This window comes from Diadema antillarum, unplaced genomic scaffold, assembly GCF_040938485.1.
Source record: "Diadema antillarum isolate AM-2024a unplaced genomic scaffold, OU_Dant_1.0 seq00000243_RagTag, whole genome shotgun sequence".
Taxonomy (NCBI): Eukaryota; Metazoa; Echinodermata; class Echinoidea; order Diadematoida; family Diadematidae; genus Diadema; species Diadema antillarum.
Genome location: NW_027271287.1, coordinates 770,220 through 1,002,063, shown reverse-complemented (window position 1 = coordinate 1,002,063; position 231,844 = coordinate 770,220). Strand labels below are relative to the sequence as shown.

Sequence of the window (231,844 nt, the reverse complement as noted above, 5' to 3'; positions counted from 1 at the left end):
TGTCCTTGGACAAGACGTTTTTATCCACCATGTCCCTCTCGACCTAGGTGTATAAATGGGTTTCTTGCAACACTAGGGTTATAATAATGGCAGGGCCCTCTAGTAGAGCAGTGACAACACTGAAGAGGCTACCCTGGGTATATATGTCAGCGTCATCGTCGGCGGCGGCGTCGTCATCATCATCCTATGTATGCCAGGAGTGCAGATTGCATACACTTGATTTTTGTCTTCTCTGTGTATTATGACCTTTTCAAACTGCCTCTGAAAATGTCTGATCAACATTGTTTGTAATAGATACTGTCGGACGGAGGAAAATACAAGAATTTGTGCAAAGTTTACTTCTTTGTGAGCCAATTTGACATTTGTTGGGGGGGATGAACTCCTGTGGTGTGTTTAATTTTACAGACTCGACCTCCTTTGGACTGACTGCAATATGTCATTGCCAAAAGCTGTTAAATTAGGTCTATGATGATAGCTTTCTCACTCTGAATGTGAAGTTGCAAAAAGATGTACCCATGTACATGTAATCGAGTTGTATTACCTGTATGTCTTTAGACAAATATAGTTTATCTCACACAGTGCACTGTGCATGTGCCAAGGTAAATTTCCTCTTTTTTCCTCTCCATCTCTCTCTGAGAGCTGATGAGGGGGTCAAAATATTAGCAAAGTTCAAAGAAATTTTACTCTGTCAACCTATGTCTCTGTTTTGGGGAAGGTGTGATGAGGCCATGGGGGAGGAGAGAACGGTTGATTCCATGAACGTCATGTGATGTGCCCTGTTCATAATTCAAAGTCATGACAAAGCACAGTAATTTGTGATATGAATGAAAAATACACTGTGTAATACACCACGAAATACATAGTGAAATACCTTGGTATTTAGGTAAATGCTTTAATTCAAACTTTGAATAAAGTACACACGCCATGTGTGTGAATCTCGTCACAAAATAATACATGTGTACCATCAATCTCTTGTGCAGCAGTGTATATTTCACGTGACCTGACACAATTCCTGTCTTTTCCTTTTTGAAGATATGTGCATGAGCAGTGCTTACCAGAAGAACTATGGTATTTAATGAAAGAGAACAGTACCAAGTGAGTTACCACAGTATCTATCACCATGGTATTTTGCCTCCGAGAATGGTGTCAATAATTACCATTGTAACAGATATTTAATACATTGGACTCCCGTTTTAACAAAGTCCTTGGGCCTTGCAGTTTTCCTCTCGTTATATCAAAATTTCGTCATGACTGAACAAGTAAACAATAAAAAACAGAGAGCCAATAATGTTGTGGCCTGAATTTCTATTTCGTTGTAATCAAAATTTCATTAGTACAGTGTTCGTTATAACAGGAGTGCACTCTACAGTCTTTACCATGGTAATGTGAAAGCACCTAATGAAGGATGAAACACAAGATTTGTCTGTTAGGCAGTCAACATTTATTTGCATCTATCATTCATGCACAAGAAAATAACAAGAGAAATATTTTCACACATTTATTATAGTTCTAAAGCTGCATACTGCAATATATACATAAACAAATTCCATTTTAAAGGCACACACAGCATATAACAGCTCACAGGTTAAAAATGTAAGTATTGCTTATCAATTGTTTTCTTCAAACCGACTATAACAACATTCTGACGAGACATGATTTCTTCATAAACTATAGCAGATTTGATACAGACAAATAGCAACACAGCAGCTCTGCATGATCAAAGTTTGATACGTAATTCACAAACAAAACATTGCCAACCAAGCTGTCCCAAGCCTCTTAAAGAAAAGGCCATTATTTGAACAAACAAACTAACAAACAACTTGTGTTTACTTGTGTTTACAGTTGTTGGCAGAGGCTTTTATAATAAAGCTACAATTTTTTCTTATCTTTTTTTCTTATCTTAATTCTAACAATGCTTTAATACATCCTGATATTTCCACATGCATTAAAAGAGGAAGCCAAAGAAAAAAAAAAAACATATTTGCCGGAAATTGTTCACAAGTTTAAACAAAACCTTGGGTAGGGCTTTGTGAACCTATTTCTGTCAACACCACATTTGTCCATAATGGGCCAATCACATTGAATAACATTTAACATGACATCAAGAGATTACTAAAACTTATTTCTAATCTTATTCCTAGTCACACATGCAATCTGCAAAAGAACTTTGAATGGGAATACTTAACAATTTTTATTTTTATTTTTGTTTTCAACAAGGGTTACTGAAAACAAAAATGTGGAAACAGGAAACTCATGAGGACCTTTTAACAATCCCAATTACTTCATTTCTCACTATATAAGGGTACATGTACAAAAACAAAGAAATAGAAAGAGTTGAAACCTATAAAATCACCTTGTGATAAAAGGGTATTGTTATATCCAAGCTATTTTAATGAGGTTCCACTGATGAATACAAAGAATATGCCATCTTGCATCACGACAGTTGTGACATGGATTGTTCTGTATGAAATGACACAAACATGATGGTAGTTCACATTTGAATAGTGTGGAATGTACTGGCCTTGAATTTAATTGTCTTTATCAAGTCCATTTTCTGCTACGTTAATTCGTCTTCCGGCCCGAAATACTACTACGTACTAAATTACTCATTGACCTTGTACAGTTTCTATAGCACCACATTTTGCAAACACAAAGTCTTTGGTTAACCTACAAGCAGGTTCTCACACACATTTACTCTTTATGCTACACTATAACCTCATACAACATGAACATTTCAGTATAGATGCAGGAGTCAAAGCATGCAAACTTGGTGCTTCTTCAAAGCGGTCAAGTGTGCGCATTTGGGTATTTTTTCATGAAGTCTAACATTGGAACAACAGAGAATGACAGTGTGATGACCTTACTGTATTAGCCTTTTTAAGTGTCTGCACTGTTCTTTCAGGGGGCGTTGCCATTATCATTAACCCAGCATGATTGCTAAATATCCACTTGTACACATGGGCAAAAAGAGCCCTCGGTTGATATTAAACCATCTTACCCAAGGCACGATGTTTCACAATGGGAAGGATTCAAAACTTGGCATGTCTCCCAGTCCAGCACCTTTACACACTACACCAAGGTGTAGGGTGTAAGGGTGGAGTGTTAAACATGGCAGTCTGAAGAAATCAATGGCAGAGCTATACTGTAAAACGAGGAATTTTCGCGTGCATTTTAATTTCGCGACTTTCACGAGTGCCAAGATTCGCGAAATTAAAATGCATGCGAAAGTTCTTGTCTACACTATATGCATTGAATGCCAGTGGCAGTTTGCGAAAATTTCATGCCGCAAAAAAGGCCATCGGCTCCAATTCGCGAAAAAATCATGCTGCGAATATATCATGTTTTACAGTAGTTCATTGTCGTGATGATCGGCCTCCAATCACCCCCTTTGCAATGTCATCCCTCTTACGAGTATTTACTCGACTTGTCTCCCTGGGCGAGGCAGTGTAAATTGTGTCTCCATGGTAACCTCGAATATCGTTCAATTTAAATCCTTCCCACTTGAAACACTCCACAAGCATGGGTTTCAAATACTCTACTACAAAATGTAAGTACACAGCTATAAATGTTAGTACAGTATGTACAGCATGTATAAAAATTCAACTATCACAGAGCAAATTGTATTCTTCTTTTAAATGCATCATATCTAAAATGCCAAATGATTGCAAATATTTACATAAACATTTCCAACTGACAGAAATCTACTTAATTGTTTAAGTTTAAAGAAAATGATATCTTCAACTGCCATATAGAAGTGAATACTGAATGTTTCATTTAGAAAGAGAGTTAGATGAATTAATTCAAGACATCATTCAACATTTATGAAACTTAGTAAAAAGTTAGGTGACCCGGTAGTCTGATATTGCACAGGTGAATGTGAATATTATTCAAGAGCTTGCAGAAAGCCTGACACACAACACAAAATTCTCACCCAAATTTTGCTTTGCTGTCCTTGGTGTGCTTGTACTGGTCTGTTGCTAAGAAAATACTCCCTTGTTTCCCCTCTAAATGCGAAGAATTGCTTGCTATTTTGTTTTGACAAAACAACCTATTGTTTTACATTAGAATAGCTTAATGTAAAAGTTCTGTATCTTGTAATATGATATTCAATATCAATGTGAGAAGTTACCTGCAATGTTTCCTACATAATGGATGTATGTATCCCACTTTTCATATTAGAAATACAGGTAACTTGTAATGACCATGGCACAACTGTAACACATTCATACTACTCTCAACATAGTCTGAGAAACTCTCAATATTCTCTCCACATGTGCCAGTCCCACCATCCCACTACTTTCTGAAGAAACATTGCACACTTGTACATTCAGCAGAGACTGCTGCTACAGTGATGCTTCATATGTTTGGATCAGAAATTTGAAACGCTTGCAGCACAATACAATAATACTATGCATATCTCATACAGTCAACTCTGCTTCAGTCTACAGCGCATAAGTCAAATATTTGGCTAAGCCGATTAAATAAGTTCAAATTAAAATTCATAGCCTTACGTGTGTTATAATTCTGCATAAGGCAAATATGATAATAATGTCCATGCATCTCTCTCAGTCTTGTCACGAATGACTTTAGGGTTGACTGTAGGATTCTTTAAGTACTTTAAGAAGGGAAATATCTTCTCACTCAGCTCATGGCAATGATTCGGCAAAATTATGATCTAGATCATCACAAATAAAGTAGGGAAAAAAGTCCCATTCATCATCTATCAAAAACTTCACGGCATGCATACATCATAGAAGACTTCACAAACACTGAAGGCAACATGCAATTGGCAGACATGCATACAACATTGGTAGGACAGAAATGATACACAAGTTAGGCTTCTTCCACAACCTGTTACTTCACACTCTCCTGAACCATGCACCCTATGCTCTGTAAGACACTCGTCTCCAAGTCGTTGCTGTTGTTGGAACTCGAGTTGAGAGACCGTGCCCTTTTGCTGCTGCTCGTGTCCAGTCCCGCATCGTCTGGATCTGATGTGACTCCGCTTGACCTCTTCCGAGTGCCGCGTTCCACCGCCGACCCTTCGCCGGCTTCTGACCCACTCACGTCGTCATCGATCAGGTTGACTGCTCCGCCATCGCCTGCTGACTTCAGCTTAGTGGCATCAAGGTGCTGGTCATCGACATCGATGGTTTTGGTAGTGTCCTGCACCGTGCGCTGGCTGCCGATGCTCGTGATGGTGGTCACATGGTGAGCAGGTCGTCGATCATGGCTGGACGAGCTGACCGCATCATCCTTGGTCTTGTTTTGGGCATCAACCTTTTGCTGAAGTCGCTCAGCCTGTGTGAGTGGATAAGGGAAAAACAGTTCGATACAGCAAGGACATTACAGTGTAGTTAATGTTGTCACATGCAGCTGTGCCCTATGTCACACACAAAAAAAAATTACAACGGGACCCTCCGCAATGATATCTTTACAATAGTGAATCAATCTAAATACAAATTCAAGGTATGAAACTATAACTCATTGCCCACATTTTACAGAAAACCCCATTCGATTTGCTTCAGTGGTCAAAGAGAAATGAGGAGTTTTGTAGAGGATGTCAGAAATCTCTTCACTCCAAGTTCTGTCTATTGTATTCACACACAAGGGCATCGGAGTGCTACACTCAGAAGAATTAGACTCATGACATACTTTACAACAATCCACATTTCTCTGCGACCGCTTAACCAAATTGAATGGGGTTTTCTGCAAAATAGAGCTAAGATATTATATTTTAAGATTTTGAAGTAGCATTTAGACAGTTTAATCATATTGGGTGTTATCAAGGCAAAAATCTGATTGCATTTTTTTTTTTTGGGTGGGTGGGGGGGAACATACTGTATATTAAATGAAATACTTGTTTGATTTTTGCTTATTAAGTCTTGATATATTTAAATTATGCAAAAAATGGGGCAGGCAGTTTGTCTCATTGTCCACTTTCTTACCTCTTGGTCGATACAGCGAAATTGCCATGGCCAAGAGGGGTTGTAGAGGAATTGTCTAAGGTCGAATCGGTTGTCGTCGGGGCTGTACGACTCCGCGTGGTAGGACGGGGTCAGAGTCGTCATCTTGTGTCGGTTGATGGAGTACGATCGGAAGAAGTGCTTCACTTTGGCAGCAACCTGCAAAATTTCATAGAGAAAAGTCGCTGATGACATGCATGAAACACTACGACTCCATCACAGGATTCAATTGAACTTGACTTCGTTTGATTCATATTTTCACAGTAGTCATAAAGAATGATACACAAATGCAATTACATTACAAGAAATGAATAAAAACATACAAACAATATATATTAGAACAGTTCCTCTTGAACTGACAAAAAGAATACGACTTATCATTATGGGAAACCTAAAAAGGCATTGCGTGTAAAATATAGGTTCCTATAGGGAACAAAATGGCCTGGGTATGGAAAATGAATGTAATGATGATTATCATAATTGAGTTTTCCAATGTTTCAACTGCTAACTTTCACAAAAATGGGATGAAATTTAAAATGCTTACATATTACATATAATTGTACAATCAAATCAGAAATTATACAGGAATTACATGAAATATACCTGAGAGTAAATGTAGCTTACAAGAGGAAGACAGCATTCCATTTAAAAAATCAGTTTGTCTACAAAACTTCACTTATGTACATGTATGGTGTCTCATGAGTAAACATATCAGGGAGTGTAATGATTGAAATAATTTCATTACTCCTCTTGTAACATACAATGCCACATTTTTCCTTGCACTTCTTACAATAAAGTTGTGTAACACTGCTCTGGTTGTAATCAATTCATCTGCCTATGCCTTAAAATGCTTTTTGAAGACTAGTTGCACAAATGCTAAAGAACAACTTTTGGGAAAGTACAGGGGAACCTCGCTACAACAAGCTGCTTGGACCAACTGAAATTTTATCACAGTATCAGTTATAAAAAACTAAAAAATATGTATATTAAAGCAATGAGACGTGCAAAATGCCCCAATGTTACATCACATATCTTGCTATATCTCTGATTGCTAACATGGTTTCACTGTATCAAACAGAAAACATTAAACATTTCATTTTAGTTTACTTCTTCTTCTTTTTTCAAAGTGGGGTAGGAATTTACCTCTAATGGGGAACACTTCTCCTTCCACTCATTCACAAGCTTCATGTACATGCTGTATGGCCCGCACAGGCTGACCTTACGCAGGCGTCCGAATGTGGATAACTCTGAGTAACTCATACCCATGTCAACCTGCGTTCAACAGAGAAACAAAAAATCATAATATGTAAATGTGAGTCTATTAAAAAGCATAGACATATACCTCGTAACAGTTTGCATGCACGGCAAGCTCAATGCAGAGTGAAAAGATGACAGAATGAAACAAGGAAACAATTTATATTACTTTGAATTACAGGGATAAAACATGCAATTGTGGATGAATCTGTGTACTTTAGTCAAATGTCCACTTTTGCACAGAAAGGAAAAAGACAAGATTACAGCATGATACTAGTGATACACTACAAACATCAACAAATCTGAACAGCCTAATGCCACAATCAAAAACGAAAAAGAAAAATGCACATGCAAACTACAATCTTAAAGTAGAAAGAAAAAGTTTGTATGCAGTGTTCTTTATTCAAATCAATTAGGAAAATGTTCAAAATCTCCTTTAACAAAGTTCACGAGTAACATGACGCATATCTGAAGAAAAATCCAAATTATCACACAACTAGATATATCGCTACGGCTACTGATATGCCTCCGCCATAATGCATGGTTCTCCTAATAGGTCTATAGTACAATGTCTTGACAATGTGTGATGACAGTTTCACACAATTGGCAAAATATTAAAATGACAGGTTTGACACAAATAAGCTGAATGTTCACTTTCCTAGAACTAGGTTCAATTGGATGAATGATTAAAATGTCAGAGTGCAGGTATTTGGGGAACTGATGATTTTTACTTGACTTTTGACCCTTTTATAAGTTTATGCATTGAGTAATATTCAAGGTATTGAGAAAAAGTATAATTTCAGTATTGAATGCGAAAATAGCATTATCTAAACCTGGCCTTTGACCTTTGACCTCACAGTTCCAAAGAGAATCACTGTTCGGTTGAACATGCATAAATATGTAAGTTTCATGATGATACCTTGAGTTACTTTCGAGATATGGAGGAAAAAGTGCAATTTAGCACTTTCACTTGACCTTTACCTTTTGACCTTTGACCTTTTGGCAAGAAACTTCCCCAAAAATATATATTGGGTAATACATGCCATACATCAAGTTAAAAAAAAAAAAAAAAAATTCAGGCATATTGCATTTTAAGGAAAGTAGTGATATTTTGAGGAGTTGATCTTGACCTTTGACCCCCCTGACCTTTGACCCATGACCCCCAACTTCCCTAGATAATCACTGCCCATCGGTACAAGCATATATACTAAGTTCCATGAAGATACCTTGAACCATTTGCGAGATATGGAGAAAAACATGAAATTTCATTTTTTTTCCACAAAATAACCTGTGACCTTTGACCTTTGACCCTGTGACCCTAAAATCCACACAAAGTATTATCCCCCAAGGATATACCCTCATACCAAGTTTGATGTAAAACCACCACACGGTTCTTGAGATATCGACAAAAACAAAACGGGACGGACGGACGGACGGACGACCCGAAAACATAATGCCTCCGGCCACTTCGTTGCGGAGGCATAAAAATAGTCATCTGAATACTCTTACATTTACAGTAGTCAAATATTGGGTTTGGAAACTAAAAATAGCTCACACCACAATAACAGAAAGTCCAAACTCCATTCAGATGCAAATACATTTGCAGGCCTTTTCACAGAAGAAAACAAATTTCATGTATACCAAGACAGGCAAAAATCAATGTTATCACCTACAGCCAGTAGGGGCATTGAAGGCTCAACAAGATACATTTATTGTACATCAAGGATTTGACCAATCTCACCTCGTCAGTCTGAGCGATCTTGCCAGACTCCAGCGGTTCCAACTCGGCGGTGGGAGGAGCATCCATGATTCTAAACAGAACAATGATATCATATTTACTATTTCATTCCTGGACTACCAACAGCTGCTCACACGCGAGTTTTGTGTTCAAGTTGTTCGTATGTGTTTCTGTTGTACTGTGTGTGTGGTGCAGTGTGTGAAAATGTGGATTTCTTTGCACGTTTCATATTATCTCAGTGCTACTCTGCTCTGCAATTCAATCACAACAAATTCACTACCCGTTTTCTTGTGTAGGTGAGTAGGGGGACCAATTCACTGAGTTGGCACCCTTTTCTTATTTGCAATGAATGAAGTGGGATCTTTTATGTGCGTGAGTCGTGGCGAACTCACACATGAGACCTCCATTTAATGTCTAATTCGAGGGACAGAGTGTTTTTACCTCTTACTCGAGGGGATGGAATGCTAATACACACGACATTGCTCTGTGGCGACTCTGGAATCGAACCCAGTACCCAGGGATCAGAAGGCAGACGAGCTACCGATTAGGCCATATCAACACCCCTCTCCAATAGCTTATTAATGGCTTGGTTGTATAAGTAATGACATTTCGAATGATATGATGTATAATGCTGCTTCATAAAGTGCAAATTCTGGCAAATTTTTTTCCTCTGTCTCTTGTGTTGAGTTTTCCATCTCCAATTATTGCTCTGGTTCTCTCTGACTTCAAAAGAAGTAAAAAGAAATAAACTAGAAAAGCACTTGGAGAGCTCAGACCTCCGCAAAGGCAACAGCTTATTTTCACCCTTACATGCACACAATTTTCTAATATAGTAACCTTTTGCTTACATCATCAGCTTCCAGCTGTGCGGCGTCTTGCCCAGGCAGAGGACGCGCTTTCGCACGTATGTGTCGACCTCTAGTATGCACAGCTTGAACTCCCAAGTTAATTGACCCTATATGCCAAAGATTTTTTAAATCCTTCAAAAATCTATAAAAATTCCAGAATCACTACCAAAATTTAATCATCTCTTCCTTGTGTCATTATTGACTTTTCCTGCAAGTTTCATTCAAATCTGCTCACATCTTTTTGAATTATTTTGCAAACAGACAAACAAACAAACAAATGCAGATGAAAACATAACCTCATTCCTTTACAGAGGTAATGAATAAAAGAAGCATGAAAAGGTTGAAAACAAAAATAAAAACATAACCATTCTCACCCTCGCAAGGCGGGCAGATTGAATTCCGCCATGGCGTAGTTTATGAAATGCCTCAGATCCGTCTTCGAGATGCCTCCAATGGGATTGATGTCAGCGCTGGAGCAGTCGTATTTGGTGAAGTACCCTCGCAGGCTGATGTGCATGTAGAAAAGTCCAAGATAAATTCATAACTAGCAGAGAGGGGAACATCAGCGTCTCTCACAATGTGACCTTGCATATAACTGCACTCCATCATGTTACAGGTGAAATTACCCCACATTTGATATACAGGGGCAGATTCAGGAATTCAGTAAAGGGGAGGCGCCTTTACAAAATCAAAGGGGGGCGCATGCACCCCCTCCCCCATTTTTTCTTTTTATTTCTTTTGTTTTAACCAAAAATAAAGAGGGGGCGCGCGCCCAGTGCACACCCCTCTGGATCTGCCACTGTTTATATGGGGCCTCAGTGACTGCAGTACTTTTGGAAGCACACAGCAGTGACGTTTACAGAAAATTAGACGATCTCTTCAAAAGACTTCAAAAATTATGAAATTTCAAAGTTCTGAATAACACTGTGTGCTGCCATACAAGAAATTTGGCATTAACCCGTTGAAGACGGTTTGATTTTGCTACAACACGGATTTCCCATAGACACCTGCCCGAGTATACTCGGGACTCGTCCTCAACGGGTTAATGAGACAATGACATGATCAAGTGAAGAAATTTAACATGCCTAAAAGCATACCATGTTTGATGACTTGCCAACATTCAATAACTTTGCAAACATTCACCCACTTCTCCTAAAATTTAAACTGTTTTCTTTTCTTTTATTTCATTGCCTTTATCTAATAAATAAAGAGCAAAATTTCTTTGTCTGAAGTAATACAACCCATGAAACTACATTGCTATGGGACATTCTAACTGCAATAGGATAGAACCAGAGTGGCTATACTATTTTAGGATTTACCAAGGGATGCAAACATTTCCACATCAATATCACAGAGACTCCAAAGAGCAATCAGCGAGACATTTGTGTGTTTCATGAATCACAATACTTAGTAGACTAAAACAATCCCCAAATTATGGAGGCTATTACAGTCTTTTGTCAGAACATACAGAGAGATATCTCAAGTTTTCAGGGAGCCTCCAGCAGAATCAGAAAGACTTCATAGCAGCTTTATTCACCTCTCATCCACGTTGGCTGTCCCGAGAACAAGCAGCCCTCCAGGCCTGTCCTGACTCCACAAACCAAGCTGTGCAAAGAGGTAAGATAGCACCATCCTGGTTCTTGCCTGAATGTCGAGAGAAATGAATGTGCCATGTATATCAATATGATTGTTGAAATGAAATGAAATGAAATGAATTGAATTGAATTGAATTGAATTGAATTGAATTGAATTGAATTGAATTGAATTGAATTGAATTGAATTGAATTGAATTGAATTGAATTGAATTGAATTGAATTGAATTGAATTGAATTGAATTGAATTGAGTTGAATACATGTGAATATTTGTGTCGACTAACTTTCATGTGGCCACTAAGGAAGCACCTAAACACCTTGAGGATACTACCATATGACAATATATCAAAAGTGAGCATGCTCTTATATGAACAACAGACATGTGGCATTTATTTGAAAACAAAAGTCAATCATGGGAGTACTCAGTTCAAACATGGTTGACTTGTTGACTTGTTCCACCATGATCGCACTTGTCTGGTTTCTGCCTCACTAACTATTCCACTGGACAGGACGCCGCTGGACTAACCTGGATATTCTGGAGGGCGAGATTCTCTCTCTGTGAGCCGCCATTCACCTTGAACTGTGGGTGCTTGCCTGTCGCCTCTTCGAAGATGTTGACTGCTGCTTTCACTGCTTCGTCCACTTTGACAGATAGGTGGTGACTGGACAAGAGTGAAAACACGGACAAAAAGTAATATAATCGAATATAAATGTCTAGTGTATTTTGCCATCTTATCAATGGTACTTTTTGAAAGCAAACCTTTCCCACGTGACCATGTGCAAAGAATAATCAGGCATCTGAGAGGGAAACAAGGGTCAAGTGTATCAGAGTTCCCTCAACTGGACTCAGTTCACCATCTTATCTCAGCCACACAGCCAAAAAGCCAAAAAGATATCCGATCATGTGGATTGAATTCAATGTGCTGGACATTCACTTAGATTGGTCAAGCTTGAAAGGCAACTACATAGTTGCAGTTGATTAGCAATTGTTTGCAGAACATCAACCTCAAATCTTGTGTTAGATCTATGAACATGTGTACACATGTAACTCACACACATGCCTGCACAATCTTACACAAAACTACTCAAGTTTTCACAATCCTATACAATCCTACAAGCTAGCCTTTTGCCAAGGTCCTCTCGCTGTGTGGTGGTGAGTGAATGGGGTCCAATGAAGCAAGCTCAGCAGAGTTGGAAAGCGTGAGGATCTGATTTGCATCTTTATGTTAGCCCTTAGTAAAAACTTTTGCTCCCTGATTGGGGAGCAAAAATTAACCAATCTTCGTGTCCGTCTGCCCGAGCCCGATTTGCATACAGCGAATGCATGCCTCAGACCTCTACTGGTGGTCAGTGATGCATGCAAACAGGCCAGACAATGCCAAGATGTATGATGTGGGAAGCGTGCCATTCCATTGGTCGATTGGAAACTGTTAATATGACTATTCAGTAGGGTTCATGTGTCATGGATAATAATGTGTGAAGCAGATCTCAAAATGCCCTAGTTGTGACGCTGTCGTGCTCGCTCATTATAGCCATCATACAGCAAGAGGGCCTTGACAAGAGGCTAACAACAAGCCTGCAGGAGCATGCAAAAGCCTACATGACATTAAACAAACCTACATACCTAAACCAAATCTACACAAGTCTTCACAAGCCTACACACCCTAAGACTGCACATGCCTACATAATACTATACAAGCCTTCATATTGAAGCCTACAAAAACCACACATGCCTACATAAGCCTACATAGGCCAACAAAACCCTACCCAACCACAGATAAAACCTACACTATGCCTACACAAGCCCACACTAGCCTACACAAGTCTACACAAGCCTATGCATGCTCACAAAACCTCTTACAAAACCTTAATAGAAAAGCCTAAGCAAGCTGCTCATCTCACCTCCCAATCTGATCGGCGAGGTCCTCAGCTCTTTTCAGCGTGTCCTCCGATGAATTGACTGTACCCATGTAGCATGTCACCAGCAGGCGGCTACACAGCTCGCGAGGTTCGGTTGGAATGTACTCGGTATCACGCACAAGTTTCCTCACATCAGCTAACACTGTCTCCTCTATATGACATTCCAGACAGAGAGAAAGAAAGATGAGCATGATAGTCATCAGGCCCTACAGGTATCGGACAGGCCATTGGCTGACCCACTGCAGTGTATCCCAGACAACTTTGCACCAATAGTTCTTTAATATGGGACTACACATTTCTTCACTTCTGATACTAATTGGAATATCACAAATGATTATTTTGATTCTGAAAAATATAACGTAATGGATAATGCATAAATTGCACCCCTGTAAAAATCTCATCCCGTTATTCAGCTATCGGGGAAAAGATACAATGTAGAAACGATCATCCCATTGGAAATGCCTATGGGTGCCACTATCAAATTGGATGAATTACTTACAATGTTTTGGGAAAGAAAACTTCCCGATTTCTATGCTGGAAAAAAGAGGGAAAATACATCGCAGACTTGATACATTGACACTCAGTGTACGCATACACGTAGAAGAAAACAGAATAGAAAACTAGGATTTCTTCTACAATGTTACATTTGTTATGTTCTTGTTTGTTCAGCCAAAAAAACAAACAAACAGCATCCTATCTGTGGTTGACTTTTTTGACGGGCAGTGAGGAAAAACACAGAAGAAAGAGAAAAAAAAACCCACGATATTCAAAGTTTTGATACAAGCACCTCATGCTGATTATCACCTATTTTATTCTCAGATATCAAAGATGATTTTGCATTTCACAGTATCTTTATATTTCAGGATAAAGCTTGGATGTGCGATGCTTTCCTGGTAAGTGGAAAGTTTCACTATTGCTGGTGTAGGGGGACATTATCTAATAAAACAATAAAACGATAATGTAGAGAAATTTACCTCCTTCGCCAACTGCCTGGCAGACAAGTCTACACATGGAGTGGACAATACAGGCTGTGGATGAACTGTCTATACCTCCACTCAGTGGTAGAAAGAATCCTCCCTGTAAAGAGACATTAATCCTTTGAGTGCTTTGAGTGTTGACTGGTACAGATAAAAGTCACTGGCACAGATAGGGTTAACAGGCTCGGACTTATCACTGCAACATCACCAACATTTCTCAAAGCATCTCCACCACCCAATCTTCCATGAGCTCTTGGGAGGAAATGTGACAGCATCAAAACATGAAAAGAATGTTGCCAGCATTTAAATGTTGGTAAATCAACTCACACAACACTTTTTTGGCTCATAAGTACAACACTCTTGATACTTCAAAGCAATGACAGCTACTGCACAGTGTTCTTCACGCGCTTGCTACCATTGTCAATGATCATCCATCTTTCCCAACAGGCTGGCTGGATAATTTATTTTCTTCATGGCCTATGTCAAGGCCGCATTGTCTGTGAAATCATCTCAAAAAGACATTTGAACAAAGGACATATTCACATGTTGTTGTCTTTTAGAAAAGAACTGACCCTCTATAATATGCTGTTGTGCATAAACCCTCAACAGATATTCATATCATTGTATGCACCAAGTGGTTGTCACTTGAACTCACCTGAGCACTCTTGCGAAGGTAGTCCCAGAGCCAGCAGGCTGGAGCGAAGGCTATCTCTTCCTCGGGAGTGTACTTTCTGTACTGCTGCTGTGCCGACTCGTTGACAACGGCGTCATGGTCATTGGAGATGGAAAAGTCGACTGGAACTCGCGGGAATGCCTCTGAGCGGGTGGCCTGTAGTGACACAATAGCACAGCTATTCTCCGTCAAAGACAGTCATATTTCATTTTATATTTTCATTTTTAATTTTTAGCAATGACTGAAAACATAACTAAATATTACCAGAGCCAAGAAGACCACACTTTTGAATAGAAAGAATAATGGAAAAATTTTTATGTTCTGGACCATCCCAAGGAGCAAAAAACATGCAAAGCATGAATGCAAATCTCACCTTTAGTTTCAAGATACAAATATGAGGCTATTTTCTTCAAAACTATAAATCATAGCCCTCTGATGAGGCTGTCACTAAAAAGAAGAAGAAAAAGAGTATCAAAAAATGGTCACATCCTCAGTCACACAGTGGGTTGGGACCATCTCAAGTAAAGGAAAGCAATGTCATGTAGAAGGTGATACTAATACTTACAGCCATTGACGAACTGGAAGCCTGTGCCCTGTATGACCTCACATCTTCCAGGTCAAGGGTTGCTGTAGTCACTTCCTGTCAAGTACAGACAAACTGTGTCATCAACATGTGTTACAACGTGTACTCTTATGAAGATCAAAGCCTATGTTCTGGTGTGGGTGGGTCCAAAATGGAGAAATTACGTGGAAATTGACAGGCATGCACAGGGAAAGAATTCATCATGCCTCATTTTCCTGTCTTATCTACAATTGTATGATAGAAGAGTGTCTTTAAAGGCAGCCGATCGCCATCCCTAATGGTACGTAAACTCCGAACGACCGAAGTTTGTGCATGCAATTGCGCAATGCTACCACTGAGACAAGTGTGTGTGTGTGCGTGTGTGTGTACGCATCATACACAAACATTGTCACCGCGAGCTGCGGTGATTGGAGGAGAGAGGCCAGAAGACGCTGCGGCGTGTGTGTGTGTGTGTGTGTGTGTGTGTGTGTGTGTGCATGTGTGTGTACGCATCATACACAAAATTTTGTCACCGCGAGCTGCGGTGATTGGAGGAGAGAGGCCAGAAGACGCGTGGCTCTTTGGCCTCTCTTCATGCGCATGCGCACTGGGAGTGGGCGTCCATTCGGAAGCTCTCGTGGCTCGCTGGGACAGCCATTTTGGGTTAGGAGATAAGGACAGGGAGCTTTCTTGTAGCCTACCGTATTTTCGCTGACCCATTGAGCCAGCGCTATTCTCATTCGGGGGTCACTACATTTGATACAGAATGGGGGAGGCAGCGTGTTGCGTTCGTCTCCGTGCCGCACAAACCACTCGCCACGACGGAGTGTCTTTAATAGTCTACATGTAAGCAGTCTCATAGAATATAATAACCAGAGATGATTCACAGTTTTTGGATGTTGTTCCTTATCACTGAGCGAAAAAAAAAGGCATTCCTCTTTCCATGCCTTTTTCTTTTTCATTCACTCAAACTTGTACGCAGTGTGAGAAAGAATCATGAAGAGGATTATTGTTAACACTCACCACTTCTGACAGAGCAAACTCTTCTCCCCGCACTATGACGTCCCCGTTGACAGCAATCATGGAGCTGCCATAGTAGTAGACCCTCTCCCCATCACAGCCTCGCAGGTTGGAATACACGTAGATCCCTCCACACTGTCAACACAAAAAAACAAAACCAAAAAAAAAAGCATTGTACAGTTCGTGTAGTCCGTGTTGAGAGTTAACAGACCCATAGACTACCTGTTTGGATGACTCAATAACGTGAAATAATCCGGCGAACAGGGGGCGCTACACCACACTGGTGGTCTACTACTTTACAGGCATCTCTTTGAAGCACTGACAAAGCCCAGCAAAAAGTGATTTTTACCCAAAAAAAATATCTGTTTGTTTGTTCATGGTCATATAAACACTCAAACAGGAGACAAAGGTTTTGGAGTTGTAATCGCCATGTCTTGGGTTCAAGTCCTGTCTGGTGTGGTCATCCTTGGACATACAATCTGTATGTTTTGCTCACAATGTCCCTCTTGGCAGTGTAAAATGATTCAATCAGGATTGCCATGTACAAAAATCACCGCCAAACTCCCAGACATCGTAGCTCAGTGGTGAACGACTGAACAAAATGTATGTCGTTTCACTTTTGTAGTTTACCTTTAAGTTTGCATTTCTGACGAGATCTGCTAGGTGCTGGCCTTTTGTCACCTGGTGATGACTACTGCCCATCAAGCATAGTCATATGTAGAAATCATCACATAATCATCACTATAGTCCCTAACATTGTATGATAAAACAACATGTCCAGTGATTCTCTTTTGCAGCTCACCTTTAAGGTTGCATTTCTGATGAGATCCGCGAGGTGGTGACCTTTTCTCAGCTGGTGATGACTACCGCTCCCATTGGTGACAATCTCTACGCCGTCTAAACTCATGGCAATATGAGGGCTGAGAGAAGGGGATGTTTCAAAGAAATGCAGTCCACAGACATTGTTTGCCTAGAGATCACACCATGAATCCTCATTTCAAGGAACTATACAACGCAAATTTATGTTGACGTGTGTTGATTCATGATACCCTCAGCATCACTTTATGAGGCCCTACATGCCACATATTGCAATATTTTTTCGACTATTTTTCTTCAGGTTATTTGGATATACCCACAAATTCTTCCAAACCCTGATTCTGCCAGTGACATCAGGGGCCCGTTTCATAAAACTTGTCATCAGTGATAAGTTGTTATAGATGTGACAAGCTACTGAAATCCTTGCATCTGATTGGCTGGGAGCAAATTTGTCATAGAAATGTGGCAGTTGTCACTGATGACAAGTTTTATGAAACGGGCCCCAGGATCATCTGTCAATCATTGCTGAAGAACTAATATAATTAACAAAAGACACTGAAATGCACCTTCCCTAGACCAAGCATAACTTGCATGTTTTCCTACAATGTCCTTCATATCAGTATTAAAACATGGAATTATGGAAGTAACATGATCATTCTCAGACACTCCACTGATACCTGTTAAAGTTGTGGCATCAGACCTTAATTGAAATTGTAAAACACAAGATTGAGTGGCAAATGAAATCTGATCCTAATCAATATATGAGGGAGTCAAAACTACCATGAGTAACTTTAAATTCAAACAAGTTCTACCTTTTAAAAGGAAGACATTAATCATTACCTGTTAGCAGTCCATAGTCCTTCACACACTTCAGCTCCTATACATGTGTCCCTGGTTGCTATGACAGCATCACCGATTGGCACAGTTGTCTGCAACAACAATTACAACAAAGATAAGAAAAAGCAAAAGAATGACCTTCACTCTCTGAAGATTTTAACAAATATCACCAAGGAGTTACTGCACAATAGGTTTTGTTCTCAACAGACATTAATTCTGTCTGGAATGTTGGTTCACATTGCAGTGAAATGGTATTCACTGCAAATGGCAAGAAAAAAAGGGGTAGAAGAAAAATCCAGAAAAAAAAAAAAGCCTTCAAAGGATTCTCTCCGAACTAAATTCCGTATGTAACATATTGTATACCACAATACTTACCACTTCCTCAATTTTAATTTACACTTTTTTTCCTACTCTTTTCCACTCTCAAATTTTTCCCACCCTCAAATTTTTCCCACCCAACATAGCCCTGATGAATAAATCAAAATCAATCAAAATCAATCAAAACTGCCGGATATCCACCTGTCCTGTAATATCAGCAATCATTCGAGGAAGGAAGTGTTGCTCCAGTGTCCTGAGCTTGGCCCAGCCTTGGAACCAACGCAGCTCCCTGTAGTTACCGCTGTTAGCCATGTCCGTCTTGGGTTTGATGAGGATGATCTTTCTGCACACGGTGTGCAATTCGCAAACAGAAAACTCGTTAATAGGTAGGTCAAATGAATTGGGAAACTACTTTGTCTTTGTATTTCTCAGTAGTTTGAATTTGGAAACTACTGGAAGTTCTGAAATCAGAAGTACATGTTTTATAGGGTAGATATGAAAGCAGATGATCACATATATTATGATTGGCGTGGACAGCAAAATCTCCTTTGAATAATGCTTGGTGTGTATTCTAAAACAGGTTATCACATACAAAGTAGCTTGTATACAAATAAACCACTGAAACTTCACATAACTCTACAATGTTCTATTAACTTCAAAAGATTTAGAGCATAAATGCTTTGTTATGCAGGTTGCATACATATGATTACGATGATTAACCTATGGCTAACCTGATCTTTCTCCAGTGAAAATAATACAGTGAAATCCAGAGATGCTATTTTACTGAAGACAAGATGGCAATTTCTGCAGCAAATTTTCCCAAGGACTTGTTTTCAAAATGGCTTTGACAAGAGTGCTCTTTGAAAACAGTTTAAGACTAGAAATGTCGCGATGGCGACTGATGCCTCCGCTATAATGCATGATTCTCCCAATAGGTGTACAGTACAATGTCTTCACAATGTGTGATGACAGTTTCACATAACTGGCAAAATATCTAATTACCAGGTTTGTCAGAAATATCTTGAATGTTCACTTTCCACGAACTGGGTTTGCTATAATTGTCTATTAAAGAGTGCAGGTACATATTTGGGGAATTGAAAATTTTTACTTGACTTCTGACCGACCTTATTATAAGTTTATGCATTGAGTATAATTTTCAAGGTATGAAGAAAGAGTGTAATTACAGTACAAAATATGTCTCTTTTTTTCATTTAAACCTGACCTTTGACCCTTAACCTTTGACCTTCTGGCTGGAAATTTCCAAGAGAATCTCCATTAAGTATAAATACATGTACATATATCAACTTTTAAAACTAATAATGCAATCATTGCATATACTAGTATATGAGGGAAATAGTAACATTTTGAGGAGTTGACCTTGACCTTTGAACCCCTGATTATTGACCCATGACCCCTAAATTCCCTAAATAATCCCTGCCAGTCAGTACATGCATACATTGTGTATGTACCAAGTTCCATGAAGATACATTGAACTATTTGCGAGAAAAGTGATATTGCAATATTTTCACCTAACCTTTGACCTTATGACATGAAACTCTCTCTGAATAATCTTTACGCAGTAGTACATGTCTACACTAAGTTTCAAGAAAATAACTGCGGGCATTGCATAGATATGGGGGAAATAGCAACATTTTTAGCATTTGACCTTGACCTTTTGACCTTTGACCTCTTGCCAATGTCACTAAAATCTACTCAACTAATTGCCCCATCATACATCATCCTTGGACCAAGTTTGGTGAAAGCTGATTCATCCAGTTTTGAGTTATCACGTAAACAGATAAATTTCAGGATTTGACCTTGATCTTTGACCTTTGACCTCTGTCCGATTTCACTGAAAAACTGATTAAGTAATTGCCACATCATACATCATCCTCCAAGAAAGTTTGGTGAAATTTGCTCCATCCAGTCTTGAGTTATCGCGTAAACGGATACAATTTCATGATTTGACCTTGACCTTTGACCTTTAGCCGATTTCACCCAAAATCTAATCAACTCATTGCCCCATCATACTTCATACTTAGACCAAGTTTGGTAAATTTCCAGTAAATATTACTCAAGTTATCGCGTAAACGAAAGCGGACGGACAACCCGAAAACATAATGCCTCCGGCACCACTTCGTGGCGGAGGCATAAAAAGTCAGAAATGAATACAATCCTGGAGTGCTTACTTGTTCAGGAATATGACTCTGCAGTTATACCGTACATTCTTGTGCATTACAGGCCTGAGAATAAAAAACAAAGGGAAAGGAAGGAAACAAGAAGCGTAATAGAAGCGCAATAGTATGGCAGAACTATTCAGCAGCTGCCTTTTTACAATAATAACACAAGACTCAGTGATGGCAGCAATAATGGTGGAAAAGTCTAAAAACATTTGGATGCTCCATTTTTTACAATCATACAAGCATTTTAATGAAACAACACATAGGAGAGGTACAGGAATACAAGGTAGGTGGGTTTACAAGCACATCTTTGATTTTAAATATCCTTTACAGTATCTCCATTTTTTTTTAAAGGCACTGAAGGCAAGTTTTCACAAACATGAATAGCACTTTCACGAATGTGAAATTAGCAAGTGTCAAGTTGACTATCGACTATCTACATATGGACACACTGCATCAACTGCAATCCCTACAGCTCTCCCTCCCCTCCTCCCCCCCCCCCCCTTCTGACAACTCAGCTCCAAAATTGTATGAATACAACCTCTTCTCTCTACAGAACATACGCCGTATGAAGTACATGAACTGACTGAAAGATCACAGCAAGTCAATTTTCTCTTCATGTCGACATTGTGAATTCAAAAGAACTTTGTACGTTTGGTAGCATTTTGGAGCTAACCCTTGGAGTCAACCATTTTGGAGCTCCCTCATGGAGACATCATATGGTATATATATATCTAATATTCTTGTTCAATACCTTTAAGATTTATTACCTCCGCCAAGGGAGGAGGTTATGTTTTCGTTACCGTTGGTTCGTGTGTTTGTTCGTTAGTTAGTTAGTTAGTTTGTCTGTGTGCAAAATAACTCCAAAAGTAATTAACGGATTGGGATGAAACTTGCAGGAAAGGTTGAGAATGCCACAAGTAAAAAACCATAAACTTTTGGTAGTGATCCAATAATTTTTGGGGAATTCATGAAGGATTTTTGATATTTTGGCAGGTAGGGTCAATGAACTTGGGAGTTCAGGCTGCGCGTATTTGAGGTTTGCATGCGCGAACTAAAGTGCGTGCGCGCTCTAGTTTCTGCTAGGGCGAGGCGCGCCGTGCAGCTGAGGGTTTATGACGTAACAAAGGCTTCTATATTGGGAAATCGGGCGACTTTCAGCACACAATGCTACAAGTACGTATGGGTGGAAATCACTGATAACTCTATGGCAGAACAAGATCAGTGGTGGAAATGAGCTGCATGCTTGGCGGAGGTCTGCGCTCTCAGAGTGCTTTTCTAGTTATGTTTGTTTTATGTTAGTACTGTCTGGGGCAAATTATTTGTTGTATAGGGCCCCATTTTTTTCCTCTCTCTCTCTCCTTTCTTTAAACCACACACACACCTTTATTAATGCCTTCCTGATTAAGCACAGCTTTTGGAACAATAACATCAAACAAAGATCATGTTTTCCTCCATTGTATTGTGCACACACACACACACTCACACACACACACACACACACACACACACACACACACACACACACACACACACACAAACTGTGACAAACATATATGACAACTAATCCCAGCTTCCTGGTCTTTTTTCTTTCTTTCTTTTCTTTTCTTTTCTTTTGAGAATGAGTAAGAAGATCACACAGACTCAACAGGCCAGGCACAGACTGCCACACAGTATTTTCTGCACAAAGACAAAAATGTTAACGCTACTGAAAACTAACTCCCGGGCATTACAGCAGATATCTCACCTCTTTGCCCAAAGTTGGCATTCTGGCAAGGCCCCCACATTTTACACTGTAGGCAGGTAACCATTCATATTACTAGCCCAATTGTGAGTTTTTGTTGCCAAAAGCAAGTTGGCAAGTGGGCTGGTGGTACATCCTGATGACTCTGCTTCTTTGCACTGTCACATTTAGCGTCAACAACATATATCGGTCGGTCTGGGATTTCAGCACATTGTGAGCAATTGATAAACAGAACTACTAGTGGGGCAGATATGTGAAAAAGATGCTCACATCCGGCAGAAAGCATGAAATTTTGCATATAGGGGTATTTTGGGGCGCTGATTTCAAAAATTGCCGGATCCAAGAAATCTGGCCACGGGGTCGGCCGCTATTTTGAATTCCAATATGGCCGCCATCAAAGATCCCTATCTTCAGTTCTGAATGAAATAAGCCATTGAAATTTGATTCATAAAAGCGTGGTGATATGATGACTTCAATAACAGACTGATTTGATATATCTGACAAACTGCACGGCAGCCAATTTGAATTTTCCTACATAGTTGCCATGTTGGAGTGTTACAAATATTTATCTCGGGTTTGTAAATTAGGCTACCTGATTGAGCGCGCGTTTGTAACTGATTGAGTGCGCACTGCTGTATTTACACTGTGACGTCAGTGAAAGGTGCATTATGCTTCATTTTTGCTGCACTTTTTGGCACGCCCGTGAATGTTTGTCGTGATGTTTGTCTTCGCAGCCATATTGGAATTCAAAATAGTGGGCATTGCGTTTGTCAGACACATCACATCAGTCCATTTTTTAACTCAGTATGTTGAAATACTTGTTTGCACCTAATTTCAGCGTCACTCACCACTTAGAACTCAAGATAGGGATTTTGAACATTTCGTCAAGGCGGCCATATTGGAATTCAAAATGGCGGCCATTCGATGTTTGTCAGACACTTCAAATTAATCTGTCATCAAATTCAATATGTCAAAACGCTCTTGTGTATCGAATTTTGGTGCCACAGGTCATTCAGAACTGAAGATAGGGATCTTTAAATTTGTTTTGTGATGGCGGCCATATTTGAATTCCAAATGGCGGCCGACCCCGTGATCAGATCTCTTGGATCCGGTAATTTTTTAAATCAGCACCCCAAAATACCCCTTTATGCAAAATTTCATACTTTCCGCCGGATGTGAGCATCTCTACCAATTTTTGCTACATATCTGCCCTACTATACTGTACAATAAAAGATTGCTGAATTGTAATATCAGACACAGTGAATTCTTCAGCATGTCTTGCCAACCCTGTATATCTGACATCACAAATATAAAATCAAGACAAGCTATCAATCAATCATATGAAAGACATCTGGTATGGATTTCTCAATAGAAAAGAATACAAAGTATCTCGGGTAATCACTAAGCCAGGATTGTTCTAAAGATACAAGGAAACAATGCAACAAACACAATAAAAACATGTCCAATGCATGTTTAATCCTCAGAGTGGTTGTCTGCAAACTTACATTCCAACATCACACATGATATCTTTGGTCTCAGGGGCCTCCAGGAGCTGGGCCAACACTTGCCAGGAGTGGAGACAAGTATCCGACTCAAAGAAATGGTCATTGCAGCCATAGCCCCTACAGGTGTGAAACAGAATCATGACAGTTTGATGTATCATACCATAAACAAATTGATTATAGATAATTATCATCATCATACACGTGTACAACAGTATTTGCATTTCTTACTGGAACATTCAACAAACTCATTTTTTACATAGTTGTAGTAGTACTTTAACATTTATAAGAGGATGATGTGATATAATTACAAAGGAACAGGTTACTCGAAGATTGGTATGCCCTTTCAAAATCACTAAATCCCAAAAGAAATGCTGTCAGAACTGTCTCCACAAAACTCCGATGGCAGCCTAAAAGTGCTGAAAATCATAGAAACATGTTGCATCAAGAGAAGATGTACCCACATGATTCTTCATCAACAACATTAAACAGTTTTACCCTCCATTCCGAAAAGGAAGATTTACGAGATTGACTTACGGAATTTCCAGTTCTGGCCCCAGCCTGTATCTTGCACCTTTCTGCTTGGCGACCTCAATGCCTGAAAGAGTTTCAAAACAGGTTGAGTGTTAGAGCTTTTATGTATGACCCCGGCAACGAGAAATACTTGTTGTGTAGACATTGATATAGTGCAGTAAGCTCTGTACCTATGACCTGTTGCTGATATGCCATTTGTTGGGTTTGCTGCAGACATCAAGGTGTAACAAATAAATAGCTGTCACTGTTTCAATACTACATGTAAGTGTCTAAAGGAATGCTGGTCAGCCCTATACAAAATTTATAAAAAGGGATGTTAGAGGCTACAATATGAATGGGTTCATATTATACTCCAACAATCACTTTTTCCTTGTTCATTGACATGTTGCACTGGAAATTCTATTTGAGCTGGGGTCTCTACAAGAGAAAGTTGTCCATAAGTAATGAGTTACTTCTACAAAAGAAAAAAAAAGGGTCAATGAGACGAATCTTATTATTAAGGGCTAAAAGGATTGCTTAAGATTAGACCAGAGTCACATGATCAACAAACCTACTGTTGTTGTTTTTTAATGCTCAATTGACACATTTCATAATTCGCCGACATTCTCAGAGAGTGATTCTAACTTTTTTATGTTTACAGGTTGTATAATCCTGCTACAGAATGGAGCATCACTTACTATGCTTGCTGTAAAAAATTTCATGGAAATGAATCACTACAGTATCAGAAAACACATTGTGGCATGCCATTGCACTATGATATTTAATCTTTGCCGTTTTCAGCAGGATTGAGCTTTCTGCTCGATGACAATATAAATTTTGACATTATGCCCTCATCAGGGATGAAAAAGAAACAACGCACACTACATGTCCAGTAGAACTTTGCTCCATGCGTACAGACCTGTACATATCTGTATGGCACACATATACTTTTTTCATGAGCACTCACTCATGTGGGGTAAGACATGGTGTACAACTGTGCAAATTGTTTATACATGGCAAAGTTGCTGAGAATGAGTGATTTTGGTGTTCTTTGTTTTCCTCGTGGGTCACTACTTCCTTGAAGGCTCAAAAGACTAATTACCGAATGTCGGTGCAATGGGAGAATGCATTGTGTCATAAGGAAGTGAAAATTAGCCCTTTACCCTTTCTTTTGTCTTTTCTTACCCCACCTGCCTTCACTTGTTTGTATCGATGCATTGCATACACTCAAGCATGTAACTGCACACATACTGCATTGTTTAAAGAAAAAAAAAATAGAGAGGAAAAAATTGCTAGTTGGCAGTAATCTACGTTGTACATGTACATATTATGTGAAAAAAACTACAATGTATTAAATGACATGCATGCAATGTTCAACAAAGAAGAGATATAATGTGAAACCCTGGCCATTTGACCATTGGCCAATCGGCACACATGGAGTTGTGTATTAAATGATAAGTGATTTGTACGGCTTGCTTGTATGGCTGTCCTACCCAGGCCCCTGGGTGATGTGCACAAGGTCGTCAAGCCAAGCACCATTTCCGAAATCTTGTGTAGTCTGTAGTGGTTTAATTATCTAATACTGTATACGCTATAATTTTCGCGTACATAAATTTTCGCGAATTGCCGATGTCACACATTTTCGCGAGTGGTTAAATTCGCGATTGGGGGACCAGAGAAAATATGAAGTGGCAAAGAAAGTGTGAATTTTCAACTTACTAGCATATAAGAATGATACTAGTTGTACACTGCTTGAAAAAAACTTGCCAAACTAAGCGAACTAGTAAGTTAGAATTCAACATTTTTGAAGTGGTTAAGTCCATCGCGCCAGATTTCTGACGAGTGGTCCCCTTGCGATAATGGATTGGCTCTCTACAGTATTCGTAAGTAGACGTGGACGTGCGTAAACAAGCTTAGCCAGTATGATCTGTTCGTTAAGCCGTGACATGGTATTCTAGCACTGAAATGTTCGTATCATCAAGGCAAGGGATTCATTTTGGGAGGTAATATTTTCGCGTGTTGTTAATTTCGCGAAGAGCTCCCAACTCGCGAAATTCGCGAAAATAAAACCCCCGCGAAATATATAGCGTATACAGTACCATCTGAATACATTTCACTTAAAAGTTTTGTGTATGGATTTGATACAGACTCACTTAAATAACATTATTATTAGGAAAGCAGCTGTTCACTGCCTCTACAAAGACAATGCACACCTCTTGAATGACTGCCTAGAATCACAATAGAACATATTACTGAGCATACAGGGTGTACCAAAATCTACCAAAATGTAAGTACAGTATCTGACATGGACACATTCCTCCACAGTCATATTTTAAATTTCTATGTACATAGTGAATGCTCTTACCAATGATTTTTACAATGGATGGCAATGGCAATGATCAGGCAGCTAATTCATGAAGGCTTTTAAATCTCTTCATTGAATCTCTTCATTTAAATGAAGAGAGGCCCTCCTTTAACAGCTGATTCCACAACAATTTACTAGCTCAGTCCAGGCCAGGTTCAGTTGTAATTGCCATTTTCTCCAATTACTTGCCCCGAAAAGGCTGTCCTGCAGAAGTGGACGTCCACGCAAAGAAGCTTGTGCGAAAATAAAAGCATGCGGATATTTTTGCATGCCATTTGTGGGATTAAAAACATGTGCAATTCATCTTACCCAACCAAGCGCGAAAAATTACTCGCGCCAAAATATCCACTTGTACAGTACTTGCCATGCAGGTAATGAGATAACTCTTACTGTACATGTGGTGAGTCAGTTGCGCACCATTAGAGGGGAGCCCAAGTAATACTGTAAAACCAGAAGTTTTTGTGTGCATTTTGATTTTGCGAATTTTGCAAGAGCCAAGATTTGTGATACTGAAATGCTCGTGAAAGTTCTTGTCTAAACTACAATGCACCGGATGCCAGTTGCAATTTGCAAAACCTCATACGAATGCTGCATATTATATTTCTTGCTTTACAGTACCTTTTCACTCAAAATCTACAAGACACCATGCATGTCACCATGCATCTAAATATACAATGCACATTGTAATTGTGCCACGACTGTTATGTTGACATATATATGTAGGCTACTATAAAAGTGGATATTTTTGTGCGACTAATTTTTCGCGCTTCGCTGGGTAAGGAGAGTTTCGCGTGTTTTTAATCCCGCGGAATCAAGACATCACGCACAGGAGCATATGGTAAGCAAAAATATTTGCGTGCTTTTATTTTCGTGCTAGTTTCTGGTTGTGCGAAATGCGCGAAAATTTCAACACCGCGAAAATTTCCAATTTTACAGTATTTCATCAACTTTATATTCTATGCATACATTCACAAAACATTTGCTTGCCAGGTCCTTGCTCAACATTCACTGCATGCAAACAGGTCTACTGTATCACAACATAATGCATGATATTCAGGAACTATCAAGACCTCCTGCACTAGTTAATGATACATAGGGGAAAATATCTGTTTTACTATACTAGTAACCTCTCCCTTTGCATCAAATTATACATTAAAGAGTTGTAATAGGACATTAGATTTGCAGAAAGTGTTAGCTGCAAAATCAGGAACCCCCCCCCCCCCCCCCCCCGAAATCTGCCCTTTTCAATGTACGAAGCAATGAGAAACAAGGGAAGTAATAAATACAGGGCAACACAAGTACCTAATCTGAGGGCAGTATATGTAAATCTCCTTTACTCCTTTCATGTACATACATGTATATTATGGTATGTGCCAAATAGCTTACGAGTATATTGCATATTTCACAAAGTGGGGCCTGTTAGAGACTATTTGTGAATTCTTCTCGCTGAGTTCTTGACCAAGGACCATATATATAGAATGAGAAAAAAATATTCACATTTCTTGAACAAAGAATTTTAGCAATTTCCCATTAGGGACAGTATTAATGTATGTCCAGTTGCATATTAAAAGTTGTGGGAGGCAAAATTTTTGTGCCTTGTTTAGTTCACAAGTATCACAGTCCACTTGCAATGCACCGCATATACAGTATCTAAGCTACTAGTATTAATCCAATTAATATCATCATTTGTAATCCATGTTTAGGCACCTGTTAACCCACGTTGAGGTCAAGTCCCGAGTATACTCGGGCAGGTGTCTATGGGAAATGTGTGTTGTAGCAAAATAAATCCCTCCTCAACAGGTTAAGTTAGGTCTCCAACTGTAGCAGTACACATACTGTATGTCCACGATACACTTAGCAAGATTGATTTGGATGAAATAGTGTTATGCACAAATGATCAAATGAGGAAAATGTGCTTTACTACAAGCAAACACACACACACGTATACACAAGAGAGACAACACGATATTCTTTCACAAAGAAAGCGGGGGCACTCTGGTACCAATTAAGATGACAGAGTGCCTCGCAGCGGTGAGCGCCGGGCAGTATGCGTGGCGCTCCATCGTCTTTGCTGGTACTGCACTGTACACAGCAGACAAGACTCTCATAAGGCGTGGTCAGACTGGCAAAAGATCGAGAAGTTTAAGATTGCGATCTTTAAGATCTCGAAGTTTTGCTAGTGTGACCACAAACTTCCAGCGAAACTTCCCGCAAAACTTCTCATGAAACTTCCCACATCAACTAGGAATTTTTCCCCTACCCCCTCCAAACTTCTCGATCTTTTGCCAGTGTGACCGCGACAAACTGAAACTTTGCAATCTTTGTCACATGACCAGTCCACCACATGCTTGCGGACAGTGTCTCCAAAGCACGAGGCCATTGTCATATACAGGCGCGGATTGTTACGTCACAATCACTGGCCATCAGAAGGCGCGGTCTCTTTTCTTTCTTGTGCGCGCGCGCCGATGACCCAAACTTCTCAATCCAAAAATCAAGAAGTTTGGCGGCCAGTTTGACCGCACGACAAAAGGTTGTGAAAACTTCGCGATCTTAAACTTCTTGATATTTTGCCAGTCTGACCGCGCCTATAGTCTCAACTTTGTTTGAAACAGTCAGCAGTAGTAGTCCCTAATGATATGGGTACTTTCAGCACACTTTTACAATATGGTCCCATGGAGCCAGCAAAAAAAATAACCATACTTATGGATTCCGGATAGTCAAAACCTCTCAACACTCAGTCAGCATTGCAAATAACGAACCCGTTTTAGAATAACAGCAAAGTTTGTTTCTTTTGCCGATTTTCTCCATACTTCGAATTATGAAATGCTGTCTGAGGGTGAGGGTAATATGGAGCATGAGCAAACTCTGCTCTTTCAGGTAATACCTTACTTGTCGAGATTGTTGATTGGGATCATCTTTATCGACTTTAACATTTGCTGGAAAGGTGATATTTTAGCAGAAAAACCGTGACCACTTTTTTTTAATTCCAGAGTCTAAAATTAACACTAACAGTTCATTCCCTTCTTAACTTGTTGGCATGCATGTAGACTATTAATAAAATTACCCCCAATAAATTTTACCCCGTTTAATCCCGAGTGTTATACAAATGATGCACAGGATAGAGTGCGTTAGTGTAGGCGTATAGTGCACTCGAGGGTATTTACAATTGTGAAACATGCACAAGGCGAAGCCGAGTGCATGTTGCACTACATTGTAAATACCCTCGAGTGAGCTACGCCTCCACTAACGCCACGAAATAATCCTGTGCTCATTTGTTTTATAAAATGGGTCGAAAATTCGAAAACTAACAGCATTTGTCAGCGTTTTTCACGTACCTTTGTGGGTCAAGACGTCCGAGGATGTTCGTCCCAAACATTTACGCACGTCGCACTCGGAAATCCCGCACATGTAAGTACTATACGTATAAGCGTATACGTACATATACGAAAGGCCGGCTGGCAGCCCGAACGAGAAGTTGTTTACAGGATTGACAGCGCGTATGGTAGCGCGCGACGCACTTGTAACAACTGATTAAGTGCGCACTGCTAGTGTAAACATTGTGAAGTCAGTGACTTTACGCTTTTTTGCAAGGCCGTGCTTGATAGTAAAAATTAATGCACGCACACGTGACTCATTTCAGCGCTTCCAATTGGCTACATTCTTGAACCCATTTTATAACAATAATCAACCTCTCGTAAGTTTTTCATTTCTGAAAACTAATTATGCAAAAGCACTCAAGATGTTCAGTGTGCACGTGCGTGGACCTTCTTCGCAGGACGAATTTGCATCCATGGACAGCTAGCTTGTGGAGAAAGCTTGTGGAGAAAGCACCGCGACGCCAGCGGGGACACATACGGCGGAATGCCGGCTACGGACGGGCTGGCAACCCGATACTACTGCAGCTTTATGCAGCAGCAGTTCAATTCAAGTGAGGGGATTGTTCGCAACAATACTTACTCTTCAATATTCTTTTTGCATTCCCTTCGAAATCCATAGCCCACTGATTCAGGGTACAGGTCGCTAAGGTAACTTTTCTCCCCATTGCAGATCTGATTGGCAGCGATGTATCAGTAGAAAGTTAAGGCGAAAAGTGTGGTTTCAGCTCAGGACTTCACGAGGCTAGTAAACTCAGCCAGGTTGGAGACCGCGGGAAAGCGTACTATTACCAAAGACCGTATATGTACGGTACTGCGGTACGTACGATCTCTGGATGGGTACTACGTGTAGTGTATTACTTAGCGCTACCGAATACCAACAGGTCGCCGCATGCAGCCGCACCGCACATACAGAGTCCACCATGCGGATGTTGTAATTATGTAATCAAAACGCGGGCGACCCACAATCGAGGGGCACAGTATGTGTACCAGCGGTGAGGGAAGAGTGGGCGTGGTTTTGTTGTCAGCCCCGAATGTACAGTTTTGATTCATAGTGGGGGCTGCAGGTTTCCAACTTTTGTGTGTGTAATGTTAGACAATGAGAAACCTCTTATGAAATATGAACGTACATGTAATTTTCGAGGAATTCACAGTTTATTTGATGAAAATTGGTCTCGAAATGGCTGAGATATCCCAAAAAGCGATCCTAATAAAATGCGACAGGCCACGACTTCTTATAGGATCTCTTTGTTTTTCATTGTTTTTGGATAGCTCACTCATTTCAAAGTCGATTTTCATCAAATAAACTTTCTATTTCCCTAAAGAATTGTATGTTCTTTAACATTTCACAGAATGGTTTCTAAATACACTGTGTATCTTGCAAAACATTAAAAGCTGAAGTTTCACCTCATTCGTTGTATATCGTTGTCCCTTTAAACCCCCAGTCTCTGGGGCTCTATCTTGTTCTTCAGTATACCTCTGCCAAGGAGATTGTTTTTCTCGACATTGCTTTGTCTGTCTGTCTTTCTATTTTGTCTGTTAGCAAAATATCTAGAAATGTTACATGAATGGATTTGGATGAAATTTTCAGGAAAAGTTTGTAATGACACAATTAAGGAATAGATGATTAAATTTTGGTAGTGATGCGGATCATGCACTGTCTGGATCCACAAATTATAGAATTCTTAACCCGCTGAGGACGGGCTGATTTTGATACAGCACATATTTCCCATAGACACCTGCCTGAGTATACTCGATACATTTGACAACGGGTTAATTATCATTGGGAAATAGGGCCATTTTCAGCATTTGTGTATAATGTATATAACTCCACTATGAGTAGCCAGATTGTTTAGCATTGCCATCACTCTTTTGTACATTATTACTATGATGATAACCGTTAATTGATTTTTATCACATAAAGGGAATGTAGGACTATTATGGGGCAGAAGTCACAAAAACAGGTTCAAATGAGCTGCTTGGCAGAGGTCTGCACTCTCTGAGCGCTTTTCTAGTTCTTCATAGTTTATTTCTTATTTGGGGAGGGGGGAGGTCATGTTCGAGGAGGATCGATTATAGTACAGTTTGTACTATAATTCTCCTACTGATAACTTCTTTTCTTGCCTTTAACATTTTTCCCCTCTTTATTGCCGATTATAGATGGGAAAGCTTACAGAGGCACTGGACATTTTAATTGCAACACGATATCCAAATATGGGATAAGCAGGGCCACAGAATGTTTTTAACAGTGGTGGGGACGGGCTGCTGCAGACCAGGGGTCCAGGTCAGCAGGTATACATATAGGTCCTAGTAAAAGGTGGGACCCCCTTTTATTAGGACCACTTTATTTTACTTTGTTTTTGGATATCTTGGCCATTTCATAACCAATTTTCATCAAATATACTTTTAATTTCCTCTTTAGAATTGTGGTTTCTTTTTTATTTTACAAAATCTGAATCCCCCATCTCAAGCAAAACTACACTATTCCTTTGAATCAGGAATGTTGCTTTAATCAAGGTAAAGATCAAACAAAGTGTACTACCAGGCTGAACCAAAGGTGGTGACTGTATTATATCCCACCATTCAATGGAAACTGGCACAGAACTTGAGTCTCATAACAAATCAAAACAAATACTGTAAATCCAGAAATATCTGTGTTCATGAAAATTTCGTGATGAATTTTCCTGAAAGTTTTATGCCACGAAAAAAGGCCACTAGCTCCAATTCGAAAATGCTTCTGGTTTCACAGTAACCCCTCAGCTCCTTCTGTCTTGATCTATTCCAAAAGGTACACTCTAAGTGATATCACACAAGAAATATTGAAGACACGATAAAAATGTGCATCAATTATATAGAATCTTGAACACATTTATTTGCTTCAATTCATTGCAGTTGTTACAGTGAGCAGATGGGTTTACCCTCTTCTTATCTCTTCTCTTAAACTGTCTACTATACCTACAATGGTGTACTTGATATACTGGTCGAAAAATTGTCTTGCGGCAAGGGAAAAAAAAGAAGATCCCACATAATTTCAAACCCACATATATTATTTGATGGAGTTTATACTATATCTATATACACAATTCATAAATGTATGTTTACAAGTCTGACTGATAAAAAGTTTTATAAACATACAATCCCACTGCTCATGAAAACAGAATGACGTTAGCCACAAATAACATGATTTCCGGGTCACACTTAGCTGACCACATCTTGCGACAACGAGAAACTCAGAGACAATAACGAGGAATGAGTACACCACCTATGACGACACTTTAAACAGAATGATGCAATCAGAGACTTTGTACAACAAAAATTACCAGCAAAAACAAACAAATGAACATCAAAATCTAATCAGGTATGCATGCCTGATTCAACTGCACATTACTGAATCTCTTATCATGACCCGTGCCAAATGTATATGCCTTGCTCTCTGACCTCCATATGAGCAAATGTCTGTGTGTCCTATTACAGGTTTTAAGTTTGTATAAAATTTTCATTCAAGCTAACAAAGCATTCAAGAAATACTTTTATCCTCTTTTTACAGTTGTTGTTATTGATGGTGGTGGTAATGTTGTTTATGCTCTCATAAAAATGAAAATAATTCAAAATCTTACACAACTCTGTTTCAAACTTGGCGTCCTTGAATTATGCATGTGCTTCTAATTTCCAATAATTCTGCATGTGCTTCTAATTTCCATTAATTCTGCATGTTGCACACCATGAGAATAGCAATGGGTGTAAATTGCAATTTGTGTACTTGTCACTGCTAGGAGACATCAATTTGTTGACACAAATTTTTAACCTAAGTGTAAACTATACATATATATCCATAAAATTGTGATTTGTGTGCACAAGTGACAATAAAATGCTAAAGCATACTCATATTCAAATTGATGACTTATGACAATCCCAAACAGTGTTGAACAATCCTGAACATGACCAACTTCTCATTTTATAAAAAGGGATTTTGCACAGCAGGTTAGGTTATGTTTTGTTTGCTTTTTTTCATATATGATGAACCTAATGTTCTGGAAATGAAGATTTTGCTGGCCTCCAAACTTGAAGAATCTGGTTCTGCATACCGAGGTTTTTGTCCTTTATCAATGACAAAAGGCTACTGGCCAACTTGATATAAAATCCCTCGAACTTTCCATCAACTGTATTTTTGTGAAGGCTCTGAGTATCTGACATATCACATCAGAGTGTATGCTAAAATTTTGACTTTTTTTTAAGTTTGAACATGCCAGAATCACACATAGTTCCAAAATTTTGATTATCTATGCCTTCATTGTTTCTCTGCACATTGTCGGGAATATCTTAATTTGTTCATATGACAACTGTGATCAACACCTGCGCAAGTTACCAGCTGAAGCAGTTCAGAGTCTTGGAGAGTCTGTTGTAGTTTTTACAGGTGGTGGCTTGTTCCATAATGACCCACAATGTACACACAATGAAATTATGTAGACTTCTCATTGTGCCACCAAAATCCATTTTCCCCTATGGAACCACTGTTGGTTTGCAGTAATCAATATTACATGCTTCGTTCCATGTTTCCTTTCGGCATAAACCAGTAGTGACTTATTTCATGGACAATATAAAATGCAAGAACTTTGATATAAACAGAAGACAAGCATAAATCTTGAGCATGACAATGCAACATGTCTTGTTCCATCAATCTTCACACACTCCTGATGGAAATCTATGAAAAATATTGAATATATTTGGATTTGATGGACCAAATAATAACCACAACCAAACTAAGCTTAAATCTTCCTACAGGCACTGTACAAAGGGAAAATCTGTTTCTATGTTTAGAAATATCCACATACTTCCAGTAAGATTTTTCTATTGCTTCATTCAAAATGTTTGTGGTGTTGGGCAGAAATCTGGTACTAGTACTATCATCCCAATCGGGCTGGCAGCAATACTGTAGATATCTTACTAGGCACATCATCTCATGATCCATTACAAATGAACAAATAATAAAGAATATCGGTACTACTACCAGTAAAAATACTTCCTTGGATTCACTGAAGTTAGAATATGATCTACATACAAGCAAGTAATATTTTTGGCTCATTTTCACAAATGACAAGATTTCAAACAGCTTTAAACAGCTTTCTTCTTTACCATCACCAAATGATATAAATCTGGAGTTATCAGTCTCAATGCTGGCGTACCAGGTAACAGAAAGAACTGTGAATTCATTACACACATACAGTTGTGCACAAAAAGCACTCTCCAAAAGGCTGGCAGAGAAGACTAGCCTCTCCACTCTTCGCACAATGATATATATGCATGAAGCTGGTGGTATGTACATGAAACTTAACATAAAATATCCCCAGGACTGAGAGAGGTGCTTTTAATCAGCAACTTGACTGTTGCATACCCTCTGTTGCCTCGCATTTTGGTGTTTTTTTTTTTGTTGTTTGTTTTTTTTACGGAAAAGGAAAAACCATGGCATTTGAAAGTCAGAACTTGGGCACTCCTATAAATTATGCAAGAGTGTCCATTGCTTGTGCAATGTTATTCTTCTTCTTCATTTTTTGATGTCACATCAAGACTCATTTAAATAGTGGAATGGAGGAATCAACCCATTTCATTGGCAACATTCTACTAGTTCAGCATTGAGAAAGAGCAATTGGTCACCTATTACAACATTTCAACCTCACTTCTACACACACGTGTGATCAAACTAAATTGCAGGGTAATATACTAAGTACATGAGTACAGCACTGCAGTGAAGTTCCTGCTTTTTGCTTGTTAAGTTCACTTGATCAAGTACTAAGTGATTGACTAGGTTTGCATTCCATAGGGAGCAAAAATTATATTACATTATTCTAGATAATGTTGAAAGAAGGCCTCATGCTTTGCTCTTTCCTTCCTTCTGTTTGACCACTGCTACTCCATCTGCTTTCATTAAGTGTGCATTAGCACTTTCCCCTGATCAACTCCTTAAGTGTAATTTCACAATGCTGTAAGTTGCGGCATTCACAAACACATTAATTCATTCTGTCAGAGATAGCATCAGGTTAGACTGTGCATGAGACAGCTGTGATAGGAGGACAAGTATTCCGCTTCTGTGGTTCGGTTGCCATGGCAACATACTACTTTTGAGTCACTTGCAAGTCACTTGCATATTATACAAACAAAGAGATTCAATTTGAACTATCCCACCACCTGAAACAAGCTGCAACTAGTCCTCCTCAGAAAAATGACTTATAAAAAATAAAATAAGTAATATGAATTTGGCAGGTGGAAAAAGTAAAATTACATGCAGACATAAAGAAATAGAATTTTTCTTTTTCATACAAGTATATCAGAAAACACAACAGAACTTTTCTCCTTTGTATTCTCATATTGTTTACTGTAGTATCTGATTTTTTCCACCACTATAATTTTAAGTCCTCTAATTTCATTTAAGAAGCTCCAAAATTCTTTGTCATTCATAATATCATGGTTCAGCTAATCAAAAAAAGAAGAAAAAAAGATTCCCAATCAAATTGCAAAATAGCTATGAATTTATGCTACTGTTTTCTTGTGTTGTTGTGTTTCATACACCATCAAGTAATCCCCTGACAATTTGTCTAGATCTTATCTAGCTATTTGATGTTGATGAAATGGAATACTCATTTACCAACACAAATGAAACTCTCAGGTTAATAGAGCCCAGAATATCTTTAAATTTCATGAATAATACTGTAAAATTACAAAATGTAGATTAAAGTCCATGGTTAACAAATTGTGGTTAAATGGAGTTGGAAGAGTAACCCCTGTGGAAGTTTAAGCAATATTTTAAATTCATGCCAACTTATATGATTGAAAATAGCACCAGCAATTCTAGATTTTATGGATAATGAAATGGGCAGGTATGGAGAGCTACTAACTTTATGGTTTTTCTGCCTCACCTTTGGTTCATCCTTTAATCATGGTTTTCTTTGTAGAAACAAGCTCTTTTTTTAATTCGTTTAATCATGCTTAAATCTCAGACACACAATTCATGCTTGAATCTGAGACATGAATCATGTCTCAATATTTTTTCTGGATTGCTTGTCGTTTCAAAGGACAAAATTCATCTCACAAATAATTTCACTCTCTCGTAAACATCTCGTAAACAGCTTTTGAATGAATATGAAAACAGATCAATCAGAAAATGAACTGAAATATTACCAGTATTTAGACTTTTATCATGTATAACTTTGTGTACTTCTGTGACCAGTGTGTTGCCATTTCAAAGTCTATCACTCAATTATCTTCAGAAGGGCGTCATTAGACATAATCTTTGTGTGCCAAAATCACCAACTAGACATCAAAATGATAGATGCACAATACTACAATAGACAATGCTTGAGTCATTCTCATTGTGACCATAAAGAGTGCATACAGGTGTCAAGGAATGATAGGGGGAAAAAATCTGAATATAAAATCCAACAAAGTCTTCAAAAGGAAGATTATGGAGAAAAGAATAACTTGTACAATCACAATCTACATGTACGTGGGCAATTTCCTTCTGTTTAAAAAAAAAAAAATACTAATAATGATGAATAAATATTAACCTAGAGACATATAAAGCTTTACAATGCAACCACGTTTTACAAGGCATTCAAAGGGAATGCTCTGCTCATCATAGAATAGATGCTGATGTAGCTGCCAATCCGCATCAATATACGTCATCGAACGGTGAGTGACGCAGCCAGGCAACAGGTAGAATGTCCGTCATCAATATCCATAGTGATCCTGTAGGAGGAAACAAATAAGAAAAAGAGGCCTTCAATGTAGTGGGAGACAAATTGGCCATCGCCATCGCAGCTAGTTCTTCTTCTCCCAACATCCAGAAAACAGATTTATCATGAAGTAAAATGTAACGAGAAGCTTGAGGTTAAACTGTTAGGAAGTTGTCATGGCAAATCGAATCAAAACCAAGAAGACAAACCAGTTGAAAACACAAAATAATCTCAAAATATTTCAAATGTTTTCTGGTTAACCACTATTTGACAACTTTCAATTTTGAAAAGATATTAAGTTCAACATAACATCGAAGCCTGCAGAAGGGCCCTAAGATGGTGACATTATATGGGAGAATTTTCAAAACTATCAAATCCCCAAATCAAAAGTTTTGATGAACAATTTGGGGCTGAAATTTCATGCTAGGGCCCTTCTGTTGGGCAGGCAATAATATGATAGTAAAAGCACAAACTATGAGAGCACCTGATCAGAATGCTGACTGATAAGAGAGGAATTCTGCAGAATTCCCCAGAGAACAGGACGAGAAATGGTGGTGAGGAAAATATTTCTACTCTAGAACCGTAACCATGATCGTAATGAGTGTCCATGCAGAAACAGGTGACAGTGGAACTTAGGATGCCATGTCTACGGCAAATTTTGCCTTTTGCACCACTCAAGCTTTTGAGTAAATTTGAGTAATTCAGGTATTTCAGTATCCTCAAAACTCTTGGCTTTAATTTGACTTCAAGCAACAGAAGATGTTCAGATAATATGCATCTGTCCAACCTTTCAGTGAGTTTATCAGACTGACCCAAAGAACTATTCACCATTCATAAGATTTTAAACTACTCCTTCATTGACCTGGAACAATCACTTTTGTTATGCTTTTTATGCTTTCCTCCATAGTGTCTGATGTATGAGCATTATGAGGGCATGTAAAAATTGTACCCCAAGTCTCAAAGTTTTGATACACAAACAAACGCTCATTACTATGACACTTTTTCTTTCATTAAAGGTACTAGCCCACATTTGTAAACCTGCAGCAATTGGTCTCATAGTTAGCATGGAGTTTTGGTATGATTGCAGTAACACCTGTGCAAAATTTTGTTCCAATTAGTCCATTACTTTCATAAAAATAAATGAAAATGCACCGTATGCATGCGTATAACGCTCGCTAGCTCCGGTCCACGTACGTACTACTTGCATGCGATACATGTGTAAGTTACATGTACGTACTAGTAGCTAGCCCCGGAGACCGCGCCGCAAGGCGCGGTCCTGGCGGCTACCTCGCAGCTGAGCGGGAGCAAAAATCACTGCCACATTCACGGCGACTTCACAAATAAAGCACGGCTAAATTTCTATCATAAACACAGTGACAAATAATACATTACCTTTTCGACTTCGTTTTTCTCACCCATTTATCTAGAAACTGCAAAATTTTCTACATTTTTTTAGGAGTAATAAGCGGCCTGCCCTAGTGCAACAGTGGAGAGACTTGCTGCTATATCCATTAGTACGCATTACGCATGCTCTCAATGCACTGCACTGCATGCATGCTGTGCGCCTGTGCAAGTGATTGTGAGTTTCAGTGAGCATCGGTGAGCTGAAGATATTCGCGTTATAAGACAACATTTTCTGCATCATAAGCAATGAAATGCATCAAACAGTTGCCGAAATTAATAATTTAGCTTTAATCGACCCATGTAAGTATTCCTAATAGTTTTTGTTGAAAAATTAAGGAAATATAGAGCCGAAACGGCACCCGTTTTGTACAACTCCTCGATCTGAATGCGAAAACGGCACAGCCCCAAAGCTGCACGCTGGGGCTGGTCGCAGTTAGTACGTAGCTAGCCCGCGCTCGTAATTTGATTTTGGGTCGGGTTGACCCGGTTTGAAAATTGATTTTAAAACGATGATTTTTCTCTCTTTTATCGAATGGTATAGACAAAGAGCAACAGGTGAGGTATGTTACTGTTATAACTTGTACTTGAAGTCATATTGGACCTGTTTTATGCAGTTTTGATTTTCGTGGGTTTGCAAATGTGGGCTAGTACCTTTAAAGGACAGCTCCTAAACTGCACTTTTGCGATTGGATTAAACATCAATTCATTAAGTGCAGTGAAGTTTCAGATCAGTATGAATTCATAAGGACATGGAGCTGCAAATTGCAGTGAAACCACTTGTGCTCAAAACCTTTTAAGTCACACCCACATCATCAGCGCAATACACATCTCACATCTTTCACGGAGCTTGATGATAGTGACCATGCAACATGATTGGCCCTGCGCAGTATCAGTATCGTGGCAAGTGAACGTTAGTGAAGAGAAAGAGCAGAGTTGTGCATGCAAGCGATGTAGAAATTCAGTTTTTAAAAAAAATATTGTGCAGCATCTAGCGACTCATGAGTTGTGAATTTTTAGAAAGTTCAGATTGGAGAGAGTGAAACTCTGAAGAGAGAAAACACTCGAGGCTGACCTGAATGGAATTAACCAGTCCATTTGCCATGCGCGAGAGTTTGCCGGCAACCTGACTGACACCATCCTTCATGCCTTCCTTTATGGCTCCTAAATCTGACCCTGTGCTTCCGTGGGAGCGCGAAGGTGTCCTCCCAAAGTATTCATCACTAGAAATAGCAGAACTGCCTGAAAACTGTGCCATTCTGGCCTTGCTCTCATACTGGAAATCAAACAGAAAAGAAAAAAAATGAGCACAAGAAGATAAGGAGCACTGGGCAAAATGCTGGCTGAACCTTCAACTCGCTTTTGATCACGAACCCCTGACCCTCTCGTCCATCTGCACATTTCCTCTATGTGTGTGTGAGCTCATGATATCTCTTCATGATTTCTCATGCCGAGTCATGAATTTCTTTGATAGCTAACCCTAATTGAGCTCCTTCCTCACGTCATCTGGGGGCAGTCAGAAAATTCAAAATCAAGTATTATCAGTGCATTCCATTTTCCTTTGTTGTAACATCAGCTTGGCAAAAGCAATGGTCTTGTAGTAATTGCTGGTACAGCTAAAGCTAAAGCTAAAAAATAAATAAATGAATAAATGAATTAAGTGACTATAAAACAAGTTCGCTTGCATGTTTGGTGGCAGCAGTTACTGTGAGAGTGGAAACTTTTGCATGATGAATTCTTATGCATGCCTAGGTAGTTTATCATTTTTACTCAGGATAGTAACTTTTGGAATATAATCTGATGTCTCCAATATCTTCCAATTTTTTTTTAGACAGTTCTGATGAGCGCAAAAATTCCTGAAAAAAATCCCCACACTGAAACATTTCATGTTTACAGAAGGCTGCATTTTGTTTTTTGGTTGGCACTTGTCTTGCTGGCACCCAACTATTCTCAGCTACGGGTGAGTTAAGCAAAAGTGAAAACTTACCTCTGTGTCATGGTCCCTCCCAAAGAGCATGTCTGATGAGATGCTCTTGGCATTGCCAAATCGTTTCAGCGCTTCTGACGATGCTCCGCTGTCGTACTCTGTGTGCTTGGAAGATGACTTGGTAGATCTATATGACATACAAAGAATCAAAGAAGTAGAAAACTTATTTCTTGCTAGGAATTCAAGTGCAGTTAACAAAGACCTATACATTCAGTGTCCCCTGCTAGTTCAGACATGAATTAATAATACCTCGCTAACTTTGTGCAACTAAGCCAATCTGTTGCATTCCTATTTGCATCAGCTTACTGTATATGTACCCAACCATCAAAATGTCATTCATCTACAAGGCACGATGCTATTTTGTTGTCGTTTGTTGTTGCTTCTGTTGTGTTGATGTTGCTTGGATGTCACTCAAGCCTTTCTAACATGTTCTTTGACAACCAATCACAAAGTGTTATATTTCAGCATTATTTCACTCAACATGGCAACATTTGGCAGATGTATCCATGCCTATTCTAAATTTCTTGATTTCATAACTGCAACGAGCTTAAAATGCTGCATTTTTCTAGTTCCAGCCCTTGCAATTTATGCACTAATGCTTAGAAATACCCGTATTAAGTGCTATATAAATATCTATTATTATCATCATCATCATTATTGCAAACAATCAAGTCAACTTGCAGAAATTTAATTTAAAAATTTGGTTATTTCATCCTCCTTACATTTAAACACAACAGCGATCTGAGTTACAAAAAGAGAAAAGTTTGCCATGAATACTGTGGGCAATATATCACAACAAAATTTCATCACTCCCAATGAAATACAGTGATTTCAGACGATACCACTGCGATCTAAACATTATTGAATCTCATTATGTGTAAACGGAATCAATGAAACATTGAGGGAGCTTGTTTGGGGTTTGTTTGTTTGTAATAGGTTAACCCCGTCGCGGGGCGCTGTAACACATTAACAGCGCCCCGAAGCAACCCATGCAATTTTAGGAAGCACTCAAATGCACTGCAACACGTAAACAACTCACCGCTCAAAAGGACACTTGAATTCGCAACGAAAAGCCACATGATATAAAACCATTATTGTTGAATATTATAGCCGACTATGTATTTCTCACCATTACCTCCGAAAACACGATAAATAGTCATCTTTGAGACCGTCTACTCGAGATACTGCCCGTTCGCCGTTTTGAACGTATCACGTAAATATACTAATCTGCGCATGCGCAAATGAATATTCATATTTTACGTCATCTGCCATATCTCGTACATGTATTTGGTTCTCGGTCTCATAAAGGACACCTGTTCGTACCAATACCATAGGTATCATGGAGTTCAAAGATGCTCTAAGTGAAGTAGAGGAGGATGCAAAAAGAATTAAGTTCAAAGCGGAGCAAATAGAAATTATCGAGAACGCAGTGAAACAGAATGACACCTTCCTAATGTTGCCAACTGAGTTTGGCAAGAGTGCTTGCTTTGGTTTCATCACCAAATCTTGGAAGTTGGATAAAGCAGGGCTGCACACTAACCCATTTTTTTTTTTCTGCCGGTCCAACCTGTCTCTGTCGGATCAGTAAATATCCATTTTTCCTCCCCATTTTTGTACTGGTCGGAACAGAAAATTTACTGGTCAACAACAACCTGAAAAAGCATTAACTGGCTTGCAAATTTATTTTCATGTTTTTGTCGACAATAATATTACCTCCCCCCCCCCCAAAAAAAATACATTTTGCAAATAAATATTTTGTAAACTCAAGTGCCTTGTTTATGGATCATTTCCTTGACAAGGAACAAAAAGGAATCATTTGTGAATTGATTTGTTGATACGAAAAGGAAGTAAAAAAAAAAGAAGAAGAAGGGACTGAAATGCGGTTTTTAACTTTCCTCCGAAAATTTCTTCCCGTATCTTACAAGTATGCGTTCTTGAAAGTACACTGCAGGGTCGAATTTGTGATACTTTGTACTCCTATCTCTTCTTCGTGTATAGAACCATTTTAAAAGAATTGAATGTTTGTGAATTAAAGTGTTAAATGATTATGAACAAAATCAGATTGTATCAAATGCGTTTGTGACTTTTTGTCAACATCGGCGCACGTAGAGTAACACGCGTTACTTAAGTTGCTGCGCTTTTCACATTTTTGGTGCTCAGCTGGATTGTAATGATTATATGAATTATTTTTGCTGTTATATAGTATTTTCTGATGCACGTGCCAGAAGGGGTTCTTTATTTTTCTCCCGATAATCTTTTCGCATTTGTGCATGCGCTCTTGAAAGGTATATACGGCAGCATACGGCATAGGTCGAATTCACGATCCTTTTTGCGCTTATTTCTAACTCAAATATCAGCAGGATTGTGACGATTTCATGAACTTTACTTCGGATCATTGTTCGGATGTAATCCGTTGTGATGAACACACCAGAATGGTTGACAATGCGCCCTTTATTTTGCTCCGATAATCTTTTCGCATTTCGTAAATGCGTCCTCTTGGATTAGAAGAAATGATACGGCCGAATTCATGATTCTTTTTGCACCTCTTGTTCTCCTCAAACTTCAACGGAATTGTGATGATTTCATGAATCATTTCGGCTGTAATTTTTATAATGCACGCGCCAAAAGAGGTTTAAAATGTGTCTTATTTTTCTCCCGAATTTGTGCATGCGGTATGCGTTTTTGAAAGATACACAGCATGCAGGGCCAAATTCACGATCCTTTTTGCGCCTATTGTTTCCTCAAATTTCAACGGGATTGCCATGATTTCATGGATTATTATTCGGCTATAATCTTGATGATTCACGTGCCAAGATGGGTTGAAAATGCGTTCTTTATTTTTCCCCGATAAAATCTTCGAATTTCGTAAATGCGTTCTTGAAAGATCATAACACGGCCGAATTCGTGATCTGTTATGTTTGCGCCTATCAATTTAATATCAGCGGGATTGTGACGATTTCATAAATTCCTATACGGCTGTAATCTTTTACTTTGCACACACCAAAAGGGGTAATGTGTTCTTTTATACTTTTTACTGATAATCTCTCCCACATTTCGTAAATGCGCGTCCTCTCGGATTAGAAGGTATTCACGGCCGAATTTATGATTCGTTTTGCGCCTATATTGTCTCCTCAAACTTTAACGGCATCGCGGTGATTTTATGAATTATTTCGGCTGTAATCTTTTGTGATGCACACACCAGAAGAGTTGAAAAAACATTCTTTATTTTTCTCCCGAAAATCTCTTCGGAATTATTCATGCGTTTTTTGAAAGACAGTATTCAGGGCCGAATTCGATATCCTTCTTGTGCCTATATCGTTTCCTCAAATTTCAACGGGATTGCCATGATTTGATATTCGGCTGTAATCTTTATGATGCACCACCCGAAGGGGTTGAAAATGTGTCTTTTATTTTTCCCCCAATAATCTCTTCGCACTATTCGAATATCACGATTTTTTTGCGCCTATTTCTATACCTCAGATATCAGCAGGATTGCGATGATTTCGTGAATTCTTTCGGCTGTAATCTGTTGTGATGCACGCACAAGAAGGATTGAAAGTAGTTTTTTTTTTCCCGATAATTTCTTCACATTTGTGCATGCGTTTTTGATAACCAACATGGCATGCAGGACCGAATTCAAGATCCTTTTCGCGCCTACTGTTTCCGCAAATTTCAACGGGACTGCGATGATTTTATGATTTTTTTTTAATTTTTTTTTCTCGTCACATTTTGTGCATGCGTTCTTGAAAGGTACACAACAGGACAAATTTCGTTATCCCTTTTGTGCCTATCTTCATTATGAGACCATTCTGAAGGAATGAAATGAAAACAAACGCAATCAGATCTTTATACTAATTTTTTCAATTTTTTCTAAAAATCTGCACAAGTAAACTCGTTCTAACATGTCATCTGCCACGCTGCTGCAAAGCCGGGATCGGATCATGGGTTAAAAAAAGGCATGAGTGAAATGACCACAGAAATGCGTGCGCCTCTACGAATACATACTCCTTGTCTGATGGCATGACCGCCGATCGCAAGCAAACGAACGATGTAAATGCGTTGGGGAATACCGGCATGCATTTCAGCAGTATTGTACATACACGTATGTATAAGGCTTAAAAGGGTATTGATCAAGCAAGACAACATCAAAAAAAAAAAAAAAAAGCCATGGGGAGCAATGGAATACAATCCCAATGACCATGTGGATGGATCTGAAAGGGTTAATTTCTAGTTTTTCATTAACCAATCCATTATGCCTTTAAGATGAAAGCCAATCTAAAATTTTATCAATTTTACGACAATGATAAAAAAAAAATCCAGCAGAACAGTGCAAAAATGATAAAATCGGATAAAAAATAAGGAAGTTATGACATTTGAAATTTCAAAAATTTTCAGAAGACACTTCTTGTCCTATTGCTATGAATGAATGAATGAATGAATGAAAATGAATGAATACTCAAGAGTCAATTTTATTGATCTGTATGTCACAGTACATAGAAATTTATAGCTTCCAATTCTTCCAACTTGTTACACAAAATAATTATGAAACACACACGCACGCGGACACACACACACACATACACACAATCAAACAGAAAGTGACAAGCCTGACAGAAAAAGAAAGACAGGAAGGATCTCCTCTCATACGATAGTAAGTCTTTGGAAAAAAAAAAGTCTCTCAATAAATAATCAAACAATTCTCAACTATTGGAGAAATAAACAAAACATATATGTAACAGAAGTGTATTCAATTCAAATCACAGTAGAAAATAAACATGAAGCAAAAATGAATATGAGTCCCCAAGAAGCAGAGCTTGTGAGTGGAGCCCATTGTGAATGTACAACATTAAAACTATAATGTACAGTGTGAAAGGAAACTTGATCTATAGATGAGACATCTGGGGCATTGCCTCTGCAGACTGGGGAAAAAATATATATACCCTCTATCATGAAAATCACCTGTTATTTTCTTAATCCTTCACATCTCCAGATGTTCATTATGTGTGCACTTCCTTTATTGCAAATAAATAATGAACCACACATTCGAAATGTGCTTTAAAAACGAAATAAATAAGTGCCGGTAGGCCCGATAGTAAATCATCGCCCAGCATGCATTCTATTTTTGTTACGTCTCATGAATATTCATTTCAGTTCTCAGCGAGCTGTCCGGTTTTTTTTTCCACACGCATACATTGCGTATTACAGTATGAGCTACGTTTTATCCATATTAGCGCATGCGCTGTGTAAGTCGTACTACAATACGAAATGCGGGAAGACTATAAAAACCTCGGATAAACTCTTTCACAGGGCTCTCAAAACAGATCATATTGTAAATCGACTTCGCCTGCCGTGATCGTAAGTATCTTATCTAAGAGTAAGGCTACTAATTTTAGTTCAAAACCCTCTATTTTGGTCTCTGGTCACGTAAATGCTTAGCCATATCAGGTGCTTCCGTGACAGGTATAGGTTTGCTGTGCGACCCCTTTACGGTACGTATTTGTCCGTATGGGGTCGCTGCTGCGGTTAGTAATAGGTGTGAAGCTTTAAAACAACATAATTCTGTCTTCAGTGATGCAACAAATAAAATGTCTGACTTGTCTATACTCCAAGATCACACGGCATATGATACCTAAGCTGATGCAGTTGGCTATTTCATTTTTGTTTAATCTCATACAAGTTTACCAAGGGTACAATGATTAACACAAGTTCCTTTACAAGAATGTCTGCATAGAAGTAATGGTACGTACAGGTCCCAGAAAGAATCACACCATCCTTAGTTTTTATACCATGTAAAAAAATCTGTAAAATGTTGTGGTGATTATGAAATACAAAAATTCACACCAGCTGCATCTCGCTGATACCATTGCTTTCATACAAAATGCCACTCTACATGTGGACAAACAGTCAAAAGCAATACATGGCTTCTTTTGCGCTAGGGTCTTCTTTTCATCTGGCCTGGCCACCATCATGTACTTGCGACACACCACACAAACTCACCCTTATTACATCACACTTACCTGGATTCAAGGGGAGAGATAGTGTCATAGCTGCTCTGTCTGGTCTCGCTCTTGTCTATGATGTCCCAACTTGACGTGTCGTCCTTCTGCTCATCCCTGTCCTCGTTCCAAAATGATGACGAACTGTCCTTGTAACCTCTGCAAACACATTATCACAGCAAAGCAAAGATATCTAATATGAACCATCTTAGCTATCAAAATCTTTTGTAGTGAAGGTTCTATTCACAATTGTTGCAATGCATTAATAATATTGTCTCAGTCATTCCACTTTAATATGTAGTTACAAAAACAATTTCACACTGCCCTCACATTTGAACCTCAACCAGATATTATCCTGGAGCAATCACAACATTGCAGCCTCTGTGATACCTTAACGAAGTACCAAGCTTGATAAGATTAAGTAGCATTTTTCGCACATGATTTTGCACAAAGAACAAATCATAGGTTGTTACCATGACCTCTGACCCTTCAAGACAAAGACAAGACAAAACAAAACAAAACAAAAGCCTAACCCAAGATCATCGTCTCACCTTGAAGAGCTCCGTGAAAATCCGGTGTCGTAGTCATCAAAGAAATCTCTGTTGGGCATTGACCGGCTCCCTGAGCTTGTCTTGACGGGGTTGACCTGCTCGATGGTCTGCATGTCACTCAGAGCAGAATGGGATACCCCCCTTTGGAAATAGACATGAAAGGGAAAATTGTACAGAAAGTCTGCACTGATGACAAGTAACTCTATATATAGAGATACATTTTTTTTAATTTTTTTTTTTTTTTTTGGGGGGGGGGGGGGGGTCTTTGCCAGGCCTGACTGATGAAATCTAGTAGCAATATTCATGGGCCACAAGAGAAAAAAAAAAGAAAAGAAAAAATGCAAACTGAAATGAAATGAGAATCATTGCAACACTTCCACTACTTTGAGGATGAATAGGCCTCAATCCTATCTTCATATTGATTAATAGATTTAATTTCTTAATCCTATGTTCAAGACTTTGTGATTTGGCCAGACAGATTACAAAAGAACAAAGCCTCATCTCTTTGGCATCATGCTTCCAGCAATAAATAACACAGGATCAAAACTTTTAACACACCCTCCAAGAACATAGGAAGGCTCAGCTTTCAATTTCAAACAGTAATGCACTGTTTTCATGTCAAAAGTTCTGCTTTAGGAATACTGAATGGTTAGCACAGACATATGCTCATATTTTTGAACTACGAGTAGTCAGAACTCCAATAGGTAGAGGCACTCCATTCATGAGTATGCAACACATAGGAATCGCTACCTCAAAGAGGCATTTTTTGGAGCACTGTTCCTCAACACCACGAAGAGAACATCTGGCCCATAAGATGCTTTGAAGTCTTCTCTTTTTGCAAGCGGTGGGGAAAACCAAAGCCAGGCGCAGCAATACTAAAATCTTACATGTCGATATACCCATGTGGTCTTTGTGAAGCCAAAGAAAATGTATGGAGGATAAGAGGAAAGGACTAAGCATGACACTGAATTATTCCTGGTCACTCCTGGGGGGCATTTCATGAAGGAACTTGTCGGATAAAATGTTCAGAGAAATCAGCCAATCAGACTAAAGAATTTCTCAAAACTTGTCGGATATAATTGACTTGTCAGATAATTTATCCGACAAGTTCTTTCATGAAACACCCCCCTGATTTCACACGAGTGCAAAGAGACTGATTCACTTACGACCTTCCGCTGTATCCCATGCCGAGACGCTCCATCTGCCTGGCCTTGTTTGGATCCTCTTTTTTTAACTTCTCTTCCTGCTTCTTCATTTCCACCGACATATCTTTGTAGGCCAGCCTCATCGAAGCCCTGGGGCAAGAAAAAGAAATTATTAAGTGTCAATATGACAAACTAGCAGTGTGAAAATGAGGAGTCATAGGACATCGAATTAGAAAATATTCATCAATATCCATATAAATATGAATATTCATATGAATGTAATTTCTCAAGAATGTGAAGCACGGTGCCAAACAAAGCTGATCTGATCAAATTCATAATCATGAGCAAATACTTGCGACTAAAGTTGCCACGTTTGTCAGAACACATCAAAACAACTTCACTACATTGTGCAGCACATTTTTGTGTAACTTGCATGCAATCTTTTTGAAAATGAATTCAATAAGCTACTCTCTGTTACTGTGTTTCTTTACCGACATTCCTCCTATGCATTCCGATGAATTCAAACAATGTATAATTTTGAAATAAAATAAACATTTCTGTCTGCTCTTGTCTCTTCTCAGGATCTCACACAAAGTAATCATTCCAAAAAGATAGAAGACAATATAATTAATGCTTAGGATGAATCCTCTCTAGCAACATCCGAAAAATCCAGGACACCACTCACATTCGAGCCTCCTCCTCTTCTTTAGTCTTGGCTTTCTGCAGCTCAACTGCCTTGGCATTCTCTTCCCTCATCTTGTCCTGCTGCTGGGCCTGAGATTCTATCGCATCAAAGTTAGTCTTGACTTTCTGGGCTCCAAGTCCCTTGCTCTTTTTCGCTCCAAGCTATTCAGAAGGAGGAGGGGGAATAATGCTTTCTGTAAATATCATTGTTTTGAATGGGAACAGACATTCAAGCACTTGTGCACATTAAGAGAGATGTGGATTGTGTAACATAACACAAGAATACAATTGATACCTGCGGAACATTCCACGATGCTTTAACTCCCACAGAATGAATAAGCGCACATTCTCTTAAAAATAAAATCAGAGACACATACAGGTGTAATTATGAAGGCAAGGATGCTGTTTTCACCGGTATTGCCCCAGTTTAAATGGATGTACAACAAAATCAATCTTTCATCCCTATTCTTATATACTACTAGTAACACATACCATTCAGAGGTGTAAAGATTTGATAGGCTTAAGTGGAAGAGAAGTTAAGAAAAGGAATTATGCTTCGGAGTAGACAAAATCAACAGATCAATTAATTCCAATATTTTCGGATATAATCAGTAAAGATGGATATCAGTTAACCTAAAATATGATATATGATCACACATGTATGCTCCACAATGATTCTGAAGTACAACTATGTTTACCGATTCCTCAGAAACTTACTCCTTTCTTGGCACTGGTGGGTTTCCGTTGACCTATAGTAGGCTTCCTAGGTTCAATCTTAGCCTGGGTTGGCGAGACACTCAGAGCTTCCTCTACACTGGGGGCACCCACTGGCTCATTTGGAACTTGATTCAGAGCAAAGTGCAAGATTTAGATTTAGACATTACTAACATGAGGAAACACAAAACAGAATGTCTTTAAATATCCATATACGGATCATGTCAAGATAACAAGCACAGTGACATAATCTAATAGATATCAGTTATTGCCTAACTTACATTTGTACCTGTGACCAGGGCTCGACACTAACGGTGGCCCGGTGGCCCTGGGCCACCAAAAACGCACGTCGGGCCACCAAAATTTCAGAAATGATGAATTTGGTGGCCTGATCGGGCCACCAAGAGGTCAGATGTTTGCCTTTGGGCCACCAAAAATAAAAGAGTGTGGAGCCCTGCTGTAACCATCACAGCAAACATTTAATTGTACTTAAAGGGAAATGCTACCAAAATATGATATGTGGATTGACTGAATGCAGCAATATTAAAAGAACACACCACTGAAGTTTGTGGAAATTTGGACAATTCTTCAAAAAAATTTTTAAGGTTGCCGTTATTGCTAGACGATAAGACTAGAACTTTTTGTGATGTCAGCGCTGGACAGCTGTATTTTCTTGAGAAATATGAAAATAAAGTGAAATTGAAATTAAAAACACACACACACACAAACTGAACAATAAGCTAGACTAAGTCCACTGTTAGATATCTGCTTATCATACTCTACTAGGCATCTGGGTAGGTACAGTTGACCCATCTGTTCTTTACCCACCACATCATAATTAATGTTAAAGTTGGAATTTTTCCAACCGCTGTCAAAAAGGCCTAAAACTTACAGGTTGGTAGTGGGCGGGTTCAAGGATAAATCAGAAACTCCACACAAAGTGCAATAGCAAAGTCTATTAGCATATGTCACTACCTGTATCATAGACAAGCATTAATTGGCTAGGTTTGGTTGTACAGAAGTTATTATTGAGGTACATTCCAACAATCAACATTGTTTTAATATAAAAGAGTCATTATACTGCTAGGGCTGCATACTTACATTAAATCTTTTTTTTTAGTGACTGATACAGTATGAAGATATCTGGCTTGGTCAAAGAATATCCTCCCCCCCCCCATCCCCCCCCCCCCCCCAAAAAAAAAATGAACACTGATATTAGGATTCGAATAAATTCTGATGTGATATAATTGGCATGGTTTATGCTTAAATATTTTCTTTAGTATGTGTTTTGCACAATGTGTTCAAAATAATGGTCAATGGTGCATGTGTCTTCATTCATCTCCTCACCATTTTGTTACATCAGCTTTAAATGACATACCGCCGAAAAATCAGCCATGGCGTTGCCTAGTCTGCACACGGACCTACAAGGTAGGTCCATGGTCTGCATCAATAAAAAATGATAGTCTGTACTTTCAGGCCATTTTACCCCTCTTGCAGGATACTTCATATCAGAGAATGGTGTAACAGTGAATGTGTCATACGGGCAGCATTGTGGTTTAGTGGATCAGGCTCTAGACACTTTGTAGATGCAGCATTGCGGGTTCAAATAGTCCATGGTGCATGCCGCATTCCCTTGGACAACACATTTTTTTTTCTGTCTACATCCCACAAGACCCACATGCACAAATGTGTGTAGGGTCATGCTGACCAATAACGGTAGCAGGGCCTTTTGGGAGAGCAGTGCTAACACAGCGGAGGATACTCTGGGTATTGTGTCTAGTTGGCATTATTACCTCCGCCAAGGGGGAGGTTATGTTTTCGTTACCGTTGGTTTGTTTGTTAGTTGGTTCGTTCGTTTGTCCGTGTGCAAAATAACTCAAAAAGTAGTGAAAGGATTTGTGATGAAACTTGCAGGAAAGATTGAGAATGACACAAGTAACAAACGATTAACTTTTGGTGGTGATTCGAGAATTTTGGGGGAATTTATGAAGGATTTTTGATATTTTGGGAGGTAGGGTCAATGAACTTGCGAGTTCAGGCTGCGCGTATTTGAGGTTTGCATGTGCGCACTACAGCGTGTGCTCTAGTTTCTGCTAGGGCGAGGCGCGCTGTGCAGCTGAGGGTTTATGATGTAACGAAGGCTTCTATATTGGGAAATCAGGCGGCTTTCAGCACACAATGCAGTACGTATGGGTGGAAATAACTGATCTCAAACAAGATCAGTGCGGGTGGAAATGGGCTGCATGCTTGGCGGAGGTCTGCACTCTCAGAGTGCTTTTCTAGTTGTAAGATTTACCTGGCTTGACTAACGCTGGGCTGGTGATTCGCTCTGGCTCACTAGCCAATCTGCCATTAGTTGCCTGTGTTACATTTGGCGGTGGTTGGATATCTTCATGCTCCTGAAAGAAGTCCACATCCTTTGCCTGGGGGGACTGCACAAAGTCATCTAGATGGAGCTATTAAAGTAACATGGAATATCAGATATTTTAAAAAAAAATTGCATTACATGTATGAATGTCACAGATAAAGAAAACACAGCTTGCACCTTTTCTACTCTTAATCTTGTACACACAATGTAGTACTTAATATGTCAGGAACACAGTGATGTGTATCAGCGCCTATATAAATGCGTCACTACATCGTATGTGTCAAAACAACTATTCCGAATACATTGTATCCACTGTTAGGAAAGCAGAACCTGTAAGGCTTCACAATGGTGCACTAATTTGATGCAGAAAGTACAGTAGTTTGAAAAGGTACAAATTGACGCCTTGAGCAAAACTAATTATCAACGGAGTTTTCTAAAGTGTTGTGGGCATGCACAGACAGTGAGACATAATCGCTTTGCAGGAGAAAAATACAACTAACTTTCAGATATAAAATGGTTTACATTACCCTTTCAATGAAACAAAATGCTTCAGCAAAGGATGCATTTTCATTATGCACATCTGAATGAATTTTTTACAAAATCAATGTACATTTAATACTTGTAATAATATCCATCCGAAATTTCACTCATCAGGTGTAAAACATGTCATCTACATTTTCAGCTCATGCCTGGTTCAACTATTTTGCTTTACTTCCTTACATCATACTAAAATGTAACATCGTTCCTTGACTCAATCAAGATTACTCACTTAACACATCAATCAAGATTACTCACTTGACACATCTAAACGTCAACGCCAAATGATATGAATTCCCCTATCAGTTAAACTAATGAGGGCTTTTTGCTTGATTATTTCATCTCTGCGAAATAAACCATTTCCTGGAAAAGAATCTAAGATCGTTAAGCCCGCCGCACACTACACGATTTTGCCCCAATTCACCGGTCTTAAGACCTTAAGACTAGAAGTGTGACATCACAGTCTTGCCATTTTCTAGTCGTACAACTGGGTCTTAGCGCCAGTCGTAGAGATTTGACATGTTGAATTTCTATGACTGGTCGTAGGCTTTCAGTCATTCACAATGCAGTAAAATACAAGCGCACGCAGTGCGCACTGCGCGCGCTTTACAGTCGGGTCGTATAGTGTGCGGTGTCCGGTCGTACGACTGGTCTTAAGACCCAGCTTGGCTTATGACTTTAAGACCAGTCTGATCGTGTAGTGTGCGGTGGCCTTAAGACATCATCCTTATCATCTGATGTACAACAGAAAAATGTCTGCAGACGGCCAATCCATACCTCTGTTCCATATTTCCTCATGGCTGCAGCAGCCTGCGCCTTAATCTTGTCTTTGTATAATGAGGCAGCTCGACTGTGGTACTTGGCGTTGGCATCCTTTGTAGCGACACCATGCTGCCGGAAGTATGCTACCTGCTCACAAGGAAGAAAATCACAACCAGTAAATGTCCAGCAAAATAAATTTGGCCCATGACTGATACAAATATATAAAACAAAGAAGACAATCACTTCATTGCAACAACAAGCAATAATAGTAGTAGCAATATCTGCTGGTTCTTATTTTCCGCGAAGCAAGATACATCTCTACAACATGTTTTTCACTTTCTGATATTTAAAGACAAGATAGACTCAGAAAACAAAACAAAAAAAATTCATGTACCTTTTCTAACTGCAAATGAAATGTTTAACATCCAAGTGTACAAAAACATTACAATTTAAATGTTCAGTTTATTCTGCATGGGAGTAATTCATACACAATGCAGCATGACCATTATATTTGTATTTACTCTACTATGAAGTTACTCATGATGTAATATTTGTTGTAAGATATGTCTGAGGGTTTGTTAACAAAGTAGTGGCAACACGGCCCACCATCATAAACTATTCACAATGGACTAAATATTTGCATCGCTGAAAGCACTGGAAAGCATTTCATGGGAATACAAGTACATTTGTACTTGAGGAGTTACAATACAAACACACACACCTCTGCAAGATAGCAATCATATGCCATCAACAGTTACATTTAATCTAAATCAACAGCAAATTTTGAGACAGCAAAGGAAAATTCACTCACTGCATTGGCATTGCCACCAACTTGCATTGCCCTGAGTTGAGGCCATGTCCACGATGTGTCGAGCTGAGTTGACCTGGAGACAAATTAATGATGCAAACATTAGTCATGTCCTCTCCTTTTTTAAGGTGTAGTCAAGATAATGTCATCCATTCACTGTGGGATGGTAAACCATTCACTGTTTTCATACATCAAGCAAAATTATCCTACTATCATTCCAAGCAGCTCAAGAACGGAACATCAGTAGGGGAAGTAGAAGAGTGGTATTCACTCTACAGCGGAAATGCAAACATGGTTCTCCACCAACAACACATTTTTCTTATATCTCACAGAGAGCTACAGATCACTTGCCCCATGCAACTACCAGTATACCTCACTGCTGGGCAAGTAAAATCAATGGGTACCTGGCTGTGAAAAGTATGTAGCCTTTGCCCAAACGACCATTCAGACAAGTGGAAGAGATATCTTGCATTAGGCCCTACATGTATCTAAACTGCACAAGATGTTAATAAATGCAGAGGAAGCGCAAGAACATTGATGACAGAGAAGAGGAATTGCTGCTTCTAACTTACCGAATGAATGTTACATGGACTCCAAGTGAACGATGGACAGCAGAGCAGTCGATGCAGAGAAACACACCGTATGTGACACTTGCCCACGTTGGGTTCTTGCTACCACAGTCAAAGCATGTCTGGTCAGGAAATAATCAATAATTTCAGGGATAATTGTCTCCTGGTATAATATAAAGTTGAGACAAAGGCTTTGAACACTCTCCAGGGAACATAGATAAAATGTAAGGAATAATTTGTGCAATTCAAATTCTATCATTAGTATCATAATGTATTAATCACATTGGGACATAGTATTTGTGCTCTCTTTAATTATCCTTGCCCTTTTTTCAACACATTTTTTTTTTTTTTTTTTTGGGGGGGGGTCATGCTTTTTATGAAATATATTGACTGTATCACTGCTTTGGACAAGGCTAACTTCAGACTTAGGACATGTTCTACAGCTCCATAGACTTGTATAAGAACTTATGGATTTTATCATGCACTAACCAAAAGCAAGCAAGGAAATGATTGCCTTGAATCATGCTTTAACTACATACAATGTACATTGTATGTTTTAAATCAGTTGGTACCATTGTCCAGTCTGTGGCTCACTGAAAGGCAGGGTACAGCAATATTGCTTTCAGTTTGACAGCATTCTAAACGATATGAAACAGCTCTCGCTGCACATTTATTTTTGTTAATTATAAGCTAAGTTTAATTTGAAAGCCTAAGACTTTACCAAAAGAATGGTGTGTCAAAGAGGTAATTCTGACATACATTTGTTGACCATTGCCCTTTTTCAAATTTTTTTCTCAAGATAATACTTTTTTTCGCCTTTCTCTTAGCTTGTACGGAGTCACGGTTGCAACTGATTAAAGAATTGGGGTTGTTCGTGTTGTGTGTGTGTGCGTGCGCGCGCACATGTGTATGTATGAGGGTGTGCGTGTGTGTGTACGTGAATGGAAGAAGATTGTGAAAAATGTGGAAGACAAGGGTGGAAAAATATAAAGGGAAAGGCTAGGAAAAGGGGGGAAAGGAAATGAAAAAAATATCAAAAAGTTAAACCTGGAAAAAATGAAACAAAAGGTTTATGAAATAAAGAGTACACTTAAAGATGATGGAGGGACATAAAGAAGAAAAACTTGCATTCTAAAGAAAAGCAAGGGAGAGATGGATATGTTTGAAAAGAAAAGAGGAAAGCAAAGAAAAAATATAGATTGAAAACAAAAAAGTGATTCTACCTCAGGTAGAATAATAGAATGAGAGATGAATCACAACTGGATAAAAGCAAAGATGAATACGAAGGAAAGAAAGAATTATACAGGTTGAAAAGGATATAAAGAAAATGATCCATAAGAACGACACATAAAAAGATATTGGAGAGGATAGAAAGGAAAAAGTTGTAGTTAGGGAAAAACAACCCATGAAGGAAACAAAAAACAATTAGGCAGAAAATATGTTAATGGTTAAATATGAAACTGAGAAAGTTTGACAAGAGGAAGACCACAAAGAAATGATTGATAGGAAGAAAATTGAAATTCAGGAATAGATTTTACATGAAAATGAAAGAAAAGATAGAAAAGAAAGAGAAGATATAAGTGGCAGCACATACATATGTACAGACAACTCGCACATGCGCTCAACTGCTTTGAAGCTACAACCGCTATAAACGCAAGACTTGACCAAGGAAAAGGGGAAAACAAATTTCAGCTTTTCAACAACACCATAGAAAAAGATGCTGTGTCGCTACATTCAGACCAAATTATTAACCCTTGCATTCGCTGAACGTGTTCATACTGTGCTTGTGTATTTCAAGCGATTGAGATTTTCCAACGGTTTTCTGACACTTTTAAATACTAAAAGTGTTAAATCTTGAACTTCTATTCAACTTTAGAGACTCAGGTGAAAGTAGGGGGGTTCTATTTTAGGTTTAGATCTCCCACCGAAAACCCCTTTTTGCAAAATCTCCCGTTCTCCCGCTTGAGATTTAATTTCTCCCGCCCTGGACCTGTGTTTCCCGTTGGAAAGGATTTCTTACTTTATTGCTATCGTATGTTGAAAAAATAAGCCTTACAGCTGTAGATAACACCAGAGAGCATCTAGAACCCTAGGAACTTCGCGCTTCGCACACATCAACTTGGAGTCTCCCATTTGCTAGGGGTTTCAGGCGGGAGAATCTCCAGATCAGAAGATGCTTGGGGTTGGAGTCTCTGACAATATGGTACATGTGGCTTTTTGTTGCGAATCCAAGTGTCGTTTTGAACGATGAGTTGTTTACTGAATTGCAAGCATTGCAGCGCAGTGCACTTGATTACCTCACTAAATTGCATACAAGTCTTCGGGGTGCTGTTGGTTACAGCGCCCCGCGCCAGGGTTAGATGAGCAGATGAGTTTGTGCATGTTTAACGTTAGACTAGAGATCATTTGACAAACAGTTAACAGAACAGGTGCGACAGTACACTACAGTACTACTAGCGGCAGTAAATGTTACTTTTATATAATTTGTATATATCAAATCTAAATTTGCCATGTTAGTATGGACTGCTCAGCTGTCTGAGTCAATTCAAGAGTTAGGACCATCATTCACGTAATTCACTTGACTTTGGTTTGGTCTTTGCATTTATAATTGTCATACAAACATGCATACACTATACAGACAGACAGGCCGGCAGTGCCAGTGGGTAAAGTGTACATATAGGTCTTTTTTAGGTGTGTAACATTACCTACAAATGCGGCGAACAATCTAATTTAGGCCTAACGACGGAACGTCATCAAATTGCTGTTCATCGACACGGTTCATGTTCAGATTAATTTCGTATTAATCACTGAATGACTGGTTCAAATATAAATTTGATGTAATTGAACGATAGACATAGAAATAGTCAGAGGTGCGTCTACTGAAAAATGAAACGATCACAATCGACTGATGCAACAGTCATACTACCATAGACACTGCACACCAAACACTGCTGTTAGTGTTGGGACAGTGCAGTGCAGTGGGAGTGCACGCATTCATCACTCGCACTCAGCAGCATCATCGGGAACCATACCGAAGTCAATCGAACATTTCAACTTTCGTCTTTGAAAGATTTCTAGCAGTCATTTCATATACTTACTTTATTTGTCGCATTTGAACGAAGGCGCTTAAAAATTGCTTGAATATCCGATTTCGAAGGTCCGTTGGCCATCCTAAATTTGTTGATTTATCAGACTTCGTACCGAGAGAGCCGATCCAACTCTTTAACCTTCTGTACAATAGTGATGACGTTTAACAAGGTGCATTGCCAATTTGTGATTGATGCGGATTAGTCATGTTTAATGTACATTCAGTTTCTCTTTGCGTTGATTATTTTGATATATTACGATTTATTATGGAACTTCACCCCTAGTTTATATGTATAAATGGTTAATTTTTTCTGCTTAAAATCGAAAAAGTGATCCCGCACAAAAACATATGCGTCAGATTTACAAAATAGAAAAAGAAAAAACTAGACCTCGTACTGATACTTAGACTGCGGGCTGCAACACGTAGACTACTATCAACCTCATTGACTGAGATTCGACAGCAAGACTATTCGCCCAGCGACATTCGACATAATTATGTTAGGTATATACCAAGGAGGTATGTTCTCTCATACCTCCTTGGATATACTATTCCTGTTTTGGAACAGTAAGTAATTGAATCATTAAAACAGGAGGTGTCATCTCCCTGATTAAAACCATCATTCTCCGATACATGTATTAGTAAAATCTTGAATATCGCCTTTAACTACATTCACGGGCTGAATTATATGTCATGGATACAGAGCAATGAAATCTCTATTCATAGGCCTATGAATTCCACAAACGCATGCACTAGGTCGAATTCGTCGAATTTAAGATGAAAGTGCAATTAAAAACCATGCATACATAAACGAGTTTGTTCCAAAATGAATAGACTTAATTTGCAGAATGCCCATTAATCAATAATGCACATCAACGCGAACGCTCAGGAATATGTGAAGTTTCACATGTTAGTGGAAAAATGAGCAAAGAAATGGGATTCCATCGGGATTCGAACCCGAGACCTCCGGAGCTAGCCCGGTGCTCTGTCGACTGAGCTATAGAAAGCCCTAGTACAGTGTTCGTCCCAGAAACCCTTCTCAATGCTCGAATGGTCAAGCTGTAGCAGTGTGTTTGTGTGTGACACACCATAGGACGCACATCCGATATAAGAAACTCGAAGGATAATTCAACTTGGGGATAAATGCGAGGGATCAAAGTGACGCAGCTTTTTAAGGACGCAAACAGAAGGAAACTGAAGAGAAATGAAAAAGAATTCATTAGTGGAAAAATGAGCGAAGAAAATGGGATTCCATCGGGATTCGACATTATCTTCTACAACAGTATACGGTAAAACTGTATATGACGACTGACGGGAACTGCGAATGTGATGGTGGGCAGTGGCGGATCGGGGGGGGGGGGGGGGGGGGGGCGCCCCGGGCGCGAGCCCCCCCCCCCCTTTTTTTTTTGTTTTTGTTGTTGTTGAAACAAAAGAAATAAAAAACATAAATGAAAGGGGAGCTTGCGCCCTTTTTTAATTTTCAATGAAAAACCATTTTTGTAAGCCAATTGTAGTGGCACCAGAAAATTGCGCTGAAGCCTTTTGTTTGCTTGTTTGTTTTGTTTTGTTTTGTTTTGAAACTCGGAAGTGTCAAGAGAAACGGGAAAAAAGCCGATGAAATCCGAAAGTGGCACCAGAATTTTTTGCGCCCTCCCCTCTTTGCGGAATTCCTGACGATGGTTTTCATCCTGAGGATCGGGGAGGATAGGAATCAAGAGCTGGAGTTCGAAATGGTTATGATTATTCAAACAACTGTAAGTTTTTCTGTGGGATGGAATGATACTTTGGAGAGCTCCAAAGGTGTATAACATGTAATGTGCCCGGTTAGTGAGTGAAGTTCGGGGTTTGATGAAAAAAGAAATGACAATCATTGAAGATTCATGCACTCATGATGTCGGGAATAAAATTCTTATTCATTCATTATATGAAATTAAATTTCACCCAATGATAAAGTATGTGAAATAAAATTCAATCCACCAAGAAATAATGTGCAATAGTGCAGCGTAAAAGAGCTTTGTATGAATATATCGTGAAAATGTTTGAGCACCAGGCCTGCAAAAGCCGATTTTTGTCACTTTTAATTCCGCTTAATTTCGACAAATAGAATTGAAATGGTATCCCCAGTTGCAGAATTTTATTTTTATTTCGTCAATCTTTGCGAAATTATCACGCATCATCGTGTCGATCTTTATATCAATTATATATATTTCTCATCATGTTAAGGACAGATGTGGCGAAAGCATGCCATCATCCAAAGATTCATCTTATCTGTATATACAATACAGAGTGGGGCTTGTTAATGCAATGAGACAATCAGTATTGTTTACCTATAAGGATCTGTGCAGCTCCTGTTTGGCACTTATCATGGCTGGCGCCCGTGACACATTTTCAAAAGTGGGGGCCACTTCGAGTGCCACTTCCGGGTTTCATCAGCTAACAAGAAAAAAAAAAAACGTCTTCAGCGCAACTTCTGTGGGTCTGTAGGGATACCACTTCCGGGTTTCTTCAGCTGACTAGCAAAAAAAAAAGAAAGAAAAAATATCTTCAGCGCAAAAACAAAGCCGTACCGCGCTCATACGCACTTCCGGGGTAAAAAAAAAAAAAATGTGAGGGGGGGGGGGCAAAGTGGTGACAACTTTTGTATTCCTTTATGATGCAAAAAAAAAAGTGGGGGCCCGAGCCCCCCGCCCCTGGTTATACCCTATATACTTCAAATATTTTTGAGTGGTGGCACATCCAGGGGCGGATCCAGGAATTCTGTCAAGGGGAGGGGCGCAAAAAAAGTACATGTATGTACATGTATTTCTGGTCCTACTTCCGGGTTTATTCAGCTGATACGTTTCTCGTGTTACTTCCGGGTTTCATATCGGCTGACAAGGCAAAGAAAAAAAAAGATTCAGCACAACTTTTTTTTTTTTTTGTTGCCACTATAACAATCGAAAAAGTGGGGGGGATTTCAATTTGGTGTTGTTGTTTTTTTTTTTAATTTTATTTTGGAAAAATAGAGGGGGCGCGTGCCCGGTGCGCCCCCTCCTGGATCTGCCACTGATATCGAACATGGCCCATTCAAGGGGATACCACTCCAGCAACTTGGCTTTCAGTTAAGGAATTGCAAGTTTGCCCGACGTGTGGATTGAGTGAATCCAGCAATATAGAACACATGAGTGAAAGTTTGAGGAAAATCGGGCAATCAATATGAAATTTATATTCCACAAATTTCATTTTTGTGACAATGTGGTCTACATGTTCTCTTTTGACACACGTGAAGGGTTGTTTTTCTTCCTGTTTTCTGAATAGTACTCCAAGAGGTAAGTAACCAAGTGCTGTTTCATTTAGATTTGCTGGAAATATGAAAATATGTTGCAACAATTCTGTATTATTTTCTTTTATATCCTTAATTGTCCTGCAGTGACGTCACATACATTGTTTTAATTCTCTTCTATTTTTATAGCGATCATCACTAGATGAGAAAACCGGATGGTGTCACTGAATCCAAAAGTGCGTATATTAACTTTTGAACAGATTGTCAGAGTTTCCTCGTTCTGCTAATATTGCTGCATTATTTACTCAATTCACACGATAGTTGAGTGAACTTGTCCTTTGAATCTCCTTAGGACTATCCAGGATGCGGGTTCACCAGGTCATTCTATTACTACCACGCCCCCCCCCCCCATTAGATTTTAGACGTAACAGCTTTTTTTTCACATTTTTTCAGTCTTCTGTTTTCATCAAGTTGTTGATACTTTTTTCAAATACATGAAGCCTTGTCCAACTGACACGCCTTGAGAATCCCGAAGAGCATTGGCAGTTGCTCCCTCCACTCGAGTGCAAATACACATTGATAAATACATTATGAATGAAAATGATATAGCTGCTGTAGATAATTTATCCAGAGAGTAAATCGCGCATGAACATTTCTTCTTATATACCTCTCTTGAGTCTCTGCCTCGTCAAAACAGGTATATCCCAAGCTCAGCCAGTACATATATATACTTGGCCAATAAATGGGTTTGTCTAACTTAGAGTAATTCCGTGTACATTGAAACACACGTAACAAATAAAAAACAACAACACGTTATCAATCTAGTGAGTGCAAGCTATAACGGAGGAGAGCAGTAAATCTAAATATCACTCAGTATATCATACACCAATGATATGAATCAGGCGAAGAATATAGACTATAATTTCATATTGCTGTTTGATCGGGTTTTGTCAAGAAAGCTAAGGGCGATATCATTATGGGCGACTAAAACGATGGACGAATCACAATCACAGCTTCTTTCGCACATAACCACACATTGCGTGCATGCAGTGAGCGTACATTGTACCAAAGACTGACATTTACACGGAAGACCATCACGGGGGCCGCGGGGATCGGGAAAGGTGCATGCAGCGTGTAAACTGGCATAGACCCCAGACCAGCAGTACTTCTCATACCAGCTAGCTGAATACAGCATGTAGCTAATGACGATCGTGGGACGTGATCCTTGAAGGGGATATCCAGAGTGGCTTCAAACTCTCTGAACTGGACACGAGTCGCGGACGTTAACTGGTGGTGTATGTATGCCGTAGCTTACCCGGCCCGTCACTACCCCCACTGGCACCGGACCAGGCCTCCCCTCCTCACGGCGTCACCTCGGTCAGTAAGCAAGTGGAGTCAGACAGAAGGCCAACCAGGAGGATCAAGGATCAACGCTAAATAAATACAACAATTGCACAACAGCTTCCGGCTTCCTTCTCATCGTATGGTCATTTTTCATAAGTAGGACTTCAAAAAAGTGGTCTTTCCCCCACTTCTCAAACACCGCATGTAATTTACTCAGACTGTGTTGTTGTCGTCAGTTGACAGTGAAGGTAGGAACGCGAAATTAAAGCTTCCTTTTTTTGTTGTTGTTGTTGTAAATTTACAGTTTTTGGAGTCTTCCCACATTTACCAGCTGGTTGCACACATTCTTACTAAAATGCAGATTGTGATTGCTTTGTTTGTGTTTATTAAATTACTATGTCATGCATATGCATCATGGTATTGTCATTTCTAGCTTTGCCTTTGAGGGTTTTTCCCCACGACCTTGGTCACTGAATCTCTGTATTACTGTAACTTAGATGGCTAGCACTGTAGCAGTAGCCAGTAGCACTCCCACTGCTATTTGTTGTACACTGTCTGTAGCTGTAAAATTTTATATTAAGTGATGTTATCTGATAAAGCATTCAAATCATCATTGTGTGAACAGGTTCATCCACAACAGTTTCTGCTAGATTTTCAAGTGTTAAAGTAATGACTCTATCTTATAACGAGGCAGTTGTTCAAGTGCTTATCATTTGCTTGCAAGTGTTCAGATGTGAAAAAAAAAAAAAGAAATTGAAGTGCGCAATTGACTGCATATAATGTTAACATGTGAACATAAAGTTTTTATGCCTCGTGTTTTGTTTTTTATTTTTTTGTCATGTTTTGGCTGCAGGCATCCGCGATGTCCACGATTCTCAAAGAGTTGGAAGACGTGAAGAATCGGTGTATTGATGAGGTTCCTGGGTCAGAAATAATTGCCTGTCATCCAGCAGCTGTCAGAATTAGCATAGTGTAAGGATAGATCATCTTATCATCTCATATGCAGCCTATCTCTAGATAGGCTGCATAGCCCTTTGAAGATACAGAAAAAGAAGTGTAAAATGCACCAAAGACATTTCACCTTTGTCTTTACAATCACATCATAATGATAGTAATGATATTAATTATAATGATAATAATGATAATAATAATAATAATAATAATAATAATAATAATGGTAATAACTAGCTTTTAGAGAAGCACTAGTCTGAGAGCGCAGACCTCCGCCAAGCATGCAGCTCATTTCCACCACTGATCTTATGCTTCCATGGAGATATCGGTGATTTCCACCCATACTCACTTTATAGCATTGTGTGCTGAAAGTCGCCCGATTTCCCAATATAGAAGCCTTTGTTACGTCATAAGCCCTCAGCTGCATGGCACGCCTCGCCCTAGCAGAATCTAAAATTTAGATCACGCACTTTAGTGCGCGCATGCAAACCTCAAGTACGCGCAGCCTGATCTCCCAAGTTCATTGACCCTACCTGCCAAAATATCAAAAATCCTTTATAAATTCCAAAAAAAAATTTCGGATCACTACCAAAAGTGAATTATCTGTTACTTGTGTCATTCTCAACCTTTCCTGTAAGTTTCATCCCAATCCGTTAACTACTTTTTGAGTTATTTTGCACACGGACAAACTAATGAACTAACTAACAAACAAACAAACGGTAACGAAAACATAACCTCCTCCCTTGGTGGTGGTAATGATAATAATAATAATGATAATAATAATAGTAATAATAATGATAATGATGATAATAATGATAATGATGATAATAATAATAATGATAATAATAATGATGATGATAATAATAATGATAATAATAATAGTAATAATAATAATAATAATCACTCATACAGCACTTGATACTGCCTTTCCCAAATGCATTAATGATATGAAACAAAGAAACATGCAAACCGAAAAGCCAATGTCTTAATTTATCACTGACAAAACAACTACAAATTGTAACATGAAAGAAAGAAAGACCACAATCAAAGTGACTTTGGTGTAAGGTATTGCACCAATGTTTTCCTCTCTCCCCCCCCCCCCCCCCCCTCCCAAATGGCACACTGTGTCTCACACTTGATGCCTTATCTGAAGGACAAATGTTCTTGCCTCTAACTTAAGGGGAAGGCATATATGATTCAACACAACATTGATCAGCTGAACTTACAGCACTGGAACGCAGGCCATTTGATTGCACTCACTGCCCTAGGCACTTTCCTGATTTTTTCATTTAATTTTTTTATATTTTTTTTAATTAAATTTAATTTTTTTTTAGGGGGGGGGGGATGGGATGATGCTCTGGTGTCAGACTTCACGGTCAAAGTTCAAGAATGTATTGATTATTCCAGGTTTTAATGCCAAGAATAGAGAGCGTATAGACAATTCAGAACTCAACAATGATGGCGTACATTACTAATCTTAACATTAATCTTGACTATGGCTGTAGGGTAAACATCATAGCAAAGAAAAAAACAAACCCACAGTGAAACTTGATATGGGTATAATGTACATTGGGTCAAATCATTAAAACACATATGATAGTGGTCATGCCAAATGAATATAAGAAATTTAGGAATATGACTGCCTAATTCAGTATTGATTATATTGAATTGTCTTCTATGTACTATGAATTGGTAAAATGGGCATGTTTTAAAGGTGCTGTCTGCCCCACCCATGCTCTAGTTAGGATCATCCCACGTTGTATGTGTACACAGTGGGAAATGTGACAATATCTCCAAATTGTTCTCTTCTATACAGTTGAAGGTTCAGATACTGTCTCGATGAAGCAGTAACACATGCAGCTGAGAGTTCTCACGACAGATGTACAGTTGCCTGAATTCAAAGCTGAGCAAGATTTTTTTTTAAATATATACGGCAGATCTTGGCAAGTTATTACATTTTCTACGTAAACTAACACACAAAGGTGGGATTATGCTTGTCATCGGTTGCATGTGAAAGGATATGGTATTTAGGGGCACAACTAGGGTTAGAGTACAAGTTAGCCTTTCGTGGAGGTTTACCAGTACCTATTCCCAAACTGTGAGAACTGTATTTGTATTGTTGGTTAGTTAGCTCTGTTGACACAACAAGACTTGTCTGCAATAGCTTCTCAGTGGCGAGCGTCAAAGAAAACCAACTTGCTATATACATCATACACAAGGTATGATTTCTCACATGTACATTAAAGTGTATTTCCCACTTCTTGCTGGCGTGTAACGGAAAATCTGTTGTACATTTCCCACAGGAAGACTCGGTACAAAGCTCTTGCTGTATGCATGCAGTTTCAAGATGGCTACCCAGACCAGCCCATCATCATCGAGATAAAGAGTAAAACACTGCCAGAAAAACTGACAGACGGCCTTACCAAGATATGCGATGGGGAAGCAAAAAAACTATTAGGCAAACCACAGGTGAGCTGTTGTGGAATACTGTATTTCTTTCATTTCTATTTTCTATACTGTACAGTGCACTCCCATTACAACGAACACAGTTATAACGAAATTTCGTTATAACGAAGTAAAACGTCTGGTCCCAAAATTATCGCCATTAAAGTCTATGGTACAAAATTCGCTTATAACGAACACGGTTATAGCGAAATTTTCGTTATAACGAAGTCTTTTCCGAGCACCAATGACAAAGAAAAACAAAAGAAATGTGCTCTGTTATAATGAAATGCGATTTGCTTTCGAAAATACGTAGCGGAACAAGCATTTATAGCGTCTCTGCATGGGCGAACGTGTCACATCACTGTGTGTTCGCTTGGTGTGTCACGCACAGTTTCCGAGGGGAACTTGCGTTATTGTTAAACAATAATCTGAAATTGAATTTACTCTATGTTTTATTGTTCACATAGCTTTCCAGTATATGACGAGTATTCAACAAACAGAATGAAAGAAAACTGCTGGTCCCGAGCATTTCGTTATAACGGGAGTACACTGTATTCCTTTCATTTCTATTTTCCAGTCACGTATAATTTGTCTGTTGATATCTTTGCTACATCAGATTATACAAGGAAGAATATGTAATGAAACCACTGGTATTTAGACGCATATTTATTGCCATTAAAGTTGTTGTTGTTGTTTTTTTTTTTAATCCCCAATTTTGTATTGTGTTTTTCTTTCTTTCTTCCTTCCTGTTTTGTTGTATGAATGGAATTATGAAGTTCTTGGGTTTGTTTTGCCATGACCTTTTGACTTTGGGTGTGTGAACAGCCCAGATATATCAGAGATACAGTGTAGTAGTCTTCTTTATCAAGTACCCTCTATTTTGACAAAAATTTCACTCGGAAATTATTTGTTTTGTTAATCAGAATATCATAATTCAAAGTGACAGTGATTGTCATACCAGTTTAACAGTTTGATACTTAGAAACACAAGTATTCTCTGAATTTCTGCCTGGATGCCACATCACACACTGTAGGCATCTCCCAGTGGGCTGTAGACTAACAATGGGTTTGTGAGAAGTGATGCAGTGTGATCATGAATTAAATGTTAATTAAAAATGAGTCTTCGTATTACACCAAGAGGAGCTGATTTCTGTGGTGCCACTAAGCATGGTTTTGAAAGAGGATTTCCACCTTGTGATATTATTTGAAATTACCTAAAACTGAACATACACCATCAAATTAAATTTACAAACATTTGCTGATATCCATTCACGTAATTGTTTGGTCATCAATCGTTTTTTCCGTCGTAAGGTCCTGCACATAGTGAAATTTGTGGAGCGGTTCTTGGCAGACAACCCCTTCACGGTGTGCAGCGATGAGCTGGCTTTCATCAAGCGGGAACTCATCATGGGGAACGATGAAATCAAGACGAAGCAGAAGAGCGGCGTCATCATTGTTTCCATCAGGGAAGAGGAATACGCGATGAAGATGAAACTCAAAGTACCTGATCTCTACCCTGAGCAGCAAGTGAGGTAAAGAGAACGGATAATATGTGACCTGCCACAACACAAGGATCCTAAAGTTGCTGACGGCTGAGCTGAGAAAATAAGTTTGAAGTCAGATCATCAAAATCGGTCAAGACAATCGGATTTCGGTTTTCGGCATAATTTTTGATAGATAATAATCTATTGTATCGTCTATCATCTGCAGAAATTTCGAAGCTAAATGATCAAAGGAAAGGCCAGAAATTAGTGTTTTTCTGGGCCATGATTTTGTGACTTTCAACGGAAGAGAAACATGTCTGAAGATCTAGATTTAGCGCCGCAGATAGACCCTAGCAATCGGGGTGTGATCTTATTGGTCAGTGCATGGCATCCTGGTTACTGATTGGTCGTGCGTAAACCACTGGCACTAAGCTTGAATGAACATGGTGGAGGTTGCTAGGAGCATACCTTCTATTGTCAAGAGGTTAAAACTGTCTTGTCTTCCCTTGATCATCTAGCGTCAGAAGGAAAACTTTGAAGGCGGTTTTTTCGAAACACTGATTTCCTAAACCATTCGACATTCGATAATGAAATCATGCATATCTCCGCAACCGAGTGCTCTTTTGAGTCGTGTTATATATGAAATTAAAGAAGAAGAGTAAGGGAATTATTATTCAATAATGTCATGTCATTTTCAGAAAATCGTCCACCCCAGACTTTCGGATCCTTTTGTCGTAGCGGGTCACATATCATTGACCTTTTGGTTGAGATTACTATGCCCCTGTATTAGATAAATGCCATTTGTTGCAAAGCGTGTTTCAATGTGTGTGGCTGTTAGCAGAGAAAGTATTCATCCATCCAGGTCGCCTTCCATCTGAGCCATTCTCAGAATTTAAGTTGATCAATGTCTACAAATTGAATGATTAAGGTCAATGAGATATTAGGGACAGGGTTCAACATTCGCAATGGCCACTAGATATTGGTGTTGGGCCACCACATTTCCAAAAAGGCTATTTTTTGGTGGCCCAATTGGGCTGCTAAAAATTCAAAATGAATTATTGTATTTCCATTTATTCTAGGCCACCAGAATTTCAAATTCAAAGAGGTTAGTGGCCCAAATGAGCCACCAGAGAGAGAGAGAAAAAAGTTAGTGTTGAGTCTTGCTATAGGTATCTGTTATGGAGTTTTTGTGTCAAATTTTGTCATCACACTTTTGTGCAAAGCCATAGACCACTTTAAAAAATGAAGTATCTGTTAGGGAAACTGGAAAATTTATAAAGTATCATTCTCGTCATTTACTTTGCTGACCTTACAGCAAGTTATTGAAAATTGAAGGTCTAATGAGATTATTTACCTTCTTAATATGATGCCCTGGTATCAGGATACTACACTGGCTATGAATGAGAATTTATTGTCGGTTGCCAAAATATAACTTGGTAATTGTTTACAGCATCTTAGGTCTTTAGCAACTTTGTGTAACTTTGCTTTTAAAGCGCAGAAGGTTTGAATTGTCAAACATTCTGTGGAAAAATTAGAAACTCTTGTTAAAATCTGTTTGATGTTTCTCCTTGAAACTGAACAGGGGCTCTTTCAAAAAGCTGGATGTTGCCCAAGCATTGAATTCATTGCCTATGATAAAACAAAAGAATACAAGAACTGACATAGATATTACACACTCTAGGATTCTTTGTTGTGACTTTGTGTACAATATATTTGCTATTATTTGTTTTTCGTCATTGTTTTCATTGTATTTTTAGAGTTGAAAGTGTAGAGGGTAACTTCCCAGAGCTATTCACCAAGATGTTTGTGGCTCAGGCTGAGGAGACTGCCAGGCAGTGTGTGCAGCCGCCCCTGAAGAAGAAGCCAAAGTAAGTTTCAAAGCATCACCAGGTGTGGCTCTGGCTTCATATGCCACAAGTAGTCACAGTGTTCAGTCATCCACCACTGTGTTGTTTGCGTGATACTTGAAGTAGGGGTATGTGTAATGTAGTTTGAATCACATCCATCCCATCCAATGCTAATCATATCAGTTAAACACAAGTTTTTGTCTCTATTCTCTCAGAGATCTGCCTTTTATAATGATAACGTTTGTTGTGTCTTTTTTTATGCCTCCGCCAACAAAGTGGCCGGAGGCATGTTTTCGGGTCGTCCGTCCGTCCGTACGTCGGTACGTCCGTACGTCCGTCCGTCCGTACGTCCGTCCGTACGTCCGTCCCGTTTTGTTTTTGTCGATATCTCAAGAACCGTGAGGTGGTTTTGCATCAAACTTGGTATGAGGGTATATCCTGGGGGGATGATACTTTGTTTGGATTTTAGGGTCACATGGTCAAAGGTCACAGGTCATTTTGTGATAAAAAGGTTGAAATTTCACATTTTTCTCCATATCTCGTAAATGGTTCAAGGTATCTTCATGGAACTTAGTATATATGCATGTAACGATGGGCAGTGATTATCTAGGGAAATTGGGGGTCATGGGTCAAAGGTCAGGGGGTCAAAGGTCAAGGTCTACTCCTTATATTTGTGCAATGCCTGAAGGATTTTTTTTTTACTTGATGTATGCATGTATAACCCAATATATATTCTGTGGGAAGTTTCTTGCCAAAAGGTCAAAGGTCAAAAGGTCAAAGGTCAAGTGAAAGTGCTAAATTGCACTTCTTCCTCCATATCTCAAAAGTAACTCAAGGTATTATCATGAAACTTACATATTTATGCATGTTCTACCTAAAAGTGATTCTCTTTGGAACTGTGAGGTCAAAGGTCAAAGGCCAGGTTTAGATAATACTATTTTACCATTTGATACTGAAATTATACTTTTTCTCAATACCTTGAAAATTACTCAATGCATAAACTTATAAAACGGTCAAAAGTCAAGTAAAAATACCTGTACTCTGACGTTTTAATCATTCATCCAATTGAACCTAGTTCTAGGAAAGTGAACATTCAGCACATTTGTGGCAAACCTGTCATTTTAATATTTTGCCATTTGTGTGAAACTGTCATCACACATTGTCAAGACATTGTACTATAGACCTATTAGGAGAACCATGCATTATGGCGGAGGCATACACCAGTCGCCGTAGCGACTTTTCTAGTTTTGTACAATGTTCCATGATATGTTCATAAACGATGTGAGAGTTGTCCAGCTGATATTAGGAGATGACAGAGATTTACCTCCTCCACAGAACATATCTGGAACAGACTCAATTACTGTCAAGTTTCAGATACGAGAAAGAAATCAGACACATTTAATGGTGTTTCCTTATTTGTTCATAAACGTACAAATTAAAGAAAGATTTTAATAGATAAGTAGCTCTACTCTTATTCCCCCCCCCCCCCCCATCTAAAAAAGAATCTCACTGAGCATTTGTGGTGGATGTAGCAGAGCAAGCTGTCTTCAAACATTTGGAAGGTAGGGATTGGGATTTCCTCAGCATGTAAATTTCATGTGGTGAAGTGTGTAAGTCATCTCAATCTCACATTCTCAGGGACCCTCCGTTTGAGCCAAAGCCCTCTCTCAAACCAGTTGCGCAATACCTGATCGACTGCCTGCGGAGATATCCCACTGAGTGCTGCCCCGTGTGCAAAGAGAGAGCGTTCACACCGAAACCGGAGGTTGGTTGCTAGATGTAGATGGCAGATGCTTTGCTTCGAGTCAGATTTGACTTGGACGCATCAAAGGAAAAGAATCATGGAAATATATCGATTGCATGTCTTGTGTGAGTTACAAATAGGAGAAGATGAAATTACATTTGCCCCCCCCCCCAATCCTCCATGTTCTGATAACTCTAGAGAACTAAAAAATTTGAATACAACAGTTTAAAGTTGAAAAGATACCTGGAATGAATAATAGTTCTGTTATTGTCAGTAATCATATGTCAAGCCCCCATTCCACTATGCCGTTCTCGCTACGATTTGACAATTTTCTCAGGTCGGGAAGGATCGGGTAAAACCTGAGCCGATCTGGACACAATACGATGTTAGAACGCTCTAAGTACGCTGCAGTTACGACTACCAAGTGCTTGCTACGCTCTTACTACGATGATCGGGAATTAGACATTGCGATCTCTGCCGCTGCCGGTACGCTTTAGAACGATGTAGCTACGCTGTTAGTGCGATGTTGCCGATGTTATCCGATCAATGCACGCTGTATCTACGCTCTGAACGATCTATACGATCTTATCACGCTGTTACCCCGTTCAGAGAGCTGAAAAGTGCCCGATGTGCCCCGATGTACCCCGATTCGACTGTGGGTCAGCAGTCAGTCAACTTATTAGCATGCAGAACCGAAGAAATATACTGTGGACCTCGAAGATTCATTCTTCTTTTTTTACTTTTGATTTTCAAAGTTGTTGTTGCTTCGTTATTCTCACTACTCTTTCTTCATCAGCGAGCCCATGCTTCTGTGCCTCCAGTGCCCTGGTTATGACCCACGATTTCCCTCTCCTCTCCCCTCCCCCCCCCCCCCCTTGTCCACCTCGGACTTACTACCTTCTTCACTACTATATCTTTCTATCCTCTCATCAAGTTTTTCCTTACAAGAGAGCCGCCATGTGTTTGTTAATGTGCGTCCGTATGTGTGCATGTATGTGTGTATTACTCTGTCTGTCTTTTTTTTTGGTACCGCTTAGGGAAATTTGTTGTTGTTGTTTTTTTGCAATTATATATTTTTCTCTATGAGGGGACTGCATTCTAATACTACAAGCTCTGCTTTTTAGCAGTCCCCTCCATTTCCAGCAATATTTTGTATGCATTTACCACAGTGACGTAACTGTTATTTGTATCTCTGTTGATAATTTGCCTGTATCTCTTTTACAATGTTATTCTGTTCATCGCATTGTGGTACTGATTTCATGACGTCTGTGTATATGAGCGTTTCTTTGTATTTTTTATTATTTGTTTGTTGGAAGTGAAATAAATCAACTTGAACTTGAACTTGAAGAGCCTCCTCAACTCACGGTTCTTTTGCAGCAATGCATTGTATAAACAAAGACGTGCTGATTTTTCAAAGGATTTTTCTTGATGTCCTTGCTTTTATAGTCCGTCTTCCTCCAGTTGTAGATGATTTCATATTCTTCAAAATTCTGCTATGTCCTCTTCCTCCTCTTTCAGCATCACGTGCAGTCTCTCTTTCTTCGCCTTTTGGGTAGCTGCTTCGCTGCTTTCTTCTCTTCTTTTTCTTCATCTCTTCTTCTTCTTCGAAAATTACAGCTAAAATTACTTCCCGTTCTTGTGCCGATGTTACTACGCTCAGAAAGACATTGTTACGCTCATCCCGCTGCGTTTACGCCGTCATTACGCTCTCCCCGCTGCGTTTACGCTGTCACTACGCTCTCCCCGCTTGCCGTACGATTAAAAATATGTTAATTTTGATCGGGGAGATCGGGAAGAAATTTTGAACCGGTTCAAAATTTCTTCCCGATCTGAAAAACTGCCCGCTCCAACCCCGACCTCCACACGCTCCTGCTACGATGCTTCCGATCCCCGTACGCTTTTGCCGCTCTCTCCCGATCTGCTGGATCGGGACAGATCGGGGTCCAAATCGTGATAGTGGAACGGGGGCTTTACATGTTAATTAGCAGTAATTGCTAAAATCATTCGTTAATTCTAACAAATAGCTTTATCACTTTTGTGAAAAGTTTGATATTTATGTCCCCATGATACACTGTTTTGTAAAGTAATGATAATGTTATTTTGTGTGTTGTATGAATAAAGAAAAAGCACTATTTGCTGATTTCAGGGATAAAGTGATAATTCTTTCTCTTCACTGTATGTATTCTTTCGTAATCCACTAATTTTCACTTCTCCTTCTGCTTAGCACACTGTGAATGACAGCTCGAGTGAGCGGTTTGTGGTGTGGGTCTACTGTGGTCACATATTCCACAAAGGCTGTCTGGACGAGTTCTTCAAAACGCCGCCATTTACAGGTGAGGAAATTACTGCTCGAGACGCAGGAACTATAGCCTGTCCCTTTGACAACATGTATGTACAGCAAGCTTGAAAAGCTTTTATAGCACAGTGAAAGTTGTGTTTGTCTCATTAAGGCTATTTGGGGAAATATGGAAGATGATTGTCTTTGTCTCATATGAAAGCAGATAGACCAGGTTCCTTGTGAATTTGGAGGTGTTTGATCGGCTGTGTAGAGATTTCTTAGACCATAATTTCTGTTTTTCACAACACTTGTTTTTGAAGGGATTTAATCAAGAGAATATGCACCGAGATATGCTATGTGCCTTTCTGTTGTTGCGGTGGGATGGGACAGTGCACCATTGAACGTTTTACTTTCAAAGTATCTTCTTTGTCATCAGACAGCTGTAACTCACGTGGATAAAAATTCATTTTGATATTAAATTATATAGATCAATACAGTGTTGATTTAATGTAAAGTCATATATTGTTTCACTAAATGAACAGCATAGCATTCTTATCACGTTCTTGCAATCTTTAAGTTTTTTGCTATGGAAACCCTTTACCCCGTTGAGGACGAGTCCCGAGTATACTCGGGCAGGTGTCTATGGGAAATGTGTGTTGTAGCAAAATCAGTCTGTCCTCAACGGGTTAACATTCATTAATCTGCTCAGTTTTGGCTTCCTGTGATGCTGGAAAATGCTTCAATTGTGAAAATCTGTCATTAGTTTCATACATGCATTGCGTCTTTTCCATCAACTTTCAAAAAAACAACCCGTGCAGGAGGCAAGAAGTGTCCGTCCTGCGGCAAGAGAATCTACCACGACATGTGGAAGATTACGCCCAAAGTCGCGGAGGAGCGATGGGCCCACCAGCAGGCACGGCAGCGCGAGCTTGACGAGGTGGCCGACTTTTTGCAATGACGACGGGCGAGGAGAGGCAGGGACCTTTAATAGTGAACGGGAAATCCCCCCTCGCAATGAACTCGGTCTTCTCTTGCCAGCGAAGTTCGGTGGAAGCGTTGCTCCACCATGCAAAGACACTTATTCTCGTGGAGTGCTCGGGCCCCAAAGATATGGAGGAGGAGGAGGAAGAGGAGGAGGAAGGCAGACAGACAACTCAACTCTGCTGTCGCAAGATGCTCTCTGCATCTGTGCCGTAGCCTCCAATGTTTGCATGAGGACTGAAAAGCGAGGATTAGACTAGTAAAGGCGTCATGACAGGCGACAACATAGTGAACTCATTGATACTCCTTTGCAATCATGCTATGTGTGATCCAGGTGGCTTGATGTGTGCATGTACCATACAGATCTAACCCGGGTATTTTTTCCTAACATTTGATCTATGCTTTGTCGTGCAGGTATAATTTTTATAGTATCAAATGCTATAGTATTAACAGCACAAAGTGAAACATAGGTACTTCCATTATCTATGCATTACACAGAGGATTGAATTAAAAATACGAGAGTCCCCCCCCCCCCCCCCCCTTCATCTGTATGTAGTTGTGCCCAAAATCAAATCAGGGAATTACCTCATTAAAATATTTCCTTATACACTTGTACCTGTTTCATAAGGTAATGCCAGGGTTCCTTCAGTCTGTAAACTATTGAAGTTATAGACTGTGGCCCAGGGCTTGACAGAGTACCAGATTTTTGCCAAAATGTAACAAGTTAACTTGGTTATCACTCTATTAACCTTGACTATGTATTGAGTTGGCAAACATAATGTTACATATCTTAGGATTTTGTTTCATAAAGTGACATTTGAGAATGTGGCCCTAGTCCTTTCCCTGTAGCATTACCAAATTTACAGAGAAAATCTGGAGGTGAATTGGCCCGTCACACTATGATCTTTTATGGGTAATTTAGTGAACAGTGACATTTTAGACTTTGACCTTGCTCTTTACCACCTGATCTCTGTAAGATTCTTTCTGAACTCTGATCTGTTGTTTAGTCTTAGTACACATTTTACCAATCTTTTGAAGAAAATGTGATTAATGCAGAATAATGCCTTTTGAGATAGTAATTGGAGAAGAATGAAAGAGTAATTGATTTAGTCATTTAGAGCAAAGACCCACTTATTTTATCTCTTTGTCACCTCCCTGTTGATGGTTAGAGAATTAAAGGGTGCTATAACAGGAGTATTATAAGCAAGAAAATGTGCCACAGTGCTGTGAATTGAGTAGTCAATACTGCAAAGAATAAGCCCCTTTTTTTTTTTTCTCAACCAAACAGGGCTGAATAATGCCTGTTCACATTCATGAACACACAGGCAACAAACTTTTCATGCACATAACAGAGAATTAGACTTTCCTGACTCAGAAGCAAAAATGTACAGTTCTTCAGTGCTGCTGGCAGTGATGTAGTTAAAGATGATATAAAGTTTTGGTACCTCAAAAGTTTCCCTGAGTTTCCTTGTCTTAGTTTGTATTTCAGGTTAACCCTAAAAAGACTGGGGGGGGGGGGGGCCTAAAAGGCCCCCCCCTCGACATTTCGCGCGATTACTCTGCAACACGCAATGCTCTCGCCGCGATGCTCTATGACTTTTTTCTTTCAAGTTTCCCGCACGTTTTGTCACCAAATTTGTGATGCCCGGGGGTACGGTTCTGAAGTTACATAACATTTTGTACATGCATGTGAGGCCGAAAATGGCTCAAAAATGTGATTTTGTGTACAAAGTCAATGCAAATTTAGTTTTTTCACATGGTTCATAGAAATATGCTTATTTTTACTCTCAATGGCTAAAATTAATTTGTTTTAGGAGTATTATGCTGCAAAAAGTGTCTGCCACAAATTTTGTTTAAAGAAACAACAAAAACAAAAGGTCAAAAAAACAAAGAAATACATAAGAAATTCATGAAACAATAAAATGAATAAGAAATTAATTTTGATACCGAATTTTTTTTCAAGTGCATTTGCTAGGAATGCCACAAAGAATAATTAGACCAAAAATGAGCACTTTTGGAGCTTTATTTACTGATTTAGATCAAAGAGTCTGATATCTCGCATAAATTAGCATAATTAATCAAAATAAAATAAAAGAAGACTATTTTGGAAGATTTAGACATATGATCTTGTAGATTACATCGCACACTACTATTGTGCAAATTTTCGCGGCGATCGCAGCGATCCACGGCCGAGATCTTAACCCTAATCAGGCTGGGCTTTTTTGGCTATGCTATATCTGGTGGGGGGCGGATTCCGCCCCCCCTTCAGATCTCGCCTATGGAACGCGTATTCGCGCCGAAAATCGGCACACGTGACGCCCGCGACGTATACTATCAAAATGTATGGTTGCTTTCTCCGAAAAATTTTTCTTATATTTTATATTAATTAATTATTGTAATTTATGCATAAAATCAGTTTTGGGCTCTAAATCACTTATTAATGCTCTACTTAAGCTAATTTCTTTTTAAAAATGTTTCTTGTATCATTCTCCTGAGACATACATGAGTAGGATAAAAAAAAATCTGTATCGAAAGTAATTTCTTATGTATTTTATTGTTTTTTGAATTTCTTATGTATTTCTTTGTTTTTCGACCTTTTGTTTTTGTTTGTTTTTTGGCCAAAATTTGTCACAGACATTTTTCGAAGCTTTATTATGCTAAAATAAATTAATTTCGTCCATTCTAAGTCAAGATATGAATGTTTATGTGAATTAATTGAAAAAACACAATTTGCATTGGATTTGTACACAAAATCACGTTTTGGAGCAATTTTGGGGTTGACAAATTTTTTTCGGATAGGCGTCGCGTCAAAACGGTACGCGCGGGCGCAACAATTTTGGTCTCAAAAGTTGCGCGATACTTGAAAGAAAAAAGTCATGAAACATCGCGGCGGGAGCTTATCGCGCTGCGAAGATATTGCGCGAAACGTCGAGGGGGGGGCGGATTCCGCCCCCCCAGCCTGATTAGGGTTAAGGGGGGGCCCTTTAGGCCCCCCCCCCCCCAAGTCTTTCGAGCTACCAAAATAGCCCAGTCTTTTTAGGGTTAAAGTACCTTTCATATAACTAACACTGTGAGACTTACTCGCCCCAAAGTGCTCTCATGTCTTAGTAATCATGCAATAATGGTTTCGTACAATACGTGTATATTGATTGTCGCGGTACCGCGTCGAGTCAAACTAACGGCTCGTTCGAATTTTTCAGAGCCCGCTCTGCTCTGGTACGAAACCATTATTGCATGATTACTAAGACATGAGAGCACTTTGGGGCGAGTAAGTCTCACAGTGTTAGTTATATGAAAGGTACTTTAACCTGAAACACAAACTAAGACAAGGAAACTCAGGGAAACTTTTGAGGTACCAAAACCTCATATTATCTTTAATGTCCAGCCATCATAGACAAAAGGCAGAAAGAGAAGAGTTTTGAATTTTTATTTTTCTTTCCACTGCTCACCCTTGTGAGAATGAAAATGTATGAAGCTGTAATATTTCCCTTGTGTATTGAAGAGAAAATGCATTTGAAATAAAAATGGCAATGTAACTTTAATCTTATAGCCTGAGAGAGGTAAATTGTGAACAAGCATCAATTTTGGCATCTGCTGGAGCATTATGCAATGCATTACATAAGGAATCATGCGTGTGTGTGTGTGTGTGTGTGTGTGTGTGTGTGTGTGTGTGTGTGTGTGTGTGTGTGTGTGTGTGTGTGTGTGTATCTGTCTGTCTGTCTGTCTGTGTATATTCATGTTTGTAGGGACAGAGAGGGGCATGATTTGATTTGCAGATGAGTGAAATATATGGTTTATTGGTTCAAATCAAGTTTCCAAACTTTTTTAATGTATGCAAGGTTATTCATTTCCAAGGTAAATCTGCACCTCTTCAGCAATGTAGTTTGGGTATATTTGCCTCTTATCGTTCTCACGTTGATCATGAATCAGGACCTTAACAGTTCCAGGAGTCAGATATTACTGTTACTGTAAACATTGGAGGTTAGAATAAGCTTTTCCTGACTACACTCCCATCTTCTGAAGAAAAAACAAATAAACAAAACATACAAAACAATGAGCAAAAAAAAGAAAAAAGAAAAGAAAACCACCACCAATATCATGCAGGTGTTCAAGCAAAAGCATTACCGTTTGGTATGCTCGAGCTTCCCGAGTTGCGGTCAAGGTTCTTATCTGGACTACCAGGTCAATAATAGAATGTCTAATTAGTTCCGTAGAACACAATTATTGATCCTAAATGAACAAGTAAATTGCTTCTCATGGTGTATTTTGATTTAAAACACTGAAGTGATTGTCAAATTCTACTTCAAGGGAGAAAATGTGTACCATTGATATTTCTGTATGTGTGGAGCAGAAATATTTGAACTACTGGTTCAAAAATTGTAGTGACAATGTGTCATACTTGTCCTAAATTTATCAGCCAGGGGATTCGATGGAATTGGATAAAGGAATCATGAGCCCCAGACGGAAGTAGTGTCCATTGTAATTGTATTCCTCCACAAAATGTGTGCATGTGTTGGGGGGGGGGGGGGGGGGGGAGGGGCGTAGATGCACCCCTTCTACAGTTCATCTATGCACTTGGAGGAGACATAGCTCCCTACTTATCCTGCGAAAATGATATAGAATTAATCCAGGGATGTTACAAATGCAGGGGGAAATAGATGTTTGCAGAATAGTCAAAATTTATCTATAGATTACTTTGCACAATGTGTATGTGTGCGCATCTTGTTGTCTGTCTTGCCTTTCGGTGGATTGACTGGTTCATGCCGGTGGCCATCTTGCTACATGTAGTGAAGTGAAATGTATCCCTTCAAACAATTTGCAAAATTCCTGGATCCCGACAGTAATCCAGATCAGTACCTAAATTTAACTACATGTACATGTATCTGTTTCTTGTGTCGTTACTAAAGGGATGGTACAGTATTGGTCGAGGTGAGGATTCAGCTTTTTTACTTTTTGCGAGATATTCAGAAACCACTCTATGAAATGTTAAAGAGCACACAATTCTATGGGGAATTTAAAGTTTATTTGATGAAAATCAGTTTCGAAATGACAGAGATATAAAAAACAAAAACAAGGTAAAACAAAGCGATCATAATAAAAGCCATGGCCTGTAACATTAAGATCACTTTGTTTGGATATCTCAGCTTATGCAATTAAAGAATTACATGTTCTTTTATAATAAGATGTTTCTCCATCTCACAAACACACACACACACACACACACACACACAAGTTGGAAACCTGCAGCCCCATCTAAACCAAAACTGTACACTCCTGACAATTTCATCCAAATCTGTTCATAACTTTTTAAATTATTCAGCAGACAGAAAGAGACAAACAAACTAATGCCACCCTGTCCAAGAACATACTCGCCTTTGCGGAGTTCACTAAAATGTTAACTCTGTATGACAGGGCTCTGTAAATCTCGTACACAAACAGAAGTACAGTATTTCTGATCTTTCTTTCCATCTTATAAATGCCTCCATCCCTTGACTGCAAATGCTACCGTGCTACAAGAAATTGCACTCATAGCAAGTACATACAAACACACACAAGCACACATAAATACATACACATGTACGTTTGTGCTATGCATGTGGGACATTGTAGTCAACCTCGTATAAAGTGCATTCACCTGTCACATGTTCATGCATAGTGCAATACAATGTATGCAGTTATTTCAAACTTACATCTGTACAGTCAACCTCCCAGGCCCCCCCCCCCCCCCCCCCCCCGATCTCGGCCGTCGAACGCGCAGTCGTGACAAAAATTTGCACGCACATTGCCTATTATGTAATCTAAAGTACCATGAAGTTAATTTTTCAAAAAAAAATATCATTTATGCTAAATTATGCTAATTTATGCATAATGATGTATGAAATCAATTTGGTATAAATCACTGAATAAAGCTCATAACAGGCACATTTTTTGTGTAAATATTATTTTTAGTGTCCTCAGCAAATGTAAGCAAAAAAAAATTGAAAAATTTCTTATGTATTTTGTTGGTTTTTTTTATTTCTTATGTATTTCTTTGTGTTTCGACTTTATGTTTTCCACTGTTTTTTTCGACGAAATTTGTCCGCGACATTGTTCCGAACAAGAAAATATGTTATTGATTTTAATCAATAGAACCCCAAAATAATCATGCTTTTATGAAATTTGCATTGAAATTTACCCCAGTACGCGAATTCACGTTTTTTTAGCAATTTTTGGTCTGACATGCACATACGTATTTATGCGTAACTTCGGAATCGCATGTCCAGCATCGCGAATTTGGTGTCAAAAGATGCAGGAGACTTGAAAGAAAGTCATGAAACATCACCGCGATAGCTTTTCGCGATAGCGATGCTTCACGCACAACATCGAGGGGGGGGGGGGGGCCTTAGAGCCCCCGCATAAACTGAATAATCACCTAAGTAGAAGGTCTTTTCAAGTCCTCTCCTCTTTATTTTCTATTGATTTTAATCCCTCATAAGTCATATTTTCTCTAAGTCTGAGCTATTTCTTCAGTCCAAATAAATTCAAATTAGGCAAGGTTGACTGTATAGATAGATAGATAGATAGATAGATAGATAGATATATAGATAGATAGATAGATAGATAGATAGATAGATAGATAGATAGATAGATAGATAGATAGATAGATAGATAGATAGATAGATAGATAGATAGATTGATAGATAGATAGATAGATAGATGGACAGATATGTGTGTACATTCATGTATGTATATATATATATATATATATATATATATATATTTATATATTATATATAACTACATTGACAAACAAAAGGACAGCTACACAGTCATTCATATTATCATTTCATAGATTTTTATTCAATTCATTACCATCATTAGAAACATTGTAAAGATACAGCACAAGAAGAGAATATTAGAGAGATAGAGAGAGACAATAGAGACACATACAGCAAACATATAAGCCGCCCCCAGTCGAGGATTAAAAATGGCACAGGTAGCTACCCTAGTGGCAATGAAACAGAAGTCCCATGGAAAGAGAGAAAGTGATAGAGACAAGACAGAGAGTATATTCGTACAGATATCGATTACACAGTGAGTTCAACCACGTATAATACTTCCACTTTTTTGTCCTTCCAAGATTTTGAAAACAATTGTAATGTCTGCTTCTCCTTTACACATCTTGGACAAAATTTTCTGCAGAGGATAATCAACTTTGAATTTGATTCACTTGTAAGGAAAAACTGGGCTCTCCCTTGCCTACTAAATTTTTGGGAAGCAACACACTGCTCCCAGTTCGCCGAGCCACACAACTTTTGCTTCCTCTTTCAGTGTAAAAAAGAAAATGAAAAGAAAAACAAGCCAGTGGAAGTTCAAAGTAAAATATGAACCTCATCAAAGACAAATATCTAATACTATTATTTTTCATTCAAAGTTGGATCCCCTACACAGGACAGAGTTCATAAATTGAAATCCATTTCACATCAGTCCATAGTTTTACTCAACATCTCCCATCCAACTCTATGGCTTCACAAAAAAAAAAAAATCCTGATGCACAGAATGGATCGGGAGAAGCAACAGGACTATTGGTAAAATGTGCCACAAAAATACAAAACTGTCCATTGTGCTAATTGGCAAATAATAAAGCTATCTAATCTTGGATTACAGAGTTTCTATTCAGACCTTTAAAGTCTTCAAAGACGAGCATTGCTGCAAATAAAAATGTTACCACAGGGGGGAAAGAAATTTTTCATACCGACAACTGCAAGCACAAGAACGAGTAATTTCATTACATAACATAAAGGTAGTGCTACGATATGTGTTCTCTACAAAGTAATATATTAATCCTTTCTGTGCTGCACATGTATGTATCAGTTTTGATTAAGACACAATATCTGACAATGTATTCAGTTTTCCTCGTTAATTCTGTGTGTCTTGCTTTCACATAGATCTCTTTTTGTTTTGGTAGAGAAAGAGTATAAATCTGTTGAAGCAGATATATCTAATAGTGCAATCACTTTTTACCCCCTGCTGTATATGGGGAAATCTACCTATTTTTGAAGATACATTAGTTGAGTACAAATGAAATGAATGTTGACAGATTTCCTGCATGAGTGAAAAGAGACAAAAATGATCACACTGCATTTGCATTGCTCTTCCGAGTTTTTCAAGGTAACGGAAAGAAATACTGCTACATATATACTGGTACTATTGACCAGGATTAAAGATTTATACCAATATACATAAAATGTTGTCACTCTATCGACGCAAATGTTTCTCTACGGCTTCAAACATTTCAAGTAGACTGTAAACTTATCAACCACTCCATACTCTCTATAATTCACATGTTAGTGTAAGGATGTGTAGAGAATTTTGGATCCCTCACTAGTCTTTTACGGTGTTTCACACCAACATTAATATTCTGATACATTCATGGAGTACCGCATTTTCATTGACATGGCACGACTAGCAGAGGTGGTTTGATATACTCAATCCTGGGCCTACGCACTCGTACCTCATACCTCAAAGCACAGCTTGCCTTCAAAATTGATCTGAAGCTTTACCGTTATCGTCATCACCTTCCGATATGGAGACATTCTCCCTGAAAGTCACTAGCAACATCCAGGCAACTGATCAAGCATTGTCCGACAAAATCCTTAGTAAAGGGGGACAGCTCAATATGGCACTGCATTGAACATTTTGAACAAAGATGGGTATTCTTACCTTACTTGGACCTCCCCCCCCCCCCCCCCACAACAAAAAATAAAAAATAAAAAAACCTAATGCATAAAAGAAATTAGAAGAAAAAGCAAACATACAAAATATCAATCCAATGTCTACAGAAATGATGCAGCATATACATAAAAGATATCTTTTTGTTTCCATTCCTACAGAAAATGTAATGGCTTAAAAACTGGGGAGAAGACAATAGCTGGGAATCGGTACAATCTGACACGCTAATCCTGGGTCATAAAAGGTAAAAATTCAGCAAAGTTGGTTTGTACATGAAAAAAGCAAAGCTGTATTATCTCGATGATTTCATTTAAGTTTGAGAAACTTCAATCTAGGATCTAGAACTGCATTTCTAAGGACAATAAACATGAAGTTTTGAAGTTCATTCAAATGCTCCATTGACAGCTCAAATCACACTTTTTCTTTCGCTGAATTTTCGTTTTTCACTGTGCTGCCTCTACCTCGAGAATCTGCACTCTGACCAACATGATGGAGAGAGTGCACAAGACCTGCACATGAGAATAACCATAAGGGCGTCGCACAATGATATTCAGTGTAATGTAAATGAAACTCCACAGAGAACCTTGCTAAAAATGTGCAATAATTTGTAATGTGTCGATTGAAAATAGAATGCACGGGGACCATTTCATCCAAATTCAAAGTAACATCACCGTACAGCAGAACTGCCAACTTGAATATTCACTTTTACGGGAGAACTTACTAAGAAATCAGGGAGATCTTTCTCAAGCATGCACAATCCGATGGAGAAAACCAATGTATGAACCAGGGAGATGTTGAAAATCTGTAATTTTTCACTCCAAAATCAGTAAATTTTCAGGGAATCTCCTTGACAACCTGTGAGACTTTGCAGCTCTGCATACAACCCCATCCTCAGCTGACAGAAAGGCCAAACTATAATGCACACATGCAACTCCTCATTACCTGACCCCTGAAGGATCAAATCTATTTCCAGCACTGACTGGATGTCGTGGGTAGTGTAACCAGCGCATAAAGCATACTCTGAAAAACAAGAATGGACATAAACTTAGGTCCTACTAGGTATCATGACCATCAGTCAAAACCTTCCCTCCAGCCATGCTTGAACCCACATTTTCTTGCACTCAAAAAGTGGTCAATCCACCAGACTTCAGAGAAACATTTCCAACCTCTTATGGCAGCTTTTGAAGCTCTGTCTGAAGAGGAGCATGTAACTCAATGCTCTTCACTCTCTTCTGCTTGCTTCTATATCCATAAAAGTCAAGGATTTATTCCCAAAATATGTGATGTATAACAGCATGGATGTACTGAAATGAAACAAGGACCCATTCTATCACTCAGCATTTCATGTTTCGGAGGGAAAACAACAAAACATTCTCCAGAAGCAAAAGACTTTGACATGAATAAATACACTTAAAATTCAGGCAATGCCATAAATTATGTTACAAGTGGACAAGGAAGAGAAAGAAAAGTCACACACTTGATTAACAACAAGCTGAGATTGTTCAAATTCATAAATTCAGTTGCAAAGCTGAGATTGCCAGTGAGAAGAAACACCTTCATGATTATTCTTTCGATTATCAGAGTACAGCAAAGTGAGAAAAACATATCGAGGTTCTGAGGGAACAGACTTACATGCCATACATTTCATGAAAAATTTTTTTTTTTTTTCAATGTTTGAGCCTACAAATCACATCTGTTAAGTTTCAATTGCTTCAACAATCATTTTCTTCCCCTTCCTTTGCAACATTTCCCATTCAAAGTTATTCAAAGTCTGGCACAGGCCTGTCACATACGTGTAATCTGTGCTTATGCTGGAAAACCAGAAATGTTAGCGCGCATGAAACTTTCACAAATTTCGTAGGCAAGATTCCCAGAAGTAAAATGCATGAAGGATTGTTTTCTTTCGACACGATACATTGAACCCCAGTAGAAATTTGCGAACGTTTCATCCCACGATAAAAGGCCATTAGCTCCAATTTGCAAAAGTTTCACGCTATGAATATCATGTATATAGGGGCTTAAAATTTCTCCATTTATGCTACTCGTGATCCACTTGTCTTTTAGCGGAAATGATGTTCACCTTTTGTTATTGTTACAAATCAGCACATGGAATTTTCTGTCACTACGAACCCGACACTTACATTGCCACAACTTAAAAAACATGTATACAATAGATGGGGAAAAAGCAACAAATTGTGTAGCTGGTGTTTGTTAGTCTGACCAGAACAAGAGCCAAGACAATCCTTTGTATATAAATGTAGAAAAAGGTACCTTTATTACAGTTTCAGTGCCAGAACATAAAAGGAATCAGATTTTTAGAATTGGAATTTAATACATTTATTGAGATCTATGGTTAAGCAATTTGATATGTAGCAAATGGCTGAACATCTGCTGAGGATCTTACAGCATTCCTTCAACGTTATGCTGAAAATATGACTCAAACAGTTCTTGGGAGAGGGACGATTATGCTTCATAATTTATAGCAGGCATGACTTCAGTTCAGAGGGGTGGCCCAAGACTGCTACATTCATACACAACTGGTGCAGTGATTGTTACCGCATGTGGCACGATTGCATTGTAAAACAGAAAACGTGGATATGCAAATCTCCTTCCTTGACCGTCAAATAGATATCAAACAGATAGCTTCGTTCTTGACATATTTCAACAGCTTATTTCATGAGAAGAGCAAATGTGCACATGCTCATGGCTTTTGCGCATGCACAGAGCACTTAATGATACATGCGAACAGAAAATAAAAACTCAAACCTACTCGTATTCTTTTCTCCAGAGGGAGGAAGTCACATAAGCACAGATACCATACATAAGTGGCGATACATATTGATGAGGTGCAGTGCTCCCCCTACGTATGCAAATGTGATTCTTGCTATCTGAAGTTCTATTTTGTTTGCTTGCTTCCTTTTCTGCCACATAAAAATCTGTGAATTCCATATGGTTCAAAACAAAGTAACATATTGCTGAACTATTGCAATGGCTAAAAAAAAACAACAACAACTAAAACAAAACATAACCAGTTGGACACTTTGAGACTTCGAATGCACGATCAAGAAATCTGAACATTTCTACGCTTGAAAAAAAGAAGATGTCAATGGAGGCACGTCATGTGTCAGCTTCACTTTGCCTGTTCTCTCGGCCGGTAGAATGCCGCGGATGTCTGGGATGATGATGATGTTGGCGATGCACCTGCAGCTGAGACTACTTGACCTCTTTCTGCAAATGCTGGATGAACTCGTAGTAGGACATGGAGCCTTCCGTGCGATCCTGGATGAGATTCCTCAGGAACAGGCCGCGGTGCTTGCTGTCGTCCCTGAAAAAAAGGGTGCAGCACAACACAATCAGCTAACTACAAAATGTATCTTTAATTTTCGGTGCGTAACCCTTTCGGCATCCCTTCTGCATCAAAATGGCATTATCATCAAATGAATGCATTAGTGCTCTATTTTTAACACAATGCTGACTTAATGCATTAATCTTGTGCAGAACCATATTGGAAGATTTATATATGGATATTATTGTCACAGTGTACTGTGAAACTGCCCATTCCAAGACTCTTCTCCCCCTCCTCTCACCCTCTCAAGAGATTAAAAGCACTTCAGAGAATAAAAAGATATATATATATTCACAGTATGAGACAACAACCTGATTGGTATTGTACTCTCTTTGCATGAGGCGAGGAAAATAACAAATTTTATTCAAAGCAAAACACTAACCAAGAAGACCATAAACCTCAGCCACAAAATAAAGACATGGCTTTACCAGGGGAAAGCAAAGGAAATTTCAAACAAATATGAAATTATCAAGCAGGAGAACCATTAAGTCACAGACAAACTTGTCTGCACGTAGATGAAAGCCTTTGCTACATTTATGTTTCTATCACAACTCATCGTCCTCACAACTCAAAAAAGATTCCATTGCTCTTATCTGCATGGTCAAGCTAAAGTGATATATCTATACAATGTGAACACTGCCACAATCATTTTGAGAATCCCTTGCCATCTCCACTAACCTAATGACCAGGAGAGGTGCATGGTAGGGCCTCTTCTCAAGGAGCCAGCTAATGAAGGTCCTCATCCTATCTGACGTCGGGTTATCCAGCTCCGGAAGCTCCATCTAGAATGAAGAATTACAGGTTCTGATGACTAATTCATATCACAACAGAAAAGGAAATACGAGCAAAATCTTGTCTGAGATCAAGGATGGTGAATTTTTAAATGAAAAACTGCCAATTTCTGTTGAACAGTGCCTTAGTGAATTACAAACATGAGGACAATCAAACCAAGGCGACACATTTGTTGATTTGTTCAGTTCAATTTAGATCAATTATTTTTCATTTTCTTCAAATAGCATATTATATAAGAAAATTACAAATGACATAACTGTAAGATGAAAATTAGAGGTGATTTAATCCGCATAATCTTTGTGACTTTAATCTGCATACATCAAACACATAGACCTACTAGAAGTTTATAACAGCTATCTCACCATTCCTTCTGGTATGCTTGCAAAGTTTGGGACATCCAAGACGTCCTGGCAGAATTCAGGTGAGATGGTCTGACCAACAAAGAGGTACATGGCATCACCGCAGTCCATGAGGAAAGCACCGTCCCTGCTGAGGTACTCCGACGACAGACCGATAAGACCCGGCTGGGGTATGGCTTGATCATTGATCAGCAGGCCACCCTATGTTTTTTCATTTTTTATTCAAGGGAGAGGATTGAAAAGAGAGGTTTTATGATGAATTTTGAGATAACTTGAGCTCTATACATGCTTACATTACAATTACCATAGCATGATATCAAAACAAGGATTTGTTTTTCATCTGAACTATTGCAACGCCTTGTTATCTCATGGTACAGTCTCCACATGACATCTGTACACAGAGTAAGGGATTCGAATGCACAAATGGTCACAGGTCTGACAAAGGATACTTTCCTTGCTGGTGAATAATCAAAAGCTGCACTGATATGGACTAAAGAAACTAGCAATTTGCATTTTTGGATTACAAAAGCAGAGCCCATTCTAGTTCAATGACACTTTACTATGCCACAAATCCAAGCATAGATAATGGAGAGAAAATGTCACCAAGATGTAGGTCACACACTCACATCAATGTCATTCTGTCTCAAAATGTGTAAATACCTTTTGTGGAAAAAAAAAATCATTCGGCTTGTTTTCCTATTGAGGGTAACATGTTCACCTAGTTACTCTTACAGGCATACTTTTTATAAAATGAACAACCAAAGAAATATACAAATGTAAACTCCACTTTCACTACAATCATATGACATACTTTGAGATCACTTGAGTTTCATTCTGACATTTGACAAACGGCAATACTCGCGTGAAACTCTGCTCCAGAGGAACCCAAGAGGGCGCCTTACCTCATCGCTCAGGTTGTGTACTGGGTAGAGGTTAGGATGCACATGAAGCATGATGTAAAAGAGGGGCATGCACTTGAACATTTCCATGGCGAACACGCGACTGTCCAGCTTGGTGCTTGTGCCGAGGCGGAAAGCCATCTGCAAAACCAGATCAAACATGCGACATGTAATCAAAATGTCTTTGTGAGATATCAACTTCGCTGAGTCAAAAATAATTCATCACCACCTCAGCGTGCCTTGCTACCACAGCTAAATTGCATGTCACATGGACAAATAATCTCTTGTGAATCATCTTTTACTACAGAAAGTGAAGAAGAGAGGAGAAGTTTAAAGGTCCTGTTTACCTTTGGGAGCAGTGATTTAAAAAATGTTCAAGATATCACATTTGATGCATATGTGTAGGTCTGTTGTATCACAAAACATCTTACTATATAACATTTTTGCAGTAAAGCCTAAAATATAGGGCGATATCAGTATTTTTCTCATTAAACCGTAACTGTTGACAGTTTAGTCTGGAAACATTTTTATCACAACTATTGTTCGCATTTTGCGTATTTAACAATAGTTAACATCAATTACACGTATTCCAATTTTTACAGTGGTTGTTTCTATCCCTAACTCACATTATAGAACTATTTTAAAGCACTAATGCTGGGTTTTTGTTTCTTCTGCAAATGGTGAATTATGCCTTTAAATCACTTCTGTACACTATTAACTTGCACTCCAGGGGATGCGTACACTCAGACATTGAGTGGTGGTTTCAAAGAAAATCACAGAGATCATTTTGTGCTACATGTGTTTCAATAAGTCTCCAGCATAAACAGGGAAATTATGAGGCAGCTCTTGTGGCAACAGAATCCTGCACACGAGCCGACTGTAAGTCACAAGTCTCTACTCACGTTCTTCAGCAGTGACAGGGTGTACAGCGGCAGGAGGCGGAGATTGGGCGGGCACATGAGGGCACCCATGGCGTGGGAGCTGGCGAGGGTCGTCCGGTAGGCGGCCAGGGTGTCAAGACACACGTTGACCAGGGCATCTCTGGCATCCCCGAGATTGGACGTCTGGCACTTGTCCACCGCTAAAATGGGGGTTGGGAGGGAGGGGAAGAATTATAACAAAATATGCTACTACTGAACAGTCGATTTTTTTTCTCTCTTACATGTTTCCTACTCAAGGTGTCACACATACAATGTACTTCACACTGTTGAAATGCCTTGAGTTTATGATTACAGTCGGAAAACCTGCTTTTTCTATGATTCAATGCCAAAATGAAAGCATAAAAACAACAAGAGAATACAAAATTAGGGCAAAATTTACTGCCAACAAGATGTAATTTTATTCTCCAAGAAAGTTTTCCTGGGGAAAAACAAAATTGGTCTTCATGTAGTATTCTCAGGATGAAATCATAATATCTGACTCAACCAGAAACAGTGATTAACTACACTATTCAACGGACAACCATATACAAAATTCAAATTCATCACAAAACAAAAAGTAGAAATTACATAACCCACCCATCCTAGACAGCAGCCCTGTGATGGCCTGGGCATCAGCCGATACGATGACATCTGTCAGCTGGTTGGCAACCGGCAGGCACATGGTGTGAACTCGGATCCGCCGTTCACCTAATGACGGAAAAACAACAAGCAAACACTCACTTTGAATTGATGAACTTCAATGACAGGATTTGAAGCTTATAAAGTTATGGATATAGACTTTGCTATGGCTATCACTGTCACTTTTCCCCTGTTGAATCAGAACCTTGGTCAAACCTCTCCACTGACTAAATTGGGTCATTACACAAAGTATCATGACTTGAAGGTCTGTATGGATTGTTGATGTGTGAATACATTAACGACATCAATAACAAGCGTTTTTTTGTTTTGTTTTTCACACAATAAGTTAGTCCTCACTTGAATTGTAAGGAACAATATGAGATAAGGTTATCATGATCATTAACATGGTCATGATACCATGAATCTATTATGTAGATTTTTGTTCATATATACATGCACTGCTAATTCACATATGATTTTCAACCAAAAAAAAAAAATCAAACTGAACTGAACTGGCCAAAAAAGAAAAATGGATCAGCCTCAATATGACTCCAGTAGCCTGATTACTTAATTGACAAACCAAGATAAAAACAGTACATTTCTTTTCACTGTCATCCACTGCACATACATTAAAAATTTTTGTGATATACACTTCATGTATAAATTTCCCAGCATGGATATATCACTTTAACGGGACAGCTCAAGTGGTCAAGAGGTCCTTGGTCAACTGAAGTGGCTGAATGACTGACCTTTGCTGCTGGTGTAGAGTAGTGCTGCCTGGAAGCAAGCCATGGAGGAGCTATTGAGATTGTCCTCTATGGCTACCTGCATGGCAAAGCCAGCGTCCGGGTTGATGTTCGGCAGGGAGAGCAGGTCCGTCGACCGCACAAAGAAGTTTCCGTGGAACGCATGGATGCTCATCCCTGCGGACGGTATTTGGGTGAAAGACGATGCGAATTACAAACAATGGTTTCAAATTTGTATTAAAGCAGCATCCGAAGCGTAAGTAAATTGGTCATATGAACTAGGTAATTTGTGAATGATCTGACTGTTGATTTACAACAGATTGTGGGCTGTGGGTGATATTCATCCCCAATCTTCAACAAAACTCATTGCCATCTCAATGCTTGGCATCAAACAATAAACATCACCACCGAAGCAACAGACGGGAGCCAACGTAGGACTATATTTCCAAATGTTTCATTTTCATGTCCACTGCCATATTTCAGGTGTTATGTTGTGAGAATCATAATGAACAGGGACTTTATTATCATTCCTTTTTAAGACAGCAGAATTATCACATCTGCATAAATGTGAAGTGTATACACTTTACATCACCTTGCATTGCATCTGCTTTAGGGAATACTATCTTATTTCATGTTACAGACACAGAACACAGCATGTGCAAAAAGTTTGTCCAACATGTCAGCATACTGTAAAACGAGGAATATTCGTGTGCATTTTAATTTTGCGAATTTCGTGAGAGCCAAGATTCATGAAATTAAAATGCATGTGAAAGTTCTTGTCTACACTATATGCATTGAATGTTAGAGGCAACTCACGAAAATGTCATGCCGCGAAAAAGGCCGTCGGCTCCAATTCGTGAAAATTTCATGCCGCAAAAATACCGTGTTTTTCAGTATTCGACTTCATAAAACATGGTGTCAACTGTTGGTAAATCTAGCCTTGATATACGAAGGTAGATTGCAGCAAAATATTTACTAATGGGCCTATTCCATCCTCTTCCACTAAGCAGCTTTCAGGCTGAAGCAAAGGTTTCAAAGAAGGACAACAAGGATAAGAGTCTCACCCTTTGTGCATCGTATCCTCATGACGGCCTCGAAGCCGATCTTTCTCGTCAGATACCTCCTGAAGTCAGACTCTAGTCTTTCCGCCTGGATTGGATTCTGTATGGTGTGGAACGCAGGGTAGTGGTTCAGGCAGCCCCCTGAAAACTTTGCTATGCCAGCTGCGTGTGGAAATCAAGGAGAAAGCAAGGTCAATTCTTTCAAACTTTTGCGACACTGAATAATACCATACACATGGCACACCTTCATGATGGGATAGCTCTGTAATGGATTTCAAACATTATCTCCTGCAACTTTTCTGTACACTCCAGTATTTATTTATTTTTTTTCAAAGAGGGTCTAATGGTCACAAGTTGCACACTTTGTACCTCAGCAAATTGAAATTTAGAAGAGACATTCTGTGTCCAGCAATATTCAGATAATGTTAAGGAATTCATATCACTTCATCTTGTTGCTTCTATTTCAAATAACACATAGAATACAAATGGTATACCACTTCTTTGTTTTTTATTTGCATTAAATAACATTCCCTAAATTGTAACTATGTACTATACAAATGTCTTTCCATTCTATCACTTTCACTGTCATAAACATGTTTCTGAGGTGCTCAGCATGAAATTTAGGTACGCAAAAACATTATCAATACAGTAATCACTTCATGGAATGGGATGCAATATTGTCACGTCTCACTCTGACAAAAGCAAACCAAAAGCAGTCAAACTAGTGACAGACATACCAAGAGTTGCAATGTCCATGTACTGTGCACCCAATACAAACAAGTCTGCTGCCACCTGGTGTCCAGAGTACTCCAGGGCCGTTCTCTTGTAGAAGTCAGTGGCAGGACCAAGGTTTGGCACACTCTAAGATGGTGAATTCAGGCAAGCATACAATCAAAGATAAGTACTCTGCAATTTTTTTTTGCTCACAAGTGTCTATCAATGCAGGGTGCGACATAAGCACTTGCCTGATTGCCCGGGGCAAGTAAAAATCAAAGTCGGGCAAGTGATTTGGAAAAATGAGAAAGAATGCTTGCCCGCATTGGGCAAGCGAAATGTTTTGAAGCCACCTGTATTTCCCACCACATACATGAAGAAGTCTCAAAGGAATCCAACACCATCACTCTACTGAACCAGGTTTGTTACAAATGTACTTCACACATGTGCTGTTTATTCAAATGTTTGTGTTTTATCAAGCTCTTGACTTTTAAAAGTGATTTTTTATATCATTTTCTTATCCCTTTGGACTTTCTGTTCGGGCAAACAAAATTCATGTTTGGGCAAGTGTTCTGCAACAATTTGAAAATCCGCTTGCCCAACTGGGCAAGTGGTAAAAAAAAGTTATGTAGCACCCTGCAATGTAATAAAACTTTCCGAGACATAGATTGTACTTCTGTACAGATATTCCACAAAATTCCACAAGCCAAAGCTGACAATGTTTTGAGGATTATCAGCTTTGAAATAATGCCCCTGAGATTAACAACCCTAAAATAAATAACATTATAACTTGACCTTTTCAAAACAAGGACTGTAAAACAGAAGATATATTCATCTTTACATTGTACTGAAAGTTTAATGAGTAACAACTAGTGCAAAATGTAAGCATTCGATAATACTCTGAGGAAATAGATGATACCACAATTGTCCCCCCCCCCCCCCCCCCCCCCCCGGGTCCATCTTAAATAATTACACACAATCATATGTTTAGCACTCAGTTACTCGTTGGAAATGACTTAATAGAATGGGCAAGAGAGTTGTAGCTACCTTTGCTGTGGCTCTTTGATTGGGATCCTCTCGCGACTTGAGGGCACCCACACCAACAGAGGGTAACGTACACTGAAATATCGTGACCCGACCTCCAGTTGCACTCTGTTGGAAAAAGAAACAATTTTACAATTGAAGAGAAAGACTAAAGGTGCGTTCGATCACTCTCCTAAAGTAAACTGTACCGTTACGTACCCACACCAGAGGAGCACTCAAACACTCCTCAAGTGTACCTTACCGAACTGAATCAAGCCAAAAGTGTGCCACTTCCCGATGTGCTAAAAATGGGTACCGAAAGTGTACCAAAAGTTTGCATGTGAAGGATGCGCGTAACATGCACATACATCATAATGCAAAGAGTTTATTCTCTTCGTTCGTAACATCTGCAAGTAGTTTAAGCACGCAAGGTGAATGACCCTCTTGCTACAAAATGTGTGAACCCCTCTAAAAATAACTCATGAGGGATGCTTTCTTGATAGAGCACTCAAACGCTCCAAATCTGGCACAGTTCATACAGTATGCTTTGATTTGCTTTAAAGCACTTGGACGCACCCTAGGGCTGTCAGAAGAGAAAGAGACTGAAACATCTACAACACTTGCGCAAACTGCGGAGCTGATGTTGTGGCTTAGTGGAAAAGACCATGGACTATCAATCACTATTTTCCTGGTTGGAGTGCACTGGCTGCGACAGTTTTATGTATGCCCCACGGCAAGAGACTTGGGGACTTTAATCTGTCGGTCTTGTGGTTGCTTGCTTAAAAGCTTTCAATGCTTCCTTAGTGGTCACGCCAACACAAATCAATGCAACCAACCAAAGACAAAGTTAAAGGGAAGATAAACCCCAAGAGCAATGTGGATTGAGTGAAAGCAGCAGCATTAGTAGAACACATCAGTGAAAGTTTGAACAAAATCGGACAATCGATGCAAAAGTTATGAATTTTTAAAGTTATGGTGTTGGAACCGCTGGATGAGGAGACTACTAAAGGTTATGACGTATGAGTGGACAACAATACCAAGAAAATGTAAAGAAAATACTACAAAAATCCATTTTTCATGAAAATTACAAATTCCATCAACTTGATATTTACATATGTTAAGGGTAGCAATTATTCTCCCTGCTTTCTGAAAGCGGTTGGTCCATTGCTCTTTCATAATTCTAGAGAAGTGAATTTTTGTTGAATTTCCTTTATATTTTCTTTGTATTGTTGTCCACTCATACGTCATATCCTCTAGTAGTCTCCTCATCCAGCGGTTCCAACACCAAAACTTTAAATATTCATAACTTTTGCATCGATTGTCCGATTTTCCTCAAACTTTCACGGATGTGTTGTACTAATTTTGCTGCTTTCACTCAATCCACATTGCTCTTTGGGTTTACCTTCCCTTTAATAAATTAATAAACACCGCTAAATCACCACGGGACCTCAAAGCTTAGTTTAAAGAGAATGCTATGACACACCTGAACATCAGTCACCATTGACTGGCAGATTCTTGTTTACCATATCACTTCTGGATACCGAATTTCTTGCTCATATTCAAAGGCAAAGTTATGCTGTTAAGATACCTCACATATTACAATACAGGCACATGACAAGAGATGTCACTTTAACATCCCAATAGGATGTACAAGACTGGCTATTAAATGGCACTTGAAATGCATCAACTTCTTATCATTACTAGCATTATCATTATAATTATTTCTGTGCTGGTTTATAGCTTTGAATTCAATACTTATATGTGCAGGAACAAGAAAAAAAGAAAGCTAAAAATGATAACGTGACGGAAGGATGGAGAGGAAGTAAAACATACCATGAGTTTGAGAGCAGCTTGTAAGGCTGGTCCCAGTGCCGTCTGCGTATTCTTGTTGTCCACAAACATGGCCGGCAGTTGATTAAGGAGCTCACATATTAACTGTAGGAGAGGGATGCAACAGACACAAAGAAAATGAAAGAAAGTTTCAAGTTAAGTCTCCGAAATATCTAAAGCAAAAGAGCTGAGACTCCTTGAGTTCTAAAACATCCTAATTGAAGACTTATCATCTTTTTTTTTTTTTTTTTTTTTGCTCTCCTGTTGAGCTCTTCTCAACACTTTATACATATACACAATCACTTCAAAATGCACAAGAGAAACTCTGTATACATGTAGGTATAACACGGAACTGGGGCTTTTTTCTCTCTCTTAATGAAATGTTTGGGCTTGGTGGTGCTCAGTTTCACTTCTGAGTTGGAGTCTGTATCTATTAAACAAAATAGAAGAGATGAAAATGGATGCCTTTTAAAAACATTTCTTTATGTGAAGAATATGCACATTATAATCTTCATATACTGTATTTTCTCAAACTGAAAAAAAAAAACCCAAACAAACATGTATGCATACGATGGGAGGTAAATGAATCCTTCCTTATCCAAATATGGGTGCATGCATGAACGGCTGAACTTACCTCTTTTGATTCATGAACATTGACCAGGAGATCACTCGGGCAAGGCAGGAAAACATCTGAGAAAGAAAAACCACATAGAAAAATCAAAATATTTTGCTATCAGCTACCGTACAATCCTCAGTGTTTCTGTTATGATTCTAGTGATATAACAAAGGATCAAAGTTAACATTGTAGATCACCATCGGTATTCATTTAAGAATGATAACACTGGGTTTATCTAACATAAGCATGTCAAACAGAGTCTAAATATGATTTGGTTTTTAGCAACCTTTTCAATGCTACCAAAGCTGTGGAGCTTCTAATATGCATAAAATATGAGCCACTAGCATGCATTCCTTTGGAATAACACCACTAAGTAGGCCACCAACTGCGGAACGTACCGTCCACGTCCGAGACGACCATCATCTGCGGCCGGGTGGCGCCCTCTGGCAGGCTGTAGAAGTGCAGCGTGCTGTCGAACGTAATGAAGCCGATCATGGTGCGGGCGTCGCCAGGCATCTTCTCCATGTACTCCAGGAGCGTCTGGCAGATGACCGACAGGTAGCCGGACTCCACAGCACTGAAGGAGACATCCAGGAGGAAGAGATAGACAGCCGGCTGGGGCGGCCGCAGCTGCAAAACGAGAACGCATGTATCCCTACATTTACACTGAGCGTATTCACTGATATCTCAAATCTGCATGACTAGCACCATGCCTGATTTAAATGTTTTGTTGTGATTTTAAATTTGTGACTTCTGGGCCCTGTTGCATAAAAAGATGCAATTAAACATATGTCAGAAAGTCAAACATTAGTCTGGTATCAGCCCATCAGAATTGAGTACTCAGAGACTTGTGTTTGATCTTAACTTTTATGCAACAAGGAACTGGAATTCTGAAGCCATACTGATTAAAAAAAAAACAACAGCAATACTACTTTATTCAACAAGACCTACAGCCAGACTTGAAATAATACTTGTACTGCAACGCTTGCAGTGCTGCATACAGTTCTTCAAGCAAAGAATCACAATTGTGTCACACTTGTCTCAACTATCAAAAAGCCCTCATAACATTACGAAGGGCCAATGGTGGACATAAGAATATCCCTTACATTGATTCCTATCAAAACAGCAGGACAAAAGAAATCATTCTGGATTGATGCAACTCCAGAGCAAATCAAATAGTGTGTAAATTTGAAGAAAAAAAAAAGTGAACAGAATATAAAATCTCTCCTCTAACTTGTGCAAATTAACATAAACAAAGAAAACTTCCTTTTATTCTGTTCTGTAGCCGAGCTGCATTCAGGGTATTAGCCACAAGCTTGTGGATGTACAATGTATGTAGTCTGAAGATAAAAGTCTTACCATGTACTCTGATGGTGCGATGAACTCTATTGTTGAGGATTTGATTTCGGGCCTCCTCTGCGGTTCTCCGTACGTCTTCGTGACAGGGTCAAAGGTGAACTCTTCGGGTACTGCCAGAAAGAAAAGAATCAATCCAAGGAGCTTAAATGAAAATCCATCTGTTCAAAGGTTCAAAGGGGGTAGCCCCCTTTTTGCAAGCCCATCTAAAAGCTTGGGAATTTAACCTTTTCACAACAATGGACATGGTATAAGTAGCGTCAAAAGTTTCATACAAGTTTCCTCTTGTTACAACATATGAATTCTTCCATCATCTCTCTCTACTTATTAACGTAGTACACAAAGTCTGCATCACTTTGGTACTTTCTCACTTGCCTGTCTTCTAACATTTTGATCCTTTCTTCATGAGATGAGCACATCAGGCTTGGCTTTCATAATGGGTTAAAATAGTGTATCTACATGTACAGTTTGTAGTACTCCTGCATGTGTCAGCATCTTTCCATAACAGGTGAATGATTTTCTACGAATTAACTGGCATCTATAAATTGAACAAGTAAACAAATGAACCTAGGAAAGTAGTCAACAATGATGGATCGATAAAATATTGGTCAGTATGTTTTGACGATTACATATTGTCTTTTTGTGCCCCTCAGCTACACAGAGCAAGTGTATCAAGGCTAGCCATGAAATTATAAAAATGCTCTATTTCGATACATATGACCAATTTTTTTCATACAGACAACACAAGCGAGATGTCTACTCACAGTCATTGACCCTGAAGCAGAGATTGCAGCGCCACCGCCGGTTGTCGATGAAGGCGACAAACGGGTTTATGTAGGTGCGACAAGACCTGCAACGGACTATCACACTGGATTGGATTACCGGTAAGTGCTGCGTGGGAAAAGATGCACACGTACTGATGGTGACAACTGGGGTTTATCAAACATTCTATCAGTCATACAATTCTAGCAAAGCGTGCTTCAAGCACATAAAAGTGTATGTCTCACTCTGTTTATATCATCTGAGTCCTTAAACGACGGAGACATGAAAAAGACTGGGATTTCCTAAAATGTGCTACTTGTAAACTGGCACGACTGGCTTGAGAAGGAGGCACTACGCTCATCAGAGTTTTGGGCAGTTGACCATCAAATAATAATAATAATAATAATACATTCTGCTTATATAGCGCATGTTACACTGAAGTCTCTATGCACTTTACAAAAATTTCTATAATAACAATACAATACTCTAATTTTGTTCAGTTATTCAGTAGTTGAATCATCAGTAGTTGATAGTGATCAAAATATTTAATCCCAAAATGGTCAAGACTTCATTCCAAATGCATCTGAAAACCAGAGTTAACCATACATAGTATCATGCCACTGTTATCAGACTGTGGAGAGTTTGCACTTACTGAGAGGTCCCTGAACGGGTGAATAATGAGGCCGAAAGGAAGTCTGGATTTCTGAAGCAGTGACTGAGATTCTGGGATGGCATTCAAGGTGCACCGAAATACACTGAAGAGAGAGAAAATGCATGTTTTTAGGAGTGACAAAACACATAAAAGATGTATTCACAAGTTCAATATCAACAAGCACCTTACAAAATCAGCAGGTGGTTTGAGGTGACAGTACATATATAATTCATTAACCAAGAGATATGCAATGTAAGAGTAATTTGCATGAATTCATCAGCTGATTAAAACATGATGCTGATGCAATGTCAGCATCAATTTTACAGTAATTTCCGTTCAGTTTCATTCAGTTTTGTTTCCGCATTCTATTTTCAATACAGTATAACAAAATTGAATATTACAGAATTTCTCCAAACAAATCAATCATGCCATGTGAGATGAGGAGAGACTGACACTCGAGAATCCGAAGTGTCCTGCCAGATTTGGAACAGTTTGTTTCGATGAAACAAAGGTTAACCATCCACCTCAACATCATCTTTGCCCAGACAAATCCCAATGACCAGGACCCCATTTCATAAAAGATGTCAGGATAGCAACTCTTGCTAGAATGGAAACTTCCAATAGCAATAGTCGATCAGGAGGCAGGATTCTTGTTGTTACCTTTGACAATTGCCATTCCAGCAAGAGTTGCTATCATATCAACTTTTTATGTAACAGCGCCCTGACCTCTGTTACCACATATCAACAAACTTTCACCTCTCTCCAGTGAAGAGCAATGGGTACAAGTCGTCGCTCGCTGGAGCACTTGACATTTTGAGAAACTAGGTTTTGTGGTCCCAACAATGAAGCGTTTGTCCCCTCCCCCTCCCCCTCCCCCTCCCTCCCCCTATCCCTTAGCAGACCAACATCCCCCTCCCCCCCCCCCCTTTTCCCTGGTCGTTTTCACTCACTCTGGACTGACTTGGAGCTTCTGGTAGTCCGGGTGGAGTTTGGCCTTGGGAGGCTTGAACTCCTTGGCCTGCACTATGTGCCTCTCCTGAAGCAGGTTGAATGGCCTCGTCTCTTGTAGCCGCAGGTTGTTCATTCCTGCATTGATGTCATTCATTGTTGTCTTCAAAAACAAAACAAAAACAAAAACAATACAAACATAAGTACTCCATGGATTTCTAAGACATACATTTTGTATGCCTAATCGATTGGTCTTCTCATCTACATACTTATTCAAAAATCAATTTATCCATATATCAATGCATTCATGCACTCCCTTATATTTCTATTCATTCATTCATTGACTCTGCATCAATCATTTATTCATTTGCCTTTCTATCTATTCACTCACCCCGTCATTCAATCATCAATGAAATGACCAATTTAGCATAGAAATACCTTTGTTTGTCTGTATGTATTTGTGTAAAAAGTGTACAAGTCTGTCTAACACTTAGTTCAAAATCTTTATTGAATAGATTGAAATTGCATTGATACAAATAAACAGTCCATTTGGTTCATGCAATACCAATCCCTAACATTTTTCTCCTCACTTTAAACCATGTTAACTGCTCATCACAAATTGAACACTACAATGCTTTGAGGAAATTCGCTGAACTCAAGCAGAATAAAGCTCTCTGCACACAGCAGTCACATGTTTGAGATAAACACAAGGCATTACTGTACTACTGACATTCCCAAGTGCTGCATTACACATATGGCGTGCTGCTGACATAAATGCACAAATATAGAGTTTGGTTGTCATAGTACACAGCTATCACATTCTCATAACCACATTCAGTAAGAAAAGTGACAAAAACAATGGATACTGCACAAAACATTCAATTTTCTTTGGATTAGAGGTTAGTGGTCAGCAGAGTTAAAAATGTAGTTCGCAACTCACATACGAAGAGAATTTGGGTCAGTGAGGTCTTGGGGGAACAATAATAGCTAATAACTTGAAGTATCTGTTGCAACCATCGCTGATATACACTCAGCAAAAAAAAGAAAGTAAACACTTTTTCAAGTTTATCTTTCTCATAGACTATCTGGCTAAAGATGGTGTTTTATATACCATGTTATTAAAGGTAATTTAATTAGCTATCAACCTTGTAGATCAATGCAAATGTTAACTTTACACATGAGTGAACACATTTGTTTTTCTCTTTCAAGGCACAAAATAAAAATTGCAAAATGGACAAGTTGTTATACAAGTGTATTTGCTCTTCCATATAATAATGAGAACAAAAGACAAATTTAACACAAAAGAAATGCAAATTAATTTGCAAAAATCAACCTATGATCTCAATAATGTCTCTGTAACCCTCAAAAGATAAAGAAAGGCAAAAAATAATGGAGGAAACTGAAAAATCTTCTGTCAAATCCGCAGTCAAAAGACATAAGAGAAAATTATGTTAATAAAGAAAGTTAGATTTGAAACATTATTTCAAATTAAGAAAATTTGAAATAATATTTGGATCTTGAATTTGTCTCGTGCATTCCTAAATTCCTTTAAATTAATAAGTAAAATGAAGAAATTCTGTCGATTTTATCACCTTTACGGCTTACTCCCTATGTCATTTAAAGTTTGAATTGATGGACAATGCTGATGTTCCACCTTCAGTTTCCCCACTATGTTTTTGTTTTGAATATAAAGGGAAACAAGGGAACGGAAACTTATTTCTGCTGTTTCCTTCATGTCTCTCATTGCTTTAAATTGGTCTTTTATCATTGCTATCTTGGAGGGCATTTGCAAATGAATTTCAATATGTCCAATTCTGCAATTTTTACTTTTCTGCCTTGGAGGACAAAAACAAATGTGTTCACTCATGCGTAAAATTTCCCTTTGTATAAACTTACCAGGTTGATAGCCAATTAAATAATCTTTGATATGGTATATGACACATTGATTTTATCTAAATCTTCTATGCAAAATATTAACTGGAAAAAGTGTTTACTTTCTTTTTTTGCTGAGTGTATATGCCTGTTTCCCTGCATGCCACACTGGTCAACTAGGAGGACATAAATAAAAAACCCTGATGAGCTAAAGCAAGATAGATACAATCTTGTACATAGCGTCGCTGGGCCGACAAGACCTCGTATCTACAAAATGTCAAATGTTTAGGAGATAAAAAAAAACATGGCGGCCAAAGCACTAGAGCGAATGGGAAAGCCTTTCCTTTGACATGCCCTGGTGGCTTTATTTTTTGAGTAAGGCAGTTGGGATTTGGACAGGACATCACTTAACCCATTATTTGACCATTAATCAAAAATTTAAGTCATTTTCACCAAAATTTCAGATACAAGGTCTTGTCACCCCAGCGACGATAGATCTATGCTCTCTTTAGTTTTTTTTTTTTTTAAATGCTCAATAATGCCAACATCATCACAGCAAAAGGTCGAATAGTGACATTTTTACATAAAATGAATAAAACAAAATACGTATAAATAGGTAAAACAAATCAAAGTGAACAAAAACCCTTATATTACACTGACAAGTCTACTGCAAACTTCTAAGTATACTGATTGAGAAAGCTCTTATGCTTTAAAGGACAAGTTCACCTTCATAGACATGTGGGTTGAGTGAATGCAGCAATACTGGTAGAACACATCAGTGAGAGTTCGAGCAAAATCAGACAATCCGTTAAAAAGTTATGAATTTTTGAAGTTTCTGCTCAGTCACGGCTGGATGAAAAGACTACTATAGCTTGTAATGTCACATGAGTACAACGATATAAAGAAAGAATAAAGAAAATTCAACATATTTCCATTTTTCTCGCATAACAAAAGAACACTCGACTTCTCTCTTTCAGAAGGCAGAGGGATTAATATTACCCTTAAAGGGACTGTACAGTACTGGTTGAGGTGGGGATTCATGTTTTGAACATTCCTAAGTGAGATAATGAGAAACTTCTTATGAAATATGAAAGAGCATGTCATTTTAAGAAGGATTCAACGTTTATTTGATGAAAATTGGTTTTCAAATGGCTGAGATATCCAAAAAAGTGATAATAATAAAAGGCGACAGGCCACACCTTTTATTAGGATCTCTTTGTTTCACCTTGTTTTTGGATATCTCAGCCATTTGAAAACGGATTTCATCAAATAAACTTTTGCTACCCCTTAGAATTGCATGCTCTTTGACATCTCATAGAGTGGTTTCTGAATATCTCGCAAAACATTAAAAGCTAAATCCTCACCTCGACCAGAACTGTACACACACTTTAACATACGTCAGTAGCAAGTCGAAGAAATGTGCACTTTATTCAAAAAGTAAAGTTTTGTGAAATTTTCTCTTTATTTTCCTTATATAGTTGTACGCATGTGACATCATACACTGTAGTAGTCTTCTCTTCCAGCAGTGACTGCGCAGATACTTAAAATATTCGTAACTTTTGAGCGGATTGTCCAATTTCCCTCAAACTTTCACTGATGTGTTCTACTACTATTGCTGCATTCTCTCAATCCTTATGTATATGAAGGTGAACTTGTCCTTAACAAAAAAAAAAGGAAAAAATGGCACTCACTGCACAGAACAGGGCTACCATAACATCTACTAAAACCATCAAAAAATCATTCATAAACTATAAGATATTATTCATTCATTTATCATTTCCTCAATTACCAAGGTTCCTTCACCACTTATATGTTTTGATGGGATATGCCTAATGGCAAACACGGCATACCATCTGTTTAGGTACCGGTACATCGTTATGTAGTTCACCAGCATGTTTGTTAGCTCAAAACCATGACCATGCTGTATCATTACACATAAATTACTAATAAAAACAAACTGTTAGTACAGTAACTGAAACAAAAAGGCTGACATGCATCAACAAAACACAAACAAACATACAGTTCGATAGGTGGGATTAATGACAGCCAGACACATCTTTGTTGATGTTTCTATTCGGCTTTAATACTCATTCAAAAAGCGGTCTACACGTCAACACAATGTTAAAGCACACACAGCTACTAACAACCACACAAGTTGCATTATAAAACCAAAACATTCATTGTAACCACACTGCTGAAGCGTCAAATCATATTGCACAAAAGGGTCAAAGCTGAACGAAAAACCAAGCACATGCACAACATCCATGCACTTCATGCAAACGGACTCACTGACTCCTTCTTCATCGCATCATTCGGCACCTCGTTCATCGGGCCACCCCTGGAACCCACCTGCGAGGGTTGGAATGACCCCGGCTGCGGTGCCATGCCAGTGGGTGGCTGGGCCATTCCACTATTCGGCTGGGGAGGTGCAGTTCCCATGTAACCTGGTTGCTGGGGATACTGTCTTCTCCCTGAAAAAAAAAAAAAAAAAAAAAAAAATTCAATTTACAAAGTCCATTCAGTTGGGTCAGAAAAGGTGAAAGAACATATTCCATGATATAACATCCCACACAATAAATTGTACAAATCACATCATCAGTGATTTACACTGATCTATCTCCATCTACACCTATAAAACTATTTGATAGGTTCAACCAACATCAAGACTAAGTACATGTACATCCAGGAGAGCTACGGTAGTGACAAAAATAAAATCATTTCTATATACAGCATGTATTCATTACCATTACTTAGTAGTCCCCCCCCCCCCCCCCCCCCCACATTCAACATACTCATAATATGCCATTCTCCCTGCTCAAATCCAGTAAATGTTTGGTGAGATTCTTTGGCACAGATTGAGAAAGAAAGCAATATGTGCCGACAAAATTCCTTTTGGTTCTTCTACATGTATACACTATGAAATGTAAGACAACTTAGCAGAGTGAGGACCAAGATATCAACATGAGACTCCAATGGCAGGTACCACTACACAATGTACTGCCATGCAAATATTGGTAAATTTCATGCTGTGTTACAGTACGCGCAATAAGAAACGCCTCCGTCAATTTCGTTTTCCAACGAAAGTTCGTTATCGATCCAGTAGCAACGAAATCTGGACGAAATTTGGACGAACTTTCGTTATCGATCCAGTAGCAACGATTCTGACGCTTTGTGGACGCTTTGTGGACGCATTTCACGCACGACCGCCTGCTCAATTCCGTTCGGCAAATGCGTTGCTCGTTCGGAAAATGCTTGTTCGGAGCTCGGCAGTTTCGTCCAAATTTCGTTAGAAGCGTCCGTGATCCAAGGCGCACATGGAATACACATGTGTGTGTAGTGGCCACAACCACTAGCCAGCCGGCAAGAATCACACTGCAAGACTCAGCAAGTAGCACAGCGGTCGGAATGAGAACTGTAGACAGGCGTGGAATTCACCTGATACACATGATAATATTAAAATGGTAACATGTATACATATATCGATGCCGTTTTCATTGAAGCAATTTGTAAAAGTTTTAGTTTCCCTTACCCTAACTGTAAGCATGGAGCTACTAACAGTAGTAGCTCCATGCTGTAAGTACGGTACCGTTATCACTGCATTTAGTAAGTCACCTGATACATCACATTTCATGCTGCTGGCTGCATGTAACCGTATTAACCAGGGAAAGTGCACGTGGTGGGAAAGGCGAGTGCGCCGTGTGTGCGTCGCCATTGCTATGGCATGGCTCGCTCGCCTGAACCACGTTCTGTGGGCTGAACCAGGCAGGTGAGACTGGCTGAACGAAACAGAGATATCGATGTACTAGTACGAGTAGTTCACGTGGTGTTTTTTTGTTTTTTTGTTTTTTTGTTTTTTTTTTTTACAAGCAGAAAATAAACAACTGTTGATCATGAAATAGACTAAATTACCAATCAGAGATCATTCGGGTTCATAGTATTTAAGAGACATCACGCAATTTTGGCGAGCGGGAACCCACAGGAACCTTATCGTAGAATGCCGACCAAAAAGAAAATGGTTTCACTAAAATTGCGTGTACGTAAAATCCATTTGAGTATTAGAAAGAAAATTAACCCCCCAAAAGAGGAAAAAAGAAATTAGAAGGATTTGTTCGCCGTTATTTGGTCATTAAATATATTTTCTTTCTTCAGCAATTGCGCGTTACATTGCCCGTTTTTTTATTGAATCAGAAAAGCAAAAAAAAAAAAAATTTAAAACAAGACAATAAGTTTAATTCTTAGTTTCATATCGTTTATTTCTTTCTTGGACAGAGAGATAATTCAGACGGTACGTGGAATTTTCAAAGCGACTAATTCTGACTGATTCTTAGTTTGACTAAGCTCTTTCTTTCTTTCTTTCTTTCTTTCTTTTTTTTTGGGGGGGGGGGGGTGAGGGTCATGTTCGTTGTACCCATGCACCCATAAGGTTCGTTAGTACGAAAATGAAACGTTCAGATACACGCGACTTCCCTACACGAAATATAGATGTTCGTAAATGTGATAGTCAAATTATATTATGATTCATAATCCGAAAATGCACGAATGTTTGTGATTGGGTAGGTGCGTTATTGTCGGATAAGCAAACCTTCGTAGTACTGTAGTATCGAGCCTTTTGTATTCACGGATAAACGAACTTCTGGAATAATGAATTCTATATTAGAGCAAGACAATAAGTTTAATTCTTATATACTTGTAGTATGACATCGTTTATTTCCTAGTTGTGAAGCGGGAAGCGAGAGATAATTCTGAAAAGAAGTATAATATACAGACGGAACGTGAAATATTCAAAGCAGCTAAATGAGATTAAATCTTAAGTTGTTTATTTGTTTGTTAGCTTTCTTGTTTGTTGTTATGCTCAAGTGTTGGTGTAATACATTTTTTTTTTTTTTTTTTTTTTTTTTTTAGGGGGGAGGCATTTTTGTAGTACCCACGTAAAGTTCGCTGATGCGAAACTGATAAAATGTTCCGTAACACGCAAATTCCCTACACCTTGCAGACGTTCGTACCTAGTGTGAAAATAAAATCTATTATTATTATTTTTTTTTGTCATTGTTCGATTAGCAAACCTTCGGAGTGTCAATCCTTTCGTTTTCGGATAAACGAACTTCCTTTACTCACAACACCACTTTCAGAGTAACAAACTAGTCATTATTTTATTCGGGCATTGGGAATAGTTCAGGAAAGAAATATAGAAGGGAGGAAAATCATTAAGGCAAGAATTACGTTGGATTCTTATAGTTTGAAATGATTTATTCATTTCCTTGGTGTTCATTATTCCTAAAAAGAAAACGGGTGCGCTATTCCGATGGTTACGGCGTTATTTCGAATCCGAAACACGCATATTCCTTGTGCCTATCCATGTTTGTTGATTCGAAAATGTAATCATGCTGCGGGTAATTGCTATAGGGCCATATATTGTTTTATTTCTGTCTTTTGTTATATTATTATTATTATTATTATTATTATTATTATTATTATTATTATTATCATTATTATCGTCTTTCACTATTATTAACCAATAATTTGATTAACGAGCATTTTGTGGGCTGTTTTTTTTTTTTTTTTGGGGGGGGGCATTGTCCGATTAGCAAACTTTCGGAGTGTCAATCCTTTCGTTTTCGGATGAACGAACTTCCTTACCTCAGAAGAAGAAATCAGAGTAACAAACTAGTCATTATTTTATTCGGGCATTGGGAATACTAGTAGTTCAGGAAAGAAATATAGAAGGGAGGAATCCCAAACACGCATATTCCGTGTGCCTACTCATGTTTGTTGATATGCTGCGGCTAAGGGCCTATAATATTGGAGGTCGTTTCTCATACCTCTCGTTTGGTATACGATTTCTTTCGTTTCATATCACTTAATTTGTTCCCTTTATATTCTGAAATATTTAAAGGTAATTCTTTCAATTGCCTCGCACTGTGTACATATGCATTTTAGTCACGGCGATTTCCCGCTTTGCTGCAGTATTTCGAAGGGTGTTTGATCCCAGCCGCTTCGGTGTGCTCTGTGGTAATGTTTATGTAGTTGTCGGGGAGGTTGTTGATACTTTGTTTGTTGTCATTTATTTTCGTACAGGCAGGGGCGGATCCAGGAATTCTGTAATATTTCTGGTGCCACTTCCGGGTTTCACTTCTTTTTTTTTTCTTTTCTTTTAACGATAAATAAAGGGGGCGTGCGCCTCATGCGCCCCCTCTGGATCTGCCACTGCTACGTGTTTATCTCGAGTGATGGTGATCGTGTTTCTAAATGTTTATAAGAAAAGGACAAAATTATCGGAGTGATGCCTGATGATGGTGATGATAATCAACGATGCTGATGTAAAAGACGGCTTGCTGTGGATGCTGAGCGTACGTGCCCTTCGTTTATCTAAATGAGTTTTCCCTCTTTTACTCTTCTTTCCCCTCCCAAGAATGATAAAAAAGAAAATACCTACACCTCACAACAAAAGGAACCACGTGTGAACAACCATCATCAAGTTCAACCTAAATGTTCATTATTAGCAAAGAATAAGGGGGAAACACAAGTGACGGAAAATAATAGAAGCGACGAGATTGTCTTCTTGTATAATGCGGTCTCTTGGGATTGGAAAAACCCCACCCTCTCCCTTTGTGGAAATTTCCACAAAACCAGGTGCGTGCCAGACCCCAGGTGCCAGACGAAAGAATGCGCGCACTGGTCTAATATCGATCGAAGAACTCGCTGGTGAGTTGAGTTAAAGGAATCATTGCAAAGATGTTCTGATTCTTTCGCCTTTCTTTAGGCGCATACATCGAACCGTCGATTATTGTGTACTTGATCTAAGTACAATGCATTTATATGTTCCCGAACTGTTAAAAGGAATTGATTAATCACTCAAAAATGCAATCACAGAAATATATGAAATGTCTCATATGCCTAGACAAATTCACTGCGATGTCCTATGTGATGCAGCCACCACCCGATTAAACAGCAAAATCATGACAATTAATTTCACGCTCATCAAAACTGCCTATTACTTTTCATTATATGAATTTTGGTTATCAACACTCGTTCGTGGATTTGTTTGTTTGCATGTTTTGTGTGTATTATTCCTCGATCCTGAAAGACGTAATAATCATTCGCATCGAACGTAAACTGTTTACCGTAACTAAGCCTATGGCGCATTCGATCCATTAAACTTGCAGTAGCACATGGTGCATTCCTTTGAACCACGTGTTTCCCATATCGGCACATCCATCCAAACACAATAGCGATCATCGTTATGGTGAACTTTCCGATTACAGTCAGGGGAGAAGAAATCGTAATACTGTACATGTACTTACGAAAGTGATTATGCTTAAGATCAAATAAAATGAAGAAGCTTGAAAACAACTTGGCAACACTCAATCAAGTTTTGCATTCTCTCACACAAATGCTCTCGTGAGAAAATGAAAGCATTCCCCCTCCCATGCTAGATAATGAAGTTTTCATTACTACAGCCCAGCAAGTTTTGGGAGTGTACATGAATGTTTTTAGGATAGAGTCAAAAGGGACCTAAGCTTTCGATCATAGCAGAATCTACGTCAGAAGCAAAATGGCAAATAGGCAGAAAAAGCAACCACATACATGTAAAGCGACTTCACACAACAAGAACAGTCAGGAACAGGCAAGGGACACGAAACAAAGAAAACAAAAGGAGAGGGTAGGATGTCACGGGCAAGGAGCCCAACAGGTAAAGGGAGGGGGATTAGAGCAGGAGGATGGACAGACAAAAGGCAGGGGAAAGTTAGTAATAGTCGTGAGGGCCAGGGGGCAACCATTGAAGGAAAAGGATGAATATGGAGGCAACATCAAACAAGATAAGGAACAACAGAGAGATAAAGAAAGGTAAAGAGTGAAATAGCAACAGCAAAGGGGGGGGGGGGGGGTGAGCAAACAGCAAGCCCTAGAAAGGATCTGCACAAGTACCAAGAGGAGGCAACGAAATGAAAGTGAGAGTCAATCAACAAATGCAATTAACCATATCAAAGTATGGTAATAATAATACAGCAATAATGATGATATTGACAAAACAAACTAGAATAATAATCATTAAAGCACATAAAAAAAGGGGGACACAAAGTCCATGGGAGAGAAAACGTATACTTGCAAAGCAAGTATCAATAGGCAAATTAAATACGTTTCAAAGAGCTGGTTCATATGAAATCACCTTTGATTTATGATTTTACAAACAAGAATTTTCATCGCTTTCCTATTTCTTTTATTACTTTAGTAATGTCATGATATTTCATGATGGTATGTGTTCTATCTTTACATGGCAAGATAGGGTTTTTCTTTTCCATCCAGGGTCAAAGAAGAAAGTGATAGAAAGATAATTGAAAGGATAGAATGAAACACCTACTCAGCAGGCTCTTGATATAACACAAAAGCAATTCATCAGAAATGCAGTACAGTTCTAAATAATTTATCAGTGGAAAAATGAGCAAAGAAAATGGGATTTCGAGTTAAAAAGGAGTAGGAACATGAGGATCAGGCGTGATCCTCTTATCTACGAGGTACATCGACCACCTATCTCATCGCAGTTGACAGACTTGGGCTTGATGTGCAAACATATTGTCTAACTTCTGGTTGAGTTTCTTCAGAGACATACATTTTTGTAGCAGTAAACCAGAGTGAAAAAGGCAAAAGGATACAATTAAATGAAAAAATAAAATGCAGGTCTCTAGACCACTCCAGTGCACGATCGAGCGAGCCAACACTAAAACCGCCCCCAGGGCCAGGCCATGTCGTCAGTGTCACTCTTGTCTTACAGGCCTACATTGTACATGTGTAGGCTACTCGTTTCGTACTCGTCATCGCCAACGTCATGATGGTCGGTCACACGAAATAAATTGCATCATCAAAAGAGCTCGTATATCAGCACCACTAGATAGTAGAATCATTATCATTATCACTATCATTCCAGTCAATCTCATCCACCGCGAAACCCTCAAAATCCCTCTCAAAACAAACCTGTAAACGATTCAGACATCGCAGACCTAGCTACACATCTGGCACACAAAAATGAAATGGAGGTGGAAAACTACGATGAATACACAAAAACTATCGACGATGGCATTTTACCGTAGCAGAAAATACACAGAGTATCTTGCACCGGAAAAAAAAATGGATGTGGAAAACTACGATGAGGAAAACTAGGTGAAAACCCGATGCGTGAAGACGAACGATGAAGACACTTTACGGTAAAAATACTTACACGGAAACAAACGAGTGGGTACGATGTCCTCGCACACACGAAGATAATCGACAAATCGTTCAATCGAAAAACTCAACAAACACTCGAACAAAAACTCACCCCAAATTGTTGCAAACAGGGTAATCACTTAATAAAAATGAGAAAACTAAACTCTCAGAAGTATGATTGTACTCTGAAAAGAAAGGGATACAATGATACGAAAGCAAAAGAGAGAAAATGAGAGAAATGGACGGGAAACCTAGACAACTTCGAAGAAGGGAGAGCTAGCGATTCGAGCTAACTTTGTATACACTGTAGCTGTGTGTGTGATGTGTACAGAGGGTTGAAAGCGTTGAAAGGGTTGAAAGCGTAGAAAGCGTTGAAAGCGTCCACAGCTTCGGAAAAGCGTTCGGGGATTTCGTTGAATTCGTTGAATTCGTCCAAAATCCGTCCATGAAGTCTGGACGCAAAAAGCGTTGAAAACGTCCCCGACGAAATCAACAACGAAAAAAGCGTTGGGACGAAATTTGGACGCACTTTCGTCGGGCGTTTTCTATTGCGCGTACTGTATACTGACTGTGGTCAAAATTCTCACTCACTAGTTTACATCTGTATATCCTTGATTTTGTTTAAATTTCATTGAACATTAATTGAAAATGTGATAATGTACCCTGGGAAATACCTCCCTCGTGATCATTCAGACTTCCGGCTATACACCTACCTGTCATTCCACCAGCCCTGGATATATCTTGTCCCGTTGGTGGGCCTGTCGGGGGACCCATGGGAGGCCCAGTTGGAGGGCCCGTGGGAGGGCCACCCATAGGAGGCCCACCCATACGGGGCCCACCCATAGGTGGCCCACCCATGGGAGGGGGACCCGTGGGAGGGGGGCCGCTGACAGCAGGGGGCGCATGTCCACCCGGAGGAGGGGGTCCCAGGTACTGGCCGCTGGCATGGCTGGGTGGCCCTGTGTAGGTGTTGGGATGGCCAAACTGACCGTGCTGGGGGAACTCGCCAGCTGGGGGTGGACCTAAAGAAGAAGTTGCAGGGTAACATAAGAGTTTCCAATACAAAGGAAAATAGAAATAACATACCATCTCAATTACTTATTTAATGATGACAGTTTGATACCTAACTCAAACAGTCATTGGCAACCATCTGCTCTTTGTTCATACTCTGTAAATCTGTTCTACATTCCCCACAAAAAGAAAAAATCGAAATCCCTGTCCTTGCAATCAATGTCCACTCTTCCATTTAAATTCAGTCACATACAGATAATGCATGCCTCACAAGAGGCATCAACAATATTGTAAATGTGGATATTTTTGCACGAGTAATCTTTCGCGCTTGGCCGGGTAAGATGAGTTTCGCATGTTTTTTAATTCTGCGGAATAAAGACATGAACTATTGGAACATACCGCAAGCAAAAATATTTACATGTTTTTATTTTTGTGCTAAATGTGTGAAAATTTCAAAACCGCAAAAACTTTCCACTTCTACAGTGCACGATTATAATCCAAGGAACATATCTGTCTACCTTGCGAATTAGGAAAATATGGTACGCCGCCCTCTAGGCTGTCATATTGCTGGGATGGGATGGGGGACGGGGCGGCAGATGAACGAGCCGACGGAGGACCTGAAGAAGAAATAGAAACGTGAAATGATGAATGGAATAGAGCAAGGACTAAATGTCAATGTCAGCAATCAATGCTCTCAAGTTAGTGAATGTTTGTATGACTCCCTGCAAAAGCACCAGCTACTTGCAAACAGCCCCACTGCAGGTTTAGTATAAAGTTGAATGAATTAACTTGTTTGGAAACATTGATAGTATGACCAAAACATTGTATAGAGTTTGTACATCATTTTGAATCCCTCCCCCATCCCTACAAAAAACAACAACAACAACAAATACATTTCTTTTTCAACATGATACCTGCATATAAGATTCACAGTTACTGTGGAATATCTGCAAGATGAAGTCAACATTTTTATCCTACAGGAAATGTTGCCAAGCCTTAGCAAGGAGTCAGTTACTAAAGGTCATTTTGAGAGGAACAGGCAGGGTTTCCTTGAGAGATAGTTGACTGCAGAAATTCCAACATACAGTATATTCTGGACTACATACAGACAATACTGTAGCAAAGCTGAATGTGATGCAGTATTGTGAAATACTGCTGGGGACCTTGATTCCTAGAAAATACCAACAAGTACATTGATGTGCAAATTTTAATGGGTCAGTAAGATTACTCTTATCTCTTACATGGACTCATTTCTGTATGTGAGGTGTACCGGGTATGTGTTTTTTTTCCCCTAAAGTGTTTCTTTTTTGGGGGGGGGGGGGAGGGATGGAGGCTTGGTTGTTCAGCCTTGTTCACATCAGAAAAGTAGCTTTCAATATATTCATTTTCTGTTTTTTTTACAGCTTTGAAGGTATTGTTTTCTGCAATATTCACAGAAGAAAACATGGGCCTTAAACATGAAAAAGAAATCACAACAGGAGAGTTCAAAACCACCAAATTTTGAGGTTCAGTTTGAGGTAAAATTGTACATATAGGCTATTTCTATTTTCAGTTGCTAGGTAGAAATGTGGATGACAACAATCACATCTTACAAAATATGAAAATGGTTGCAAAAGACAGGATGTGAAAGAGAGCTACCACCTTTTGAAGCAAATAACATGCAAACTAGCTAATCTTGGGGAAAGTGCAACATTGACACCCAACGTTTCATTGAAGAGAATGACCACACCACAAAGTCACCGAATGGCACCGCAAAACTACAGTCGTATATCTGATTTGTTATCAACACTCATCATCTTTGTGATTAATAAGTGCAGAGTGAGGATGACATAACAACCAAGGGTACTGATGACTTACGATAAGAAGGAAACAGGAAGCCCACATAGAGAATAAGAGAGAGTTACATTGTATGTGATATGCATGGAAATCAAGACACAGCAATAACGGTCACGACAAAGATCACAAACAGAGAATGGTACAACAAAAACAGAACTTCTGCAAGTTCTTCTACGTGACAATGTTAAGCCATCATCAAATGTCTCGCAGGGTTCCAGCTACTGTAGTACAGTACAAGTAAAAGCTACTTCCATACCCTGCGTGTGTGATGCATGATGGACAGATATCAGACAAATTAAGATGAAAAAAATGAAGAGAGAATGTGGGGATTATGAAACACACCCCATGAGAACTGAAACAAAACCAACCCAGATCATATATCTATCTCTCTCCTACGTTAGACTGCTATACAACTGTACGTAGGTCCATAATATCAGTTTAGAAATCCAGACGTACGTGTATGTTGGCCCAGCCTACGAAGCAAGGAAACACCTCTACAATCTACATTTTAATAGCTGCAAGCATGATGTGACAATAATTTTAAGGCCTCAAGAGAAGCATGCTATGGTCCAAAGGTAGAACGTTCAGATGTGGAATGTCAACACTTTTCTCAAATTTGTTAATTGAACCATACACCTTTATGATCAATTGTACAAATATGCATTGCACCACTCTTTTCCCCTTTTTAGTGCCAATTTCACTTTTAATGGTCTGCAAAATGTGATTTTGCCGGAAGGGAACTGAGCAACATAATCTAATATTCCAAATGCATATTACAATGTGCATAGTTTGTTTCAATCTTGTGTTTACCATAAGAGAATCTGTCCCACAGAGTATATGATTTAGAAGGTGTATTCCTGCAATGTGGGAGGTGAATATATTTGCTACAAGCTCCTCCATCTAACCACCACAGAAAGGTTATTCACATGTAGCTATATGTGCCCTTGTACTTAAACTTTGGCCCATGGATTTGTATGTTTACAGCATGATAAGAATCCACATTTAGCCTTAGTGTACATGTACTGCATATCACTTGAGAAGCAAGACAGTATTTGCCAAGCAGCAGTGCTACACTACTCATTTTAACTCTTCATCATACACTTGGGCATTTTCAATCCCATACACCATTTCTTTAAAAATAAGAAAAGCAGACATTGTCACTTACAATCTGACAAGAATATAGAATTTTTCAATAGACACTAACTCTGGGAGTCTGGAGTTATAGACATTCCACTGCACATGGTTTCTATACAGTGGTCAAAACATACAATTATAATATTTACACAAACAATGTATGTTTTCCTAAACTGCAGTTTACAGGACTACTCTCAGCTCACGTTAAAACCAGACTAAATTATGAACTTGTCGGAAAGCACCAGTACGTGAACTTCACCTGCAGTTTTAGAAATGTACCTGTGGTGTGAATTTGGTGCGAGTTTGATGGTCATACATGTACAGTAGTTAGCTCAACACCATAGAAAGTAATAAAGAGAGAGTACACGAAATTGTTGACGCTGACAATGCCAGCGATGACTCAAGAGTGATGCCTACTGTACATGTACTGTATGCCTCGCTTCTGCTACGGGGTGAGAAAGATTACTATGTGATGCATCTTTTTCTGAAATATTATGAATTTGCACTTGGTTAAACATACCAACATTTACAAAACTATGTGACATTTACTTGTAATCTGGCAATGCAATACAAAATCAATGCCAATACATACAAATGTATGAGTTCAGCTGAGAAAAAAGATGTAATAATACCACCCACTCTTGGTGAAATAAAAATGTTCAGGCTTATACACAAAGAGAGCAAAAATCCTTAGTACACATGCGCATATTTATATGAAAATGCCCAAGATGTGTACACTGTGATAGTACCCAATGTTCATGACATGTACAATGCACTGATATTGAACAATAGTATTGGTATTGGTCGTGCTGATTTACATGCAGGTCAAGGATTCCCAATTACTTCATCAGGTAGACCAGAAGAAAACAGAAAATAAGGTGAATATATGTAATTACAGAGATGCCACATCAATGAGCTTTAGCATTTGTGGGCTGTAAATAGTGCTATCTGGTGCACACTATATAATATCTTGGCTTCTTCAGATAAAAACAATATTTTCTTGAAAGGTTTACTTTTCCTGGTGGTTGGAAATCATTTTATGTATCTATTTATTTCTTATTCATTTTTTTAATTTTTTTATTATTTTGGGGACTTTTTGGAAGGGATGAGTAAAAGCTTGTTAGGCATGTGAGCTGAGAAAGACCCAAGGCGTGATACTTGGTACATGTAGGTGTACCATTTTACACTGGTACACTGTAGGTCCCCTAAATACTGTGTACACTCATTCTGAAATGTACAAGTACCATGTCTCTATCATGATTACCAGTACTAGTAGATAGCTGTAGCTAATGCTTGGGGACTACTATGTACACTTGAAGGAGTTTTTCTTGGTTTGCTTTTCATTTGCTCTTTAGAAGTTTTTGCTAGGATAGAGTTGATGCAGATTCATCTGGTAGTTTGGTGTGCCAGCTTAGGCACAGTCCACTGGGCCACAATTGGAAAGTTTTTTCATGCCAGGCTCAATCTGGATCCCAAGGCACAATTTCCAAGAGAACGTGCCATTTGACTAACACAGTAACAGAACTTTGTTATAGGGTGCCTTACAGTAACCTTTTTCATTACCAACTCTGGACTCTATAAAGTGTGCCCATTTTGATGAGGCAAACACACAAGTATGAATGTGCACTATTGTGCCAACATGTGGAACTTGTTCATGTACAAAGGTAGACGGGCAATGCATGACTTGGCATGAGTGACTACAGTTCAGATGCAACCATAACAAGCCCAGGCTATGTCAAGGAGGGTTGTGTCCCTGGCTGGGTCACACACCCTCTAGTCTACATCCACTCAGACCCAAATCTATAGAATGGCTTTTACGACCTCAAACATGCATTTTGTTTGTAATCATTTTACAGTTTATCACTAGCAGCATCTCTGAAAGTGATGTAATGTATGTAAATAACAATTTATTGATGCTTTTATAAATGTGTAGAAACTCGCGAGATTGTATGCAAGAAAGTCTAGATCACAACAATAATGGGAGTTGAGAGTTCAGTCAGCTGACCAAGTAAGACTAAGTACAATCCTTATGCTACGTGTACAACTAGCCTGCTCTATTTGTATACTTGCCAGCATTGTGAAATGTCTAGTGCTCTTGGGCACAACTGGGAAGTACAAAAGGCATAGATCATCGTAGGACTGCGCAACAGCCAATGCAATATCATAACACGACACGTGGAAGTATTTCAAGAGAGTGAATTCTACACGCATAATATATTGTATACCAGCAAACAAGACACTAATGAGCCAAATGAACTGATGCAGTCAGCTAAATATTTAGACACTGTGATATCAGCATCCTGACAAGCAACAGATTGTGTCTATTAACACATTAGCACTGTACTCATTTGTCAAGTGCTTTTACCCAGTGGGTGTACCAGTGGGTGTTCAATCCTGTACAAATGTGCAGGTACAAATACCTTGTATACAATTGTACGACTACGCATTTAAGGGCCTACATGTACAGTACCGGTAGTTAATATTGTATACCATACATTGTATATATCTTATTGGTAGTTTTAAGGTTCCTCGTGTTTACAGTTATCATCTAAGTATCTTTCATGCATTTTTTTTTTTTTTGGATATTGCGCAGTAGATTACAAATTGTACTCTAGTCTCATAGTCGTTGTGCAATATAAATGCCCTTTATTGCTAACTGTAATACTTAATGTCCAAATCCACAATAAATTCAAGAGCTTTTGGTGGTTTTATCACAGCAACGATCATCCTGAATTTGACTGAAACAGCTGTGTGGAAATATTAACACTTTCTCCCCAACAGAAATACCATTATAATTCTTAGTGAGCATTACAAAGACATTGACTACCCTCGCAAGCATTTGAATGTGACTGCCACAAGCAGTGTCATAAAAAGTAAGATTAAAATGAAATTTAATACTTGTGAGTAAAATGTCATGTACATGTGTACATGTAAGCAGAAGTGAGTACATGATGAATGACACCAATTTGTATCCAAATGCATGCATGACTGCAATGTATTTCTTATTTAAAGGAAATTGTATGTGCCCATACAGTACCTACAGTACATGTGATATTTTGACAATGAAATGATAGAGCTACTCTATTATTTCACTGATTTATTTCAAATAAAATTCACTGATCTTTCTCCTTTAATGTCTGTGATCAAACCTGTACACTTTGTACATTGTATACTTATTGGAGGTCATCATCCTTTGATAATTCATGACATTGAGTCAGTGCTAACAGACTGTGCAACATAACAAAGAAAGCACACATGAGAATGTGCCAGCTCTATCACACTAATTAGATTTGGGCCTTTCAATTTGAAAGTTAAAAAAGCAAATCAAGTAAAACATAAATTAAGGAATAGACAACCTGTTCTCTCCTGAATCAGAAAATGACAAGTTTGAAGTTCACACTAAATGTATTTCATCAGCACATATCACCAACTGCCACTGTAGCTCTATCCACACACTGAAGATCAATCCACGCATACAGGTAGCTCACTACCCTGATACTGTATACGCCGATTATTTTGTGAGATTTTTATTTTCGCCAATTTCGCGAGTCAGGTGCTATTCCCGAAGTTAAAGACATGCAAAAACATTGACTCTGATCCCAATATGAATGTGACGTGCAAGCATACATTTCTCCCCTCAGTACTGTACTCCATGATCGCGAATTTAACCACTCGCGAAATCGTCAGGAAATCCCAATTCGTGAAAAATTAGACTCGCTAAATTATGGCGTGTACAGTAATATAGACAGGACAGAAATGATGCCCTATTTGCAAATCAGCTACCTCTTCTTGCACATCACATCTTAAGGCACACTGGAATTTCAAGAAAGAGCTCTATAAACTACTGGTAGTCAGCATATTAATTGTTCCTCCTAATGAATGCTTGCTACGTACCTGCTTCATAAATGAAAGTGAGAGGTTGTTTTGCCAAGTAGTACTTACAGTATAAAAATTGCACCCAAATTTACCTAGTATGAGTTGATCTAGGGCTAGAAGTGTACTGCATCAAAGTAAACCATGACACTACTCTATTGATTTGGAAATTGCATTTTTTTTTTCCGAATCACATTCTTGTCACACATTTGCTGAGTGATGGTTGAAATCACAAAATCACAGGAAAGTCCTAAATGCCAAATTACACTCCTACAAATATGTTTTGGTTCACAGTCAAATGGTGTCTACATTTTGCATTTGATTTTTTTTTTTTTTTTTTTTTTTTTTGTAATCTCTCTACGCAACAGGCCAAAGCAGCATTACTAGCAGCAGTATGTAGGGGGTGTTTCATAAAGCTGTTCCTAAAGTTACAAACGACTTAAGAACGACTGGTGATCAGTTCTTGTGCTGAATTATTGAAATTCTGGTAAGCATAGCACATCAGAACTGATGTACAGTAAGTCGTAAGTCATTTGTAAGTTGCTGCAGAGTAAGTCGTAAGTCGTTTGTAAGTTTAAGTACTGTGCAAATTTAACAGTGATGATTCAAACTCTGGTCTTCATCTACATTTGTAAAATGTATTACATGACTACTGGTAACTTGTATGACTTCAACACATTCTACCTTGTTGAAAGTTGGTTTGAAGAAAGACAGTGACTAAAGAGCAACGTTTTAGTAAAATCACATAGGCAACAATCTAAAATGAAGACTACGCTCATGATAGTATCTATGCAAATCATCTATCAATGATATTCAAAGGATAAACAGTTTCTCTCTCAATTGTCATGTGATATTTGAAGCATCGCACCTTTTACTTCCTCTACAATCATTGCTGGAGTCTACATGACTGATTTAACTTGATGAGGCTTCAAAACATAATATCTACAGTAACACTATATATTATTTGAACACAAAATTGAGAAGAAAATGTGGATTTCCTGACAGTGACTTTCTACACTCAAGATGTATGGAGAGTCAACACAAAAGCTGTGTGACCAAAATGACTTGACTGTTCCTCATACACTGTTAATATTTTCTTTTTAAGTGTGCCAGATCTTTTTGATATTGATCAGTTGCTCAGGTCATCTCATTTCCATGGAAACTGAATTTCCTTCCTTGCCAAAAGTCTCTTTCAAAAAAATTAGGTGTTTTACATTTACTGTCAAAAGGGGAAAATTGACCAATATTCCCCTCAGGCCAAACACGTCGTGAAAGATTCACAAATTAGTAAAGCTCCAGTGAGTTAGCACAACCACAAGAAGATGTTCAGTTTACAAACTCAGAAAAGCGAAGGGTTTTCTAAACTACAGACACATATCAACACTGGAGAGCTACTACACTGTACATGCTACTACACAAGAGGTGAAAGCTTTAATGCTAAACAGCAATTTTTGCTGACAAAAATGAAAGCAAATGAATGGAGATTCAATGTACCTGATCCACTTGGTGAGGGAGTGTTTAACATCTCAAGGGTAGGGGAGGGTGACATGATTTCCACACGGGGGCGGGGTAGGGAACCAAGAGAGGAGGTTGATGGGGACTTATGGATTGAGGGAGGGGCAAGCCCCGGGCCGAAGCCTGGGGTGAGGGATTGGGGGGTGGCTGGTGGGACGGACAAACGAAAAAGAACAAGGAGTAAAATAAGCATCCGTTAGTCATACAACAAGCTAAATTATATTACCTGAATTGAGGTGTCATATTTTCTTTCTTGGTTACATTCAAACATTCCAATGTCAAAAGATATACTATCACAACATACTGCACAAACCAGACCCTGTATATACAACATGCATTAATAAACAATTCATTACTTTTATCGATCTATGTTACTTGCAAGCCGATCATGCTTCAAAATTATGACACAGTGATCAGCTCATTACTGCAACTCATCAAAAAAGTGCATTAATTTTTTATCTCCCCGAGCACACATTTCAACATGATTTGGTGGTGGTTTGATGGAAAAAACATGCCCATTGGCGTCCACTCTCAGAAGTATCGTAAGATCAAGTGCATTCAGCCAATTCTTAATATCATATCAGCACAGTCTGGCTGGCTTCTGACAGCCCAATACATTTTATGCCTGTAAAAAGCCATACACTGTAGATACAGAGTAGGTAAACCGTTCAGGAAAAAACAGACTGATCTTTCTAATGATACCCATTCTAGCCTCAAACGTTGTGATTTCAAGGGACCAAAAGGGGAGGGGAGGTCGGCATCGAAGTGTCAGTTACATACCCTGCTCACTTTCATTGCCAGGGCTTTGTAACCATGGCTTACAATCAATTCAGGGGGCCTGATGAAAAACTCGCAGCAAAAAAAAAAACTACATGTACATGTACGTCCATACAACCAGCATGCAGTGTCAACACACCCTGCATATTCACTCACTGTATTTTTTCACCATGCATATGAAGCTACAAGTACATGTATGGCAGCACATACAGGATTTTTTTTTTTTTTTTTTTTTTTGACAGTACACAGTTAAACAAAATGTGGTACCATTGCATTCGACTGGAGCAGTGCGTGACAATTGTATTGCATGCTTGCAATGCCTGGATATAAATTAGTATTAAACATAAATGAGTTGGAGGTGAAGGGAAAGCTTTCAATCTCTGTCAACTACTGTAAACTTCTTCAAATGAGTAAATAAATATGTTGGTAGGGTTACTGGTATATATTCATCATGCACAGTACATGAATATTGTATGTTGTGTACACTGCATACACCGTGTATGATTAATATAGCCCCTTACATGAAACTTTACCTTCTCCTGATTGCATGGAGTACATGAAATAACAAACGGTGTCTTGTGTTTGGACCTGCCTAACACAAAATAATGGCTTGCCACAAAAGCCGGTATTACAGTGTATGTGTGACATGAGCATGCACCTGTATCATGTATTTGCCCACAATGTACATACACAGTACCCTCCTGGTTTGGAATGTTTCAGAAACTTACATTATTTTTATGTTGAATTACATCTTTATTTCTAAGGTGTATTCATTTTGGATGGTTCACCCTTACAGTGTAATGGGAGTATTAATTCATTTCAATCCCTCATGAGATACAGGAACCTTTTTGGTGTGCTCAAACCCTTATCTTCAGATTGGAAATTATTCAAGTTATTTCAATGAGTTCATACATACTTGTCACAGGGAACACTACAAATTAATCTAAAACACTTCAATCAGAAGTTTACTAATAAAGTATAACTGCATTTTGATTTAAATACTATGAAGAAGAGAAATATCAGACCATCTCTTCACATTAATACTTTTTTTCTAAGAATTATATTCATGCTTTTAATACTTAGTGAGTTTATGGGATATTTCAAATGAAACCAAACTCAACAAAACAGTAACACCAATGCCCATACAATAAACACAGTGAATACATGTATGTACACTGTAGTATGTATGATAACAGTCACCATAGAGTGAATATGATTAAAAAAAAAACACACTGGTAAAGATGGCAAGTTCAGAAAAACATTATTTCATTACACCGTATAGTAACAAACTCTAACACAATCAGATTTCAAGTTAAGCTCCATTTATACAATCATATGCTAAATGCATTACATATCATGTACTCTTTTTTTTTTGTGCAGTTTGGAAAAAAAAAAATGAAAACTACAAAAAAAGAATGCTTCCTTGCACATATATACTAAGGGTCTCAGGTTTTTCACTGCATACAAAGGTACTTGAAGAACAATTAATATCTATACTGTTAACTGTAATCATGTGGGTGCTTAAGTATGTAACTTGGTAAAACCAAGTCTCAAATGGGATGTATGTGAGCAACTTAAACGTATTGATGGTGATCACAATGTACACACGATACGCACCAAACAAATATTTGCAGCCATTAGGACGAATTTCAGACAAGCGAAAGGCAAGGTCTCACATCATCTGTTGTCATACTGTGCACTGGGGATACTTTACATACATCCAGCCTGAACTTACTGGCACTACCACCAATTTCAAAAAAAAAAAAAAAAAAAAGGAAAAAAGTTAACTCTGCACATGCACTATTTTGCCAAAAACCTGCAGTCTGTCATGAGTTAACAATGTCATCCCCTCACAAATTACCATACAATTTGCACATAAAATTTACCCATCCTTTTTTTGTTTGTTTTCTTCCTCTATTGCATTTAAACCTGTAGGAGTGGAAGACCTTTGTGTTTGTGTGACTGTCATTGGCAATCCAGAAGTTGCACAGACATCTTAGACTGCTATTCAGTACAGGGTATATCTTTCAGAGGAATATCCTGCTATGTTTCCTTACTCAAACATATATAAAAGTCGTCATTATGCTTCAAGATAATCTTTCGAGAAATATCTTCTGGTCAGTCAAAACAGTCACAGGAAATCTTAGATATTTGCCGCATGCTAATCTTTTCAGAGCCAAACCAAAGATCATTTCAATATAGGAGAAGATTATATATTGTGTCAGGTCAATACCAATGCTATCCATATTTGATACCCAGTAAAACACACTGATGGCAGTGCTTGTAAAAGTGGAATGACTCCACTGGAGTGAGAAATACTCAGTTACTTCCCTCACAACTGAAAAAAAAACTAGAAATGTTGCTACGGCGACTGGTGCATGACTCCGCCATAATGCATGGTTCTCCTAATAGGTCTATAGTACAATGTCTTGACAATGTGTGTTGACAGTTTCACACAATTGGCAAAATATTAAAATGACAGGTGAGGTTTGCCACAAATGTGCTGGATGTTCACTTTCCGAGAACTAGGTTCAATTGGATGAATGATTAAAACGTCAGAGTCCAGGTATTTGGGGGAACTGATGATTTTTACTTGACTTTTGACCCTTTTATAAGTTTATGCATTGAGAAATTTTCAAGGTATTGAGAAAAAGTATAATTTCAGTATCAAATGGTAAAATAGTATTATCTAAACCTGGCCTTTGACCTTTGAACTCACAGTTCCAAAGAGAATCACTGTTAGGTAGAACATGCATAAATATGTAAGTTTCATGATAATACCTTGAGTTACTTTTGAGATATGGAGGAAGAAGTGCAATTTAGCACTTTCACTTGACCTTTGGGCAAGAAACTTCCCACAGAATATATATTGGGTTATACATGCATACATCAAGTTAAAAAAAAATCCTTCAGGCATTGCATAAATATAAGGAAAGTAGTGATATTTTGAGGAGTTGACCTTGACCTTTGACCCCCTGACCTTTGACCCATGACCCCCAACTTCCCTAGATAATCACTGCCCATCGGTACATGCATATATACTAAGTTCCATGAAGATACCTTGAACCATTTGCGAGATGTGGAGAAAAACATGAAATTTCAACCTTTTTTTCACAAAATAACCTGTGACCTTTGAACTTTGACCCTGTGACCCTAAAATCGAAACAAACTATCATCCCCCCAGGATATACCCTCATACCAAGTTTGATGCAAAACCACCTCACGGTTCCTGAGATATCGACAAAAACAAAACGGGACGGACGTATATTGTACGTACGGACGGATGACCCGAAAACATAATGCCTCCGGCCACTTCGTTGGCGGAGGCATAAAAAAAAATTAATCTGGTGCTTATACTACAATATCCTCCCTCTAGCCAGTACACTTCTACTGCAAAAGACGGCTTCTGTTAGCAGTCTTTCGATTTTTAGTTCTTTATACACCTGTAAGTTTTTCTTGTTCCTTCTCCCAAACACTGAACATTTTGCATACCACACATTTTGCCTTTCCTGAAAAAGAAGAAGAAAGAATATCAGTGCACAAATCAAGCTTTAATTCTGAAAGATAATGGATAACAGTTAGGTGATATCTTTCTTTAATCATCATGTGCTTGTCAGGTACAAACCTGCAATTCATCCTGTACTCACATCAACTCTTCATACTCACCTGAAGAATTCAAACTTGTATCACCTGCTCCAATTCCAACAGAACCCGGTCTACTATCCTGCTGAACACTTCCAATAACGGGTGGTCCTGTCGGGGGAGGCGGTCCCATTTGTGGTGCGCCCATGGGCCGTGGGCCTGCTCCCGGAGGTCCCTGTCTCGGACTCTGCCCACCTGGGGGAGGTATGCTCCCACGAGGTGAAGCCCCGCCTGAAGGGGATACTAAATTTGTATTTGGTAGTCTTTGAGACATGAAACTACTAGACGATGATGGGTCGTTGATACCACCACCATTGGCATAAGAGTTTGTCGCTGCTGATCCCGGAGCAAACCTATTTTGTGCTGCTAATGGATACCTACTCGAAGGTCCTGAATTTGAAGGTTTCGAAAACCCACCTCCAGCGCTGGAAGGTGGGGGAGGGCCCACTTGCGAGCTTGCCGATGGCGGGACACCTGATGACGAAGGGGGAGGCCCCATGCCACTATTAAAGGAATGTCCTACTGTTGCTGGTGGTGGCCCTTGTGGGCCTGGTGGGGGCCCTCTCATTGCAGGGGGGCCAGTGCCATAGGGGTGGGAGTTCATGGAGTTAGAACTTAGAGGTGGCATCATACCACCTGGTTGACCAGTCCTTTGCACATCCCCTGGATACTGTCCCCTTCCAATGCTTTGTCCGGGCAACCTCTGGCCTGCATACTGCTGTCCTATTGGCGGAGGTGCCCCTGAAACGGTAGGGGGTGCTCCTGTAACTGGTGCTGGTCCATACATGCCGACTGGATTCGTTCCGGGAGGCCCCATTCCCTGTGCCTGACCAGGCTTCAGTGGCCCAGAGTTCATCGGCATACCTCCTCCAATGTACCCTGCTGGCTGCATACCTGGCCGCATGCCTGGGTTGTACCCTCCTGGGGGTGGTGCTCCTGGTTGCTGCATTTCTTACGGCTGAAATCAAAATTGAAAAGTGAAGCTTTGATTACCAGTCATGCCAGGTACACACATCTATTTATAACTGAATTCAACAAACTGAGGTGAGTAGGAAAATCATCTTTCATTCACTTGATCCCACTTTTGGCCCACCGTTAATTGGGTATTTTGAACTGTAGCTGGTAAAGGCAAACATTTGCGCAACAAATCAGTGTACACAGTTGGAGTATCACATCAGACTATAAAGTGAAGATGATTTGACTTTAAAAAGAAAACTAATGTGACATCATTGGCATCTACGGAGTAGCAATTGGAGTCACATGATCATGTTCCCTGGTGTAGGACTATTATGCTGTCTAAACAAATTGTTTAGACGTCTAACAGGAAAAGAGTGAAATGCTCTGTGTGCTCTGTGTGCTGTGTATCATTATCATCACATCTAAATGTAGGACAGAGTTATACTCGAAAAGGTACTATACCTCTCTGAGTTTCGAAAGCACACTGAACTGTACATCCTTTACCAGACCTTCATCCAGACTGTTCTTAGTCTTGGAAGTAATTAAGGTATTAAAGGGGCATTCCGGACGATTTTCATAATTTCACATCATGTAGTACATAAATCGACAGCTCCATGTATAAATTTGTGGAATTTATTGTGGTCCTTGAGCAGAGAAACCAATAAATTGAAAATCTTAAACTAATTACACTGAACAGTGTTGATGACATCAGAGCCTCATATATTTCAGAAATGTAGCAGTGTAATTCTATTACAATACCGCTTGCTCAACAGGTTCACCTGTGAAAAATCTATGCATGCCTTCTTCTTTTGTTCTGCTTTCTTGAGCCCCAACTCATGCATTCTTTAATATGGTGAGGCTGCTATGTCATCATCCTTATTCATTGCAATTTGTTGTAGATTTTGAACACATTCTCATTCCTCATCCCAATCACTAAAAATTCTGAAACTCTGTACTCAGTTTAACTAATTTATCATTTGTTCAAATGTGAAAGTCTGAAAATTATCCGGAGGTCTCCTTTAAGGTATACTGCACTTCATTTCATATGTTACATTTCAAGAACCTCTCACAGCTTCTGGGATAGAAAATGTCAAGGAACACAATGAGATACAGTGTACATCTACACTGTACATGATCCAAAAGTTATACTTCTCAACTCTAATATTAAAAGCAATGCCTCGATATGCACAACTAAATTGTACTGATGTACTGTTCAATTAAAAAAACACAACAAAACGCTGACAGATACATCGCATGGCCTACTGTATGAGTGGAATCTTTTCGTCTTGTTTTTTTTTTTTTTTTTTAGGGGGGGGGGGGGAGAAGGAAGCATATTTGGCTTAAGGGTAACATTTGTAGGAAATCTATCCCAAAATACAATGTACACCAATAAACAGGTCAGTAAACATGTCACAGACAGATTGCTAATGTATATCATCTGACATCTGACAACTCCTTGACATTTGTCCAGCAGGACCCAATATCATATCAGGTATTGTGCGAACTGTTGCTCTGTACGTACAGACTGTATCTGTACAGACCCTGTAGCCTGTGGAAATATGGAACTGTATAGGGATCATGGCCATCACCATTTTCAAAAGTGGGGGGGGGGGGACCCACTTCCAGGTTTCATGATCTAACATTATCAAAAAAAAAAAAAAAAAAAAAAAATCCCAGGAGCGATGCCATCAAATTCTACAATGATTGTACTTGTACGATTATCCAACAATTATCTGATTATCCAAACTCACGGCATGGTAGACTAATTTAATGACTAGAAATCTACAGGCAACACTATAAAATCTTAGGCCCTAACTGTTAATGATTAAAATTTTAGTAAGTTTTACCAAGTCTTGATGGAAATCATGCACTTTACGGCCCTTGATTATCGGTGTGAGACAAGCAGTGCAGCATGCAAATCTGAGTAGGCTCCTACTTATCAGGCACCGCGGCGCGCGGGTTCAACAGCATAGATCTAACGTTAGTCATTTCTAATGTTAGATCAAAATATATTCCGGTTCCGTTCAGCGTTCGGGCTGGGGTTTCGCAGTTAGTTAGTGTCTTAACCTACAAGTAAACTTAATCTAATGACAGTTATAATAGTCTACTCCGACTAACTAGGGCCTACTCAGTCTCAGTCAGGAGAATATTGCAGGGAAGAAGCACATCAACAATAAAGTGCATGTCAGTCGATGTGTTGAGCCCATGTACTCAAACCGGTGCGGTACATCTATCTCCTCTCCCCTCTGCCCTCCTTTGGCTGCACTGTTCATTCATTCACTTTCAGTAGGGCCTACAACAGTCAGCAGTGGTTAACCAAACACATCAGTCATCAGTAACGTTCGTCAAGTTTCATTCACAAACTAACGTTTATGCGTTTCAATTTGAATGTTTTCCACACGCTCTTTGAAAGCTCATAAGTTCTGCTCACATAGGTTCAAAAGACTGAAGGAAATATTGGCCTGAAATCATCTTACCTTAGTTTCGACTTAACAGATAGTCATGATCAACGTGATTTCTATGGCATACACTTGAGGAACGCCGTTCAATCAGCATGTAGCATGCATTGGGCTAGTTCATCGAACGTCTCACGCCTTTACACCGTGGTAGCGAATCACGGGTTTGGCAAGCTAGCTGTATGACTTTGGTGCTACCCTATCAATCTAGCCATGTAACACGTTAGCGTACATGTCATATGCCCGAGATGTATCACAACCGGAAACGCTGTGCACATAACGGTGAAAGGGCAAGTGACATGCGTATTAGGTCATTACCATCAACGTGGCAGTTCTTTCACTATATTTTCCGGGGGTGCCATTGCCTTGAATTTGATTGGGTTTCAGAATATTTCACGCGCGAGCACAGCATTTCTCCATTACTTTTTTTCACGTGTAGAGTACATGTATCTTCCAGCGGCCTAGAGATGAGAGAGTTTATAACAAGACTGTCTGTCAGTAATTGAATTGGGCACTTTAACTCTTAAATTTTTTTCTTGTCGCGCGTGAAATCTTTTATCCAGTTCAGGGTGATGAATGAAAATAACAGCCCTTCTTGGGAAAATCTCCCTTTCCGATGTCAGATGTGCTTGCACAGAACGTTCAAAATACAAAATGCAAAATTACCTTGTAGTGACTTATTTATCCCCATTGATATGTAAACGAACTACATTGTATAAATCATAGGCCACGTCATTTTCACGCCCTCTGGTTGTAAATGTTTGGCAAGAATGAACATTTACAACGAGAGGGCATGAAAATGACGTGGCCTTATGATTTACAGTTCGTTTGATAGCAATCACTATCATTGTCATGTGCAAACGTTATAGGTGAGATAATGATGTAATGGCTTTACAAGTCTCCTTTGAGGTGAAAACGCGCGTGCACACACACACACACACACACGCACACACACAGTGTCTTTTTGTTTTTATTTCTGTTGGTATCATGCATATGAGATCTTTAAAAAATAACTAACTTGCATTTATTGCGTTAAATTAGTATTTTGTTCTGTTGTGGTAATCTAGTAACTTTGACTTTTTGAGAAAAGAGAGTTTTTCCTGAGGTTTAAAAAAAAAAAAAACATTTTTATCATGCCATTTGCATAAGATTGTTAGAATCTATTTGCGACCAAGACGTCTGAGTTTCGCGCAAAAGTTCATGATGGGAAACTTTCCTTTACGAAATCCGATTTTCGCATAATTATGAACAAACCGCGTTTGATTGTTCACTTTCAAATATCAAATTTTAGTGAAATTGAAACTGTTTGATCATTGATGATCTATAACTCCATTAAAGTCCACTAAAGCATGGCAATAGTGCAAGTGGAATTCCATACAAGTACAACTTCTTTCTTGTTTTCACAACTGATGTTTGTGTGTATAATGAATAGTTGTTAAATATATCAGCGCGCCAACACGACGATTCAACGTTTCCACTTCCATGCAGTGCAAAAGTAATACCGGGAACATGTACCCCTTATTTTCCCTATTAGCAACACCAATTATTCGCGATGCATGCCATTCGAATGCCATAATAACAGATTATGTCTGCCCCGTACAGACGTTCATTATGCAAAAGTGTATAACAGATGTGTATAGGCTGCATGCCTTATGGTCAATTACAGCACTTTATGCATGCAGCCATCACAGCAATTCATTAAATACATATATACGCGTGCATACACATAAACAGACACGCACATGCACACACACACACACACACACACACACACACACAAACATAATCACACACACACGTAGTATACATTAATACACATACACGCAAACATGCAGTTGCGAAAACAAAACCTATAAGTTGCACCTGTAAAATTTCACTTGCACCAATGCTACTATGCTTTTAGTGGACTTTAATGGACTTAGATCATCAATGAACAAAAAGTTACATTTTCTTAAAATTTGATATTTGAAAGTAAACAGTCAAGCGTGGTTTGTTTATAATTATGCAAAAAGTGGATTTCGTATTAAAAAAAAAATCATATTTTTCCCATCGTTGCGCCCAAAAGTCTTGGTCGCAAATGGATTTTTTAAGCAAATGCAGGATAAGAATGTTTTTGTTTTTTTAACCTCAGGAAAATCTCTCTCTCCCCAAAAGGCAAAGTTACGAGGTTATCACAATAGAACAAATGCAAGGAATGCAAGTTTGTTGTATTTTTTAAAGATCTCGTAGAATGCATGATGCATGCCAACAGAAATAAGTCCAAAGGACACGCTGTGTATATGTGTGTGTGTGTGTGTGTGTTAACCTTTATGTGTAAAGGAGACTTGCAAAGTCATTATATCATCATCTCAAACTAACGTTTGCACATTATGTATACTGATAATAAAATCACTATTTCGGGAACTATGTGAAAATATGATAGGCCTATTTCATATAACTCTCTCATTTAACGTCCGATTTCCCTATATATACTTTTCTGCCGTTTCCCCCCAAATTTCATTCATTGGGTTCAAGCCAAGATGAACGCGGTTTGGGAGTACGCATTATTTATTTATCATTGATGATTGATTGATTACTTTATTGTCCACACTGGAAATTCTGTGTAATCAAATACATCACAGCTTGGGGGTGTTTTTTTATATCCATTTGAATATGGACTCTCAGGTTACTATATAGTGTATGTAAATCAGCATACTATATGATATATAATGTGAGACGCATCCGTAAATATTTTGATCAGGAAAGCATGAAGACACGCATGTGTTACAAGCAAATTAGACTATTAACAGTCTGTTGTGCGGATTACCGGATTCACAGATAGTTAAGTTGCATCGGGTTCAAAACACACGTGCAAGATTGATTTGTAATCTCCCAAGATTTTCTCATGTTACACCACTTTTAAGGGAATTGCACTGGCTGCCCATTCGCCAAAGAATTGATTTCAATTAAGATATTGATGCTGGTTTATAAAGCTCTGGATGGTCAGGCCCCTAGTTATATCAGTGAATTATTGAACTTTAAATTTCAGACTCATTGTCATAATCTCCACAAAACAAAAGATAGATTGATATTGCAGATACCCCAAATCAAAACAACAGTTACCTTATGTGACCGATCATTTTCTTGTGCAGCCCCTAATAGATTGTGGAATAGATTACCATTAGACATTCGGAAATGTCAGACTTTAGACAGTTTTAAACCAAAAGTGAAAACTTTTTTTGTTTTAGCATGGGCCTATTTCTTTTTTTACTTCCCATGCAGCATTGTGCAACATAGGAATTTAAGAGCTCTTGAAGCGCAGTAGAATATAATATAGACATAGTTTCTGCGCTTATTATTATTATTATTATTATTATTATTATTATTATTATTATACGTCCCAGGCATATCGCAGAATACGACTAAATCTAACTCATGTTTACATACAATGATATTATCATAATTATACACCATGCATAACAACATAATTTACGATATAATATATTATGTATATAAATGTCGGTATAAATGCCAATTTATAACCCGAGATTTACAATTACTATACAATGAATATCGACATTTATCTTTTACAAATATTCGATTCAAATTATATTCATTAATATCCCTTCTTGCATCCTAAACACTATATTGCTTGCAAAATGGTAAAGCTGCGAATACTAAAACTACATTTATTATAGGGGGAGGGTGGGGCTGGTGTTGATTATTACAGTGCGGCGTTTGTGTTGTTGGAGTCATCAGCTATATATATATAGCCTTATTGTTTTAGGGGGAAGAATAATAGAAATGTCCGTTAAATCGTCTGCACGATGGAGAAATACTTTCCATCGTTACTTTCTTGAATAGAACAAACACCAGGTCTATAGAAAAAAAAAAAGTTCTGTGAACTTATAATAACCCTCATACGGAAGAGAAGGGTAAAATGTATAGAGGTATAACAGTCACTATATGTTGTCATGAATTGAATCGAGGATAATGTGCAATGATGTGTGTATAGACGTGTTTTTGACAACGTGTGCAGATGTGCGTGCATGGGATTTCATAATTTTGTCCGTCTGTCAGTCTGTCAGTGTGTCTGTCTGTTTATTGTTGTTCGATAAGAATAAAGTTATGCAACCCGGAAAAGAATTTTCCCACATACAGATTATATTGTAGGCTAAAAGCCACGTCATCCATATCAGTTATCCTGGTTTTTGTGTGTGGCAGTCAGAACTTCGAGCAGAAACACGTACAAACACTTAGAGGCATATATTCATCGATTCTCTTGGATAAAAGGGGGTTATAGTATGCCTTGTCTGTTTCTTAGGCACATTCATTGCAGGGAAAGGGGGTAAGCGGAAAAGCAATTTAGAGATGGTGAGTATATTCAGTAAACGTTCAATATAGAAAGTTATCATTGGTCAGATCACTCCATTATGAAATTGTCCTGCTTAGTATTTTCTTTTTTTTTATTTCGTTTGTTTACATATACACTGCAGTTCTTGTTTGTTTAGACCAGGGTGTTATGACTGCAATGCGTATTAATGTCAAGGCTTTATGGAAATTCTGCCACCCTCTTCGTTTTATTATACCCTAAAGAATCAATTTGAACACTATATGAACAATACTTTAATAAGAGGTCGACTTATGGCGCTGAGATCAAAAGAACAGGAGAAAACGTATTTTCCTATTAACTTTAAGCTCACTCTTCCCACTGGGTATGAACCAGCCTCGACAATGATAATTGTTACGCGAAATTATTTTTCATGTTATTTCTATTGTTTCGTCATTGTCAGGTTATGTTCTTTGAATCGTGGACAATTATCATATTGATTATCTTTAGCGTGAGTGACACGTGTCACAAAAATGATTGGGTTTGTTTAACTTGCAATATGTGATATAACGATATGAAAAGTTGAGCAGCAGCTTCTTTTACGCGAACAAATAATTTACCACTGACCATATAGTAGATCATTAAGTAATATATTGAATCGCCTATTAGTAAAGAGGGAAGTTGATCTCAGTGGGATAGACGAATTGGTATTCACAAACAAATCAAGAAGATTTTCCTGTCATTTTCAGACGGATACGGATTTAGGAGTCTTGTCGAAATTTGCTAAAATCGTATCCTGACCTGTTGGGTATGATTCAATCCGATCAAACACTGCGATCTCTTTTTACGTGCAGTTATAGTGTACTGCTATAGTATTTTCCGTTGTGACAGCTCTGGTTAATTGCGCAATACATTAACCAACGCCATAATGACTACCGTCTAAAACATAGGTGCGGCGCCATTTCTCACAGTTGAATGAACTTTGTGCCAATGGCTGCACTGGACAATTATCAGGCACACTGATTGGATAAGGCGTAAGTCTCCCTTCTCCTCTATACGTGTTATACTACTCATGTCCTATGTGCTAGATCAAGCCGAATTGGCTTAGTTTTTACTCGAGTAATGCATAAATTTATTGAAAATGAATACTTGTGTAATATTTTATTCCTCGTCTTCAAGAAAAAAGTTACGACATCAAAATAACTTGAACGGCGACAGTTCACACTTGTAGTCTGCCACAGGGAACTAAGGGCAAAATGGTCCAATGACATGTCATGTAATATAAATCGTCGGACTGGTGATGACGTCACCATCAACTGCATCCATATTGCTAGTTCCTGTCAAGTTGTGTACGTAGACGTAGACTAACGTGACGGTGTCCTGTGGATGAATGACGCAAAATTCTCCACCGAAGTAATTACTGGGTAATTACTGGGTTTTGAAATAGTAAGTCGTGTACTATAAACTGTAATGGATTTTCTGATTAATATTTAGGGAGAAAATACAGATTGAGATTAAGGCGCCGTGATCCTCATTTTTTGTTCGCCGGTCTTTTTTTCGCTCCGTCCGTGTTGTTTGGATGGAGATCGCATTCATTGGCATTGCATTGCACTCTGTTATCACGCAGTGCAGTGCAGTGCAGTGGTGGTGGTGACACTGTCACTGATGATGATGATTGTGGTGCTTGCCCTTCTTGGGCCTTGAGCCTTGATCTGATGTGAACTGTTTTGTAAATTTACTAAAAATTCAACTGTTCTTAACATGTTCGCAGTAACATGTGTTACGTATCTGATGATCAGCTGATGATGGGTGATGAACGTGAAATGCACTTACGCAGCGAAGCCAGTTCGGGAAACCCACTCACAAGGGGGGCCCCTCCTTATAAGTAACCCGTCCCCCTTATAAGTAACCCCCGGGGCACCCCTTATAAGGAGTCTCCACGCTTTTTTGCAATGCAACGCGAAAATGAAAGGACTGCGGCAATTCGCTTGATTATGTCCATAAAGCTTCACAAGTTTCCTAGTTACTCACGAAATTTGAGCAAAATCGGTTCGAGGCATCATATCTAAAATCATGGATTTAAATGCGATGTCAAACGACCCATGCGAATGCTGAAATGCGAGCGATTACTGGCGTGAGTGTCGCCAGGCGCGGCGGCGCGGCAATGCTTGAGTGCAGACGTGGCGACTGAGTACGAAAGTCTCCGTACTCGGTCGCCACGTCTGCACTCAAGCATTGCCGCGCCGACGCGCCTGGCGACACTCACGCCAGTAATCGCTCGCATTTCAGCATTCGCATGGGTCGTTTGACATCGCATTTAAATTCATGATTTTAGATATGATGCCTTGAACCGATTTTGCTCAAATTTCGTGAGTAACTAGGAAACTTGTGAAGCTTTATGGACATAATCAAGCGAATTGCCGCAGTCCTTTCATTTTCGCGTTGCATTGCAAAAAAGCGTGGAGACTCCTTATAAGGGGTGCCCCGGGGGTTACTTATAAAGGGGACGGGGTTACTTATAAGGGGGACGGGTTACTTATAAGGAGGGGCCCCCCTTGTGAGTGGGTTTCCCGAACTGAAGCGTCAGTCAGTGATCACTTCCTTTCCTGTATAATCCTGTAAGTTTAATGGCTGTAGAAATCCTAATTAACTTTAATAAAATTAGTTTTGTTTGTCAGAATAGTTTGCACAGCAGTCGACTGGAGTGTCAGTCATTTGGTTCTGTGGTTTGTCGGGCCTGTTTTTTATGCGGAGGATAAAATTAGATTTAACTAAGTTTACCCATCATAATGGCATCGTGCCTATTTTGTAGCGGTTAGCGCTATATATAGTATGAGTATGACCATGTGAATTTCAGTACCAAGTAGCGTGTAGCGCAAGCTACCCATTAAATGGCATAGCTAGCTAACTTGGATCTAGCAAATCAACTATAATGCCAATGGCTCAATGCCATCCAAAATTTGACCACCTGGCTCTGTAACGACTACGTTACAAATACAATGCATGTAAAAACTTCTGCTTTTGTAACGTTAGGGGGTTTCTACATGGTCGAACTTCGGTGTGGGTGCTGATAAATTTGATTGAAAAAAAGAACTGCCTTTAAAAATTTTTGCGTGTTTTGTATTTTGCGCAACCAGAAACTCAGATCTCTAGACCCTTCTAGCGCAAAAATAAAAGCACGCAAATATTTTTGCTTGACATGAAATGATGTTCCAGTAACTAGTTGATGTCTTGATTCCGTGGAATTAAAAACATGTGAAACTCATCTTATTCTTAGTAATAAATACCTGGCGGAGCGCAAATAAATTTGATAAGTTTTGCGTAAATATGCACTTTTACAGTAAATTTGGTGGTCTACAGGGCCAGGGCATGGGATTCCCATTATAGAGGGGTCTAGGACTAGAATAAGAACCCCAATTTTCGGCCGGCCTCCAATATCCGGACACATCCCACTTATCACAATGCAGCAAAGTCGACTGTCACAACACAAGCATATCACATCGTTTCACACACTAGCACACTCGTTCACCACAGGAAAGTGCCTGAGTCACCTCCAAAAATCCGTCTAAAATCCCAAATTTTGCCGTCAAAAGCATGGAATCGCTGCAACTTTTCCAAAGTGCGCGCGAATTAGGTCCCGTGTGAAGAATCGGGGTTGCCGAAAAAGCGCTAAAAATTGAAAAATTACGCCGTTCCGTTGCGAGATTTTTCGGTTATCGCAAGCTCAGAGTGTGATGGTATCCTCAAAAACACAAAAGAAAAACAAAATCTCCGTACGTGCCACTGCAGTGAATAAATGTACAGGGGCTGAATGCAAGTGCACAGTCCCCAAAATTCAGACACGAACGGGCGCCGCAACATCCCCCATGCGACCTTGCGCCAACAATGTATGGCGCGCGCGGATTTTTCAGCTGCCTTGTATGCGTATTGACATTGCGCGCGTGTCCGAATTTTGGAGACGCTGTCCGAATTTTGGGGAATTGACAAGGTGATGATATTTGGGGTTTTTGTGAAATTTTATGATCTGTTTAACAAAATAAATATTGGGAAAAATTAGGTTGATATATTTATCATACATTATTATAGATATAATTTTGGAGAGTATTATTTGAGTTGAATAAATATTGCAATAAAGCTTAAGTGTCCGAAAATTGGGGCTCTTACTCTATCTAGATTGTCAGTAGAATCTAGAATTGGTCTATGGCTACTCATCTCGTTTACCGGCTGCAGGCTCTTTTATCCAAACACTTAGAGTAAACCCAGAACATGAAACATGAAACATTATTACCTTAGGCTACACTGTAAAAATAGACACTCTAGAAACTCTATATAGTATAGGCTCGCACTATAGACATGCTTTGGTAGAACTCTGACCTGAGTGGTAGATATGCATTGCACAACAATATTAACGTAACTAAATGAAAACCAGGGAATGGGACAGAAACTGCTTTGATCTAGCATCAAAACAAGTAGTAACAGTATCTATTCTAGTGATGCATTTATGTTATTCTTGATGCTTGTCAAATTTTTTAGATTTGACAGTCGTGTCGCAAATAACCATGGGAACTGCTTTTCATTTAGTGTACACCTGTTGATTAATATTTAACACATTGTCTACACATCATCTTCTAAATCTCAATCCCATTCTACGACAGTGCTGCTGCTGTTCACACAGTACAGTGCACATTGAAATTTGTTGGTGTAGTGTAATTTATGACAGATAAAACAAGAGTTTGGATAAAACAAACTGAATATGCTGGACACGTCGACCTCATAAATGGTATTCCCGGGGGTGGATACTATGTGATGACACTGCCATCTCAAAAGTTCTGCACACTTTCGTGCATGAAATACAGCCCTACCAAGTCTTATACTGTACGAGCTGAAATTTTCGCGAATTGCTACTTGAAGGACATTTTCACGTGTTGTTAATTTTGTGGTTCCGAGGGTCTAACTGAACTTACGTATTTGCACATTGTTATTTTTGCGTGTTGTTATTTTTGCGGTTCAAAGGCGATTCACGAAATTCACGAAAATAAAACCACTGAAAATTTCAGCTTGTACAGTACATCAGGCATGAGACTCGTGCCTCATTGGCCATTCTCACACTCAACACGCCAGACAAGATTTTTTACATGTCTCACAAAAACGGCAACATAAAACAAAGATTTATGATGGCCTAGTCAGGGACAATTTTCCTTTATATCGGAAGAAGTCAGAATACTGTATTACATTCTGTATGCACCAGATCACACAATTTACAGCTGAAATTGCTGTGTTAGCCAACACCACACAAATGTATGTTATCAGGAGAATGGGTGTGAGGATCGGAAAAATGAAGGATCGGATCAATGAAGGATCAGAGAAATATAAAGCACTGTCTTTTTCAAGTTCTTTCACATGAGTCAATGCCAGAACTTGATTGATAACCTATGTCGGTTTAGGATCACACAGTCCATGATGGCAGCATCTCCATTGTAATCATCCCCTCGATTGTGTAAGTGAAAGTATTGATCATTGGTGTTCCGTCAAGCAACTGAGCCTGATATGCAGTTGTATTGAGAATACAGCAGCATGTGTGGTCATGATGTTCAGATACGGTTCAGTCTGTGAGGAAGGTTGCAGAAGGTTGGGAAGAGGGAAGGGAGAAACTCGGGTGATATCATTTGGCTGTTGTACAACCATACACAAGTTGGTTGAAAAAAACAACAGACAAACACTGAAGCAGTGCCTTCACATTCTGCATTTAGAAATTATGAATTTGCTCAATATTGCCTATTAAAGGTATCGCCTCAAGCTTTAAGTTACTCCAGTATACAGTAGTATCTTCGGAAATACATATCTTGTTGTGGTGGTCAGACAGTGTGACATATTCCTTGACTTGGTGATTTGATGAAAGAGGTCATTTTCCTATGTTAATAGACTCCTTGGATTAATGCTTTATGAACGCTAGCATGATATTGTTTTTCTAATGTTGAGAACTGATATTTCTATTCATTTTACAGGATTTCCAGAGGTCTGTAAATAGATATTCACAGAAGATGAGTTATATATGGAACTATATTGTCGACACCTTCACATCACTGCTCACAAGTTTAGGTAAGGAGAGACTGTTGGAGTTTTAGTAAAGTACCGTACTATGAAAGCTGTTACTTTTGCAGATTTGGTGAATCACTGTTGAGCTGCAAATTCAGCAACACACAAAAATATCGCCATCTGATGTACCAGCAGAGTGAATGGACAGGCATTTGTGTACTGCTATGATAGCCTCCGTGTCAAAATGTCAACCTTGTGCAAAAATGGCTATGACCTCCTTGTTCTAGGAAAAGGACAGCCTATTACATTATTAAGTAATGTTAGAATTTCAGTGTTTGTTTCAGTGTTTCTTATTTTGTGCATACATGAACATTACTTCTTCTGGCAGACTTGTTGACAAATTTGGCTGAATGGTGAGGTCCTCAAGCTAATTACTATTTAAATAACTGATCTTAGTTGCTAGGTTAAAGTTGCAATCATCCAGCTTTTGCTTCTCTTATGCATGTAGCTTGTAATAGGCATTTTGTTTTGTGAACAGTTGAAAGTGTTGGAATGTCTATCATCATCATGTCCTACTTTTAACCATGGACATGAAACCTTGTTTTGGTTTAGGAATACAACACATACTGTTTACTGGAAAGATTAATTCTGCTGTTCAGGTACTGCAGTATTTGCTGTAATTTGTTCAAAAGAAGTTAAAGAGCAACATTTATTGATAAAAAAATTGTGAGGTTTTATGATCATCCCTATCCTACTGAAGTCCAGTGATGATGCTGAGTAAACATTACAGAACTTGCTCATAATTTTTATGTGCATATGTTGCAGTCATATGCTGGTATAAGTTTCTTTTCAGCAGAAATACTGTGTAGAATAACACTTGGTTAGAAGTCTGCTTCAAAATCATTTTTCTTTCAATTTCATTTTCGCTGGAACTTTAAACTGAACTTTGTGTGATACAAGTATACCATGCATCTTTTTTTTCCTTTTTTTTTGCCCCCCTCCCCCCCCCCCCCCCCCCCCCCCCCCGGAAAATATTTGTTTAGACGACACAGTAAAGAGTTGATAATTTTGGGAGGAATTATATGTTACTGGTCTAAATGTATCTGCTCCATTTACTGTGGGTATGAAGTTATGTGTTAATGTTGAACTATACATACCCTTAAAAGATATATCTATATACTGACAATCCAGAAGGTTGCATGAATCAGAGGAGGAAAAAAATTTACTGAAAAAAGGAGACAGAACCAATTGAAATAAAGATAATGTGTGATTTTGTGCCAAGCCTTGTAACCTTTGTTATGGAGAAATTACCACAGACCCAATGGGTATTTGCTGCATGTCATATTCTCGTCTCTGTCCATCGTGTCATATCATCAACATTGAGAAATTTCTACACTTTTTCACCATCAATGACAGGACTATGGGGCAAATCAGGCAGACTAGTGTTTCTCGGTCTAGACAACGCCGGCAAGACGACCCTACTATCAGTCCTGAAAGATGACAGAATGGCTCAGCATGTCCCCACATTACATCCAAGTAAGTCAATTATTGATGAAAATCAACTCGTCTTTCTTTGGTATATATCAGTGTGTTGTATAATAAAGGGAGAGGCAAGGGTGGATAAAACTCTGAAGAGATTGCTGTTTAATGAATTTGTGCAGATTTGGCTCTGTCTTGTACTAGCTTGACTGTCCCTCTTGGCAAAAATTTGTTGAATATCAATCTCGCATGGAATTCCATTCACCCTTCTTTCATATAAGGATATATCAAAGATCTCCCGACTCCCTTTTATTTTGTATTTGTGAACAATCTCCCTCAAGTACCGACTAGTTCTGAGGCGCTGATACTGTTTGGAATGCAAGTGTCACTCTGCCTTGTGTAACCATCCCTCTGTTGTGTCCTGAAGAGATTATGCTTGAATTAGCACAAATAATGTGCCCATTCTCAATGGCTTTAAAAGAAACTACATGATGTTTTGTGCCTTAGATAATCTGTCTTTTCCATGCTATTCTTTAATTTTGCTTTGAATGTGTGAACATGGTAGAGATGATCGGATTAGAAGCTGTCTGCCGCTGAGCTGTGTCTGATGTTTGAATGTCGAAACTAAAAGTTTGAATGTTCTGGTTTTAAGCCGCATCCAGTCGAAGCCATGCAGCTTTGAAATCACAATGTATTTGGCTTGCAGCATTTAACCAAACAGAATCTTTCGTATGGACTCCAATTTTTGTATTCTTTGAATACTTTCAGATTTGATTACATGTATTTTATGTTAATGTTGTCAATGTTAACATTCCACCCACAGCATCAGAAGAGTTGAGGATCGATGGGGTCACATTCACAACCTTTGACCTTGGTGGTCACTTACAAGCCAGGAAGGTGTGGAAGAAGTATCTGCCCGCCGTGGAGGGCATCGTGTTCCTTGTGGATGCTGCAGAGAGGGAGAGGTTTGCAGAGGCAAAGACAGAGTTAGATGTAAGTGTTGTGTGATCCTTCCAGAGGAGCCTAACTAAAACATGAGGTTGCCAAAATTACTTTCAGAACAGTTCAGAACTTTAAAAATGTTTCCTCGGGAAAGTGTGCAAGGTTTGAGCATGCTCACACAGAAGGATTTGCAGTCACATATGAAAAGTTTTTGCCCTATTGAAGTGCATGTAATACACAATTATTTCCCTGATTGCTCTATGGAATCTTCCTGATTTGGATGTAGTAATGTTGGCAGCCCTGGTGTAGAGGAATACTTAGTACAGACATAGACAGTCTCTTAGGGAAATTGAACCCAAATGTATAAAATGTGCATTGTGTAAATGCAGCAGTACTAGTGGAACACATGGTAAAAGTTTGAAAAAAAAATTGGACAATCATTTGAAACAAAAGTCATGTATTTGTACAGTTTTGGTGCAGTTATTGCTGGATGTGGTGAAGAGTATGATGATTAGATTTCTAATTGATTTCACTGCTGCCAAAACAGGTTCCAGTATTCATGCCTCTACCACAAATCGTTGCTGGAGGCATTATTGATTTTTGATGTGTGTGCGTGTAATGATGATGATGAAAAATTGGTGAATGATTGTGATGCTTTATTAATCCATTATTCATTGTGTCCCATGTGTTTCATCCTCTGATCTTGCTTCCAACGTGTCTGTCTGTTGTGTGCAGAGTTTAATGACAGACGAGATGGTGGCTAACGCACCCATCCTGGTGCTCGGAAATAAAATTGACTTACCAGGAGCAGCTAGTGAGGAGGAGCTAAGGTATCAGATGGGTCTCACAGGCCAGACAACTGGAAAGGTAAAATTGAGTCATTCGCCCACAAACTTGCCGCCATGGATTTGACAAATATTCTATCCTCTGCATAATGTGATGAACAATTTGACACCAAATGATAATAGCCTTGTCAGGGATAAGTCTTTCATATCATGTGTTCATCAGAGTCAAGCTAAGGAAAGAAATATGTAGGCATTTATCTCTTCTGATGATAATAAGAAGTACTGGAATGTTTTGGGGTTTGTTGTTGTTGTTTTGGTTTTTTTCTCAGTCCTCGTCATGTGATGTTGCCAGAGGCATCTTGTTCGTAAGTTTTCTACTTATAAAGTTCTTTGAGACTTAAGAGGAAATGGAAACCCAAATATAGATTTGGTTTGAGTGAAAGCAGCAATATTAGTGGAATGCATTAGCGAAAGTTTGAGGAAACTTGGACAGTTGATTCAAAAGTTAAGGTGTCGTCACCACTGGATAAGGAGACTGCAACACTTCATGACGTCGGTATGGACAACAGAATAAAGAAATGTAAACGAAATTCAACAAATTTTTCACTTTTCTACCATAGTGAGAGAGAGCACTTGACTCACACAAAAAGCTGGAAGAATATTACCCTTGACATTTGTAGTAACAATTCAATGGAATGTGTGCTTTTCATGAAAAATTAAATTTTGTGAAATTCTCTGTATATTTTCCTTATATTGTTGTCCACAATGATGTCAACGTTTATTTGACGAAAATTGCTTTTGAAATGGCTGAGATATCCAAAACGATTGTAACATAGTGTGGGACCCACATTTTATTATGATTGCTTTGTTTTGCTTTGTTTTTGGATGTTTCAGTCATTCCAACCCAATTTTGACCAAATAAACTGTGAATTCCTCTTAAAATGGTATGCTCTGTACTATTTCATAAGTGTTTTCTTGGTATCTCGCAAAAAGTTAAAAGCCTAATTCTCGTCTCCACCAATACTGTACCATCCCTTTAACTTGAGATTTGTAGTTTTATCACATTGCCATTGTTCTTGTCATCCTAGGGGAAGGTTCCGCAGAGAGAGCTTCCAGGCCGTCCCCTGGAACTCTTCATGTGCAGCGTCCTGAAGAAGCAAGGCTACGGAGAGGGCTTCAGGTGGCTAGGACAGTACCTCTAAGCCACTAGGGTGCTGTTTCGGCGGCAACGGCAAACAGCAGCAACACCGAGAAAAAAAAATAGACAAATTGTGGACACGAATAGTATTTAAGAGGGAATACTGAACGTTTCATTCCGAGGTTCCAAATGCAAGATCGTCAAGGGCTGGCGAAAGGAAGGCCGAGTGCGCAAGCCATTTAGAAACGTGATAGTCGAGGGTAGACGGAGATGTGCTTGTGGCCAGCTGCCTTGCTGCTCCAGATGAGTTCGCTCCAAACGGTTTGTGTGACCTTGCAGATGCCATGCCAATATCTTCAAAGTAAAACCCATTAAGAGATTCCCGAAAGGAGAGAGTGAGGGAGAGAAAGAGAGAGAGTGAGAGTAAAACTTGCCTTGTTGATATTGGCAGAGCTAGTGAGGGGTGTTCTACGAGATAATGTCTTAATGTCAATGAAACTGTATTGTAAGCATTACTATAGCCCCCCGTTGTAAATGTGGGGCATGGAATCACATAGCCGATGATGGGATGAAAATTTTGCTGAGATTCTGGTGGGTAATCTTTGACAGACACTTGAGGAGCCATGTGGATGGCTTTTTGACAGTTCATAGCTCGGTGGAATCATTGCGAAATTTTCAGCTCTTCACACAGGGTTGTTTGATACATGCTAGGATTCATATCATCAGCTACGTAGAAATGACTTTCGAAACCAGTAGCCCATGTTTTACCAGGCTAACTTTCGAAGTATACTTCAGAGAAATGGCAAAATTACAGATTTGAATAAAAATAACATTTGTGTAAATTTGTGAGATACGCTGCATCACTTTTGTCAGAACAGAGAGCTCATGTGGCATCATGCTGGGGTATTCATAAACCACAACTGCACGGCATCAAAATGGGGACTGTTTAGGGCCAGAACCAAAGTAGGATGTATCAAAATTCATTGCGCTTTTGTCCATGATTTGCCGTAGAAGTAATCTTACGTGAGCTGTGTGAAATATTCTGGACACCACATGAGCTGTGTGAAATATTCTGGACACCACTTCCAATGAAGTGGGGAGGCCCATCAGTCAGAACTAAGACTTGAAATATGTGCATGTGTGATACAGACTTTCCAGACATGCTTTAAAATTATATAAGAATCTGTGAACGTGTTTGGAATAAGGGTTCTTCGTACCACACGGATAGCTTTATTTTACAATGGGCGAAATACTGTTGGTGGATGTGCAGTGTAAGTTATTCGGGATGAGCATGGTAAAAGAAAAAAAAAAGAAAGTCTCTCTTCGATCTCTTATCCTGAGAATTATGTTTCAGCAAATTTCAAAGTAAGTAGGTAATGCTGTATAAATATCACATGTGTATATGGTATGTTTTATACTTTAATACCGATGCTGGACTGTTCACTTTGAATTTGCAATCATACTCATGTCTGTAAATGAAAGCAGTTTAGGCCATCGCATGTGGAAATGCATGATTACATCTGGCAGCATCAAAGCAATCAATTTCTGTGTCATCTTATTTTTCCTCAAATATTGCATTACAACCTAGTAAATCAATTCTTAGCAAGAGAGTTGCTCCTATTCTGTCAGTACACCACCTGTCCTGAGCTTAATATCAAATTCAATTAAGTTTTTGTTTGTTGTAGACTCTAAAGACATTATGCAAATACTTCAAATTCATGTTGTAACTTGTTCAATCTGCACATGCTTATTACAGAATCAATGTTTCCTGCAGCGGCATTGATTATTAGAATGCTTGTGTTGCTTTGTCCGGCCTAGAAGGAATCAGAAAATTTAACACTTAAACAGTTCTGCTCACATTGGAATGTTAAATGAAATATGCTGTAATGAGCACAAAGATATGTAATGTGAATGTCATGTTGTGAATCCGTACAAGTTTGCTCTGCTGCTCTAGATCTTGAGAGGGAAAAAAAAAACATTTAGACAAGGTGAAAATATTAAATGTGCTGTCAAATGTATCGAGTTCAGCAAGCTTGACATGTAGATCAATGGAATTTATGACACAACACTCCATAATTGAATCAGAACACGTCAGACCTCAAAAGGAGTCAAGAGGTTGTGGCAAGATATGTTTTTACTGGTGTATTCATGTTTCTGTGTGGAAGCAGTCCATTTTTCACAAGAGGAAACCCAGTATTGCATTCGTGCTGCTAGGAACATGGAATATTAATGAAATTACTGGAAGATTCATAGGTACTCGCAACTGCTTGAGTGAGTGTGATAGCTTTGAAAGTCTAGACCTATCTAACTTAACATTGTTCAGGGATAACACAAATGAAACCAGGTGACGTGGTAAAATGTTGGTATGCACAGGTAATCCTTCCATGAATAGGAGTGATTTAACTCCAGTCACAAGTGTTGCGAGATTTTTCAATGAATTCACCTTTCTTGTGTAGTAGCTTGTCATGACATTATGGTTTTAGGCTCTTTCATTTGACAACTGATCTTTATGCAAGTGAAGATGCATCTGCATAGGTTGTAATCAAAATTTCAATATATTGAAAGAGTATAATCAATACAGTGGAGCCAGACTTTCCCGATGAAGATGTTATTCTATTCTTGTCTTCATTGCAGTTGAGATTGATGGTTTAAATTAACGATGTATGCAGGCCACATATGATTCAGTGTTTGCAAACATGTGAATTCCCATTTGATTTTTTTTCTTTTCTTTTCGTAAATAGTTTGTTAGAATTAGTGAGAGAGAAAAAAAATAAGCTTGCCAACTATTGAAGAAGAAGATATGGCAAATGTCATTACAAGTGCAGTGGATGATTTCACTCTGGCAAACAAACCCTCTTTTGGTGTTGCTTTTGTGTATGAGCACCTTTCACTATTGTAGGGGTTTCTCTTTGCTTTTTAAATTCTATGAATTAGCTGCAGATTTAATAGATTTTATTTTGTAGGTTTTGAAGTGACATGTTTCATATTTTGGGACGGCTCAACAAGAAAACACAAGGAATAAACATGGCGAGTTGTTTGAGAACAGTATCACCCAATTCAAGCAACCGCAGAGAAAAGTATTGCTGTAATCATGCCGAGTTTCTATTTGTGATAATGCTAATGTCATCCAATGCCGAGTTTGACTCTTAATATGTTAACCTATATTTTGTTATTTTCCTCCCTTTTATTTTCTTGGAGGATGAGTAAAGATGTCATTTGCAAAAATCTTACGATTTATAAACTCATTACCACATGTATTGTTTTATTATTACCATATATTAATTAAGTACCAATAAAGAGAGGACATTTTCAAGAAATTATGAAACTGATATGAACGATTGATTCCCTTGCATGTTGTTCAGCAGATTACGACTGAGACCATGTCAATGTATATCAAGTTTTCTTTCTTTCTTTTTCTTTTTCTGGAAAGTCAGTTTTTATGTCACTTGTACCAAAAAACAAAATAAGGATCTGAAAGAATAGCGGCATACACTGTTCTAAGGTTTCCTTTTGCGATGCGTGACTAAATTGCAGCAAGGATGACTTTGGCTTTGATTGAAAATCAATCCAAACTCCTTGCTTGGTCTTATTTTCTCCATTCAATGCCTCTACATGGTTCCTTGTAAAGCTGTATCATAAATAATATGTACAGTGTAAATGTATCTGTAAGTGTTGCAAGCAAAAGAAGCACACATAATGAAACAGTAGACCTTGTGCATTGCTCTAGTGGGGATCTTAGTACAGTGTATTCAACTCTGGCAGGATTCTTTTAACAACAGAGCAAATCATGCACATTTCACTTTTTCTCTGCATGCAACAGTTTCCAATGCTAGAGAAGCTACAGTCAATGTCATACCTACAGTCAACACTAACTTGATTATAATCACTCAAGTCATACATGTGGTAAATTCTCAGTCCAAAATACAAACCATTTATTAAATTATTAAAAAATGGATGATTTTCAGAATTCTTTCATTTGAACATCTACACTATAAATTGATTGTACTGGGTACAGACTTACAGAATTTTTAGTGATTAGGTTGCGGAATAAAGAAGAATTTCAAAATTTATAACAAATCACAGTGAACAAGGATGAACATACCAACTTCACAAAAGAATGCAGGATTGGATGTTCATGGAAGCAGAACAAAAAGAAAGAAAGAAAAAAAACAAACATGCATAAATTCTACATAGGTGAAGTTGTTAAAGTGAAAACTAAGTTTCGGTAAGTGCTTGAGAACCCATCTAGCACCATTTCATTTTTTCTTGCAATATATCGAAAGAGTCCACTAAGAAACTTACCTGGCTGACGAGGTTTGCCGGAATAATGAGTCGGTTTGGAGTATTTTGAGGAAAATAATAATAGTAGGAAAACCGACTTTTATTCCAGAAGGCTCCAGACTAACTCGGTCTCGGGAAAAATTCGACCCTACTTCAGACAATTCACACGCAGTTCGTGATCGCCACATTCTACTGGCCACTGCATAATACCAAATGAGGCGTAACTGAATGGACAGGAAAGTGCGTGCTAACGTAATCCTGTACAAACAAAACAAAAATGACAGCGCGCGGTCCTCAGTTGCTGAGACGCGCGGTCTTTGGAGTTTTTGTTGTTTATCAAGCGCCTTTGATTGTTTTAGTGGTGCTTGATCGGCGCACACTAATTTTGCATGCGCGCAAAAGAGGTTTTTGATGCGCGTGTTGTAACAACTCGGTCGGGCATTACTGCGAGTAGCCAGAACACGAAGCGCTAGTTTTTACAGGGCGCTCCCATAGGACAACACTGTACAATCAGAGGGACAACCATTACAACTCAACCCGCCGTCAAAGCGAAGCCGAGTTATCCCCGAGTCCGAGTTTAGCCTGACCCCGTTCGGGTAAGTACTGAGACTGAACCTTTTTGGTTAATATTTCGCATTTTCGTCGTTACCCATCGAATATCTTGTCATAACATCGTTATCCTGCACATTTCCTAAGCATACGTTCACATTTGGGAGCGAAATTTGACAACTTTTGCAGGCGTACCAGAACTTTGTTTGGGCTTTAAGCAAGTGGTATTATAATGAGATTATATTGCTACATTACTGGAATATACGAGTCTTGAATGACGTCATCCTTATTCACTGTAATTTGTTTTTGGTTTTTCAGAGTATTGGTTTATCTGCTCAGGGACCAGAATAAATTCCACAAATCTATACATGACACTCTCAATTTATGTATGACATGATTAGAAATTATGAAAATCACCTGGAATTCCCCTTTAAATCAACGTACTTATTGCTCTACGTCTAAGCATACATGTATGTTCCATCCTGATGGATTAAACTTGCACAGAGCTAATATTGAACAGCCCTGCACATTTAGTCTCGACCCTACTGTGAACCAAGTTGAGACTGATGCGATGGTTTTCATTCAGAGCAACTTTCTTGTGGAAATGCACGGTGCACATACTCCTGTATCAGCCAAACACATTCATACAAGAAATCTTCACTCTTTCTCCAATAAATTTGTGTCATGTTTGGTATCCCACATTAGTAAATCTGTTTTCATTGTAAAATTAGAAAAGCATTCTGAGAGCGCAGACCTCCGCCAAGCATGCAGCTCATTTCCACCACTGATCTTGTTCTTCCATAGAGATATCAGTGATTTCCACCCATACGTACTTATAGCATTGTGACATGTGTGCTGAAAGTTGCCTGATTTCCCAATATAGAAGCCTTTGTCACGTCATAAACCCTCAGCTGCACGGCACGCCTCGCCCTAGCAGAAACTAGAGCAGGCACTTTAGTGCGCGCATGCAAACCTCAAATACGCGCAGCCTGAACTTCCAAGTTCGTTGACCGCATGTACCTGCCAAAATATCAAAAATCCTTCATAAATTCCCCCAAAATTCTCGGATCACTACCAAAATTGTATCATCTGTTACTTGTATCATTCTAAACCTTTGCTGCAAGTTTCATCCAAATCCGTTAACTACTTTTTGAGTTATTTTGCACATGGACAAACTAACTAACAAACAAACCAATGGTAACGAAAACAACCTCCTCCCTTGGCGGAGGTAACAAGAACCACAGACAATAACACCCTCTCTGCAATTAAATAATTGACACAGAGGTAACAAATACAATGTACAATGCTCTGACTTTATTGTACAGTATCCATACTGGCTTCATAGAAAGTACATCTACAAGTTTTGTATATCAAATTTGTACTGGCATTAGGTCACAGTAATACCATAGCAATTCAGACATGTAGCGTTTGAATTGATTTGAGTAATACATATATGGGTGTTCTACAGAAAAACAGAAGACAAGTAAAAAGACAAGTTTTAGACCACATTTGAACAAAAGAAAAACAACTATTGTACATGTATACAAAAATAAGACAATGTCTTTTATTACTCAACCAAACATTCAAAGTAGATTCAGCTGTACAGTACATCCAAAAAAACAAAAAAACAAACCAGATTTCCACATTGATAACTTTCAAAATGATGAAACAATCTGAATGCTATTTCTGGGAATGAAATTATTGACTTTTTACCTACATTTTGCAGAAAACCCCATTCAATTTGGATATGGTCACAGAGAAAAAACTTATGTCAATCTCAATCACACGCAATTATGAGTACGTGTATGTACTTACCTGAAATAATTTTGGTTTGTGTACTAGTATATGTATATTTTGATTTTTTTGTCTCTGTATATTTTAACTGAATTTGTGGAAATAAACTTGAAACTTGAAAGTTGAAATGTGGAATGTTGGAAACATCATACATGTCATGGGTCTGTTTCTTCCAATTGGATGCTCTTGGAACTCTGAACACAACGGACAAAACTTGGAGGGAAGGGATTCCTGACATGCTCTACAAAGATCCTCATTTCTCTTTGACCACTGAAACAAATTGGATAGGGTTTTCTGTAAGATGTAGGTAATAAGTTATAGTTTCATACCTTGAAATAGCATTTGACTGATTCACTGTTTTGAAGTTATCATTGCGGAAAGTCTGATTTGAATTTTTTGGGGGACATACAGTATATACAAAGCTAGGGATGGAAAAAATTCTTTCCTGGGAAGAAAGCAATCTGCATTTCCTCACGCTTCACACATGTATTTGCAATTTACAGCTGTGATCTCAGCATGCACAAATGAATAAGCTCAAGCAACAAATCTTCATGTAAAAGGCGCACATTTTACGTGTAATTTTACTTTTATAAAAAATACTGACCACAAAACTGTGTTAAAAAAAAATGCCTCTAGCACTCTATGGGGTAGAGGTTTTAGATTTCCTTATCACCTTATTTTCACCTTATTTCCTTATTTCCTTATCACACTCATTTCATCAGTACTATAGATATATATTCAAGTGGACATGTACCTCGCAGTCCCGTTTCACTCAAGAATTTACGTATACGTGAATTGCAGTAATTGCAACCACTGCGGCAATAGCTAACAAATGGTGAGCATGTGTGATAGCTGCTATGGTAGCTTTAGTAAGCAATGCAAGTATAAATTGTTGTAGATCTGTATCTTCCCACAGGGCCAGGATGTGAAAGAAGTCACAACACCACCACAATACCAACTTGCACAAGCTGATACAGACCTTGTATATTACTCGCCATGGTAGACTAGTCATTTCAGTATGTACACTACACTTCATCACAGATATATGCCATACTTGCTTCAGCAGTTACCTGTCAACTTCACTGTATTACTAAAAATGTTTTGGTACAACAAAATATGGAAAAGGGAATAGAAAGTCTCAAATGCATCACTGAACTACTGATTAACAGAATTGAAACTAAAATACAGTAAAGAGAATGAACGTCAAAAAAAAAAGAGTTGTTATACAATGAAATTAATCATGAGTGTAATTGCAACTTTAATTCATTGAACGCCAGCAGAGCATATTTGGAGTCAGAATACTTAAAAAGCAAGTAGGCATCTGCAATTCCATTGTGGGCTAGATCTAAGTAGTAGTTTCAGAGGAAAGACTACAGTCTTCATTCATTAACCTCTGGTTTTCATATCTTTAATTTTCATTTAGTTTTTCTTTTTCATGAGTGCAGCAACATATCACTACTCCAGAATACATTTCACTAAAATACTGACATACCCCAAAATACATGGGCATTTATCAATCCAGCTACTACATCTTCTTCCTTTCCTCCAGAATTCTTCTCAACTCTAAATGTAGATTTCTGTGCTGGTTGTTCACCAGTATACTGGACTTGTATCATTTCAAGCTTGAGATGAGAGGCCATAAAAATTGCTATTTACCATAACCACTTCATAACGATATCATGGTTGCAGACACATTAAAATGCACAGTGACAGTCGATTATGGAACCTTAAAAAGTGAATTTTCCAACTGAATCTGTACCAGTCGGCAATCTCTAAAAAGACTGTCTTGTGCACACTCTTTGGAGTTTATTTGAAGCTATAAGGCTGCATCCCATAGGCTCTGTGAGATCAGTCAAACTGTGAGTTGGAACAAGGTACAGCCACTTGTCATGGACAGATTTGGCATCACAACGCGAGATGAACCAGCTCACATATTCCTCTCCGAAGGGGCTTTGTACTTCATCCCGACGTAGTCAAAGAGGTCCTCCTCAGATGTGACTGGCAGTGGCTCTCCAGGAATTCCTGGATAGATGAAACAGACACATGAATGGATTTAGTGGCATTCATTCTTTTCTTCATATCATTCTCTAGGTGAATCAACTTTTCAATTGTAGTGCAAGTCAGAATAGGTTCTGTATGTTGTTGAAATCAATTTGTTCATTCGTAGTGGCATAGACATTCTGTTATCCCTACCCCTGCCTTTTTTTCTTTTTTTTTTAGTTATGCATTTAAATCTCACTGTTCAAGAATATGTATCACAATATATACTGTTACTGTAAGAGTGCACATGTAACAGAAAAAGAAAAATGAAAAGTACCAAGTAGAAATAATGATAGTAATAACTGGTGTCTGAACTGCAACAGTTACTTCATTTCAGTAAAACATTGGCTATTAAAATATCAGCAGTGTTTCACATGCTCAGTTTATTATTACACAGAATTTCTCTGAATTTTATTCTCCATTTACTATAGAAACTTTCTATTTTGTTGTAGCTGTTGCATGGATTCCCCTTATGTTACAGTAAAAAGACCTCTGTGATATGTATAGGTATGCTCAGTTGTAATCTTCGTGGTTACTATTAGTGAGACTTGAGAATACTACCATTCTCAGGACACCTGTCTCTCTTTCTCAATTTTGTGCCTTTCTGCCAACGCACCTGTGCTGCCCATGGGGCGGATGGTGTACTCGTTGAGGGTGAACCCTTCCTCCAGGGCCTTTGCCCTCATGTTCTTGTTGAACATGTCGCTGCCAGTGAAGTAGAGGGTACCACAGTGGTACTGGTCGTGGGGGATGAGGCGGATGTCGAGACGCCGGAAGTGGCACTCCTCGCCTTCCTTGGCTTCCTTCTCGGGCAGACGGATGACCCCCTAGACAGGAAATCATTGTTTGAAAAGACTTAAAGAAGAAATCCACCCAAAAAATAAATAAACTTCAAAAGAAAGAGAAAATTATTCCCAACAGAATGATACAGAAATGACAAATATCATATAAGAAATAAGGAAGATACAGTATGATGCATTGAAATTTCACTTTTTTTTTTCTGATAACATTTCTGGACCAGTCCTTATGAATATTAAAATGAGCACATTGATGATGTCATACTCTCACAATTGTTCATGTATGTTATACATGAAATTCTGAAAATTGCTATTTTAGCTAATACAAGTAACAGAATGTTCCCATACCAAGATATATCAGAGATAACATTTGCTCTTTTTTATTTTGGGTGGTTTTAACGCAAGTTTTAAGTCAATACAGTTGAAATATGAAATTTTTGTCATTTCTGTATATGAAATGAATAAGAGATTGTGAGAGCATGACATTGTCAACTTGCTCATTTGAATATTCGTAAGGATTGGTCAAGAAATGTTTTCCAAAAAAATTTGAAATTTCAAAATGTCATATCTTCCTTATTTCTTATCATTCTTTTGTCATTTTTGTGTCATTCTGTAGAGAATATCTTTCTCTTTTTTTGAAGTTTATTTATTTTTGGCTTGGATTTACTCTTTAACTACCCGATAGTGTGGGGATTTATAGAGTGGGAAGGCTGCCCAGTTCAGATATATTTGAGAATCTCCGTAACAAACTGTGTACTGCTTTAACATTGATGTCTCTGTAAGTACACACACAGCTGAAGAATCTCAACTAGAGTCAACCATTACAGATGAGTGTATGCTTTGATGCACATATCAGCTGGCCAGTGCTATTTGTGTGGTGTTTTTTATTTTATTTACATGTACTACCCTGGCCACCCATGAATCCCCATGCTTTCGGGTCTTCAAGGCTCTGACAATTCAAGGAGTGATGCCTGTACACTTACTAATTCACATCACTTGTATGATTAATTACGTAAGATTACACAAAATCTTTTTCATAATGGTCATCAACATGAAACATTGTCACCACAGAAATAGTCTGTTTGGGATGACACTCTAAACTTCATTAGGAAGCTGCATTGGTTTTGATTGTTATGTGCTTTCAGCTGATTTTCGCATCCATATGATTTTAACCTCACAACATCAACTTGATATACATTGAAGCCTGCCTGACACAATAAAGGGGAAGCACTCTCCAAAGATAGAGAGAGAGAAAAAGTGATGTTATAGTCATTGAATGCCCTGTATAATAAATTCCTGATGATTCAGTGACATCACACTATTCAAGAAAGTTCTTTAAAAACTCCAAAGATATGCGTATGTTTAATAGTAATACTGAATATATTTGTACTTTCAGTGACCAATAGTTTTACTCAGGAAATCATGCTCACCATAAATTTTGTGTCCCCCTGAGAAATGGACTCTGTCACAATCTTGGAATCCACCAGTTTCTTCACCACTGCCGTCAGTAGCTCTGGCTGTCATGCAAAGACAAACAATATTTCAGCTCAGTTTGGTGGCACTGAAAAAAGACTATTTTAATTTCACCTTCATAGACCAAATTTACCAATTCAACACCAGAGAATGAAGCAAGGCTCAATGTATTGCAGATGAATTTCTGCATTTTTAACATACACAACAGCACATAGTTCTGTGGTCCATATCTTTACTGGATTACAATTGTACTCTCTTCAGTCATGGCCAAGTGTCAATCTTTACATGGCCAATGATGCAAAATACCACTTCAATAAATTATTCCATCGAAATACTACGGTTCAACATGAGACAAAAAGCTATGCATGCAAATTTTTCAAATTTAAGTCGAAACATAGAAACTGATGGTTCTAAAGAAACAAACAAACATAACAATACAATCAATTCTCAGCAAAATCAACGTTAACTTTTCACAATGGGGTCAATTGGAGAAACGCCAGGAAGGCAGCCAGCTGACCTTTTTCTTATCTTTGGCAATGAAAGAGGGGTGAGTGAGGAGAATGTCCATGTCACCGCTGGATGCTGCGCCACGGCGATAGCTCCCACAGACCGTGGCTACGTAGTCTTCGTCCTCATCCGCTATCAGCTGTTTGATGATCACTTCCAGCCTGGTGACCTCGTCCCTGGGAATTCTCCTCTCAAAGTCTTCAAAATGTCTGGCGTCGAAAGGGCAGGGAAGAATGGTCGAGGGTGAAATGTCGGCAAATGAAGGAGTAAACTGTATGTTATCACTTGTCGTCACAACTTCCAGCTTCACATAGTATTAGATATCAATACAAAGAGACTCAATGCAAATGACTTGATGGATAGGAAAACTGAAGTCTGTGGCTATATATTCAGAGAGCTAATGGTTAAGTAAGTGGGCAAGATACTGTATTAAAGGGATCGTACAGTTTTGGTTGAGACCCAATTTCAGGTTTCTAACATTTTTTGGTGAGATAATGAGAAACCTCTTTTGAAATACGAAAGAGCATGTAATTCTATGAGGAATTCAATGTTTATTTGATGAAAATTGGTTTTGAAATGGCTGAGATATCCAAACCAGAGTAAATCTAATAAAGTGTGGGACCCACACTTTATTGCGATCGCTTTGTTTTACTTTGTTTTTGGATGTTTCAGTCATTCCAAACCAGATTTTCATCAAATAAACTTTGAATTCCTCTTAAAATGGTATGCTCTGTACTATTTCATAAGTGTTTTCTTTGTATCTCGCAAAAAGTTAAAAGCCCATTTCTCATCTCCACCAATACTGTACTATCCCTTTAATTGGTGAATCAATCATGCTTTTCTTTTGTTCTCTTTCTTAGCAGACTGTAAGAATATCAGAGGAGTGCAGTTTTACAAGTTTACAATGACAAGTCACTTCCCAACAGGTCGGGATCCCAAGAACTGCATGTTAGATGTGCATGACAGCCATAATAACTCACGCTCACTGTAACTATAACACTGAACTTCTCATAAATGTAATGAAAATGAGGCTTTCCAATGTAATTGCAACTCAAGAGAGTAGCTAGGCCTTGCCAGCTTTGGAAAGAGACAGATTGGAAAATAGTCAAGTGCTCACTGAGGAGAAATTTAGGGTAAAATCTTCATCAGGCTGTGTAAGACTGATGAAATAACTGCTTTCCTCCTGCATTTAAATGACTGACAACTGTCACAAAACATCACCACTAGTCATTAAAATGGCACTAACCTCCCGTAAACCCTTACTGACTTGTTGAAGTTATCAAATTCGGAATATTTGCAAACTGCAGTGCCACACAGAGCAAGATTTTTTTTAATGAAATCAGATATTAATACAACTGAGAAACTGTGGATGTGGAAAGATGATTTTTTTTCCTCTGTATTTCACATGATAGTATCATGGCAGTAGACAATGCACATCTGTTACAGGTAAAGCCTTTTGTATGGGTTACTTCTTGAGCAAGGCAATGCTGCTATGTATTACTAGACTGACATGTTACACATTTGAGATGTGGTATCTTGTGTGAGAGAACATATAATGATATAGTAAGGTAATTATTACAGTGCCTCACCTCAGTCCAATCTGCTGGTGGTGATTTAGCTTGTCTGCATTCTTTCTGAGGTCTGAGAAAAAAAAAAGAAGTGGAGACATCACACATTAATAGAACACGTTTCTATTTGCTTGTACAGTGCACTCCCGTTATAACGAAATGCTCGGGACCGGCAGTTTTCTTTCGTTTTAACGAAATTTCGTTATAACCGAACAAATACAATATATGACGAAAACAAGGAAACCACATATTATATCATATTCTGTTTGCTGAATACTCATCATACACTGGAAAGCTATGTGAAACTGTATATTACAATAATAAATGCAAGTTCCCCTCAGAAACTGTGCGTGACACAAGGAGTGAACACACAGTGGTGTGAAGCGTTCACCCATGCAGAGACGCTATATATATGCTTGTTCCGCTACGTATTTTCGAAAGCAATTCGAATTTCGTTATAACGGAGCACATTTCTTTTGTTTTTCTTTGTCTGTGGCGCTCGGAAAAGACTTCGTTATAACGGAAATTTCGCTATAACCGTGTTCGTTATAAGCGAATTTTGTACCATAGACTTTAATGGTGATAATTTTGGGACCAGAAGATTTACTTCGTTATAACGAAATTTCGTTATAACCGTGTTCGTTGTAACGGGAGTGCACTGTAGTACTTCATATCAAATATTATATCTTTGATGTGTTTTTGGTATCATTACAACACAAGAGCATTACTTCTAAAGCAGTAACACTTATAATCTTTCCCTTTATCTAGCAAGCACAAATGAATTTGTTTGTTCCTTTTCCATCTGAAAAGATGGCTGGATAGCCCATATTCAGCTATGCTAAGCTGGTCTTCCACGGGGTCCAGTTTGATCAATTTGTACTGCACAGATTCAAAGACCTGTTTATGATGGTAAGCCTTTATCTATTATACAAGGAAAACTTCACAAACGCCCTGCCAAACAATGTTAATTATGCCATGCGTGCCTTCCTCAACACTAGCTACAAAGCAACTACTGGGATCACTAGACACAAAACAGATAACCTAATGGGGGGCATTTCATGAAGCGTTTTGGTCGGATATTGTTCTGACTAACTTTTACAAGCTACTGAAATCCTTGCATCTGGGGGGCATTTCATGAAGGAACTTGTCGGATAAAATATCTGACAAGTCAATTATATCCGACAAGTTCAGAGAAATCAGCCAATCAGACTAAAGAATTGGCTGAGAGCAAATTTGTCCGACAACTTTGTCAGACAAAATGCTTCATGATATGTCCCCCTGTGATGCATTTGAAGAATCAAGACAGATCAAAACATTTCCAGAAAATTTGGCACGTTGCAAAACTTTGAATAAATGCTGCAAACAGCTTTCACAATTACGTGTGTTCACTCCACGTAACTATGTAAGTACATACCTTCAATAGACATAATGCCATCTTCCATTACAAGCTTCCGGGCAGCAACAGGTCTGTTGAAAAATATGACATTTGTAGATGCAAGTGACCATTACCTATCTTTAATCAGTGGCTTCTGATAATGAATGAAATCTGACTGATATTGAAGTCCATGGGTCTTCGAATTTTAAATTTTCAAAGTACAACAAAACAAAATGTCTTTTCAAAGCTCATACAAAGACAGGTACTTTTCAAAGATAAAATTCATTACCTGGTAAAGTCATTAAAACAACTCATTTCTTATACCTAGATTAGCTAGAAACATACAAACAAACAAGTAACCCATCTTTCTTGATTATACAGTCTCCTTTAATCTGAAATCTGTTTCTTAATCATTAACTTGGTCTGAATCTGGGCTAACGCTGGCATTGATTCGTCCCCTCACCCTATTCCAGAGACCCTCGTCAGCATGTTGATGGCTTCACTCTTGTCATCTTTGCGAATCTTCTCCAGTTTCTCCAGCTTTCCAGTGGCAATGACCTCGTCTATTTTCTTGGCTATCTTTTCCCCAATGCCATCCTGAAAAAGAATGGAAAACAAAAATCAATTGCTTGTCATCCTTAACCTTGTTTTGTTTCTTTTTCCTTTTGACATTGTAAACATATCATTACACTTTTCATTTTTGACTATGACAAATTTCCGGCTGGAAAAACAAGACGGAGAATGAAACAGCACCCAGCACACTAAATCAAGGAAGGCATCATTACCAGCTTCTTGGCTTCATCTCCGCTCTTGATCCTTGTAGGGTACTTTGCCAGAACACTTGCCGCCTTCCGATAGGCATTGTGCTTGTGCATTGCCCGATTCACATTCTTCTCATAATTGGCAAGCTCTAGAATAGACAGGGATGGGGAAAAAAACATGAAATTACTGTACATTGTTGTTGTCAAACATTAATGCAGTTTTTGAATAATTAAATATACTATGCAGAGAGCACATTTTATTTCGACAAGCTCCAACTGCTGATGTCACAAGTCAAGCAGATCATGTTACTACTCTGCTCACAATACAGAAAATTGTTCTAATATTATTTGAATACAAAATCAAAACGAAATCAGTGATTTCTTCCCTCTATACTTCAAATTAAATGCAATATTTAAATGCAGAGTATCACATTCTTTGTAAAAATATCACCATCATTTCATGCTCATTCATAGTGCCAGTATGCAGCAACTTCATTTCATGATGCCATTTCTGTAGTTCATGTATCATACCAATAAATGATATCATGTAGAGGTGACTTTCACATACCGTAATTCAATCATCAAAAGTACATGTAAAAATATATTTATAGATCACTCTACTACATAAATGTACTCGTACAAGTACTTTACTATACACTCCTTTAATCAACGAGATCAATGACGATTTATACATGGGCATGGCCATACGGTGCATGCCAAGCCCATGCCATATATGGGCCAAGATAATGCACATTTAATATACACACATGATTTGTTCACTTGTGCTTTAAGTCCTACGAAGCATGATATTTTCTGTGCACTACTTTGCCGATGAATAACTTGGGTGTTTGTGGTTTGTTTGTTTTTTTCTTCACAAAGACCCTACAGGTCAGTAGGCTACACTGTCTGTGGTCTGTACTATCTCGTTCTTCTACAGTATAGGTCTACAGGCAATAGGTCTAGATCTACTAAGAGCAATTTTACCATTTTCATTTTGTCTTTGTCTTTGAAGTTTTTTGAGACTGAAGTGAAGTCCTGACCGGTGGCCTTACCAATGCCGGCAATGGCAATACCAATTTATTGTAAATTAAATTAAATTTAATTGAATAATTTACTATAAATTTACTAACCGACTAAAAAATCCACAAACTCCTGATTGGGGTTGTTGCTATCGGGCGCTTTCCTTTTGCTCATGGTGCTCTTGAACTCCTCCTGAAGTCGTCTAGAAAAGCCTCAAAGGATCCGTCGGTTACCAGCCAGATACCTACACGCAGCGTTTACAACGGTTCGTTCAACTACCAAAACCAAAGTATTTAACATAGGACTATAGGAGCCTACACGAAAAAGAACGCTATCGGACTAGGGCACGCACTAATCTATGAAAAGGGCACCACTCTACTGCAGTACAGCTCAGTCGCTCAGTCTCGTCTCTCAAGATCAGATGGCAAATCGGGTGGAATGTTCTCCTGCTTGCCCAAATAAGATGCCCGTTCAGTTGCAAAATAGAAAGCATACAGCAAATTGTATACCTCCAAAGCAAAATTGCAGCTCTAACTAGATTACTAGCGATCAGAGTTCCGCGAATACAACACGCAGCGTGTGATTGAAGTCCTTTGTTATGTACACACGTTTTCACTTATAAGTCTACGTTCAAGGAAATTATATTTAGAAACTTCTCTTTGTCACTGTCTTATCATACAACTACAGATTCTGAATTCACTCTTTAACTTTTTTTATATTCACTTTGTAAAACCTTATAGTGATAAAAAAAATTCTTCACCATATGTCGCAGAAATCTGAATATTTGTATGTTTGCTTGTATTTTTCATGATACAATTATCTGAAATAAAACTAGTCATTTGAGCGTCGTGTCGCGACAGGAAAAGAATAAGTAATACAATCAAATTGTTGCAAAATTACTAAATGTATTTTTTCTATATAATTCAGTCTTTATTGATAAAGTAATTATGTGACAACATACCAAATGTATTCGATGTATCAGGGCAATTACCCTGATTAGTGATAAGGTTTGAGTAAATATTAGGGTTAGGTTTTATAGGGTTAGAGTTTGGGTTAGGGTTGGAATTTGGTTCAGGATTAGGATTAGGGTTTAAGGGTCAGGGGAAGGGTCTGGGGTAATTGTTCAGGGGATAATTACCCTACCCGTACTTGAAGAGTAACTAGGCTGCTGCTACTTATAATGATAATTATAGTAGTAGTAGCAGAAGTAGTAGTAGTAGTAGTAGTAGTAGTAGTAGAAGTAGTAGTAGTAGTAGTAGTACATGTAGTAGTAGTAGTAGTAGTAGTAGTAGTAGTACAGGTAAGTAGTAGTAACAATAGTAATAATAATAATAATAATAATAATAATAATGATAATTATGATAATAATGATAGTAATAATAATGATAATGATAATAATAATAGTAATAATGATAATGATAATAATGATAATAATAATAGTAATAATGATAATGATAATAATGATAATAATAATAATAATAAATAGATAACTCAGAAAAAGGGGAGAATATTGAGCAGAGTAAACATAGCATAGTTTCGTTAGCATCAGTCCGCGTTTTTGATGATTTGCCTGTTTGTTTTTAGATCACATTAATTGGGCTGAATTTAATAGGCCTTACATTCTAAAACTTGCATTACACTACAATTATTGAAGTGTACTGAATATATAACAAACCGGTATAGCATTTCTTGAGCCTATTATATATATATATATATATATATATCAGGGCCGGCGCACTGTTTTCAAAAGTGTGGGGGCCCACTTCCGGGTGGTTTCATGAGCTAACAAGCAAAAAAAAAAAAAAAAGGTCCTGAGCTCATCTCTCCCCGTCCCCGCGTCCACTTCCGGGTTTCTTCAGCTGACAAGCAAAAAAAAAAAAAAAAAGGTCCTCAGCTCATCTCTCTCCGTCCACTTCTCATTCTCTCCCCTATTTACGTACTTACGTACTTCCGGGTTGAAAAAAGTGTGGGGGCCCAAAATGATGACACCTCATGTATTCCTTTGTATGGTGCACAAAAAGTGTGGGGGCCCGAGCCCCCACTGCCCCCAGGGCTGCGCCGCCCCTGTATATATATATATATATATATATATATATATATATATATATATATATATATACCGGGTGTTCCAAAAAAAGCGGAACGGTTGATTTTCAGTACTTTGCGATCTAAAAGTGATATATTTTTGACATCATTAGAAATAGCATCTTCCGCAGAAGACAATGATACCAAAATCATTAAATTTGGTTCAGTACTTTTTATTCTACGCCAATTTCTGAAATGCAGTCATTTTCAAATTTCGCCGGATTTTTGCGACTTATGAGATAATGTTGTGTAAGCTCGGTGATCCATGCCAACAAAAGATACAGCTTTCACATCGGGCACTGGCCAGGAAAAAGCGGTGTGTGTGTGTGTGTGTCTGTGTCTGTGTGTGCGCGCGCCCAATATGAAAGCGTTATCTTTTGTTGACATGAATCAACGAGCTTATACAATAATTCGCCGTATGGAACGCGTGTCGCATCCAAATTATTATCTCATAAGTAGCAAAAAATTGAAAATGACTGCATTTACAGAAATTGGCGTAGAATAAAAAGTACCGAACCAAATGTATTGATTTTGGTATCATGGTCTTCTGCGGAAGATGCTCTTTTTAATGGTGTCAAAAAATATATCACTTTTAGAACGCAAGGTACTGAAAATCCACCGTTCCGCTTTTTTTGGGACACCCGGTATATATATATATATATATATATATATATATATATATATATATATATATATATATATATAAAACTGATAAGATGAATGGGTCTTTAAAACATGTGAAGATAATTACGAATTGACTGGTATAGGTCTGATCACGAAAGTATAATAATATCACTATATCATGTACCATTGGCTTCGATGGACGTTATTTTGTTTTGTTTTGATTTTCTTTGTTTTGTTCGTTTGTTTTGGGTTTTTTGCGAACGATTGTATCCAAGCATTGAATCTTACAGGAAAAATGCAGAAAATATCAGAAATATAGGCCTATGGCACAAATCTAGATATTCTTTCGGCCACATTTATTGTGATGATCATGCAGGGTAGCAATAGCAACATAGTATGTTAACATGCATTCATTTGCATTGCCCATTAGGTCGAGTGTCGGGGTATAAGATTGATTTCATCAACAGGAAGATTCTAACAAAAGAAAGATTGGCGGTCAGTTCGTTGGCCGCAGGACGCCCCTCCCCTTCCTTGCATTCCATGCAAAAGCAAATAGACCAATGAAAGGTAACCACAATGTGCACCAATGTGAATCAAATTTAATGGGCTAAATAGGCCAATGGAAAGAAGGATCAAGTCTTTTTATTTCACGGGGTGAATAATATCATGCTGTTTTTTGTTTTGTTTTAGAGATAGAGAGAGAGAGGAAGAGAGAGAGAGAGAGAGAGAGTTAAGTGTTGACTTACAAGCAACTATAAAACAATCATAATCCATCCCAAAAGTCACAGCAACAATTCTTTTTCTTTTTTTTTCAAGTCTTTGATCTTTATTGATTTCATGCTAGTCATTAGCAGTGGCGGATCCAGAGGGGGCGCATCGGGCGCGCATAGGGGGCGGGCCCCCTCTTAATTTTTTTTTTAAATATTTTTGTTAAAACAAGAGAAATACAAAGAAACAATGGGGGCGCATGCGCCCCCCCCCTTTAATTTTGTAAAGGCGCCTCCCCTTTACGGAATTCCTGGATCCGCCCCTGATTAGGGCCTTATATAAGCAATACATAACGAACAAAGTAATGTAAAACTTGTATTTATACCAAACACACCTTTGTGCACACACACACACATGTACCTACACAGCACACAACAAACAAAACGGACACACACACTTACTCTCACATGTACACACTCACGAAAAAAAAAAACGAATAAAAAAAAACACCGAGCAAACAAGCAAACAAACGAAGGAACGATTTTTAAAGCAAAAGGTCCGAATATGAAAGAATATGATTCTATGTATGGCACAGTTTGTTTAGGTATAATATGGGCCGTTTTAAATAAAACCAAAATGTCAGCCCTATCCCTCTCAACCTCTATACGAAAAGCTGTTAGCTGATTTGAGTGCTTAACACTAAATGCTTAAAAAACAAAAACAAAAATCCTTGAGGACCGCTAACTAATAGGCCTATCAAGTTCTTTTCTGTTTCTGGCCATTTTAACATCAAATTTCATTGCACGATCACATTGCTCAACCAAAATTGTTTGCCTTTTTACGGAATAGAGTGGTATTTATTTTGAAAGAGACAGTTGTATTACCCACAATTTTGGATTGGCCATCGGATAAGACTCAACTATTTACATGACAGTAGGAGTGTATTATAGCTAGGTTACAAATCTTTGCAGCCCGACCGCGGGTATCGGAAAGGCCGAGGCAATGCCCTGCTAAGAAGCCAATGAACTAAGCCTCGCAAGAAAATAGGCCTACAATAGGCTAGTAAAAGCTATATGTAAATTATATAAATATTTTTTTTCCAAGAATAGGAGTACAATTGAAATACATTGTAGTACTGGTTTTTTTTTCTCTCTCTCTCTCTCTTTTACATTTATACAAAACTGTATTCAGGCTGAATAAGAAACTCATGAACTTAAACCCATTAAATAGGCAACAAGGCGGTTACATGAAATATGTTACGCTAGTCTTTATTTTGATTTTTTTCAAAAAAAAAAAACCTCTTTTTATCATCACTCAGCTGTCTTCGTCAGCTGATCGTCAGCTGATCAAAATTGTGGATTGGTATCGATCGCGTGGCGATTATTTATGATCGAAAGGTATCAGTGAGCTTACTAGTACTTCCTTGCGTAACATAGAGATGTATACTAATAATATACTAGAGCGCGGACTGCGTGTGGCGCGTACGCAGTGCTCGTGTGCCGAGATGAAGAGGCCGCGCGCCATCTTTGTCCGGGCAAAAACAAGCATCGGTCCGGGCAGCGCAGTAGTGGTGGACACGTGAACACGTATACAACAAGCGCTCAAACACGTATTGCCTTTCAGCAAAAAGATGAGGGGGTCGGAGATGAGAGAAGGAAACAACTCAAAAATTTAAGTTGCTAGCAATCTCTTATTGTGAGTGGTAAAGAAAATGAAAAAAAAAATTACTTTATTCTCAACGAGGTAATACTTTCAAGCCGACCAACACGACCATGGTCCATGCAATACAAAGGGTTCTCTTGGTCTCTAGACTGCTGGATGCCCCTTGTGATACAGTATACTGCGTCAATTTTTGTATTTTTTTTTTTCAGTTATATTTTTTTTTCTGTATGAGGGGACTGCATTCTATAGTCCTATCTGTGTATACGAGTGTTTCATTGTATTTCTATTTTTTTTTTTTCTGGTGGTGGTGGAAATGAAATAAATCATTTTTATAAGTACGTGTAGGCATATTGGTTCCATGATATATTGATGTTCACAAGCTCGAAATGCTAATGTTGAAGCTTACATAAACCCTAACCCAAATCATAACACCCACGGTGACCCTAATCCTAATCCTCACCCTGCCTTTCTTACAAGAACCAAAAGCCCAATCAGACCCATGATGGTAATTCTACTTTCAGAAAGATATCAATGCCGGAGCATATGTCCTGTCACCAGGCATATATTACGTATTCTGAGCTTTTCTCACACTATCTTAGTGAAATTAACTGCTGGTATAGCAAAGGGTGGAGGAACGATTTTTTTTTTTTTTTTTTTTTTTTTTTTGGGGGGGGGGGGGCTCAATGGCCAAATAGGGCACTTAGAAATGAGCACTTTTTTAACTTAAAAAGGGGAGTTTTTTTTTTTTGAAATGGGGCAAATGCCCCCTCCCCCGTTCCGCCGACCTTAATACTTGCATATAGTTATGTACTGTATTAGCTATCTATATTATAGTAGCAATAGATCGAGAATAGCTGAGGGAGGGCGGAGTGCCCCTGACGAATTTTGCACGACCTTTTCTTTTCTTTTTCCTTTTTTTTTTTGCCTTGAATCAATCTGTTTAACACACACTATAAATGTAATTTTAGTTACTTGTGAAAGGAATCTCCGCTCCCCTTCTTTTCTCCTGTTTCTACATCCAAAAGCAGCACATGAACCAGGCATTTTGCAACATAGATCTATGCTACTTTAAGTAGAATTTGCGAATTTAAGAACATTTTTCGATTTCCAAACTCCGATGGAGACCTTGGCATAGATGCCAGCCTACTGCCGTTGCATCCCGTCGTCGATCTCCCTGAATGCTCCGTAGCGCTACACGTTATCGGTACGGTCGCTAGTCGAAATTTGCCCGGACCAAAATGGCGAACGCCTCCTTCTATCGGTCACAGGGATTTTACGGAGTCCGCCCTCTAGTGTTCTTAGTATACATCTCTATGTTGCGTAACGTATCGCTACCATGATCGCTACATATCATACGGCGGCGCGGCATGCACGAATGCACGCGCGCGTACGTACACGTACGTACTTACATGTACGTACGTACGTGCGTATAAATGCAAAGAATTCGATATGGATGAGGAGCTTGGGCGGGTGATCCAAAATTTAGGAAATGTGCTTTCATCTCCACGTCACTTGTGATGGCGGCGATTGATTTTCTAGTCAGGTAAATGAAGCCGCAGTTTGTCTGTTTTTTTACGTGTTATGTATGAAGTCATTTGCGTTTGACCATTCATTTCTGGCCTGTGAAGTGTAGACTTGCACTCAGCTCATGCTCCGCTGAGACTTGGCCGTGGTAGGCCACTTGTCACCGCCACCGCCCCGTCCGGCCTCCCGGGGACAATGACAATGGCCCACTCGCGCCCTCCAGTGCACCTTTCCTGGCTCCGAGCTCCGGCCGGCTACATTTTTGTGAACGGCCAGGAGTATGTGAAACTCCCTCCTCGAATAGTTCTACAAAAGACACCTCCTTAGGCACACACACACACACACACACACACACATCACACATCACACACACACAAACAAACAAGCAAACAATAGGTAAATTATTCGGCATGCCAAATATTCCGCACCCCTTTCTGTTCTGTGCTACTGCTAGCTAGATTAGATATATCCATTGGCATTGCAACCTAAAGATGTAGAACTCTATTACTATTAAACTAGTATAATTTTTCAAGTTGTGAAATCAAGCAATCATGCACTTGAACTAAGATGATTGTCATATGTCTAAGCTGATGATATTCGTAGTCATCCTAATAATATCAAAGTCATTAATTGTAACTAGAATATCATCAAGACATCGTCATCATTTGGTATAACTATGAAAGCTTTAACTATCATTATTGATAATGTATGAATTTGCTTTGGTTCTCACAATGTTTATCAATTTCAACAAATGGAACACTTCTCTATTTTTGTTTTTGTTTTTGTTTCAGATAAGACCTGTGTTACATGTACCATACCAGCAGAGTCATGTCACAGCAGCTGCTGTCCATTTGCTGTACCGGGACCACTCAATAAGCACAACGTTGACACTTGCAAAGTGGATGGATATGATTAGCTACAGAAGATACAATGGCTGCAAGGGAATTTCTTGTAAGTTGATATAAATGATGTAACTGGTATTGTAATTTGATAATAGAACACACCTGTACAAGAACAACTGAAGTGACCGTTCAGGTGGTGAGTGTCATTTTGTGTAGTGTTCTTCCCTGCAGGGTACAGGATGCAGAAAAGATCAGAATTTGTCTCTGATTAGGAATCAAATTGTCCAGCCAACATGGGTATCAGCATACAGTATCAGTACATTTCCACACTTGGTAGAGTCATGCATTTAGAAGAATGAATTATATATTTTTAGTTTCTATGTTCATATTATTTGTACGAATGTGTTTTACCCACTGTACATTAAAAGTACTAGTATGTTTTCACTCTGCCGTGAAACCTGTCAATTTTCATCTTTTCAGGTTTTGTACACACATCAAAAGAGGAAGAAGGCTAAGGTATGGCAAGATGGAGTTCTCAAGGTCAGTGATCAGGGCTCAAAGGCAGTCCTCTATGGAGAAGGCAACAAGCGTCTTGATCAAGTTCACATTAAACCAGACCAGGTAACCATAGCAAAGAAATGCATTTATTTTCTCCTTTTCTAAAATGTCTAATTAGCATTGTCTTCACCATCATTCAATGCTTCCATTTCATTTATGTCCTCTTTATTGGCAAGATACACTGTACATGTACTCTCACACTAGAATATGTATTTAAGCATAATTGCTTCTTAAACTCTACTTAGAATATGTGTCTACTCCATTGTACTTTTTTTCTCTCTTATTCTTCATGTGTGTGTTTGTGTAGGCAAATGTTGGCGAAGAACTTGAAAGTGAAAAGTATCTCATCACAATTGAAGAAGTCAAGAAGGATGATGCCTTGCCTACTGGGACTGCTGATGAAGCTGGGAATGTTCAGCAGAAGAAAGAAAACAGTCTTCAAAATTCTGCCCCTGCCCAAGTCATCAGGAGACATCCAATGAAAAGAAAGAGAACGGTATGTGTTTCCATTCCAGCCATACCTTCCTTATCATCTTTTCTTGCAGGTGTAACATTCAGGTAATTTGCACTGCAAAATACAATGACGTCTAGCTTACAAGAGCTCTGTCATATCATTTCATGTAAAGCCAACATTTAGCTTTGTGTTTTGATGTCTGGTATTCTGACATCTCTCTCTGATGCAAATTGATGGGCTGAAGTAAATATCAGAGAAATGGTATGCATCTCTTTCCTTATTTATTTTGTTGGGAATACATCATATGCTTGATTCAGGTGAGTGCACAGATCTTCCTGGTACCGGTACACTATTTGCACACACTTTTGCTACAGTCTGAGTACTTTCTCAAGTCCTCAACATGGTACTCTTTGCTCACATGGTTTGTGATTGCTGATTTGTCATTCATTCAAATTGGATTTCACTTACTGTATATGAATTGCTGTAAATATTTGCTTTACCTCATTGCCTATAAAAAATTAAAAAAAAGGTGTCTGAATGCAAGGCTCTGAAACTGTCACAGGTAACTTCAACATTTGGATGTGATATTGGAACTTTTATGCTAATTTTCCATTCATTGTGATGAAAATGACAAAAATTATCTTTGAATGATGATATCAAACATTACTTGATTTGTTTCTGTTGTTTCCTGTATGATTGTAATTATACTGTCATGTTGTGCTGAAGAATACTTTACAATGTATCACAAACCCATTTCCTTTTTCTGTTTCTTTGATGCAGGGGTTTGTTCCCCCAAGGCAGATTGCAAAGAAAGCCAGCCCGGAGAGGGATGACTCATCTTGTAACAGCATCAGAGCGACCCATGGCACACTCAGCAACTGCAGTAGTCCCAGGCAGATATCATCTCTCTTCAGCAATCATGTTCGCCAAAAAGATTCTCCAGGGCCAGGAGATGTAAACCCTTCGAGCGTGCATAGATCACATACTGGTCATTCATCAGTAGGTGTACCTGCATCGATGCATTTACAGACAAGTGCTTTGCATTGTAGTGATGGTAGCATGCAAGTGAATCAAAGTTCAGGCATGGAGACTTCTTTTCCTCACAGTCCTGGAGCAGTTCCTGCAACCATGTCAGGAGCAAGTCGAGACTACCTACCCAGTGATGCAAGGCAAGTTCCCAAACATTTTAGAACGACCAGTGAAGCTGTGGCTCATGTTGATGACGACACCATGAATTCCCATAAACCCAGCACTATTTTGGATGCAACTGCAGACTTTTCAGAGCAAGAGAATCGTCAGACCTCACACCTACCAGATTATCCCAGTTATTCAACAGGCTCTACTCGTGTTATAGAAGACACTGCTACTGCCAGCTGTCGTGTAAGTGCCCTTTCTGCACCTAAAGGCAAGAGAAGTGCATCCCAGATTCTAGCTCTACTTGGCAAGGGGAAAAGGCCATTTCAGCCACCACTGAAGCAAACAGCAGCTTTAGGGAAGGATGCTACAACCAAAGCGGATGTGTTAATCAGTAACTCATTGCACTGTTCAAGTTCTGAGATGGAACAGCAAAATATGCCTGGTGTCGATGATGGGTCTATGTTTTCTTCTGTTAGAGGAGAAAAGTTTACAAACTTGTATAGGAGTGACAGGACCTGCTCTAAACCAGAGACGTTAATGGAAGGGGAAAATGCTCCGCAAGGAAAAACTTTGGGGGGCAACTTGCAAAGTGGCAAAGCTGATAATGAAACATTTGCTACCAACTCTCTAGCTGAGCCATGTAATTTCTCTATTCAAAAGGACTCAGAGCCCTGCAGAAACAAAGGTAGTGAGCAAGCACATCTGTCAAATGTTGCATCACCTGCCAATCCATCACTGGTGACCAGAAAATACAGTTTCAGCATGAGGACTGGACTGAACACCCATCAGTCGACAGGTAAGAATTACTTAGACACTGCCAGGTATAATTTTTATCAACTTATCATGCTGGTAGAATGTGACCAGACTTTAAGAAGAAATCAGTTAGACATTAGGTTTGCTGAGTCAAAATAGCATCTTCAGTGGTTGACTTGTCTTGACTTCTCATGTGCATGTGCCAAGCTTAACCCATTGAGGACAGGCTTTTTTGCTACAATATGCATTTCCCATAGACACCTGCCCAAGTATACTCGGGACTTGTCTTCAATGGGTTAACAAGATGTTTTAATTTTCCTTGTGCAATTTTAGAATCATGAGTATATTTCAAATGTCATCTTCCTTGTGCCCAGGTGTCATTGAATTCTTAGGCAAATAAACCCGCCTTATTATTTATTTATGTGTCATTAGGCGTGACAGGAAAAGAGCCACATGGATATGAGACAAGGCTAGATTCAGGCAGAACATCTTCCATTCAGTTGGAGGATGGAGATGTTGATGATGTTAAAGCAATAGAGAATACTGCAGAAGTAGACAGGCAAGGCTCTTCAGAGATAGAGGACAGACATAGTTCTGACTGTGTAGCTCATATGTCATCAGACCATGGAGGTATCTTAGATTCCATAGAGTCAGATATTATGAATGAACAAGATGAGACAGGGGAGATGTTTGATGGCTCAAATGCTGTGAAATCTCTAGAAGATGGTAAAGTACCTCTTGGATGTAGTGGTGTTTGCAATCCCAGGCTAAGCGTAGGAACAGAGAATGGATCAGATAAAGGAGGCAGTACACATTCAACTCAGAAAAGTGATAGGCTAGCAAGCAAAACGTTGAAGGATAGTGTCTCTTATGAGATGCAAGACTCGCTCTCTGCACAAGAAAGATCTGATTTGCAAGAAGGTAGACAGCTGTCTGAAGGTGTCATGAATAGCCAGAAAACAAAGTCAGGTGAAGATAGATGGCACGTAGTGAAGTCACAAAGCAAAAGGGATGAGTTCAAAAGGAGCATAAATGTTCAGAGTGGAAATAGTGCACAAGAAAATGTTCCAGAAAGGAACATCATGTTTCAAGATGTGGACAGTAAGGAAGAAATGGATCAGGCCATCAGCCAGTTAGGAAGTAAATTGCCCGTGGCTCACCTCGTGCAGAATGAGGATGATAACCAAAATGCAGAAACTTTACTGCATGAACAAGGGCCACAGCCAGCTACATGCAGTGTAATTGTCCCTCAAGCAGTGTTTGAATATAATCCAGCCATAAAGAATAGACAAATTTTCAAGGAGAGCAAAAACAAAAACACATGCTGCACTTCTGAGATGAGACTTCAAGAAACTGCTGGTGAAATTGACGATAGCACAATGGAGGTAAAAGAACTTGAGGTATGCAGTAGAACAGGGGAAAGCAACTTCAAACAAGCTCCAAGATCTGTTGGAGACATCAGACCAGACAATGTGTCAGTGCTTGAAGACAAGCTGACCTCCACATGGAATGACAGGATGGCATGTCAAATATTGGAAAGAGATTGTGTTGACAGTTTCCAAGATGACACTGAATGTGTTCATGAAAGCGCAGTGATACAGGTCCCTCCCGCTAACAATGCTATCCCACAAGATGTGAATAGTCACAAGGAAGTGCAGAGCTTGTGCAACTCTGAATCCTCTAGTGTTGCCATGTCAAGCACAGGGAATGATCCAAACAGGCTTCATGAAGGCCAGCTGCCTGCAGTACCACACCTTGACAAATCAAGAATGCTTCCTTCAGAGGCTAGTAGTAATGGTGCATACACTACAGGAGAGATTTCCTGCAGTAATGATGAAGCCCACTTGAAGAATGGAAGTGCTGCACATGGTAGTGTACTTTCCAGCAATATGATCCATCCTACCCAGAAAGTAGATTACCAAATTCAGCAATCCACAAAAGACAACTGTGCCAGAAAAGTGAATGGTGGACCCCCGCAAGGATGGAATTCTGCAGACAGAAGTGCTCATGAAGCAGATGGCTCAAATGCACCAAGATATAATCAAGAAGGAGTTGCAGCAGAGATACAGATGTTGGATGAACCTCTGTTTAACCACCCTCCAGGAAAACCAAATATTCCTTCACTGAAAGATGATAGTCAACTGTCTTCTGTTACATCGGTGGACACCTATGACTTCTCCCAGGATACCCAGAACTGTGAGTGTGGCATATCCACACCTGACAACAAACTGCAACTTCCAACGTGGAACAGGTGCGAGTGTAAATCTGTGCAGATGTTGTCACAGGACAAGGATGCTGTGGTTCCTGACATTGCAGCTCAGCAGATTGGCAGTCCTTTGATCACAATGCATGCGGCCTCTCTTAGTGACCGTACAGGCCTTGATGAAGATCTCAGCATCGTGAATATTTCAGAGACTGAGCAGTCTGTGCCAGAGATGAAAGCGAGTTGTCAAGGTGAAACAGGTAATAGCGGTAACAGAAGGGAAGATATGGTGCCAGGTGAAGTGGAGCTTGCACAGAGAGTGAAATCCAACACAAGGGTAACATTCCTGCAAACTTTAGATATTTCTTTGAGCAGGAAATCTCCATATGAAGAATCACAGGAAATTGATACTGATTTTGCCATCACCCCTTCCATTGACAACGTGGGAAGAAATGAAAACCAACAACTTTCACAAGCCTTTACAAGTGAATTTTCTTGTGATCATGCTGTGACCAGAAATAAAGAATCAGCACATTTAGATAGTCAAATAACTGCTGTTGCTACTGTGGCTAGCACAGTGAGAGATGCTGAGAATATCACCAGCTCACTACAAGGGTCAGACAACCAAGATGGAGTTACAAGATATCCTGCAACTGCTGAAAATGAAGAGCCTTTTCAAGCATTACCTGTTTCGCACAAGTGTGGTCACGATCATATACTAGGAAGAATTTCACATACTAGAGAACAAACGGCAAAGAATGGATATCCCACTGTTGGAAATGAAGTTGAATCATGTGCAAGCAGAAGAGGTGTAGTTCCCACAGAAAACACTCTAGATGTGTACAATGAACCGGAACAGAATGGGACTGAATGTGGAGTGAATGTATACAAAGTATCTCAAGAAAGACAGTTTGAAGAAGATTTCTCACCCTCAAAAGAGACTGCTGCTGGCGTCCAACAACCAGATTACCTCAATGCATGGATGCATGATGTGCGAGATGACATAGTGGAAAACCAGGTCACTGCAGAAGAGGCTCTCCTGTGTGAACATGGATTGGCAGAAGATCCTCAAAACACGGTCTTTGACTTTGACACCATGGGTAGAAACAACAGGGGAAATGCAGGTAAGAACCCTCTGCACATATTACTCCTTTATCTGTGTTTTAATAGGAACAGTTGGTATGCAAAGAAGTGCAGGTAACATACAGCTGGAGCAATATTACTGTTACAATATCAGTAGCAAAAATACATATACACACTGTGTGTGTATATTTCTGTGTGTACATTTTTCTTTGAAAGTTAATCAAAGAGTGAGTTTTCTGAAAAAAGAAAGTAAGTGCAGTGCATCACACTACAGCTGTATTTATACTCAGATTCTCAGCAGAGTTCATAAAAGAATGTACAGTTGTATAAGGAATTAAAGAGTCATCTTTTCCACATTTTCAGGTCTCAATAGTTCTGAAATGCACTATTTCAAATACATATGTGAGAAGCATCTTCTGCAAGCAAGATCCCTTAAAAAATACCTTACTTTGATCAGTGGTGTCAATACTTTGGAAAATTTGTATATCACCATGAGTGATTAAGAACTCTTGATGAATTATTACAACACACAGATGATAGCTGTTTCGGCAACAATCGGTTTGAGCCAAAGTGTTCAAAGCCAAAGTATCTGAAGCCTGAAGAGCATCAAAGCACTATCTCAGTATTGCCTCATCCCAGTAATCTAAGAAGACCATTGATGAAGAGAAACACTGGGACATATTGCCAGGAAAAGTCATCCAAGGTCAGTGGAGAAATTGAAGCAAATGTTATTTGCATAATTTTACGATACACATATCTCAGTACAAGTTGGTGCAAGCCCTACTGTCAGATGAACATTTGATCATTTGAATTTTATTCTGCTACTATCCACAAGTAGCAGAAAACAAAATTAATCCTTATTCGATCAGAGAATGTGGAATTTGGCAGTTAGCATCTAAATGGAAACCTTGAAAAAAGTTACTTATTATTTGATAAAGATTTTTTTTTTCTTAGATTAGACAGGTATCAGCAGATTTTGTTGACTAAGATGTGTCATGGAATTAGACATTATCTTCCTGCTTTGCAAAAAGCTCCATTTTCCTTGCATTGTGTAAACTCAGTCTTTCACTTAAATACATAAATTAAATGAAGTCTTGAAGATGTTTAAGAAAAATCAAGATTAATCAGTTCCCTTGTGTGTTCCCCTTTTTCTTTTCTTTTTTATTTCAGCATGATGTCTCGCCCAGAAATGAAATCAGCTGGAAGCAATTCAAATCGAGCGAAAGAGTTAAGAGGCACCGTCTTCCTGTCATGATGAGTGGAAAATGCACCAGAAATGATGAGGACAATGACTACCATGTAGTGCATCAGCTCCTGGATGAAACCGCAAGATTAGGAGCTTGGCCTGGGATGCCATTACATCACATTTATCTAGGTGACGAGTACAGCAGAAGCCTTTCTTCCGCAGCAGTGCAAGGCGATGAAACAGAACCTCTCTGCAGGAATCCAGCTCGTAGCTTTAATGTAGAGGATACTTTGTTGGAGGAAAGTACAAAACTCTTCCAACAAAGAATGGGCATCCATCATATTGATGATGTGCATCGGAGTCATTATTCAACAGACCTTTGTAGCAGTGGCTGCATTCCTTCAGAATCTTCATCAGCTTGGTTCCATCCAGTCTCCTCCCAAGTAAGTACTTCTGAACTTTGTGCAAACAATGAAGCGAGGGGTTGCACTGCTACATCAAAGAGATACAAGAACCTACCAGATGATCACTCTCCCTCAACTGTTCAATTTGACCAGCTGCATTTTGGTACACGGACTGTGGATGAACAGATCCCTTCACCATTTTTCAGGAGTCAGCATGATTGTGTGCCATCTCCACAGGGTTCCTGTAATGTCCTTCATCTGTATTCATCAAGACAACCAGACCTTTTAAAGCCTGTAGACAAGGAAGAACTGCCAAGCAGATCAAGCTGTGGCAGCTTGAATGACAGCAAGAGCAGAGTTGTGTTGAGCAGTGTGTTTCCAAAGCTTCAGCCATTGAGCCAGACATGCACTCCTGTTTGTGTCATTGAGTCCAGTCAAGACCATGCCAGCCCTGATGTTGCCTTCCTAGATTCTGGGGATAGAGTACCAGAAGTACAAGAAATTATAGAGAGAATTAGTGACTGTTCACCTCTTCTGTTCCCATGCTGTCAGTCAGGAGAGGGTGCTAGTTGTCCTGCATATGACAGTCCATCTCTGACACAGCATAGTGTTGACAGAGCTGACACAGCATGTAGGCAACAGAAAGGCCCAGAAGATCCAGGTACAGAGGTCAATAGGCTAGAATCACAGAAGTCAGTCACATTGCAAGACTCTAGCACCTGCTTGAATGTAGCACATGTGCAACAGCATGCTGCAACCCAGAATATGCAACCAATGCATTCTGGACAAAGGCCTGTATCAAGAACAAGTATGTTGTCAAATACAAGTGAACACAACACCATTCCAGATGATGAGAATGATATCCAGTGCCAGAGAGCGTGTCTTGGATGTGACGTTTCACCAGTCTTTGATAAGATGCTGTCCTCACAAACTTCCAGTGCTTCCTTTGATGAGAGTCCAACTTTCAAGCGTAGTTTGCTCAAAACCCCATCTCAAAGAAAATATTCTCATGAAAAATCAAGTTGTCAACAAACTGACATTAGTGGGTGGGCAGGTGTGCAGAACAGAAGGCATGTTCAGATTCTGAGATGCAATATTAGTCCACACTCGCAGCGAAGACCACTTATTGCGCAACCGCCTGATGAGAGTGTGAACACACCCATACCGAACATTTTTAAGAAACTAGGTCACAGCCAAAGAGATTCTGTAGCTCCTTCAAAGGGTGCCACACCATATGGAACCAGTCTGCCCACAAGACTTTGGGTTGAAGCTAAAGGATCAAGATCTTCCCCATGTCAGCACGTTGGAAATATAGAACATGGCACACCAGAGGCACAACATTCTCAGAACGGCACCTGTGACAGTGACTGGGGCACAGCCTTTGAAGATGCAAGAGATGATTGCATTCAAACAGGATATGATGAAGACAAGGATCATTTATTGGATTCTGGAGGAGACCAGTGTATGGATCAGCAAAGCTCCTCCCACAATGATAGAAAGCAGCCGATTGTAATTGACCTTACACTTCCATGCAGTGATGTAGGAGAGTTTCATCCTTCAGAAGGGTCCAGTGAATGTTACATAATAGACACTGCCGATGATGCAAGGCCAAGTCAAGATAGCATTGGGTTAGGAACTATTAGCCAAGGTACACATACCTATAGGACTGATCATGTCACACAAAGCAAGTGTGGTTTGTCACACTTCGTAAACTGTTAGCTTAACAGCAGTGCTCTTTTAATTATGCATTTATGAATACTGCGAATAAATTTTACTTATTTACAACCGATGCCATTTCATTGGTCATGCATGATGAGATATCATAAACGGAATCTATATGCGTGTATACATTTCCATGCATTACCTACAGTGAAGAGAGAGTCATTCACAAACTGCAAAATCACTTGCAATCTTGCCTACAATATTGACAACACTGAAAGAGAAGAGGGATTATTAGCCATGAAATATAAAACTTTAGTCAAAGATCTTGTGTGGTAAATCAAAATCTCACCAAATGCTAGATGATATTTTGAGACCCAGCATTGATACCTATTCCAAATTTATCTGTGAATGCTCTTTTCCTTTCTTTTTTCCTTCATCAAACATGGCCAGCCCACAATGTGGAAGAAAATGCAAGGGAACCAATGCGAGCTGTACATTCCTCCAATCGACGGCTACCTAGACCATCTCGTCTTGCCAGACCAGCTTGTACCCCATCACTGGCAGTAGCAAAACCCTTGTCCAGCGGCAGGCAGATGACAGCACAGTCAGCAAAAGTCGTAAGCAAGAGTTTCAGAACGCCAGTCATCAAAGAACTTGCCTCATCAAATGTGAGCATTGTATCACTTATATAGTTTATAGTACAAGGTATGCTGTGAACCCAGGCTTTGATATTAAACTGTGCCATCATCCTTTCTCACTTGCCACCCTCAAAGTGGACCTGAAGCTCAATTAACAACCAAAGTCTGTTACACTTTTGAGGATTGCCCAGCAGAATGTCCAGATCATTCTGGCCTGTAATACCATGTTAGTCAACTCTGCATAAGTCTTAATGGGAGTAGGAAAAATGCATCAACTTTATGGATAGGCAATATTCCACTTCTGCATGCACTGAGAAATATGTACATAAGGCTATGAATGTAAAATGGTACCTTTTAATTTTCATCGACATAGCCAATTAATCAACATTTCGATGTGCCGTCAGCTTTACACAGAATTGACTAAGTCCTATATTGCAAGGTTTCTCTTTGCCTCCTGTTTCATCATGTAAACACTGAATATCCAAAGCAATTGAAATGAGTATAAAAACGAAATGTATCTGCATGTAATTTGAAATATTTTGATCCTTTTCCTTTGTTGATTCTTTTTACACCAATTTACTCTAATGTGTGGTATTCACACACTGGGCCTCAGATCGATTAAACTCTTCACTCTTCAAGTCAACTTTGTAGGTAGTGGCTCCTACCGGGTATAAAATAATGAAGTCATGAAACTGCTGTTGTACTAAGATCATTAAAAAAAGTCTAACTTTTTGTTGCAAAAAGCATTCAGTAAAATGGAAGTAGTATTAAAGCTAAGTGTCCTGAAACTCATCTTTATATAATGTTAGTGAAGAGTTTGCATTGCAGATTTGACTGATGATACAATTATATGCCTCTGCTTCAAAGCCTACCAAAATGTGTGACAATGTCCCCCCCCCCCCTGAAAATATGTGATATGCTTCGGTTTCTACCTGCAGATGACTGTGAGTGGTGAGCTCAGATTCCCTCCTGCTGCAACAGTCAAGTCCAGCACTATACCACAGAGAAGGGTCCTGATACCAGTCTCCTTTCCAAATGTAGCAACATACAAGCAAGTTTTACTTGCTGCAGTGAAGGGTAAGTTGAGGGAAATGCAATCTCTTCCAAAGAGTAGTATTATGTCACATATTACTTAGTATTTGTGTTCTTCTGCTTCTTCTTCCTGCATAGTGGTGCAGACCTGCCAAGTCTCCCTGATTCTGCAGGAGTCTCCCTGAAAATGTCCAAATCTGTTCATGTCTGAATAAGAGAATATTAAAATCTCCCTGATTTGGGAATTATTTTCACCCATTGAAATGCATGTAACACACAGATATCTCCCTGATTGCTGTATGGAATCTCCCTGATTTGGATGTGGGAATGTTGGCAGACCTGGTGGTGACTACAATTCATCATTTCTACAGCTGAAAGTTCTTTGATACATTTACTTCAGGGTCATTTGAAGAGAGAAAGATATTTGATTATAATCTTCCATAACATGTAAATGTGCATCACAGAGTGATTCCACTTTGACGTTTGTTAAAAGTTGATTTCAAAAGTAACTAATAAAAATTGCTGTCCTTGTGGTTTTGATATGGAATAATTAAATTGTGGATGATGTCTGATTTGTCAGTCATGAATAGTCTTTTCGTACAATCTATTTTCTCACTTGCTATGTGTTAATTTACATTTTGTGAAATTCTTACGTGCATGTACCCTGGAACTGTCCTTACCTACCCATCAGAACACCTCAACATAATTCTGTTTGAGGTCGCACACCGATACCACTCATGCATGGCCAAAGCTGATGTGACGACATACACCAGATATTGCGAATCTGGGGGTCAACGGCATGGTCCCTTCCAGGCCAGTGGTTCAGGGGAGACAGTTAGCAACCCTCTGTGCAAACATGGCCAACCAGCCAAAATGGTCTGTGTGAAGAAAGAAGGTCCCAACAAAGGCAGGATGTTCTATGCATGCAACAATCCCAGAGAGAACCAGTGCAAGGTATAGAGTACAATTATTTAATGTATTTGTGTGTGTGAGTTCTTGACATAAAACTAACTTGAAAATAAAAATGTGCAAATTTGTAATATGAACCGGTTACCTCTACTGTAGTACTACCAAAGCCCTTTGCCGGTGTGGCAGCAGTGAGCTGTTTGAGTTGCTGACAATTTAAATTGTCATGACTGTCCACACATACAAGATTTATCATATGCAGCCAAGTGCAAAACTTTAATTGGGTGAAAATTTGCACCTTTATAGCAAGTTTGTTCCAGTTCTGTTTCTTCCACTTTTTGTCCAGTTTTTCCTATGGGCTGACCAGCATGCAGCATCATCCAGTCAAGCTAGTGGAGCCTCCCCAATCCCACCCAGTCAGAGGGAGAGGGCGCTAGTCTCCCTGCTTGATGCCGCCAGTGTGGAGAAGTTTGCCAGGACCCACCGGGTGCACCTGTACTGTGAGAGCCACCTCAGCAAGAGGAGTGGGCTCAGTCAGAGAACACTGCCAGGGGCTCCCGTAAATGTCTCATTTCTCATTCCAACTCGCTTAAGTATTCCATGAAACCATGTACAATAATACAGACCTGTTATGTTTTTGGAATCTTTTGCAGTAAACATAGATATCTGTCATCACACTGCTGCCATAACAACCAAGAGAGGGTCAAGAGTGTTAATGTGATGTCATATGTAATCTGTTCCTGTATACACATATTCCTTATCATAAAACATTGAGTATTGAAAATTCATCCTTGTTGAATGCTTATAAAGACTGGAAACTTAAGCAATTTTCTGAAGTATGGAAAAAGTTTGTGAGATGTTCTTTGAACATATATGGGCACATTCACACCACCTTTCAAGCACAGTTTTCTGGTAGCTGTTTACTACACAAATGTCCACTGCATGCTCATCACTCTAGCCCGTACCGTGGTTTCTATTTGTATCAGAAGAAAAAAAAAAAACAAAGTACTTGATATTAAATGTTCAGATCTGACACTTGTCATTAAGGACATAAACTGATGTGAAGTGTGTGTATCAGTCAAAGAATTTGTATTGTATCCATGTCAGAAAGTCACATATGTATTGTAATGGTAATAACATAATAGATGAAAATATAGTGAGAGACAGACATTTTAGTAGATTTTCAAGGATATTTCATAATTTAGTCCTGGAAAATGAAACTCTTGGCGTATGTGATGACATTTTGATAGAATCAATCACTCCACCTGAAACTGCTGACCAGTCTTGAAAAGGTTACGTACCCAATAATTGATTTTTCGCTAAATTTTGAGAGGTTTTGAAATTTGTTTGGTTTATCTAAGAAAAAAATTCAACCATTTCTGCTAAAGGCTGTTATTCTGCTAGACCATTCATGTAGCTCACATTGTACTTGCAACAAAAGCAAGATACCATGGTATTAATGATATGAACAGGACAAAGTCAATGAATAGTTTCATACAGTCACTTCTGTGTAAGGTTTGATTTCCTTATTTGGTCCTATACAGCCATATGGCAAAAGGCACAGGGGACAGCAGATAGACACTGCCACCAAGAGGATCTATCTGAAACTGCATCGAAAGGAGCACTCTTCGACATATGCCAAAGGTCAGTTTCATTATTCCATTACTTCATCTTTAGCTTCATATTCTCCCCCAAATATATGAAACGTTTCATTTGCACCCAGACATGAACATCTCATCTACACTTTACCGCTTTTGTAAGGAGAAGATTTGATCAGAGTTTGGACCTGTCTGTTTTCTATCTTTTTCTTCAGATGACCTTTGGATTATCAGCCAGGATTTAACCTTTGACCCAGCCTGTTCTTTCACCGCTAAGAGTGTGTACCATGGACCTTCCTCCTCAGATGAGATTGAGATTGAGCCCCTCACGGGATACTCACCTTCAAATTGGCCCTCTGGCTGTAGGTTCTCACATCATTATGTGTAGTTTCTTATTCTGATCATTGATTCACATTTTGCAATGCTCACTGGCATGATTTATTCAAAGGATATCTTCACATTTCGCTTTTTTGAAAGTGGACATTTTTCATGCTGTGCAATGGGAAACTAATGTCAGATTGGAGAATTTTTGCCTACAGTATAGAGGGAATGTATCATAAAGGTACCATCACTTGACATTTTATATTGCTTACATTTTGCTTTTTTTCTCTGAAGATCATTCCAAATTAAGGTTTAGTTTCTCTTTAAAAAAAAAAAAAAGTTCTTCAAGTATCAATTACATGTAACAAGAACCTTAATCAGTTTCAGCATAGAAACATTTTAGACACTTAAAAGGAAATAAAAGGGCAGATTTTTGATAATGTCACCAAATATTTTTAGCATCATTGTCATTTAAAGTGACCAGTGCTCATGTGTTTCTGTACATACAAATCAGACTGTACACAGCAAAGGTATGATTTCCCAAGCAAGGCATGCAGTATGCTACATTGTATTTTGATGTATAATATCGTTAACTCTTTTGCATCATAAAATTGTTAACTCTTTTGTATATCTGATATTGCACTTAAATGAATTCATTGCTTCATTGCTTCATTGTATTTATGTGTGGTAGTACATACATGTATATTACATTGTGATTATTGATTCAACTGGGTGAGTAGCAGCATGTTTTTGCCACTATTTGCCAATGATCATATTTTGTCTCGACACTGTCATTTACAGGCACTGTCTATGGCATCCTAGCAGCCAATGTCAGCTCAGAGTTGACATACTTGGACAACATCCAAGACTTTGTCAATCCAAGAAGCTTTCCTCTTCTTCCACATTTGACCAGTGGGTATGTATGTTGCAGGGATATGAAAGTTCAGAGTTTAATCTGATTTCAGATTTGTTATACTCTACCCAAAACCTACTTTTCAGACTTTTTTGCAAATTCAAATGCATTGAAATGTTAACAGTTTAATGCACTTCAGACTTTTTTTTTCATAGGTTTCAGATTTTTGAGATTTTGTTCAGATTTTTTTTTTCTGCAAGTACTCTCACACCCCTGATGTTGTAGTGCAGGGGGTGAATTTCATTTGCCTTCTTACACTAATGAATTTATATCCATGAAGTGGTCTGCCACTGATATTTTATCATAGTCATTAAATTAGATGAGTCAGTTTGGTTGTGAATTTCTTACTGATAAGCAATAAGGAAGTTAAATGAGTGAAAAAAGGTCAAATCAAAGTGTAATTTCAGCAGTGTGTGATTAGTGACATGACTTTTGAAGGCAAAGTGTGAAACAAAGCAATCTGTTGTATGTGATGTCTTCATGTCTGTGCACCTTGTGTGGTGAAGAGCTCATCAGCTGAAGGGTGTCTCATTACAATCAACTCCATCACATTTTAAACAAGAATCTTGTCCATCTTAAAGCTTTGTCATACAGCCCCAATTTGACTACCTTCCTTCCCCTCATAGATAATGCTTCATTTACAGCAATTATTTACTTGAAATTCTATTTCTATGTAGGTGTGATGGCAGCATACCAAGTGCTTCTGATAGAAAGTACTCCCTTCACGGCCATGCTAGCAAGCCTGCCCACTCACATCAACTCAATGTGACCCCAGAGCGAATCGTGAGTTTCATACCAGCACTGTTGTATACATCACCTGTGTTTGGCCACAGCATTCCTCAATACATAATTAATTTCGACCACTTTGTAAGCAGTGTTCAATGATTCCAATATTCATGTGATTTTTACCTTGTTGTATGATTAACTTGCAATAGCAATAAAAGATGTTTTTCCCTTATCAGACATTTTATCAATTTTGGTAAGTTTTACATTAGGCTACATGGTATATAAAGAGGACAGCACAGTCAGTGTAGTCAATATAATGGTCCAGTGATGTATTATACCCCCGGCAACACATAGTGTGAAGGGGGTATGTAGGAATCACCGTGATGTTGGTCGGGCAGGCGGTCGGGCGGTCTGTTGCAAAATCTTGCGTTGCGAACTCCTCCTACAGTTTTGAAGCAATTTAAATGAAACTTAGGGTAACCGTTGTATTGAGGTATAGATGTGCAAAAAAAGTTTTTTGTGTTTGTCAGACAATGCATTGCCATGGTAACCATAATTTTACCAAAACCTTGTGGATTGAATAACTTCCATAGTATTTAAGCAATCAATTTCAAAATTGGTATCTATGATGATTTATAGGTGTAGTTATGCAAGACACTCTTTGTGTTTGTACTTGACAAAGCGTTAGCATGGTAACTGCATGTTTTCTTCGAAATCTTGTGGAGTGAACAACTTCCACAATTTTGAAGCAATAGAAATCAAATTTGGTAGGCATTATGGCCTTGAGGCATAGATGTGGAACACATAATTTTTGTGTTTGTCGGACAAAGCATTGCCATGGTAACCATAATTTTACCAAAACCTTGTGGATTGAATAACTTCCACATCATTCAAGCAATTAAGGTCAAATTTAGTATGTACATGTATGATGATCGGGAGGTGTAGTTGTGCAAGACACCAATGTGTTAATATAAGAAAAATGTGTTGCCATGGTAACCACTCATTTTTGTATCAAATTGAACCATTTAATCTGTGAAGGTGAAATTTAGTGTGTTGTTGTTGTTATTTTAAAGATCGAAAGAAGAGAAAGAGAGAGAAATGGGGCCCTATACAAATAATTTGCCCCAGACAGCACTTAAACATAAACCAAACATTATAGATCTTAAAGAGATATAAACAAGAATATTAAATGCATACCAAGTCTCCTCGAGGGAGCTCATATCGTCTCCACGAGGGAGCTCGTGTTGTCTCCACAAAGGAGCTCATAAAGTCTCCACGAGGGAGCTCATATTGTCTCCATAAAGGAGCTCATTACGTCTCCACGAGGGAGCTCATATGATATTGATGAATACCTCATATTCTTCAGACAAACTCAAATAACTAAACAATACACGCGCGCGTGTACCGCACACTAACTCATCCACGTGCACACACTCAACCACATACACACACCTCCAACCACGCACAGACACACCCATATCATGGTTCAACCCAAAATAATGTAAAGTATTTAAATAGAGCACACACACAATGATATGTTTTTTTTACGAAATAGATAAAATTACTATAACTGTATCATTGTTTCGAAAGAGAGAAGAAACAAATATATATATACAGTGTTTATATCAAGGAGCTCTAAGGCGTTGATACAGAAAAATATTTGCATATACAGAAAAATATTTGCAGTGTGTATATCAAGGAGCTCTAAGGCGTTGATACAGAAAAATATTTGCATCAAACAACGGAGAAATATGATACAGATATAATCCTGGAATCAAAGACGTATGAGTATACCTGCGGGCTTCAAGCCCCAGAAAATAAAAAGTACAATTTAGTGCCAGAAAGTGGGAGTCATAACAATCTTCAAAATAAATTCAAACCACAGATTTAAAGTATTAATTAGGTGCAGGCGACTCATACGAAAGGGGGTTAACAAACATTTTAAGTTGTTCTCACCACAAAAATAATGAAAAATGTATCATTTATAAAATTACACAATAGGTATATGAACGAAAAGATCCCCTGTTCTTGCTAGGGAAACGCCCGCAAGGAACGTAAGACAATATACATGTATATATTTTATATAATAGAGACCCATTGAGGGAGATGCCGGGATCTGCAGCAGCGAGTGACTCCCCAAACCCGCTTGCTGCAGATTCCGGCACCTAGAGGCGAGGTGGACGGATGGAGGCCTCGACGTGACGGCTGACCAAGGTCGGCTTGTTGTCGGAGGGGACCGGAGAGCGATGTCCGCTGCGAATGTCGTGAAGGTCTATTACGCTGAGGATAGGAGAGATTGAAAGTCCTTCCCCTGTGTACTGGGAAGGGGAAAACGAGACTAAATAAAACATAAGTGAGATTTATCACAATCAAGCATGAGAAAAAAAAAAAAACGAAACAAACACAAAAACCCACATATCATTGATAAGCAAATATATGCCAACATGACGTGTGTATAGGCAACTCGCAATTATATATGAAGATGTATGATACATGTACGTACATCTTCAAGTGCATTCCACAGCAACGTGGGAGACATTATTAATAAAAAAGTAATTGATAATAACAATAATGCATAATAACATATGATACGACGACTCACAAAATATCTTGAAATCTACGTTTGCAAAATGATAAAGTACATGTACATTCTGCAAGACTTTGCAAAGTCCATGCTACAGCAAAGTTATGCAATCTTAAATACTGTGATATTTGTTGGTTTCCTTGACATAGGCAATAACTGCGTCCAGAGCTTTGTGATTTGCGAGTAAATCAGAGATGTTTAGTGATTGCTTATGGATAGCACGCATGAGATTTGTACGTTGATTTGTGTGTTGTTTGCAGTGTAATAGATAATGTTCCACGGTTTCCAGTGCATTGCATATTGAGCAAAGACCAGTGGGATGCTTACGGATAATATGATAAAAAGTTGCTAATCTGGCTCTGCCCATGCGGAGTCGGTGAGTTATTATTTCATCACGTCTATTCAGACTTTCAAAGGTGAAGGTGTTTGAGGCACAGGGTTGGATGTTGAAAAGATGGCGTCCTTTCTTAGACGAGCGCCATAACGCGTTCCAAGCGTCAAGACACCTATGTTTAATTACATGTCGTATATCATCAACACTTAGAGGAACACTGATTGTAATGTTCTTACGTAAACTTAGTTTGGCAAGATAATCGGCTTTTTCGTTGCCCGCTAGACCACAGTGAGCTGGTACCCATGCTAAAGTGATGTCACACCCATTCATTACAAGATTTGAGCATTTAAGAAGGACTTCATTGGGAAGGTCAAGGATATTTGAGGTGTGGTTATTCAAAAGTGTCAAGGCACTGAGAGAATCTGAGAAAATAACAGCTCTGAGAGGGGGAGAGGATTCCAGCCATGATAGGGCAAGAAGAATTGCTACCAGTTCTGTACGACAAATTGAGATGGGTGAAACCCTTTCACTTATTTCATGACGATAGTGAGGTACGTAAATTCCAATGCCAGAACAGTTAGTGGAGGGATCATGGGAACCGTCAGTGTAAATTGTCAGGTGGTTTGAATATGTGGTCTTTATGGTTTGAAGAGCAGTTTGATATTGCGCTGAAGGGAGGGCGGTCTTGGGACATGAGCTGTGAAGGGAGAAGTCAATATTGGGATGTTCAATGGACCAAGGGGGACTGGGATGAACATGCATTGGTTGCAGCTTTAGGAAAGTGTCCGTAAGCGGCTTGACTCGGAGAGCGAAAGGAAGTTTGTTTTGTGGCCATTTATTCGAAGAGTATTGCCAGCAGTTGACAATGGCTTTTCGGACGGGGTGAAGTGGGGACAGTGTGTATATGTAGGCGCAGTAATTGAAGGCGGCCCTTTCACGGCGTATATGGAGTGGTGGTTCGTTACATTCTACTTGAAGTGCATGCAGGGCAGTGGATGGTAGCGCGCCGGTGCATATTCGAAGGGCATGGCCCTGTACTGTATCTAGTTTGCTTGAAAGGAGCGGGGATAAAGAACCATAGATTTCACAGGCGTAGTCGAGATGAGGGCGGACTAGAGACCGGTAGAGTAAGAGAAGGATTTGTGTATCGGCGCCCCAGTTTGAACCGGTTAGCGAACGGAGGAGGTTTAACCGTTTGTTGCATTTCATTAAGATGTCTTGAACATGAGGGGACCATGACAAGGAGTAATCAAGGGTAACCCCTAGGTATTTATGAGAAGGGACGACTTCAAGCGGAGCGTTCTGGAGACGAATGCAGAAACCTGTGGGAGAAACTGGGCGAGAGTGAAATATAACCACTTTAGACTTATTAGTAGACAGAGAGAGTCCATACTGTGTCATCCAATCAGAGATGCTATTCACATCGGACTGGAGTTTTGTATTGATGTGACGAAGACTGGTAGAAGAATGCCATAAAGCGATGTCGTCAGCATACATAGACACGTTTGATGCACAATAATGTATAATTCCATCAATAAACAAATTGAATAATAGAGGACTAATGACGCTACCTTGCGGGAGGCCAGCTTGGCATGTACGAATGTCTGAAAGTGTGGAGTTTATTTGCACCTGAAAAGTTCGTGAGTCCAGAAAACTTTGTACCCAGCTTAGAAATCGGCCTCGAAGTCCCACTGAGTAAAGTCTGGAAAGCAGTGCCTGATGATTAATAGAGTCGAAGGCTTGACAAATGTCAGGAAAGATAGCGACCGCATATCCTTTACTGAATAAGGATTTCCTTACTTCGGATTCTAAGCAAAGGAGATTATTGAGAATTCTACGATGTCGGAGGAAAGCAGACTGATGGGAAGAAATTAAATCATATTTATCAATAATGTACGAGAGTCTACGGACAATCATACGTTCCATGAGTTTACATACAATAGGTGTGAGAGAAATTGGGCGGTAGGAGCTGGTGGAGTGTTTGTCCTTGCCAGGCTTTAGTATGGGCTTGATAATGGAGTGTTTCCATTGGGGCGGGATCACAGACGTTTCCCAACTCATGTTAATAATCTCTAACAGAGAGCAAAACATATTGTCACTTAAATGGCTTAACAACTGTTTGTTGATTCCATCGCCCCCAGGGGCTGAGTTCTTGGAAGCTTTGATCGCCATTTCGAGCTCTTTGGGAGTGAAAGGAGCGTTGAGAGGAGAATCATTGTCATGTATATAGGATGGGGGTTGGGAAGTAGGGAGAGGGAGAGTGGGAGTTAAAGAAGGCTTTTGAGAGAAAGCAACTGCCATAGCATTGGCGATACAGTGGGCGTCATGAGTATAAGTATTGTTTATAAGTATGGGTGGGAAGGTACTCCTGGTGTTATTGTTAGACAATAGTTTTACTTTGCACCATACATCTGAGAGTGGGGAAAAACGGTTCAAAGAGTTGCAAAAAGTAGTGAAATGAGAACGTTTGGCTGATATAATGGTGCGCCTGGCTGCAGCATTGAATTGTAGATAAGTGATTAAGTCATCGTAAAGATATGACTTATCAAGCTTGCGTTTGGCACGATGACGGTCGCGGACGGCTCTCGAACAGGCCGCCGACCACCAGGGAAGAGGTGGGCGACAGGTCGGGGTCTGGAGGGGAATAGAAGCATTAGCAGCTTGGGTAATACATTGTAGAAAAAGATCATACAAATCGTAAATATTTGCTGGACGGGAGCTGTGTGAATGATGTAACAATTCTAGTTCACGCTGAAATAATTCCCAATTGGCTCTTCGAAAAGCCCAACGGGGCGGAAGATTGTCATGATTTTGAGAGGAAGCGCTAGGTATGGAAAGTCGCTTTAATGGCAAAGTAAAATGAACACTGCAATATATAAGGTAATGATCACTCCCGAGGGAAAACGGGGATACCGACCAGTTACAGTGGGGAGCTAATGACGGAGGAACAAGAGTGAGGTCAATTGATGTGGAAGATCCTCTAGCAATGTCAAAGCGTGTTGCTGAGGAATCGTTAAGTATAACAATATCGTGATCATTGCAAAATTCAAATATGACTTTTCCGTTGAGGTCCATAGTGGTTCCTCCCCATGCAGGATGGTGGGCGTTAAAATCTCCTCCAATGACATAGTATGGCAGGCAGTCGACTGTAAGTGAAAGTAAATCTTGTGTGGACAATCTTTTTATGGGATTGTAAAAATTTATCACAGTGACAGAAACATTTCTATACAGAATATTGACTTTTAAGCCCTCTAGGTGAGGGAAATAATGAACATTGCTGAAATTTACGTCTTGATGAATAAAGATTGCACAGCCACCTCCACGTGATGAGACGCGATTGCGCCACAGAGCAGTATACTTAGGAATTGAGAAATTTGTGTCATCGTGACACCAGGTCTCTTGCACGAGGATAACATGTGGGGGAGAAGGGGAAGAGTAGATGTGTTGAGTCAGCTCCGCGCCATTAGAGGGGAGCCCTCTGGCGTTCCACTGCCAAATAATGAGGCTCAGATCCATTATTGGATCTGGTGTAGGAGTTCGAATATCTTTTCCTGGGAAACGACCACATCGAAGCAAGTGTTTGCAGATTGAACAACTAACATGATTCTCTTGTGGTCAGAATCAGCCGCATGAAGATTGTTGATAACTGTGCTCACAAAGGAGACTAGTTTTTCTACTAGGAGAATGGATGTTGTAGGAGGGAGTTGCCGTTTGTTAGTTTGAGTGGAGGCCGTATTTGTATCTGTGGGGACTGGGAGGCTTCTGTGAACCTGGGCCCTGTCAGTAGCCTGTTGGGGTTGAGTAAATGCATGGGTCACATTCACAGTGGTAGGATGGGAGCGAGAAGTAGTGGTGGAGGAGGTGGTAGGGTTGGACTTGGAGTTATGAATGGGAGCAGGTATGGTGGATTGAGGAGGAGAATCGGGCACATGAGGACCTGGGAGATGTTGCGGGTCAGATTGATCTGGGTTAGAATTCAAAGCCTGGGTGTTGGATTGGGTAACCTGTAGTTTTTTGGCAGCTTCAGCGTAGGAAACATGATTCAAAGTGGAGTAATTTTGCACTTTACGTGCAAGTTTGAACTTTGGGCAACCTGCATATGCCGCGCTATGGGGGCCCCCGCATCGCAGACATTTTGGATTGGATTTGGACGGGCAAGAAGAGAGATCATGGTTTTCTCCACACCTTACACAACGCTGTTTAGATCTACATGTATCTTTTGTGTGACCAAACCTCTGGCAGTGAAAACAGCGAGAAACAGGGGGAACATATACACTTACTGGGAAAGTTTCGTAGCCAATGCACACTGATTCTGGAAGTGAGGGGCAGTCGAAAGAGAGAACAAGTACATTGGTTGGGGTGGGACCATCGTTTGATCGCTTTGAGATGCGCTTAACTTCGGTCACATCCTGGCCCGCCAGCGCCTCCTTGATGTCTTGTTCCGTTAACTCGGGCGAGACGCGTTTGATGACACCTTTTAGAACAGGAGAGAATGACTTGTCGTTAGTGACACGAATTGGGGTTTTGCAGAATTCATTCAGTTCCATAAGAGTACGAACCTGTTTAGGATTGAAACATTTGATAGTGAAGGATTTTTGTTTGCGTTGGACTTGAGACACTTTTCCTACTAGCTTGTTTATTTCACGTGCGATCTGGATGGGGTTGATGAGAGTAATGTTTTTGACTGTGCCAATGATAGTTACATGCGGGTTGAAGGGAGGACGGGTGGGTGTGTGAAACAGATCAGATTCGTCATCGGAGTAGGGTTGGGAATTCGGTCGTTGTCTTTTTCTTGACACTTCAGTAAAGCCAGTGTCGCGGCTAGGAATCGGAGTGGGGTCAGGTTCTATTTCTGAGAGGTTGTTGGGGTTTTCTTCGGAGTCATTAGTGGAAACAGTGAGGGGAGGGACGTCCTGAATTCCAGACATGGCCGCCATTGTGACGGCCATGTAGGGGGAGGATCGAGTGGGGATAAACAATAAAGTGGGGCAGGGAGAGGCGAAATGAATAAAAGGGAAAAGGAGGATTAAAGGCGCACCGGACCGAATACGAAGAAAAGGAAAAAACCAGGCAATGACAAGAGAGACCAAGCGATAAGGAACTCTAAAGAAAGTCTGAGGCCTCTCAGTTATAAAGTAAATAGGTCGGATAGTATAGAACAAAGGGAATTACAAAAGAGAACGCGTGTATAGAGGAGGTGAGAAACAAAATGGCAGCTACATGTAGCTACACACTATAGCTTTGGCAACGTGCAGCGACCGAACACTGCAGTTTACACAAGTATACACAGAATCAGATGTAATTTTGACACCTGGGTGTAAATACACAGTGGATATATAATAACACAGTAACAGACAGATAATACTTTCCTTTCACAAATAAACTACAGGTGAAGTCAATCAAAGATATAGATATATGGATAATACTAATAGTGGATACTATAACTCAAAACACAGGAAAATAGGCCTACACATCTAAGACAAATAGAAAAATAATAATTAGACAATATACTGTTCGCTACAATGAATGATAAATGATCTTACGAAGTATATAACATCAACACAACAAAGTAGTAAAGTAAGTGATAACATGTATAAATCACGGTAACTCAAACTGTATAGGGCGGAAGCTAAAGAGCAGCGGACGTGCACGCACTGCGACAGACTGTGCAAAGCAGTGCTTGACTGCCGTGAGTCGAACAACTTACGATGATATGCGTTGTCCTTTGGGTTCAGATCCGCAGTCAAATCTCAAAACAAGTTCAGCAGAAATGTGTCACTTAAGGATCGAATAAATGAAAAACAGGCTCACTCATATGAACAAGAAGAACAAACAATATTAATCAAAGCTGAAAGGCAGAAAATAGATGCAAAATTCGGTTAATTGTACAAGTAGAACAGCGAGAGCACCACGGCACGTCCGCACCCTTCGACCTGCAAGAATAGAATGACCTGCAAGAATAGACCTGCAAGAATAGAATTTAGTGTGTATGATGCTCTTTAAGTGTAGTTTTGCGAAATGTGCTTTGTATTTGTATCGGGCAATGCATTGCCATGGTAACCGCATGTTGTTTTTTTTTAATCCTGTGGAGTGAACTTCTTCCACAGTTTTCAAGCCATTGAAACCAAATTTGGTAGGCATTATGGCCCTGAGGTATAGATGTGGAACACATAATTTTTGTGTTTGTCACACAAACCGTTGCCATGGTAACCACAATTTTACCAAAACCTTGCAGATCGAATAACTTTTCCATCATTCAAGCAATTAAAGTCAAATTTAGTATGTATCATGATCTAGAAGTGGAGTTTTGCGAGACACCAATGTGTTAGTTTAAGGAAAATGTGTTGCCATGGTAACCACTCATTTTTGTATCAAAATAAACCATTCAAGCTCTGAAGGTCAAATTTGGTGTGTATGATGGTCTTTAAGTGTAGTGATGCTGGGGGAAAGCATGTTTCCATTTGCTGTAAGATTTATACTCAGTGTCAACTCTGTAATTGTACAGTAAACTAAAATTATTTTGTTTCCAATTCGACAAGTGCACAAACTTCGTATTAACGTCATTGCCCTCATGACATCACATACTACAGTATGTCCCCAAAAAAATTACAACCGGGCCCTCCGCAATGATATCTTTAAAAATAGTGAATCAATCTAAATACAAATTCAGGGTATGAAACTATAACTCATTGCCCACATCTTACAGAAAACCCCATTCAATTTGCTTCAGTGGTCAAAGAGAAATGAGGAATTTTGTAGAGGATGTCGGGAATCTCTTCTGTCCAGATTCTGTCTATTATTCACACACAAGAGCATTGAATTGCTAAAATTGGAAAAATCAGACTCATGACATGCTTTACAACAATCAGCATTTTTCTGTGACCGCTTAACCAAATTGAATGCAGTTTTCTGCAAAATAGAGCTAAGATGTTATATTTTAAGACCCTGAAGTAGCACTTAGACAGGTTGATCATATTGGGTGTTATCAACTCGAAAATCTGATTGTAATTTTGGGGGCGACTTACTGCAGTATGTCCCCCCAAAATTACAATCAGATTTTCGCATTGATAACGCCCAATATGATTACATGTTTTAAATGCTACTTCAAGGTCTTAAAATATAACATTTTAGTTCTATTTTGCAGAAATCCCCATTCGATGTGGTTAAGCGGTCACAGAGAAATGTGGATTGTTGTAAAGCATGTCATGAATCGGATTCTTCCGAGTTCAGCATTTCAATGACCTTGTGTGTGAATAATAGACAGAACTTGGACAGAAGAGATTCCTGACATCCTCTACAAAATTCTGTATTTCTCTTTGACCACGGAAGCAAATCGAGTGGGGTTTTCTGTAAGATGTGGGCAATGAGTTATACTTTCATACCCTGAATTTTTATTTAGATTGATGTACTATTTATAAAGATATCATTGCGGGGGGCCCCGTTGTAATTTTTTTTTGGACATACTGTATAAAGCAACACTAGGGGCGGGGATATTAATCACCTTCAGTGATAATTCTAGTAATGATTTAAATGAAGAAGGAAATGAAGAAAACTGATAATAAGGTGCATTCCTGAGTAACTTTTCTTATGCTGTAACCCATCATAAATGTTCTTATCTGCACCTAAGAATGACCTTGTCAATGAGATGACTGACACCTACCACCTGAATGAGGACCAGGCAGTGGCACTGCAACAAGTTGCTGCAATGTTGACAGCCAATACAGATGAGGACAGCTCACAACCTCCCATCACTCTCATACATGGTATGAAACTGATCTGAAAATAAGCTCAGATGATATGTGGCCCATTAAATCAATAGCTGATTGTCATTTCATTGTGTATTCTAAGGGAGTATGAAACCTAAATAATCTCATAATGCTATGTGAATTGAAGAAATCCAACAATGTTAGCATGTTGGCAACTATGTAATTTGTGTCCCCCTCTGATCTATAGGAATATTTGGTGCGAGTGAGAGCCACCTCCAAAGTGTAAAGTTTCCTATGAATATTCACTAGCTGTTCACAGAGATGCAGAGTAATTTGAAAAAATGTAATGTGAGTAACCCCCCACCCATCCACCTCCTTCTGTGGGAGTATTTGGTGTTGGTATTTGGTGTGAGTGAGAGCAGCCTCCAAAGTACAAAGTTTCCTATGAATATTCACTAGCTGTTCACAGAGATGCAGAGTGATTTGAAAAAAAAAAATGTTAATGTGAGTAATCTCCCCCCCCCCCCCCCCCCCTATATGTATATCCACCTCCTTCTGTAGGAGTATTTGGTGCTGGAAAGAGCTACCTCCTAGCTGTCACCATCCTGCTGCTTGTGCAGCTCTTCGCCGAGAGCGAGTCCAATGATGCAGGCACGCAGACCACTCCCTGGAAGGTCCTGGTGTCCTCCACAACTAATGTTGCAGTTGACAGGATTCTCTTGGGGTGAGTCACCATAGCTCATATCCTCAACAGGGAACTGAAGCAACTTTGGCATAGCTGAACCTATTTATTGAAATGGAGAGTGAAGTGTCTATGATTGAATTCTCAGAGAAGTACTCACAAATAAAAACCCATTTTTACATTTTTACATTATGTACACACATTTTTTGTTTATTTCTGTTAAGAATCAATTGATTGTTTGGTATGCACTTCAATTCATATGTCTTTTCCTACTGTTAATCATTTAATGACGATAATTTTGTGAAACATATCAGTTAATACATGCAGAAAATGTAGAAATACAGTCCTGCCTAAATAAGAAAGCAACCCTTCCCCCCTCCTCCCCCCCCCCCCAAAAAAAAAAAAAATCACTACACTATACTGCATTGAAATGCTCATGCTAATAAAAAGACCTTGTTTGCAAAACAGACATTATAAATCAGTGTCATGCAATCAAAACGGCGGTCATTCATGTTCACAGTCAAGTTGAACTTCTTGTAGACAGAATAACCATGACTGTAAGTATATACTTTTTCAGACTTCTAAACCTTGGCTTTGAGGACTTCATACGAGTTGGAAGTATGCGGAAGATTGCTAAGCCAGTGTTGCCATTCAGGTAGGAACAAATATTATTATTTTTTCATTATTAAGAAAACTACTTGTTTTGTTTCATTTATTTATGTCACAAGTTGTGAGAATTAGTGAGGTTATCTGACTGATTGATTTTATTAATGGACAATATCACTAGTTCATAGCAGTCTTAGCACACTACTCTGATTATTTTTCAATTTAAGATGTAATTGATATTTTTACACATTGGTAGAATGCATTAATGTAATAGCATATTGTTTTGTTTGTCTTACTGGTATGCAAACTACTTGAATGAAATGAAATAAAACTGATCAGCAATGTCTTCAATTTATATGGGTACTACTTTCTGGCAGTACTAAATGAACTCTCCTGATATTTGGCTTCAGAATTCAAGGGTTCTGTGCTAAAGTAAAGCCATTAGTGTAAGTAATTAGCATATTATAAACAAGTAAGTCATTAGGACAAAGCATTTAGGTTTTGTAAACCAGTCATGAGTTTTTGTTATTTTCTTTTAAATCCATTATGAAGACAATTAACCACTTTTATGTTTTTGTTTTTGTTTTGTTTTGTTTTGTTTTTGTTGAATGCCAATCCCTCATCTTTCCAGTGTTCACGCCTCAGACAAAGAGAACCAAGAGATGAAAGAGCTCCAGATGATGCTGAAAGATGACCTGAGCAGCCGAGAGAAGCAGCTGGTTCGGAAGAGCATTGAGAGACACCGCCTGGGCAAGAACAAGGAGATGATGTCAAAGGTCAAAGTGGTTGGGGTCACGTGTGCAGCCTGTACCTTCCCTTGCATCAAGAATCTCACCTTTCCAGTAAGTATACATTGTTTTCCAGTATAGCTGTACGAGTACATACATTGTTTTCTTCTCAGCATTGCTTTTGTTATGAAATCAAATTGGGAAAGAAGCCTAAATCAAACTCCATACCCTAGGTAATTCTTCATCTTTAAAACTGTAGTATTATTGATACTGTTTCCACTGGCTGGCTGTAAAATATTTGTTCTGGGAAAATATGGCTTGTAGGGTAGAGTTGTACATATGGCAAGTATTGTAAAGGTGGAAATTTTCACTCTCTCCATGCAACATAAAACTGGCACAAAAATAAAAGCACATAAATTTTTGTGTTTATCATATATGATAATATTGTTGTGTACTTTGATTCCATGGAATTAAGAACACATTAAATTTGTCTTACCTGGACTAGTGCGAAAAATTACTAACACTAAATTTCCATTTTTGTCGAGCCCACCGGAGGTGAGGGGAGACTAAGGGATCGCCTGCGGCGTCTGTCCATCCGTCGTCCGTCCGTCCGTCCGTCCGTCATCTGTCGTCTGTCCGTAACGCTACAAAAACTTCAATAACTCTTTACCCTGGGCTTCAATTGCAATCAAACGTCGAGGAAAGAGGGGTCATACAAAGTTTCACACTTTACCATATATGAAGGTCACCTCAAGGTCAAAGCTCACAGGCAGGGGTCAATGAACTTTTAGAGCCCAATGTTAAGTTTTTATGGCGCGTTTCTATTATGGGTCATAACTTTTGATCCATTGGTCCGTTTGTGACCAAACTTTGATGGTAGATGTCCCTTGGGGAGTGGATGATCACCACAAGGTCAAAGGTCACAAGCAGGGGTCAACAAACTTTTAGAGCCCAATGTTAAGTTTTTATGGCGTGTTTCTATTATGGGTCATAACTTTTGATCCATAGGTCCATTTGTGACTAAACTTGGATGGTAGATGTCCCTTGGGGAGTGGATGGTCACCACAAGGTCAATGGTCACAAGCATGGGTCAACAAACTTTTAGAGCCCAATGTTAAGTTTTATGGCGCATTTCTATTGTGGGTCATAACTTTTGATCCATAGGTCCGTTTGTGACCAAACTTGGATGGTAGCTGTCCCTTGGTGAGTGGATGGTCACCACAAGGTCAAAGGTCACAGGCAGGGGTCAACGAACTTTAAGGGCCCAATGTTAAATATTTATGGCACGTTTCTTTTTTTCCATAAATTTTTACCCTTTTATATCTCTTTTTATCTCTTATGTCTCTTTTTTTATCTGTTATATCTCTTTTTTTTTATCTGTTATATCCCATTCGCGTACAATTTCTTGTACGCGAATGGGGAGACATATTATGGCACTTGTTACAATACTCTAAGCACCTTTAAAAATGCTGACAGTAAAGATGACTATTAGTTGTCACTCTTGCCTCTTTGTAATAAATGTTATCTTCTACATCCTTATTTGAAGGAAAAAAAAGGGATTTCAACTTCATGTAATAACCCATTTAGCTTGTTGCAAGGGTCAATAATATCAGCAATGCCCCAAATAAAGCAGTCTATTTTGTTTTATGTACCAAATAGAATTACGTACATGAATTTTAATTTGGTTGATTGTGCTTGCCTGTTCATACATTGGGCACTGTCACAGACATTTACATTGCAATTGCATAGGAGAGTGTCACCTCTCGCTCTATAATATGGAAGCCAAGCATTTACACTACATGTACGTGTACGTATGCATGGCATATTTACCAAAAGAGGGCAGTTCGGAATCTATGGGCATGAAGGCGATTGTTTAATTTATGCCCACCATTTTAAACAATCAGAATTGTGGCTTCATCAAATGAGGTCTAATAATTCTTTGTAGATACTGGTGAAAGTGAATTGCAGTCCCCCCTCCTCTTCCTACCTGACAGGTGGTGTTGCTGGATGAGAGTAGCCAGATGACGGAGCCTGCCTCCCTGCTTCCCCTGGCCAGGTTTGGCTGTGAGAAGCTGGTGCTGGTAGGAGATCCCCACCAGCTGGATCCAACCATTCAGGGGTCCGAGTCCTCCCACACATCGGGTCTGGAGCAGACTCTATTTGACAGGCTGTCCCTAATGGTACGTGAATCTTTTCTATGCATTGTTTGTGTTGTCTTGGTGCAGTCTTGACACTGACAAGTTTTTCTTCCTCTGCTGGTTTACTTTAAAAGCAAAAACATTTATGGCATGACACCTTCTCAAATTGGACCTGACGGCCTTTTTCGTAGCTTGAAACTCTTGCGAATTGCCACTAGTATTCAGTGCATTATGTAGACAAAAGCTTTTGTGGGCTTTTCACTTTTGCGAATCTTGGCTTCTCACAAAATGTGTGAAAGTTTCATATACGTGAACATTTCTGGTTTTACTGTAACTGGAATTTTGGAGTGGCACAGACCTTTCAAATTTGTCATATTATTTGTGGTATTGGTCTTGGTGTTAGTAGTGTAATGTTTTCTCTATTGCTGCGGAATATGACTGCGTTATACAAAGGCCAAAGACAAGATAACATTCAGAGTTTAATTTGCATATAAAAGATTAATGAAATATATCTAAAGTCATCACAACAGTATGAGCATTCTGTGATGATTTGAAATAGAGATCTTCCATGTACCAAGGAAACACTTTTTATCATCTTGACAAACCTGCCTCCCATCTTTTGTAGTGTATATTCACTTCTCTCTGTAGCATTCTCAGAGGCACAACAGGCTGTCAGATTTATGCTGTACTGTAACTGCATTAGCATTATCATACTGTCATCAACATCATTATCATTGTTATTATGGTTGTCACTTTCATAATTGTCCTTCACTTGAGTTGAAATTTAGGGCACGCACAGTGTACACAAAATTGTAGTTTCTTTCTATATTCTTCACCTCCTCTGCCTCACAGGGATGTGACCCAGTCATGCTGAGGACCCAGTACAGATGTCATCCATGCATCAGTGCCTTGGCCAACTCCCTCTTCTATGGCAACCACCTACTGGATGGTGTGCTGGCTGAAGATAGGCCACCACTTGTGGTATGCTGAGATAGACTGAATTGAAAATTACTGTTATGCAAACACAAATGTTCCAGGTCTTGACCTGCTGTGTAATTGTAAGCTAGCTGCATTGAATAAATTCATTTTTATGCAGTTATGTGTGTTGTGATTCCAATCCAAATGTTATGAGTAAATACATTAGTGGGTGTATTTTCCAGCTTGTTTATGGAAAATCCAGAGATTGTCCCTTGGAGTGTGAACAAAGTTGGGGCCAGTTTTCACATTTTGATCTTTCATTTAAAAATACAAGACCAAATTGCCTTCAAACTTGGCAAGTATTATAGCCACTGTGATAGAATATACAGATGGATACCATGCAATTCTCTCAAGTAGCATTATGCCTTATTGTTATCATGGTCTCTTTTGCCAAAAAGTAGTAGCTCTATTGCTAGCTCTACAATTTCTTCAAAATACTTGAGTCCATTAAACAAGAAATCAATACATTCAACAAATGTCTGTGTCCATGTAGTTTTTTGGAATGCTTACAGTGCATAAAGTGCTGGCAGGTATAATGATATGATGTCCTCATAGGCTGGAATGGTGCCCTCTCTTTCAAGGAACCCTGCAGTGAATCTGTAACACAAAGGACACAGCAATTAAACTTCTGAAATGTTTCCTTGCTCAACTTCTCAATGTCATTCATCAGAGTGATCTTCCCACGCTGTGCTTCTTCAATGTGTCACATGGGCAAGAGAAGAGCGCCAGGGATGGGAGTTACTTCAATGATGCGGAGGCCAGCTTTGTAGTCTTCCTGATTGGTGGGCTAATAGAAATGGGGGTGGCACCCTCAGAAGTGGGCGTGATCACTCTCTACAAGGCACAGGTCAACCAGATCAGCATGCTATTGCAAACATCAAGGTATTCACCTTCCATGTTTTATTCCTTTCTCCATGGTAATGGTTACTATCAGTTGCTCTTCATGTCTAGAAATATCAAAAATATAGAGCTTGAACTAGTGCAATACACTAATATTCAGCTAAATCAAAGATATTTTGCCCTGTTGAGCAAATGGGAAATCAAATAGTATGTGTCATGGGGATTGGCATTCATCCAAAGCTGCAACTGTTTCCTTTATGATGTAATTATTTTGACCTGTTATCAATTTGAAGTTGGCATATTACAGGATTTTGGACTGTTAGTGTGTTTGAAATCAATAGCTTGGTGCAAAGGTTATTCAGGTATTCAGTATCACATGTTAAACTGAGCTTCATGTTGACATGTTCTTTGCACACTGATGTTGTAAGAATTTTCATTATTCCTTTAAAAAAAAAAATGAATAAACAAAATTTAGAATTAATTTATAATTGCTTTTTCTGCTGATAACATAAAATGCTCCATCAATAAATCATTTATCATGAAGATGTTTCAAGTGTCCATAGAATTCATAAGCGCAATTTTCTTGTGACTCAATTCCATCATGCTGGATGCTGAGATGTCGATATCACTTTATGAGTATGTGCTTATTTGCATTAGAGCTTACAAAAAGTTATTCAGATTTGATTTCTGTGAAGGACATAGTCATTAACAGCTGAAGGAGTGGCTCAATAGAAGGGGGCCAAATGTTACTGACATTTGTCCATGTCACATGCTTGTCCAAATCTTTTCATGACCACTCAAGTGCAAGCATTTAGTCTGATTATAGCTCAAGTGATCAGTGAAGTTTTCTCAAGCTGACACCATCAGGATCCTTGTACAAAAAACTGTAGAATATCATCAAATGCATGCCTCCAAGTAGGAAGGGGGAGTAATCCCTTCAGGATTGTGTCCCATCGTAAGCCTTGCTGATTGCACAGAAAATTATACACCAATAGGATTTCAAGCAATTCCACTTGACCTTGTAGACTGGGTGTGAGTGGTGTTATGTGGACTTCTTACTGTTAATCTCATAAGATTTTTGGTCCATGTGGTATTTGCAAGCCCCTTACTTGAAGTTGCCCCCATTTACTCTTGGAGCCTCTTCAGTACCTTGCAGTCACTATCATATGTCAGTGGAGGCTGTCGGAGATTACATGTGATTTTGGGTCTCCCTCTCATGAGCTGAAGTGACCAAATTCCAGCAAACACATTTCCAGTTTAATCCATTAACCAGTACACTAAATGATTTGCATGTCTTCAGTGTCATCACCTCTGATATAATCACTGTCAGACCATGTTACAAAAGTTAACCTTACATTTATGTCTACTTGTGTAAAAAGATGCTGGACTCTTTTCAGTTTTGCTGTTGTTGTTGTTTTTTCCTTATCATGCTAATAAATGACATTGATGTTAATAGTGATGCTAATAATGCTAGTAGTATAATCAACACCGATTTTGGAATTCTAAAATATAATTCTATATTTATGTTATGATTATTATAAGTAGCATTGTTATTGAATGGCTGTAATGTTGTTGTTGTTGTTTGCTGTAATCATATTGTAATTTGAATTTCACCTCCCATATGTATGATGAATATAATTCAGGATATGTAATATGCCTTGCCTTTTAGCAGCAAGGCAAGTGGGGACCTCAGGGCTATCCAGATCTCCACAGTAGATGCCTTTCAAGGCGGGGAGAAGGCCATCATCATCCTGTCTTGTGTCAGGACCCAACGTGTTGGATTCATCGACTCTGACAAGTAGGTGTCTCCATCAAAAGGTCACTTGGGGGGGGGGGGGGGGGTTACAGTTTCACAAAGAGGGTTCAAACTCTGGTCAAGATGACAGCATAGTGCTTGTGTTTATTCTCCTCTGTGCATGTTCACTTTGAGCCATTCCTTAGTTTCTTTATGTGTGTGAATGTGTATGTGATCATGTGTGCGTATGTACATCTGTGATTAGCGGTAAAGTGAGATTACGGACTTTATTCATTATTCTGTTTATGTTTCTGGGTGGGAATGTGTTGGTGTGTTAATGTGTATTTCTGAGATAAGCTGCATTGTGCAGAATAATGATTGTGAGAAAAATATATATATATATCTAGAAGAACACTACAAAAGTCCTATCAAGTATTGTAACTTTTTAAAGATAATTTCTATGCAAATATGGTCTCTGATTTGAGTACTATGTGTTTGCTTCCTGTGCAGGCGGACAAACGTGGCTCTGACAAGGTCCAAGAACCACCTGCTGATTGTAGGAGGGATGAAGATGCTGTCAGAAAACAGCCTCTGGGGAAAAATCATCCACAAATGTCATGGTAGGTCGTGAGTTTCACAGCGTAGACTAACAGCATAGCGTAGACTTCGGCAGTCTCGCGACCTGTACAGAATGCAATTCAAGGTCACAATGATATTCTCACAAAAGATTTATCTCAGCATACCATTTTGTTTTTATACAGTTAATTTGTCTCATAACATCCCTACCCATTCATGACAATCATTTTATGTTGTGTCATCTATTGCTTGTAGTATACAGAACAGTGCACAGTACCTCACAGTGCATCATCATATTTGTATTGTATCTAAAGATAAATTCATTTCTACCATATTCTAGGCAACATTGTTTCCTCAACCACGGACATAGTATCATCAGAAGATGCTAGGACTAAACACCTTGCAATAATGTGTAATAACACTTGTGTTTAAACATTTCATCTGACACCAGGTACTTTTATACAACATGTTTGAGAGTCAAAACAAGTGCCATTTTAGAATGGCGTAATTGTGGTTGGTGCATTCCACCAATTCACTGCCACCACAACTTGTAAAGAAAATTTGGCATGTAGCTTTCTCAGTTTCTCCCAGTGGAACATTGTTGTCAACAACTACCATGTATTCCATGGTAAAGCTGCACATCGACTGGCTTGAAAGTGAAGACAGCCGCACTTCCTCTTCCAAGAGATAATTTATCACTAGCCATCCATCTGCTGTTATCTGTAACAGAGAGTCCCAATGGTGTGAAAGACTCCAGAGCCTTCCAGAAGCAATGGCAAGAGAAGCTGGCAGAGATGAGAGTCGCCATGGAAACAGGGGAGGAAAGAGTCAAAGAGATGCCTGCAAAAAAGACCAGAAGGAAAGAGGATATGGAAGAGACTGGAGAAGTTCGGAATGATGTTGTCGATTCACCCACTATGTCTTTGAGTGATGATGGTATGTGCAAGCATTACTTTTCCCTTTGCAGCCACAATGTGGTGTGTGTAGATGTGTGAAGCAAGAAGATGACAGTTATATCGATAGAGGGTTAACATGGATGTTTGCCAGTCTGACATCCATTCTGAAAAAGAAGTCTTTGATGTACATCAAAGACATTTGCTGTTGTGTGCCACAGTGTAGTTTCTGATCATCTTTCAAATTATGACAGTTTTTTATTTTCTTCCAGAGAAGAGAGCACAACCAGTACTGATTCATGTTATGCTAAATGTTATCGGTTCTCTGAAAAATCAAATACAGTATTACAAGATTTCACAATGGCCTTGTGTAGACAAGCAAAGTTTATTAGAACTAGTATCCCTATTGCAAGTTTTTAATGTGAATTATGCTCATTCATCAAGACTTTCCTTAGCATTGTTTGTTTCTGCAGTCTTTGTTTTCTTGTAAGGAGTTATCAGTTGGTTTTTTTAAAAAAGCCAGTGTGGAATTGAGGTTTCTACTCTGACTTTTCCCCTACTGCAGATGACTTTGTCGAGAGTGGTTCATGCAGTCATCCCAGCCCTGTACCTTTCGATGCCTCCACACTGCTGGCCCCCATCCATCCAGTGGAAACAAGCCCTACCCCTCCCGATCACACAAGCAGGATGTTCCGTTCCCCTGAGCCAGGGGATGTCCCACCCCATACTGTGATACAGGGGACTTCAAAGGACATAATTGCCCCAGACTTAATACTAGACAGCCACGAACCTCCATCTGTCCTGAGCCCCGATTTCCCCAGCACGGGGAAGACTTGCTCCGATGGTCCTTCACATGGGAGCGGCCATGATACTTCCAGCTCGACAGTTCGCACTACTAACTCAAGCATCTCGTACTCGCCTCTTCAGGAGGTGTTGGAGTCTGATTCTGATGAAAGCAGTGACGATCTTCCAAATTTTGGCATTGGTGACATTTTACTGTAGAGGTATAGGCATCAAAACCTGCAGTGAAAGTTTGTGTGTTTATGCAGCCATCCCATGATGTCCTACTGCCAAATTTGTGATTTTACAGCTCCTGAACACTTTGGTGCCTTCTAGGTGCATATAAAGCATATTATACAGGCATTAACATTTGCTTTCTATGCACTTGTCAAATTCTGGGTCATGGTGGGTTATGCATTTTTGTGAAAATGAGAGAAATATGATGCTGTGTGCATATGTTGAAGTATTTGAAGAGTCAAAGCAGTTTCCAAAAATCTACTTTGGTGTTGTGATGCCAGCTTTAAGAAAGTAAGGCTTTACTGCACTGTCACATAAGAAAGTGGGATAAAGGATCTCTTACAATCGATACCTGATTAATTCTAATGCACAGGAGGGCCAATCAGTGTGCCTAGTAGGGTCGTGGTCCTACAATGCAAAGCAATGAGGTTTTAGGGAAAGATCTGTTACAGACTTTCACTCACAGTAAAGTGGAATTATCTATCTTGTTATTGTGTGACTTATCTCAAGATATCTAATTGTCATATACAATAATATATTTGGTTTTCAGTGGGATTACAAAATGTGTCAAGCATTTAAAGGTGCACATAAATGCTACAGATACTTTGAAAAATTTCTAGCGAATTTGAGCACAAAGTGACTATATGTGCACACTAGGACACTTTCATGAAAGTTAATGTCTTTCAAAAGAGCACCAATACCTTGGAATCTGACAATATAAATATTTACATTACCTTTTCGCTTCCAAGATTATTCCTTTTTACAAAAAGAAGCAAATTCTTCTTTACGCCAGATATAGAATTGTGATATTCATTATCAATCTATTGATCAATATTGATCAATGATATTAACTGCAATATGTGTCAAAGCAAATTTGAGCTTGTAAATATTTGTGGAAGGAAATTTTACATTGAGGTTTCTGTGTTGTCATATACGAGCCATATAATGTGCAGATGAATAAAAATTGGTTTTTGTAAGTGATAATCCTTTACATTGGTATCAGTGTAGTTATGACAGGAGTTAGTATTGTGTGTGTGCATCTATCACATAATCCATGTGCATATGAACAAAGACAATTTAGAACAGTTTTGTCAAGAATAATAATATTTATTGAAAGATAAGCTTCATAACTTCTCTTTGAATTATAATAATCTGAATGTCATACATGTACCGTCAAATTTATTACACACAGTGATAGCATGGTGCTTCAGTGCAAGCCGATTAAAGTGCAAGCACAGTGCATACAATCCTTCTGAGAAGAATACAATAGAATTTAATAGATGTTATTCTTCTCTCGTAAACGAAAACAGTTTATCCCCAATACATCGCACATGCGAACCCTGTTATGAAGAGCACTATACACAAAACAGCATTTCATTATTGTATGTGTGTACTGTGTGTTTATAAGAACTGATCTTTTATACGATTAAAATAGTCAAGCCACATCACACATATCTATGATTTATAATGATTTGCCTTTGCACAAGAATGATATGAGTGGAAGCAAGGCGTGACTGTGTGTGTACAAGCAGTACATTTAGGCATCATATAATTATTTTCAAGTGCAACATGAGCACAGTGAATGGCTTCTAAGGCAATATATTGTTTTAGTAACTTCAAAATAACACATGCATAACAATCCATCTTTGAAGCACCTCTTTGTGCGCTTGTAGTGGTGACAAAGTCTTGTGCTGTGCAGCGCATGAAGCTATAACATTCCCAGCTACTGGCTGTTGTGTGGTTTATGTTGTGTGGTTTATGATGCAAATATCGATATCACAGGATTTGTGCCTTCATTTCTGAATACACGTATAGCTTTTCTCACATGCAAATTGGATGAACATTTTCTCAGTGTGATGTTCTTCATACCAATCACAGGAGGAAACTACAGAGTACATGTATGTCAACTGTATCTTTTATTAGGAATCGATGGGATGATTAAATAGGCCCACATGTCTGAATAGAATGATTAAATTTATAATAGCATCTTACATCAACACGATACTGTGACTTGGATACCTGTTCACACCAGGCAAAGATCCTATTAACTTGCTGTTGATGTATGGATGAACAAGGATTTGTATAATATAAGTACATGTACCATCTTTCATAGGCTGGTCTTGTCTTTTTAAAGCTAACATATCCATCCCCCTGCATCATAAAGAGAAGACTTTGTAATCCTTGGCTGGCACCCAGTGCCAAATTGCAAGCGCCATAACCATTACAACTTATGAGGCAGTACTTGACATGTGTAGAGTTTTATGAAAACAGTTGGTGGGGGGGTAAATTACAAAAGACAACAGGTTGTACATGTACCTCGACATTGAAGCAAATATTTTGTGCAGCTGGAAGGACACTATGACCTGTGAAGCTGAATGTACAGAACTCCAATAAATCAAGCCAGAGTAGATGTCACAGTTAGGATGGATCATGCAGTCACTGAACAATCAACAATAGTGGATGTGAAAGCTTTACAGATCAATGCAGAAGTCATTGGTTTGGGTACTGAAAACTTGGCATGACTGCAGCATAAACATTTTCATAGCCCTATCCAGTCCACACTCTACATTTTGGTCTAGCCAAGGGTTAAGTACAGTATGATATGTACTGTATTTCACTGATAAACATTGTGATATGAAACACGCATTTCATGATCACATTAGTTGTGAGGTTGTAATACTGATACTTTACTCATCAACAAACTTAAACCATGAAATGGAGTACTCTTTATGCCCTCAACTTACCCTTGTAAAAAATATCCAAAAACACTTTAAGTTTATAATATTAACTGTGCATGTGAGTGTGTGTGTGTGTGTGTGTGTGTGTGTGTGTATGTGTTTGCTTCTATATCTCTTTCTTTTTCTTGAATTACATATCTTCTCAGAAGGTATGGGAACACATTTTTATCTGACACTTCTGAATTCTAGTACATGTTATGCATGATGGAACAGAGCAACATTACCATTACACTGCACGACAAGTAACATACATGTAGAATACTGTATTCATTGATCCATCACATGCTGCACATTTTGGACATTAGCTTGATTGACAATTTTGCAATGTTTAAAACAAAGGCACAAGAACAACAAACACACACAAACCCGTGAAATGGGCACCAACATATCGTCAGTTGAGAATGATTAGGGAAGCCACTAAATCCGTACCAACGGTAGTGTTTGAGGTACCTTAATGCCCTTATCATATTCATTTTACAATACTACCAAACATAACGTGTGTATGGAACCAAAGCCCAACATACATGGAGAGTGTCTTCTACAAAGCACTTGCAGAAGACTAATGTGGAGACCCACATTCACACAATTTGTTTCTTCTTCTTGAATAGTACATGTCCATGTATATCTTTTTCAGTGTATCTGTTACTTCTGTATCCCTCTCTTGACATATGTTTTATAGCCTGTATTTTTCTGTTCACTTTGGCCCAAATTCACAAAGTTGGTTTAAATTACGACCATGGTTTCCATGGCCGGCGGAACCGTGGGGGCTCGCCCCCCCCCCCCCCCCTTTTTGTGCACCATACAAAGGAATACATAAGGTGTCATTACTTTGGGCCCCCACACTTTTTTTTAACCCGGAAGTACGTAGGTGAGGGATAGAGATCTGGAAGTGTGAGCGCGGTAAGGTTTTTTTTTTTCGCTTGTCAGGTGAAGAAACCTGGAAGTGGAAGGGGAGAGATGAGTTGAGGCCTTTTTTTTTTTTTTTTTTTTGTTAGCTCATGAAACCCGGAAGTGGGCCCCCACACTTTTGAAAACGCTCTGCCGGTCCTGGTTTTGAATCTGGACCATGGTTTAAAATAAGCATCAAATAGGCTACCTTTGACATACGCGTATCAACGCACGTTTGTTACTGGACATCTGTTGGCTTATGCAATCTGTCAATCGTATTTACGCAGAAGAAATTTGCATAAACCATGGTTAAAATTGAAACCACCTTCATGAATTTGAGCCTTAATGATTTCTCACTCTTTCTCTCCCTTTGTCTTTCTGTCTGTCTGTTTGTCTATTTGTCTCTGTCTCTCTTACATTTTGTGCTTTCAGAGTTGAGGGATGGCTCAGTGAATATATTCCAATATCTTGTAGATTGCACACTTTTGAACAACACAAACTATTCCGTACTATTCAAATATGACATATTCCATAACTTCATCTTATCACAGCTATTACAGATATTTGGAGTTTGTTTTATTCCAATGAACACACTCTCCTGCAGATAAGTTAACAACACCAATGGGTTATCCAACAGCAAGAAATTTTGTAATGTATTGTGTATGACTTGTTTTGCTTTCTTAATAACTTAAAAAACCACTGGCATCTCTCTATATCAGCAGTCAAAGTCTCTTTCCTGAATAAGTGCAATATATTCAAAGTATGTACTATTACACAAGGTTATATTTGCTATCCAAATTGTCCGCAGATACACTGTAGAGTATAAGATCCAACATTGTACAAGAAGTATCATGATACATGGACAATGCATAGTTTAATGGTATGATACCATTAAACTTTTGATTCTTTGTGATTTCTTTGCTATCATCAAAAAACAAAAACTAGAAATGTCGCTATGGCGACTGATGCCTCCGCCATAATGCATGATTCTCCCAATAGGCGTATAGTACAATGTCTTCACAATGTGTGATCCATGACAGTTTCACATACATGTAAAGTGGCAAAATATGGAAATGACAGGTTTGTCAAAAATGTCTTGAATTGGGTTTGCTTTAATTTTCAAAGAGTGCAGGTATTCATATTTGGGGAATTGAGAATTTTTACTTGAATTCTGACAGACCTTTTTATAAGTTTATGCATTGAGTAATTTCCAAGGTATGAAGAAAGAGTGTAATAACGGTACAAAATGGATTTTTTTTTTTGTTTTTTTTTGTTTTGTTTTGTTTTTGTTTTTTTTGGGGGGGGCATTGAAACCTGTCTGGCCTTTGACCTTTGACCTTCTGGCTGGAAATTTTCCAGAGAATCTCCATTAGGTAATGCATGTAGTAAGTTTTGAAACTAATAATGCAAGTATTGTGTATACTAGTATATGAGGGAAATAGTAAAATTTTGAGTTGACCTTGACCTTTGACCCCTGACTATTGACCCATGACCCCTAAATTCCCTAGATAATCTCTGCCAGTCAGTACATGCGTATGTCCCAAGTTCCACGAAGATACATTGAACCATTTGCGAGAAAAGTGATATTGCAACATTTTCACCTAACCTTTGACCTTTTGACCTTTGACCTTTTGACATGAAACTCTCTCTGGAGAATCTTTATGCAGTAGTACATGTCCACACCAAGTTTCAAGAAAATACCTTTGGGCATTGCATAGATATGGGGGAAATTGCAACATTTGTAGCATTTGACCTTGACCTTTTGACCTTTGACCTCTTGCCAATGTCACTAAAATCTACTCAACTAATTTTCCCATCATACATCATCCTTGGACCAAGTTTGGTGAAAGCTGCTTCATCCAGTGTTGAGTTATCACGTAAACAGATAAATTTTAGGATTTGACCTTGATCTTTGACCTTTGACCTCTGTCCGATTTCACTGAAAAACTAATCAAGTAATTGTCCCATCATACATCATCCTCCAACAAAGTTTGGTGAAATTTGCTATTTCCAGTCTTGAGTTATCGCGTAAACGGATACAATTTCATGATTTGACCTTGACCTTTGACCTTTAACCGATTTCACCCAAAATCTAATCAAATAATTGCCCTATCATACTTCATACTTGGACCAAGTTTGGTAAAATTCCAGTATATATTACTCAAGTTATCGCGTAAACAAAAGCGGACGGACGGACGGACGGACGGACATACGGACGGACGACCTCATGGTGATATACTTGTGTGTCTACCCCTTTGTTCTCCCTTTTGTTAAAATAGACACATAAGCAAAAATTTTAGCCACACAAGCCTGACGGAATAAAGGCCATCTATTGTGCACTATTGTTCTCCTAGCCACACAAGCATACTCTCGTTAGCACGGACATACGGACGTACGGACGTATGGACAGACGGACAACCCGAAAACATAATGCCTCCGGCACCACTTCATGGTGGAGACGTAAAAAAATGAACATGCACATCATGCATACAATTGTACATAAGTCCAGTGCTGATATGATGCACACTGCCAGAATTTTTAACTGTAATGTATTATTTATCTTGATTTTAAGAGATAAACCACAACTGACTCAAGTTACACTCACATAATCACAAGAAATCCTGGCTTATACTGATCACTGTAGGGTAAGAGAAGCCAGCTATTACAGGGGGCGGCTACCTATCTAATGAGTTCCTGGGTATTAAAAAAAAACCAAACAAAAACAAAAAAGAAGAGCAAAACAAATATCACAAGGGAAATTAGCTGATCATGAATTCAAGGGAACTGTAGAATCCTGTAGGACATACTATGTTCCAGTAATAAATGGGGAAAAAGATTAAACTGTTCTACAGTGGATTTCCATGAGGATGTGGTAAATCTGGATTTTGTCATTAAGGAATTACTTCCCTGTGAGCAGAGTTCACAGTTATGACTCGTTACACTGTTACGTCATGTATAAACTCTTGTTGAGGCTTCTCTGCAGAAGGGACACTGCTGGATCGCATAAATGTTGTCTCCTACCACTGGATATGCAATGCTGTTCAAAACACTGATCAAATAGAGATTCAGAGTGGACATCAATGTATGCCTACAGGCAACTCCCGTTGTACAGAAATCCTTGGGACCAGCAGGTTTATTTCATTACGTTAAAAAGTTCATTATAACCAAAGGGAATTTTGCACTGTCGGCTTGATGATAACTTTGGGACCTAGATTATCAAAATTTCATTACAATCATGTTTGTTGTAACAGGAGTGCCCTGTACAACTGTAGAAAGCATGGCCACCCAAGGCAAGTGTCAGAAAACTGCTGAAAGTTACTAAAATGATGAAAATAAAGAGAAAATCAGTGACAATTCCTAAAGCTACAGTACATCTAAAAGAAAACTTGCATGGTGTCCACAGAGCTGTGATATCTGGGGAAACATATTGGAATTCTGACTCTTGCTGGAACTAGAAATATTCTTTCTAACTCTCCTGCTAAATATAGGAATTCTGACAGGCATGATTTTATCCTCCATGTAGCAATCAAAGCATTGGATTAGTAGTTTGCATGAATATACTGCTTACTGGGGATTTTTTTGTTATTTCCCACATGATCAGGAATTTGATGCAAAGTCGTTAACCCAGTTAATCTTGGGAGTGTGACAAGTGTCTCTCATTTCTGTAGATAAACCTGCATAATTTAAAGGATGTGGGCTTGGTGAGGACATACTCATATTTCCCCATGGATTACCAAAAAAAAAAAAAAAAAAACTTACATCAATATGTTCAGCGAAAGGGTGAACCAGATAGTATTTGCTGCATTTTTTGGTATTTTTGTTTCTTCATGGGAGTTCTTGCGCAGCGTATTTCAGGGACTCCTATTCTATTTTCTGATCAGAATTTGAGGTTTGGATTGCTTTTTTTTTTTCAAAGTGAATAAATGTTCACTTGAATATGTCTGTCATGGAATAAACAAGACACACGCATGCTGATTTATTTGCAACTAATAAACTCTAAAAGATGTTTGGGGTACACTAGACATATATGAGTATGTGAGGAATACAAGAATGGTGGCGGTAGTGGGGAGGGGGTTGTTCAGTAAAGAGAAAATTTGTTCGCTATACAAGCCTTGTCGTCATACTCGGCTGCAATCAGCTACAACACTGCCACCATCAATCAAGCATCTGTCATGTTTGGGTCCAGGAGTCCACACTCTAGCCACACAAAGCTCTTTGCAAATATGTCCTTGGAGGGCCTTCATCAAAACACAAAGTTTGGAGGGATATTCCTGGTCCTCGCAAACTCCCTGGCCCTCAGGTGGCGCTCCAACTTGGCGAGGTCCGTCTCCCCATGCAGTACGATGTCTAGTTGGACGCCGCGGGTTCGGAAGCGGGCGAGACTCCGCTCGGTGATGTAACGGCAGTCCTTCACTTTCAGCGTCTTCAGTTTGGTCATGTCCCACAGTTTGCTGGAACAGGAAAGGTAGATTCAGACTATAATATGCCAAACTACCAAATGACTGTGTGGTTCAGTTTTACTAGGGTCGGTTTCTATTGTGTCCACTTGCAGTTGTGTGAGAACATGAGACCCCCTGCTACAAACCCATTTTCCATATATACACATCTCTTATTTGACATATAAATTTTACAATTTATATCACATCATGTTGGTCTTACTTGCCTTGAAAATCTGATGGATTTGGCTGAGGCTACAGTGTAGTGCCATAAATGACTAAATGGAATGATAAATGAAGAATGATAAAGGCTAAATAAAACCAATGATTTTTTTTTTTCAATCATTAATTGAGGAAGGCTCATTTTGCCCTTACATAAATCTTGTTACTATGATATGAAAATGGAGCCATGTTACTCCTGGATTACAAAGCAAGTAGCAAATTTGTGTACAGAAAAGTGGGTAAATTTAGAAATGATGCTGCACAAAGACCATGTCACATTCCATGGGAAAAAGATGGAAGAACTTCATTACTGTAGCCACAGACATTTCATTTTCACTTACATTGTACCAGGTAGATATTAATGAACTTTTGATACTTCATTCCTGATTCTTAAAACTCAGTCTTTTCCAAAGTCTGTTATCTAGATGACATCTCCAACATGTTATTTTTTAATTCACAAAAGTCTGTGCTTACAGTGTAGTTCCAACAGACAACCCCTGTGTATAACATTACATTTTTGTTTGTATCTTTTAAATAGACCTATAAAAAGAAAATTATTTAAGGTCAATTTTCGTGATTGGTATGAAGGACCCATTTCATACTAAAATATTTTGATCCAAGTAGTCTTTTTTATAATACATGCATACCTGGAAGGAAAACCTCAAAAAAGATATTGTAAACATTCAAACAAGCCAATTTTCAAAGTCTTCCCATACTTTTAGCAGTGTCGTTTGAATTCCATGCTAAAAGCTGCTCTGAATATAAATTCATACATGCGCATTTAAAAGTACATCTACACATCTAGCCCTACCATATCCCATAATGATAAAATAATGTACAATTATTTTGTGTTTTGACTCTTGTACCCGTCAAAGGAGATGGGTACAAGCCAAGTTATAATGGCTGACTACCTCCATTACAATCACCAGATTTGTGTCAATGAAGCTTTAAGACGTAATGCACATATGCCTCACTTTCACTTCCATGCCACCTGTCACAAATCCTGGACTCGTTAGTTAAAAGTATTACTGATGTGTCATCAAAGTCACTGAATTGCCCCCCCCCCCCCCCATTTCTCTCTCAGTCTCTACCGTTAAAATCCAGCTGTCTGACCCATAAGCTCAGCTGAATCTAACCTCTTGTTTCAGGAAGTAACACACAAGTCATTACATTGTCTGCAAACAGACATCTATGTGACTCTATGAAGAAGGAAGGACTTACAGCTAAACACAGTTCTCAGAAGGGCTCAAAAAATCCATTTTCCACCATTTGGAATCTGCTTGCAATATATAGTTCAACCTAAAAATCTGGCTAGCTGATGTGATTTGCAAGGATAAAGAGTTGTTTTGGAGTATATTGAGATCAAAAGTGTAAAATAATTTTGATCATAGTACACAGGTTTTTTTCCTGACAGGCCCTCCCCATTCAGCAGTGGGTTCGTAGAAAGTTAATAGTGCCATGTGATGATCGAATCGTGCCCGAGTAGTAGTACTGAATCGCTTGCAAGATGCTGTATATGGTTCACTCTCATCTTGCATAATGGATACTGCTATGACCCAATATCAAATGCTACGAGACAGCAACACTTCTGGTGTACCTTTTTGGGGTAATATTTTACATTTTCATTGTTGCCTTTAATACTGAAATTGTGTTATTACAACGTTACCATCTCTTTCTCTCTACGAACAAACGTTTAAAGAAATTCTAATTCATTAAAATGGTTATGCTTGTTAACATTTAAGTATGTCTCAAGCACTTACAGTAAGCAAGAGAATACAAGTTGGTATAAATGTACAGGTGCAGATACAAAAAAAAAGGGGGGGGGGAGACAACTCTTACCATAGAACTTCATCTGTGATTCTCCAGCAGCCTTGAATATCAAGATACTCTATATTGGGACAGAAGCAACATATCAGGTTCACCAGATTGCCTGTGATACCGTACAGCCGTGCCACCGACAGCCACGTGAGGTTGCGATTTAGCTGCAACACCATGTTCATGGTGTCATCGTCCATGTTCCAGCACCCCGTCAGGTCGAGTTGCTCCAACTGTTCACAGTTCATCGCGATTCCCTCCACAGACGTGGAAGTGATCTGTTGGCATTCTGCCAGCATCAGACATCGAAGATCGCGACAGTTGACCGCGATGGTCCGTACGACCTCTGTGGACAGACTGGAGTTCTCAGAGATGTTGATCTTGCACAGGTGGGGGTTATTTTCGATGACGGGGAGGATGAGATCGTCCTTGATCCATTTCTTGCAGCAGGGGACGTTCAGCGTGAGGAGGTTCCTTGCATCCAACGCCATGACCTGGAATGCGTCGGCTGTAAAACTAGGCCCAACTTGCGAGAGATCAATGTGGTGGGACTCCGCAAAGTGAATGGCCACGACATCCCGGAATCCGCGGGATACCAGACGAAGCCTGAAGAGGTCTGTTATGTCCAGGTGTGGCAGTATCCTAGCAACCAACACATCCTCCCACGGAAGAATGTCCAGGATGGTTAACCTGCAGATGAATCATAAAACAAATAAGCCATGTTCTTGAAATGTAAAATGTGAATAAATTTCTCTTGAAATTTGATGCCCGCAGTTCACACATTTCCAGCATCAATAATGTTCAGAAGATTGTTAGAAATGCACATGTATACATTGTAGACTGATTGTAAAATCTTATAAATATTACTACTCTTCACTTGGTTAAAAGGAAAAAAGAAAGACAAGCTTGATTGCTTTCTAGGCACCTTAAACAACATCACAAATGAATGACATATGTGTTGTTGTTGTTTTCTCGCTTTCAGCCACATAAGATGATCATCAGTAACAGAAATTTGCAATGAAAATTGTAAACATTCATTTCCAGTCACCCTCTTTTTTTTCCATTTTAACCATAAAAACCTACATATTTCTGTATTTAAAAAGAAAAGTCCATTTTTAAGTTTTTTATGGAGCAAGCATCTTGATTTTTTGCCTGCATGCATTGCTATAATGCTATGGACCATGAAACACCGCATTTGCGTTGTACACCAATTAGGAGAGCGAGTATTTTATATGAGTATTCAAACTTTTCATTTTTTGATTTTACACTGACTTTAAGACCTATGCAAACAACAGATTTTTCACAAATTTAAAAGCCACTTGACTCACTTCCACAAGAGTACACATTGTGACCTTCCTAACATTGTATCTATTTAACCTCCCTCTCTCCTTTCTAAATGAAAATAGGAAGAGAGAATTATGAGTAAAAGGAGTTACTGTATGTATAAGGGTTTTTGTTAATTACTTCATCCTTAGACCCATGGACCTAGACCTGCTGGAAGAAAGATTGTAGACATACACAAACAAAGTCTTTTACTCATCAAGCTTCCTGTGTATGATGTACAGTGACGTCTCATTACCAAATAAATGAATGAATGAATAAACAAACAAACAAATAAATAAATAATTACATAATCAAATCAATAAATGACAGATTAAAAGATATTAATGAATAAGAACTGTTCCTATTGATCAATAAGCGAATCAGATGTTTTGACAAAACAATTGAAGTACAAATTGTGATATGATATCACAGTGATCACAAATGTCAGCAGAAATTACGAAGAAGAATATCGAACATTACCGGTATTCATAAATTAATATTCAAAGTATGTGTACATTCATCAATCCGAACAATTCAGCTCCAAGTGATCAGTTACTGCGATACATATGGTGAACAATTAATTTCAGCAGAATATTATTTAATTATCAAGCACGAATATGCCTTGATGAATGAGTGTATTTAAAGCTTTCACCTGAGGAGAGCTGATAAAAAATATTATACATTGTGTGTTACATTATCATATTGGCATCATGATACACAGAATGCCATCCTCAAGTTTTACAATTCACACATACAATACCTTTTCTTCTTTGGCCTAACACAACCTCCAATCAAATGCTTCAACACTTTTAACACATTCACCACCAGCATCGCCATGCCTGTCGCTCAGTCTACCCTCTTTCCACAAAGTGACAATTGATGAATCCACAAGACAGCATCAAGTACAGTTCATATCTCGGAGAGAATTCTGTGTCAAAAAAGGGACTCCGTCATCTAAAAGACACCGTCATCTAAAAGACACCGTCATCTAAAAGACACCATAGAAAGTGGACAGTCTGCTCATTCTGTTCAGAGCTCGTCACCGAAAGGAGTACAAGTATTTGCCGCTCTCAAAGTCACACACTCACAAGAGCTCGCCAAGGCCACAGTACATGAAAAAAAAAATCTTTCCTTTCTCTGGAGCACTTTTTGAGGTTTTAAGCCAATTAGCAAAACAAATTCCAGAGTGCAGATAGTTACGTGACACTAGCGAGGGGCCTAGACCGCTTGATCTCTGCGGCTGCACTCAGAATGAACCCTGGCAGATGACGCATCAACGCTCATTCCCCATTAATCACTGCTGTCAACGGACCCGGGCAAGCTAGTTCTCTCTATTTGATACACGTACATCCAACCATATACCCATCCCCTCCCCCCCCCCCCCCCCCCCACAACCCCAGCTTTATACTATATTTAAGCAAGAAAGTATAATTTGCACTCTTCTTTGATTTTTTTTTTTTTTGAGGGGGGGGGGGTATTTTCAGCCTAGTAATTAAAGCTTAACAAGCAACATACCACACTACAAATTATGTCTCGATAGTTAACATTCAACCCTCCTACTGTAGATATTTTTTTCCACTTTGTAGTATTTGCAAAAGAAATATTAGATGAGATATGGTAATCTTATTTACAAATATTTTTATCAAGATATATATACTAAAGTGTATGTTGTTGTTGTTTTTAACAGTTCATGACATAGAAAATTGTTCCAAAAAAAGACAATAAACAGACAAATAAACACAAAATAGGGCATGCAGTCACTTGCAAGTAATGGGGGGAAAAAGAAAATTGATTTTATCAATCACTGACAGAATTCCCACTTTAATTTACAGTTAGCCATTAACAATGTATCTCTTATTACCACCTCCCAGTAATCCTATAACTTTAAATAACTTCCTTCCACCTTTTTTTTTTTAGTCAAACGCATGGTGCAAGCCAGTGATTTATGGCCACATTCACAATCCACTAATACTGCAATGCACTCTCTGGGCTCTGCATTTCAGGAGGGTGAGGGACTATTAAGAATACTAATTCATAGTAAGTACTTATTTCATGCATTAAATTAGTATCCCTCGCTGTCATTTGATAAGCATTACAATGCAGTCTAATGACAAGCTGATCCACATCCTGACGGACTAGACTACACAAGCTTTTACTGTATGTCCATGCAAACTTCCATGAAAGAGAAGAATGACTTACAAGTTTGGAAATACAATGTATTGATACAAACTGATTAATCACGACTGAAGTATATGATGACTTATCTATCCAATTGAAAGTTGCTTGTCATGACAAATTAATTGAATTTTATAATTTTGTAGTGCAGACATACAATACTCAAACTGAACAGTTGGTTTTGGGGTACTGTACTTTTGTTTATTCTCCTCATTACAGTTTATGCAAATCGCTTTCTTGTCCAAATGATGAGAAGCCTCAGAAAACAGGTCAAAGAGGTCGGTAAGATGTCAGCAAAAGTCAGAAGACACTAAATCTTCTATAGAGCGCGATACAGTGTAGGTGAAAACAGAATATCTAACACTAATCCCTTTTCCTACTGTAGACAAATGTTACTCACTTTCCTTCTCACGAGGCTTTATACAATTGTACACCACACTGTCGCATTTTGGTCAGTCCATGTCTAGAAATGGTATATAAACACAGTGTTCAATAGAATTTGACAGCTGTTATTATCCTTTCTAGTCAATTATCAGGCCATTCAGTTGGAAAACAAACATTTTTAATGAAAATCTATTATGTGACCTTCAAACGATAGTAGGGTCTACACATTTCATGTCAGTCCAACATTACATACATTATGCTAGCCCCAAAATTCTGTCATAAATTCTCCTAGATTGCTTGTATCAAGCAACATGTGGGCAATCTCATTAAAGTGTTCTAACAGAACATATTGTATTGAGGGTAATGCACACGGGAAACAGAAAACAACCCGCGACATCCCTGAAATTTACAAGCCCTACTCTTTTACTGCATGGAAATATTATTGTTATTATTATTATTTATTTATTCAACCAAGTAAAGGATGTAGAATACATGTCATTAACACTACAAACATGAAACAAAAACCAGAATGAACATTACAAAGGATACACTGTACTGTACACACTACACAAAATGAAAATGAAATGAATGGATGTCGGAGGGTCAGGGCACACAAAAGTAATTACATTTACTATTGCCTGTAAGAAGACCTGCAGAAGGTGAAACCTCTTCAACCGCCCTGATGTAATTTCACTTCCAGGCACATTCCAATCTATCACATATTTCTCACAAGATGGCGCTATCACTCCATGATTCTTGTTGATGTCCTGTGTACTGCATGCTGCAAGTTCTCAAAGTGGTTCAGTAGAATATTTTAGCAACTAATATCAAAGACTCTGCAGAGCATGTCTAGATGTGAAACAGAAATTGAATCTCAACCGCAATTTAACATTCAGAGTCTAATGAATTTAAACATACAGTCCCTGTTTCACTTCATCAGCATGCATACAGGTACTATAATAACACATGATACCTTAAAGGGATGGTACAAATATACTGTACTGCACATGTACGCTTTGGTTGAGATGGAGCTTCAGGTTTTCAACTTTTTTGTGAGAAGATGATTAACATACATCTTAGGAAATGTGAAGGGCATAGGATTCTAAGAGGAATTCAAAGTTTGTTTGATGAAAATTGGTTTTTGAAATGACCGAGATATCCAGAAACAAAGAGGTCTAAATAAAAGGTGGGACCCACTTTTTATTAGGACCCCTTTGTTTTATGTTGTTTTTTAATATCTCAGCCATTTCAAAACTGATTTTCATCGAACAAACTTTGAATACCTCTCAGAATTGTATAGACCAGAAATTAAAATAATTCATCAGTGGAAATTTGAGTAAAGAAAATGGGATTCCAACAGGATTTGAACCCGAGACCTCCAGACTGATGTGCTTGGCACAAGCCAACAACATCACATGGTGTACTGTAGTGTCACACTGCAGTCTGTACTGTTTCAGTCAATAACATTGTCATGTGAGCCGAATAGAAATCCTGATCATGTGTCCCAAGATAATGTTGCCTTCCTATCACATCATTTTAACAATAAATAGTTAGTTGACTTAATTAAAGACCATTTAATAAGAACATCAATTATCATAACTTTACTAGTCAGCTGCATAGTATTACTTACAACATGGTTTCATTTCAGTTTTCTCACTTTTGCTCTCTCTCCAGTCTCTACTAATATTCCTTGAAAGATCTACAACTTAAATGCAAAGCAACATGCTGCTGAACCCTATATGATAGTAGCTGCTTAGCACTTTGATAATAGACAAAAACTTGAATTTCTTTCCTTTAACTACACACCAAAACAAACTTAATATTATAACAGTTTGAAGTGCAAAGTACGTAATAAAAAAGGGCATATAATACATACATGAGTCCAAGTCTTAAATCAACTATTTCTTTGTTACTTATTGTGTCATGTTTTCCAGTGAGAAAACCATGACACAAAATAGGACATGCTACTGTACGAGCTGAAATTTTCGCGAATTGCTACTTGGAGGACATTTGCGCGTGTTGTTAATTTCGCGGTTGCGAAGGTCTAACTGAATGTAACTATTTGCGCGTTGTTATTTTCGCGGTTCAAAGGCGATTCGCGAAATTCGCGAAAATAAAACCACCGCGAAAATTTCAGCTCGTACAGTATTTCTTTTTTTAAACTACACACCAAAACAAACTTATTTCAATATCACAACACTTTTAAGTGATAAAAGAAGGCATAATATTAAATTGACTATTTTTTGTTACCTTTTGTGTCATGGTTTTTGTCATCGGAAAACACCCAGATACACATACACATTTTGCAAATGTAGTATGTCGGTTTAACACACAGTGTAAACACACAAACACGTAAACACAGGCCATTTTTTTTTTTTTTAAAGAGAGAGATGGTATTTGCCATTCACCCCATCCCCCCCCCCCAAAAAAAAAAAAAAAAGAAGAAAAAACCCAAACAAGCAAACAAACAAGGAAACAGGAAAAGGCAGAAAAGTCCAAAGAATTTTGAAATTTTGATTCAAAAGAAAAGGAAAGTGAGGTCCTAGCATACGTTTGTATGCAAACATTGTATTTCATGTCCATTTACTAATCCTGGCGAGATCAATTACATGTGGAAGAAGCCTTGCGGACAATCAGATTCAGATTTTGTAATACCTTGATAGCTTTAAACATGCTTACAATCTTGCAATGATGTGGATTTTCTTACCTCTCATCATCTGTCGATGCTTCATCTGCTTTGTCACCACTGGCTCCGTCATCACTGACATCCTTTCGTTCTCTAGTACTGGTAGGAGGAGTGGTAGTTGGCAACATATCAACATCAGGACTGAACGTGCCAGCCATAAAGGAGAGATCTTCTTCTTTGAAACTAATGCCGACATCTTCCACTCCAGCGACGAGGGAATCCATCTCACCATCATCACTGAGTGCGCTTGCCATTTCCATCTTCCTTTCTTGTCACTTACATCTATCTGATAATTAACCCCGGGGCGCTCCTTGTATACAGTTCACATTCGGGCTGGTCGCAGTTTAGTTATCCCGACAATATGACAATCCTGTGCATGGCAACAGACGACAATTACATGTAGTGATGTACAACGAACTTGCACATCAATTCTTGGCAAGCAAAAGCCAAGCACATGATATGATATCCATTGTCACATGGTGTCACACTGCAGTCCGTACTGTTTCTGCTGAATGACATTGTCACAGACACAGCCAAAGAGAAATCCTGATTGTGTGTGCCAAAATGAAGTTGCCTTCCGTTCAGATCATTTTATCAGCAATGTCAATACAGATGCTAGATCGTCGGCTGTATAGAAGAAAAAGACAGAAGATAAGAAACAGACAGTATACATATTGTAGCATTGGCCTGCGTTGGGTCAGGCCCAGGGGAATTCAGTGATCAGTCCTGGTTCCACGCTGCATGCACATGCTGCCCTGAAAAACAAAACAAAACAAAACAAATCAATAATACGCACAAGCAGAAGATGCCCTTCCCAAGTACTCGCTCCCTTGCAACAATGTATGTGTATGTCAGCAACCCAACAAACAGGGTCATGAGTAGTCTTTGGCCTGAGCAAAAAAAAAATAATACATGTTATATAATTACAGACATATGCTATGGGCATCATATTCATCATGTTCATAATCATATTATTCATTAGAAGTCTACACAACAAACAAATCTACTCTGTACAAACATGCTAATCTAATCAGCTTTCACAGTCACACACAATCTGTTTTTTCACCTCAACGACAACGTTATTAAAGTGGACTTAATCATGGTAGCCTAGGGTCTGGGTAACCGCAGCAGCGACCCCATACGAACAAATATGTACCGGTACCGGTTACAGCGCCCCGCAACGGGGTTAGGGTCTGGGCAGTCTGAAACCTACATACGAATGTAAACTAACGTTACAGTGTATGTAACCTAACCCAACCAGGTATACAAAAATTGTACGTATTACCCTGTTGTTCAACCACCTACACGTCAAAACATCATGCATGCATTGAAGTCTGAGCTGGGAATGAATGCCGGAATGAATGGAGTGACCACCAGTGCAGTGGCACCAGCACCAGCAGACTCAGCTACTGCCAGTTTTACTAGCTAGGTGCAGTTAACCGCACCACCCACCAGCGACTGTCAGTTATAACTTATAGCACTACTTATGACCTGTACTTGGTGAATTATGTTACTACGCTGCATTCTTGTAATTGATACACAATGACAAATCATGCACCATCTTAGAAATAGACTGACAAGCATCAAGATCATTAATTAATGTAAAATTGATAATTTATTTACGTGTATCCAGATTGACCTTCAGCATCCTTGTTATTCGGCTCAGGGAGGTCCTCTCACCTCCCTGTTCGGCTTGAACGGGAATCTATGTGGTGTAAAAATCTATGGAAAGCAACTTATACCAATAATTACCTTTTTATGTCTCATCCCATTATCTAAATATTCTTGTCATCCCATCTAACCGTCGGAACCTTGAAATAATTCTTTTTTACCTTCTTTAGTATGTCTAAGAAGTATTACATCACGAAAAAGATATGCGAAAATAATTCTACGTATTATTTTGCATTATTCATTGGAAGTAAATAAACATGATGGAACTTTGCAGGCGCTCCATAGGCAAGCTATATCACGTGAACGTAAGAAAAAGAAGCCAAAGGAAAAGGAAGAAGCTGAGGCCTGGTGTACAATGAGAGTAGTCTAATTAAAGGAGAGCGAGCAAGAGAAGAGAAGCTGTGACGTTGGTTCTCAGGATAATCTTTTTATCCGTATGTATGTCTCTATCATTTTTTTACTAAAAACATAAGTAATTGAGTTTCCAGATATTGGAGTATACGAGTCTCTACTTTTAGCAGAAGAACTGCAGTCCCACATGTACATATTTATGTTTATGCTTGGTTTGTGAGTATTGTAAAATGTTATTTCGTTTTTTGCACGCATATCCCTTCTTGAATGTCCTTCCTCGTTGGCTTTCTAATATTAGTTTGACTTAAGAATTCTTCCCTCACATGGTTCACTATGACACTAATCACACTCAAACTCAGAGTCAGAGACAGAGTACTGTCCTGTTAAACCTGTTCTTCTGACCTGGTTAGTTTGCATGTGAAATATCGCTGATTTTATCATCAGCATGATCAGTTTTATTTAACGAGACAAAGCCCATTTTCACATAACATTTTTGTATCATCACATCACATCACATCTAATACGGAAGTAAAGGACTGGTCCTGTAGTATTCTGGTCTCAACATAATAGAATTAACTTCAACTTTGTTGCTTTATGTTCGTTGAGGAGCAGAGGTTTAGAATTTCTCCCCGCTCCAATGTGTAACTGTAAGTTTTATCCATTAAATCTTTGAAATTATTAATTGAGGAAGCTTCAACAACACTATAATACATGTGCTAGGACTCATAGGAGGCAATCTGTTCCAGTCGGCAACTAGTATAAACTAGTGACAGTTGACACAGTGTATGACACACATAGTCTAGTCTGAGTCTGACTGAGTATGAGCTTAATTTTTTCCCTCAGTTTCATGTATGAATATGAGCCATTTTATTGTGACACCTACATGTATCCACACCTACAATGCAGGGGTTGTAATCAGGGGTTCCAAGCTTGACAAACTTTCATCCATTGCATTGTGCACTGAATTCTTTCGACTTTGCTCTGTAATGAGATCCGTGCCCATATTATTACGCATTTCTATCATTCAAGCCAACACCAACATCACTTATGCATCCTGTAGACTACATGGAGGAGTGGGTTTTACAGTAACAATGTTACGGTACATTTTTCATCTTCAAAATCAAATTAGACAAATACATGTAGAACCTCAGCCATTGGCATGAGTATCTGAGTCAAGCTTATGTGTTTGTTTATGATTTTCCTCCTTCAGACAGTACAGACTCTGACCACCCACCCAAAATGGCAGAATCACAGACTGAGTGTACAGGAAGTGTAACAGATACAGAGAGAGCAGCCACACAGGAAATGGTAAGCCACATCCTGATCAGTAGGGCGGAAATAACATTTTCTTCATAATTTTGATCTTATCATTTCCATCTATCTCTTTGCGTTTCTCATGCCTAAAAAAAAATGGGAAAAAACATTCACATGGAGAAATTCATACTCTTCCATCTGACTGAAAGATTTAAGAGCAATACAGGAAATCAGTCAAAGCACTATGTGATGATTATGATAGATTATTATATTATTATTATTATCACCGTTCTTATATAGCGCATAATACCTTTGGCAAGGTCTCTATGCACTTTGGAGGGAGACAAAGAAACATACAAAAAATATAAATTTTAAAAGAAACAGTAGAATGCTGCATAAATCATCATCGACAATCACTATGTTACTTTCTGAACAGATACGTTTTTAAAGACGTTTTGAACTTATTGATGGAACTCGCATGTTTTATATCACTTGGGATGCTGTTCCACAGTTGAATAGATGAATAGATGAGTACAATACTTAATCAGTATTACTATGTGATACTTAATTTTACCTAGTAATACTTTATAATAAGTGTGCATAGAGCAATAATTAGAGGGATGGTACAGTTTCCATTGAGATGATGATTCAGGTTTCCAATGTTTTTTATGAAGATTTCTTGAGATACTGAGGACCTTCTTAAAGGGACACAGTCCTCACGAAATTTAAAAAAATATGTTGTTGTTGGTACCTCCAATGAACTACTTTCATCAAAAACAAACTTTCAAATCACCAAATAAGCTCGTACATTTCGGTTAAAAAAGTGTAACTCTGCAAATGAGCAAGTCTTGGCGGAGAGTCATACGTCATCGATGCACAACTCTTTCCAGCGGTGTTCTGCTCGTCATCCCTAGTTATTCATAAATACATGTTTACTATTTATTTTTATATTAATTGTATATATAAATAAGCTTGAAATATTTTGTTTGAAATGATAAAACCACATATTGTCACATTTTATGAAAAAATCAGATATGATCATTTTGAGCGCTTAAATTGGTTTTCTGAGGCACGGCTGTCAACTTGAGAGTAGGGCATCAATGACGTTGCACCTTTTGGCAGGCTCTTACACGATCGCTTGCAGGAATTATTTTTTGAAAATCACGTACGGAGACAATTTTTGATGTCCACGCGTATAAATTGGTGAAAGGTTATATTTTTTACTCTTCTTAATTATCAGTACAGTGAAAATCTCAGGACTGCTGCCCTTTAAGGAATATGAAAGAGCATATAATTCTAAGACTGGAGGAATTCAAAGTTTATTTGATGAAAATTGGTTTTGGAATGGCTGAGATATCCAAAACGATATGATCTTAATAAAAGATGGGACCCACCTTTTATTAGTCCAAGTGCTTTGTTTTTACTTTGGTTTAGATATTTCAGCCATTTCAAAATGGATTCTTATCAAATAAACTCTGAATTCCTCTTAGAATTGTATGCATTTTGACTTTTTCGAAAATGGTTTCTAAGTATCAAGCAAAAAGTTAAAAGCTGAATTTTCACTTTAACCAATACTCTATCATACCTTTAAAGATGAGGGAAACAAATATTTCTCAAGTTTTATAAAGTTATTCATTTCAAGATCTTAGTTTTAGTCAATGTTTGACTAGGCTCATCCTTGTCTTGTCAGCATGGTTATAAATGTACTCCTATAAGAGATATGTAATCAGTAACTAGACTCTACAGTATTAAGTCTTCGAAGTATTGTAATCTTGACATTTCTTATGTTTTTTTCATTTTCAGATTCTCATGGAACCATACAACTACATAGCGCAGATTCCTGGCAAACAAATTCGAACGAAACTGTCAAGGGTGAGGGACAGAACAGTTGGTCTGTAGACATTGTAACTACTGAACATGCAAAAATGTTTGTGGTACATTAATTTTTGCATACTTTACGCTGCTTTTGCCTAGCGCGAATTCCACAAATGCGCAAAAATATCTTCACAATTTTATCTGCGCATGTTGAATGGGTTGAATATTGCACAACATGAATTCAAGAATCTGCAAATATGTTTTTGAGCTGCTCAGTGCGAAAAATTAATTACAGGAAAATATCGATGTTTACAGTACTTATCATGCATCAAGTTATGTAAAGTGAATGGTGGAAGTTAAGTTAATACCGTTGAACAGCTCTCTTGCTATGCTCACTAGTAGTTACACGGTCTATAGCACAATATAGTTGATACGACTTTCCAAGATGAATAGATTTGCATTTATGCTTCCTCTTCTTTCTTTCTTTTTTCTTTTGTCTTTTTTTACATTACCAGTCATTAATTGAGGGGATGTTGTTCTCTTTTGAAAACTGTTTTGCTGGACTCTATCTAACAGATCTTTGGGATATGAGTCTATGAGTTGAAGGACAAGTCCACCTTCATATATATGGATTGAGAGAATGTAGCAATATCAGTAGAGCACATCAGTGAAGGTTTGAGGAAAATTGGACAATCTGTTCAAAAGTTATGAATTTTTTAAGTTTCAGTGCCGCCATCTCTGGATGAGAAGACTACTACAACTTGTGATGTCATGTGCGTAGAATGATATAAGGAAAGTATAAAGAAAATTCAACATATTTTCACTTTTCTTGCATAATAATAGAATACTTGACTTGCCTCTTTCAGAAGGCAGGGGAATAATATTACCCTTAACATTATGTCAGTACTAAGTGGAGGAAATGCGTTCTTTTTTGGAAAAATGAAATTTTGTGGAATTGTCTTAATATTTTCCTTATATTGTTCTATGCATGTGACATCATACACTTATATAATATTGGATGGCCTTGAGATTAATACAAGGAAATATTGGACGAGCTATGCACAAATATTGGACGAGTCGAAGACGAGTCCAATATTTTGCTTAGCGAGTCCAATATTTCCTTGTATTAACCGTAAATAGGACATTCAATATTATCATTATTATCCTACAGAGGATTTTAGCAAAGAATATTTTCACTTAGGCCTACCCTTTCTGTCTCCGACTCCGAGTGCTGTATGGTCTCCTACTGTGTAGTGATCCTGACATGGGGTATGGTACATGTAGGCCTACACTCTTCAGTGCAAGTTAATCCACTTCAGTTTCTGATAAAACAGTGATCTATGTATCCAAGGTGTTACTGTTAGACCGAGATCTAGCTAATTTAGACCAGAATTAGATGTATTTGTATCCGAGATCTGAGAAACAATTCACGTCACATCTAATGTAGATCGTGAAAGATCGAATTAGGCTACTACCACAATATGGCCTACTGTATATAAAGTACTTGTACACACGTACGTACATGTACAGTAACTGTAATATGCATATCGCGCATGCAAATGCAAGCGCAGCGACGGCGGCTGGCTACATGTATTGCGCGCGGGCTATCTAGCAGTAGCGCTGAGCATGCAGAGCTGCAGATCAATTGTCGCCTTGCGCCTGCATGCACACAAAAAAAAATGCAACTTGTTTTCATCAAACCTAAATTTAACTTCCTGTTATGAAAGTGATATTTTGAAAAATTGTATGAAAAACAATTTCAAGTAATTGATATATGAAATTTGTTTGTATAAACACAGAATTTTAGAAGAAACAATGTTCTAGTTAATTCGTGATTGACCAATCACAGACGTATTTACTTCATATTTCAGGTCATCTCGTATATATCTTAACCAATCACGGTGCAGTTTATAAAGACTTTGGGGAATCCCCCTCTTGCCGTCCAATATTTTGAATATTGGTCGCCTCGGCAGAAGATATTGGTCGAGTTCAACAAACTTTTTAAGTGGGTTTGAGGTTATGAGGTGCGTCGAGAAAATAACACTTGTATTTGGGCTCTAAAAATCCTCTGTATGGATAATAATGTATGTTAGTAGTCTTCTCATCCAGCAGTGACTTTGCAGAAACTTCAAAAATTCAACTCTTGAACAGATTGGCTTATTTTCCTCAAACTTTCACTAATTTGTTCTACTGATATGGCTGCATTATGTATATGAAGGTGGACTTATCCTTTAAGATCTATGTTTTGCCCATCATTGTGACTAAAGTTGAATTTGGAATTGTTCATGTGCTCATCACTGATATGTAATTGTCTTACACAAATTTTGTTATTTCTTTTTCAGGTCAGTGTGATACAGTTCAGTGCATTTGGCAGATAGGAAATTGTAGGCTTGATTGCATTATTTTTGCAATTGTCTAGAGATATGGGAGCAAGTTAGGAATATGATATTGTTCCTGTTGTATCTATTTTCACCTGATATTTGTATAATTTTGTACTTCAGGCTTTCAATTACTGGATGAATATTCCAGAAGAGAGGGTGACCAAGATAGGTGAAGTCATACAGATGCTGCACAATGCAAGCTTATTGTGAGTACCTGGGTAATCACATTATCTGTCCACACATAAAGTTTGAGTGTGTAAAGTTATTTTTTCCAAATTTCATCAGCTCTTTGTCAGAGAGATTGGTGTATAATTTTGATGATCTAAAGATGTTCAATTATTACAGCAGATGTTTAAATGGGCATAAGTTGTGTACATTCTGTAAAACTTGATTGTAACAGCATTTAATGATTGACGAGAAAATTAAAAGATAACAAAAGTTAAAGGGACTGTACAGTACTGGTTGAGGTGGGGATTCATGTTTTGAACATTCCTAAGTGAGATAATGAGAAACCTCTTATGAAATATGAAAGAGCATGTAATTTTAAGAAGGACTGAACGTTTATTTCATGAAAATTGGTTTTCAAATGGCTGAGATATCCAAAAAAGTGATACAATGTAATGATAAAAGGCGACAGGCCACGCCTTTTATTTGGATCTCTTTGTTTCACCTTGTTTTTGGATATCTCAGCCATTTCAAAACCGATTTTCATCAAATGAACTTTTGATGCCCCTTAGAATTGCATGCTCTTTGACATCTCATAGAGTGGTTTCTGAATATCTCGCAAAACGTTAAAAGCTAAATCCTCACCTCAACCAGAACTGTACACACCCTTTAACTCCATGTCTTTTTTATATGTATGTTGTACTTTGTGAAATCCTGGAATGATTATTTTCATAACTTTCGTATCTTAGTCTGAAAGATGAACTTTCAATTTTACTTGTGCACTTTGTCTGTAGCTGTTTCATTTGATTCTGTCTGACATACAGGATCGATGACATTGAAGACAACTCCAAGCTGAGAAGAGGAATACCTGTTGCCCACTGTATATACGGCATAGCACAAACCATCAACTCGGCAAACTACATGTACTTCCTCGGTCTCAAAGAAGTAATGAACTTTGACCACCCAGATGCCATGAAAATATTCACAGGTAAAGAGGACTTTGAAACTCTGTGCAGGAAGCTTACAAAAGTTGATTATATATCGTAACAGAAAAGAGTTAGTCAGTGTCAGAGGAATTCAATTTGTGCCAGATTGTGACTTTTTTTTCTTTCTTTTAAAGCCCTTCTTTGCAAAAGGAAGTATGAGAGTTTTTGTGGAATGCCCCCTTACCCATAATCTATGTTTACAATGCTTGATGACCTATATTGTGTTTAATTTCATATGAAGGCCTATTCATTTTGCTTGGGCAAGTTGAAATGTCTTGTTATACAAATGTAGTTGTTATTCAGAGATTTTGCTTGTTATATGATGATGATGATGATGATGATGATGATGATGATGATGATGATTGGAAGGTCTTGTCACTATTTCTGTTAAGCATTTGAGCTCATTTTCAGTACAAAGACCCTCTTAGAGTAATTTGTTTTCTTCTATGTTCCTCAGTAATTCTGGTATTTGATCTTTCTATTATGAAATATTTGTTGTTAGCAATGGCATCAGTATTGTTCATGACCCCACTCCCTTTCCTCTTCTGTTTTTTGATAAGAGAATCATGCATTTGTAATTATCTGTTGATGGAATTTCATGGATAGGGTCTGTCATATTCACACATGTACTTGCCTATAGCAAACAAGCCTTTTTGTTGTTCAAGAAAAGCATAATGGCTATTGTCCTTCAAATGTATTAGTCAGTTGCTAATTTGACAGCCTTCAGCTTTGAACGCGTTCAAATGAAAACAACAACAAAACATAAAACACCTATTACTAATCTTTTTTGTTTGTTTTGTTTTCTGTATCCTGTACCCAGAACAACTAGTACTATTACACCAAGGACAGGGTATGGACATTTACTGGAGAGATTCTTATACTTGCCCCACAGAGGAAGAGTACAGGGAAATGGTCATCAAAAGTGAGTACAGTTGAACCTCTCGTATCCGGACAAGTCAGGACCGGGGCTCATCCGGATAAGGGATTTGGCCGGATACGGGAGACTCCATGCTTTATACATGTACATATACATACACATGTACTGATGTAGCCCATTGTAGTACCACATGAAGTAATGTGTATACTGCAACCTTTTCATTGTTACACTCAGTAACAGACCCCAAAATAGAGGTTCGTGTTTGCAAGAATGAAATCATTTTCTTTCATAAATTCTTGGGATAATTTACCTAAATAATTATTAAGAAATGTATCAAGTACATGTAATTCATGTGTGTTTGTGTAGGAGTTCTCAAGAAGTTGGGAATCCCCCTTTCCTCCCGTAATTATTTTTAAAAAAATCATGGCGAGATTGCGTCCGTATAATAGAGAGATCCGGATAAAGGGAGGCCGGATAAGAGAGGTTCAACTGTATATGTATATGTTTCTTCCCCATTTCTCTCTCCGTCATGGCAAGAGTGGCTGCTTTCATTTTCCCCTCTCTCTCCTAAATTCCACCACATTGTGCTGTGGAGATTGCTTTTGGTGATACAACAGCAAATTTTATGTGTTGTGTATCTGTTGTGTGTGTGTGTGTATGTGTGTGTTTGTGTGTTGTTGTTGTTGTTGTTGTTGTTGTTGTTGTTGTTGTTGTTGTTGTTGTTGTTGTTGTTGTTGTTGTTGTTGTTGTTGTTGTTGTTGTTGTTGTTGTTGTTGTTGTTGTTGTGGTCAATTCACAACACAGAATAACTATGTCAAGTGGTTGTGATACTTAATTCCCTATGTGTGAAGCAAACATGTGACCATAGACGGCTACCATGTTACTTTCAGTTTTGATGCACCAATAGCATTGCCCAGCCCTGCATACCAATCATATGAACTCCATATGAACCAACAAGTCGGATATCCTTGAGCAGTCAGGAAAACTCTGTGATGCCTAATTGCTTCTTTATCCAAAGTGAAAGTGAAAGTTGAAAAACCATCTGAATGAAAAGACCAGTAACATGATTGGTGATAGTTGTCTATAGTCCATAACTTTTTTGTTGCTCTTGGTTTTGGTACTTTTCTCAGTCAGTTTGGAGCCCCCTTTGTTCTTGTTTACTTGTCATGTTCATGTTTTGTTTTTCTTTGTTTTGCTACTAGAAACCGGGGGTCTGTTTGGCTTGGCTGTGAGACTTATGCAACTCTTCAGTGCTAACAAGAGGTAAAGTGACAACACTTCTGTTTGAGTCAGAATATATTCTTCTTCAAGTGCGATGACTTTGATATGTGCGACATTTTCTACACTACAAGAAGAAAATGAATTTGAAAGTACAGTTGAACCTCTCTTATCCGGCCTCCCTTTATCCGGATCTCTCTATTATACAGACGCAATCTCGCCGTGATTTTTTTAAAAATAATTACGGGAGGAAAGGGGGATTCCCAATTCCTTGAGAACTCCTACACAAACACACATGAATTACATATACTTGATACATTTCTTACTAATTATTTAGGTAAATCATCCCAAGAGTTTATAAAAGAAAATGATTTCATTCTGGCAAACACGAACCTCTATTGGCATAATTGTGATATAGTCCCCACCATAGGCCCCAACACAGTGCGCGTGCACCCGCGGACTAGGGTTAGGGTATAGGGTTAGGTAGGGTTGTATTTAGTACGGACACGCAGCAGTGGGGACTATATCACGATTATGCCCCTCTATTTTGGGGTCTGTTACTGAGTGTAACAATGAAAAGGTTGCAGCATACACATTACTACATGTGGTACTACAATCAATGGGCTACATCAGTACATGTGTATGTATATGTACATGTATAAAGCATTGAGTCTCCCGTATCCGGCCAAATCTCTTATCCGGATGAGCCCCGGTCCCGACTTGTCCGGATACGAGAGGTTCAACTGTACTTCCAATGGACATCAACTATGATATGAGAAAGGCTAGTACAAGGTGGGATCCACCTTTTATTAGGAGTGCTTTGTTTTACCTTGTTTTTGGTAATCTCAGCCATTTCGAAACAGATTTTCATCATATAAACTTTGAATTCCTCTAGAAGTGTACACTTTTTAACTTTTCCTAAAGTCGTTTCTAAGTATCTCGCAAAAAGTTAAAAGCTAAATTCTCACCTCAACCAATACTATACCATCCCTTTAACTCTCACATACAATGTACACTCTGTGTATCCATATCCCAGTGACTTCAAGCCCCTGAGCGACATACTCGGCCTGTACTTCCAGATCCGAGACGACTACGCCAACCTCTGCTCCAAACAATACACAGAGAACAAGAGCTACTGCGAGGACCTGACAGAGGGCAAGTTCTCCTTCCCCATCATCCACGGCATCCGCAGCCAGCCGGGCAACACCCAGCTGATGAGCGTCCTGCGACAGAGGACGGAGAACATGGACG

The 231,844-nt window shown here is 38.8% G+C and overlaps 9 protein-coding genes across 10 annotated transcripts in view; 4 read left to right on the top strand and 5 right to left on the bottom strand.

Moving 5' to 3' along the window:
* Positions 1-4,436: 4,436 nt before the first annotated feature.
* Positions 4,437-30,943, bottom strand: LOC139729459 (glutamine-dependent NAD(+) synthetase-like). The gene is made up of 19 exons (XM_071640381.1): positions 30,784-30,943; positions 24,486-24,546; positions 23,952-24,068; positions 20,712-20,765; positions 18,724-18,865; positions 18,208-18,296; positions 17,354-17,471; positions 16,555-16,686; positions 15,535-15,609; positions 14,952-15,125; positions 14,294-14,396; positions 13,302-13,470; positions 11,926-12,061; positions 11,344-11,450; positions 10,181-10,312; positions 8,962-9,031; positions 7,110-7,238; positions 5,949-6,125; positions 4,437-5,301 (listed from the first exon to the last, which is right to left on the bottom strand). The coding sequence occupies exons 1-19, from the start codon at positions 30,866-30,868 to the stop codon at positions 4,855-4,857; spliced, it is 2,517 nt and encodes an 838-aa protein (XP_071496482.1). The 5' UTR covers positions 30,869-30,943; the 3' UTR covers positions 4,437-4,854.
* A 6,979-nt stretch (positions 30,944-37,922) lies between these two features.
* On the bottom strand, positions 37,923-58,682 carry LOC139729489 (ADP-ribosylation factor GTPase-activating protein 2-like). The gene is made up of 13 exons (XM_071640413.1): positions 58,548-58,682; positions 55,453-55,571; positions 54,884-54,956; positions 54,088-54,219; positions 52,702-52,861; positions 50,409-50,533; positions 49,693-49,853; positions 49,029-49,157; positions 47,863-48,003; positions 47,333-47,470; positions 41,316-41,442; positions 40,404-40,604; positions 37,923-37,940 (listed from the first exon to the last, which is right to left on the bottom strand). Exons 1-13 carry the CDS (start codon positions 58,617-58,619, stop codon positions 37,923-37,925), a joined length of 1,596 nt encoding a protein of 531 aa, XP_071496514.1. The 5' UTR covers positions 58,620-58,682.
* Positions 58,683-63,114: 4,432 nt separating this feature from the next.
* LOC139729458 (uncharacterized) lies at positions 63,115-74,982 on the top strand. Its single transcript, XM_071640380.1, has 8 exons — positions 63,115-63,388; positions 63,994-64,112; positions 66,395-66,560; positions 67,847-68,067; positions 69,777-69,887; positions 71,505-71,631; positions 73,835-73,943; positions 74,707-74,982. The coding sequence occupies exons 2-8, from the start codon at positions 64,003-64,005 to the stop codon at positions 74,844-74,846; spliced, it is 984 nt and encodes a 327-aa protein (XP_071496481.1). The 5' UTR covers positions 63,115-63,388; positions 63,994-64,002; the 3' UTR covers positions 74,847-74,982.
* An 8,698-nt stretch (positions 74,983-83,680) lies between these two features.
* LOC139729477 (protein transport protein Sec24A-like) lies at positions 83,681-126,057 on the bottom strand. Of its 2 annotated transcripts, XM_071640398.1 has the most exons (22): positions 125,130-126,057; positions 120,666-120,833; positions 112,847-112,945; positions 112,031-112,339; positions 104,406-104,587; positions 100,247-100,407; positions 99,297-99,399; positions 98,647-98,773; positions 97,886-97,995; positions 96,925-97,156; positions 96,545-96,600; positions 95,914-96,015; positions 94,105-94,209; positions 93,081-93,204; positions 92,347-92,505; positions 91,286-91,459; positions 90,495-90,605; positions 89,880-90,058; positions 88,981-89,118; positions 88,082-88,279; positions 87,606-87,709; positions 83,681-86,906 (listed from the first exon to the last, which is right to left on the bottom strand). In XM_071640398.1, the coding sequence occupies exons 1-22, from the start codon at positions 126,052-126,054 to the stop codon at positions 86,795-86,797; spliced, it is 3,978 nt and encodes a 1,325-aa protein (XP_071496499.1). In that variant the 5' UTR covers positions 126,055-126,057; the 3' UTR covers positions 83,681-86,794. The 2 variants fall into 2 exon arrangements, with proteins under 2 accessions (XP_071496499.1, XP_071496500.1); XM_071640399.1 differs by lacking the exon at positions 120,666-120,833.
* Positions 126,058-134,147: 8,090 nt separating this feature from the next.
* LOC139729476 (small COPII coat GTPase SAR1B-like) lies at positions 134,148-146,711 on the top strand. Its single transcript, XM_071640397.1, has 6 exons — positions 134,148-134,273; positions 138,833-138,926; positions 140,280-140,399; positions 141,166-141,335; positions 142,020-142,151; positions 143,158-146,711. The coding sequence occupies exons 2-6, from the start codon at positions 138,869-138,871 to the stop codon at positions 143,269-143,271; spliced, it is 594 nt and encodes a 197-aa protein (XP_071496498.1). The 5' UTR covers positions 134,148-134,273; positions 138,833-138,868; the 3' UTR covers positions 143,272-146,711.
* Positions 146,712-151,758: 5,047 nt separating this feature from the next.
* LOC139729456 (DNA polymerase beta-like) lies at positions 151,759-159,612 on the bottom strand. The gene is made up of 9 exons (XM_071640379.1): positions 159,483-159,612; positions 158,377-158,501; positions 158,055-158,188; positions 157,631-157,683; positions 156,238-156,289; positions 154,659-154,857; positions 154,099-154,185; positions 152,488-152,698; positions 151,759-151,853 (listed from the first exon to the last, which is right to left on the bottom strand). Exons 1-9 carry the CDS (start codon positions 159,544-159,546, stop codon positions 151,759-151,761), a joined length of 1,020 nt encoding a protein of 339 aa, XP_071496480.1. The 5' UTR covers positions 159,547-159,612.
* An 18,221-nt stretch (positions 159,613-177,833) lies between these two features.
* LOC139729488 (5'-3' DNA helicase ZGRF1-like) lies at positions 177,834-203,193 on the top strand. The gene is made up of 18 exons (XM_071640412.1): positions 177,834-177,972; positions 178,619-178,881; positions 179,180-179,392; positions 180,378-180,477; positions 180,647-180,793; positions 181,554-181,668; positions 182,343-182,448; positions 192,937-193,072; positions 193,577-193,739; positions 194,275-194,352; positions 194,935-195,145; positions 197,026-197,211; positions 198,022-198,150; positions 198,818-199,029; positions 200,657-200,785; positions 201,233-201,342; positions 202,028-202,234; positions 202,757-203,193. Exons 1-18 carry the CDS (start codon positions 177,834-177,836, stop codon positions 203,191-203,193), a joined length of 3,081 nt encoding a protein of 1,026 aa, XP_071496513.1.
* A 7,884-nt stretch (positions 203,194-211,077) lies between these two features.
* Positions 211,078-220,507, bottom strand: LOC139729487 (uncharacterized). Its single transcript, XM_071640411.1, has 3 exons — positions 219,897-220,507; positions 213,332-213,997; positions 211,078-211,285 (listed from the first exon to the last, which is right to left on the bottom strand). The coding sequence occupies exons 1-3, from the start codon at positions 220,133-220,135 to the stop codon at positions 211,078-211,080; spliced, it is 1,113 nt and encodes a 370-aa protein (XP_071496512.1). The 5' UTR covers positions 220,136-220,507.
* Positions 220,508-221,873: 1,366 nt separating this feature from the next.
* Positions 221,874-231,844, top strand: part of LOC139729455 (geranylgeranyl pyrophosphate synthase-like) — a 12,638-nt gene continuing 2,667 nt past the window's right edge. Inside the window, exons 1-8 of the mRNA XM_071640377.1 lie at positions 221,874-221,980; positions 223,108-223,205; positions 224,955-225,023; positions 227,468-227,553; positions 228,337-228,500; positions 229,319-229,420; positions 230,578-230,638; positions 231,630-231,844. The exon at positions 231,630-231,844 is cut by the window's right edge and continues 32 nt beyond it. Of these exons, the coding sequence (XP_071496478.1) occupies positions 223,137-223,205; positions 224,955-225,023; positions 227,468-227,553; positions 228,337-228,500; positions 229,319-229,420; positions 230,578-230,638; positions 231,630-231,844 (766 nt within the window). The 5' untranslated portion in view covers positions 221,874-221,980; positions 223,108-223,136. The remainder of the gene's footprint in view (positions 221,981-223,107; positions 223,206-224,954; positions 225,024-227,467; positions 227,554-228,336; positions 228,501-229,318; positions 229,421-230,577; positions 230,639-231,629) is intronic.

Bases quoted from the DNA above. Each gene is read 5' to 3' on its own strand.
- LOC139729459 (XM_071640381.1), bottom strand. From the start codon at position 30,868: ATGGGGAGAAAAGTTACCTTAGCGACCTGTACCCTGAATCAGTGGGCT. The intron at 18,866-20,711 runs GTAAGCACTCCA...CACCGTGTGCAG, and splicing joins AGAGTCATATTCCTGAACAA to AAAGATCATCCTCATCAAAC. The intron at 10,313-11,343 runs GTGAATAAAGCT...CATGCACATCAG, and splicing joins ACAGCCAACGTGGATGAGAG to CCTGCGAGGGTACTTCACCA.
- LOC139729489 (XM_071640413.1), bottom strand. From the start codon at position 58,619: ATGGCCAACGGACCTTCGAAATCGGATATTCAAGCAATTTTTAAGCGC. The intron at 54,220-54,883 runs GTGAGTGAATTT...CCTTGTGAGCAG, and splicing joins TTGGTGGCAATGCCAATGCA to GTAGCATACTTCCGGCAGCA. The intron at 50,534-52,701 runs GTAAATCTTACA...CTCTGAATCAAG, and splicing joins CCCAGCGTTAGTCAAGCCAG to TTCCAAATGAGCCAGTGGGT.
- LOC139729458 (XM_071640380.1), top strand. From the start codon at position 64,003: ATGTCCACGATTCTCAAAGAGTTGGAAGACGTGAAGAATCGGTGTATT. The intron at 66,561-67,846 runs GTGAGCTGTTGT...TTCCGTCGTAAG, and splicing joins AACTATTAGGCAAACCACAG to GTCCTGCACATAGTGAAATT. The intron at 69,888-71,504 runs GTAAGTTTCAAA...TCACATTCTCAG, and splicing joins CCCCTGAAGAAGAAGCCAAA to GGACCCTCCGTTTGAGCCAA.
- LOC139729477 (XM_071640398.1), bottom strand. From the start codon at position 126,054: ATGCAGCAACCAGGAGCACCACCCCCAGGAGGGTACAACCCAGGCATG. The intron at 90,059-90,494 runs GTGGGTTATGTA...CCCCCATTTTAG, and splicing joins AGGGCTGCTGTCTAGGATGG to CGGTGGACAAGTGCCAGACG. The intron at 89,119-89,879 runs GTGAGTAGAGAC...CTGGTTTTGCAG, and splicing joins CCCTGTCACTGCTGAAGAAC to ATGGCTTTCCGCCTCGGCAC.
- LOC139729476 (XM_071640397.1), top strand. From the start codon at position 138,869: ATGAGTTATATATGGAACTATATTGTCGACACCTTCACATCACTGCTC. The intron at 140,400-141,165 runs GTAAGTCAATTA...TTCCACCCACAG, and splicing joins TGTCCCCACATTACATCCAA to CATCAGAAGAGTTGAGGATC. The intron at 141,336-142,019 runs GTAAGTGTTGTG...TGTTGTGTGCAG, and splicing joins AGGCAAAGACAGAGTTAGAT to AGTTTAATGACAGACGAGAT.
- LOC139729456 (XM_071640379.1), bottom strand. From the start codon at position 159,546: ATGAGCAAAAGGAAAGCGCCCGATAGCAACAACCCCAATCAGGAGTTT. The intron at 157,684-158,054 runs GTGAGGGGACGA...ATTTTTCAACAG, and splicing joins ACGAGGGTCTCTGGAATAGG to ACCTGTTGCTGCCCGGAAGC. The intron at 156,290-157,630 runs GTATGTACTTAC...TTTTTTTCTCAG, and splicing joins TGGCATTATGTCTATTGAAG to ACCTCAGAAAGAATGCAGAC.
- LOC139729488 (XM_071640412.1), top strand. From the start codon at position 177,834: ATGACTGTGAGTGGTGAGCTCAGATTCCCTCCTGCTGCAACAGTCAAG. The intron at 193,073-193,576 runs GTATGAAACTGA...CTCCTTCTGTAG, and splicing joins TCCCATCACTCTCATACATG to GAGTATTTGGTGCTGGAAAG. The intron at 193,740-194,274 runs GTGAGTCACCAT...ATACTTTTTCAG, and splicing joins GTTGACAGGATTCTCTTGGG to ACTTCTAAACCTTGGCTTTG.
- LOC139729487 (XM_071640411.1), bottom strand. From the start codon at position 220,135: ATGGAAATGGCAAGCGCACTCAGTGATGATGGTGAGATGGATTCCCTC. The intron at 213,998-219,896 runs GTAAGAAAATCC...ATTCATCTGCAG, and splicing joins GCATCGACAGATGATGAGAG to GTTAACCATCCTGGACATTC. The intron at 211,286-213,331 runs GTAAGAGTTGTC...TTCCTGTTCCAG, and splicing joins ATCACAGATGAAGTTCTATG to CAAACTGTGGGACATGACCA.